Source organism: Wyeomyia smithii, chromosome 2, assembly GCF_029784165.1.
Source record: "Wyeomyia smithii strain HCP4-BCI-WySm-NY-G18 chromosome 2, ASM2978416v1, whole genome shotgun sequence".
Taxonomy (NCBI): Eukaryota; Metazoa; Arthropoda; class Insecta; order Diptera; family Culicidae; genus Wyeomyia; species Wyeomyia smithii.
The window spans coordinates 162,389,283-162,604,282 of record NC_073695.1 but is presented as its reverse complement, the minus strand read 5'-3'; the positions used below and the strand labels follow the sequence as shown (position 1 = coordinate 162,604,282).

Below are 215,000 nucleotides of genomic sequence, written 5' to 3'. Positions count from 1 at the left end.
AGAATTATATTAGCCCACGTTTGGTTAACATAGAAAAATGCAGATTCATGAAACCTGCTACTGTCAGAAATATTAACGGGTCGCAACAAATTAATCAATTTACAGAATTCAATCCATTTCCTCACATCAAAAACTCTCCCAAATTAACTTTCTACATTTTTGACTTTCATTCATACTTTGATGGACTCATAGGTTACGAGTCACTTCAACACTTGAAAGCCAACATCCTCACGCATTCTAACGAGTTACAGTTACCATCAACCACGATACCAATGTTTAGAAAATACCCCGACACAACAAACATTAGTTTAAATTCAAACGAATCAAAATTCATCAGTATCACTACAAACAACAATGAAGGTGATTTTTTAATTGAAAATGACATAGAAATTTCCGAATCATTAATAGTGCATTCAGGGTTATACAGCTCTAAGCAAGGACAAGCGTACGTTGCCATCACCAACATTAGCAGCAAACCCATTAAAGTCAAAATTGATGAACCTTTTCAAGTTGAGATACAGAATTTTGAGACATGTTTTCCTGACATGATCCCGAAATGTAAAAATAAACAAGATCTTTTCAAACAACTACGACTCGCTCACCTTAATGAAGAAGAGCGACAAAAATTAATTGATTTGATCCGAAAATACGAGGAAATATTCCACTTAGAGGAACAAAAGCTCACCTTCACCAACGCAATAAAACATAAAATAACAACGAAAGACGACATTCCTGTGCATTTTAAATCATATCGGTACCCCTTCTGTCATAAAGAAGAGGTACAGAAGCAAATTTCAAAAATGCTAGAGCAAGGTATCATCCAGCATTCGAATAGTCCTTGGTCCTCACCAGTCTGGGTCGTACTTAAAAAAATGGATGCTTCCGGTCAAAAAAAATGGAGAATCGTAATTGACTATAGTAAGTTAAACGACAAGACAATTGAGGATAAGTATCCAATACCCAACATAAATGACATTCTTGATAAACTGGGTAGATGCACATATTTCTCTACATTAGATTTTGCAAGTGGGTTTCATCAAATCGAAGTTCACAACGATGACGTTTCGAAAACCGCCTTCAGCGTAGAACACGGTCATTATGAATTTTTAAGAATGCCATTCGGCCTTCGCAATGCGCCATCAACATTTCAACGTGTGATGGACAACATTTTAAGAGAACACATAGGTAAAATATGTCTGGTCTACATGGACGATATTATTGTGTTTTCGACAAGCCTTCAGGAACACTTGGAAAACTTAGCAAAAATTTTTAATTGCCTTAAAAGATTCAATATGAAAGTGCAATTAGACAAAAGCGAGTTTCTTCACAAAGAAGTCGCATTTTTGGGTCACTTAGTCACCTCAGAAGGAGTCAAGCCGAACCCAGACAAAATTGAAATTATTAAAAATTGGCCTTTACCAAAAAACGAGAAAGAACTAAGAGGCTTTCTTGGAGTTTTAGGTTACTACCGGAAATTTATTCGCGATTTTGCTCGAATAGCGAAACCGCTTACTAACAGCTTACGAAAAGGAGAGACATTAGACTATTCGAGAGAATTTATTAATGCATTTGAAAAATGCAAAAACATTCTAACAAGCAGTACTATTCTACAGTATCCTGATTTTGACAAAACTTTCATCCTCACGACCGATGCATCAAACCATGCTATTGGCGCGGTTCTGTCGCAAGGTCCAGTAGGCAAAGATAAACCGATAGCATACGCATCTCGTACTCTTTCCCAAACTGAAGAAAAATACTCGACTATAGAGAAAGAGTTGCTGGCTATCGTATGGGCCTGCAAGTATTTCAGACCCTACCTTTTCGGTCGAAAGTTTGTGTTGTATACCGATCACAAACCGCTCACATACGGGCTGAATTTGAATCACCCTAACAGTAAGCTCGTTAGATGGAGGCTATCACTCGAAGAATATGATTATGAAATTCGATACAGACCTGGAAAGCAAAATACTGTCGCCGACGCATTATCACGATTTCCACACGAAATAAACCTACATGAAGAAAGTGACAGCGACACGGACGCTGCCACTGTTCACTCAGCGGATACAGACGATTCTGAGTTTGTTTAGGTGACTCTCCGCCCTTTAAACGTGTTTTCGAATCAGCTAGTGCTAAAAATTGGCGAACAAGATAGCAATGAGTTCGAGGAAGTGTTTCCACGTGTTTTCAGGAGAACCATAACAAAAATATGTTTCGGAGTACCCGCAATGTTAAATATCTTTAAAGAATATATGGATCACAAAAGAGTCAACTGTATTTTCTGCCCCGACAGATTAATCCCCACCATACAAGTTGTCTACAAAAATTATTTTAACCGATGCAAAACCTTCAAAGTTAAAATAACGCAAACCATGCTACAAGACGTTCAAACGGAGGAGGAACAGAATGACCTAATTCAGAATGTGCACGATTCAGCACATCGAGGTATATGGGAAAACAAAGAGAAAATTTCTAGAACCTATTACTTTCCCAGAATGAAATTCAAAATCCGAAGATTTATCAAATTATGCGAAGTGTGCAACAAAGCAAAATACGAACGTCACCCATATAAAATTAAATTTGGCGAAACTCCTATTCCGAAAAAACCACTAGAAATTATTCACATAGACATTTTCATTTCGTTACCTGATATGTTTTTATCAATTGTAGATAAATTTTCTAAGTTTGGCGCAATCATTCCAATTAAATCAAGGCAGATACAGGACGTTCGGAAGGCTCTGTTGAAATACTTCAGCACACACGGAAAACCTCAACTCATCGTGAGCGACAACGAACCAGCCTTGAGGTCAATTGAAGTCAGGGGACTTCTCAACGATTTAAATGTTCAAATATATTTTACACCTACAAATTGCAGCGAAACGAATGGCACTGTCGAAAGATTCCATTCTACACTCGCTGAGATTTTTAGGTGTATCAGATCAAAATACGAACAGTTATCTAACAAGGAAGTATTTCGTATTGCTTGTACCCTGTATAATGAAACCATTCATTCAGCTACAAAATTGAAACCACGGGAAATCTTCTTTTGCCATCAGAGATGGTGACGACAGACATCTCGACGTGGATCAAATGATCGAAAGTCGGAACAAAATGTACGATGAAGTTGTCTTACAATTACAAAAAACGCAACATAAAACAATTGAACAACATAACAATCATCGCGAGGTCCAACCGATTTTGCAGCCGAGCGAAGAAGTTTTCCAGAAAGTCCAGGGAATACGGAATAAGACCAATCCAAAGTACCTTCCGGTTCAAATCGTCGAGGATCATACTAGAACCTTCATTGACGACTCGGGTCTAAAGCCACACAAAAATAATCTTAAAAGAATATGAGACACTCACACTCACACTTTTCTTTCCACAGAATTCTCGTCAAACCCTGGCAAACGGAAAAAATGCAACTACCTATGCTTACACTCCTGCTCATCCTATCAATGAACACCCCATCCCAAAACCAAGTCCTACAGATTAATGATATTACCAACAACGCAGGAGCGTTGATACTGCAAGAGAGAGAAGGGAGGATAATAGACGGTTACGACAGGTTGCTGCATGTGATTGACTTTGTAAAACTAGAAACATCTGTGTTATTTATCGAAAACATGATTGGTCAGTTACAGAATTCACCTAGTGACTTTTTGGACATTATAAAAATGAAATTGAATGAAATCAGATTCCTTTTTAATATGCTACAAGTTAAACCAAACAGAAACAAAAGAGCAATTAATATGTTAGGCAGTACAATTAAATTTATCACCGGAAACTTAGATGCAGACGATCTAGTACTGATTAACAGCAACCTAGACGAGCTTAGAAAATCTGGAAACACTATCATAAAGCAAAATAACAGACAGATAAAAATTAATACTGAATTCGAAAACAGAATAAACATTATGACAGATCAAATTAAAAACCAACAGGATGCCCTAAATAGTATTCTTAAAGATAATGATTACATCATTAGCGAAAACCAGAAAATTCAAATTGTCTTTCAACTAAACACATTTATAGAAACTCTAAAATCAATCGAATACGCCATCTTGCTTACTAAACTAAACATTATAAGTAAACTAATTCTTACACCAAAAGAAATTGATCTAATAGCACAGGAGATTTCAAGCCAAGGTTTAGAAATTCACAGCCTCGACGACACCAACAACTATCTCACCACCAGCACCCTATATAGCGAATTAACCCTCATCATCAGCGTTAACATACCACGACTTCTTCCAATCACATACCGGAAAGTGAGCATCGAACCTTTGCCAATACTGAACCATACAGCCAAACTGATGCATAATGAAGTCTTAATGAACTCAAATCAAATCTTAGCGATTGTTTCAAAATGCCAACAAAACCGCAAAGTTACCTTATGCGAAAGAAGACAGGTAATCGACATTAGCGAAAACCCGTGTGAAGCCGCATTATTGCGAAGACGTTTTGGACATTGTAATCTCGTGGAAAAACCTCCAACCACAGAAGTAAGAGAAATAGCCCCAGGTACGCTGCTGATACTAACCGTTCACCAAGACGTAAATATCAATAGCACCTGTGGTATCAATAACAAAGCTCTGAGAGGCATCCATTTGATAACATTCCATAATTGTTCAATTTACATAAACAACGAGCTCTATGAAAATCTCGAATTCCAATTTTATCAACCCATAATCACACCACTGGAACCGACGAAAATAAATCCTATGCAAATTCATAGACACATTAACCTTTCGGAACTACATGCCATACACATAGAAAATCGAAAGCATCTAGAGACAATCGACATTAAAAACATAATCGGATTTGTATCAATAAGCACTTTAACAGTTTTTATATTGGCAGTTACAATTTTTGGAATCATCAAATACCAGCAGTTCGCGAAAACAGGTAATTGCTCGGGACGAGCAATACTTGCGCAAGGAGCAGTTAACGACGAAACCAAATCTCAAAGTTTAACCGGCACAGGCCCAGGAATCCGCGGCGTCAGCAGACAACAGGAAATAACTCCAACGTCGAACGGCGAAGCCACAAGCAGGTGTCCAAACGCTAGGTGCACGTTATGTGCTAAGTCAGGGATTTAGGTTATTCGTTAGCTCTCTGTAATTTAACGACAGTAAAATCATTCCAGTGTGAACCGTGTTGAAGTGAAGTTCAGTTTTAGCTTTTTTTAAAAATCCCCCGAAGAGTTCCAAATAATTAACTTATATATATATATATATATATATATATATATATATATATATATATATATATATATATATATATATATATATATATATATATATATATATATATATATATATATATATATATACCGGTATACTGGTGGACCGACGCGATAGCGGACCTCCGTAGCGCGTGCCTCCGTGCAAGACGGATGTTGCAACGTGCACGTACCGATGCACAGAGGGTAGAGCGCCGTGTAGTATTCGGATCTGCAAGATCGGCGCTTAAAAGTGTGATAAAGGCGAGCAAAAGGGCCTGCTTCGATAGGCTATGCGCGAGTGCCAATACGAATCCGTGGGGCAACGCCTACAGAGTCGTAATGGCGAAGACCAAAGGCGTGTTGGCGCCTGCAGAGCGATCACCAGCGATGCTGGAGCGTATCATCGAGGGACTCTTTCCACGACACGAGCCAAATCCTTGGCCTCCGGTTGCTGAGTCTCACGTCCGACGTTCCAGTATCTCAGACACAGACCAGGGATGGTCGGCCAACCTGCCGGGCATCCAATCCGTGAGAGACGGCAGCCGTGCAGAGGTTGTGGAGGAGGTAAGGGTTACGAATGAGGAACTCATCGTGATCGCCAACTCCCTAAAGGTGAGCAAGGCACCGGGACCGGATGGAATCCCGAACTTGGCCATCAGGACGGCCATGAAAGTGGCCCCCGATCTATTTCGAGCAGTCATGCAGAAGTGCCTGGATGACTGCCTCTTTCCGGACAGGTGGAAGCGACAGAGATTGGTGCTGTTGCCGAAGGCTGGGAAACCGCCAGGGGACCCATCGGCATACAGACCTATCTGTCTGCTGGACACTACGGGCAAGGTGCTTGAGAGGATTATCCTCAACAGACTGGTGAAGTACACAGAGGGTGTAAACGGTCTGGCAAGTAACCAGTTCGGCTTCCGGAAAGGTAGATCCACGCTGGATGCTATTCTCTCTGTCACCAAGACGGCAGAGGTAGCACTCCAGCTTAAGAGTTGGGGCATTCGCTATTGCGCAATCGTCACGCTTGACGTGAAGAATGCATTCAATAGCGCCAGTTGGGACTCCATAGCGCTCGCGCTTAGGAGCATCCACGTACCGGTGTCGTTGTACAAGATTTTGGAAAATTATTTCCAGAATCGGGTACTAGTTTACAACACGGAGGAGGGTCAGAAGTGCGTCCCAATCACCGCAGGGGTACCGCAAGGTTCCATCCTGGGCCCGGTGTTGTGGAATGTCATGTATGACGGGGTGTTGAAACTAAAGTTCCCTGTAGGGGTTGTGATCGTCGGTTTCGCAGACGACATCACGCTAGAGGTCTACGGCGAGTCGATCGAAGAGGTCGAGTTGACGGCCGCGCACTGCATACGCAAGGTCGAAGACTGGATGCACTCTAGGAAACTGGAGTTAGCGCACCATAAAACGGAGGTTACGGTTGTGAACAACCGCAAATTAGAGCAACAGGCGGTGGTCAGAGTCGGTGACTGCACCATTACCTCAAGGCGTTCCTTGAAGCTCTTGGGGGTTATGGTTGACGATAAGCTCACATTTAAGAGTCACGTCGACTATGCCTGTAAGAGGGCTTCAACGGCCGCTGCAGGACTATCTCGAATGATGTCCAATAGCTCAGCGGTATATGGCAGCAAGCGTAAACTTCTTGCCAGCGTGGTTTCGTCCATACTTAGGTATGGTGGGCCAGCGTGGTCCAAAGCGTTAGGTACCAACAGTCATCGTCGAAAACTGGAAAGTACCTACAGGCTCATGTGCCTGAGGGTTGTGAGCGCGTACCGTACAGTGTCATACGACGCAATCTGCGTCCTGTCCGGCATGATGCCTATCAGCATAGCCATTAAGGAGGACGTAGAATGCTTCGATCAACGTGACACAAGGGGTATACGAGGCACCAGAAGGTCATTCTCGATGATCAGATGGCAGCAGGAATGGTCCAATTCCGCAAAGGGTAGATGGACGCATCGACTTATTCCGGACGTATCCGGATGGGTCGGGAGGCGCCATGGAGAAGTTAACTTCCACTTGACACAGATTATGTCAGGTCATGGTTGCTTCAGGCAGTATCTACACAGATTCGGGCATGCGGGGTCCCCCATGTGTCCCGAGTGCGCGGATGCGGAAGAAACTGCTGAGCATGTCTTCTTCGTGTGCCCTCGTTTTGTGCATGCGCGGAGCGACATGATGGTAGTGAGCGGGCCAGACACCACTCCGGACAACCTAGTTCGGAGGATGTGTAAAGATCCAAACATTTGGAGGGCGGTTTGTACAGCCGCCTCTCAAATAGTTTTAGAATTGCAAAACAGGCGACAGGTTGACCACCGACACGCCAGTGTTAGCTAACGGCCAGTCTCCAGGTTAGTTAGCTAAGTTAGCAAAGAGATCTATAGAACCAAGAGGGTGCACAGAGCACAAAAGCCGCTCCCCGAAGCAATACCTAGCGGTGGTCCCGGGGAGTATTATGGGCTGGAGACTGGAGGGGTTTTAGTGGGTCCGGTCACTGATTCAAACCAACCCCACACTCCCTGAGGTGGTCACCTCAGGGGTTTGGATGCAAATTTCCCCTCCACCTGAAACAAAAAAAAAAAAAAAAAAAAAAAAAAAAAAAAATTATATATAAATACATATATATATATATATATATATATATATATATATATATATATATATATATATATATATATATATATATATATATATATATATATATATATATATATATATATATATATATATATATATATATATATATATATATATAAGATGTCAATGAAAATAAAAACTATCTCGCTTTGAAACATAGAGTGCGTTTACTAAAATCAGTGTGCACTTTGTAAAAATGAATCTTGCCAAACTTCTAAAAAGAGGTTCCAGAGAAGACAGTGTCAACCTCCCGCCACGAATTCATATTAGCGGTGATGAAATCGAGGTGGTAGACGAGTTCGTGTACCTGGGCTCACTGGTGACTGCTGACAACGACACCAGCAGAGAAAAATCCGCCGCCGCACGAAGTTAACCATCTACAAAACACTGATCAGACCGGTAGTCCTCTACGGCCACGAAACCTGGACTATGCTTGGGAGGACCAACGCGCCCTAGGGGTTTTCGAACGAAAGGTGTTGCGTACCATCTGTGGTGGAGTGCAGATGGAAGATGGATCATGGCGGAGGCGGATGAACCACGAGTTGCATCAGCTGCTGGGAGAACCACTCATCGTTCAAACGGCGAAAATCGGGAGACTACGGTGGGCTGGGCATGTCGTTAGGATGTCGGACGACATCCCGGTGAAAATGGTTCTTGATAACAAGGCGACGGGGCGCGCAGCGAGCAAGGTGGCTCGATCAAGTGGAAGACGACCTGCGGGGCCTCCGCAGACGACATGGCTGGCGAGCTGCAGCCATGGACCGAGTTGAATGGAGACGACTTCTTCGAACAGCAAGGGACACTTCGGCCTGGAGCTGACTGGTAAGGTAAGTAAGCTATTTCATATGCGAATGAAAATGAAAAAACCCTTAGAAACATATCTCGTAAAATAACGACTTTTTTGGGAAATTCGAGTAAAATACGCGTTAATTCTAAAATTCGTTGTTTACCCACTTTTGAAGTATTTTGAAAAGTTTTGGAATTAATGATGATTCCGGACTCTCCATGTTTGTTCCACGTGTCGGGTATTCCCCGCGTGAAAAGCGATTTTAACGTAAAAAAATGATTTTTCAAAATCAAAATGTTGGACATCAAAATCAATTCTAAATTTCAAGCAATAATCAAAACATTCGCAAACAAAAGCGACGATCAAGTAAATAGTTTCAAAGATTCCAAGAAACAAATTTACATTCCCAATTAATCATTAAAAAAATACTTTTGATATTTGAAAGGTTTTTGCTCATTGAAAAAATGGAACCAATTGCATTAGCACACTTTAAGTAATTTTTTATTTTCCCAAGTCCAAGCTATTAGGTATTTTGGGAAGTTTTAAATGGTAAAAAGAACATCATAATAAATTTAGGAGCTGAAACCCAATAAATTTAGTGGCAAAGAAAACCAGAACATGCATTTTTTCCATAATTAGGCTTTGCTACAGTTCTGAAAGCTAATAGATTAAAGTTTGTTAAACATGTCTGTTTTGCGTTTGATTATTATTTTGTAGCTTTCATTTTCAATTTTTATTCCGAAATTTTGCCCTTACCAACCCTTCTGACATATTTGTTACCGTGTTCGAATAAAATAAAAATAATATCCAATTTTTTTTTGCTTCTCAAGATTTTGCTCATTTTCGCATCAGTAATAATTTCTGGTTATCCCAGTGCATCGGGCATTCCAAGTAAAGTAAAATAAAAAAAAAGAAATATTTATTTTATATCCGTTAAACACAAATTTGAATATATTTTCTATGATTCGATTATCCGGAAAACTCGATAATCCGGAATGATTTTTTTTATGTTCCTGATAATCGAGTCCGGCCTGTAACAATGAACCACGACAGTCGAAAAGTTAAGAAACTTTATAGAACGCCGACAATTAAAAAAAAAAACATCAAGCTCATACTGGCATGATATTACTTGTAGCTAATTTTAAACATCATTTAAACTTACCATGCCCTGGGCCTGTTGACAATTGCAGTTTTCTACAAGTGCTATTGTGTTAAACTAATATTAACATATTGTATTTTACATTACATTATTTTACAGAAAATAAATTTATTTGACACAAAAAAACTGGACAAAAAAGTTTCCAGTTCAGTCGATCAAGTCTAAGTTTCTTAAAGCTTTAAGGATTGAGAAATCATCCCTTTTGAGAGTCAGTAGTCCCCGTCAACTACGTGAAACAAAAAAATAGCTGATTCGATCAACTAATCACATATTTTTTATTCTACAACGAAGTTTGGCAAGATTCATTTTTACAAAGTGCACACTGATTTTAGTAAACGCACTCTATGTTTCAAAGCGAGATAGTTTTTATTTTCATTGACATCTTATATATATATATATATATATATATATATATATATATATATATATATATATATATATATATATATATATATATATATATATATATATATATATATATATATATATATATATATATATATATATATATATATATATATATATATATATATATATAAGATGTCAATGAAAATAAAAACTATCTCGCTTTGAAACATAGAGTGCGTTTACTAAAATCAGTGTGCACTTTGTAAAAATGAATCTTGCCAAACTTCGTTGTAGAATAAAAAATATGTGATTAGTTGATCGAATCAGCTATTTTTTTGTTTCACGTAGTTGACGGGGACTACTGACTCTCAAAAGGGATGATTTCTCAATCCTTAAAGCTTTAAGAAACTTAGACTTGATCGACTGAACTGGAAACTTTTTTGTCCAGTTTTTTTGTGTCAAATAAATTTATTTTCTGTAAAATAATGTAATGTAAAATACAATATGTTAATATTAGTTTAACACAATAGCACTTGTAGAAAACTGCAATTGTCAACAGGCCCAGGGCATGGTAAGTTTAAATGATGTTTAAAATTAGCTACAAGTAATATCATGCCAGTATGAGCTTGATGTTTTTTTTTTTAATTGTCGGCGTTCTATAAAGTTTCTTAACTTTTCGACTGTCGTGGTTCATTGTTACAGGCCGGACTCGATTATCAGGAACATAAAAAAAATCATTCCGGATTATCGAGTTTTCCGGATAATCGAATCATAGAAAATATATTCAAATTTGTGTTTAACGGATATAAAATAAATATTTCTTTTTTTTTATTTTACTTTACTTGGAATGCCCGATGCACTGGGATAACCAGAAATTATTACTGATGCGAAAATGAGCAAAATCTTGAGAAGCAAAAAAAAATTGGATATTATTTTTATTTTATTCGAACACGGTAACAAATATGTCAGAAGGGTTGGTAAGGGCAAAATTTCGGAATAAAAATTGAAAATGAAAGCTACAAAATAATAATCAAACGCAAAACAGACATGTTTAACAAACTTTAATCTATTAGCTTTCAGAACTGTAGCAAAGCCTAATTATGGAAAAAATGCATGTTCTGGTTTTCTTTGCCACTAAATTTATTGGGTTTCAGCTCCTAAATTTATTATGATGTTCTTTTTACCATTTAAAACTTCCCAAAATACCTAATAGCTTGGACTTGGGAAAATAAAAAATTACTTAAAGTGTGCTAATGCAATTGGTTCCATTTTTTCAATGAGCAAAAACCTTTCAAATATCAAAAGTATTTTTTTAATGATTAATTGGGAATGTAAATTTGTTTCTTGGAATCTTTGAAACTATTTACTTGATCGTCGCTTTTGTTTGCGAATGTTTTGATTATTGCTTGAAATTTAGAATTGATTTTGATGTCCAACATTTTGATTTTGAAAAATCATTTTTTTACGTTAAAATCGCTTTTCACGCGGGGAATACCCGACACGTGGAACAAACATGGAGAGTCCGGAATCATCATTAATTCCAAAACTTTTCAAAATACTTCAAAAGTGGGTAAACAACGAATTTTAGAATTAACGCGTATTTTACTCGAATTTCCCAAAAAAGTCGTTATTTTACGAGATATGTTTCTAAGGGTTTTTTCATTTTCATTCGCATATGAAATAGCTTACTTACCTTACCAGTCAGCTCCAGGCCGAAGTGTCCCTTGCTGTTCGAAGAAGTCGTCTCCATTCAACTCGGTCCATGGCTGCAGCTCGCCAGCCATGTCGTCTGCGGAGGCCCCGCAGGTCGTCTTCCACTTGATCGAGCCACCTTGCTCGCTGCGCGCCCCGTCGCCTTGTTATCAAGAACCATTTTCACCGGGATGTCGTCCGACATCCTAACGACATGCCCAGCCCACCGTAGTCTCCCGATTTTCGCCGTTTGAACGATGAGTGGTTCTCCCAGCAGCTGATGCAACTCGTGGTTCATCCGCCTCCGCCATGATCCATCTTCCATCTGCACTCCACCACAGATGGTACGCAACACCTTTCGTTCGAAAACCCCTAGGGCGCGTTGGTCCTCCCAAGCATAGTCCAGGTTTCGTGGCCGTAGAGGACTACCGGTCTGATCAGTGTTTTGTAGATGGTTAACTTCGTGCGGCGGCGGATTTTTCTCTGCTGGTGTCGTTGTCAGCAGTCACCAGTGAGCCCAGGTACACGAACTCGTCTACCACCTCGATTTCATCACCGCTAATATGAATTCGTGGCGGGAGGTTGACACTGTCTTCTCTGGAACCTCTTCCTCTCATGTACTTGGTCTTCGATGCGTTTATGGCCAGCCCAATTCGTCCGGCTTCAGCCTTCAGTCTGATGTACGTCTCCGTCATCTTTTCAAGGGTTCGTGCTACAATATCAATGTCATCGGCGAAGCCAAAGAGCTGAACAGACCTTCTAAAAATCGTGCCACTCGTGTCGATACCAGCCCTACGTATCACACCTTCCAAAGCGATGTTGAATAGCAAGCTCGATAATCCATCACCTTGCCGTAACCCTCTTCGAGATTCGAAGGGACTCAAGAGTGTCCCCGAAACTCGAGCTACGCACATCACCCGATCCATCGTCGACTTGACCAACCGTGTCAGTTTATCTGGAAAGCCGTAATCGTGCATAATCTGCCATAGCTGGTCTCGAACGATTGTGTCGTATGCCGATTTAAAATCGATGAACAAGTGATGTGTGGGCACGTTATACTCACGGCACTTCTGTAGGACCTGCCGTACCGCGAATATTTGGTCCGTGGTGGCGCGGGCACCCATAAATCCCGCTTGGTATTGCCCCACAAATTCCCTTGCAAACGGTGATAGTCGACGGCACAGAATTTGAGAGAGTACCTTGTAGGCGGCGTTCAGCAACGTGATTGCGCGGTAGTTGCAGCAATCCAACTTGTCGCCTTTTTTGTAGATGGGGCACACTGTACCCTCCATCCACTCCTCCGGTACTACCTCCTCCTCCCAAATCTTGGCAATAACCCAGTGTTGCGCCTTAGCCAGTGATTCACTACCGTGTTTTAACAGCTCGCTGGGGAGTTGGTCAGCTCCAGCGGCTTCATTGTTTTTCAGCCGGCCGATCTCCTCTCTAACCTCCTGGAGGTCAGGGGCTGGGATTCTGTCGTCATCTGTGCGTACACCGAGATCTACTACCACTCCGTCGTCGTCCTCTGCTACATCGCCATTAAGGTGCTCATCGTAGTACTGCTTCCACCTGTCAATCACCTCACACTTGTTCGTGAGAAGGTTGCCACCGAGGTCCCTGCACATGTCGGCTTGTGGCACATAGCCTTTGCGGGAACAGTTCAGCTTCTCGTAGAACTTTCGTGTGTCATTCGCACGGTACAGTGCCTCCATCGCCTCGCGATCTCGATCTTCCTCCTGGCGCTTCTTCTTCCGTAAGACCGAGTTTTGCCTGTTCCGTGCGCGTCGGTAGCGCTCCACGTTCGCCCTCGTTTGGTGTTGCAGCATTCTCGCTCGTGCTGCATTCTTCTCTTCCACTAACTGTTTGCACTCGTCGTCAAACCAGTCGTTTCTCCTGTTCGGAGCCATAGTACAAAGCGCCGCTACAGCAGTACTACCTATGGCTGATCGAATGTCCCTCCAGCCATCTTCAAGAGTAGCTGCGCCAAGCTGCTCTTCCGTTGGTAATGCTGCTTCCAGCTGCTGCGCGTACTCCCTTGCAACCTCAGCGTCCCGTAGTTGCCCGATGTTTGGTCGCGGTGGGCGACTTTGACGCGTGTTTCGCACCGTCGAAAGTTTTGAGCGCATGCATATTGCAACAAGGTAATGGTCCGAATCAATATTCGCACTGCGGTAGGTGCGAACGTTGATGACGTCAGAGAAGAATTTACCATCGAATAGAACGTGGTCGATTTGGTTCTCCACTTGTAAGTCAGGTGATCTCCAGGTGGCTTTGTGGATGTCTTTGCGGGGGAAGAAGGTACTTCTTACTACCTTACCGCGGGAGGCTGCAAAGTTCACACATCGTTGGCCGTTATCATTTGATGCGGCGTGCAGGCTATTCGGCCCTATCACCGGTCTGTACATTGCCTCCCGTCCTATCTGAGCGTTCATATCACCGATGACGATCTTAACGTCCCGTTGCGGACAGCTATCATACACCTGCTCCAGCTGCGCATAAAACGCTTCTTTCTCATCGTCGGCTCTTCCTTCGTGTGGGCAGTGCACGTTGATGATGCTGTAGTTGAAGAACCGGCCCTTAATTCTCAACTTACACATCCTCGCACTGATCGGCTGTCTCCTGATCACGCGTTGGCGCATCCTACCCAGCACTATAAAGCCCGTTCCAAGCTCTTTGGTAGTGCCACAGCTCTGATAAAAGGTAGCCTCTCGATGTCCGCTTTTCCATACCTTCTGTCCCGACCAGCAAAGTTCCTGCAGTGCTACGATTTCGAAGTTGCGTGGATTTAGTTCATCATATATGATCCTGTCGCAGCCGTGAAAGCCTAACGATCTGCAGTTCCATGTACCGAGTTTCCAATCGTAGTCCTTATTTCGTCGCCTAGGTCTGTGCCGATTGTTCCGATCCGTATAAACTTCTTCGATATTTGCAACATTTGGTGTTTTTCGGGGCAGCTTGTTGGGCCTTCCCCAACCCCCTGTCTCGCCGGAGGGCCATCGTGTTAGCTCTGATTAGAGTCCCACGCTGACACCAGGACGTTGATCAGCCGCTCCTAACATGGAGATCAGACGCTGTTTTGAGCCGCACCATCTTGGCGGACAGACGCTCATATGAAATAGCACTTCTTTTTAAATTTTTCGAAAGAATTAAGCAGATATGAATAAAATTTTTTACGAAATAACATTTTTCTATGCCAATTTCAGAATTTACTCGCGGATTTTGAAATTAACGCGTTGTTTGGAAACTCTCGCGACTCTAGGATACTAAAGTTTTTAAATGCGGTTTTCTTAAAAACCGTTTTTACAATCGACGGGAATCAATTTCAATAGACGTTTCTATGGGCAAAAGACGTCATTTTGAGCTTGGTTTAATTTTTTGAAACAACTAATTTTTGAAAAGCTATTGAAACATGCTATATTGGGAATGTATTAACAATATATAAGTTACCGTCGGAATCATCACTGCACCGAAGCGCACCGAGCAGCGACATATTTTTTGTTAATTAATCATTTTTAGTGTTCCATAGCACGATCGTACCTCCGTGCGATCGCTGAGTTAGCATCTGGCAATTCCATAGACAGGTAGAATTAAGTAGAAACAATTTGAATAAAGTACTTCAGACTCCCGAATAATTCGGTTTATTTTAAAAAAAAATGTAGATAATTTTTTATCCGAAGAAAATACTCTGAAAAAATTTTTTTTTTCTTTCAAAAAATAGTTAGCAGAAAAATTAGAAACTAATTAGACTGCTCTATTGGTGATTCGATCAATTTTTAAAGCTAAAACGTTTTCTTTCATTGGCATAGTGTCTTCTGCATAGTGTCAGATAACAATTTGGTCCTTCCAAATATAATAATTAAAAAAAAATCCAAAACATCTTAATTTGATTTTTATTTCTCCACGATTGAACCAATTTCAGTGTTTAGGTATTTTATTGTAATTTTATAAAAAAAAATCGGTATTAAAAAAATGAGCTTTTTTCAAATAATTATTTTTATTTTTCTCTTCCTTTTTTTTCAAACAAAAAATATTTTAGTTATATTTTCGGAAAGACAATATTTGCCAAAGACATCATACCTATCAAAAAACCGTTTAAGCGGCTTTAAAAATATTTGTAATTACCAATACCTTCCCAAAATAGCATTTTTAAATAGCTCCCCAAAAATTAGACGTACTCCAGGAAGTTAAACCAATAGCACAAAATGACATCTTTTGCCCATAGAAACAACTATGCAAATTTTCAGCCAAATCAAAAAGGGTCGATTAAATTGGGGACCCGTTCTTGTGGAATTGCTCTTTACAAAAAAAATACAGTCACCTATCAGAGAAAGTTAAGTATGCGTTCATCATTTTTACAATAATAAATTAATCTATACTATAAGGGGTTACTCTCATTTCAAGGAGAAAAAATCACAGGAGGGTTGTGTGCAAAGCCACGACCGCAAGGTTGAAGTAGAATACTTTTACATAGCTCTACTTACCGGCTGTACATTAACCTACGGCCGGCGAATCGGTTCGCGCCGCTTTTCGCGTTTAGGCCGTTTACATATTGGCGCGTTCTGCGTTGCGGAGACGGTTCGCCTTGCCGTGGATTAATGTACAGCGGTAAGTAGAGCTGTACATTAACCCGCAGCAAGGCGAACCGTCTCCGCAACGCAGAACGCGCCAGATGTAAACGGCCTTAGTCTGGCAGAGGCCTAATGCGCACGGCCAACACAATTGAAAGGTGTTTTCACATAGAAAATTAGACACGGCTTTACTGGAGTAAGTGTTGGCAAATGCATCAACCGCTAAGGAGGCAATCCACATACCACGTGGACAGATTTTTAACGATTTTGACCCCCCCCCCCGCTCCCCCTCCGTGGACAACAGCCCATATAATGCATGGACCGTGGACATTAGCCAACCACCCTCACCCAAAGCTGTCCACGTGGTATGTGGATTGCCCCTAACACATCCGCTGTCGTACGAAAGCGCGTCGTTTCATGTGGGGAATAATATCCACAACGAAAAATGACGCGCGTCTAAGCACACTCGAACTGTTTCGCCGTGCCGCTTCCATTTACTTCCTTATAACATCGGCCTCATGGAAGTACCAGCTGCACCTACCGCTGAGGCTGTTACATACTGCTACTGGTACCCAAAGCTATTAACTCTTCAAATTGAGTGTTTTATTTGTCCTCAGAAGAACAATTGTTCAATTCCATATCGGATATAATGCAATCGCATCTCTGTAATATTACCGACAGCAATATTCTTCTGAACAAAATGATCCAACTTTTCCATTAGAGGAAGTGCCAGCTGATGCACGGCAAAAATCTCGCCCGATCGCTTGCGTTGGCGTTCAGCCTGGCAGAGGCCTGAGAGGTGGTGACCAACCACAGGGCAAGTGATTTGTTTAATTTGAAGGCAGCCACAGGCGCAACCCGCTGATATTGTCTGTTACTGCAGAGTGCTGATATCTGCTGCTCCTGCTGGCAACGTTGTGGAGGTCCATCCAGCTCACCTTCCGACTAATGAATGTAGCCAGTTTTCACAGAAACATTCTTTTATAGCCGAAGGGTGCTACGTAATAGACCACGCCTTTCAGTTTAGTTTTACCATTTCCTAATGTTCTTTAGACGAATTATTCCACAATTCGCATTTGATTTTTGTATCCAGCGAATAAACACCGATGGTGCTCTCACACACGCAACGGTTTTAACCCGTATCTTATTGCGGTTTGTAACATCAAGCGATTTCGTTTGCTCGCTGTTGCATCATGTTGGAACTTGGCAGCTGGGAGAACCGCGCTGCTCCTGAGACGTGATGACCAACCACAGGGCTAATGCTGCTGCTAAGGAAGGACGACTGCTGTTGTCGCTGTCCAGAAACATTATGAGCGGCTTCGGCTGAAACAGGCTCTTATACAGTCCAAATAGCATGTTTTCAATTGCAAGGTATATGATTCTGTCGACCGTGCTTGGGAAGCAATCATATAACGACCAATCAGAGGTCGAATTTTTCCGTTTGACAAGGCTTGACTATTTTCAATAGTACAATAGTGTGAATATCAAAATTACAATTATCTTCTTTTGGGAAGAATCTTAGAAGATTTTCCAATCTACTGCTGCAAGAACGAAGGAAATCCATCAGATACTAACCGATTTATTAGCATTTGAAATTGGACATATTTTTCACTTTTTTCGGTTTCAGATTTTCATTTCACATCCCTATGTCGCCGAACTTCCTGAGAGAAGTATTCTACTTCAAAAATCGAAATATATTTTTTATTTCTCTTATTTAAAAGGATACGGAATTTCAAAAAATTGCAATTAATAATATTTGATGTTTTAGACTAGATTATCTTTCCTTTAAAAATCAGGAAGGTCTGAGCAGTAAAAAAAGCAAAGCCTTGGTGCTACATCCCAATTCGGAACTCGACCTTCTGTTTATTATGCACAGACTTCGCAGCCAACTGTTTAGTGTACGGGACAATTGCGGGGATAGCGCTACGATCCTACTGACACTAACAGTCTCTCCCGAGTCGAGACCCGAACCTACCATCGAACCATCTGGGAGGTGTCTGGAGCAGTAGAACCGATTTAAAGGATGTCTGAGCAGTAGAACCGATTTAATGTTAATGATGCAAAATCCTTCGTTCAGGTATAGCGTACAAGATTTTTCGTGTTTCTGACGGATGACGGAGGCGGATGCTTTATATTAATTACGAGCAGGATCTGTATGTGGCCGCAGCCAACAGGAAGCTGAGACCTATATCTGGTGTGCTTCAAGCTTCCCAATGCCGAACTTAAGTGAAACGAACCAGCACAATGGCACCCGAAAAAAATAACATAAAAAAACTTATAAGTTGCTATAATTGTACATAGTTTATGTTTTTCATTGTGAATACATCAATTTTACATTAAATATCATTGTTCAGAACAATAAAAACACTGTGTTTGTCATTTTCATTCATTGTTATGTATCTTAACAGCAATTTTTTAGGCATTTTTCATAAATTTAGAAGTCACTGACAATGTCTTCCTTGGTAAAATTATTGTCGATGGTAGACAAAAGACGCTGAGACTACTGCTGCTGCTGGGACTATTGCGACTGTTGCTGGAACTGGTACCGACGATGAATTGTTGCCTCTAAGCAGCTCCGTGGAAACTCTTGGAACAACATTACAGCATGGTTCAACAATCAACTGGAAAGTTCAGAAAGCTCCAAAGGGATTGGTAGATTTGCCTCTGCGGGAATGCCAAGGTAAAAATTTAATGTTCCCGTTATGAGAACAGTTGCTTATGTTTTTACTTTATTTTACTTCTTAGATACGAACGCTTCAGCGATTGCGACATCGATCGGGCAAACAAGCCAACACAATTGAAAAGCTGCGTACATACACATGTCTTGTGGTTACCAGGAAATGATTCCAATAAAACAAAAAGAATACATCTTAATTTAATTAAATTTAATCTGTTTACGGTATTTTAGATGTTAAAATGATCAAAATAAACAAAAAGAGTAAAAACTAAATTTATTGTGAACTTTTGTTTAATGATTACAATACCCTTTCCGACAAGTGTAGCGTAGTAGTAAAGTTCATTTATTTTGCTCGGTCGGTTCAGCGTTTACCGGTTCGTTTGGTTGTTCTTGCTTCAGACTTTGCGCCACTCTATCTATCCACTCTTGTCATACCTGTCCACTTCTGGGTTGTATATATGAAATTATATGCGAATTAAGCGCTATTCCCACTGCTTCCGGGCAGTGTCCAAGCCGTGGTGCAGATGCAATAAAAAAACGAAAATATTTCACTGCCACATAGGGTAATCGTTCCATTATTCATCTCAGCTCCTAGGTGCACCTATATTAATCTTATTTCTCTCATTTGTTCAATTTCCCGTCAAATTTCTACGAATTTTGAAAGTAAATCTATTTGCTTCTCGATTTTGAAAGTTTTACGTTGAAAATATGGTAAAATTTGACGATAAATCAGAAAGGCGTGATGAGATTAATATAAGAGCTATAACCCTAGTAAAAACTTCGCAAGTTGCTGCCGTGCACTCTCCGGGAAGCAAAAAATATCGTCGGCAACGATAGTTTTCATTCGCACGGCGACAACACGACACTGTCCCGGACATTACACGGCGGTTTGGTGTGAACAAGATCGAAATAGCGCTGTATTAATAATTAGAGGCTCGTCATCACTTCGGCTGTAGCACCTGGATATGCGAATGACCTACACAAGTCTAATTATTCATGAACTCAAACACCTGCGACGTTGTAATATTGATACACACTTTTTGATTATCCTAAAATAATATAAATGGGAAACAATGTAAATTGTTCAAACCTTCAGAACAATCAATTATTTCTATTACACTCGTGGTATAATCAGTTCAAAACCGATTTATTAAATATAATAATTGATTCGATAATATTTACTAGTTGAACCATTCCGGCGATGTTCGGGATAGATTCGAAATTAACCGTTATGTGCTCGACAAAAAAACACCCTTAAATGCCCGACGGGTACCCGGGTATCCATAAATTGAAACTCTTGTAACTTTGACAATTTTCATCTGATTTCAATAGTTTTGGTACTCAAAGATTCAGCAACTCTACTATCTACATTGGAATCAGTGTCAGCGGTGCTCCGAAAAGAAATTCTCATTCTCGGAAATCCGTTTTTTTCGGTAATATGTTTTGAAACTGAGGATTTTTATGAATATTTGATAATATTATTGGAATAATTACAATTGATGCCTCACGTTCCGGATATACCCATCTTGGCTGGCATTCGGCCATTTTTTAATCTTTTACAGAAACCGGAGGTCGCCATTTTGATACTCTAAATGGCCGCTGGAGTCGTTTTCTGGTCTCTGGACATCATTTCGATTCCGAAAGTACTCATATAGGGTGGTATTTAGTCAATTGTGGCTTTTTCCCAGAAACCGGAAGTCACCATCTCGGTTTTCTAAATGGCGTCTGGAGTTGATTTCCGGTCTATAGGTACCATCCCAATTCCGGAATTATCTATATTCGATCGTATTCGGTCAATTTGTTTCTCTTCCAGATAGTGGAAGTGGCCATTTTGGAATGCAAAATGGCGTAGGGGGTCGTTTGACAGTCTCTAGATTTAATACCGGTTTTGAAAATATTCATAATGGATAGTATGTGACATTGTGTTATTCAATTGTTTCTATGTCCATTAGAAGCCCCGGTGGAATCTGTTCCGTAAGGGCCATTTCGAAGGCATATCACTATCAAATCATAAAAACGGCCAATGGAAATAGTTTTATAAACTTCGGACCAATAGTTGTAAGATTCTGCTCGAAAATTCATGAAATTCTTCAGTTTTGCAACATACCTCCGAAAACCCAGATTTTCGGCAACGAGAAAATTCTTTCGAGGCACCGTTGTATCTGATTTCAATGCAGAGAAGTAACTGAATCTTTTGATGCTAAAAGTTTCGAAATCGGAAGATAATTGTCAATGTTACAAGAATTACAATCTTTGGGTACGCGGGTACCCCGTTAGGCATATTGTTATTACATAAAAATTAATGTTATCAAAAGTTCCCTTTTAATGAGCTTTGATTGCAGTGAACTATGAAATTTCGTTTTATGAAACCTTAAAAGGTACCCGGGTACTCCGTCAAGCACATAACGGTTATACGAATCATTTTTTTTTATATTTCTCTGCCGCATAAGCACAACTCACTTCAGAAATATCACGTCACATTTCACCTCTGATACTCCAATCGTCATTTTAAATACAAAATCTATTGGGCTGTTGTGAATAATTTCTGGCCTCTGGGCATCATCCTGTTTCTGAAAACACTAAGATTGGATGGTATTTGATCTGCAAGATCAATCACGATTGTTACAATGTTTGTAGTTACGTATTTGATGAAAATAGCTTCGGCACATATTTATTTGTCATATATTATACCGTTCCAGCTGAAAATAAAAAAAAATGTTTTGCGTGCGACATTAAATTTTGTTACCTTATGCACAATGCGCATAATGTCGCATCTAGTGCACCGTTTAGCGTAAAAAACCGCATAAGTTCGAAACGCGGAAAAATAAGATCGGTGCTTAGAATATGGATATTCAAAAACATCACTTCACGTGCACATTTGAATCAAACGGTTTAATGTGATTAAAATTTATCAATTTTGGGGCTACTAACTTTCATGATTTTTCATGTCTTCGTAATTTTATGAATAATATCTCATTTTTATACATCAGATTATTTGCAATATATTTCCATATTTTCTTTATTTGTCAGATATCCTCAAATTTCATTGCTAAGCATTACCGAACATTTTAATGTAAGAAATCACTTTATGTCATTGCTTTGAATCTCGAGTTAGAGGCGAATTACGCAATAAATATCATTATGAATGTTTTATGTAGTGAATAATATCTCAAGTTTTAGTTATCAGGTAGGGGTAAACAGGGTAAGACCGCCCTGCGGGGTAAGACCGCCCACCGTAGATTTACTACCAAGTTATAAAATAATAGAAAAATTTCTTTAACGTGTCTATTACAGTATAATTACATAACATTTTGCACGTTTTTCTGTTTTGATAGTGCGCGAACGGTCGCAGAAATAAATAAAAACAACCTTTCAGCTGCCAACCAGTTAATGCGCTATTGTTTTGCAGCCACGGGACTTAAGGTTTTTCAGTCTAAAAATCAATTGTTTTGTTCGTGAAAATACGTTTAATCGCTTGCCTGAATCTATCTTTTATCGGAAATATCGAAGGCCGTGAGTAATCTTGTAATTTTGACTACTTTTTCGGTCAAATATGAAAATGTTCCACTGGGGGTAAAGTCGCCCACTACACAAGGGGTAAAACCGCCACGTATACAACTGCTTGTTGTTTTACTTCAAGACCCAAATGCCTCGACACTACAAAGGGAATATTTACAGGATCAGTAAAGCAACTTCAAGCCACATAAGACATCGATCTTAATCGACCATTTTCGATTTGGTTAAAGCTTTTCTAGTAATATATTTTAACAAGACTTATTTTTGGAAAAAGTAAACCTGTTTGAAAATGGTGTTAATGAACCAAAATAATTTTAGAGCCAGGACGGTTTGTTTGATTGGTATGACGTCTCCGGCAGAATTGAAAATAGTAGTTTTTTACTTCCGAAAAAAGTACACACTCTAAAAAAATTTAAAGAAAAGATATAAAAATAGAATTAAAATATATATATACACGCAAAACTTTTCCTTATTACTTTAGAAGCAATAGCGAAAAATTGCCTTTTGGGTAATAAACCTATTACTTAAAAGGCAATAAAATTCTTCCCCAGTCAAGTAATAACACACACTGCCATATATTTAGCACGTGTTGTGCGAGTACGACTATCTAATAATGGTCGTTTCAACCACATGCAAGATTTTTTTTGTCGGAAACTGCTCCCTTTTCCATTTCAAGCAAAAAAAATCACACACCGTCGCATATGGTGCAGATGTTACATGTTTCTTCAATCTCCAATTCATCCGGTGTGCGTGTATTAGTTCGCATACGGAGTAGAGAAAAATATGGCAAGAGCTGCCAAGCAGCATTTTCTCCGTCATAGAGTATGCAAACGTTGATGATTTCAAAGACTTGAAATGCGCCCTAAAATGACATCACGATCTGTAAACTGCGTTAGAGAAAAACAAAAACATTCGCTTTCTTGCAAGCTATCTACAGCACATAATCATTGGCTCTTGGAAACTCATTTGGACCTGTTTGAAAATATAAAATATAAAAAATATATATAAATATAAAACTTGTGCCCATCCAGAACAATATTCGCAACTTCGGCAACTCTGGTCAGACAGTATTATATATTTCCATTTCAAGTAAACACTGGGGAACGAAACGAAAGTTTTTCTAATTAGACATTTGAGGTTGACGGGTGAGATTCTCATTATGTGTGGATGATGGGGGCAAAATGAATCTGATCGTTGCATCAATACAAATGCAGCGAGTGAAGTCTTGCTAACACATGCATTGTGGTGCTTGGCTGTATGTTCTCCTCCAGAAACACATACAAGCGTGTGGCCGTCATAATTTTTATTACTTTTTGTTTGTTACTCTTTGTGTATAATGCGCAGTCATAAGACACAATAAGTAATAAAAAATTGCCCTAAAGTAATAAAATGTTCCCCGTTTGCGTTGGGTGTATATATATATATATATATATATATATATATATATATATATATATATATATATATATATATATATATATATATATATATATATATATATATATATATATATATAAAAATATATATATATATATATATATTTTTTTTTTTTTTTTCAAATTTATTTAAAAAAACAAGTTTTTGCCCGTAAAATCTACAAAAGGTAAGCTAACATTTGATGGTTGTTGGATCATGGAGTTATAGAAATATTAATAGCTCAAATTTTGAGAAGAAATTTTTTTTTGGACGGTTTGTTTGGTGTATAGAGTCGTTAGTAATTTTGTTCTTCAAAAAAAAGAGCATAGAAAATTGAAAATATAAATAAAAGAAATAATAATTATTAGTATTTTTCTATACATAATAAGTCTTCAAAAGAATCATACAGACAGGTTTAATGAGTTTTAATTTTTAGCTTAAAGATAGGTATATTATTAATTCAATATCTTGAAAACCCCCAATTCTGAAAAATCTATTTATTTTGAAAACCAAAAAAGTTACCTAAACATTGATTTGAACTTGAATAATCAGAAAACAAAATAAGTTAAAACTTAGAAAAAAATTTTTTTTTCAGATTTTTCACAGTGTATATTCTATTTAAAAAGAAAAAAAAATACCATCTACAACTTTGTCAGAGACACTATACCGATAAAATCAACCGTTTCGGCCCTAAAAATATTGTTTATCCTCAAAAAATGGTGGGCGATCTTACCCCGCTGGTGGGCGGGCTTACCCCGCATGAAAAAGATCTGCACATTTTCAATGAATTTTAAAAATTTTAAAAAAAATCTGGAAAATAAACAAAAATATTTCAGTTCTTATTTTTTAAATGCGGGTATTGAATAGAAGAACCTCTTAGCGAAGAAAAAATGAAATTGCAGCCGCAACTTTTTTTTCTATAAACAGAATTGCTTAAGGGGGCGGTCTTACCCCGCTTACCCCTACCTGTTGTTTCTCCTCAAATGTCTCTTCTAAACATCATCAAACATTTTTTTTGAAAAAAAAACACATCATCGCTTTTAATTTTGATTTAGAGGAAGTTTGAGCATTAAAAGTCATTATTCACAAAACTACGTGAAATATGCGTGACACATATTTCTCCTCAAATATTTTTCCGAACTTTTAAATGTAGAAAAAAAAGAACTTCGATTTAAAGAAAAATTGAGCATAAAAAGACATGATTTTGCATTATAAACTCAGTTTTTAGTAAAGAAAATACCATAACTTTCCCACACATGTCTATCCGAAACAATAACAAACATTTTATTATAGAAAGAAAAAAACACAAATCATCGCTTCAGACTTTGATTTAGAGGTAAATCAAGCATGAAAAGTCACGGTTTTTCATGTTTTTCGAAGTCTTGTGAATTATATCTTTAGTAATCAAATACCTATAATTTCTCCTCGAATGCCTCGTCTGAATATCAACCACATGCCATCGCTTCGAATTTCGAATGATATGGTGATCGTTGAAGGTTGAATGAAAAAAAGTCAGGTTTTATTCATGTTTAATGTTATGTGAATGATATCACAATTTTTATCATTTAGATGAAGAAAAAAAAATCACAATTTTTATTACAAAACCGTAACTGTTTCACAAATATATTGCCTCGACCTCTACCAATATTTCCTTGCGATAAAACATACATGCCACTGCTTACTTCCTTTATAAGGACGATTTAAAATCATGGTGCTTATTGTGTACCTTAGAAACGGCGGGAATAGTATCAATAAGCTCGGCGTTACGAAATTTCACTTCTATATAGTAGATAAAAATAATTAATCATGCACCATCCTATAAATGAAGTGCTCTAATGCAAAACCGCGCTATCAAAATAATCAAAACAAAGCAACCTGCACACCGCCGTTGCTGCGTCGCATACAATCAGGTTTGAATCGCACACCCCGCCATCGCGATCTCGTTGCGGCAGGAGAAGTTTGGTTGTGTTTGTTTTGACCAAGTCCGCATGCCAGCCGCACCGGACTTGCTTCAAAACAAACACAACTAAACTCCCCTCTCGCTCGCGACGCACGAAGACGAATGGACCCCTAGCAGCGAATGAACCCCGGTCCGACATCTCCGACATTTTTGTTGCATTTGAGCACGACATTGGACCGAGGTTGAGCGAAATGTCGACCCGTTGTAGGACCGATCTATCGCGAATTGGTCCGACATCGGCCTGACAATTCTTACTGGGTTATGTGTTATAAAATTTTGAGTGTAAAATGTGTTCTCTCCACCGCTAGATGTCGATACTTAAAATAAATAGATTTTGTCCCAGTTTTGGTTCTTTAGTTGGACTGATGTGGTGTGGCTCTAGCTTATGGTACAATGTTTTCTTCAAGACAGTTTCCACCAGTAGCTTCTTTCAGCTGTTGTTTGTTGACAGTGAACGCTTTAGGTGTGTCACTGTATTGTTAGTTAAAGCATTCTTTAGTAAATACTACTTTTCGTATTATATCCGTATTTTATGTAAAGACGTGGTTAAGAATTGTTCAATTATTGTCGTTAATTTCGTTTTGGAGAATTTGTCAGTCATATCAAATACTTCGGTACGCTACTTAGGGACCATCCATTAATGATGTCACGCGTTTAGGGGGGGAGGGGGTTTCGATTATTGTGACATTTTGTGACATATGGAGGAGGGGGGGTTAGCTTGAGTGTGACATCACATTTCAACTCAAAAAAAAAAATAAATAAATAAAAAAGTCACATACCTAACCACAGAGTTCAACTCAGAACTATTCATACCTATATATTTGCATCATTCATTTAAGATTTAATTTTTGCTTAAGATTTGCTTAAGATAAAATAAATGATTTTTTTTCTCGTTAAAAAGCATAATGTTTGTTAATTCTGTTTTACCGTTCATGTTCGTTTATGAATGACAGCGCAATTTCATCAATTTTTAGTGTCTCTCAATCCAATCGATACAAAAATTGTGACAAAACGTAAATAAGAATGCTTGGCTATTGTGACATGTGGAGAAGGTTTGAATTGCGAAATGATTGAAGTAGAGGAACTAAATATTGATGGTCTTTCAAAAATCAGCAATGATGCTGCAGTTACTGTCTCGGCTTTCTATGTCGTCGATATGCGACTCCATCAACAGCATCCTTGGACTAAGAACTAAACGCCTTTTCTAGTTATCTTCTATGATCTTCTTTTGCTTTTAGTTTCAGTTTTTCTTTCAGTAAAATCGTTCTTATTAAGAAAAAATGCATTCCTAACAAATTTCTCGATTTTTAATCAATTATTACGAAAGAAGGGGGAGGAGGGTATAAAAACGTGACGTAATTAGGGGGGGGGGTCAAGGAAGTTGTGACAGCTTGTGACAAGGGGGAGGGGGGGAGTTAATTTTTTCCAAATTTTGCGTGACATCATTAATGCATCGTCCCTTAGCTGTTTTTCCTTGCGGCGCTAGCCCCGCAATTGTCATGTACATTAACAGTCGGCTGCGAAGTCTCTGTAAAGTAAAACAGAAGGTCGAGTTCCGATACGGAATTTTTGCTTTTTTGTTCCGCGGAACTAAATCTGAATCTTTTGCGAACTTCTAAGTTCGTATGTTAAGTAAAATTCGTACTTCTGGTTGCTTGGGATCATATATCGACCAATCAGAGGCCGAATTTTGTGTTTTGACTAGGCTTGACAATCTTCAATAGTACAATAGTTTGAATAATAAATTACAATTTTATGCATTTGGGAGGATTCTTAGAAGATTTTCCAATCGATTGCTACAAGAACGGATGAAATCCATCGAAAACTAACTGATCGCGCACGATAGGACCCGTTGTATTAAAACAGCTGCAAACGACACAAAGACGGAACGGTGATATTAGACAAAACAAAAGCTGCTGTTGAGTATACGGCCCGTCGCCAGCAAGCGAACTGATGAGAAATATTTTATTGTCTATTGCTTGTGATCGTGATCGTGTAATGGAATTAGATCGCCGGCTGGGGAGCTGCGACAAACTGCGTTCTGTCGATATATTTACCTTTTGAAATTGGACTTATTTTTCACTTTTTCCGGTTTTAGATTTTCATTTCACATCCCTATGTAGCCGAAAATCCTAAGAGACGGGTAGTTCTACATCAAAAAGTTATCTCCTCTGATGTTTGGATCTCAGATTTAAAACTAAAAGACGATTTTCAAATTACCGATTTATACCAGGCATTCTTAACCCTTTGCAGTTATACAATGCCTTTTCAACATTTATTAGACCCAGCGCCGGATCTAGAGTTGTGGGGGCCCAGGGGCCAAGTGACTTGTGGGGACCCTTTTTTCAAATGTCAAAATTTCAATGAAAGAATATGTCATACAAAAATTTAAGTTGAAGAAAGGTTACAGAAGGATTGTGCTAGTAAAATTTATTTTCAAATAGATATATATCCAAAAAATTATTCGGTCACAGCCATCTTGAGTATTTTTTGCTGAATTGTGTCAATTATATCGTCAACGCTATTTTTTTCAAAATTGATTTTTCAATCTTCAGCAACGTCAGATTAACGAGCTTAGTGATGGTCATTTTGTTCCTTTGTTTATTCTAAATAAAATTTCAGTGACAGAGAAATTTCAGTTTTGAAAACGATATCTCTCCAGTTGCATTTGATACCATTGATGCTCAGGTAAATTCGCAACGCAACTTCTGCATTGGGAAAAGTTGATCAAACAATATCGCACGCTTAGCCTTGGGGCTAATAGCGGTCTCGGTCAACTAGATTTTGGTTGAGAGAATTCGTTATCGATATTGTTTTTGGCACATTTTGTATGTGTAGGATAAGAACAACGATACACCGTGCCCCAGTACTGAGTCTAGAAAATTTCCAGCTCGAAAAGATCCTCGACTCGATCGGGAATCGAACCCGATATCACAACCGTGTGGGAGAGCTAGCCGACCGACATCGCTAACCACAGAGCCACGGGGACCACTCAGGGAAAAGTTGATCGCAAATTGTTTTTCAGAATAAAATCGTACAGAAATGTCTCTACTGGCTCATTTAGTAGATCTTAACTTTGCTTGGCAAATAATACGAGGTGGATGAGCTCGTAAGCCAATTCTGGACCAAGATCGATCGGGAAGGCTTCAATCAGTTTTCTAGCACCGCTCTTCAGTGTTTCTGGGGATGCGTCCAAATCCGACAGAAAATTAAACCAGGCACATACCTTCAAAATTTAAAATATAGAAAAGAATGTAATATGCATTAGAACAAAAAAAAGAAGAAATTCAAAATTACCTGTTTGTAAGCCACTGCACGTTCTGCCAATTAAATCTTTAGTTGATTTATTACAGGACAGAAAGCATCTGATTTGAATTTTTCCTTTGGGGCTTGTTCGGTTTCCTGTTTTGTTGATTGATCTGACTCATCGAGGCGAACGTTCTTCCTTCTTGATCTTGCAATGCGATAACTTGGAGATCCAGCTATCTTTATTCCGATGCGCATGCGCAAATGCAGCGTATATATAGTGGTTTCGTAGCGTCGCAGGAAGTTATTGCACATCGCACATAGGAGTAAATTAAGTAAAAACATGATCAAAAGTCAAAAAAGCAAAAGTTTATTAACCATGTTCTACATAATCTAATTCCGAAGTGTGATACCTACTGAATCTTTTGACAGCTCATGAGCATCCAGAAATATTGTTAACCTTTGTTACAGATGGTTGAAATCGATAAAATTTTAGCTTTTTGTTGTTGCATTCGATACTCCCGTACTGTTCACTGTTTTTCAAAACAATAAAGTGCAACGTAGTGATTTATCATCAAACCAGCTATGGAGATTGTCAAAGAAGGTTAGCTTAATCAATTTGTAAACTTGGAAGACCTATAATTGATCTGAATATTGCTAGAGAACATTTTGAAAAACACAAAAATGTTACAAATGAGATTTTTTATGCGTCGTATTATATGAAGTAAGTTAAGTATCAATGAGTTTCAATGTAAACAGTCAATTGCAAAAGAAAGCCTGTATATTTCTGGTCGAACAGGCGGTATTAGATCATCCGAACCAATCCGAAGTCATGAGTTACATCATTGTGAAAATCATCGAAAAATTTCAACTTTTCAGCTCCCGGCAATGCCGTTACCTTAGTTCCTTAGATTACATTACCTCTGTCATGTAATGGATGAGTGTTCTGAGACATTCTCAATAGGTTGCTATTGAATCCGGATGCTTTGATCATTAACTCTAGGCTGAAATCCAAAAAAAACGGTCAATCTTTTTCGTCCGGAGCAATGCAAATGCTGCGAGTGAAATTTATGTACACGGACAATGATGATAATACTAGTGACTCTTCAGATTCTTCTGAGTGCTCAGATTGATTAATAAACGAAACAGTGTTAACCCCGGACCTTACTGATGTAAAAAATAGTTATGTTTCATTCGTAAAGGCTCAGCCATTTATTGTAGAAGAAAACTACTTTTGAATCCGAACTATATCATCAGAAAAGTAACAAATCACTCAAAGGTGGGTTTCCCAAATTTTCAGTCACAACTATTTATTATACTATATTTTCGATCCATGATCCGTTTTAAGTCCAAAAATCCTTCAAAATAATTTTGATCAGGTTTGATGTATTAAGTGCTCCACTGTGCGATGCACTGTAAAATCGATGTAGGATAGAACAGTAAGAAATAAATGCGAAAGCGTGGGCTAGGATTTGCAGCAGAGTTTTGTTCGAAGTTGCATATCTGTTCTGTGGCTGATGTAGAACGCGTAAAATTCAATCAAACCTCCTATCGAATATCACTTGGTACATCCAATTCTAAACCTGAAGATTTTTTCAATGGGACCGACTTGCGATCACTTTTGCTATGGGACAAACCGACTTGCCTTTTTTTCATAGTTCCTCAGAACGAAGTAATCAAAAATGTTTGTTTTATCGAAAGTTGGTATAAAAAGGAATTGATTCATAAATAAACTCAAAATTGATTGAAATGCAATTGGGACGGACTTGCCATGAGCGGCAGAATAGGTAATATAATGGTGCTTTAAGACTTTCACTATCTAAACATTTCCGTTTGTTACCTTACTGAAAATCAATTAGGTTACTAGATACCCTGGAATGTGAAGACAAAAAAATAATTGAACCGATGGAAGCTGTGAATTCCCATTAGAAGAAGATAGGCGTGTTGCTCTCATCTCTGAGCATTTTGTCCGAAACTTGGGTCCTATTTTCGTTCGACCACAACATGATAAACTTGATAACTTTGTAAGGAGAAGTTTTGAAGATGTGTGGTCTTCAACAAAAACATGTGTTTTGTATGCCTAAATGCTTCTTTAGAACATTTTCTTGTAAAATGTAATTAACAAAAGTTAAGTACAAAAAACTAACTTTTAAGTAACATTCATAGAAATTACTCTGTAACTCTGCACCCAATGAAGATAGGAATTTTATTTGTTTAGCAAAGTTTCATATTTTTGCTTGTTCTGAAACATTGCCGAATCAACCATTCCTCTATCTCTTATGGGCCATCCACATACCACGTGGACAGATTTTTAAAGATTATTAACCCCTCCCCCACCACCCCCCACCCTTGGGCAAATGCCCATATACATTCTTTTTTTTTTTGTAAGGTCCGTGGACATTCCACAACACCCCCCCCTCCCAAGCTGTCCACGTGGTATGTGGATGGCCCCTCAACACAAAAAAGGTAGTATTTTTGATATATGAAAACCTACTGTAACATATGCTCGCCGTACTCTAATATGGGTGGATTGGGACAAATAGAACCTAAAGGAGTTTATAGTACTTCAGCTTAACTTCAAGGAAAACTATTGACATCATGATTCCACTTGCCCCTTTTCAACCTATACGTTCTTGAAGTTATCGATAACATAAACTAAAATATGATATAACTTTGTAAGGAAAAGTCCTGGAGATATATGACCTTTGGCAAAAATGTGTGTTTTGTGTGCCCTGACAATTTCTCCGAACAATACTTTCGTGTAAAATGCAATTAACAAAAATTAAGTGCAAAAAACTAACTTTTAAGTAAGTTTCATGTAATATACTTTATAACTTTGTACCGAAAGAAGATAAGATTTTCATTTGTTCAACAAAGTTTAATATTTTTGAATCTTCTACAACTTTGCTAAATAAACTCTTCTCTTATCTCTTAACACAAAAAAGTTAAATTTTTTAGTTTTAGTATAGTAAACTTTTCATACTTTTTGGCAATTTGCGATTATGCGGGTCATTCATACAAACAATTGTTCCGAAGACACGTTCAAGCTAGGATGAAGGTTAAAGGTGCTATGGAATTAAGTTCCACTTTTTGCCTTATTGGACCACTGTGCAATGGCATATCGTTGACCGAATATATTTTTTTTTGTCATATTTTGTGTATACTGCTTACCAGAGTATTTTTCAATCAACGTTTGAACCAAATATATTGCGTAAAGAACGTTTTCCAACTACATCAACCAAAAAACTGCGGTAAAATCAAAACAAACTAGAGAACTGTCAAACTGTTTTCTTAACTCGAAAGTTCAAAAAAAGTTACGCGTCAGTATATTCAAGCTATGAACAGGTAGGTAACGAAGAGAAATCAGCACATCATCATTGTTTGTATTGTTTTATGTTAAAATTCTCTTCATTTATTATATTACAGGATGAAACACTTACATATGTACATTCATTTTTTTACTGGTTGTGGATTTTCATGTTCATTGCAGCGTTATGAATGATAACATATTTTATGATGAGAATCAAAACCCGGTGGATTACGACGTCAGCTCTGTGAATAACTCCGATCAGTATTCCATCGAAGCTCTCAGTGATGCCGATGACTCTTTAAAGATTTCCAATTCCACCTTTGGATCGCGATGACGATGCAGCAAACTCGATTTTCAACATAGGAAAACTGGATTGTTATGCGAAAAACATAATTGAATGTGATCGGAAAACCAACTTATCGATGTCTGCCTCGTTTGATAAGCGAAGATTTGTAGGAGAAACATCCGGGAGCCTTATTGCTTCCCAAACGCTGATTGCACTTCCGTGAACATCAAAAATCTTACCTTTTCTCCCTTTTCGTCCAAGACACAGCCAGAATCTGGGCTTCTGGAACTCTCAGATATCGTGGACTGGATTTTACAAAACTTCAATATCGCTGATCCCCTCAAAAGTTTTCTGTTGGTTTTTCTACCTACAGTTAGAACATATTTGTTGCGGTAGTTGCACACCCCTTGTTATTAGACGACTTTGTATTGATACCGACAACCTTTATTCGCTATTAGTGCGTGCTTCAAGACGGTTCAATCAGGGGTGGGCGAAACGGCTCTTTTGCAAGAGCGGCTCTGAACCGCTCACACCCCGTTCTGAACCGACTCATATGAACGGCTCATGGTTCACAATGATCTACGAGCGTTGACAGTTCGTGTTTTCTCGGTAAACTTCAGGTTCGCGCGAACCCATCAGTTCTGGTGCGCTCAAAGAACCGTTGCTCTTTTTCGTGAGCCGTTCGTTCTTTCGCTCTTTTCTAAGAATTGGTTCATATGAACGGCTCGTGAGCCGTTCGCCCATCCCTAGGTTCAATAAAAGAGTTTGGTTTAATAGCCGCTACCTTATCGGTTAGTCGCCAGCCATGCACTGCAAGCGTTTCTGTACCACAGCCATCGCCGCTTGCATTAGAAGGAGATATCGAAGCCAATTTCGAATTTTTTGAAGAGTTGGAGAGACTACGAAAAAGCCATTGGAATGGACCGGTGGTCAGCTACAGATGATCCCCAAAAGGTCAGTTTTCTCCTGGCGGTGATCGGAGAGCCAGCAAGAAAAAAATATTTTAATTTTGATCTCACCACAAACGAACAAGCCAACCTTGAAGCTGCCTTGCTAGCTATCAAGCAGAAGGTTGTAGCTAAGTGAAATATAACCATAGATCGACTAGATTCTTCTCGACTGCACAGCTTTCAAGAGAGACTATTGATGATTTTGTTTCACGTCTCAAGACTTTAGCTAAAATAGCTAAATTGGGTGCATTAGAAACCGAACTAATAATGTTCAAACTAGTCACTGCAAATAAATGGCTCCATCTTCGCACTAAGATGCTCACAATATATGATATTGAATCCTCGAAAGCAGTTGACATGTGTAGAGCAGAAGAGATAGCAGCCAATCGATCTTTAGAGCTAGGAATGCCGAATACTTATGCGGAGGTTAAAAAGTTACAGAAGGCCAAAACAAAGTTACCTCGCTGTAAGTTTTGTGGTGATCAACATGAGTTTGCAAAAGGTGTCTGCCCAGCGTTTGGAAAACATTGTCATCGGTGCAATAGTAAAAACCATTTCGAAAAGGTATGCAAAATAAATAAGAAGTCACGCAAACAGAAGCCACGACGAGTTAAAAAACATCAACGAGAAAACAAGCGAATCAGAGGAAGATTCTTTCGTTGGTAATGAATCGGAGGAGGATTCAGATCACGAATACGAAACCAGAAAAGTTTTCGATAGTACGTTTAAAGGAGGAGGTGTTTCAGCTCAGTTAGACCTGAAATTTGCTGGTGCTTGTCAATCAGTAGTATGCGAACTCGACACAGGAGCGAACACGAGCCCGATTGGCCATGCTTGCTTTTCGAAACTTATTGGGAACGAAAATCCACCACTATTGCCTTCCGAGTTCCGTCTACAAAGCTTTGGTAGAAATCCCATCAAAGTTTTGGGACAAGTTAATATTCCATGTCGTCGGATGGGAAAAGAATATAGTTTGGTGCTACAAGTAGTCGACGTACATCATCGCCCCTACCAGAGTTGCCAATAAAATTTTTGATATACCTGAAAAAGGCTGAAGAAAAAACTGGGAAAAACTGGATCCTAAATAAATTTTTAAAAAGCAAAAAAATGATTGTGAGAGAGCTTTTTTGTTATGAGGATTGAATCCAGTGTGAATTTTAGATACAGTAAGTAAAGAGATAACTCTTTGCAAAAAATTACTCATTTTAATCAGAACTGTTTTGTTTTGGGCCTACATTTTGTTAAAATTATGGATTGAAAAATTTAAGAAAATAAATAGTTTTTTATGGTCTATTAAAATCTATTTTTGTTTGGTTTTATCTCAACCATGTCATGCAGTCTTTTATTTGACCATGTTTCGTGCGAGAAGATAGTATACTGAAAATGCTGTTAAGAATTGTCATAATAATTTATCAATCTACAAAATTTACATTTTAAAAATATTTCCGAAAACCAATCGGAGCTTGAGTGAATAAAAAACTGGATAAAACTGGCAAATATCTGAAAAAACTGGAAGATTTTGGGAATAAACTGTTCGACTGGATCACTTGAAAAAAACTGGAGGAATCCAGTTTAAACTGGAACATTGGCAACTCTGGCCCCTACTATCTGCAAAAGTGTGTCGTGTACTAGACTTAGCTAAATTCTGCAAAACAGTTTCTCTGAGCGAACCCAAATCGTCAACATCATACAGCAATTTGCTCAACGTTTTTCGCATCGAAGCTCAATAAATCGTCGATGCACACAAAAGCCTATTTGTCGGATATGGAAAACTGCACGCAAAAGTTGGATGGTGCGAAACCAGTACAAAATTGTGCGTTTTTAGCGCAATTGTTGATGTAACTCGGAACCAGTACAATGATTGCGTGTTGGGCATAACGCAATTAATGCTCTAGCGTTTCTCCGATGTATTTGGCAGCTCCAAACTACTACACCTCAACAGTTTCAACTGGTATCAAGCAGCATTGCAAAGCGAGCGAGAAGCAAAACCATCCTCCTCCTTTCTGCTTGAGGACGAGACATATGCTACGCTTTTCAAGTCTTTTGCACACACGCTTTCGAGATACTTTATCTTCTTCATGCATTCCTCTGAGTAGCAGCAAGCACGCACCGACAGTATGAGTGAGACTAACAACACTATGGTATCAAGTATGTACAGCACGGGTGTCTCGCTCATTTCGTGAAGCAACGAAATATCGCCTTGCGCGTCGCAATCCGAACCGAAAGAGAAGCGAAAGAGCAACCTGCAAATTGTATGTGATGTGTCTAGTCTAGTCACTAATACACTCGACGTGAGAAATAAAGTGTCGGTATATGATACATATTCTGATTTCATTCTATGTCAATGTATTCGCAGTACAACTGTTGCGTTATGCGTTTCACACATTTATTGTGCGATTTCTGTGCAACATTTGTGCGAATCGGGAAGACACAATGATTGTACAAGACTTCAACTTTTGCGTGTAGCTGGAACGGTATCACTAGAATGCGAGGTAAGTTAAAACAAGAATTGCTTTCTTTCGAAAAAGATGGAATAATTGTAAAAGAACCGCAACATACCGATTGGGTTAGCAATTTGGTTTTGGTTCAACGTGGAAACGCGCAATCAAAAGACATCCGAATTTGCCTAGACCCCGTTCCTCTCAACAAGGCACTCAAGAGCAGTGATGGAAACGAAACGAATATGATGCAATCGTCGATGACACCCCGTTAAGCATATAGACGCGAGGCATACGGACGCGAGGCCGAATGGACGCGAGGCCGAGTGGACGCGAGGCCGAATGGACGCGAGGCCGAATGGACGCGAGGCCGAATGGACGCGAGGCCGAACGGACGCGAGGCCGAATAAACGCTAGGACACAAGGCCAAGGGGAAGTGATATGGAATGTGTTATTATCGTCATCATCAACACAGCATTCGATAACATGCATTTCGCTTCAAAGTGTCATTTGAAAAGCAATACACTCGCGGCCTTCGGCCGACTCGCTGTCCGAGCGAATGCTGTCCTTACTCGCTACCGCTCGTTCGGACTTAACTAAGGGAAGAAAACTCTGTTTGAGTAGACCTAGCATACCAGTAGATCAGTCGTTTGGGTGCGAGAGGCCGCCGCTTCCGACGGCGGGTCGGCGGCCGGCTCGGACTGCGGAAACCACGGCGGCTTAGTGCCGCCTCGTTTCCTTGCCCTCGATTATGCGTCTTCGCCGCATGATTTCAAGAAAGGTATTATACCCAACTTAAACTCTTTAGGAATATAATAACACCTGAACTACATAATTGGATATCATGCGATCGTACAACATCGCATTCGGCCTCGCGTCCATTCGGCCTTGCGTCCATTCGGCCTCGCGTCCATTCGGCCTCGCGTCCAATCGCCCTCGCGTCCATTCGGCCTCGCGTCCGTTATGCCTTGTGGCAGTATGCCTCGTATCCATTATGCCTCACATCCATTTTGCCTCGCGTCTGTATGCCTAGCATACTATGCCTACCATCCATATGCCTAGCGTCCATATGCCTCGTGTCCCGTCCCCGCAATTGTCGTTTATTCATCATATGTGCACTTCACGAAGTGTACAGGCCGAGACTAAACTCGAATCCTCTCAACCCATAATGGAATGATGATAGGGTGCATAGGTTTCTCGGAGAAAACAAACACATGACTAGACTACATCAGCTCTGAGAAGCGATTCGATCGTTGCGTTTGTCTCTCCATAGGCCGGTAGTTACGGGAAGAAAGGATAGCAACAGGAGAAAATCATGTCGCCTGAACAGCAGCAGAGGTGGGGTGCGGTGAGAGGGAATGTGTGGGGGAAGGAACTACTTCGGCAGCGGTTGAGTTTAAGCGAAAGTAGGAGAGCATACACTGTCATTTTCTTTCTTTTTCTGACAAAAAATCATATTCATGAGTCAAAAGAATAAGGATATAACAAGTTCTGATCGCTCTCTGTAACAGAGACGAATAACTTCATATACCGAGTTGTGCACATTGAGAACCGCGTATTGTGGTGTACACTAATGAATAGAAATATATCGTTAAGAGGAAAGCAAAAAGAGTGCACCAGCACCGATACTTTGTATTTCGCATACTGACGACGATGTCAACGCATCCTAGGCTTGTTTTATACGTATTCATTAATCGCTAGAGGTGAATTTTTTTTCTTCGCTGCTCAAGAGACCTCATTTGCAGTTCATAACTCTTGATGAAATTCGTCAAGAGCTAGGTAAAGCAAAAGTGTTTTCGACAGTGGACACCAGATAAAGATTTTGGCATGTCGTTTTGGATGAGCCTAGCAACAAGCTAACGACATTTTGGACTCCCCATGGTCGGTATAGATGGACACGGCTTCCAGCATTTCTTCCTCTTCCAAGATTTTCTAAATGAAATTGCTGGAAGTAATCCAAGGACTTGCCGGAGTAGAGTGTATCACAGACGACCTGCTCGTGTATGGGAAAGGGAACATGTATGAAGAAGCATTGATCGATCACAACAAAACTTGAGAAACCTTCTGTCCAGACTTGAGCAACGTAATGTTAGACTAAACCATTAAAAACTAAAATTATGCCACTTTAGTACCCTTTTACGGACACGTGCTTAACAAGGTTTAAAGCCTGATGAAAGCAAGATCTCAACTATTCGAAACTTTATCACTCCTTTAAATCGAAAAGAAGTTCATCGCTTTATCGGTATGATAAATTATTTGAGCCGTTTTATCCCGAATCTTAGCATGCATATTACAAACATGCGGAAACTGATATCTAATTCCGTTAGTTGGCAATGGACTGCAGTTTAAGAAGGAGAATTTAAACGTAAAAGATTTGGTATCGGATATTGGAACACTACGCTACTACAACATGAACCTGCCGATAACCATCGAATGTGACGCTAGTTGTTTCGGTTTAGGAGCTGCCATATAAACTACAGGATGGAGTAATTGGATACGAATCCCGAACGTTAACTGCCACAGAAAAAAATGTGCTCCAATAGAAAAAGAATTACTGGCCATTTTGTTTGCTTGCATCCGTTTCGATCAATTGGTTGTGGGGAATCCTAAAATTCCTATTAAGACGGATCATCGGCCACTCATAAATATTTTTCAGAAGCCACTGTTATCAGCCCCGCGTCGACTTCAGCACATGCTGTCAAATCTTCAGTGATATACATTAACGTTGGTATATGTGACTGGCAAAGATAATGTGGTTGCTGATGCTCTATCGAGGGCCCCGCTTCACGACGATGTTACTGTAGACGCATATGAGAAGAGCAACATATACAAGGTCTTTGAAGATTTGGGAAATGTCAAGATGAGCAATTGCCAAAGTATTTCGGATACTCGCTTGAGCGAAATAATGCAAGCAACAGCAAAAGACTCGACGATGCAGCTCATCATCGAATACATCCTGAATAGTTGGCCAACATCGGCTGACCAAGTGCCCGATAGTGTGAAGATTTATTTTCGTTACTCGCAAGAGCTGTCCACCCAAGACGGACTTATTTTCCGTAACGATAGTGTTGGGTTTGTGTGTTTTCCGGATAGCGAATACAAATCTCGCAGCAGGTGCAATGTGAACAGCTTCAAACTAGAAGTAGGTTTTTATTTAACATCATATTTGAACTTAATATACCCGAAATATACATTTTAGTATTCCTTCTGCAGCTCTACCCAAGTTACAAACTCTCCACTCAAAAGGATCTCACTTAGGCCTCGATTCTGTAAATCAGAATTGTTTGTCTAAATACCACCCGTCTGACATCAGTTCTACTCACGGTAATATCGCTCTAAGAATCGGCTGATTCGCTTTATTTTCCTGTACCTATTTTAATTAAATTAAGATCACTCTAAATAAGCCACATCGTAATTTCTTCTTCGATAAACCTTTTTCTCCGCCTCAACTTTGTTTACTTTTCCTCTATTTCCGTTCTGACAATTCGCTTCTCTCTATTTGACATTTCTCCTATCTTCTTAACTACTCTCTAAACGATGCCACCTGGGCACGACCAGTGCGACCAGAACATTCCCCGGCCCGTAACCCTGTTCCGGAGTTCGCTTCCGGTACAGAGTTACCTTCACAGATCTCCCTCACAGCCGTAGCTCGCTTGAATCTGCCACTTTTCGTTCGAACTCATGCTTGCCGAATCCTTCCATCTCCGGACACGATAGGCGTTTCCACCACTCCTCGAACCCAACATTTCCGGTTGTCTCCATCTACGACATATACCAGATCTCCAGCTTGCAGCGGCCTGGTTTCACCGAACCACTTGGTCCTCGGATTCAGCGATGGAACATACTCTTTAATCCAGCATCCCACATCACGCTTCCCAGCTGCTGCGAACGCTGAAAAGCGTCCCCAAGGGCCACTGCAGGATGCGGCGTCGGTAAACTTCCACAAGGCTGATTCGGTGGAGCACCCTTCATGAAATGGTTCGGGGTGAGTGCCTCTGCTTCGTCTGATTGCTGCGATACATAGGTGAGCAGCCGTGAGTTCATTATATCCTCCGCCTCGATAATCGCAGTTTGCAGAATCTCATCCGTGAGCCGCCTTCCATCGTCTAGAGCAACCAACACTTCCTTCACGGAGCGCACGAGACGCTCCCATACACCCCCCATGTGCGGTGCCGCGGGAGGGTTAAATGTCCACTTCGTCCTTGCATTCGTCAGCTGATCTGCACAGTCGTCTCCGATGCACCGAACAGCTTCCACAATTTCCTTGCTGGCTCCTCGCAGATTAGTTCCGTTATCGGAGAAAAACCCGGCGACCGATGAATCGGTGAATTGCCATCAAGCATGACTGAGTTGTTAGTCCATGTGCCACTTCTAAGTGGACTGCGCGTGTCACCAGGCATGTAAACAGCGCGATCCAACGTTTTTCTGATCTGCGGCCAACAGTTACATCGAACGGTCCCAGATAGTCGACGCCGACGTAGCTGAATGGCCGAAGATACGGCGTGAGTCTCTGCACCAACAGCGGAGCCATTCGTGGGACTTGCGGACGACAGCGACGAACCTTGCACCACACGCACAGCGACGACACCTTTCGAACAACTGCATCCACGTGCGGAATGTAATATAGCTGCCTCAGCTCATTCTTCACTGCTTGACGATAGCCGTGTCCGCTTCTCTCATGATAGTGTTGCACAATCATCCTCGTATTCCTATGGTCGCTTGGCAGGATCACTGGAAATCTCAGATCAAAGGGAAGGAACTCTGCCCGCTCGACCCGACCTTCCATTCGAATCAGTCCATTTCCATCAACCAACGGCGTCAGCTTGTACAACGGACTGGACTTCTCGATAGCCATCCATTGACTTGGCGGACGGTCTTTGTTCTTCTTAAGCACGGACAGTTCGTCGATGAACCTATCTGCTTGCGCCATCTTCATCAGGAACAGTTCCGCTTTTTCATATTCACTTTGCCGCAATGGTGCGCGGACCGATGCAACTGGCCTCGACTTTATCAACTTCGCCTGTCTGTCCGTTGCTCGCAGCGCTTCGATCGCCAACCCTTGAACTTTTCTCTTGCAATTCGACACAAAGTGAAATACGCAAGCCATTGCGCGCACAAGAACCGTCCATTTTGAAAACCTGTATGCGTCCACTATAGTGTCTAGTATCGTCACATCGTGCAGCAAAAGATGAACGCGTAGCTTCTCGGTCGTATTCGCCGGTGGCAGTTCTTTCATCGGCCACTCCCTCTCGCTCTTCTATAAGAATGCAGGTCCTTGAACCCACGTACTGTTTGGCTGCATGTTCGTATCTTTGCCCCACTTCGTTAATTGATCGGCCACGTTGAATCGCGTCGGCACCCAGCGCCAATCCGTTATCTTCGTTCGGCTCAGTATTTCACCAATCCGAAACCCAACAAACTGCTTATACCGGCGCTGATCGGAACAAATCCATGACAGTACAACACTTGCGTCGAGCCAATAAACCACTCGCTCAATCTTCAAGCTGTGACTCTCGATAATCGTCTGTGCTAGTCGCGCTCCGAGGACAGCAGCTAGAAGCTCCAGGCGCGGGATTGACAGTTGCTTCAACAGAGCCACTTTTGACCGGCTCATAACCAGCACACATTTTTCCTCTCCTCGCACGATGGCGCGAACATATACCAGATCTCCAGCTTGCAGCGGCCTGGTTTCACCGAACCACTTGGTCCTCGGATTCAGCGATGGAACATACTCTTTAATCCAGCATCCCACATCACGCTTCCCAGCTGCTGCGAACGCTGAAAAGCGTCCCCAAGGGCCACTGCAGGATGCGGCGTCGGTAAACTTCCACAAGGCTGATTCGGTGGAGCACCCTTCATGAAATGGTTCGGGGTGAGTGCCTCTGCTTCGTCTGATTGCTGCGATACATAGGTGAGCAGCCGTGAGTTCATTATATCCTCCGCCTCGATAATCGCAGTTTGCAGAATCTCATCCGTGAGCCGCCTTCCATCGTCTAGAGCAACCAACACTTCCTTCACGGAGCGCACGAGACGCTCCCATACACCCCCCATGTGCGGTGCCGCGGGAGGGTTAAATGTCCACTTCGTCCTTGCATTCGTCAGCTGATCTGCACAGTCGTCTCCGATGCACCGAACAGCTTCCACAATTTCCTTGCTGGCTCCTCGCAGATTAGTTCCGTTATCGGAGAAAAACCCGGCGACCGATGAATCGGTGAATTGCCATCAAGCATGACTGAGTTGTTAGTCCATGTGCCACTTCTAAGTGGACTGCGCGTGTCACCAGGCATGTAAACAGCGCGATCCAACGTTTTTCTGATCTGCGGCCAACAGTTACATCGAACGGTCCCAGATAGTCGACGCCGACGTAGCTGAATGGCCGAAGATACGGCGTGAGTCTCTGCACCAACAGCGGAGCCATTCGTGGGACTTGCGGACGACAGCGACGAACCTTGCACCACACGCACAGCGACGACACCTTTCGAACAACTGCATCCACGTGCGGAATGTAATATAGCTGCCTCAGCTCATTCTTCACTGCTTGACGATAGCCGTGTCCGCTTCTCTCATGATAGTGTTGCACAATCATCCTCGTATTCCTATGGTCGCTTGGCAGGATCACTGGAAATCTCAGATCAAAGGGAAGGAACTCTGCCCGCTCGACCCGACCTTCCATTCGAATCAGTCCATTTCCATCAACCAACGGCGTCAGCTTGTACAACGGACTGGACTTCTCGATAGCCATCCATTGACTTGGCGGACGGTCTTTGTTCTTCTTAAGCACGGACAGTTCGTCGATGAACCTATCTGCTTGCGCCATCTTCATCAGGAACAGTTCCGCTTTTTCATATTCACTTTGCCGCAATGGTGCGCGGACCGATGCAACTGGCCTCGACTTTATCAACTTCGCCTGTCTGTCCGTTGCTCGCAGCGCTTCGATCGCCAACCCTTGAACTTTTCTCTTGCAATTCGACACAAAGTGAAATACGCAAGCCATTGCGCGCACAAGAACCGTCCATTTTGAAAACCTGTATGCGTCCACTATAGTGTCTAGTATCGTCACATCGTGCAGCAAAAGATGAACGCGTAGCTTCTCGGTCGTATTCGCCGGTGGCAGTTCTTTCATCGGCCACTCCCTCTCGCTCTTCTATAAGAATGCAGGTCCTTGAACCCACGTACTGTTTGGCTGCATGTTCGTATCTTTGCCCCACTTCGTTAATTGATCGGCCACGTTGAATCGCGTCGGCACCCAGCGCCAATCCGTTATCTTCGTTCGGCTCAGTATTTCACCAATCCGAAACCCAACAAACTGCTTATACCGGCGCTGATCGGAACAAATCCATGACAGTACAACACTTGCGTCGAGCCAATAAACCACTCGCTCAATCTTCAAGCTGTGACTCTCGATAATCGTCTGTGCTAGTCGCGCTCCGAGGACAGCAGCTAGAAGCTCCAGGCGCGGGATTGACAGTTGCTTCAACAGAGCCACTTTTGACCGGCTCATAACCAGCACACATTTTTCCTCTCCTCGCACGATGGCGCGAAAATACGCTACGCAACCGTACGCTGTCTCGCTTGCATCAGCGAACACATGTAGCTGCAAATCCGATATCTCATCTGACCTGGCTTCCCCGAAATAACTACGACGCAGCTTGAACGACTCGATACTTCGCATCATCTGCACCCACCGCTGCCCTCTCTTAAATGACATCTCATCAATTTTAGCATCCCAGTCACATCCGGTACGCCAGAGATCTTGCATGAGCATCTTGCCGCATACGGTGATCGGAGTGAGAAAACCCATAGGGTCGAACTGTGCCATCACGAAGCTGAGGACTGTTCGCTTTGTTGGATACACTGCGGTATCGAGGACTATCTGGAACTCTGCCTTCGACGTGGTAGCGAAACGGAAAACGTCTTCAACCGGTTCCCAGACGATCCCCAGGACACGTTCGTATTCCGTTCCCTTCTCCCGAGAAAAATGGACTGCTTCGTCTGCACTGCGCTCGCCTAGTGCCTCCAAAAACTTCGTCGAATTTGACACCCAGTTGCGTATGTGGAAACCACCACGTGCGTGGATGTATCTTACTTCCTGAGCTCTCTGGATCGCCTGCTCAACAGTGTCTACGCTGTCGTAGTAGTCAGCCGCTTGGCGACCTCTTCATCCACCAGAGTAGCGGACGGCCCTTCGTCTAAAAACGCCACAGTATCGTACTGCCGATTGCCCACGTGAAGCGTCACCTGCATCATGCGAAAGATCACTGGAGAATCCGTGTCTTTTACTACGTTGCACTCTGCTTTCTGCAATTGGACCGATTCTTCCACACGATGCCGCAGCGGATGATGGTTTTCCTGACAGTTCCGGATCGAGCATCGGATCTTCGAAAAACATCGCCCGTTACCGTGCTTGTTCAGGCAGAGTTCGCATAGTTTCTGCCTGCCGATCTCCCTTAACCGCTCAGCAACGTTCATTCGTCTAAATTCTTCACAGAACTTGATGAGGTGACCCGAACGCTTACAAATCCAGCACGCCTTGCCAGTTATCTCGCTTCGCAGTCCTTCATTCCGCTTCTGCTCCGAATCATGAACATGGACGAACTTCTTCTTTTTTAGGATACCTTTCCCATATCGCACTGGTTCGTTCACCGGAAACGCATCGAACTCTGTTACTTCAGACACATCTGATACGATCTCGTTGGTGAAATTAGTGAACATCCTCAGAGGACTGTCCACCTTGTTTCGCTTGAAACGAATCCAATCTAGCTTATAGCTCGGAGGCAGCTTGTCTACTAGCTCCTGCACCAACATCGGGTTATTCAGGTGGTCGTTCAGATGAGCGGCCTCCAAATGGTCGCACAACTGTTTCACCGTGATCCCAAAATGTATGAAGGATTCCAAACGGTCCGCTTTCGGTGATGGTGCACTCCTCACTTTTGCCAGCAATGTCTTAAGCAGCTTCTCCAGTTTCACGAGCCGACTCCTTACGGCTTCCAGCGCGTCTCCCATCAGACAGTCTTGAAGCCGCTTCAGGTTTTCGAGATTCGAGAATCCGCAAGCTTCTGTCGCGAACTCGAAACTACTGATGAACAGTGGCCAGAATTCTGGTTCTCCTCGGAATTTCGGAAGACTCTGTGACACTGCTTTCCGGGCAGCCAATTGGTCACTTGTTAGCCGTCCAATGCTGCACCTCGGTCCGCCGTCTTCTTCCAAATTCATAGAGTTCACGGTTCTATGCGAGCGTACACTGTGTGCTTCTTCCCCATTGTCACTCCCAACACTAATATTTTCTGCGTCTTCTGCCGTCTTCAACTGACTGGGAACTTTTTTTACCCGATCCTCGCCCATCGAATTTCCCATCAAAAACGCGCCCCAAAAGTCGTTTGTCTGTCCCAAAGTGTCTCTCTCATGCAATTGTCTCACTTTGTCCCTGACGTGTTCATCCGAAATACCACCGACTATGCCGTTCTGCTCCTTCAGCGCGTTGACGTATCGGGCACTTTGCTCCCTCTGCTTCCGGATTTCGTCTCGCTTCTTCAGGTATTTCCGTTCGGCGGCAAGTTGATCGTCCAGCTTCTGCTGTTCGTACTTTTCCACTTCACGTTGGAATTGGAGTTCCTCCTCACGCATCTCGCGCTCCAGCTGCTTTTTCCGGTCTTCCATCTGCTTCGCGAAAACATTCCTCATCTTCTGTTCCTCGTCCGACTGCTGATCGGCCAAATCGGAGACGGAACCAGAGTGATTCGAGCCAGAATAGTTTGATCCGGATTTCTTCGAAGATTTCTTGTTTGCCTCAGGAACTTTCAGCTGGTTGCCGAACGGTGCACACTGTGGGCAGTACCAATTTACCTTGGCTATTTTCTGGTCGACACCAGCACAAGAAAAATGAGCCCAAAACTTACATTCTCTGCACTGGACCCAATTTACATCCTCCGATTCGTCCTCCTTCTTGGCGCAATACAAACACTTCTCATCATCCCCGAACGATGTAGCCATCTTTTAGGTTATGTCCGGAATAAAATTTTGAAGTTTGTTGGGTTTGTGTGTTTTCCGGATAGCGAAAACAAATCTCGCAGCAGTTGCAATGTGAACAACTTCAAACCAGAAGAAGGTTTTTATTTAACATCATATTTGAACTTAATATACCCGAAATATACATTTTAGTATTCCTTCTGCAGCTCTACCCAGGTTACAAACTCTCCACTCAAAAGGATCTAAGTGAGCCTCGATTCTGTAAATCAGAATTGTTTGTCTAAATACCACCCGTCTGACGTCAGTTCTACTCACGGTAATATCGCTCTAAGAATCGGCTGATCCGCTTTATTTTCCTGTACCTACTTTAATCAAATTGAGATCACTCTAAATAAGCCACATCGTAATTTCTTCTTCGGTAAACCTTTTTCTACGCCTCAACTTTGTTTACTTTTCCTCTATTTCCGTTCTGACAATTCGCTTCTCTCTATTTGACATTTCTCCTATCCTCTTAACTACTCTCTAAACGATGCCACCTGGGCACGGCCAGTGCGACCAGAACAGATAGAATCCTGGTATCGCAGCCGTTGCGTAGCAAGCTCATTGATATCTGTCACGCAAATCATAACGGAATTGAAGCTACGTTGAAGCTGGCTCGAGGTAATATGTTTTGGCCAGGAATGAATGCTCAGATAAAAGAAGCTATCCAGTCGTGTGCAACATGTGCTAAATTTGCTGCATCCCTGTCCAATCCGCCTATGATGACTCACGGCATTCCAGTGTACCCTTTTCAATTTGTTTCCATGGATGTGTTTTTCTCTGGCTACCAAGGAACTAAGAGAGCATTTCTTGTGACTGTAGACCATTACTCGGATTACTTTGAAGTCAATATCTTGAAAGATTTGAGACCTGAATCAGTTATAGCCGCCTACAAGGAGATCTTCGTCCGTCACGGAAAGCCACAAATTATACTAACAGATAACGGTACGAACCTCGTTTGTCGAAAGATGGAAGAATTCGCCATCGAATGGGATTTTCAGTACACTACATCATCTCCTCATCACCAGCAATCTGACGGGAAAGCGGAGGCAGCCGTGAAGATTGCTAAACGTTTACTGAAAAAGTCAGGAGAGTCGGGAATAGATTTTTGGTATGCTCTTTTGCATTTGGCGGAATATACCCAATAAAATAGATTCCAGTCCAGCGGCCCGTTTATTTTCGAGATCCACGAAGTGCGGTATACCGACATTGGTGAAGAATCTATTCCCAAAGGTTGTCGAACATGTTCCGAATTCTATCGAGGCAAACCGGAAGAAAATTCAAGTTCGCTATTACAACTCAAGTAAACATCTACCTAATCTCCAAGTTGGATCGCCAGTATATGTGCAGTTAAATCCAGAAATTTCGAAAAAATGGTTTCGTGGCACTGTATCGAATCGCTTAAGTGAACGTTCTTTCCAAGTGGAGGTGAATGGTGCAGGTTATCGCCGCAGCTTGGTCCACATTAAACCCTGCAATGATCTTACCACAAATCCAAATTACCGTCTGCCGAAGTGAGATTGTGCCAAAAAAGGATACATTTTTGTTCCTTAGCTTGTAGTGTACACATTAAGGCAATGAGTTTGATCCAAATCACGTCAATGCACACTTAAATGTTAAATTAACGACTGCCATAAATATGGGTAAGTTACAACAAACTATAATTTCGCTAAAATTAAATGAACTTTGGCCTAATCTCACCCCTTCTATAGGGGGAGATTGTGCCAAAATCAAAAAGTTGAATTTAATAACATGATAAAACAGTAAGTATACTGCCGTTCCAAGCATAGTTGTCCCAGCGTGCATAAGGTTTGTGTAGAACGGCAGTATAGGGACGACCATAAACAACGTAGACTATTAAGGGGCTGTAGGGGGTTGACCAGAAACTACGTTTCATATGAATTATAGAAAAATGTATGACTGTATCAAATCGATATCTGAAGTAACCAGTTATGAGAACATAGCTTATGCACAGTCTCTGTACACATAGTGGCGTCTCCAGGTAGCTTATAAAGGGAAAACATTAGGACATAAAGCCTGAAAAGACTTTTCGTTTAAATGATTATGCGCCATTGACCACTGTATATTCCATTGGAGATCTCGGAAACGGCTGGAAACGTTCCCACAACCCTTCTTCCTCGCTTCAAAAGTCATCAGTTTATTTAGAATAGGTGTACAAATTTTTGTTACATTTCATAAGTAATATCAGTAATATATCAGTAATATATTGTAAATTTCCATCTAACAGTTGTTAGCTTACTGTTCTTAAGCTTCTAGTCATTATTTCAAATATTACCATAGCTAGCCAACACACCCTATGTAAACAATGCGAGTGTTTTGGTGTACACTGATATAATTTTGTCGTGAATGTGAATTCCGCACACTGTACCGTTCATTATTGCTTGGCACAATCTCACCCCAAAAGGGCTCGAAATGTGTACAGTTTGGAAAAACATTATTTTCTGAGTCAACACGGGTTCAATGCATAATCTTTTCTCAACACGTTGGAGACGACATCCTAACGTACCAACTGAGCAGTAAGTTGATGTGATTTCTTGATCGGGTTGGTTTGCCTGGGATATTTTTGGATAACGTGATTTGCGCATGTTTTTTACCCTGTACTTTGAAACATTATTTGAGGGGTTATATACCTTTTTAGTTTTCAAAAAACCGGAAAAATTTTATTACATTATCTTCAAATACAACATCTTGAGAACATTTCCACAAATTTTCATAAAGATCTGAGCAATAGGATGAAAGTTAGAGCGATTTGCAACGCGCCTCGCCACGGCCGTATAAGCTAAACTTGAAACTTTACACGCGATTATCTCGGAATAGTTTTTTTTTCCGGAAAATGACTTTGCCGTGATCCTGATTGCGGGAAAACTACTGAACCGATTTCCTTCATCTTTTTTTTAAATTTTCGTTATAAAATTCGCCGGTCCTTGAACGATCGCTTTTTGAAACATACACTTACATTTTGCCGCAAAAAAATTTTTAAAGCTATTTTTCGGACTCAAAACGTGCATTTTTTGGGAAAAACGTTCCCGTTTGCACTGAAAACAAAATACTCATAAAAACGATCGTTCAAGGACCTGGCACACTTCTAAACTAATGAAATAATATGAGTTTTTTGATTTTGGTTGATCCGCTGAGTCTCTATCAGGATCACCGCAAGCCTCTGCAAAAAATAGCGTTTCGGGGAAACGGCCATTACTCCAGTAATAATTGGTATATCTCAAAATCAAACGTATTTTCTTGTTGTTGATAAACTGTACTTTCAGAAAAATACCACTTTGATGCAATGAAAATGGTGCTATGCACTTAAAAATAAATTCAAACTTCCCTCATTATTCTCGACCAAAAAGGTATATAACCCCTTAAGTGAAACAGTTCACTGATATTATCTATATTCCATTTGAAGTTGTGAATAAACGTGACAAACGTTTCATAAAGTATTGAATTTGAGGTATTAGATTCTAGAAATCTCAAGTAATTTAACATACAAACATTTCCCGTTTTGGCTCAATCTCACCCCCGTGGCTTAATCTCACCCCGGCAGACGGTATAGTATTTTAACGAAGTCGTCTCAGCAAGAAACTATTTCAGGTACGCCTGTTCCAAAAGATACATTTTTCGCGAATGACTCTCAGGGGTCGAATCAGTCAGCACCGGCTGCGATCGATGCAGTATCGACAGCGCTCCCCGATCTGCCTTCTGCGACACGTGTTTTTAATTCAAAAGATAAACGTGCTTCAATAGCTAAAAGTCCCATCGTACGACCAAGAAGAGAAAGTCGTCTACCAACTAAGCTTAAAGATTATCATGTAGATTTAGGATAAATTTTTCAATAGCGAGGAGGATGTTGCGGTAGTTGCACACTCTTTGTTCTTAGACGACCCTGTATTGATACCGACACTTTTGTTCCAACCTTTATTCGCTATTAGTACGTGCTTCAAGACGGTTCAATAAATGAGTTTGGTTTAATTATAACGCGTGTATTACTCAAATAGAACAATATTTGAAACAGATGACTGTAAAATGGCCCCTTCTCGCTACGAGTGTATCCTTCGATGGCTAATTCATCGATTAGGGTCGGAGGTTCAATCAATGTATTACAGTGGAATTGCAGAAGTATCATTCCCAAACTCGACTCTTTTAAAATAATGATTAGCAAACATTGAAATGCGACGTATTTTCTTTCTGTGAAACTTGGCTCACTTCGAACATAGATCTTAACTCCCATGATTTCAACATTATTCGCCTAGATCGAGACACCTCATATGGAGAAGTACTTCTAGGGATTAAGAAGTGCTAATCTTTTTATCGTATTAACCTCCCCTCGATTCCAGGTATCGAAGTTATCGCATGTCAAATGACAATACAAGGTAAAGAGCTTTGTATTGCCTTATTTTATATTCCCCCCAGAGCACAGGTTGAGCAACGGATGCTCTTTGATATAATAGAACTTCTACCCTCGCCACATTTGAATCTGGGAGACTTTAACTCTCATGGCGTGGCTTGGGGTTCTCCTTCAAATGATAACCGCTACTATTTGATTTATAACCTTTACGATGACTTCGACATGACAATTTTAAACAACGGCGAAATGACGCTTTTCCCGAAACCTCCAAGCACGTCCAAGGGCTTTAGATCTATCCTTATGTTCGATTTCGCTACGGTTGGAAGGTAATCCGCGATCCCCACGGTAGCGACCATCTGCCTATTTTAATAACAATTGCCAATAGTTTAACACACACGCGATCAATTGATATTCCGTATGACTTCACACGAAATAAAGGATTTCGAAAGCGGTTGAGTCGATTCAACATCTTCCATCACTTGAAGAATACAACCTCTTCGCGAGTTTGATTCTCGACGCCGCGTTGCAAGCCCAAACGAAAATATATCCAGGCGTGATGATCAAAGAACGGCTTTCCACTCCATGGAGGGACAAAGAGTGCTCTAATGTCTACACCCAAAGATCTGACGCGTTTATCGCTTTTCAGTAGAAAGGTATACCTTTCGACTATAAACGGTATTCGGAGCTTGAAACGCGACTGAAAATTGGAACTTCGAGAGACATCAATGAGCACTACTTGGAACACAGCCCGAAGAATGAGGAATCGTAAAGTAGTCAACGAGAGCGAAGAGTCTTTAAGTCGGTGAATATTTAATTTTGCCAGGAAAGTATGTCCAGACTCTGTTCCTGCGAAAAATATTGTTCGTGACGCGTCTCCGGGCTAAGACGCGATAGAATCACCTTTTTCGATTGCAGGATTTTCAGTAGCCCTTTTCTCCTATAACAATAACTCACCTGGGTTAGATAGAATTAAATTCAACTTGTTGAAGAATCTACTCAGCACTGCCAAGAGGCGCTTATTGAACTTGTTCAATAAGTTCCTGGAGCAAACCATTGTACCACAGGACTGAAGGGAGGTGAAGGTGATCGCCATCCAAAAACCGGGGAAACCAGCTTCCGATCACAACTCGTATAGGCCGATTGCAATGCTATCCTGTATCCGGAAAATGATGGAGAAAATGATACTCCGTCTTCTGAACCATTAGGTCGAAACAAATGGTCTACTATCAGATACTCAATTTGGTTTCGCCATGCCAAAGGGACGAATGTTGTCTTGCGTTGCTTTTTACAAAAATTCAGTTCGCGTTTGCCCACAAAGAGCAGATGGCATCCGTGTTCTTGGATATTAATGGGGCTTTTGATTCAGTTTCTATTGACATTCTTTCGGGATAACTTCACCGACAAGGATTTTTTTCAATATTGAACAATTTTTTGCACAATTTGTTGTCCGGAAAGCACATCCATTTTACGCATGGTGATCTGACAACATTTCGAATTAGTTACATGGGTCTTCCCCAGGGCTCATGCCTAAGCCCCCTTCTTTACAATTTCTATGGTTGACATTGATCTTTGTGGACAGGGATACCATGATATTGAGCATTTTGTTTGGGTATGCACTGGGTACTGTGGCGCCAGATCCCAACTGTTAAACTCCCTTAGGGCCCGAGGAATACAGTCTAACTTCCCGGTGCGAGATATTCTGGGTACGCGAGACTTACCTTACATGCAGCTTATCTACGGATTCCTGAAAGCCATCAAAGTTCCGATTTAATGGTCTTTTTCTCTTTTTAGTATGAATATCACACACTGCTAATGAAATCTCCATAAACCATAAATGACCCATGCTGCAATATCGCTGTTTAAGCAACAACACGTATTTACCACTACATCTGCTGCGACAGATGAGAGTCATAACCTCCAGTATCAACTAGCGATATGTAATATTATCTTTTCAATAGTTTTTATAAATTATTTAATTGTCCTAAAATAGCTTTAAGTAATTACTGTATCTCCCCTCCTCTCACCTTAAATCCCTACTAGCTCGTAGTCGACCGCGAGAAATAAAAAAGTGTCTTAATTTAATTCAATTTAATTGAAATTTTATCTGGCTCACCTAAACAAATAATGCCTTGTCAAATATACTATTATTGATAAAAAAAAACGACCTAACTTAATGAACTTAATGTGAACTTACTCGTTCGGTTTAGGAGCTGCTTTGCACGCTACTCAAATGCGAACTTGAAAGTACGATTATTTACTTAAAAATGAGCTGATTAGAATTCTATTTATGATCGTTAGCTCGGCTGATTAGGCTTTGAAATCTATTTTTATCCGAACTTTTGGTTACTTGGGATTGTTTTCCCAAGCACAGTCGACAGAATTTTAGACCTAGTAATTGGGAATGTACTGTTTGGCTATATAAGAGCCCGTTTCAGCCGATACTGTTCATAATAGCATCAGCAGCAGCAGCATTGATATCAGCAACGATAGCGGAAGGGCCAGCTGGTGCAGCGGCACTTCCTCTGGTAAAAAGCTGCCTTTGTACAGTAGCGAGCAGCGTCAGTAGAAGGTACATTAGCTGGCACTTACTCTTGTGAAAAGTGGCCGTATTTTCAAACTATATGAACCGTCAAATTTTCAGTGTGAAAACAGCTTTCAACTGTGCTATCAGAAAAATGCCTTAAATCCACTCTGTCGGGGTAGCACACAGATGCGAAAAACATTATATCCGATATGAGATTGAAAAACAATTTTTCCTATGAGAACAAAAAAAAATTATTGAAGACTTTATATTTTCTCGTTTTGTGCTAGAATTAAAAGTAAAATGTTATTTTAATCTGCATGCACTCTGACTGTTGAAATTTGTTTGCGATGCATAGTGTTTGTTCCATTCCTGTTGAGTGATGTATGTGCAAACTGAAATTCGACAGCACTTTAACTCCTCTTTCGCACAAAACTTTGACATAGGCATCATCCATTAATTATGTAAGGACTTTTTTCGAAATTTTCGACAATAATAAGGCTTAGTAAGATTTTGCATTATCCCTCTCCCCCCCACGAATCTTACGTAAGATTGTCTTTTTAGGGAAAAAAATATTTTCGAAGGTAAAACATTTTTGTTACACATAGCATATTCGTAGACGATAAAACAAAACAAGTTAATACAGTAAATACTATGTTAAAGTAAACAAAATTCAAAATTAAGTAGAGATGAAGTAAAGCACGCAATCACCCAGCGACGGCGAATTCACTGCTTTCCCTAGGTTCAACAGTTAAGATCGCAGCGATACATAATTCAACTAATTTTATTTATTTTTAGTTTTGTAAACTTGTTTTTCAGTTTTTTTTTTAAATTTTTTTAAAATTGTTTAAATTAAAATTTTTTTTAAATTAAACTGTTTTTTAATAGGGGAGGGGGTGTTTGTAATGATTTATTTACGTACTAAAATCACAGAGAACAGACATTCGTGTTCATATAAAGAAATTTGAAAATCGTGTGTAAAAATTTGAATCAAAATACGTTAATACACTAACGACATCTGTCTTGTGGTGCCCCAGTTGCACTGCATAAATATTGCAGTATCGATATTTTATCGATTGCAGTGCTTGGTTTGTGAGTGACGAGAGCGCCACATAGCGTGAGCATTACCACTTACTGATTAAAGACGGTTGCAAGTTTTAACACATCTTTTGAAAATAAGATGAACGTCTGTTCTCTGTGCTGAAATATCTATCAGAATTAATATTGTGTGTTCAGCCACAACCTACTTGTCAAGGAAAAAAAGGGGGATAAAACGAAACTTAAAACGTAAGATTCTCTTGTATCCCCCTCCCCCCTTCGTAAGCATTCGTAAGAAATTTGGATACCCCCCCTCTCCCCCTAAACCCTTTCTTACCTCTCGCATAAAACTTTAAACAACCTTATGTAGTTCTACGTCAACCTTGCGGTTGTGGCTTTACATACAATTCTTGTGATTTTTTGAATCCGACGATGTAATCTTCAATTTTCCAACTTCTCTTTATTGCTAAAAACCCAATTCGTGGACATATTTAGTTCATAATTTCAGTGTATTATCAACATAGTTCGCGCTTTAGGAACGTAATTGAGTAAGATGACGTTCTTCTCTTTTATTGACAAGCGATAACATTAGATATTAAAGCTTCTATACATACTCATCTTTTCACGAACCAATGTACTAAATGGCGTATATTACGTGCATCCGTCTACTATGGACAACGCAAACGGTATTTGCTTTTTTATTCTTCATCGCTTTCAAAATCTATATCCTGTGAAAATGGAAACTAATTATTACCCAAACATATTCATACATTAGTATAAAATATACTTCAATTGCATCGTCGGTCAACTTGGAAACTCCAGATATATCTTCTAGTATTTTAGAAGAGTTGAGAACATTTATTATAAAGGCATTGCCATCTTGTTCATATTTTGCCATTACGTGCTGCAATCAAACAGAAAAGCCATTACTTAGTAGTGCCTAATTTTTATTGGTTGAATTATTCTACTTTCGTTACCTTAGAACAGGCAATGCATTCGGAAAACTGCTCCGTGGCTGTAATCAGATGATTGAAATTACTAATGTTGCCGCGGATTGAGTGAGGTATGACACCCAAAATTCCTTCCGGAACGTCCTCAGTTTGATCATCTGAATTTGGCAATCGATAGTATGCTGGTGCAGCATCTCTGTTGGTTGAGTAAAATGCAGTATTCCGTAAAGTACGTCACGCATATAGTTAAGTGGGGGCGCATATTTTAATCAATCGAAGAAAACCAGCCTCGAACTCCTGAATTTTAATCATTATCGAAAATTTCAATGATGGAAACGAAAAGTCTGATTACCCAACTTGTTACGAATATATACAATACCGTTCATCACAAAGAAAACTTTGAATAAATGGTCGGGGACCAGATCGAGCCAAGCGATAATCGGTACCTATTTAAATTTGGACCATCCATAAATTAACCGTTTTTGAACTTATCAGTCATTTTAATGCTAACACATAATGAATAAGGCTTGATGAATGCCCTGTTTTTATGAATACACGAATGAATACAATATTTGACAAAATATTTGGCGTTTATTCTTGACATTTATGCACTCAGTTCATTCTGATCGAACAAAAAATTTAAAAAAATGGTTTTTATTTCGGTATTGTCGAACGTATTTAGTACGACATATCAACTTAACTATTGAACAATTTTTTTTCACTAACCAAAACGTAACAGATATCAACGCAAATTCATTTCTTAGTAAAAGCTGTATGAAACATTATATAGCTGATAGACAAGCAAAGCTTTATTTTCTGGTGCCAAACCGTACCAAGGCAAATTTGGTCAATTATATTCAATGTGAAATTGTCGGATATTTTGAAGTGGGTATTGACTAATTTCATTGATTTAACATGTATTATTCCAGTCCTGATGTTTTAGCTTAGCTTGACTGACTGCACATATCAATGGTTGCACTCCGTGATTGATCCGAATCAGTAAAATTGTACAGTGAATCAACTGAATGGGGTTGGGAGTGACCGACCATTCTCATGTACAAGTTTTAGTGACTCATTACTTTAAAGGATCAATAACGACGCCGGCCACGTCCCTGCAATCAGGTGGGAAAAGGGAAGGGATGTTAGTGTGACCCTTGCTATTTGGAGACCGTGTTTACCTCTGCATCTCCACAAAGGTCACAGGAAGGAGGTTTTTGTTAGTAGGGGAGGGCTCGTTGGATCAGGATTCACTTTGATAAGTGATGCGATCATACATATAACTACTATCCGTCTCTATTTAGCTATTTTCGGTTTATTCTATAGTCAGCCGGCTGACTAGAGAGACACAGTTAGCTTATTTATACCTGGTGCCGGTTTAGACCAAGAGACATTACCATTGCCTTTGGGGCCGCGCACAGGTGTGCATGGTTTATTTCAATAGAGCACCAAAATGTTCAAATTTACTGATTTAAGACCGATTTTCACAATATAATGTTATTGGAGTCACGCATATTAGACTACACGAAGTGAATCTGATTTACACCGATAAACCATAAGAAGACCAATCCCGAGTTCCGGAAACGCAGCAATGCAGTTCGATAAACGTGGTTTTTTTTCAAAGGTATACTTTGCGTAGCCATTAGATTATTCCAGTCTTGATGTTTTATACAAGAAAAAAGTTGAGTTTACTTAAAACATATCGAATTAAAATAAAATACACTTGGTTCGGTCTGGCTCAACAAGATTTTGAAAAAAAAAGTGATGAGCCCTATTAAATAAACAATTTTTTTTTTTAAATGCCATGTCTGTGGTTTACGGTTCACTCTGGCAGAACATAAATTCGTTCTTTTCACAGACTGCTACAGAGATTTTTCATTAGAACACGCCTATGAACTGTTCGAATGATTTCATTCTATCCGTTTGCACATCCACTGGTGTTAATAAATCACTTTAAAAAAAATGGCGCTCGGCTCGGTCCGGTCGCACGCCGACCAAATATTAATCGAAAAAATCAGCCTATATTGTACCCATTGCAAAGCAGATGCAAACTGCTTAAAATAGGTTCGGGGTGATTGAAACAGTGTGCCTCAATTGGAAACTGCAACTGATTATTGTTAAAATTTGCTGAACCAGTTTTATAGTCTGAAATTAGGTGCCAACAAACAAAAAAAGATAGTGAACAAGTGGATATACTTCTGTTCCCTTTACACATTTCGAATATTCCATCTCAATACACAGGAAGTTGCTTAAGCTGCTTAAAATAGGTTCCATACCTTATGTACTGGTTTAATAAAACTATTTAACTGAAGCAATTTGATATTTGTGACCTACCGCCCTTTCTGGTTAATGTTTGCGGAGTTTTGTAGTGTCAGTTTCTGCTGCCTCCAGAATATTTTTTCCTAAATTTTGAATTTAACTCAGAAACATTTTGGCAGCTTCGGGAATGCGAATTCTTTGACATATATAACCTTAAGAAATATCCTCAAGCGATTTCAAGCGGCTGGGTATTTGTACACGAGCTCGACGTGAAGAATATTTTTTTCGGCAAGTTATATAACTTTATCTAAGCATCCATCTTTGTAAATAGTGGTGTGTTTTGCATTAGGATATGTTGTGGAACTCAGGAAATCACTCGAATCATGATCAAACTAACGTGACGTTTTCGAAACCCGCGGGGACTGCCGCAGCATGACATCAAGTCACTGAGGTAAACAGCTTGCCTCAAAAAATTACTGTATAAACATCAAGACATCCCTAGACAACCGACTTTTTGAATCCCTTGACAATCATACGCGTGATTTGTTTTATGTTATTTCTGTTTTAAAAATAATTTCAATACGTTCGATATTGTATACAAACAATATTGTATACAAACTAACAGTCTCCACGGGAGCTCCGTAGCCGTAAGGTTACAGAGTCCGCTTTGGTAAGCGGGTGGTCGTGGGTTCGAATCTTAGTAGAATCAAGCCATTTGGTTGCCAAAAGACTTTAGCATGGGTTTATTCTCAGGCTTCCCACCAAGTACCCTTCCTTCAATCTGAATTCTACAGTACCTCTGTTGACTCACCTTCTAACAAACATAAGTCCCTATTATGATAAAACTGGTGTGAGTAACGTATGAAAGTTTTCTCCAGGGAATTGTAATTAGGCGATATTGTTAGGATGGACAGAGGCTCGGTATAGTAGCCTAGTAAGCTTGAAACGGAAAGATAGAACTTACACACAAGCACGGATGTTAATGATAAGAGTATCACTTACTTCAATAGTGACACTGCCAATAATATAAAGTGCGGAGTACAGAAAACACCTGGGCAATATCACATTATCACTAATCTCTGGTCGCAATGATGAGTCCACACAGGAAAAAAAAATCAGGCTCCACGAGCAAATTAATGAAGATATCACATCAAATTGCAATCCGGCTAACAAACAACATTCGTTCACAAGGCTGATCTTTCAACCCAGTTAACGATAGAAAAATGCATTTACACTGGTAAAAAAGTACCATTCCTTTAAATCGTATAAATAACGCTTATACAGCAGTGTGTGTAGTTAGGGATGAGCAAAAGAATAAGTCGACAGTGAAACGCGATACGCATATAGATTGTGGAACAGTATCACCGTCCCCCGTAGTTGAGGTAGTCAAAATACCATGCCGGAGACAGGGAGATTGCGGGTTCAAGTCCTGTCGGGATGCGGTATATTTTTCCAAATCTGTATCATATTTCCAGTTCGCTTATTTTTCGCTTCCCCTGCTGCACACATTGTCTGCCTTAATGAAGTACCATAAAAATAATGAAAACGTGGTTTACACGGTTTTAAATAAAAATCGAATCATAATTATTGTGTTTGAAACCATACCGGCTTTCGTGTTGCAGAAGAGATACAGCCAATTCCACAGCTAGACTTGAAGCGATATTTGATACTGCAGGCCTTGTAACGGTACACTGTTGATCCAGAGTACGATCTTTTACAGACTGGAACGAAGATTTATGATTTGATGGAGCTAGCGCAATGATTCCAAACTTACTTACGTTTCCTGGTGCTACAATATCAGTACAGAAGTAGCACCCTAACCTAAATCCAGGCAGCTGCTTGTATCCTTTTATAGTTACTAGTGGAATCGTTGCAGTCATTTTAGAGCCGTGTCGCATAACTAAATATGAATCAAATCCCAATGCCGCCGTAATCACCATCTAAATTGAAAAATGTACTGATACATAAGTCCGTATATGCAAAAAATTAGCAGAATATTCAAAAATCAAAAAGAATACATTATACTCAAGTTCGAGCTTGTTGGCTTCGAGAGGATTTTATGTAGTATATAGAATGTTTTGTCGGTTCCTGAATAAACTGGTCATAGAACTGGGTTGATCTACGGCTATTACAAAAGCATAAGAGTACTCATTTAACAACGCCAACGAATTGAACCGTTGACACCGCAGACGCGGGGCATACGGACGCGAAATTTTTTTACAGTGTATATATTTTTTATAGAACCGCAATTGTATTGCCTACAATTTTGCTAAAGACACCATTTCAATCAAACAAGCCGTTCTTGTGATATAAAAATTTTTATTTATTAGTAACCAATTTGAACAGGCCTTTTTGAAATGACCTCATTATCAAAAAGAAACAACTGTGAAAAGCAGAGTAGGCAGTGTGACTTTGCACTCGTATCCAAGTGAGTTTTAAAACTTGCTTGCACATTTATTTTCGGTTTGCATGTAAACCCTACTAACAGTATATTACACTTGAGTTAGATTTGAGTTTGAATCTTGCATAACAACAATTGCATAAAAATCAAATTGCGATGAAATTCGCGCCGCGGCTGCTGCAACAGTTTGTTGCATTCAGAGATGCCAGACTTTTTTTTGGCAAGTCTGTATAATCCATAAAAATGTCTGTATAAGTCTGTATACCGCTGCGAAAAAAAGTTATCGATACATTGATACCTAATTATTTGTCGACCTGTCAGATTGTTTTGTTTTATTGCTTGTTTTGATTGTTCTTTTTCGAGTCTATCATAGTTGGTCGATTAATCGATAACTAATTTATCTTTTAAATCTAAGTAACACATAGAAGTAAGTCTTTCCCGTGATAAAAATCGTCGTTCGTCGTAATGTAGCTAAACTGATACATGATGGCAGAAGTCTCGCGGTTATAAAAATAGTACCTTCAAGGTTTGGGACATTTTAAGCAATTCTTCAACGTTGGATAAGCAATATCCGAATAGAACAAACGGTCTTTTCACCAATATAACCTGCATGGCAATCGATCGAGACAATCAGCTGTTTGTTACTGGGGGCGAAACAGGCAGATTAGTGCCCACGGGGCCGATAAAAACCCCGATAGCCTGACTCGATTCTCGTTGTCATGATTTCACTCTCAAAAACGCAAGATTAATATGTTCAGCAAAGTGTTCAGTTCCTAGTTCACTTTTTCCAGCAACGGCTACAGTGACTTTTGGTTTTTGTGTTCGTTTTTTTGTGTATACTGGTAAAACCATTATGTAGAATATCAGATATCTGTGTAATATCTGTATTATACTAAATGTCTGTATAAAATCTGTAGGCTTATGCGTGTCTGTATCGCAACACAGAAAGTCTGTATAATACAGATTTGTCTGTATATCTGGCATCTCTGGTTGCATTGTCCTTTGAAAGCATAAATTCGATCTAAAAACAAAACTCATCGCGTTACATCCAACCCGGTGGCATCGGCCTTGTTTCCTGAAGCTGCCGTGAAAGACAGTGGCGCTAGTCTCATCTATGTTTTTGAAGGTTTGTTCACACAGAAGTGAGCATGACGAACGAAGCATAATATATGTTGTACAGAGTTATGCGCTCGAGTCTATTCAATCATTTAAAAAAAAGGTCAGCTTAGCTTTGTAAATGTTCAAAAGTAGCGTTGATATTTTATCTCATTTACACATACGTTGAGATGTTAATCATTAAATCATCGCGCGATGTTAGCTGCTTGCAAGAAACACCGCCGTTCGAAATCGGCAAGAATAAACGTTGTTTATATTCTATAATAATGCAACGCGTTCATTTTTTGTTTCATCAAGCAAAGCATTCGACGTTATGTGCAATAAATACATCACCCGAAAACAACACATAAACACACTGCCGCTAAACACCGCACGTATGAACACTGCTTTTTTCGTGTTTCGATGAATCAGCTGTCAAATTGCATGTAAAATTGATCCAGTGATCCAGCTCATGCTGGCTTTACTTATGTTGTACGTAAACGTCAGTGATGCCACCGGGTTGGTTACATCATCACCTGCATCGCTGGATACATCGTGCACTGCATGCATTGCACGCATTTAAACTCAATCGATCAGAGTGTGCGGTGCAAAAAACTCAAACGATCGAGAGGAAGCAGATTCAAGTTGGATTCAAATCTGGAAAAGTGTTACTCAGTTCAACTTTGCACGAGTTCATGCCATCACTGGTGAAAAGTTTCAGCAAAACCGGAAATGACATGCCAAAAAACATATTTTTTTACCTATTTTCCATGGAATGCCTTTACATATTGCGAAAAGCTGAAGACGTGAGAAAAGAAATTGTCCGGCAGCATTTCTATGACTTCAACCTTAGATTTAACTTTTTCAAAGCTGGCCTTAAAGTGGGGATAAGTAATGGGTAGACGTCTCCGTATTGCTTTGTCCACTAAGGCATAGAAGCTATCTGCGGACATGAATGTGTGCCCAGATTCAAAATACTTTAGAAACACTTCCTTCAATTTAACAGCTTCTGAATTGATAAGAACGATTAGATGAAGGAAGAGGCTCCAGTTTTTGTACTGGATAGCGCAGTTACCAAGTCATAGAACTTGTCTTTACATGTCACTGAACCTTTCGGTAACACGGTGGAACGCTCCGATGATGTCGTTTGATGGATGAGTGAGTGATGAGTTATTGCTTCAGTTCATAAACAAGCGACAACTGAATGGACTGCGCATGATTTCCTACTCTTGATATGTCATTTAACGAGAGCGAGAGACTGGTGCCGTCGTCGTTCACCAATATTTCTGGGTGGATACAAAACTGAATGGAGGTCAATGACCTGAATATTCGCATGTCAGTCTCTTTATTTTTCATTGCAATTTTTTAATGACAAATGACCTATTTTATTATATTACATGTCAAAAAATAGGAATAAACCACATTCAACAGGTGAATTGATCAAAACACGAGAAATTTTAATATTTTCCAGGAAGGGGTTCATACGCGATCATAGGCTGGTTAGCCCCGATAAAAAATGATATGCCGGAGATATGACCAATTTTTCATCTCCTTTCCTCGATTGTCAAGAGACTAAATAATACTTATTTGTTAAGTCTAATTTCAGTACTCACCTTCCTATAAAATGCTGCTAACATTGTTGGAAGCCAACGACTCTCTCGAGAATCAGTGAGCAAAAAAAGAACATCATGGATTTGTATCAACTCCTTCAAACTTTCCAGCGTTTCAATGGTTTCGTTTATCTGAGACTCTCCAATTGGGTGTCCTGGCATCGGAATTTGCATGCAGTATCCTGTAGAAACCTGAAAACACGGCACCGTTTACAACCAATTACAAACAAGTCAGTCATAAAAACAACTTGTTCTCGAAAAATATATCTTTTTTCCATAACATTTTCGGTTTATTTACTATAATTTTTATCGGGTTTGTTCATTCAAAATATTTTTAATGTTAAATAACGTGTATTATATATCAACGGTTTCGTACCATAGAAGGATGAATTTGCTTAACTCTTTCCGCAGCGGTGGATGCCTTGGGTTTTCCTCCCCCAAGTGCATCTTCATAGAGGAATAAATTCTGTCGAACGGGATTAGATAACGAAACGTGTCCATAATCTACAAAGGAGATGTGTTGCGCTCCCCAAGCCTGAAAAAAATTGAATACAAGTTATTGTGTGTAGTGTTACGCTAGCTGGCAAAGTACAATATGATCAGGGTTAGTACGGACTCGTGGTTAAGTGATAGTGTACATATATAGTAACTTTGTTCATTGACATAGTTATTAAATAGAGACAAAAAGGAAAAATACTATAGGGCTATAACATTCATTGTGTAACATTATATTTCAACTAGTTGGCCCGTAGTGGCTAGCCACTTTCAAATGCGTTTTGAACTATTGAAAGTTGGTATCTAAAATGATTTTTTTTTCTTTGAAATATCGAGTTGAAGTTAAAGATGTATCTATGACACTATTGACAATTCGATGCAGATGGCCAGCGCTGGTTTAAATCTTAATTAATTATCTAAACTGCGATAAATCCTTCGTTCAGTACATCGTGGATTGATTTCTTACTCGAAAACATATCTGCATCTCGCTTCTTATACGGATCCACTGCACAGCTGTTTTCTCCAATATCTAAATACTTTTTCTCCATTATTTGATTATTTTCGAAAAATTGTTTTCCAACGATTCAATTTTTTTTGAATTTCATAACTTGAATAATAGTTCATTTTATGTTATATTAAAACTAAACTTACAAGATAACTAAAAATGAATGTGATTGAAAAATACTACAAGGTATACAGCCCTAGGGTTGTATGAAACGGTGACGTGGGACTAAACACTGTATTTAGGGGATTTTTTGTTACAAAAAATACAGAGCCTGCAGACAGAATCAAGGGGTTTGCTCAGCGACTATACGTATTTTTATTTTCAGCCTCCCCTGGATATCAATTTTTGATATATATTCAACAACACTCGAAAGAATATCGTTTATATCTGACGATATAATGCCTGTAGTATTTTTTCGTGCAATTAACATGTATTCGACAAGGCACTAGCATATCGTGCTTGTTGAAGAAGCACCAAGAATTTCTCATAATGCGTCAAAGTCAGAATTAACTCAATAACCTCAAAAACCAAATCCAATAATACTTACGTTATCATAATGAATAGTTTTGTCTCATTTAACTCTAATGAAATCAAATTTAGAATATGGATCTTACTTTCAAAATAATATGGAAGCCCTAACAAAGGTTCATTAATTGGCAAACATAAGAAGATATTTCAAACAAAGTCATAACCAAATTCCAGCAAAAAATCGTAGCAATCCACAATTACATTTTTATTTTTTGCTTGACAATTTTTTTCATTTGCCTACAACTACATTCGCTGTATTACGAAGACAGCTTATATACGTTTATTATGGTAGAGCTTAGAATAATAATATATCATCTAACAATTTTGAAATGTAAAAAAAGATTCTGAATGAATCTAAGTAAATAAACAATAAAATCACAAGCATTCGCAGGCTCTTACTCTTCTATAAATGAATATATTTAGGAATTCACTCTTTCGATACTATCCAATCACGATTATTTAGTGAATATCGAAGATAAAATTAAATAAATATCCGTTGCAAAAATTTACAATTCTTGTTGAGTAAATTATGGTAATCATATTTATGAGATAAACTTTCAATCACCATCAACAGCAGCATTGCAGTTTTTCCTCGATTGCACACGAATAGGAATGTACGAGCGAAATTGTACCACTGCAATACGAATAGTACCGCTGCAGTATGAACAGAAGTGTACCACTGAAATGTACGGATAGAAGAGTACCTGAAATGTACGGACAAGAGACCTGCGGTTCTTTACTCCACTGGTACTGGTAATGCTTTTACCGGTATGTTTTCTTTCAAGACATCAGTTTTTATTAGGTTTTGAAAGCAGGTTTAGAAATTGTTCAAGAATGGAGATTGTTTCAAATCTTTCGGAAAACTTTTACCTTCGAGACATCATTTTAGTCTCAGCTCATGGAAGCAAAAATAAATTGACCTATTGGGACGGGGAGACTGTCAATTTTTATATCGATATCGATACAGAGAATACCACGGGGAAAGGATGGTGTCCATTCACGTCGTCTGTGCTAGGAATGCTCGCATGTAATTGGTTCATTGTTCGCGTAAGTTTCCCTGTAACTTTTAATCAATTTTCACCGTTGAGCAGTGAAATAATAATGATAACTAGTGTGTTATAAAATTGTTACACATTTTATCTATCCAACAACATATAGGTTATTGTTATCCATCATGTGGTTATGCTGTTATTAACGTTTGAAATCTGACGCAACATTTGCCAGTTTCCTTTCCAATTTTACAGAATGCATCGCAGTAAAGTAAACAAAGACGTAGTCCCACGTCGAAAAAACAATTTACAAAAACCATTGCTCATGAAAAAATACTTTTTGCTCAAAAAAGTATTCACACATGCAAAAGTTTATCTCTGCAATTTGTTATTAACAATAGCAAAGCATGGAACAACGAAGTATTGTCCTCTTTCAATCATTGATGGGTAGTTTAAATCCCTCTCTAATACTCCGATATAACTTCACAAATGATAAATGACGCGCATGAAACATCTGTCATCTGCGTTCCAACACAGAAACCTATTATAGTGTTGCGTGACAACATAACAATCCTCATCCCATCACCACCACCTTTGCCTACTTCTTTGTTTTCGTCTTCTTCTACATAAACAAACAAATATTATTTGATAAAAAATAAAAAAAAGTTGGCTTACTGTAGCGTATTTGCAGGATAGTAGATAAACCTATGTTTAATTTTTAAAACTTTGAAAATTTTATGTCGATATATCAAAATATCTTAAATCAAAACTGTTGATCAGATTTTACATAGTGTTAAAAAATAATGGCCAATAGCTTAACCCGATCCCGGTGCAGAGAAATTAGTTTTTACCTCAAAAAATGAACTTCAAACTCTTATTACCCATCAACTATAAACATAATTAACACAAACTGTATTGCAAATTAAAGATCAATCTGTACCTTACCAAATAATTTCATCGTGAAAATTTTCAAGTATAATTGTTAAACTTGAATCAAAGTTTGAATGTCACTCGTCGGAAATAGGTTTATCTTATACTCTAAATTTTTTTGAAACAGCTAATATTTTCACGTATCAGCAAAATAATTATCCCTTCTCCGTGCGTCTTGAACGTCGTTGTATACTTAAAGAATTAATTTGGGGTACAATATGTGCTGCGTGTCTTGTGTAGGTTAAATGTCTTCTATTTTTAAAAATATCGAAAAAAATTATATTGCTTTATCATGGAGTACAACTTCTTGAGAACATTTTGGTAAATTTTGTTAGAGCTTTGAGTAATAGGGAGAAAGTTGGATAGATTTCAAGGGCGGCTTGTCACGCGTCATAAGCTGAATTTGAAACTCGATATGATATTTTGCATAAAATGGCTTTGGTGAGTTACAGCCGGTTTTCTTCATTTTTTTATAAATGTTCGTTATTAACGTCTTCGGTCGTAATTGATATTTTGAATAAACAAACAACTTTTCGCTATCGAATAACTGTACTATAGAAAAATTACATATTTCAATGCATATAAAAATTGCTACCCACTTTAAAAAAACCAAACTGCTTATTTTCTCGAGCAAAAAGGTTGAACTACAACAGTTACTGCCCTATTCCACTTGACAACCTAATTTTGATGGTAATGCCATGACATTACAGAACTTATTGGACATGTAACTATAAAATAACGTTCATAATCAACCGACAGTGGTTTGGCTAACTTAAGATTTCATTTATATGCTTGATATCTTTGATACTATGTCTTTCTCACATCTTAAAATTGCCTTCCGCCCTTTATTACGTTTTGGCGGTTTTTGTCGATGCACCTGCATCAGAACCTATAGCCATGTGCTAATTTAGCACATGTGCCGAAATAGTTAAGACGCAGTGACCTTTGATTTCCTCGCGACTGGCTTCGTACCTGGCGAGAGGAGGTGAGTGGAGGACTGAAAGCAAACGTAACTTGTAGTCAGAACAGGAGTGCTTGCGTTGCTACCCACAAAAAATAACAAACTTTAGTGTACCTCAGCTTCAGAGTTTGCTTGGGAAAAAGGCAATTCGAGTAACCTTCGTTTGTCGTGCGCGTGACTGAAAGACAGGCAAACTGTATATATTTCGATTGGGCAATTGGGTTTTCGTAGGAATAAACCGGAGTAGAAACTTCACCGTTCGTTAAAGATACAAGCGAGTACAGTCGATTTAGGATGCAGAAACCAAACTAGTACGTAATTTTATGCACAATTAATTATTATTGGGCTTTAAAAGGTGAGTTGACAACTTGGAAGGAGCGTCAAACTTAGCTCCGGCCTCACAAGTTCCTATATCACACCTCCACGAGTCATATGATACTAGTTGAAACATGGACACAACTCGTTGGCGTTGCCTGGGCAATGTCGTCATCCGACAATCCGAAGGTGCGACGCGATCATTTGCGCGTTAACCATATCTCGGCGGTAGAGGAAATGCTTCGCAAACCTGTTCACCAAGATGGTGCGGGTCAAAACAGCGTCTGATCTCCATGTTAGGAACGGCTGATCAATGTCCTAGTGTCAGCGTGGTAGACAGGGGGTTGGGGAGGGCCCAGCAAGCCGCCTCCAAAACACCAACATTGCAAATATCGAAGAAGTAAATAAGGATCGGAACAATCGGTACAGACTTAGGCGACGAAATAAGGGCTACGATTGGAAACTCGGTACATAGAACTGCAGATCGTTAGGCTTTCACGGTTGCGACAGGATCATATATGATGAACTCAATTCACGCAGCTTCGAAATCGTAGCACTGCAGGAACTTTGCTGGTCAGGACAGAAGGCAGGGAAAAGCGGACATCGAGAAGCTATCTTTTATCAGAGCTGTGGCACCACCGAGTTATTTTAAGAGGGGTTTGTTAGCAGCTTAGTATTCATAATAAATTTTAGTAAATAATGAGTTTGTGTGGCAATCACAAATGTTGACTTCTCAACAATGCTAGAAATTTGTAATTTCGATTGTTAGGATTTGTTTGCTTTCGCAATTAGGACTGATCATTCATAGCGATTTGAACCTACTTGTCAAAAAAAGAAAATAAACTTACGGCTAACTTAATTGCTAAGTTATTGGCTATAAAGAGAGCTTATCGTAGCAATTGAGGATTGCAACGTCGAAAATGTAGAAAATTGGTGATCATTTTATTTGACATGGCTTCTAATGTTTCAACACCAGTAAGTATATGTAATTCGAGTGTACCAAAACGGAGGACGTTTCAAAATCATCTTCAGAATTTTATTCTGAATCCTTTGGAGCGTTTTCTTCCTTGTTAAACAACAACTTGTCCAGATCGGTACAGCATAAATCTGGCCTAAAATTTGGTTTGTAAATCAAAAATGTAAATCGTAAATTAGTCCCAAGTACTTAACCTTGTCAGATCAACTTAAACTAACCCCATTCATCTTGACAACGTGATTATTGTTTGGCTTGAGGAGAGAAGCCCTACACTAACACTTCTTAAAGGTCGATTGAGCTGAACTTACTTACTTTACTTTGTTGGTTAACGGACCGTTCACCGGTCTATAGCCGAACGAATTAGAGATGTCCATCTTCTTCTGTCTTGGGCAGCCGTTCTCCAGTCTCCTCGTACACCAGCATATCATGCATCTTCTTCCACCGCGTGAGAGGCCTACCTCGGAGTCGACGGCCTCTTTCTGGTTCTCTACTGAAGATAGTTTTGGCGGTTTTCTCTTCAGGCATTCTGGCTACATGTCCAGCCCACTGAAGCCTGCCCGTTTTATTACCTTCACTATATCAGCATGTTTGTATATCTGGTACAACTCGTGGTTCATGCGTCTGCGCCACACTTCATGTTCTAGTTTACCGCCAAGTATCGATCGCAGAACTTTACGCTCAAAAACTCCGAGCACTCGTCGATCAGCTTCCTTTAACGTCCATGCTTCATGTCCGTAAAGGGCCACCGGGAGTATCAGCGTCCTATACAGCGCTAGTTTTGTGCGAGTTTGCAAACTACGGGACCTTAGCTGATTACGTAGTCCGTAGAAGGCCCTGTTCACAGCTGCAACTCGTCGTTTCACTTCACGGCTCATATCGTTGTCACATGTCACAAACGTGCCAAGATAAACGTTCTTCAAATCGGTCCCCATCTATCTCCACCTCAGCACCAACACCACGGGGACTCCCACGCTCTCTGCCAACTACCATGTACTTCGTTTTGGCAGAGTTAATGACAAGTCCAAATATCGCTGCTTCCCTATTAAAAGGTACGAAGGCCTCCTCCACGGCCTTACGGTTGATACCGATGATATCGATTTCGTCCGCAAAACCAAAAAGCATGTGAGATTTCGTGATGATTGTACCGTTTCTTTCCACGTTTGATCTTCGCACTGCACCTTCAAAACCGATTTTGAACAGTAAGTAGGAAAGCGCATCCCCCTGCTTCAATCCCTCCAACGTTACGAACGCGGCTGATGTCTCGCCAGCCATCCGCACGCACGATTTGGATCCCTCCAGCGTCATACGACTTAGCTTAATTAGTTTCGCAGGGAAACCGTGTTCCAGCATGATCTGCCACAGCTCGTTTCTTTCCACTGATGGTGAGTCGGTAAGTTGTACTCCCGGATCTTATCGAGGATCGCAGGGTGAAGATTTGATCCGTCGTGGAACGCCCCTGTCGAAAACAAGCCTGGCACAGATGGTTAGGCAAGACCATGACAGGAAATCTATCAGATTTTGAATTCTGATGGACAACCTGTAGAGTAAATTCTTCTCAGACGTCATCAACGTTCGCACCCACCGCAGTGCGAGCTTTTTGCAGTATGCATGCGCTCAAAACATTCGACGGTGCGAACACGTGTCAAAATCGTCCACCACGACCAAACACCGTACGCGCAGCAGCAAACGACACACGAAAGTTCTACGAGAAGCTGAACAGTTCCCGCAAAGGCTATGTGCCACAAGCCGATATGTGCAGGGGCTTGGACGGTAACCTTCTCACGAACAAGTGTGAGGTGATTGAAAGGTGGAAGCAGTACTACGACGAGCACTTTAACGGCGATGTAGCAGAGGACGACGACGGAGTGGTAGTAGATCTCGGTGTACACGCGGTTTCAGAATTCCAACCCCTGACCACCAGGAGATAAAAGAGGATGTCGGCCGGCTTAAAAGCAACAAAGCCGCTGGAGCTGACTAACTTCCCAGCGACTCCAACTGAGGTTTCAAGTTATCGACCAATATGTTTGCTTTCTTCAATAAGCAAACTGTTTGAAAGAATTATTCTTAACAGAATGATGTCACACATCAACGAAAATTCAATTTTTGCAAATGAACAGTTTGGATTTCGTCATGGGCATTCCACTACTCATCAATTGCTCAGAGTTACTGATATGATACGAGCTAACAAATCTGAAGGTTATTTCACTGGAGCTGCTCTTTAAGACATAGAAAAAGCATTCGACAGTGTTCGGCATGAAGGTTTGATTGCGAAATTGCAAACTTTTAATTTTCCAATTTTCCTAATCAAAATTTTAAAAAAATATCTTACTGATCGAACTCTGCAGGTTGTCTATCAGAATTCAAAATCTGATAGATTTCCTGTAAGAGCAGGTGTGCCTCAAGGTTCAGTCTTGGGTCCAGTACTGTACAACATATTCACTTCAGATCTTCCTAATTTGCCTCCAGGATGCACAAAGTCATTGTTCTGCGATGACACAAGCATTTCCGTAAAAGGAAAAAGTCTTCGTGTCATATGCAGTCGATTGCAGAAAAGTTTAGATATTTTTTCTTCCTACTTGCAAAAGTGGAAAATCTCTCCCAATGCTTCTAAAACTCAAATGATAATTTTTCCCCATAAAACTAGGGCTTCTTTCCTCAAGCCAAACATAATCACGTTGTCAAGATGAATGGGGTTATTTAAGGTTGGTCTGACAAGGTTAAGTACTTGGGACTAATTTACGATAAAAAAGTTATTTTCAAAGAGCACATTGAGAGTATACAAGCCAAGTGCATCAAATATACGAGATGTTTATATCCTCTCATTAACAGGAATTCTAAACTTTGTTTAAAGAACAAACTTTTGATTTACAAACAAATTTTCAGACCAGCAATGCTTTATGCTGTACCGATCTGGTCAAGTTGCTGTTCAACAAGGAAGAAAACGCTCCAAAGGATTCAGAATTAAATTTGGTACACTCGAATTACATAGACTTACTGGTGTTGAACCATTAGAAGCTATGTCAAACAAAATTATTAACAATTTTCGACAAAAATCGTTGCAATCGTCAATTGCTACGATAAGCTCTCTTTATAGCCAATAAGTTAGCAATTAAGTTAGTTGTAAGTTGACTTTCCCTTTTCTGACAAGTAGGTTTAAATCCCTACGAATGATAAGTCCTAATTGCGAAAGCAAACAAATCCTAACATTTAAATTACAAATTTCTAACAGGGTTGAGAAGTCACCATTTGTGATTGGACACACATACTTGTTACTTACTAATATTTAACATAAATACTTAAGCTACTAACAAATCCCCCCCTTAAAAAAAACTCCCCAGCGAGCTGTTGAAACACGGTGGCGAATCACTGGCTAAGGCGCTACACTGGCTTATTGCAAAGATTTGGGAGTAAGAGGTAGTACCGGAGGAGTGGATGGAGGGTACAGTGTGCCTCATCTACAAAATTGCTGCAACTACCGTGCAATCACGCTGCTGAACGCCGCCTACAAGGTACTCTCTCAAATTTTGTGCCGTCGACTGTCACCGTTTGCGAGGGAGCTCGTGCTTGCTATTCAACATTGCTTTGGAAGGTGTGATATGTAGGGCTGGTATCGACACAGATGGCACAATATTCAGAAGGCTGAACAGACTTCTTGGCACCGCCGATGAAATTGATATTGTAGCACTCTTGAGAAGATGACGAAAACGTACATCAGACTGAAGGCTGAAGTCGGACGAATTGGACTGGCCATAAACGCATCGAAGATTAAGTACATGAGAGAAAGAGGTTCCAGAGAAGACAGTATCAACCCACCACGAGTTAGCGGTGATGAAATTGAGGTGATAGACGAGTTCGTGTACCTGGGCTCACTGGTGACTGCTGACAACAAAATCAATAGAAATTCGTCGACGTCTTATGGCAGAAAATCGTGCATACTTTGGACTCCGGAGGACGCTTCGCTCGAATAAAATCCGCTGCCGCACGAAGTTGACCATCTACAAAACTCTGATCAGACCGGTAGTCCTCTACGGCCACAAAACCTGGACCATGCTCGCTGAGGACCAACGCGCCCTTTGAGTTTTCGAATGGAAGGTGCTGCAGGCTGGCGACTCAATTTCCAAAAATAAATTCCCTGATTTTCCCTGATGTTTCAAATTTTTTTTTCCTGACTGTTCAAATTTATTTTAAACTGATTTATGTTACGACTATCATAGGTTTTTCCACCTGAATCTCAAAAATCAAAACGAAAAAGAATCAGACTTAAACTGGTTCCTGCTAAAATTCCCACCAGTAATTGAAACAGTTCAGCTTCGCTTTTGCTGACTTAAATCTTGAACAAAAATATTTTTTTGTTGAGAAACACGTCCAGTTTGATAAGATTGAAAATTAAAATTACACTGGTCGACAAAAGTGAAAAAAATTGTCCTTAAGTATAAATAAGTACCCTAGAAATATTATAGCCTCTTAACCTGTTCATTTTAATGCCCCTGGTAAATGCAGAAGTGCGTCAAAAGACCGCAGAGTAATTGTTCGCCGTGTTTGTCGTTTTTCCGTTTACTTACGGGAAAATTTTATTGAAGTCTCTGAAGACTTGAGGCATATCCGAAACGTCTAGGGGCACCAAAATTCAAAATTCAAAATTCACAGGAACGGTGTTAACAATTAACTATTTTGAGACACACCTGCTTTAGCAAGAAAATCAATCAGATCTGGAATTCTGGTTGGATCAGTTAAATAATTGTTTTAAATTCTTGACTGTAAAAAGTAGAAAATAGAAATTAACAATTTCGCAATCAAACCTTTATGCTAAACACTGTCGAATGCTTTTTCTATGTATAGAAGAGCAGCTCTACTTGAATAACCTTCAAGTTTATTAGCTCGTATCATCATAATATGATTGCTTCTTATCCGGCTTTAAAATTTGAGTATTTTAAGCATTTTTCAATAATTTGGCGAAATAATAATTTTGAAACAATTCCTGAGAATTTCTCAAGAACTTTATTTAACATACTTTTGAAAATTTTATTGATAGATTTAATCTCATTTGAATTAGTTTAAATTAATTTTGCTGGTGAAAATTCCGGGGTGGAAATTTGATAACATTAACTCACTACTCACTCACTATATTTCGAGTTAGGAACACACTCAACTACTGAGCAAGTCTTTGAGTTTTTTGTTAATTGGTTGCAAGGAAGTAATCACCATTTTTAATTGCTGGAATATGACAATGGCGATGGTAAAGCTTGCTTAGGCGATGTTAGAAGGTGCGTTGATAGTTTGGAAGCAATTACAAGAAACCTAAGAAAAAAATCTCGTCTAACCACTGGTTTTCATAAAAAAGCGTAGTAATTAGTATAAAATTCGCGCACAACTTGATGACTTGTTTAGTACCTATTTGAATACTTTTCAAAAAATTTAAACACTATTTCTTAACATTTTAGTCACTAAAGTTGCATTGTCTAACCGCTATGAGCCCTGTACAAGGTATCATCAGTGCTGCTCTAATCCATTCCCGCGGGAATTTAACTAAAATTTAAACTTCAAATGCAGTTTAACAAATATACTTGAAATTTTTACCGATGGAACTATTTAAAACGGTTGGAGAACAAATCGACCTTTAATTTACAATAGAGTTTATTCAAATTGTGCATGTTACTGAGTAAGAAAAGTTTGAAGGTCATTTATCGAGGAAAACCCTATCACTCCAAAATAGATGCGTTCTTCTAGAAAATTACCTTCCAGGAAAATTCTTCTACCTGGAACTAATTATTATTGAGTGTTGTTGTAGGGTTGCTGGTGACCGTCCACATCAAATGCATTGAAATAAATCCAATTCAGAACTAACGCCGTAAAAAATCCCAAGCCTTTAAAATTTTCCCTGATGACTTTTTAAATTCCCTGATTTCCCTGATCGAAAAATTAAATCCCTGATATTCCCTGATTCTCCCGGTTTTTCCCGGTAGTCGCCACACTGTGCTGCGTACCATCTGTGGTGGAGTGCAGATGGAAGATGAATCATGGCGGACGCGGATAAACCACGAGTTGCATCAGCTGTTGGGAGAACCACTCATCGTTCAAACGGCGAAAATCGGGAGACTAAGGTGGGCTGGGCATGTCGTAAGAATGTCAGACGACAACCCGGTGAAAATGGTTCTTGATAACGACCCGACTGGAACGAGGCGACGGGTCGCACAACGAGCAAGGTGACTCAATCAGTGATAGACGACCTGCGGGGCCTCCGCAGACGACATGGTTGGCGAGATGCAGCCATGGACTTCGGCCTGGAGCTGACTGGTAAGGTAAGGTAAGTACTACTACTATTACTATTACTTATCACTATTATTGATATTATTACTTTTATTTCTAATATTACTACTATTACTATTATTGTTATTATTACTACTATTACTATTACTATTATTATCACTATAACTACAGGTCGGACTCGGAGTGGCGAATGACCCCAAGGGTTCAAACCACTATAAAAAAAGGTCGGACTCAATTATCCAGAGTTTTGAAAAATATTTCACTCCGGATAACCGAACTCTTCGAATCAATGAAGTTGTTTATCAAACATAGAAAATTTAATCATAATGAGATGAATCAATCGTGTTATATCTTATGCATTATCTACGCAGTATATAGCGCAAATACTGCATAAAATGCGGCATTTTCAAAAAGAATCATCGATAAAAAAGTAAACGTAGCAAAAGTAAACGAAATCCGAATCGAAGTAAAAAAGATGACTCCGGATAATCGAACCATTCTCTCCGTATAATCGAGCCCCGAATAATCGAGTCTCCGAATCATGCCTCCGTTTAATCGCGTCCGACCTGTATTACTATTACTATTTTTATTACTACTACAATTATTACTACTTTTACTATTACCACAGACTAACAGACATAACACTTCGAACAAATGTTCAATAAAATCATCGTTCGGGCGATATCAGAACTAGCACCATCTGCTGCCGTGTTCGCGCTGACCGTTTTTTGTGGCGATAGAGCTAGGTTCCAGTGTTATGTCTGTTAGTCTGTGCTATTACTTTCACTTTGACTTTGACTTTTACCACTGGATATGAACAGGCCAACAATGTCGGAAACAACAGAGACCGCATATTGGAACTTAATTTTATTAACTAGTCTCGAAGTGTGCCATGCCTGAGGCAGTCGAACCTCTGCTTCAAATTGATGCGCCTCATCTACCGCTTGTTTGTAATTTGCGCTGCCCTCCCATTTTCAACTATAATGATATCACTAATAGTATAAAGTTCGACTTTCACAAAGCTAATTTTACTGCACTTGGTAATGCTATTGCAAGCCTCAACTGGTCTGACGAAGCCGTTGAAACCTACACTACCCAGCTTTCACAACTTTTCCACCAGTATGTCCCTCTGTCACGCCCCCGGGGAAATAAACCTTGGTTAAATGGTCAACATCACGAGCTAAAAAGATATAACAAGACGTAGTCTAAAAAAAAGAAGCTAATATAAAGCGTGACCCCACTTAATGAATGAAAATCGTAAGACGAATGGACTCCTGTCAACAGTATTTCTTGGTACAAAAGTGGCTGAGTCTCGTGATGAAATTTGTAATCTTTTTGCTGATCATGTTTAGGGCATGTTTAGTGCTGGACCGCGCGATGTTATTGACATAAGAACTTTTTTATTCACGTTGAAGAGGTTCGCACAGCATTCAGAAAACTGAAATCGTCTGATGCAGAGGCGACGCGTGACCAAGTGGGCTACCTGTTCAATCAACATTTGTAACACTGAAACAACAGTATCGTGATAGCAGTTTCGAAAACTTTTCATTCTCTACATTTATCTATATGGCAAAGAAATTCTACGGTCTGTATGACCGCGAATTTTTCGATAATTTACTCGTAGAATAATGATAACTGCATCATTTCATAGAGGAAATCTTTTTCCACATTTATCAAATCATGATTCTCATCGTGAATAACTCTTGATACCGTTGTGTTATGCAATGTCAGTATCTTTCAGGTTTTGTCCAACGACAATTAAAATTATGTTTATGATCTTTTTGCCTTTAAAAAGTAAGCAGCGCGTGAGAAGACAAACGTGTGCTATGTGGACTATACCAGGTTAAAATTTTAGAATGAACAAAATGGGTGTAGAGGATCGAATGGAACTATACATCGACGAAATAATACCACTATATTGACAGAAATAATAAATGAATTTGCTCGTTTTTCATTTCACTACGAAAGCTCGGAAGATAGATTTGCGAACTCTTGCGGCCACATGGTCTCTCTCAAATTTCAATGACGTCGAGAGAAGAAACAGAAAGGCATAACGAAACAGATTACCAGACACTGAAGAGAGGTGGTGTGTAATGAATGTTTTTCTTCGTTGACATCGGTTTTGTTCAGTAGAACGTTTGTACCAAAATTGTCATTTTGACGCGTCGCATTAGTAGTGGTGAGCAGGGTTGATATTTGTTGACACTATTGAGTGAAAGTGAAAAAAAGCATTCATAAACGTTGTTTTTTTACAATCCTCTGCTTTAGCAAGAAAATCAATCAGATCTGGAATTCTGGTTGGATCAGTTAAATAATTGTTTTAAATTCTTGACTGTAAAAAGTAGAAAATAGAAATTAACAATTTCGCAATCAAACCTTTATGCTAAACACTGTCGAATGCTTTTTCTATGTATAGAAGAGCAGCTCTACTTGAATAACCTTCAAGTTTATTAGCTCGTATCATCATAATATGATTGCTTGACAACTTTAAACCTCAGCTGCTTTCTTATCCGGCTTTAAAATTTGAGTATTTTAAGCATTTTTCAATAATTTGGCGAAATATTAATTTTGAAACAATTCCTGAGAATTTCTCAAGAATTTATTTAAAATGTTTGAAATCCCATAGTGACGAGGTGCTTTTATACTTTTGAAAATTTTATTGATAGATTTAATCTCATTTGAATTAGTTTAAATTAATTTTGCTGGTGAAAATTCCGGGGTGGAAATTTGATAACATTAACTCACTACTCACTCACTATATTTCAAGTTAGGAACACACTCAACTACTGAGCAAGTCTTTGAGTTTTTTGTTAATTGGTTGCAAGGAAGTAATCACCATTTTTAATTGCTGGAATATGACAATGGCGATGGTAAAGCTTGCTTAGGCGATGTTGGAAGGTGCGTTGATAGTTTGGAAGCAATTGCAAGAAACCTAAGAAAAAAATCTCGTCTAACCACTGGTTTTCATAAAAAAAGCGTAGTAATTAGTATAAAATTCGCGCACAACTTGATGACTTGTTTAGTACCTATTTCTTGGTACAAAAGTGGCTGAGTCTCGTGATGAAATTTGTAATCTTTTTGCTGATCATGTTTAGGGCATGTTTAGTGCTGGACCTGTCTACGAACAGTCCGTCAATCTGGCTCTGGGATGTGTACCGCGCGATGTTATTGACATAAGAACTTTTTTATTCACGTTGAAGAGGTTCGCACAGCATTCAGAAAACTGAAATCGTCTGATGCAGAGGCGACGCGTGACCAAGTGGGCTACCTGTTCAATCAACATTTGCAACACTGAAACAACAGTATCGTGATAGCAGTTTCGAAAACTTTTCATTCTCTACATTTATCTATATGGCAAAGAAATTCTACGGTCTGTATGACCGCGAATTTTTCGATAATTTACTCGTAGAATAATGATAACTGCATCATTTCATAGAGGAAATCTTTTTCCACATTTATCAAATCATGATTCTCATCGTGAATAACTCTTGATACCGTTGTGTTATGCAATGTCAGTATCATTCAGGTTTTGTCCAACGACAATTAAAATTATGTTTATGATCTTTTTGCCTTTAAAAAGTAAGCAGCGCGTGAGAAGACAAACGTGTGCTATGTGGACTATACCAGGTTAAAATTTTAGAATGAACAAAATGGGTGTAGAGGTTCGAATGGAACTATACATCGACGAAATAATACCACTATATTGACAGAAATAATAAATGAATTTGCTCGTTTTTCATTTCACTACAAAAGCTCTGAAGATAGATTTGCGAACTCTTGCGGCCACATGGTCTCTCTCAAATTTCAATGACGTCGAGAGAAGAAACAGAAAGGCATAACGAAACAGATTACCAGACACTGAAGAGAGGTGGTGTGTAATGAATGTTTTTCTTCGTTGACATCGGTTTTGTTCAGTAGAAAGTTTGTACCAAAATTGTCATTTTGACGCGTCGCATTAGTAGTGGTGAGCAGGGTTGATATTTGTTGACACTCTTGAGTGAAAGTGAAAAAAAGCATTCATAAACGTTGTTTTTTTACAATCCTCTCAGGGTTCTCCCTTCCCACTTTTTGTATGGAAGTGAACTGTCAAAACACCTCATTATATTTCATGCGATGGAAACAAGGCAGCTGAATCAGTTTGTTTCTTTTTACGATGGAATATTTCGCTTCCATGCAAAGCAGGCCCGTAGCTACCATAGGGGCTAGGGGGGGCTTAGCCCCCCCCCCACGCGTTTTCATTGCCCCTAGCGAAATTTTTCTAACTCGTATAAATAAAGCGAATATTTTACCTATCCACATATTCTAGATTAGCTTTCGAATATTTAAGCTAAATGTATTATTTTTAAATTACTTCTTTAATAAAAAAAACGTCAGTGAAATTTCTGTGCCCCACCACGCAAAGCGGAGTAGCTACGGCTCTGATGCAAAGGTCATATACTCTTTCTTCGTTCTTTCATTATTCGTTAACGAAGATTGTCAAATCATCGGTCAGTGTCAGTGAAAAAGTGTTTCGGTGAGGTTCATTTTGGCTGACAAAAATATTACGCCACAAGAAACTGGCTCCGGAAGATCCACATAGATGTTTTTATAGGAAAAAGATGCCATTATAGACAAAAAACTGATTTTAAGGAGGGGTATTCCACAAAAAACTCTATTTTGTCGTGTCCAACGTACAGATAGGACATCGCAATATTCAGCAATTGTTTTTCTTTCAAAGTTTTCCACAACTTTGCTGAAGGAAGCAATCTGGTATATTGAAAAATAAAAAAAAATATTTTTTTTATCTAACTGTTAGGTGGATTGATCGAGAAACTAAAAACGCCAGAAGTAAGGCCTTGGTCTATTAAACAATTTTGCTGAAGACATTGGGTACATTAAATCCGTTTTTAATAGTCAAATCTAGAACGGTTACGATTTTTCGAGTTAAGGCCACTGTGCACTGTGGGATTTACAAATAAATCTTTCCACCAATTGGTAATGTCTTGTAATATAACCCTTGGAATGTGTAGAAACTATTTTGGAAGTTTTCTCATAAAATGGTGGATGAAAAACGTGCTTTACAATAAGTATTTCGTCGTTTTTTATATCACTTTTTCGTACTTTACGACCTCCAAAAGGGCATTACTCAAAAATGTACCGTACGATGATTTGAAATTTTGACCAGAGATTCTGGACGTCATTACGAATCGGATGGTGTACTCAGATTCTTTGGTGCATTTTTTTATAACGGTCTGTGGGAGCACCGTGATTATTGCTAGCTAAAAATTAGTAAACCGTAAATAAACATTAAACTTGGATCGACTCTTTCTTACAACCTCACAAACAGGTCTGGAAGCAACATGGGACCTTTACTGTACTCGATCTTCTTGAACAAAAAAAAGACCGAACCAATAGTCGCAGTGGTCCAATAACATACATCGATGGTGTAGTTAACTGTAACGGTCAAGAGTAAGCTGTTTAGGATTGAAGTAACGCTTTCACCTTTCATCTCTTAACAAGGATTATTTGTCAATTTAAGATGATTAATCAACTAGATATCAGGTAAATCTTAATCTGTGTTTAAAAATTATATAGGTTTTGCTGAAATATTACCAGAAGAGAACGAGCGACTCCACAGCCAAGTGTACCAGCACCCATCAGTAAAAATTTTGTTTTTCGTATTATTTCCAGATCTAGATCCGGCAGTAACCTCCATTTCATTAGCGTTAAATTCAAACTAATCGATTCCTTAGCGAGCCTGAAAAACAACGTAATTTTCAATTAGTAAAAATAAATAAAGTAAAGGTGCCGTCACACGGACGCCAGTACACTTTAGCTTTAGCTTGATCGTATGCAGTATGTCGGAATTGTAGGCTATGAATTGATTCATGACGAAAATCTCTATGTTATAGTTTTTGTTAGTATAATCTCGCTTCTATATTACAACGTTATACTTTTAGGTTATAGATGTCATAGAGGAACCTAGGGTACGTATAAGACTCCAGGAGGTACGCGAAAAATAAAGATAGTGATATCGGTCAAAGCAAATTACTTAATGTTTGAAATAAAAATGTTCTGTTATTTTTTTGGGCATCTTTTGGGCATCTTTCTGGTTTTGGAATAACCAGTTTGGGTGGCATTCGACCATTTAAGTCTCAGATTCAAAATAGTGTCTGAGTCGAGTTCCAGTCTCTGAATATCATCCAGGTTCCTAGAACACCCATGTTGGCAGCCTTGTTTTCATCTCTGATTGGTCGAAATTTACATTCAAAAAAGGCTCTACATTTTTTCACAGTACAATTGTTAGCATCCCAAAATCACGATTTTCCGCATTTCGGTGGACGCTTTGCCAATTTTCTAATCGATTGTTGCAAGAATGAGGAAATTCTGTTGAAAACTGACTGAATTATACATAAGCATTTGAAATTGGACATTTTTCGTGATGCATCAAACATCGAGAGATGTTTCCGGTATTTTAATTTTCACCCATATTCTAGAATGTGAATGTAAAACGAAATTTTACGTCAATTAATAAGGGGTATAATTGAATCGCCTACGTGAACGCGAACAAGAAAGGTTGAGAACTGCTGATCTACGGGATAAATACTACAATCAAATGTTGGTCCAAACAATGGTTAGAGTTTCACACTTAATTTTTTTTTGCCGGGGCTCGGTAATTTCTGCCGAGAACGGCACCACTGAGTGCTCGGTTAGAAAAAAAATGACAGCTCTCACATTTTTTCGAAAATCTCGGTTCAACCTAACTGAAGTTTCGGCACAAAATATTAACGAGCCGAAATATCAGTTAGGTGTACCGAGATTCACGAAAAAATGTGACAGCTGTCATTATTTTTTTAACCGAGCACTCAGTGGTGCCGTTCTCGGCAATAAATTACCGAGACCCGGCAAAAAATTTTAAGTGTGTTCTTCGGCACAGCATATTGATGGTGTTTTTGTTGCCAGATCAAAAGGGAACATTTTTTTACGTAAAACACTCGTTAAACATTATCTATTCGAGTTTATTACGAACCTTTATTTGAACAAACAGAATTGCAAAAACTAACATTGCTAATTATTATATTTCTTCACCGATAATATTGCTATTTTTATATGGTGGACTAACACATTTATTTGGATAAACAAAATTGCAAAAACTAACATTGTTAATTGTTATATATCTACATCGATAATATTGCTGTTTATATATGGTGGACTAACGCGATAGCGAACCTACGGAGTGCGTACCTCCGTGCAAGACGGATGATGCAACGTGCACGTGCCGATGCACGAAGACTAGAGCATCATAGGATCGTAATGGCAAAGACCAAAGGCGTGATGAATTTTAAATTGTGAAGGAGGTATATTTTTATGATGAAGATAGAATTATTCCAATTTTTTATGTTCACCATGATCACCATGCGTTCCCATTGGAATGGGAAATTCAACGAAGATGCACGATGATGAAGGTCATTGAAAATCAGAAATAGTTATATAAAACTTTGTTTTTTTTTCCCGAAATAAAAGCAATTGAACATGTTTTCGTTAAGTAACAAAAACATGCAATTTTCAAATCCTTATTAGTAACCACCATAATTACTATGAAAGTAATACAAAAACTAATATATTTTTTAGGAATTGATCTAGATATGAGATTAATATTAATATGATAATAAAAAGTTGATTTTTTGATACATACGTCAATGGATCCATTATTTTTGCCATATCTGCCATTCTGGGCAATAATTTTCCGTTATCATTTGCCTCCCAACCGATCCAAGGTGCTTCATCCAGATCTAATTCATCATGTGGAATTTGTACTTGATAAACAATGCTAAATTTTACATCTTTTCGAAGACAAAGGCAATTGATTCGTTTACCAGCTAATATCGGGCTGAAAGCAAAATCATGAATCATTAAGACAAAAAATTGATTGAGTATGATAATAATAATGGAATAAAAATACAAAAAAACACGCACCAGGTCATAAACAGGTATCCTAAGAATTGTCGCAAAATCCAACTTGGTTTTTCATCTGTAGAAAAGTCTCTACAACAAAAATATATGTTTTCCAAGCTAGCATTACAGAAATTATTAGATTTATTGCTGTGAGATATCGAATCGATGAGTTTCGATATGCTATATGAACCGGCGTCATAGATAAAAAATGGGTCATTTATTTGGTTTAGTTCAGATTTAAAGTTTGATAAGCATTGTTCACTTAATACGGTTTCCAACAGGCGGTAAGCTCCGGAATAAGTATAAGTAAGGTCTCGTAGAACTGGAAATGCAAACCAGTAATAATACTTATTTGTTTTGAAGTCCTGAAACAAAATTGGAAACTTTTGTTAGTTGTTCAATTACAGAAATTAGAACCATTACCGCAAAGGAGAATACTGTAAACAGTAGAACCTGCGAGCTACAGTGAAGTTTCTCTTTAAATAAAAGATCTCGATAATGGGCAACGCTAACTTGTTTAAGAAGTTCATTTTTATCAGTAATTTTGAATTCTTCAATTGTATTTTTGTTTAGCAAAATTCCATTGCAGCATAAATTTGTGTTTACTATGGTAGTGTCACTGGAAAAGTCAATAAGATATTCGAATAAGTAAATAGAATGTTTTTATAAAAGAAAATTCGCAGTGAAAGCGTTGACAACGTATGCCGGTGTGCAGAGCCGGATATTACAGTGGGGGCCCCAGAATAAAACAAACCCGTTTTTTTATCGTACGAGTTAAAAACATTTATTTGTTATTGAAAAGTTACCAAAAATTTGCTAGAATTTTTTCTTACGAGTTTTTTTTTTTGCAGAGAACTTATTGATTGAATAATCAACATTCAGCTCCTTCAGAATATTGTACTCTCAACTTAACAATGCTAAGTTTGACAGCCTTTCGCTCTTCATAGTCGTACGCAACCTTTTTTCAATCAGTTTCATTTTCGATAAAGACCTTTCTCCAGTTGCGTTCGAGATCATTAGGCTCAAATAAATAAATGTATGCAACTGCTCGAAATCCGGAATTTTTTTCTTGATATCTCAGAAATTAAAACCTACCGCGATTTGAAAAAAATGCGATCCGCAAGCAAAAATTTGCATACAATTTGAGAAAGACTGCGCAAATATAAGGCTACGCTGGCAATAATCTACAGAAACTAGGAAAAAAATACACACTTCTGCAGGTCAATAAAATCTGCACACGGACTCTGAAAATCTGCATTTTGCAACGCAAATCTAGTATCCCTGATTCGGACAGGTAAACTTATTTTCGGAATCAACAGCAATGCATTAAAAAAACTTGTGGATTGTTTTCTTTCCTGCTTGATCTCCCATGCGCGCTGGTTCGATTCAAATGGTGTGTTAATGTGTGTCATTCCAAGAGAATCGAAGGTGAACTCTTATGGATGTATAACACTGAAGGAAAGTTTCAGATTGAAATGGTCTGTTCAAATTTTCTTACTGTAAATTGAACTTTTGATTGAATCTCATTTTTGATAGAGAAAAGAACTTTTTCTCGTTTTGTGGGGGCCCAAAAATGTGGGGGCTCGGGGTCCGGGCCCCCTGGGCCACCCCTTAAATCCGGCTCTGCCGGTGTGTATATATATTTTGTGCTGTTTTTGAAATTGAATGTCATAAAATTATTACAATGAGATTTCATGAAATAAAGCTGCACAAACAAGCTCTGTTTAGCCCAACAGCGTTTATAATGTCGATTTTGTTTTCACGGGATAGCTACACCAGAACTAGTTTTTGATTTTCCGCTAGGGGGAAGTTTGTAATTATTTGTTCGCCCACTAATACTAACATTTGATAACCTTCATCTACTAAGATTTATTCAGAGACTTTTATTATTTCTTCTGCCACAAATAGTTACATTTCAGAACTGTTACATTCATTTTTTAACTTGACAAATAACCAGAGGTGGGCGTCATTTCGCTAATTCGCTAAAAAGCTAAGTGACACTTATTATCAGTTAGCGGTTTAGCGATTCCGCTAATTTTGAGCTGATTAGCAAACTGCTAACGTCGTTGAAGTTTTGGCCTTCGAAACGCTAATCGCTAGTTCGCTTAATTCGTGGCGAAGCGACAAAAAAACTATTCACAAAAACTGTGAGTTGCTGATGGCGTTCCTTCGGCGAACGTTACTTTTATAACGTATATTCCATTCAAACAACGTTCAATTGTCTTAACTGTCTAGAGTTTCTCCATTACGACAAAAATGCATGTCAGTCTTTTTACCCTTGAATGGAGTTCTAGTTATCGTACAAGCCACTAGAGCATTCTGAAGGGCAAGCTAATGGTGATCTAGAACAAAAACTTCGCATTTGAAATTACGACAACTTCTTTGATTCGAATAATAATGGAGTTATTCATAAAAACATTTTTAAAAGTATATATTTAACCTACAAGCAGAATCACTTTTGATGTTCCTTGTTTTTGCAAAATCCTTAAGTATGAACACTAGACTGGGACACGGTTATGTGGGAAAAAGGCGATGGTGTTATTTTTCCGCTCCCATGCACTTTTCGTGTTCCTTATGGGTCCTAAAACAACTGTGTAACTTTTCAGATCGATCGGTGAAACGCCCGATTTCCGCCCGATTTTTAAAGCTTCCATACGATTTTATATGGGAAAATCCACTTTTTCAAAACAATTTCTATAGAGATGTCCAGTTGGCTACTAAAAATATATCAATACATGATATTTATAGGAAATTTTCCTGGGAAAAACTCTTCTGAAGACCGCAAGGCGCTACCTTGCTTGTGAAAAAAGATATTCACCCCAGACTGATTGAATATCTGACGAACGGCTCACTATTGAATTTTACTAGCAATACTGCTGCAACATGCTGTTGTTGCAAATTCAACCATGTGATGAGAAATGATATCGCTTAAATTTATCTTGGAGGCTTCCCCGAAGATACTATAAGCAAAAATCACACTTTGAAATATAAATTCCACGCGAAATTATTTCTCATACTTAAGCATGTTTGCAATAGCAGCATGCTGTAGCAGTGTTGCTGGAAAATTTCAATGGTTAGCCGTCCGTCAGACATTCAATCATTTTGGGGTGAATAGCTGTTCCAACAAGCATCGTAGCACTTCACGGTCTTGAGAAAAGTTTTTCCCAGGAAAATTTCCTATAAATATCATGTATTGATATTATTTTAAGAGCCAACTTGACATCTCTGAAGAATAAGTATTGAAAGAGTGGATTTTCCCATATAAATTCGTATGGAAACTTAAAAAATCGGGCGCAAATCGGGCGTTGCACCGATCGATCTGAAAAGTTACACAGTTGTTATGGGACCCATAAGGAACACGAAAAGTGCATGGGAGCTAACATTTATTTTTTGTCCCACCCTAATGAACACCGTTTAGCGAATTTCGACTTACCTTACCAAACAGTCCCAAGCCGTGGTGTGGCCTTTAATGTACGTGAGAGTCGTCCCCATTCCACTCAGTCTATGGCTACAGTTCGCCAGCTCTGCAGTCTGCGTGGGTGCGTAGGTCGTCTTCCACCTTGCTTGCTTTGCACCACTCCGTCTTGTCCCTGACGGATTGGTTTCAAGAGCCATCTTTACCGGGCCGTCGTCCGACATTTTTACGAAATGGCCAGCCCACCGCATCCTGTTAATCTTGGTGATGTGGGCGATAGATGGCTCTCCGAGCAGCTCCTGCAGTTCGTGGTTCATAAACCGCTATTTCTTGCCATAATGCGCCGATAAATTTTTCTGTTGGTATCGCTGTCGGCAGTTACCAGTGAGCCCAGGTACACAGGGCTAGTAGTGAGTCACTTTAAGTGACTTTGTCACTATTTTGAGCCTGGTCACTAAAAAGTCACTATTTACGCTAAAAAGTCACTAAAATCACTATTTTACGACAAAATGGTCACTAAAGTCACTTTAAATGAATAAATTAACTGTTGTTGTATTGCAACATACTTCAGAAAGCTTGCTTCTCATTCACAGAATATTTGGGCAGTTTAGTTTGTAAGGCATTTTTGTTAACTTTTCCATCATAGAAGTTTCATGCCAGGCAATGTTTACAAATTTTATATTGAAGTGAACAGTGCAGAATAGTTACTAACGAATTGTCTAAGAGCTGCAAAGGAATTGAAAGGTTTATTCTACAAGCTACTCGCGTCTCTAATCGTGTAATTACGTTTGTAGTTTGATTTGCTTGTCTCAAATAAACTGTTCCTCCTGGTTGAAGTGGATTCAAAAATTTCGAGCTTATATTGTGCATAGTCGTGTTTAGGTCTCAATTCGTAGGGTTTTGCTTTCAATCATCCGAACCTACCGCTGTTTACCAGATACCATTTCGAAATTCCATAATGATAACCCGTTCTGCGCATATTTGTCCCATGCTCCAGATCAAGCAAACGAGTGTTTAGTGGGACGAATTTGATTAGAAAATGTCAAGTGGGTGGAAAATCATTGATGGGATAAACAGGCTTAGTATTGTTTTCGCAGATTTTCGGAACGAACAATGCTATTTTTAATATATTTTGAAAAACCCCTCCCTTAGTTAGCTTAACCAACTCCAAACGCTTTTCGAAGCTGTCACAGGCGGCACGGATTCCCAGATTTCATCCCAGATTTTCTGGATAACCGCTTTAACCGCTTTACAAGTTGGAGATTTTGTAAAAAAAAAGTTTATTGAGTTGAGATCAGGTGAACTTAACGGAAATTTATTTCTATTCAAAAAGTTCCTCAAATTGTCCCTATACCAACCTTGAGTCAAGTTCGCAGTATGCGCTGATGCACGGTCTTGCTGGAACATATAGTAATAAGATCCAAAGAGTTTTCGAAGACACGGGGTAACGTTTTTTTCCAAAACTACCGTTTTATAATAAACAGCATTAAATTCGGCGTCTTTGTAAATAAAAATCAGAGGAAGTTTACTCGCTTGCAAATTGCTCCCGAGACCATCATTAAAGCTGTACTCTGCAATCGAGGAACACTCCTTTAGAACTCTGAAATGTTGTCTCTTGCTGCTGCCCACATTCGAGCGTTTTGTGTAACATCAGTCACACTCCAGAACAGATAGTTTCTCATCAGAAACAATAAACTCGCGAACAGCGAGCTGTGAAAGTGTCATTTTCACTCTATCGAGCCTCTCTTTCTAAAAGAATCGGCTAAAGTACTGTGATATCTTTACAGAATCGAAAGTGGAATGGGCAATCAAATCATTCGAGCCCTATAAGTCCCCGGGACTAGATGGATTATTACCAATAATGCTTCAACGGTGTGGAAGGGTAATAATTCCATTCATAACCGAGATATTTAGGGCAAGCCTGACACTTAATTCAATACCTACCAACTGGAGAAAAACGAGAGTGATCTTCATACCAAAGGCTAGGAAGCGCGACAAAACACTTCCAAAAGCCTTTAGACCAATTAGTCTAACCTCCATTATGTTAAAAATTATTGAAAAACTAATTGACTATCACGTCAAATCAACGTACCTAAAAACCTCTCCGCTGAGTAGGTATCAGTTTGCATATCGAAGCAACATGTTAACAGTGGATGAAATACATATGCTGACGACAAAAATAGCGAAATCTATAGATACAAAAGAAATCACACTCGCTGCGTTCTTAGACATAGAGGGAGCTTTTGATAATGTATCCCATCACTCAATGTTGAACGCAATGGGACACCATTTGATACATATACCTCAAAATGGATCAAAACCAGGCTGAATAGTCGTGAGATAACTGCAGTATTGGGTAATACTACCCTTACAAGGAACACAACTAAGGGATACCCGCAAGGTAGAGTTCTATCGCCTTTGCTGTGGTCATTGGTTGTAGACCTACTTAGAGACCTAACTGAGCTAGGTTTTGAAGTGGTAGGATTTGCCGATGATGTTGTGATTCCTGTGAGGGGAAAATTCGACAGTACAGTATCGGATAGAATGCAGTTAGCTCTAAACTATACTTAGGAATGGTGTAGACAAGAGGGGCTGACCATTAACCTCTCTAAAACAGCCATTATTCCCTTCACTCGGAAAAGAAGGTACAACTTGAAGATCCTGAAGCTGGGCGAGACTACACTGCAGCTTTCCACTGAGACTAAACATCTTGGAGTAGTTTTAGATCAGACACTCAGCTGATGTCATCGGTAAAGCTACGAGTGCCCTCTGGGCATGTAGCAAAGCTATTGGTAGAACATGGGGTCTAAGGCCAAGTATGATTTATTGGTTGTACCAGGCAATAATAAGACCAAGAATAACGTATGCCTCGCTAGTGTGGTGGCCTAAAACAAAAGAAAGGTCAACGCAGAACAAGCTTGGCAAGTTGCAAAGGCTAATTTGTAATGCAATTACAGGAGTAATGAAAAGTGCTCCGTCGAAAGCCTTAGATGTGATTCTGCATCTATTACCACTCCACCAGGTAGAACAACTAGAGGCGGAAAAAAGTGCAATAAAACTAACACGCCTTAAAAAAGCGTGGTGTGTAAGTGGAGTTTGTTATAATTTTACGAAATTATCTATAGAGGTCTGACTTTGTGACGAAATGCTACGGTGGGAGAGGGGGAAGGGGGTAAAAAAAATTCAAAATTGCTCCCTAAGTAGCTAGTAAACCTCATCACGTAAGCTGCTGTGATAACCTATACCATTTTCCAGTGACACAAATTTGTTTTAAATACAATCTAATTAAACACACCATCTTCAAGAATGAAATGACTGCACCCGTGATGAGATACATTGTTTACAATTTTGAAATCATAGCAAACCTTAAATCAGGAAAAAACATGACAATTCGCCTGTTAGGAAACGATTTAAAATTAAGAGAGGATAATTTCTACAATGATAAACCAATAAAATGAAGATTCATGTGAAAAGTGTAACCAAAACTCTCCTGTAACTTTTTGTGAAAATGATTCTAGAACGGGATTTTTTGCGTTACATCATTGACGGATGCTCCTCTAAGGAACAACTCTTCGATTACACAAACGCCTGCTGGATACCATAAGGATAGCAGCAGTTTATGTGTATGTGTATGACAAAATCCAAAATCTTTCAATTTTGAAAATGCTGTATCTCTGGAACGCTACATTTTGTTTTTTTTTGCTGATAAGTGATATGTAAAATCGTCTGGTAAACACATTGGCGTGGTCAAAATCAAAATCGAAGGGGAGGTATTTTGAGGAAATTGCAAATAATGTTTTGAATAGAAAAAAATGCAATGTTGGCAACACTGCAGAAAAAAGTTGATCACGTAGTTCGATTCTACATCTAAAACCCTTCAAAATGATACGTCAATATCACCTGTAGCTCTTCAGGGTCCCGAGATATTCACAAAATAAAAAAGGTGTTTTGCTAAATTCGCAAAAAGTGGAGGCAGTCCCATTGGCCGAGGGGTCCACCAATTGGTACAACACTTTGTACTTATAAGTTCCGGCCCAAAATACATTGACTCACAAATTTTGGTCGAAATCGGAGATGGACGATGCATTTCCTCGGACACTTGACATGGAATGACCCATATGTGGTCTCTCGAGATGATGCCCGGAGTTAGGCTAGAACCGAGTGTGCATGTGAGCGAATGATAATGAACCCAGTGTTTCAGGCGGGTGGTCCACTATAAGGAATCGGTCCACTATGAAAAGTGCATGTCTGGTAAAGTTTAAAATAAACGACGAGTTTTATAAGCTCATTAAAGGGTCAAACGAATTTCGAAAGGTCAAAATTAATATAGTTTATAACTTAAGAAAAATTTGAGAATTCGCTGCATTTGCCAAAATCCTGTAATTTTGAGTATAGATTCGGTGTCATCGATAAATTCTTAAAATCGGTAAAAAACAGATATTTCTGCACATGCGGCATCCTTGGTCACAGTACAAACCAATACTATGCTATCGCTGTCAAATCTCATATATTTGTTTCGTACTAAACATCTCAATGCACAGTGGGAAAGCGCTGGCTATCAAAATAAATGTTTAAACGTCAGCTGTTTCATAATATTTTCCCATTATTGATATAACATTTAAGTGCTTAAGTCCAAAATTTGGGTGCAATATAATAAAATTTGATTTTTTTATAACTTTTCAAAGCTCGGCATACTGACGTTTTTTGACATATTTAAAAAAAAATATCATTACTTTGAAACGCTCTGCAGCTTCAATGATAGCTTGGATTTTTTGGCCTCGAAGAAAAAGTTGATTTGTAGTTAGTTTTTATTACCTATTATAATATAAAATATTGTTTTAATTTTTAAAAAAACTATTTTTTTTTTCGCGAAATTTGGTTGATTTGAGGAGTTGTGCAAAAACTACGTAATCTGTTTTTGTAAAGAGGACGCCCTGTGGCGTTGCTTGTGGTTAAAGATCATATAATTCTGTTTAATAAAAAAGTGAGGGGAAAAGTGCTAAAAAATCATGAGAAATTAAGTCACGTGCTTTGTGAACGTCCCCAAATAAAAAGTTGAATGGAGACTCGTGTTCAGCACCCCAAAATTAAGTAAATACCATATTTTTGTCGTATTTATCGACACTTTTTTTACTTGATAAGCATTTGTATTAAATCGCCCCACTGTGCAATGCTCCGCGGTTTTCCTGACAGTTATGAAAAAAGCCCGACAAAATTTCCATTTAAATCAAAACCGTTGCAGGAAGAACTATTCAATCTAACATTAGAAAGCGATAGCATGATGTCATTCCCTTGGTGCATAGTCTGCCGACAACTGTCAGGATAGGTATTGGGCGATCTCTCGTTGAGTGAGGATGTGCGATTTTATCTCCGATCTTACCGATTATCGACATTAAGAAAACACCCAGGCTTAAAATGATAAAACTCAAATTCTCATAATGCATGAAAATTGAGTTACCCGTACCCGACCAATTGAGAATTTTTCAAACCCGTACCCGACCCGAACCCGAAGCTTTGGTTTTTTGATTACCCGTACCCGACCCGAACCCGTAAAATGTTTTTTGGCATTACCCGAAACCCGACCCGAACCCGTCGGGTACGGGTTTCGGGTAAAAATACCCGTACCCGACCATCTCTAATGCTAACATATGCATTTTTTCTGATAGCCAAGCAGCACTTAACGCACTAAAAGCCTTCACAAGTACCTCTAAGCTAGTATGGGAGTACATCCTTTCACTGAAACAACTGGCAGAAAGGAACCAAGTATGGTTATACTGGGTTCCTGGTCACTGCGGAGTTGAAGGCAATGAAAAAGCCGATACGTTAACTAGACAGGGGTCAAGTACCGATTTCATTGGCCCAGGACCGTTCTGTGGGGTGTCATCAAGCGCCTTGAAAGCAGCTTTGAAAACCTGGGAACATAGGACAATACAAGAGAACTGGATATGCTCAGTAGGGCTACACCAGTCTTAACGCTTTATAAAACCAAGCGTGAAGAAAAGTCAGCAATTGTTTAGTTAAAATAAGAAGGGACTAAGGACAATTACTGGACTGTTTACAGGACACTGTCCAAGTAAGCATCACCTGAAACAAATTGGTCAGTCAGATGACGAAATTTGTCGTCTCTGCGGGTTCGAATGTGAAACCGCAGAACATTTGCTCTGCCACTGCAGTGCACTAATACAGCGCAGAATAAGAGCCTTTGGAAAAGGAACTTGGGAGACTTTTGAGGTCTGGTCTGCGGTAATACATTTCATACGAAATTCAGTGCCTAATTGGGAGAAAGGGTGCGATATGACAACGACGATCACTTCCATCAATAGTGATATGTCTGCCACGAGTACCTAGACTAAAGAAGAGGTATACCACAAAAGATCAAAATAATGGTCGCAGTGGTCCAAATCTTACAAAAAAAATGTGGACCAATTCAAAAGATATACTCAGATGGGTGGGAATTGCAAACTGAACGATATCATTTCGCCATAACAGTCACAATTTTACTACTTGCGGCATCCTTGCAGATCGTGGCCGACAGAATTTCCAACGATCCCCCGAAGAGAATGTCTCCTTGTATTTTTCGATGGTTTAATAAACGAAATCTCGCCTAGCTTCACACGATTTGAGATATTTTAATATTGTGCAAGGGCAGTCACTGACCAAAAATCGTTTTACTACGACTTTCCAGATTTGTTACATCGCACATCAAGAACTAAATACAACTAACAGACCACCAACACACCAATGCGTATTCGAGAGTGCATACATTCTTTCACGTACTTTCATCAACACTTATAACTCGAAAACTTGTTTTCGAATATATTGAACAAGGTGTTATTACAACCATTTCAATGTGAAATTATGATACAGATTTTAGTTCGACTTTTTCTACGAGAACAAATCATTGCACATCCTATGTTTTAAAGACATAAATTTCAGATAAAATTTAATTCATTTATGGTTCAATAATAAACTTCAAAACTTTCTTTTATTTTTTGGTCACTATTTAGTCTCTATTTGGTCACTATTTTTATAGAAAAAAATCACTAAAGTCACTATTATTTTACTCCATTTCGCTACTAGCCCTGTAATACTGTCGCTCTTCGCATATTCGTCCCATATCGATTTTTGATAATTTTGATTCTTTTGTGGAAATGTGTTTAAAATCATCTCAGGTTTAAAAAAAAATGACAAAATAATAAACTTTGTTCGTAAAATTTGAAATACCAAACCCCGTTTGTCTTTTCCCATGTCGAAAATATTCGCATAACAGTCACGTTCATTTTATTGATCGTGGGTAGAGATGTTACGGATATCCGCATCCGCATGCAAATTGACATCCGCATCCGCACCATACCATGCGGATGTTTAACAAAAATATCGATTCAAAAAATTTTGCAAATTTTCCTTGGTGTATTTACTGCTCGCCCAAATAACTTTTGCACTGGGGAGGGACGTGGTCATTAGAAATAAGCAAATAAAGCACAAGTGATGTCCGCATCCGCGAAGGCGGAACATCCGCATGAAAATTGATATCCGCGTCTACATCTGCATCCGTAATAACATATCCGCATCCGCATCTGCAGATGTCTGAAAAATCACATCCGTAACATCCATGATCGTGGGGGTCTCACTGATGTCTTGAAGTGTACGTTTTTGAACCATACTATGCGATGGAAATGCTTATAATTCTAAATTAAACTCTAATCATACTCATATTACACAATAAATTTAATAATTTACTTGCGTGTCGCGCTATTCCCCATACTACTTGTTTTTTCTGTCACACATGTTTTAAACCTCCCTCTTCTCCCTAAAATGTGGACGTAATTTTTGAACAAACATATACTACTATACTCTCTCCTACACATTTTTCTTATAAATCATCTCCACGCGAAGAAATCAGCTCGAAAAAATACCTTAAAACTCTCATTAGTTATAAACTGCATGCACCAGCTGTTTTTCATATTGATCGATTTGTTCTCTAACCATATTCAATAGTTACATTGTTAATAGTTTCAAGAATAGCTGTTGCACAGACAAACAGACGTGCCACTTCGAAGAAAAATCCTCAAAAAACTTCGTTCTTATTCAAAACGTTACACTCATGTGCCACCACGTGAGCTTATTACCTGCTAACTTATTTTCGTTTCGTCTTTGCTAATAGGTGTGTACGTTTTCTCATATCAACACCAGCGGCATTACTGACGGTTTTTGTCTTTGATAATGAATGTGTAAGCTTGCTTATAGCGACACTAGCGGCATTATTGCCCACTAAGCAAAATTTCAAAATAACCGTTATTTTTCTGGTCGATCAGATCGTCATCGAGTGGCACGTCTGTTTGTCTGTGCAACAGCTATTCCTGAAACTATGAACAATGTAACTATTGAATATGGTTAGAGGCATGAGGTTGAATTCAAATTAAAGTTTAGATGTCTGGTGATACAATATGGCATCACACGCAGGGAAAGGGGTAATAATTGATGATTATGACAAAAAAAAATAGGAAAAGTAGGGTATCGGACTATTTCAGTAGCAGTTTTCCTCGCTGGGTTTTGCATTAGAATGCTGTAGAAAACCTGCCAATGAGAACCACGAAGTTGTCTGATACCCTGATGCAACACTTTTCGTTACGAGACGGTTATGCGAAACTATTAAGGGGTAATATCCACCAAATGCTAAAAAAACAAGGCTTTTTTCATGATTTTTTGACGTAGGACTACGTCTTTGTTTTTTATACAAGATTACACTTTGTGAAATTGTAAATGAAACTGGCAAATGTTGCGTCAGATTTCAAACGATTATAGCGAGGGAACGACTTACTGCATCTTTTGCATTTATATGTCGGTGGTTAGATAAAATGTGTAACAATTTTTTGATATTATGTTCAAAATTGTTGCTTTACTGCTTAATGGTGGAAAAAGGTGAAAAGTTCCAAGGTCAAGCTTTCCCATATATTTCCCTCGTTATTGGCTTGCTTCCCGAGCAGAGATAACAAAATAACATGGACGAAATAAATTCCACTGCCAACATATTTTGACTCAACAAAGTGTTTGGTTTGTTCCTCTTTCTCCAAGCTGTGTGGCAACGCCTTAATGGCAAAAATCTACGCTGAACTCGATACAAAAGGTTGCGTGTAGAAAATTCAGCTTCAGTCTAGTTTGTCACACAACAGCGAGTGGAGTATAGCTGTTAGAGGTACGCGACATTGAGAAACGAGAGCTGCATACGAGTCAACTTCCAGGCACCGCGGAGCATGTTACTTTTACTTTGCACACGGCAGCAACAGTTACCATCGTACGCTGCAGGATATTTTGCTGGCTCAGCTGCTGGAGGGTACAGCGGAGGGCAAATTTTATGCGCGGCCAACAAAATATTCAATATTACTGGTCGTGGTGCGATCATAAGGGCATCTTCAGCGGTGGTCTATTTTTGGAACAACTCTATATTAGATTTACACCAGCGAAACCTGAATAGAACTAGCTAATATAGACCAATTTTTCGTTCTCCGCACCGGTGTTGTATATCTTGTTGTTTTAAACCGCTGACATCTATCACACTGTCAAAAATTCAATACCCTATGCTATCAGTTCATGAGACTTGTTATAATAAAAAGCACTCAATATTTAACAAACGGAAATTCGATAATTTTTACGCACATTAAACGAATACTTTGGCAAGACTCTTTATATCCACAAGATTTTATGGATTTGACGGTTTGACCCGAGTGTCAGTGGCATTTCTCAGGATGGATTGGTATGAACGAAAAATTTCTGCCCGACTTGTAGCAGGATAGCGAAAATTATTTGATCGCGTCCTTGTTCATCTTACGTTTTCGTCTCATCAATTTTTCAGAATCTTGCTGTTCTTCAAACTTGCTTTCGGTTTTGAGGATATTGAAACAAGCCTGCATTTTGAACGTTTTCAGTTCAGTGTCTTCGAGGAACATTTTTCTGGCTTCTTCTCTAGTCCCACTAAAATTAAGGCGATTAACAAATAGCCAACATATTTGTCATCCTGGTGGCTGATGGTTGCAAACCATGTAGTTAAACCTACGGTTATGGTCTTCCAGAATTCCCTCTTTTGCTGGTCGGTTTCCTTGAAGCCAAAAACGAGAAACCTGTTCATTTTATTCTTCAGAAAAGCCACAAAAATGAATTGTGAATTGTCATGAAAATCTTTGTTTTATTTATTCCTCAACACCCGCAAAACGCTCATATGGAAATAGCTGAAAATGAGGTATTCAAATAAAATATGACATTTTACCCACCTATTGGTAGCGGAATGTAGCACCAAGGCTGTGCTGTGATAGCGTACAAAGGATTTTAGAACGATCTATTTCTTGTTCCAAAATGTGACAAAAATAGACCAAAACGTATACCAGTTTCAACTTTTTTCAATTTAGATCTGGTATAAAACAAAATTTACACCGCCGGTGCAGCATTGAATTTGAGTTTGTTCCAAAAAAAATAGATCAAAACAACGATTTGGACCACCGCTGAAGATGCCCTAAGCGCTCTATAGCACACATTTCTAGCTGAAAATTATGGAATCGGTTCTTTTTAGAACTATAAATGCTTGAAGATACGAGTTATGAGAATTTTCACAACTACTTCTAGTGTGAAATGTTCATCTATTTCTCAATAATCATTTTTACAATAACGACCAGGGCGCACCAAAGATAAACAGTAGTGTTGCCTAAGAATAGTTTATCACAGCAAGATACAACCCTCGTTTCAAGAATTTTCACTGCTAAATTGAGTGGTTTTCCGGTTTATTTGTTTGTTTGTGTCCACTCGAACACCGTTATCAGTCGAATATTAGCAACGAAAATTAGTTAATCTAAGAACCAGAGTGATTTTCGCATCGGGAAAGCAAAAACTTTCTTTTGATGCTTATGAAAATCACTCAGTAGTATCGAAGGTGTTTTGGTTTGTTCCTCTTTCTCCAAGCTGTGTGGCCATGCCTTAATGGCAAAAATCTACGCTGAACTCGATACAAAAGACTGCGTGATGAAAATTCAGCTTCAGTCTAGTTTGTAACACAACAGCGAGTGGAGTATAGCTGTTAGAGGTACGCGACATTGAGAAACGAGAGCTGCATACGAGTCAACTTCCAGGCAGTGCGGAGCATGTTACGGCAGCAACAGTTACCATCGTACGCTGCAGGATATTTCGCTGGCACAGCGGAGAGCAAATTTTATGTGCGGACAACAAAATATTCAATACTACCGGTGGTGGTGCGATCATCAGCGTTCTATAGCACACATTTCGAGCTGAAGATTATGGAATCCGTTTTTTTTTCAGAGCTAAAGATGCTTGAAGATGAGAGTTATGAGAATTTTCGCAACTACTACTAGTGTAAAATTTTCATGTATTCATGCATCGTTAGTTTTACAATAATGCCCATCAAATAAAAACGGTAGTGTTGCCTATGAACAGTGTATCGCAGCATATAATGTATACATTTAGTCCTACGTCACCATTTCATACAACTTCTAGGGCTGTATACCTTGTAATATTTTAAAGGACATTTGAGATGTTTTTTTTTTTTTCAAGGTGGGGATTTGTTAGTAGCTTAAGTATTTATGATAAATATTAGTAAATAATGAGTACGTGTGTCCAATCACAAAGGTGACTTTTCAACACTGTTAGAAATTTGTAATTTTAATTGTTAGGATTTGTTTGCTTTCGCAATTAGGACTTATCATTCGTAGGGATTTAACCTACTTGTCAGAAAAGGGGAAGTAAACTTACAACTAACTTAATTGCTAACTTATTGGCTATAAAGAGAGCTTATCGTAGCAATTGAGGATTGCAACGATTTTTGTCGAAAATTGTTAATAATATTATTTGACATAGCTTCTAATGGTTCAACACCAGTAAGTCTATGTAATTCGAGTGTACCAAACCAAGGAGGACGCTTCAAAATCATTTTCAGAATTTTATTCTGAATCCTTTGGAGCGTTTTCTTCCTTGTTGAACAGCAACTTGACCAGATCGGTACAGCATAAAGCATTGCTGGTCTGAAAATTTGTTTGTAAATCAAAAGTTTGTTCTTTAAACAAAGATTAGAATTCCTGTTGATGAGAGGATATAAACATCTCGTATATTTGATGCACTTGGCTTGTATACTCTCAATGTGCTCTTTGAAAATAAGTTTTTCATCATAAATTAGTCCCAAGTACTTAACCTTGTCAGACCAACTTAAAATAATCCCATTCATCTTGACAACGTGATTATTGTTTGGCTTGGGGAAAGAAGCCCTAGGCTTATGCGGAAAAATTATCATTTGAGTTTTAGAAGCATTGGGAGAGATTTTCCACTTTTGCAAGTAGGAAGAAAAAATATCTAAACTTTTCTGCAATCGACTGCATATGACACGAAGACTTTTTCCTTTTACGGAAATGCTTGTGTCATCGCAGAACAATGACTTTGTGCATCCTGGAGGCAAATCAGGAAGATCTGAAGTGAATATGTTGTACAGGACTGGACCCAAGATTGAACCTTGAGGTACACATGCTCTGACAGGAAATCTATCAGATTTTGAATTCTGATAGACAACCTGCAGAGTTCGATCAGTAAGATCATTTTTTTAAATTTTGATTAGGAAAACTGGAAAATTAAAAGTTTGCAATTTCGCAATCAAACCTTTATGCCAAACACTGTCGAATGCTTTTTCTATGTCTAAAAGAGCAGCTCCAGTGGAATAACCTTCAGATTTGTTAGCTCGTATCATATTATTAACTCTGAGCAATTGATGAGTTGTGGAATGCCCATGGCGAAATCCAAACTGTTCATTTGCAAAAATTGAATTTTCGTTGATGTGTGACATCATTCTGTTAAGAATAATTCTCTCAAACAGTTTACTTATTGAAGAAAGCAAACTGATTGGTCGATAACTTGAAACTTCAGCTGGGTTCTTATCCAGTTTTAAAATTGGAGTAATTTTTGCATTTTTCCATAATTTGGGAAAATATGCAATTTTGAAGCAGCAATTGAAAATTTTCACTAAAAATTCCATTGTGCTCTCAGGGAGATGTTTGATTAGTATATTAAAGATTCCATCGTCACCAGGTGCTCTCATATTTTTGAAATTTTTAATAATTGATTTAATCTCATTCAAGTTAGTTTCAATTATTTCTGCAGGTCAAAAATTCTGGGAAGAAATTAAATCAAATTGACGTGTGACTTCATTTTCAATTGGACTCACAAAATTCAAATTTGAGTTATGAACACTCTCAAACTGCTGAGCATGTCTTTGAGCCTTTTGTTTGTTGGATACAAAAAACGTTCACCATCTTTTAAAACTGGAATAGGCTTTGAAGGCTTCTTAAGAATCTTCGACAGCTTCCAAAAAGGTTTTGAATATGGTTTCAATTTTTCTAATTCAGTCTCAAAATTTTGATTTCTCAGAAGAGTAAATCTATGTTTAATCTCTTTCTGTAAATCTTTATAAATAGTTTAAAAAACAGGGTCACGAGAAAGTTGATATTGACGTCTGCGGACATTTTTCAAACGAATTAGAAATTGAAGATTTTCGTCAATTATTGGTGAATCAAATTTCACTTGAGCCTTTGGAACAGAATAATTCCTGGCATCAACAATTGCACATTTTAATGCTTCCAAAGCGGAATCAATATTCACTTCGTTTTGCAAATCAAGCTCATTATTGAAATTTCTCTCAATATGAGTTTTGTATCTTTCCCAATTAGCCTTGTTATAATTAAAAACAGAGCTCATAGGGTTTAAAACTAATTCATGTGATAAAGAAAAGTTTTTGGAAGATGGTCAGAATCAAAGTCAGCATGTGTGATCAAATCACTGCATACATGACTTTGATCTGTTAGCACCAAATCAATTGTTGATGGGTTTCTTACAGAAGAAAAGCATGTGAGCAAAATCATTTCAAATCGCCTGGAAATACGCGAAAATTTAATCGACCATTTTTGATTTGAATGAAACTTTGCACACGTATTTGGCTTAGCAAACTGAGTATTTTTCACAGGTGGAGAGATTTTTTACACCCATGAGTTACATTCTAAAAGGGCGTATGCCTTTTGGCATAGGTTTTATTCGAAGCATTGTGGCCCAGAAACCGTTGGTTGTATAGGAAAACTGTCTGAGAATGAGTTGTAGGGAATTAAAAATGCATTATAAAAAAAAATATACACTGTACAAAACAATTTTTTTTGACCAAAAAAAATAAAAATAAACATTAAATTTCAGTTAAAAAATAGAGTTGAATTTTTTTTTTGAATTTTTTTAAAGAAACTTAACGTTAATATGCGACTTTAAAAAAAAAAAGTCCAGGATGGAGAAATGAAAAAAAATTTTTTATGGTAGATTAATTTTTTTATGAAAATTCTAATTCAAACATTTTTCAAAATATTTGTATTCTGATGATCTTAAAAGACGCAGAGAGTCATTTTGAATCAAAAAGCTCTTGATAGTAAATATTCTTAAGGCATTGGTTTTCGAGTTATTTCTAATTTAAGCTCGAAAAATTATAATTATTTAGGAAAATACACGTTTTTCTTAATTTGTCCATGGTTCTCCAGCAAAAACCATACATTCATTGGAATGCTTGATCAAAAATATACAATTCATTCTTTGACAACAAAACGATTGGGCGAACGGTTCTCAAGAGAAGAGTTAAATGTTCTAAGTGATATAAATATATATAAGAATCAAATATTTATTTTCGAGTTTCATTATCTTAGGAACATATTTTTTTATGACATAGATACTTTATAGAACTAGTTTCACCTTATATTTTATATACATCATAAGTAAATGATTCGTCATCTTTTAAAAACAGCTTCGTTTGTATATTATTTTCTGAAATCGGAACAAAAGAGTAATACTTTTGTGTGGCAGTTATTATTATAGATTTTTTGAAAATATTGCTCCATTCTGTTACTCCTTGTTCATATTCTTCATATGATACCCAACTAAATGACATTTTTGATGAATTTTTATTACCTTTCTGATTAGACCAATCATACAGTTCTTTTGCGCTTGTAATGGGATGTTCATGTTCTTTAGCTAAACTTGCATTTCCTGCCATTCGTTTTAATATGCCACCAATTGCATCGCATGGGCCTTTACTATGAGAAGTCGCAAAAAATGCCACTCTGCATCGACGTTATATTTTGTTTTGAACTTGCAAAGACTTGCAAAGTTTTTTCTATTTTTATATTGGGAGGCAGCTCCATCAGACATTACTATCGCTTTTTTCAACTCTATTGTTGTTTTCAAAAAACTCATTAATTTGGCAATAAACACCTGAACCGCAACAGTATCATGATGGAGTACTTCCGATATTATGATGAAGCTGATATTCTTAAGTGTTTCAGATTCTGAATAGTAAACAACGAAGGGATGAATGGTGGCTTGACTATCATTCCAATAACTACACGAATCACAAATTGATAAAGACGTATTAAAATGAGCTTGACTGTTCAATATTTTTAATTTTGCAATAACGTTTTCGTTTAATTTGCGTAAGCTTGGTGAGCACCGATGATCACGAAAGGGTTTACAGCATTTGGGCTTGGTGTATTCCATTTTCACTTTATTCATCTTCACAAAATGCAAACTGTTACTAACACATCTGGAGTAGTGCAATCGTATTTATAAACGAAAGCAGATAATATAGGTAACCCAGTTGTTATTGGTTGCGTACTTTACAAACAGTTATTATTAGTAAACAAGTAGGTAGTGTTGCACGACAAACATATATTTTTATAAAACATTCGGCAAGGGAGAACGTGTAGGTAGGCTAAGGTTTAGCGCTTGAGTTATTTATCCAATCGTTTTGTTGTCAAAGAATGATTTGTATATTTTTGATCAAGCATTCCAATGAACGCATGGTTTTTGCTGGAGAACCATGGACAAATTTGAAAAAAACATGTATTTTCCGAAATATTAATAATTTATTGAGCTTAAATTTAAAATAACTCGAAAACCGATGCCTTTAGAAAGTTTACTATCAAGAGCTTTTTGATTCAAAATGACTCTCTGCACCTTTTAAAATCATCAGAATACAAATATTTTAAAAAATGTTTGAATTAAAATTTTCATAAAAAAATTAATCTACCATAAAAAAAATATTTTTCATTTCTCCATCCTGGACTTTTTTTTTAAAGTTGCGTATTAACGTCAAGTTTCTTTAAAAAAAATTAAAAAAAATCAACTCTTTTTTTTAAATTGAAGTTTAATGTTTATTTTTAATTTTTTTTGGTAAAAAAAATTTTTTTTTGTACAGTGTATATTTTTTTATGATGCATTTTTGATTCGCTAAAACTCATTCTCAGACAGTTTTTCTATACAACCAACGGTTTCTGGGCTACAATGCTTCGAATAAAACCTATGCCAAAAGGCATACGCCCTTTTAGAATGTAACTCATGGGTGTAAAAAATCTCTCCATCTGTGAAAAATGCTCAGTTTGCTAAGCCAAATACGTGTGCAAAGTTTCATTCAAATCAAAAATGATCGATATTCGACCATAGGTCATTTCGCGCGATCTTGCTCATGTAGGACTATTCGGAGACAAAATAGAATAGTATCCTGAAAAACAATCATTGAATAAAATTTTGCCATTGGAATTACTTTGAGAATTATGCCATGAACGATGTTTAGCGTTAAAATCGCCGATTATAAAAAATTTCGAACGATTTCTGGTGAGTTTTTGTGAATCACCTTTAAAATAATTTTTGTGCTCGCGTGTGCATTGGAATGGTAAATATGCTGCGGCAATAAATAAAATCCCAAGTTCAGTTTGAACTTCAATTCCCAAAGTTTCAATAACTTTCGTCTCAAGATGGGGAAGAGCACGATGTTTGATTCGGCGATGAATATCAATTGCAACTCCACCGCCGGAACCCTGAATCCTATCATATCTATGAACCACGTAATTGGGATCATATTTTAATTTTATGTTAGGTTTCAAAAATGTTTCAGTAATAATTGCAATAAACACATTACTGTTAAAACATTCAAAAGCTCATTCTCATTGGCCTTCAATGAGCGAGCATTCCAATTTGAAATTTTGATCGGTTTATTTAAAATCATTGCTAAACTTTAAATTAGAAACAATTTTGATTGTAAAATTTGTACCTATTTGAATGGCTTCAAACATTGATTTTGCCTACAACATGGCGTTCATGAGATCGAACATTGCCTGTTGCAGAAAAGAAAGTTTACCTGCCGTAATAGGCCCCAGGCAGTTGACGTTAGAAAACAACAGGAGGATTGTGTGCAAAGCCACAACCGCAAGGTTGAAGTAGAATACTTTTACAAGAAAGATAACCCGGCTGCTTGCGTGTCAGTCATTTCTTCTAGTAAATAAACGTTGACTAATCAGATCAATCGAATTTTGCGCTTCAACAAGGATTGACCATTTTCAATAATATAGTAAGTTGCTTGTCATGGTTGAGGCTTGACAATTTTTAAGTTTTGAGATGAAATTTTTTCGGGTGTCGTGCTCATGACTGAACGAAAAGATAATTCAGTACGTTCTAAGACACGGAGATAAAGTAAAATTTATTACTTTTACAAATTTAAAAATGTGAATTAACTCATTAGAAAATTTTAACTCTTCAATCAAGTTTTTATTTCATTCTGAAAAGGACAATTTGTTGTACATTTTAGTATCGGATAAGATGCCGATCCCATCTTTGCGTTATCACTGACAGTGTGAATAAAATATTCATTGTGATAAAATAAACAGTGAAAAGCCGATTTAACACTCCAAACTAGACGGCTCACGTGTTGTCAGAATGAGTCCACTTTTCATTGAATGCATTTACTAGTGCCCACTATCGCTCAGAGACTGCATTTCACTGAAGTGCCTCACTGCATCAGCCGCTTTCCATAGCCACGCCACAGTTATGGCCGCTATACGCCGCCATTGGTATCCACTGTCCCTGCATCAGCTGGCCCAGCTGCTATCGTTGCTGGAATCCGCTGCAACTAGTGCGCTATCCATTGCTACGCCACAGCTGTGGTCGCTTTCCGCCATCGCTGGTATCCACTGCACTGCTAGTGCTGCTGCTAAGGAAGGACGACTGCTGTTGTCGCTGTATAGAACTATTATGACCGGCTTCGGCTGAAACAGGCTCTTATATAGGCCAAATAGCATGTTTTAAATTGCAAGGTATATGATTCTGTCGACTGTGCTTGGGAAGCAATCATATAACGACCAATCAGAGGTCGAATTTTTCGTTTTGACAAGGCTTGACAAATTTCAATAGTACAATAAAATGTGAATAATAAAATTACAATTATCTCCTTGTGGGAAGAATCTTAGAAGATTTTCTAATCTATTGCTGCAAGAATGAAGGAAACCCATCGAATACTAACCGATTTATTAGCATTCGAAATTGGACATATTTTTCACTTTTTTCGGTTTTAGATTTTCATTTCACATCCCTATGTAGCCGAACTTCCTGAGAGAAGTATTCTACTTCAAAATATTTTCGGTAGCAATATTAGCTGGGGTAATAGGTGTACAATTATTTTCTAGCGTGTTTTGCTTACCCATGTTAGCGGTCATTTTCGAGCTACCAACATTTGTTCGAACTACCTGTAACCTGTGCATATGTTAAACGAGTATGCAGAGGGGTAGAAGAAGTAGGCGTTACTGGTACGCTTGGAGAATTTTGTTTTAAAGTTTGTTTTGATTGGGAAATTGATATTTGTTTACCTTGCTTTGCCTTAACAATTGCTAAACGGACTGCGCATTGGTAAAAATTTGACATATGGTTGCCGTTACAATTCGCACAGCGAAAATTTCTACTCTCTTTCACAGGACATGTGTCCTTTTTGTGAGAAGAGTCTCCACAAATGAGGCATTTTTGGTCCATGTTACAGAACTTTGAACCATGGCCATAACGTTGGCAAATACGGCATTGGGTGATATGCTTTTCACCTCCGCCAAACTTCCTATAAACTTCCCACTTTACACGCACGTTATATTAAGCATGTGTTTTTTCAAAAAAAATTAAGTTAATAACCTCACTGCGGTAATAATTAACAAGGGAAATTCTAGTGCGCTGACTGTTTTCGCCTCGTGATTTTTGTTTCATTAGAATTACTTGAGTAGGGGCTATGCCAAGTAATTCTGTTAAAGTAAGTTTGATCTCATCGACGGTTTGATCGTTGGTGAGACCTTTCAATACGACCTTGAACGGCTTGGCGCTCTTCGTATCATATGTAAAAAATTCATACATCTTTTCAGTTAAATACTGAATAAGACGATTACGACCCTTTATAGAGTCGGCTAATAAGCGGCATTCGCCTCTACGACCAACTTGATAGGTAACTTTAACGTCAGAAACAAACGTTGAAAGTTTTTTTTTTTTGAAAATATTAAATTCAGAAGAAATAGTTACCACAATAGGTGGAACTTTCTCCTTTTTTAAATATTTTACATTTTGTATAGTTTCATTACTAATTACTTCCATTTCACCAGCTTCTTGCTCAGGCAAAATATCAAAAGGATTGTCACTACAGACACTCGAAGTGTCAGAAAGAGATGCCTCTCTTTTCCTCCCTGCAGCGATGCGTGGTTTCTTTTTTCGTCCTGCCATTTCAGGTGATACGAAAAAAGTTAAAACAAATGTTAAATTCAAAAGTAGGTAGTCTTGAGAAAGACTGATGGGAAATAACTTTCAGGTAGTCTTTAAAAGACACACTGACAAAACACAAACTTTGAAGCTATAGGCAGTCAAAGACCAGTCCACAAGCAACCGAAAACACGTCTGACCTGTAGGACTGACTGACGCACTGACATTTGAGATGTAAGGTATATTAATAATATATCGTTGGATTGACTACTTTTTTACAAAATGGCGGCTGTGTAGCGATTGCCTTGAACCGCTTTTTTTTAAGTTGTTCCGCGGTGAGCAGTAGAAGTCGTGCTCAACGCCACCTATAGCCAAAACAAACGTTTTTTCATCATCTACATTAGTGTCGCTAGTGAAGTACACATGATTATATTTTAAGAATTTTTCTTCGCAAAATGGCAACGGTTTAGAAAAAAAATTCTCTTTCGACAAAAAAATGAACTTTAATTGTTTATAACTTTTGTTGTTGTTAATCAATCGCCAAAATCGTGTGTACTTCACTAGATAATCTAATGAAGCTAAGGTTAAAATTTCAAGTCAATCGGATGTAAACTTTTTCAGTTCTACTGCTCGCCGATTTTGTAAACATGGTTTTGAGAAATACGCGTTTAAAGTTTCAAAATGCTATAAATCTTAAGAACCGCAATAATAAAGCTCCTAATAATATTTTTACCTTCAGTCAGCTATCCCTGCGCCGTAAAATTGTCCTTCCTGGGCTTTATTTTCCATTTCTTTCTTTTTGTTATCTGATGTATGGCTGCGCCTAGCCTCTTTCGCGATATCAGACATGCGATGCTAAGTGACTTTGACGCGGTTGGCGTCCGATCCCACGCAAAACTCAAACTTGTCACTCATATTTAAGTTCTTTTGAATATAACTCACAGTTAAAAAGCATGAGCATGAGCATGATTGACCGCCCGCGGTTGCTACTCCGTTATTGCCAGGTCAGCTGTAATTACACAGAGAACCAACAGGTGATGCTTGGGAATAACATGCACCCTCAATGTGTAAAAACTGATGACCCTAATCTTTATATTAGGCAATACCAGCGCCGGCCGCATCCGAATGCAGGTCAAAGAAGGAGTGTGTAGGAATGTGTTGACGTGATACTCACTTTATTGGAAGCCCAGAACACCTCTGCACTTCCACGAGAAATCACTGGGATGTTGGAGAAAAGGCAAGGTATGCAGTAGGGTTCGTTTTGGTAAAGGATGCACTGGTTTCGAAAGCCGGGTTCATAATAATGATATCGCTTCTATGAGTTTTTTATATATGCTGCGGAAATTATCACGCGAACCGAATTAAATCTGTTTTAAGATGTATCACCGCAACAATAAAGCGCACGCAAGAATTCCGGACCTATGGCCAAATTGAGACGAACTTGAATAGTCGGACAGATAATTTGACCTCATGGAAGATATCGACGCGGAGTCTCTAGGATTTCGATCACCTGGACATTTAGCTTTTTGTTTAACCGATCGAGTTACTACGTCTCTCTTATACTCTTCGACTATTCTTATATGGCGATACGAAATACCGCGAAAACACACCCGACCAATATCTAAAAAGTCACGAATGTTGAATAAAACAATGAGGCGTCGTCAACGTTCAAAATAATTAAAAAAAAAAGAATAAAATCCGAGATTACTATAAAGCCTCTAGCAAGTTATATACGAACTCAAGAATTTCTGCACACGATGTACCGATATGAAAGTGATCATGCTCCAATGATTCATAGCATAATCTCGTAGATACGCGTTGTACACACAGATAACATTGAACAATATTCGTGAAGTTTTCTGAAAATTCGGTTTGTACGCGTGAATTAATAGGTAGAAAGTCCTATAGTTTTTCGTGCGTAAATGTGATAGTATGTCGGAAGAGAGATCAATCGCAATCAATACTATAATTTGAATTACAGCAACCGGCGCAAGGATATAAATAGTAAAATCGCGGTTATCGTTTTCGTTGACGCTAGAGAAAACATACCTATTAAATTCAAAATTTGGCACCATTCATGCATCCAAAGCCCAAAATTTGATGAAACGCATATAAGCATAAGTAACAATGCAACAACTCTAATCCATTTCCAAAATGCCAAAAAAAACATTATTGATCTCAACTTTTGAACCTGTGTAATCTTCGAAAATTTAACATAATTATAAAAAAATTGCATGGAAGCAACAATTTATTCAAAAGCTAGAGAAGTCAAAAATTGAAAAAAAAAGAAAAATGCAGATTATAAAAAACTATCGGATATATTTCAATTTAAAATTACAAAGTTTTCCAAATATATACAACACAAACGTTGAATCAGCGCGCGATTATCACCCAAATCACCTCTTATTTCTTAACGATTGTATTCAATCGTCATAGTAACATCTTTCTAATAGGAATGCAGTAAGGTTAGCGCATATGTGTTGCTTGAAAGAAGGGGGGATGGACGAAAGGACTAGGGATGGACGAACGACTCACGAGTCGTTCATAAGAACCGGTTCATTTAAAAAAAAAACGAACAAACCGCTGACATACATGAACCACGGTTCCTTAAGCACACCAAAATTGATCGCAACTGAGAGCGAAGTTTACCAAAACATCACAATCAGGCAACTTCGCAAGCAAATCATTGTTTATATGAGCCTGTTCGCAGTTTTTATTGACCGGTTTAGAGTAGCTCTCTGAAATTTGCCCATCCCCATGAGCATTTACTTGGCACAGCACTCTTCAGCGATTATGTAACCTCGAAGAATTTTACTGGTAATAGCTGAAGGAAATTTTAAAAAAATGAGCACTTATCTTTAGTATGAGGTCATCATGCCTGGCAAAATCCGTCGAATTGAAACACCGGCGTCTATAACGTGTATCATGTGCGTGTTGCGTGACAACCATTCACTGCTGTTCTGCACACACATACCTACACATGTTTTCACTATCACTGGATTTATCGCATTATATTTGCTGCGATTTCCAACATAAACACTGATTTCTCACTTTCAACTCACTGCTCTAACAAATAAATTGGTTTGCCCAACACACTGAACATAAAATCTGCTTTTTAGCACTATTTAAAACATATATTTTCGATAAAAAAAGCCCCCATCGAAACAACACTTGTATGGCAGTTGAAAGTGCTGCCAGCTCTCTCTATAACTCACAGTTAAAAAGTATAGAAAAACTCAAACAAAGAATGTACACAACGAGAATAGCTGATCGACTAAACAAAGAGAAATTGTGAGAAAACAAGTGCTGTGGAGACGCTATAACGGTCAAAACTTGATGCAGCGACCTCTATACTTCAAATTTAAGACACGATAACGATCAAAGGTAACTTCTGCTAGCTAAAAAGCCTCGAAATAAAAAGAAAAACGAGCATCGCCAAAATAAACAAAAATTTTATTTTGGAGCATAAAAGGTGTTCGGTAACAATTGATTTAAACGTATTTTGAGTTTAGATCAGTACTTGGGCGATGTATATTTTGATTCTAGAATAGCTTCAGCATGATTTAAGCTAATAAAAAAAATTGACAAGAAATTTTTTTTTTGGTGGATATTACCCCTTAAGCTGATTAGATCGAAAATTATTCGCATGTCAGTCACATTGCTGTTATATTACTAGAAAATATAATTTATGTATTTTTTAACTCAATTGAATTGAACATACTGAATTTAACTAATTTATAAAAAATACTTGCTAGAACAAGCTATGCGGACACAAAATAACCGATAATGGATCGAACAAAATAACCGAAAATGGATCGAACGAAATAACCGATAATGGATGGAATAAATAACTGTGATCATCCGACCAAAGGCTAATCAATGCGCTGATGTGACAAAACATGCTTTCGTCAGTCGTCCCGAACCTGTGTGAGATGTTGGAGCAGTGGTCTGTAATATTACAGGCAAGTGCGATGACTTTAATACCGCCTCAGCTTGTGACTCGTTCACCTGTTTCAGCCCTGTGACGACGCACCATTATCATGATCCTGACCTGTTTTCGGTACGCAACCGTATCGGTACCATGGATGCCTCAAGCTTAGCGGACGACCCAAAAGACCTCGATCACAAGTTGATCTCTTCGGCTGATTCAGTAACACTATTCTAAATTCTGACTGCATCGGCTTATACTATCAGAACATTAGGGGACTCCGTACTAAAATCGATGACTACTTCATCTCAGTTAGCGACGCAGAAATCGACGAGGTGATTCTTACCGAGACTTGGCTTAACGACCATTTCCACCTCAGCTGTTTGGAACTGGTTATAATGTTTGCCGCAATGATCGTGATCCGTGATCGGGAGACTACGGTGGGCAGGCATGCGGTCAGGATGTCGGACGACAACCAGGTGAAAATTGTTCTTGATAACGACCCGACTGGAACGAGGCGACGGGGCGCGCAGCGAGCAATGTGGCTCGATCAAGTGGAAGACGACCTGCGGGGCCTCCGCAGACGACATGGCTGGCGTGCTGCAGCCATGGACCGAATTAAATGGAGACGACTTCTTCGAATAGCAACGGACACTTCGGCCTGGTGCTGACTGGTAAGGTAAGGTAATGATCGTGATCCTGTTAGTACGGACAAAGCAAGAGGATGAGGTGTACTTATAGCCGTATCCAAACGCTACAATTCAACCGAGTCAGTGAAACGAGCAGTAGTTAGTGATAGTGATATCGAACAACTTTGGGTTAACGTGAATGGTGGTAACCGAATTATTTGTCTTGGCGTTGTTTACATCCCACCTAAATTTTCTACCTCGTCGAAGAGTGTCAATTGCCATATCGATTGTGCATTTAAAGTATCTGAGAAACTGGGACCGCATGACCTTCACCTACTGTTTGGCGACTACCATTGGAATTGCTCTTCTAAAAAAGTTCTACTCGATTTCCTAAACTTTGCATTCACAACTGCAAACAGTGCACTTGTGGATGGAATGGCATTACTAGACATGCATCAGATTAATCCGTTCACGAACAACCGTAATGCTACCACCTGAGGCTGTTACCAAAGTCGATCCGTTACACCCTCCCGTTCTTGTCACCACTAGTTAGATATAACGAGGCACCTGATAATAGAGTGTTTGACTTCTTCCGCCCTGATTTTGCAAGATTGAATGAAGCTTTGCACTCAACAGACTGGTCGTTCCTGGATACAAATGATATTAATATGACTGTAACACTTTCCAACCAACGTCTCTTGTCACTCTTTCGTGAATTCGTTCCTCGACCCAGGCCAAAGCTGAAGCCACCCTGGTCAAATTTACGGCTTCGTCGTCTCAAACGTAAGAGATCCACTGCGCTGAAGGAGTATTCTCGTTTTCGAGATGCCTTCACTAAACTAGTCGTCAATACAGAACATATAATCGCTTCCTTTACTCGAGATACGTGAGGCAAAAGCAATATGATCTTAAACAAAATCCTAAACGTTATTGGACATTCATTAACGAGAAACGCGAGGAAACTGGACTTCCTGCTCAAATGGCACTTCACGATCAATCTGCCAGTAATACTGAAGACATCTGTAATCTTTTTGCTCAGCAGTTTGCTAGTGTTTTCGCTACCAGTAGTGCTTCAATTCTTGATGTACGAAATTCGTTCCTGCAAACGTATGTGATATAAACTTAACTAGTTTCTCACAAAATGAAATTGTAGAGGCTCTGAAGCAGTTAAAATCATCAGTGACCCCCGGACCGGATGGAATACCATCAATAATACTGAAAAGTTGCGCATCTGCTCTTTCAAAACCGTTACAGTTAATTATCAACCAGTCGCTTCATCAGGAAACATTTCCTGAATGCTGGGAAAGATCCTATATTTTTCCTGTGTTCAAGAATGAAAACAAAAGTGATGTTACAAACTATCAATGGATTACATCGCTTTGTGCTGGGTCAAAACTGTTTGAGATTTTGATCGGTGGCTCGTTGCAAAGGAGTGTTACGCAATACATTTCAACGGATCAGAATGGCTTTTTTCCTGGTCGCTCAATTAGTACAAATTTAGTTGAATTAAGTTCTTTTTGTCTACAAAATATGGAAAATGGAGCACAAGTCGACACGGTGTATACTGACATTAAGGCAGCGTTTGACCGCGTTGATCGCAATATACTGTTAGCCAAGCTCATGTAGGACTATTCGGAGACAAAATAGAATAGTATCCTAAAAAACAATCATTGAATAAAATTTTGCCATTGGAATTACTTTGAGAATTATGCCATGAACGATGTTTAGCGTTAAAATCGCCGATTATAAAAAATTTCGAACGATTTCTGGTGAGTTTTTGTGAATCACCTTTAAAATAATTTTTGTGCTCGCGTGTGCATTGGAATGGTAAATATGCTGCGGCAATAAATAAAATCCCAAGTTCAGTTTGAACTTCAATTCCCAAAGTTTCAATAACTTTCGTCTCAAGATGGGGAAGAGCACGATGTTTGATTCGGCGATGAATATCAATTGCAACTCCACCGCCGGAACCCTGAATCCTATCATATCTATGAACCACGTAATTGGGATCATATTTTAATTTTATGTTAGGTTTCAAAAATGTTTAAGTAATAATTGCAATAAACACATTATTTACTGTTAAAACATTCAAAAGCTCATTCTCATTGGCCTTCAATGAGCGAGCATTCCAATTTAAAATTTTGGTCGGTTTATTTAAAATCATTGCTAAACTTTAAATTAGAAACAATTTTGATTGTAAAATTTGTACCTATTTGAATGGCTTCAAACATTGATTTTGCCTGCAACATGGCGTTCATGAGATCGAACATTGCCTGTTGCAGAAAAGAAAGTTTACCTGCCGTAATAGGCCCCAGGCAGTTGACGTTAGAAAACAACAGGAGGATTGTGTGCAAAGCCACAACCGCAAGGTTGAAGTAGAATACTTTTACAAGAAAGATAACCCGGCTGCTTGCGTGTCAGTCATTTCTTCTAGTAAATAAACGTTGACTAATCAGATCAATCGAATTTTGCGCTTCAACAAGGATTGACCATTTTCAATAATATAGTAAGTTGCTTGTCATGGTTGAGGCTTGACAATTTTTGAGTTTTGAGATGAAATTTTTTCGGGTGTCGTGCTCATGACTGAACGAAAAGATAATTCAGTACGTTCTAAGACACGGAGATAAAGTAAAATTTATTACTTTTACAAATTTAAAAATGTGAATTAACTCATTAGAAAATTTTAACTCTTCAATCAAGTTTTTATTTCATTCTGAAAAGGACAATTTGTTGTACATTTTAGTATCGGATAAGATGCCGATCCCATCTTTGCGTTATCACTGACAGTGTGAATAAAATATTCCTTGTGATAAAATAAACAGTGAAAAGCCGATTTAACACTCCAAACTAGACGGCTCACGTGTTGTCAGAATGAGTCAACTTTTCATTGAATGCATTTACTAGTGCCCACTATCGCTCAGAGACTGCATTTCACTGAAGTGCCTCACTGCATCAGCCGCTTTCCATAGCCACGCCACAGTTATGGCCGCTATACGCCGCCATTGGTATCCACTGTCCCTGCATCAGCTGGCCCAGCTGCTATCGTTGCTGGAATCCGCTGCAACTAGTGCGCTATCCATTGCTACGCCACAGCTGTGGTCGCTTTCCGCCATCGCTGGTATCCACTGCACTGCTAGTGCTGCTGCTAAGGAAGGACGACTGCTGTTGTCGCTGTATAGAACTATTATGACCGGCTTCGGCTGAAACAGGCTCTTATATAGGCCAAATAGCATGTTTTAAATTGCAAGGTATATGATTCTGTCGACTGTGCTTGGGAAGCAATCATATAACGACCAATCAGAGGTCGAATTTTTCGTTTTGACAAGGCTTGACAAATTTCAATAGTACAATAAAATGTGAATAATAAAATTACAATTATCTTCTTGTGGGAAGAATCTTAGAAGATTTTCTAATCTATTGCTGCAAGAACGAAGGAAACCCATCGAATACTAACCGATTTATTAGCATTCGAAATTGGACATATTTTTCACTTTTTTCGGTTTTAGATTTTCATTTCACATCCCTATGTAGCCGAACTTCCTGAGAGAAGTATTCTACTTCAAAATATTTTCGGTAGCAATATTAGCTGGGGTAATAGGTGTACAATTATTTTCTAGCGTGTTTTGCTTACCCATGTTAGCGGTCATTTTCGAACTACCAACATTTGGCGGTAGAATGGTCGAACTACCTGTAACCTGTGCATATGTTAAACGAGTATGCAGAGGGGTAGAAGAAGTAGGCGTTACTGGTACGCTTGGAGAATTTTGTTTTAAAGTTTGTTTTGATTGGGAAATTGATATTTGTTTACCTTGCTTTGCCTTAACAATTGCTAAACGGAGTGCGCATTGGTAAAAATTTGACATATGGTTGCCGTTACAATTCGCACAGCGAAAATTTCTACTCTCTTTCACAGGACATGTGTCCTTTTTGTGAGAAGAGTCTCCACAAATGAGGCATTTTTGGTCCATGTTACAGAACTTTGAACCATGGCCATAACGTTGGCAAATACGGCATTGGGTGATATGCTTTTCACCTCCGCCAAACTTCCTATAAACTTCCCACTTTACACGCACGTTATATAAAGCATGTGTTTTTTAAAAAAAAATTAAGTTAATAACTTCACTGCGGTTAAAATGAATTAAATAATTAACAAGGGAAATTCTAGTGCGCTGACTGTTTTCGCCTCGTGATTTTTGTTTCATTAGAATTACTTGAGTAGGGGCTATGCCAAGTAATTCTGTTAAAGTAAGTTTGATCTCATCGACGGTTTGATCGTTGATGAGACCTTTCAATACGACCTTGAACGGCTTGGCGCTCATCGTATCATATGTAAAAAATTTATACATCTTTTCAGTTAAATACTGAATAAGACGATTACGACCCTTTATAGAGTCGGCTAATAAGCGGCATTCGCCTCTACGACCAACTTGATAGGTAACTTTAACGTCAGAAATAAACGTTGAAAGTTTTTTTTTTGAAAATATTAAATTCAGAAGAAATAGTTACCACAATAGGTGGAACTTTCTCCTTTTTTAAATATTTTACATTTTGTATAGTTTCATTACTAATTACTTCCATTTCACCAGCTTCTTGCTCAGGCAAAATATCAAAAGGATTGTCACTACAGACACTCGAAGTGTCAGAAAGAGATGCCTCTCTTTTCCTCCCTGCAGCGATGCGTGGTTTCTTTTTTCGTCCTGCCATTTCAGGTGATACGAAAAAAGTTAAAACAAATTTTGAATTCAAAAGTAGGTAGTCTTGAGAAAGACTGATGGGAAATAACTTTCAGGTAGTCTTTAAAAGACACACTGACAAAACACAAACTTTGAAGCTATAGGCAGTCAAAGACCAGTCCACAAGCAACCGAAAACACGTCTGACCTGTAGGACTGACTGACGCACTGACATTTGAGATGTAAGGTATATTAATAATATATCGTTGGATTGACTACTTTTTTACAAAATGGCGGCTGTGTAGCGATTGCCTTGAACCGCTTTTTTTTAAGTTGTTCCGCGGTGAGCAGTAGAAGTCGTGCTCAACGCCACCTATAGCCAAAACAAACGTTTTTTCATCATCTACATTAGTGTCGCTAGTGAAGTACACATGATTATATTTTAAGAATTTTTCTTCGCAAAATGGCAACGGTTTAGAAAAAAAATTCTCTTTCGACAAAAAAATGAACTTTAATTGTTTATAACTTTTGTTGTTGTTAATCAATCGCCAAAATCGTGTGTACTTCACTAGATAATCTAATGAAGCTAAGGTTAAAATTTCAAGTCAATCGGATGTAAACTTTTTCAGTTCTACTGCTCGCCGATTTTGTAAACATGGTTTTGAGAAAAACGCGTTTAAAGTTTCAAAATGCTATAAATCTTAAGAACCGCAATAATAAAGCTCCTAATAATATTTTTACCTTCAGTCAGCTATCCCTGCGCCGTAAAATTGTCCTTCCTGGGCTTTATTTTCCACTTCTTCCTTTTTGTTATCTGATGTATGGCTGCGCCTAGCCTCTTTCGCGATATCAGACATGCGATGCTCAGTGACTTTGACGCGGTTGGCGTCCGATCCCACGCAAAACTCAAACTTGTCACTCATATTTAAGTTCTTTTGAATATAACTCACAGTTAAAAAGTATAGAAAAACTCAAACAAAGAATGTACACAACGAGAATAGCTGATCGACTAAACAAAGAGAAATTGTGAGAAAACAAGTGCTGTGGAGACGCTATAACGGTCAAAACTTGATGCAGCGACCTCTATACTTCAAATTTAAGACACGATAACGATCAAAGGTAACTTCTGCTAGCTAAAAAGCCTCGAAATAAAAAGAAAAACGAGCATCGCCAAAATAAACAAAAATTTTATTTTGGAGCATAAAAGGTGTTCGGTAACAATTGATTTAAACGTATTTTGAGTTTAGATCAGTACTTGGGCGATGTATATTTTGATTCTAGAATAGCTTCAGCATGATTTAAGCTAATAAAAAAAAAATTGACAAGAAAATTTTTTTTTGGTGGATATTACCCCTTAAGCTGATTAGATCGAAAATTATTCGCATGTCAGTCACATTGCTGTTATATTACTAGAAAATATAATTTATGTATTTTTTAACTCAATTGAATTGAACATACTGAATTTAACTAATTTATAACAAATACTTGCTAGAACAAGCTATGCGGACACAAAATAACCGATAATGGATCGAACAAAATAACCGAAAATGGATCGAACGAAATAACCGATAATAGATGGAATAAATAACTGTGATCATCCGACCAAAGGCTAATCAATGCGCTGATGTGACAAAACATGCTTTCGTCAGTCGTCCCGAACCTGTGTGAGATGTTGGAGCAGTGGTCTGTAATATTACAGGCAAGTGCGATGACTTTAATACCGCCTCAGCTTGTGACTCGTTCACCTGTTTCAGCCCTGTGACGACGCACCATTATCATGATCCTGACCTGTTTTCGGTACGCAACCGTATCGGTACCATGGATGCCTCAAGCTTAGCGGACGACCCAAAAGACCTCGATCACAAGTTGATCTCTTCGGCTGATTCAGTAACACTATTTTAAATTCTGACTGCATCCGCTTATACTATCAGAACGTTAGGGGACTCCGTACTAAAATCGATGACTTCTTCATCTCAGTTAGCGACGCAGAAATCGACGAGGTGATTCTTACCGAGACTTGGCTTAACGACCATTTCCACCTCAGCTGTTTGGAACTGGTTATAATGTTTGCCGCAATGATCGTGATCCGTGATCGGGAGACTACGGTGGGCAGGCATGCGGTCAGGATGTCGGACGACAACCAGGTGAAAATTGTTCTTGATAACGACCCGACTGGAACGAGGCGACGGGGCGCGCAGCGAGCAATGTGGCTCGATCAAGTGGAAGACGACCTGCGGGGCCTCCGCAGACGACATGGCTGGCGAGCTGCAGCCATGGACCAAATTAAATGGAGACGACTTCTTCGAATAGCAACGGACACTTCGGCCTGGTGCTGACTGGTAAGGTAAGGTAATGATCGTGATCCTGTTAGTACGGACAAAGCAAGAGGATGAGGTGTACTTATAGCCGTATCCAAACGCTACAATTCAACCGAGTCAGTGAAACGAGCAGTAGTTAGTGATAGTGATATCGAACAACTTTGGGTTAACGTGAATGGTGGTAACCGAATTATTTGTCTTGGCGTTGTTTACATCCCACCTAAATTTTCTACCTCGTCGAAGAGTGTCAATTGCCATATCGATTGTGCATTTAAAGTATCTGAGAAACTGGGACCGCATGACCTTCACCTACTGTTTGGCGACTACCATTGGAATTGCTCTTCTAAAAAAGTTCTACTCGATTTCCTAAACTTTGCATTCACAACTGCAAACAGTGCACTTGTGGATGGAATGGCATTACTAGACATGCATCAGATTAATCCGTTCACGAACAACCGTAATGCTACCACCTGAGGCTGTTACCAAAGTCGATCCGTTACACCCTCCCGTTCTTGTCACCACGAGTTAGATATAACGAGGCACCTGATAATAGAGTGTTTGACTTCTTCCGCCCTGATTTTGCAAGATTGAATGAAGCTTTGCACTCAACAGACTGGTCGTTCCTGGATACAAATGATATTAATATGACTGTAACACTTTCCAACCAACGTCTCTTGTCACTCTTTCGTGAATTCGTTCCTCGACCCAGGCCAAAGCTGAAGCCACCCTGGTCAAATTTACGGCTTCGTCGTCTCAAACGTAAGAGATCCACTGCGCTGAAGGAGTATTCTCGTTTTCGAGATGCCTTCACTAAACTAGTCGTCAATACAGAACATATAATCGCTTCCTTTACTCGAGATACGTGAGGCAAAAGCAATATGATCTTAAACAAAATCCTAAACGTTATTGGACATTCATTAACGAGAAACGCGAGGAAACTGGACTTCCTGCTCAAATGGCACTTCACGATCAATCTGCCAGTAATACTGAAGACATCTGTAATCTTTTTGCTCAGCAGTTTGCTAGTGTTTTCGCTACCAGTAGTGCTTCAATTCTTGATGTACGAAATTCGTTCCTGCAAACGTATGTGATATAAACTTAACTAGTTTCTCACAAAATGAAATTGTAGAGGCTCTGAAGCAGTTAAAATCATCAGTGACCCCCGGACCGGATGGAATACCATCAATAATACTGAAAAGTTGCGCATCTGCTCTTTCAAAACCGTTACAGTTAATTATCAACCAGTCGCTTCATCAGGAAACATTTCCTGAATGCTGGGAAAGATCCTATATTTTTCCTGTGTTCAAGAATGAAAACAAAAGTGATGTTACAAACTATCGATGGATTACATCGCTTTGTGCTGGGTCAAAACTGTTTGAGATTTTGATCGGTGGCTCGTTGCAAAGGAGTGTTACGCAATACATTTCAACGGATCAGAATGGCTTTTTTCCTGGTCGCTCAATTAGTACAAATCTAGTTGAATTAAGTTCTTTTTGTCTACAAAATATGGAAAATGGAGCACAAGTCGACACGGTGTATACTGACATTAAGGCAGCGTTTGACCGCGTTGATCGCATATACTGTTAGCCAAGTTAAAGCATCTTGGTGCTTCTACTACCTTCGTCCGGTGGTTGAAATCGTTCCTTGAAAACCGCTATTTATCTGTAAAACTAGGGAACGCAGAATCCCGCGGTTTCCGGAGTACTTCAGGCGTACCTCAAGGTAGCAATGTTGGACCTTTACTGTTCTCGCTGTATTACAACGATGTCTGCCTGGTACTTCCTCCACGATGTAGAATCGTGAACGCTAATGATCTCAAAATCTACTTCGTAGTTAACTCAGTTACTGATTGCATTGAATTATAAAAATTGATTGACATATTCCATGAATGGTGTGTTTGTAACGGTCTCAATATCAGTGTTTCCAAGTGCTCCGTAATCAGCTTCAGCCGAAGAAAAGCCCCTATCGAATACAGCTACTCCATTAACGGTCAGGATATTGAGCGAGTTACGGTTGTAAAAGATCTTGCTGGATTCCGAACTCAGATTCCACGATCTTTACAGCAGTATCATTTCCAAAGCAAGCAAGAACCTGGGATTTATAATGCAAACTGCTAATGAGTTCCGTGATCCGTATTGCTTACGAGCATTGTACTATACACTTGTACGCTCCATCCTTGAAACAGCGGCAGTTGTTTGGAGTCCTTATACTGGGCTATGGACTGCACGAACCGAATCGGTACAGAGAAGGTTCATCAGATATGCACTTCGAGGTCTCCCTTGGACAGATTCTGTGGGGCTTCCTCCTTATATAGATAGGTGCAGGTTGCTGGATATAGACACATTAGAGAAAAGATGACATGCGTGCTGTATTTGTTGGAAAGGTGCTTTGTGGATCAAGAGATGCGCCAAGGATTCTAGCTAATATCAATGTTAACGCGCCTTCCAGAACTCTTCTAACAACTGACTTTCTCAGAATCCCTTTCCATCGGACTGCATATGGTCAAAACGAACCAATTACTGCTAGGTGAAAAAATTTTAATTCCGTATTCCATTTGTTCGACTTCAATAGAAAAAAGTGAAACGTTTAAATGTCGATTGCGTAGCCGAAGCTTTTTTTAATTTGTAAGTTTTTAAGTTTTATTATTTCATGTAGACCCTGTTGTCCGATGATGCTAAGTAAATAAATAAATAAAATAATTCAATCGACCGTTTCTCCACTTGAGTTTTTTGGCTATGGGACCGACATGCGAAGAGCGGCAGTATATGTTTCGCAAAATTTTCAGTGTAGGTGAAGCCTTTTTTTGGATTCAATGAGGTTTCACCTTAACGGAGCCCACCACTGTAAATAATATACATATCTATATTTCTTTTTATTATTCATGTCAACAGGGCCGTGCGTGTCAATATAGTCAATATATTAAATATATCAAAATTACAATCGCGGAAGGAGTGTTCACTTTTTAAAAAAGCTGCGACTACACGATTGGAGTTGCTGAACAAAACTAAACTTTGTTTGACTTAGTCGTTTTTTCAATTGTGGAAGGCGGAGTTCAAAATGATTAGAATTTATCTTTTGAAATTGATCACTAGTCTCTCGAAACAGCTTGTATATGATATACACTATAACTAGCATCGAATACATTATGTTTCATTAGGGAGGTTCATTTATTAAAAAACAGCACTTCGGTTCGTTTGATTGGTGTGACGTCTTCGACAAAGTTGTAGATAATAATTCTGTCTTTCCAAAAAAAAAATACACTTAAAAAATTATTTAATTATTAAATTTAAGAAAAATTAAAAATAATTCTTCAAAAGGGCTCATTTTTTAAAAACTTGAATTTTTAAATAAAACACAAACAAAAGATTACCAAAACAATGAAACCAGTCCGATCATTTAGAAATCAAAAAAAATAGGTTGTCATTTTTTGAAAAAAAAAATCTCGCGTAATTTTTCAAAAGGACCTATCTAACATTGAGAGACTTTCTTTGTTTACTTTCTCTTTGATCAAAAACTATGTTATATTTTACATATTTCATAACACTCAATGCATAGTAAGCAAGACAGTATTACAATCTCTCGATTAAGGGGAAGAAAGCTTGGAAAATATTTATGATGACGACGTAATTAACGAAACAAAGTGAGAGAGCCCAAGTAACAAAATTGGTTTTATCAAAGTTTTATAGCGCTATTTCGGCTGTATTAAGCGCTATAAAACTTCGATAAAACCAACATTGTTACTAGGGAGGAGAGAATCTCTCATTGTTACTTAGGTCCTTTTTGAAAAACTACGCTAGAAATCATTCAATAAGATTATTGGTACTCAACTTTGACTTGAAGAAAGTTAATGTTAAGATTATTAGTACTCAACTTTGACTTTGAAGAAAAAAAATGCAAAAATAATAATAAAAATCGTTGTATTAATATATTTTTATATTAAGAATTAATCTGGGAACAAAATGAACAAACTTTACGTATCGCAGCTTGTTTTGTATCTGCTTGAACCGATTGTTTGTATGTAATTGTTATTCATCGGACCGCACCCTGGCAGACCAGCGTCCGCCCATCTACATTTACATGCTAGGTGAGGACCTACAAGCCTATCCGTTATCTCAAGATTTTCAGGTGACTTGAGATATGCGCTAGACCGTATAGCGCACCGGTTTCTTCCACTAGTAGGCGATGGCTTTTAACCCGTTCCACTAGTTTCAGATGCATTACTTAGAGCAGCGGTTCTCAACCTTTTTTTGTTTGCGTACCCCTTGGCGATATTTTTCATATCGGTTGTACCCCCTGGTTTGGAATGTTTTCGCAGAGTGGAAGAGAGTAGTGTTAGATCATGTTGTGGTAGTCTTGTTTAGGTTTCAAATAGAACTATGGTTTGTTTGATTGCTGCAATCATGTTTTAAGAGCAAGATTGAAAAACAAACGAAGTATTTTAGAGAAAAATTGCTTTGTCCGCCATTACTGATTTTTCTGAGGGCTTTCGAGTAACCCCAGGGGTACGCGTACCCCAGGTTGAGAACCGCTGACTTAGAGGACAGAAGAAAGTAGAAAGTGAAACGATAGAAGAGATATGTTTAATTTGCTGAAATTTGTGGAAATGGAATGACAAATTGGACAACTTATTATGTTATTAATCATAAAAATATATGATTCATATATATATATATATATATATATATATATATATATATATATATATATATATATATATATATATATATATTATATATATATATATATATATATATATATATATATATATATATATATATATATATATATATATATATATATATATATAATATATATATATATATATATATATATATATATATAATATATATATATATATATATATATATATATATATATATATATATATATATATATATATATATATATATATATATATATATATATATATATATATATATATATATATATATATATATATATATATATATATATATTTATATATATATATATATATATATATATATATATATTATATATATATATATATATATATATATATATATATATATATATATATATATATATATATATATATATATATATATATATATATATAAATATATATATATATATATATATATATATATATACTAGCTGAACGTTCCCGGCGATGCTCGGGATCAAAAGTTTCAAAATTAGAAATCATTTTTTATGATTCATTGCATTATTAGCACAGCTCACTTCAAAAATATTTCACATCTTATACGTCCATCATCTTTTTAAGTATTTTAACATTCTGAGAACGCACAGAACGGAAATACGGATGAACTGGTTGGCCAAATACCACTTTAGATTATTTTCCTGAAACCAGAAGTCATTATTTTGGAAAATGTTGTGTGGGGTTATCACAGTTCCGAATATACCACACTCGGGTGATAACCGGATATTCGTCAATCGTTCACAGTAAAACCTCTTCTTATGTAACTTTTAGAAGAAAGAAATCAAAGTAAGATGAATTTAGCGTAACCATTCATGCTTAGTTCTCCTCTATAATCATATCTAAAGAGATAACATTTGAATTCTTGTAACGAAAATATTTGTTGGTGTCCAAGGAACACGTCTGAGAAGAAGGTAACGTTTTGATCCACATAACTACGTAGAAATTAAAAAAAAAAAGATTAAACCAATGAAATGGGGCCTTTTTTCAGCCAAATGTCCCAAAATCTAGTTTTAGAAAAAGCAAAAAAGTATTTCGAATCCCGTAATGTGATACTATTCACAAAACTACGAAAACATCAGAAATTGTAATTGTGTAAATTAAAACATAAATTCTTCTGCAAGAAAATATTTGCAGATGTTGAAGGAACGACGAACAATTTATTGAAAAAAAAAAAAAATTACAGGCGAACTAAGCTCATGCTAAAAGTCAAAATTTTGCATGTATTATTTGTATAATATTTATAAATTTCAAAATGAGTAATTCAATGTGTTTTTTTGTATACAGAAAATCATCTTCAAACATATGTAGTTTTTAAAGTAATATCTTAACTTTTAGCAATAAGATACCTATTATTTTTCCTCAAATGTCTTTCTGAACATTAACAAACATTTCAATGAAGAACAATTACATATTATAGCTTTGAATTTCGATTTAGAGGCAAATTGAGTTCAAATATTCATGAATTTGCTCGTTCAACGTAGTGTTGTGAATAATATCTCAATTTTCAGTAATCAAAAATCTGTTATTTTTACTCAAAAGTCTTTCCTCACCAAAAACAAATATTTTAAAGGAACAAAATCATATATCATAGCTTTGAATTTGGATTTAAAGACAAATTGAGCCAAAATATTCATGATATTGCATGTTCTACTTAGTTTTGTGAATAATATCTCTATTTTCGGTTATCAGATAACTATTATTTCTTCTCGAATGTCATTCCTGAATATCAACGAACATTAAATTGAAAAAAATCACATGTCATCACCTTGAATTCTGATTTAGAGACAAATTGAGCCTAAAAAATTATGATTTTGCATTTTTCATGTGGTTTTGTGGAAAATATTTAAATTTCAAATAATCAGACAAATAATCAGATACCTATTATTTTTCCCTAGAATATGTTTCCTTAACACAATGAACATTTTATTATAGTAAAATCACAGATTACTGTTTCGATTGATTTAGAGGCAAATTCAGCATAAAAGTCATGATTTTGCATGTTTCACGTAGTTTTGTGAAGTATATCTCGAGTTTGATTACCAGACAGATACCTGTTATTTTTTCTCAAATGTCTTTCTTAAACATCAACGAACACTTTAATGAAAAAATAATCACATATCATCGCATTGAATTTTGATTTGGAGACCAATTAAGTAAAAAAAACATAATTTCGCATTTTTTACGTAGTTTTGTGAATGATATCGCAAGTTTTAGTGATCAGATACTTGTTATTTTTCCTCAAATGGCTCTCCTGAACATTAACAAACATTTAAGTGAAAAAAAATCATATGTCATCGCTTTGTATTTGATTTAGAGGCAAATTTAGTACATAAAGTCATAATTTTGCATGTTTTACGTAGTTTCGTGAATAATATCTCAAGTTTTAGTAATTAGAGAACTATTTTTTTTCTCGAATGCCTTTCTTAAACATCAATGAACATTCCAATGAAAGAGAATCACATGTCATCGCTTCGAATTTTGATTTGGAGACGAATTAAGCATCAGACGAAAAAAGTCATATTTTTGCACGTTTTACGTAGTTTTGTGAATAATATCTCAAGTTTTGATAATCAGATACCAGTTATTTTTCCTCGAATGTCTTCCCTGAACATCAACAAACATTTTAGTGGAAAAGAATCATATGTCATCGCTTTGAATTTTGGTTTAGAGGCAAATTTAGCACAGAAAGTCACAATTTTGCATGTTTACGTAGTTTTGTGAATAATATCTCAAGTTTAGTAATTAGATACCTATTATTTTTTCTCAAATGTCTTTCCTGAACATCAGCGAACATTTTCATGTTAAAAAACCTACATTTCATCGCTTATTATTTTTGATTTAGAACGATTCAGAATGATGATGAGTACTGTACACCTCAGAGACTGAGGGAATAATATCAATAAGATCAAGCGTTACGGAATATATATATATTATATATATATATATATATATATATATATATATATATATAATATATATATATATATATATATATATATATATATATATATATATATATATATATATATATATATATATATATATATATATATATATATATATATATATATATATATATATATATATATATATATATATATATATATATATATATATATATATATATATATATATATATATATATATATATATATATATATATATATATATATATATATATATATATATATATATATATATATATATATATATATATATATATATATATATATATATATATATATATATATATATATATATATATATATATATATATATATATATATATATATATATATATATATATATATATATATATATATATATATATATATATATATATATATATATATATATATATATATATATATATATATATATATATATATGATATATATGATGTATAGAGACATTTTACTCACTTGCACGAAGTAGATGTCATTCTGAGTAGCGTCATCATGACCTTCGAAGTTGCCGTCAGAGTCTTCTTGTCAGGAAAGCAATAAGAATAATTCTCTCAAACAGTTTACTTATTGAAGAAAGCAAACTGATTGGTCGATAACTTGAAACTTCAGCTGGGTTCTTATCCGGTTTTAAAATTGGAGTAATTTTTGCATTTTTCCATAATTTGGGAAAATATGCAATTTTGAAGCAGCAATTGAAAATTTTCACAGCAAATTCCATTGTGCTCTCAGGGAGATGTTTGATTAGTATATTGAAAATTCCATCGTCACCAGGTGCTTTCATATTTTTGAAATTTTTAATAATTGATTTAATCTCATTCAAGTTAGTTTCAATTATTTCTGCAGGTCAAAAATTCTGGGAAGAAATTAAATCAAATTGACGTGTGACTTCATTTTCAATTGGACTCACAAAATTCAAATTTGAGTTATGAACAATCTCAAACTGCTGAGCAAGTCTTTGAGCCTTTTGTTTGTTGGATACAAAAAACGTTCACCATCTTTTAAAACTGAAATAGGCTTTGAAGGCTTCTTAAGAATCTTCGACAGCTTCCAAAAAGGTTTTGAATATGGTTTCAATTTTTCTACTTCAGTCTCAAAATTTTGATTTCTCAGAAGAGTAAATCTATGTTTAATCTCTTTCTGTAAATCTTTATAAATAGTTTTAAAAACAGGGTCACGAGAACGTTGATATTGACGTCTGCGGACATTTTTCAAACAAATTAGAAGTTGAAGATTTTCGTCAATTATTGGTGAATCAAATTTCACTTGAGCCTTTGGAACAGAATAATTCCTGGCATCAACAATTGCATATTTTAATGCTTCCAAAGCGGAATCAATATTCACTTCGTTTTGCAAATCAAGCTCATTATTGAAATTTCTCTCAATATGAGTTTTGTATCTTTCCCAATTAGCCTTGTTATAATTAAAAACAGAGCTCATAGGGTTTGAAACTGATTCATGTGATAAAGAAAAAGTTATTGGAAGATGGTCAGAATCAAAGTCAGCATGTGTGATCAAATCACTACATACATGACTTTGATCTGTAAGCACCAAATCAATTGTTGAAGGGTTTCTTACAGAAGAAAAGCATGTAGGACTATTCGGAGACAAAATAGAATAGTATCCTGAAGAACAATCATTGAATAAAATTTTGCCATTGGAATTACTTTGAGAATTATTCCATGAACGATGTTTAGCGTTAAAATCGCCGATTATAAAAAATTTCGAACGATTTCTGGTGAGTTTTTGTAAATCACCTTTAAAATATTTTGACGTTGACTAACGTCTATATCGAAGTTAGGCCCCTGAATTTAAAAATCTAGTAATTCAACCAGGGAAAACCAGAGAAAAGTGGTCAGGTTTTGAGCGCTTATTTTGCAGTCATCTATAATCAGGTTTTCGAGGTTTTGGCATCAATCGATCAGAAATTCTTTTACGGTTAAATTTATGTAACAAAAACAAACTATTGTTTGAGATACACTATTGAAAAATTGGTAATTAATATCGATTGTCTAAATCATACCGCGCAGCCAATCACTACCTCTCTTCCCAAGCACAGTCGACACTAACGGATACAATCGATCTGACTTTGTTGTTATTGTTGTTGTCACTTTCTGTTTCCGATGTTTATGCTGCTGCTAGCGGAAAAAACCTTGCAAATATGCATCTTTTTGTTGGTGTTAATTTTACGACAGCGGCCGGCACCCCATCATTCTGATTCCAAAACCGCACCAGTGACATGCGGACGCTAGGTGATAGCAGCTTAAAGGAGGAAATACAATATAGTACCGGTCATCTCGTGCCGGTTTCACCCGTAATGCTGGTGGCTTTAGTAGTAAATGGCTACTGCAAAACACTTAAATGGCTGGAATTCTGGACGGACTAACCAGGAAACTATAATCGGCAACTGGCACCTTTTGGTGCCTCTAAATTTTGTTACAGAAGCGGCAAATTGAATTTTCTGTTTTACCAAATGATGCTGCTAGCGGAAAAAACCTTGCAAAAATGCATGTTTGTGTTGGTGTTAATATTACGACAGCGGCCGGCGCAGCTTTCAAGAAACATTTGTCTCTGCCATTTCATCATCTATGTAGCCCATCCCTCTTTCTATTTATCTGACGAAGCCTTGGTATAAAACGTATCGTTCGAACATTTCACCCCATCAGTTTCATTATTAAACCGTACCGGATACATACGGACGCTCGGTGTTAGCAGCTAAAAGGAGGAAAAACAAAATAGTACCGGTCATCTCGTGCCGGTTTGATCCGTGATGCTGGTGGCTACTGCAAAGTACTAAAATGGCTGGAATTCTGGACGGAAACCAGTAAACAAGAAATCGGCAACTGGCACCTTTTGGTGCCTCGCAGTTTTATAATAGAAGCGGTTAGTTGAATTTTATGTTTTACAATTGCTGTTGCTAGCGGAAAATAAACCTTGCAAAAATGCATGTTCATGTTGATGTTAATTTCACGACAGCGCTAGGTGTTAGCAGCTGAAAGGAGGAAATACAAAATAGTACCGGTCATCTCGTGCCGGTTTCACCCGTTATGCTGGTGGCTTTTAGTAGATTAACCAGAAAACAACAATGTAATCGGCAACTGGCACCTTTTGGTGCCTCTAAATTTTGTTACAGAAGCGGCAAATTGAATTTTCTGTTTTACCAAATGATGCTGCTAGCGGAAAAAACCTTGCAAAAATGCATGTTTGTGTTGGTGTTAATATTATGACAGCGGCCGGCGCAGCTTTCAAGAAACATTTGTCTCTTCCATTCCATAATTTGCGTAGCCCATCCCTCTTTTAATTTATCTGACGAAGCCTTGGTATAAAACGTACCGTTCGAACATTTCACCCCATCAGTTTCATTACTAAACCGTACCGGCTACATACGGACGCTATCTTGAAAGAATTCTGGACGGACTGACCAAAAACATGGATATATTCGGCACCTGGCCCCTTTTGGTGCCTCGAAATTTTGTTACAGAAGCGGCTAATTGAATTTTCTGTTTTATTACAAAATGCTGCTGCTAGCGGAAAAAACCTTGCAAATATGCATCTTTTTGTTGGTGTTAATTTTACGACAGCGGCCGGCGCCCCATCATTCTGATTCCAAAACCGCACCAGTGACATGCGGACGCTAGGTGATAGCAGCTGAAAGGAGGAAATACAAAATAGTACCGGTCATCTCGTGCCGGTTTCACCCGTAATGCTGGTGGCTTTAGTAGTAAATGGCTACTGCAAAACACTTAAATGGCTGGAATTCTGGACGGACTAACCAGGAAACTATAATCGGCAACTGGCACCTTTTGGTGCCTCGAAATTTTGGTACAGAAGCGGCTAATTGAATTTTCTGTTTTACCAAATGATGCTGCTAGCGGAAAAAACCTTGCAAAAATGCATGTTTGTGTTAATATTATGACAGCGGCCGGCGCAGCTTTCAAGAAACATTTGTCTCTTCCATTCCATAATTTGCGTAGCCCATACCTCTTTTAATTTATCTGACGAAGCCTTGGTATAAAACGTACCGTTCGAACATTTCACCCCATCAGTTTCATTACTAAACCGTACCGGCTACATACGGACGCTATCTTGAAAGAATTCTGGACGGACTGACCAAAAGCATGGATATATTCGGCACCTGGCCCCTTTTGGTGCCTCGAAATTTTGTTACAGAAGCGGCTAATTGAATTTTCTGTTTTATTACAAAATGCTGCTGCTAGCGGAAAAAACCTTGCAAATATGCATCTTTTTGTTGGTGTTAATTTTACGACAGCGGCCGGCGCCCCATCATTCTGATTCCAAAACCGCACCAGTGACATGCGGACGCTAGGTGATAGCAGCTGAAAGGAGGAAATACAATATAGTACCGGTCATCTCGTGCCGGTTTCACCCGTAATGCTGGTGGCTTTAGTAGTAAATGGCTACTGCAAAACACTTAAATGGCTGGAATTCTGGACGGACTAACCAGGAAACTATAATCGGCAACTGGCACCTTTTGGTGCCTCTAAATTTTGTTACAGAAGCGGCAAATTGAATTTTCTGTTTTACCAAATGATGCTGCTAGCGGAAAAAACCTTGCAAAAATGCATGTTTGTGTTGGTGTTAATATTATGACAGCGGCCGGCGCAGCTTTCAAGAAACATTTGTCTCTTCCATTCCATAATTTGCGTAGCCCATCCCTCTTTTAATTTATCTGACGAAGCCTTGGTATAAAACGTACCGTTCGAACATTTCACCCCATCAGTTTCATTACTAAACCGTACCGGCTACATACGGACGCTATCTTGAAAGAATTCTGGACGGACTGACCAAAAGCATGGATATATTCGGCACCTGGCCCCTTTTGGTGCCTCGAAATTTTGTTACAGAAGCGGCTAATTGAATTTTCTGTTTTATTACAAAATGCTGCTGCTAGCGGAAAAAACCTTGCAAATATGCATCTTTTTGTTGGTGTTAATTTTACGACAGCGGCCGGCGCCCCATCATTCTGATTCCAAAACCGCACCAGTGACATGCGGACGCTAGGTGATAGCAGCTGAAAGGAGGAAATACAAAATAGTACCGGTCATCTCGTGCCGGTTTCACCCGTAATGCTGGTGGCTTTAGTAGTAAATGGCTACTGCAAAACACTTAAATGGCTGGAAATCTGGACGGACTAACCAGGAAACTATAATCGGCTAATTGAATTTTCTGTTTTACCAAATGATGCTGCTAGCGGAAAAAACCTTGCAAAAATGCATGTTTGTGTTGGTGTTAATATTATGACAGCGGCCGGCGCAGCTTTCAAGAAACATTTGTCTCTGCCATTCCATAATTTGCGTAGCCCATCCCTCTTTTAATTTATCTGACGAAGCCTTGGTATAAAACGTATCGTTCGAACATTTCACCCCATCAGTTTCATTATTAAACCGTACCGGATACATACGGACGCTCGGAGGAAAAACAAAATAGTACCGGTCATCTCGTGCCGGTTTGATCCGTGATGCTGGTGGCTACTGCAAGGTACTAAAATGGCTGGAATTCTGGACGGAAACCAGTAAACAAGAAATCGGCAACTGGCACCTTTTGGTGCCTCGCAGTTTTATAATAGAAGCAGTTAGTTGAATTTTATGTTTTACAATTGCTGTTGCTAGCGGAAAAAAAACCTTGCAAAATGCATGTTCATGTTGATGTTAATTTCACGACAGCGCTAGGTGTTAGCAGCTGAAAGGAGGAAATACAAAATAGTACCGGTCATCTCGTGCCGGTTTCACCCGTTATGCTGGTGGCTGTTAGTAATAAATGGCTACTGCAAAATACTCAAATGGCTGGAATTCTGGACGAAAATAATCGGAAACTGGTACCTTTTAGTGCCTCGAAATTTTGTTACAGAAGCGGCTAATTGAATTTTCTGTTTTATTACAAAATGCTGCTGCTAGCGGAAAAAACCTTGCAAATATGCATCTTTTTGTTGGTGTTAATTTTACGACAGCGGCCGGCGCCCCATCATTCTGATTCCAAAACCGCACCAGTGACATGCGGACGCTAGGTGATAGCAGCTTAAAGGAGGAAATACAATATAGTACCGGTCATCTCGTGCCGGTTTCACCCGTAATGCTGGTGGCTTTAGTAGTAAATGGCTACTGCAAAACACTTAAATGGCTGGAATTCTGGACGGACTAACCAGGAAACTATAATCGGCAACTGGCACCTTTTGGTGCCTCTAAATTTTGTTACAGAAGCGGCAAATTGAATTTTCTGTTTTACCAAATGATGCTGCTAGCGGAAAAAACCTTGCAAAAATGCATGTTTGTGTTGGTGTTAATATTATGACAGCGGCCGGCGCAGCTTTCAAGAAACATTTGTCTCTTCCATTCCATAATTTGCGTAGCCCATCCCTCTTTTAATTTATCTGACGAAGCCTTGGTATAAAACGTATCGTTCGAACATTTCACCCCATCAGTTTCATTATTAAACCGTACCGGATACATACGGACGCTCGGAGGAAAAACAAAATAGTACCGGTCATCTCGTGCCGGTTTGATCCGTGATGCTGGTGGCTACTGCAAAGTACTAAAATGGCTGGAATTCTGGACGGAAACCAGTAAACAAGAAATCGGCAACTGGCACCTTTTGGTGCCTCGCAGTTTTATAATAGAAGCAGTTAGTTGAATTTTATGTTTTACAATTGCTGTTGCTAGCGGAAAAAAAACCTTGCAAAAATGCATGTTCATGTTGATGTTAATTTCACGACAGCGCTAGGTGTTAGCAGCTGAAAGGAGGAAATACAAAATAGTACCGGTCATCTCGTGCCGGTTTCACCCGTAATGCTGGTGGCTTTAGTAGTAAATGGCTACTGCAAAACACTTAAATGGCTGGAATTCTGGACGGACTAACCAGGAAACTATAATCGGCAACTGGCACCTTTTGGTGCCTCGAAATTTTGGTACAGAAGCGGCTAATTGAATTTTCTGTTTTACCAAATGCTGCTGCTAGCGGAAAAAAACCTTGCAAAAATGCATGTTTGTGTTGGTGTTAATATTACGACAGCGGCCGGCGCAGCTTTCAAGAAACATTTGTCTCTGCCATTTCATCATCTATGTAGCCCATCCCTCTTTCTATTTATCTGACGAAGCCTTGGTATAAAACGTATCGTTCGAACATTTCACCCCATCAGTTTCATTATTAAACCGTACCGGATACATACGGACGCTCGGAGGAAAAACAAAATAGTACCGGTCATCTCGTGCCGGTTTGATCCGTGATGCTGGTGGCTACTGCAAAGTACTAAAATGGCTGGAATTCTGGACGGAAACCAGTAAACAAGAAATCGGCAACTGGCACCTTTTGGTGCCTCGCAGTTTTATAATAGAAGCGGTTAGTTGAATTTTATGTTTTACAATTGCTGTTGCTAGCGGAAAAAAAAACCTTGCAAAAATGCATGTTCATGTTGATGTTAATTTCACGACAGCGCTAGGTGTTAGCAGCTGAAAGGAGGAAAGACAAAATAGTACCGGTCATCTCGTGCCGGTTTCACCCGTTATGCTGGTGGCTGTTAGTAATAAATGGCTACTGCAAAATACTCAAATGGCTGGAATTCTGGACGAAAATAATCGGAAACTGGTACCTTTTGGAGCCTCGAAATTTTGTTACAGAAGTTTTGTAAAAGAAGCGTTGCAATTCCCTATACTATTTGCTTCAATGGAATATTTTTTTTTTTTAAGAATACGGTAGTCAACGTCATGCGGTCGTGTCTTGAATACCACCCTCCTACTTTTTTTTGTGCTCGCGTGTGCATTGAAATGGTAAATATGCTGCGGCAATGAATAAAATCCCAAGTTCAATTTGAACTTCAATTCCCAAAGTTTCAACTTTCGTCTCAAGATGGGGAAGAGCACGATGTTTGATTCGGCGATAAATAACAATCGCAACTCCACCGCCGGAACCCTGAATCCTATCATATCTATGAACCACGTAATTGGGATCATATTTTAATTTTATGTTAGGTTTCAAAAATGTTTCAGTAATAATTGCAATATGCACATTATTTACTGTTAAAAAACTAAAAAGCTCATTCTCATTGGCCTTCAATGAGCGAGCATTCCAATTTAATATTTTAATTGTTTTATTTAAAATCATTGCTAAATTTTAAATTAGAAACAATTTTAATAGTAAAATTTGTGCCTATTTGAATGGCTTCACACATTGATTTTGCCTGCAACATGGCGTTCATAAGATCGAACATTGCCTGTTGCAAAAAAGAAAGTTTACCTGCCGTAATAGGCCCCAGGCAGTTGACATTAGAAAAAATATTTTCGGCAGCAATATTTGCTGGAGTAATAGGTGTACAATTATTTTCTAGCGTGTTTTGCTTACCCATACCAACGGTCATTTTCGAACTACCAACATTTGGCGGTATAATGTTCGAACTACCTGTAACCTGTGCATAAGTTAAACGGGTATGCAAAGGAGTAGGTAAACTATGCGTCACTGGTACGCTTGGAGAATTTTGTTTTGAAGTTTGTTTTGAATTTTGTTTACCTTGCCTTGCCTTAACAATTGCTAAACGGGCTGGGCATTGATAAAAATTCAACATATGGTTGCCGTTACAATTCGCACAGCGAAAATTTTTACTCTCTTTCACAGGACATGTGTCCTTTTTGTGAGAAGAGTCTCCACAAATGAGGCATTTTTGGTCCATGTTACAAAACTTTGAACCATGGCCATAACGTTGGCAAACACGGCATTGGGTGATATGCTTTTCACCTCCGCCAAACTTTCGATATAATTCCCATTTTACACGCACGTTATATAAAGCATGTGTTTTTCAAAAAAATTTAAGTTATTAACCTCACTGCGGTTAAAATGAATTAAATAATTTACAAGGGAAATTCCAGTTCGCTGACTGTTTTCGCCACGTGATTTTTGTTTCATCCGAATTACTTGGGTAGGGGCTATACCAAGTAATTCTGTCAAAGTAATTTTGATCTCATCATGTTGGTTTGATCGTTGGTGAGACCTTTCAATACGACCTTGAACGGCTTGGCGCTCTTCGTATCATATGTAAAAAAATTATACATCTTTTCAGTTAAATACTGAATAAGACGATTTCAATCTTTCAATGTTTGGGCCAGTAAACGGCATTCGCCTCTTCGGCCCATTTGATAAGTAACTTTGACGTCGGAGAGAAACGTAGAAAGTTCTCTTTTAAAAATATTAAATTCAGAAGCAATAGTTACCACAATAGGTGGAACTTTCTCCTTTTTTACAGAAATTTCACTTTGAATAGTTTACTTTCGAACATTTCAATTTCGATGGCTTCTTGCTCAGGCAGAATATCATATAAATTTTCACTGCATAAGCTAGTTTCAGAAAGACATGCCTCTCTTTTCCTCCCCGAAGCGATGCGTGGTTTCTTTTTTCGTCCTGCCATTTCAGGTGATACGAAAAAAGTTCAAAAATAATATCAAATTGCAAGTATTGAGAAAGAAAAAAATAAGTAGTCTTGAGAAAGACTGATGTAAGTTAACTTCCAGGTAATCTTTAAAAGACACACTGACAAAACACAAACTTTGAAGTTATAGGCAGTCAAAGACCAGTCCACAAGCAACCGAAAATACGTCTGATCTGTCGGGCAGCTCAAGACGCACTGACGACAAGAAGCTTCAAAGGATGCTGAAGAGGAAGACCGAGGGAAAAGTGGCTAAATCGCTGCGTGCACTTGGCCGGGAGGTTGGTGCATGCGGTAAAACAGTGAAAAAGTTTTTGGAATACATGGGCATACATGTCAGGAAGCGGCAGTCCCGTCCACTGGTGCTAGTCTCGGAGCTGCAGGCAATGACGCAGCGACCGCGATGTGGCAGTGGTGATTGGCGACGAGACCTATCTAACCCTAGATGACAACGATTAGTAGGGCACTTCGTATTTTACCTCCCCTACGAAGAAAGTGAGCACCGAGGTAAAGTATATTCCACAGACCAAGTTCCCCAAGAAGGTGCGGCTGTGGTTGACAATCAGCGAGAAAGGGATGTCAAAGTAGCTCTTCTTTTGCTCCGGGCTGGCGGTGAACGAGGAAATTTATAGTACGAAGTGCCTGCCAGAAGTTGCGTCGTTTGTCAAGAAATACCATAAGGGCGAAGACACGGTGTTCTGGCCAGATTTGGCCACCTACTCGAAGCGATCGTTGGAGGAGATTGAGCGGCTAAATATCGATGTGGTACCGAAGTCGGCGAATCCGCCCAACGTCCTCCAGCTGCGTCCCATGGAGAATTTCTGGGCAATCTTGAAGTGCAAGATCTACTCCAACAATTTTGTCGCGAAAACGGAGGAGGAATTAATAAAAAACACAGAAAAAGCTTGAAAACATGCCTGCACGCATCTTTCGTCCGCCATGGCGAATGTTCCGGTCAACTGCCGGAAGGCCGCTCGCAAGGGCGTAGAATTTTTAAAACTTATAAACAACGCATATAATACTCATTACCGGGGACTTCTAGGCCAAATTAGGTTTGTAGGAACCGTTTTTACCTCAACCACCTAAGATTCAATATATGTATATAAAAGAATTACACTAAAACACATTAGCTTCAAGAGCACGGGCCGTGGCATTCTTCTTTCTGGCTTTTTCATCTTGATCTGAATTCTCCTTCTTCTTTGTCTTCAACAATTCAACATATCGGCTATGTGAAACGCGAGCGAAATAGATTAAGGACTTGGTGATATCAATTTCGCCTTCACCACCGACATCCTGCACTGCATCGTACACCAACCGCTGGATCAAAATCTCCTTAATAAACACGGTCAAGTTAGGACGTTTCTTGCCTAAACCAGCTATCAGATATCTACAGAAAGTATCAAGGCGTTTTTCACTACGGCGGTAGGAAGTCAGCAATGTCTCCGTCGAATGCATACTCAACAGTTGTGAGTATTCTTGGCGAAATCTGTCAACTACAGTTCCCGCGAGATTATTTTTGTGAACCATTTGCTTTAGACAAAATTCGAGCCGTTTGACAGCTACTTCCGGGGAGCTTACCGTGGTCAAGTTAGCTTCCAAGAGAATGATGAATAAAAATTAAACTGATATAAGCACTGTGAGAAGTGAGTTGAATATACTGGCAGCCGGGGTGAGATTGTGCCATCCAGCCCGTGACCTGTCAGCCATCTCTTCCGGGTCAGAAGACCAGTCTTTCTTGGTCGTTTTCGAGAAAACTTATTCAAGAAATTTTAGTGATCGCCATGAGATAGCTGACAATCTCACCCTGGCTTGTAATATTCAGTGAAATTCCCGGTTTTTTTCCGGTTTTTCCCGGTTCCAAACAATTCCAGGTTTTTCCCGGTTGGGTGGCCACCCTGGTTAAGGCTTGGTTTCTCCATTGATAAATATATTTATTCGAAAATAGGTCAATAGCAAATAAAGGACGTTTACTCTATTTCAGTTATTTTAGGGCAAACCAACTAAAAAGTAGGTACCAGAATTGTTGGTATTAGAATCAATAAGTGGTAGATGGAAAATGTAAGCAGTTCGACAGAAATATGGTTGCCATATTTCCATTTTTATATTGACAGCATGTATAGAGCGAATTTCCAGAAAATTGGGTGTGGAACTTCTCGGGGCAATAACCACCACATTAAACCATTGGGATGGCAGAATCGATGAATTTCAGTAAAGAATCGGTGTTACATAAGCGATAATATGAATGTTCACGTAGGATGCTTCAGTAACTGGCTGGTGATTAGTCAATGGATCAGTGACGATTAGGAGACGCGGCTCAGGTAACGTCGGTTTAATCTGATTGGAAAATGCACCTTGCGTAAAGCGATCAGCAATCGGCCCGCTGTCCTAACGGACGAAATGAAATAGCAAACACTTCGCCGGAATATGCAATACTAAGGCATGAAACATGCTGAACGCCAACGCGACCGATCGGGTGAGATTCTCGCCGTAGGTTAATGAACAACTTTACTCATGACTGTTTAATAACTTCGGCAAAAATCTCGCCCGATCGCTCACGTTGGCGTTCACCTTGATTCTGGTCTAACTGAAGGCCAAACAAAAAATATATGAAAGAAAATATCGATAAAATATCAATATCGACATCTGATATCGATTTCAATATCGATGCCGCTTTCAATATCGATAAAACGAATATCGATATTTTATTTTCAATATCGACAACCCTAGTTTCGAGTGGTATCCAAACTGAGATATTTAAGAGCATATATCACCAGCTCACTAAACAGACGGGGAACGGTATCAATTCGGGTTCTAAAAGCGCTTCGAGCATACCAAGCTGTAGCGGGCTTCGTGAAAACCTGCCGATTTAGATGGGAAACATCACTCCGAATTTACCATGCAGTGATAAGTCCAATAATGCATTACGCTTTGAGAGTGTCAACACTAACAAAGCACAATCGAGACCGGCTACGCGGCATGAAACAAAAGATCGTACTTGATATTCAGCTTCGAGACACAGCGCCGAACGCCCTATGGAGTTGGAAAACGGAACAGTAAATGTGGATAAGGTTCTAGAAGGACACACGATTGTCAGGAAAATGCGCATGGCACGGCTTCTCTACTGGGCTCACCTGCTTATAATGGGGGAAAACGAGATAATGAGGCTGGCTGAAGATTATAAAATCCCTCGACCTCAAAAACTAGGACGCCCTTGTCATAACTGGAAAACCTGTCTGAAACACGATATGGAGTGCACCAACCTTTCGGAAAGCTATCTCAGGGAGCTGGCTGAGGATAGAGAAAGGTTTTGAGCTTTCGCAGACAGAATGAAAATGAGAATTGGAGAAGAACCAATGCAGGGAGACTACGATTCCTATTTCGTTGGCTTTCCTGACAAGAAGACTCTGACGGCAACTTCGAAGGTCATGATGACGCTTGTGACTCAGAATGACATCTACTTCGTGCAAGTGAGTAAAATGTCTCTATACATCATATATATCATATATATATATATATATATATATTGCTATTTCATTTCGTCCGTTAGGACAGCGGGCCGATTGCTGATCGCTTTACGCAAGGTGCATTTTCCAATCAGATTAAACCGACGTTACGTGAGCCGCGTCTCCTAATCGTCACTGATCCATTGACTAATCATCAGCCAGTTACTGAAGCATCCTACGTGAACATTCATATTATCGCTTATGTAACACCGATTCTTTACTGAAATTCATCGATTCTGCCATCCCAATGGTTTAATGTGGTGGTTATTGCCCCGAGAAGTTCGACACCCAATTTTCTGGAAATTCGCTCTATACATGCTGTCAATATAAAAATGGAAATATGGCAACCATATTTCTGTCGAACTGCTTACATTTTCCATCTACCACTTATTGATTCTAATACCAACAATTCTGGTACCTACTTTTTAGTTGGTTTGCCCTAAAATAACTGAAATAGAGTAAACGTCCTTTATTTGCTATTGACCTATTTTCGAATAAATATATTTATCAATGGAGAAACCAAGCCTTAACCAGGGTGGCCACCCAACCGGGAAAACCGGGAAAAACCTGGAATTGTTTGGAACCGGGAAAAACCGGAAAAAAACCGGGAATTTCACTGAATATTACAAGCCAGGGTGAGATTGTCAGCTATCTCATGGCGATCACTAAAATTTCTTGAATAAGTTTTCTCGAAAACGACCAAGAAAGACTGGTCTTCTGACCCGGAAGAGATGGCTGACAGGTCACGGGCTGGATGGCACAATCTCACCCCGGCTGCCAGTATATTCAACTTACTTCTCACAGTGCTTATATCAGTTTAGTTTTTATTCATCATTCTCTTGGAAGCTAACTTGACCACGGTAAGCTCCCCGGAAGTAGCTGTCAAACGGCTCGAATTTTGTCTAAAGCAAATGGTTCACAAAAATAATCTCGCGGGAACTGTAGTTGACAGATTTCGCCAAGAATACTCACAACTGTTGAGTATGCATTCGACGGAGAAATTGCTGACTTCCTACCGCCGTAGTGAAAAACGTCTTGATACTTTCTGTAGATATCTGATAGCTGGTTTAGGCAAGAAACGTCCTAACTTGACCGTGTTTATTAAGGAGATTTTGATCCAGCGGTTGGTGTACGATGCAGTGCAGGATGTCGGTGGTGAAGGCGAAATTGATATCACCAAGTCCTTAATCTATTTCGCTCGCGTTTCACATAGCCGATATGTTGAATTGTTGAAGACAAAGAAGAAGGAGAATTCAGATCAAGATGAAAAAGCCAGAAAGAAGAATGCCACGGCCCGTGCTCTTGAAGCTAATGTGTTTTAGTGTAATTCTTTTATATACATATATTGAATCTTAGGTGGTTGAGGTAAAAACGGTTCCTACAAACCTAATTTGGCCTAGGAGTCCCTGGTAATGAGTATTATATGCGTTGTTTATAAGTTTTAAAAATTCTACGCCCTTGCGAGCGGCCTTCCGGCAGTTGACCGGAACATTCGCCATGGCGGACGAAAGATGCGTGCAGGCATGTTTTCAAGCTTGTGCTTTTTTATTAATTCCTCCTCCGTTTTCGCGACAAAATTGTTGGAGTAGATCTTGCACTTCAAGATTGCCCAGAAATTCTCCATGGGACGCAGCTGGAGGACGTTGGGCGGATTCACCGACTTCGGTACCACATCGATATTTAGCCGCTCAATCTCCTCCAACGATCGCTTCGAGTAGGTGGCCAAATCTGGCCAGAACACCGTGTCTTCGCCCTTATGGTATTTCTTGACAAACGACGCAACTTCTGGCAGGCACTTCGTACTATAAATTTCCTCGTTCACCGCCAGCCCGGAGCAAAAGAAGAGCTACTTTGACATCCATTTCTCGCTGATTGTCAACCACAGCCGCACCTTCTTGGGGAACTTGGTCTGTGGAATATACTTTACCTCGGTGCTCACTTTCTTCGTAGGGGAGGTAAAATACGAAGTGCCCTACTAATCGTTGTCATCTAGGGTTAGATAGGTCTCGTCGCCAATCACCACTGCCACATCGCGGTCGCTGCGTCATTGCCTGCAGCTCCGAGACTAGCACCAGTGGACGGGACTGCCGCTTCCTGACATGTATGCCCATGTATTCCAAAAACTTTTTCACTGTTTTACCGCATGCACCAACCTCCCGGCCAAGTGCACGCAGCGATTTAGCCACTTTTCCCTCGGTCTTCCTCTTCAGCATCCTTTGAAGCTTCTTGTCGTCAGTGCGTCTTGAGCTGCCCGACAGATCAGACGTATTTTCGGTTGCTTGTGGACTGGTCTTTGACTGCCTATAACTTCAAAGTTTGTGTTTTGTCAGTGTGTCTTTTAAAGATTACCTGGAAGTTAACTTACATCAGTCTTTCTCAAGACTACTTATTTTTTTCTTTCTCAATACTTGCAATTTGATATTATTTTTGAACTTTTTTCGTATCACCTGAAATGGCAGGACGAAAAAAGAAACCACGCATCGCTTCGGGGAGGAAAAGAGAGGCATGTCTTTCTGAAACTAGCTTATGCAGTGAAAATTTATATGATATTCTGCCTGAGCAAGAAGCCAGCGAAATTGAAATGTTCGAAAGTAAACTATTCAAAGTGAAATTTCTGTAAAAAAGGAGAAAGTTCCACCTATTGTGGTAACTATTGCTTCTGAATTTAATATTTTTAAAAGAGAACTTTGTGGTGAAAAGCATATCACCCAATGCCGTGTTTGCCAACGTTATGGCCATGGTTCAAAGTTTTGTAACATGGACCAAAAATGCCTCATTTGTGGAGACTCTTCTCACAAAAAGGACACATGTCCTGTGAAAGAGAGTAAAAATTTTCGCTGTGCGAATTGTAACGGCAACCATATGTTGAATTTTTATCAATGCCCAGCCCGTTTAGCAATTGTTAAGGCAAGGCAAGGTAAACAAAATTCAAAACAAACTTCAAAACAAAATTCTCCAAGCGTACCAGTGACGCATAGTTTACCTACTCCTTTGCATACCCGTTTAACTTATGCACAGGTTACAGGTAGTTCGAACATTATACCGCCAAATGTTGGTAGTTCGAAAATGACCGTTGGTATGGGTAAGCAAAACACGCTAGAAAATAATTGTACACCTATTACTCCAGCAAATATTGCTGCCGAAAATATTTTTTCTAATGTCAACTGCCTGGGGCCTATTACGGCAGGTAAACATTCTTTTTTGCAACAGGCAATGTTCGATCTTATGAACGCTATGTTGCAGGCAAAATCAATGTGTGAAGCCATTCAAATAGGCACAAATTTTACTATTAAAATTGTTTCTAATTTAAAATTTAGCAATGATTTTAAATAAAACAATTAAAATATTAAATTGGAATGCTCGCTCATTGAAGGCCAATGAGAATGAGCTTTTTAATTTTTTAACAGTAAATAATGTGCATATTGCAATTATTACTGAAACATTTTTGAAATCTAACATAAAATTAAAATATGATCCCAATTACGTGGTTCATAGATATGATAGGATTCAGGGTTCCGGCGGTGGAGTTGCGATTGTTATTTATCGCCGAATCAAACATCAAGCGCTTCCCCATCTTGAGACGAAAGTTATTGAAACTTTGGGAATTGAAGTTTAAACTGAACTTGGATTTTATTTATTGCCGCAGCATATTTACCATTTCAATGCACACGCGAGCACAAAAAATATTTTAAAGGTGATTTACAAAAACTCACCAGAAATCGTTCGAATTTTTTTATAATCGGCGATTTTAACGCTAAACATCGTTCATGGAATAATTCTCAAAGTAATTCCAATGGCAAAATTTTATTCAATGATTGTTCTTCAGGATACTATTCTATTTTGTCTCCGAATAGTCCTACATGCTTTTCTTCTGTAAGAAACCCTTCAACAATTGATTTGGTGCTTACAGATCAAAGTCATGTATGTAGTGATTTGATCACACATGCTGACTTTGATTCTGACCATCTTCCAATAACTTTTTCTTTATCACATGAATCAGTTTCAAACCCTATGAGCTCTGTTTTTAATTATAACAAGGCTAATTGGGAAAGCTACAAAACTCATATTGAGAGAAATTTCAATAATGAGCTTGATTTGCAAAACGAAGTGAATATTGATTCCGCTTTGGAAGCATTAAAATATGCAATTGTTGATGCCAGGAATTATTCTGTTCCAAAGGCTCAAGTGAAATTTGATTCACCAATAATTGACGAAAATCTTCAACTTCTAATTTGTTTGAAAAATGTCCGCAGACGTCAATATCAACGTTCTCGTGACCCTGTTTTTAAAACTATTTATAAAGATTTACAGAAAGAGATTAAACATAGATTTACTCTTCTGAGAAATCAAAATTTTGAGACTGAAGTAGAAAAATTGAAACCATATTCAAAACCTTTTTGGAAGCTGTCGAAGATTCTTAAGAAGCCTTCAAAGCCTATTCCAGTTTTAAAAGATGGTGAACGTTTTTTGTATCCAACAAACAAAAGGCTCAAAGACTTGCTCAGCAGTTTGAGAGTGTTCATAACTCAAATTTGAATTTTGTGAGTCCAATTGAAAATGAAGTCACACGTCAATTTGATTTAATTTCTTCCCAGAATTTTTGACCTGCAGAAATAATTGAAACTAACTTGAATGAGATTAAATCAATTATTAAAAATTTCAAAAATATGAGAGCACCTGGTGACGATGGAATCTTCAATATACTAATCAAACATCTCCCTGAGAGCACAATGGAATTTGCTGTGAAAATTTTCAATTGCTGCTTCAAAATTGCATATTTTCCCAAATTATGGAAAAATGCAAAAATTACTCCAATTTTAAAACCGGATAAGAACCCAGCTGAAGTTTCAAGTTATCGACCAATCAGTTTGCTTTCTTCAATAAGTAAACTGTTTGAGAGAATTATTCTTAACAGAATGATGTCACACATCAACGAAAATTCAATTTTTGCAAATGAACAGTTTGGATTTCGCCATGGGCATTCCACAACTCATCAATTGCTCAGAGTTACTAATATGATACGAGCTAACAAATCTGAAGGTTATTCCACTGGAGCTGCTCTTTTAGACATAGAAAAAGCATTCGACAGTGTTTGGCATAAAGGTTTGATTGTGAAATTGCAAACTTTTAATTTTCCAATTTTCCTAATCAAAATTTTAAAAAATTATCTTACTGATCGAACTCTGCAGGTTGTCTATCAGAATTCAAAATCTGATAGATTTCCTGTCAGAGCAGGTGTACCTCAAGGTTCAGTCTTGGGTCCAGTCCTGTACAACATATTCACTTCAGATCTTCCTGATTTGCCTCCAGGATGCACAAAGTCATTGTTCTGCGATGACACAAGCATTTCCGTAAAAGGAAAAAGTCTTCGTGTCATATGCAGTCGATTGCAGAAAAGTTTAGATATTTTTTCTTCCTACTTGCAAAAGTGGAAAATCTCTCCCAATACTTCTAAAACTCAAATGATAATTTTTCCGCATAAGCCTAGGGCTTCTTTCCTCAAGCCAAACAATAATCACGTTGTCAAGATGAATGGGGTTATTTTAAGTTGGTCCGACAAGGTTAAGTACTTGGGACTAATTTATGATAAAAAACTTATTTTCAAAGAGCACATTGAGAGTATACAAGCCAAGTGCATCAAATATACGAGATGTTTATATCCTCTCATTAACAGGAATTCTAAACTTTGTTTAAAGAACAAACTTTTGATTTACAAACAAATTTTTAGACCAGCAATGCTTTATGCTGTACCGATCTGGTCAAGTTGCTGTTCAACAAGGAAGAAAACACTCCAAAGGATTCAGAATAAAATTCTGAAAATGATTTTGAAGCGTCCTCCTTGGTTTGGTACACTCGAATTACATAGACTTACTGGTGTTGAACCATTAGAAGCTATGTCAAATAAAATTATTAACAATTTTCGACAAAAATCGTTGCAATTCTCAATTGCTACGATAAGCTCTCTTTATAGCCAATAAGTTAGCAATTAAGTTAGTTGTAAGTTTACTTCCCCTTTTCTGACAAGTAGGTTTAAATCCCTACGAATGATAAGTCCTAATTGCGAAAGCAAACAAATCCTAACAATTAAAATTACAAATTTCTAACAATGTTGAGAAGTCACCATTTGTGATTGGACACACATACTCATTATTTACTAATATTTATCATAAATACTTAAGCTACTAACAAATCCCCCCTTTAAAAAAAAAAAAGCTTCTTGTCGTTCAGGGTCGTTGGCCGTCCGGAACTGTGCTTTCTTTCGATGCTTTGATCGTTGTCCAATTGTGTCAAGATATTGTAGATGCCGGAACGGGCATACCCGGCGTCTACAAAGTGCCGCATGATGTTCGTTTTTGAAGTGGCGGGGTACCATTTTTACCGCAAACGTTAACCTTTTGGAAAAGATGACGTCCGTCACATTTTTCGAATTTCTGCAACAATATCTCTGGATCATAATAAGCCTGAACACGCTTAAAATTGACTATATTAGAATGTAATTCGATAATGGGATGTAAATCGACGGTCACGCTTTTTAAATCCTTAACTGTATGAAAAATGCAAAATTCTGAAGTACAAATAACCGGGAAAATTATTTGAACGAACCGGGAAAAAACCGGGAATTTAATTTCGAGTTTTGAGTGGCCACCCTGCTTAACGTTTGTTTTCAGTATAATGTGCACTTTCATTGAATATCTTACATTGTGTGTAAGCATTTTAAATTTAATTTTGATGCCATGATGAATTTATGATCGGTAGGCAAAATTTTGCCGGCAGCACTCACCTGATGGTAACCAAGAATATCGGACAGCAATATCGAGTCGCAATATCGAAATATCGATAATATCAAATGCGCCAATATCGGTCAAAAATATTGATATTGTGGCGAGCGAATATCGATAATATCAAATATCGATATAATATCAACAACCCTACTCGAAACTCAATGTTTCCAAAACGTTCACTTTTTGGAGCGTCAAGGTTTTGCGTTCGTGATGGGTTCCGGATCAAAACGTCAGTTTTTGGTGACATTGAGTTCCAGTCCAAACTTCTTCAGACAAGGGCCGATGAGGTTGAGTAGTCTTGGAATCTGTGCAGGGTCTGTAACGATTAATAATATATCGTCTGCGTACACTCGCAGGCATGGTAGCTGCGTCTGGCCTAGTTGTATTTCCGGCATCTGTTGTTTTAGTCGTTGGAGCGCTTGGTCAAGAAGGTACACAAATAGTTTTGGTGACACCGGGCATCCTCGCCTCATTCCTGTTACTTTATTGTATGTTTCAGTTCTTCGCCCGAACCACTGGAGCGAGGTACGTTCGGTGAGACATGCGGATACGATTCTGTTTATCAGGTATGGGGGCACGCCCAACCTCGATAACGTCTCTGGTCCACACCCGCAGCTGTGCCGTTACGTAGGCTTAAGCTGAGACGTTCTACGTCATGCCATGTTGGGCCTGAGTTAATTGGGGATGGAGTCGGCTCTGGAAGCAATACCACTTCCCCGTGACTTGCGCTGGATTGCAGTTTCTCCTCCCACCTTTGGCTTGAGATTTACGTCGATGTACCCTGCGTAATTTTGCGGCGATGACGTTTCAAGTAACGAAATGTTAGACGAAGTCTTTCTAAAACTGGAAAGTTTTCTATGTTTTCGAAGAACAACTTAACTTTCTCTTCCTGGTGGTTTTCGTACGCTTTGCTTTTCCTTTTTCGAGCATCCCGGTACTTTCTTTTGAGTTCTGCATCATTTCTGTTCGCTAACAGCTCACGTTGAGCCTTTTCAAAGTCGCGACCGCATTTTTTTCTGGGAGTTGATGGGGACGTTGATTCGTTCATCGTGGTTGACGCAGTGTCTAATATTGCGGTTATGGTAGACTCGATAAGCTGGTTCGTGCTACCCACAGTGTCGTCATTTTGGATATCTAATTTTCTGGTAAGTACTTTAGAGAAGCGTTCTTTTGCTGCAAGATCGGTTGTCAGAAGAGAGACTTGGTAGTTCGGTTGTCCAATTTTTCCGGTCCTTCCATCCTTGGTGTTAATGTTGAATTCTCTTTCTATGGCACGGGGGGTTTCCGTTTTTGCATTCGGTTGACGATGACGTACCGTCCGTAGCAGCATGCGGTGATCAGAGGATCCTGCTGTCTCTTCCACCGCTTTACATTTTGGCCGCTGGAATCGAGGTATGATTGGCATAACCACATGATCAATCTGTGATTGGTTTGTGCCTCGACTCCATGTGCGCAGGACACTAAGGCATGGCTCAAACGAACTGTAGAGTTTATAGTTGTAGGCCTGAAGGATGTCTTTGAGTCCATCCCCGTTCGCGTTATCCCAGGGATGATATAAGAGTTTGCCAACATTTGGTCGTTCAGCTGGTAGCAAGTCACGGTAACCTACGTACGCATTGAAGTCACCCAACATTACGACATTCAACCGCTGCATAAACTTGCATTGCTGCACAAACTTGTTTATGCTTGCATAAACAGAGATTATTATGAGTTGTTCACCAAAAATTGGTAGAAATATGGCGCATGAGTTGTCAGATATCCGTTGGAATTTGTATTTTGGCACCAAATCTCGTTTAATCGCGATAGCTGTTCCTCCGCCCATTCTGGTGTTGTTGCCTGGCTTTTTGACATTAAACCACATGTACGATGTGGTTTTAATTGTGCAGGTCGCTAATCGCGTTTCCTGTAAAATTGCTATCGCAGCTCTGTTGTCACGCAGAGTCTGATCAACTAGCTCTCTGTCGCTTCCTTGAGAGCATCTGGAGACGTTCCGAGTCGCTATCGTGATGGTTTCCGACACATCAACTGCACTTGCTGTTGTGCTCTGAATGTCACTATGTTGTGTCACTTCGTGTGTGTCTGTTGCTGCTGGCCCTCGGCGTTCGGTGAGTAGATGGTGGATTGGAAAAGGGTTCTGTGTAGGTGATGAAAAACCGGGTGTTGGGTTATGGCGACGCTTGACTCTCGGAGGTTCGTCGTTTTCAAGCAATCTTATTACGCTGTCGTAATGATTGTATGCACCGTATTCGTTAAATCTGTGAACTGTGCTCAGGTCTCGTTGGTTTCTCGCTCCGGGTTCTCCTATTGTTGTTATGCTTGCATTTTCTGAGTACATTTTAATATTATACTCGAAAATGGCAGCCACCGCTCTGATACTCTCTTCTCCGCCCCAGAATACAGGTGTTGCGAGGTTGCGCATGTAGTGTTCGATGAGTTGGGCTGCTGACATTATGCCGTGTAGTTCTGGAAATATTACTTGGGCTTGTGCCGTCAGTTGCTCTTCGAAATTCCCTGCATTCGAGCGATAGTATTCTACCACAAAAGCTCGGAGACTGCGGGCGTGAAAGTTGTTAAGCTCTATTGCCGAGAGTGATTGCCTTATTTGGTGTGCTAGTGATGAGAACAGGCAGTTTCCATCGCCAGGGATTCTGCAGACCACCAGCGTTCCTTCTCGTACATCAACCATTTGTGTTTCCATTTCGTTTTTTCTGTTAGCTATTATTGTTCCGCTTCTAGCTACTAACTTAGGATATCTGTTAAAGGTTTAGTAAAGTTAAAAGTTAAGAAGGTGATATTGGAAATTGTTGAGTATGACATGTCATACGGTTTCGCCCTCCGGATGCCTCGACGGCACACTCACGCTCATCTTTTTAGTGCCAGCCAGGGGGGGACTTGGTCCAGTACCCATTGCGTTCCTTATCTCTATTCCTCTCACCTTTTCACAACATTGTGATAAAATGGGCGGAATGTATTTTAATATGAGATAGTTATTGCAGACGACTTTCACTTGTGAAACATCGACAGGTAATTGGTGGAAGACCACCTGGCTCCTCATAGCATCATGCTTAGAGGCGGGCCGGAAGAGTTGGTGAGCATTACCCCCCCTCCCCCCCTGAACCGATTGTTTTTTTTTTTCTTCATCTATAGTTTATTTGACACGGCACAAACACAATTCAATGTTTAACGGCGCCAATTATATCTGGTAGCTTACTTTCTAAAGTATCTTAATAACTAAAAGCAAATTTTTTATCCTCGCTGCCGACTACGAGCTGAAACTAAATCTAACTTAAAGCTATAATATTTTGCACTGGCAATAAAAGCACTGGTTTACTGTATGATGGTTTTCATTGCCATAGGTAAGCACATGTTCCGCTGCTGGGCCAAGATATTACGGACTGGCATATTGGGTTGTCTCCCTCGGGTCTTGAGAGTATCGTGCGGGTCTGATTGCTGTTTCCGGATCCAGGGTCTTAACGTGTTCTTGTCGTTTGGTTGGATGTAGGCGGAAGGGGATAGGACTAAACTGGGGCGTGGATGGATTTCAGGAAAACGTATATAAGGGACATGTAGGATAGGTCACGGCTCGCCAAGACATCACGAACAGGAACAGCCGGCTGCCTACCTTCGGCCTGCAGGGTGTACAAGGCATGACCAAACAACGTGCTCTATGTAGTGATAACCTTCACCACAGGCACAGATACCACTCTCCCCGAGCCCAACACGACGGAGATGCGCGTCAAATCTATAGTGATTGGACATAAGCCGGGACATCACGCAAATGAAGTCCCGACCTACATCCAACCCCTTGAACCACGGGTTCGTCGATACCTTGGGGATTATGGAATGTAACCACCTTCCCAGTTCCCCCTTGGTCCAAGAATTTTGCCAACTGATGATCGTATTCTGACGTACAAATGCGAAAAATTCATTAAAGGCAATTGGTCTTTCATAAATATCACCGTTTGTTGCGCCCACCTTAGCCAAAGAGTCCGCTTTCTCATTACTCGGTATCGAGCAGTGAGAAGGGACCCACGCTAAGGTAATCTGAGTAGATTTTTCGGATAAAGCACTCAGATGTTCCCGTATTTTCCCCAGGAAATACGGAGAGTGCTTAACATCTTTCATCGATCGGAGAGCCTCAATGGAACTGAGACTGTCCGTAAAGATGAAATAATGGTCCGTGGGCATTTTTTCGATAATCCCTAGGGTGTACTGAATTGCAGCTAATTCTGCGACGTAAACAGAAGCAGGATTATCGAGCTTATGGGAGACGGTTAAATTGTTATTGAAGATACCGAAGCCAGTGGACCCATCAAGAAGTGATCCGTCAGTGAAGAACATATTGTCGCAGTTGATATTTCGATATTTATTAGAAAAAATTTTAGGGATATGCTGCACGCGTAAATGATCCGGGATTCCACGAGTTTCTTCTATCATGGATGTATCGAAAAACACAGTAGAATCAGAAGTATTTGATAAGTCGACACGATTTGGAATATTCGAAGAAGGGTTAATATTTTGGGACATGTGATTGAAATACAATGTCATAAAACGGGTTTGAGAATTAAGTTCGATTAACCTTTCAAAATTTTCAATCACGGGACGGTTCAAGACCTCACATTTGATAAGAATACGAGAAGACAGGCTCCAGAAGCGGGTTTTCAATGGTAGTACTCCAGCTAAGATCTCCAAACTCATCGTATGGGTCGATTGCATGCAACCCAAAGCGATACGCAAACAACGATATTGTATTCGCTCCAGTTTGATCAAATGTGTGTTTGCTGCGGAGCGGAAGCAGAAACACCCGTCCTCAATGACAGACAATATCGTTGTTTGGTAAAGCCTTATAAGGTCTCCTGGGTGGGCTCCCCACCATTGTCCGGTTATTGTACGAAGAAAATTCACTCTTTGTTGACATTTTTTCATCAGATACCTCACGTGACAACCCCAGGTGCTTTTAGAGTCGAACCAGACACCAAGATATTTGTGTACCAAAACCTGAGAAATCGTTTTACCCATTAATTGTGTTTGAAGCTGAGCAGGTTCATGCTTCCTAGAAAAAACTACTATCTCAGTCTCCTCCGGAGAGAATTCGATACCTAGCTGTAAAGCCCAAGCAGACAAATTGTCCAAGGTATCTTGCAATGGTCCTTGCAAATCGGCAGCTTTGGCTCCTGTAACAGAGATTACACTGTCGTCTGCAAGTTGTCTTATCGTGCATGAATTTGCCAGACATTCGTCGATGCCATTTACATAAAAGTTGTAAAGAAGGGGGCTTAAACATGAGCCCTGGGGAAGACCCATGTAGCTAATGCGAAAAGTTGCCAAATCGCCGTGCGCAAAATGCATGTGCTTTTCGGACAACAAATTGTGCAAAAAATTGTTCAAAATTGGAGAAAATCCTTGTCGGTGAAGTTTACCCGAAAGAATGTCAATAGAAACGGAATCAAAAGCCCCCTTAATGTCCAAGAACGCAGACGCCATTTGTTCTTTGCGAGCATGCGCCAGCTGAATATCTGTTGAAAGCAACGCAAGACAATCATTCGTCCCTTTGGCACGGCGGAAGCCAAATTGAGTATCTGATAGTAGACCATTTAATTCGACCCAATGGTCTAAACGACGGAGTATCATTTTTTCCATCAATTTCCGGATACAGGATAGCATTGCAATCGGCCTATAAGAGTTGTGATCAGAAGCTGGTTTCCCTGGTTTTTGGATGGCGATCACCTTCACTTGCCTCCAATCCTGCGGTACAATGTTTTGCTCCAGGAACTTATTGAACAAGTTCAACAAGCGCCTCTTGGCATTGCCGGGTAGATTCTTCAACAAGTTGAATTTGATTCTATCTAACCCAGGCGCGTTATTGTTACAGGACAGGAGGGCAAATGAAAATTCTGCCATCGTAAAAGGTGATTCTATCGCGTCGTGGCCCGGAGACGCATCGCGAACAATGTTTTGCTCAGGAACAGAGTCCGGACATACTTTCCTGGCAAAATCAAATATCCACCGACTTGAAGACTCCTCGCTTTCGTTGACCGTTACGCGATTCCGCATTCTTCGGGCTGTGTTCCAAAGAGTGCTCATCGATGTCTCCCTCGACGTCTCGTTCACGAACCGACGCCAATATCCGCGTTTCTTTGCTTTAGCCAAACTTTTAAGCTTGGTATTAAGCTCCGAATACCGTAAATAGTCGCCAGGTATACCTCCCTTCTGGTAGGCCTTAAACGCGTCGGATCTTTGCGTGTAGACATCGGAGCACTCTTGGTCCCACCACGGAGTGCGAGGCCGTTCTTTGATCGTTACGCCGGGATATTTCTTCGTTTGGGCTTGCAACGCGACGTCGAGAATCAAGCCCGCGAGGAGGTTGTATTCTTCAAGTGGTGGATGATGTTGAATCGACTCGACCGCTTTTGAAATCATTTCCTTGTATAACTTCCAATCGACATTCCGTGTGAGGTCATACGGAATGTCAATTGGTCGCATGCGAGTCGACCCGTTATGAATTGAAATAAGAATAGGCAAATGGTCGCTACCGTGAGGATCAAGGATTACCTTCCATGTGCAATCCAACCGTAGCGACGTCGAACATAAGGATAGATCCAAAGCGCTTGGGCGCGCTGGAGGTTTCGGGATACGTGTCATTTCACCGTTGTTTAAAATAGTCATGTCGAAGTCATCGCAAAGGTTACAGATTAAAGAGGAGCGGTTATCATTGTATGGGGAACCCCAAGCCACGCCATGAGAGTTGAAGTCTCCCAAAATCAAACGTGGCGAGGGAAGAAGTTCTATTAAATCAAAGAGCAGCCGTTGCCCAACCTGTGCTCTGGGAGGAATATATATTGAGGCAATACAAAGCTCTTTACCTTGTATTGTCATTTGACATGCGACAACTTCGATGCCTGGTATCGAGGGGAGGTTAATACGATAGAAAGAATAGCACTTTTTAATCCCTAAAAGTACTCCTCCATATGGGGTGTCTCGATCAAGGCGAATAATATTAAAATCATGGAAGTTGAGATCAATATTTGAAGTAAGCCAAGTTTCACAAAGGGAAAATGCATCGCATTTGTTTTTATTTATCAAAACTTTAAACGAATCAATTTTTGGTAAAATACTTCTACAATTCCACTGTAAGACAGAGATAGAATCCTTCATATACGCAGTTGAATTAGGCATCGAAGGATACAATCGCTGCAAGGAGGGGCCATTGGGCAGTCAACTGCTTCAAAAATGATCTAACTGTTGGGAGGAATGCTGTAAGAAAAATTTTAATTGGATCGGGTATATTGAAATTTTCAAAAATCCAGTCCACAATATCAGAAAATTTCACTAATCCAGAGTTTGTTTCATCAACTGGATGTGCAAAAGGAACAACTGGGGTTTTAGATGTTCCTGGCAGTGCTGCGAACTCCTTCTGGGACTTTAAATTTGCAAGCCCAGGAGGAGTTTGCTTCGGTTTTTCCGCTGCACTGTTTGGTTTGTTCGTACTTTTCATTACACTTTGGGAAATCTTAGGACCTTTACGGGGAAGTTTAGGAGAAGAAACATTTTTCCTCTTTCTAGACTTCCCAGGATTGGCATAAGATGTTCCCGCTGATGAATCGTCAGAATCGGTTTCATCGGAGGGCAACAGTTCAAAGGGGTTCGATGTTATGGTAGAAGTGGTAACGGTCTTCTTCAGCATCTCAGCGTAAGAACGCTTTGAACGCTCCTTAAGTGACCGCTTGATTTTATCTCTGCGCTGCATGTACACCGGGCATGTGGAGAGCTCATGCTGGTTTTCCCCACAGTGAATACATTTTTCAGCATTAACACTGCAAGAATCTTCCGCATGAGTCTCCCCACACTTGCTACATCGTGCCTTATTGCAGCAGTAGGCGGCTGTGTGGCCTAACTGCTTGCAATTGGTGCAATTCATAACACGGGGTACATACAATCGCACAGGCAGACGAACCCGGTCGATCGAGACGTGGCTAGGGAGTGCAGATCCGGCAAACGTAACGCAAAACGAGTCTGACGGAGTGTAAACTTTTTTACCGCCGACGAGAGACATGGACCGCAATTGCTTACAATCCAAAATCTTCGCCTGTGTTTCGGTATTTTTGAAGCAACCGGTTGCGCTTTTTAGGATACACTCGACAGACAGACTCGAATCGGTTATGACACCGTCGATCTCCACGTCTCGTGCGGGTATGTAAACGCGATACTCGCGTGTGAAGAGCTCAGAGCAAGCGATAGCATTGGCCTGTGCCAGATCACTGACCACGACACGGAGCTTGTTAGGTCGGACCTTGGAAATTTCGGTCACGGCCTTGTACCCCTTCGTCAGGTCTTTAGAAATTTGCAGTATGTTTAATCGCTTTGAATTCACTCCTACCTTTGGACGAAAATAAACAGTATAGCTGCCCTGTTGAGATCCGTCCGGGTAAAGCCTGGGGCGAGGGGGGACTGGAGAATGAACAGGGGAGGGGGTAACAGAAGGGTCAGGGTCAGGGGGGTTCGGGGATGGTGGCACGGGAGAGGGAGGGATCTATATCCATCGCGCTAAATGTAGCGCACTAGCGAACTAGCGCCGACAAGAACATGTACCTCTTTACTTCTTCCTTCCAGCAGTGGTTGTCCGATCGTTCGAAGCTGCACCCAAAGCCACCAGCAGCACCAGTACAGCAGCACCAATACAGCCACCAGCAGTGAGCCGGGTGTGAGATCACTCAGCACAGCGACACGGACTCGACTGTCAACTGATGGCCTTGAATAATACACTCTTTTGTTTGGCTATTCGTACACACGGACCGGATTGTAATAGAACGACCACTTTGCACGTCCGTTTCTGTCGAGTGTTCGACGCGGAATGAACCGATTGTTTGTATGCAATAATAATCGCTTGAAATCCACTTTATTTTCAATTCATATTTTAGCATAGGAAACACTCTTTAAATAGTAGGAAATGCATGAACAGTAATTTAGACATATCTAAACACCACCAGTTAAGATTACGACAAATCTCAAGCTCTACGAGTTTTGTATCACAAATTCGAAAAAGAGGTAGTGTGATCAAAGTCACCCCAGATAACGTTAGGCAATAAGCTCGCATGAAGGCGCATGAGCAGCGATGGAAACGAAACGATTATGATCCGATTGTCGTTTTGTCCCAAAGTGTACAGATTGCGATGTGTTCAAGTAATGAATAAACTTGAATCCTCTCAGTACGTAACAAAATGTTGATGCATTGCTCACTCGGGAATAATAAATACATAACTAGACTATATACAGCTCTTAGAAGAGAATGATCCGCGCAACTCGTTGTGTTTTTTTCTCCGTACGTGGCTCGTCGCACGAGGAAAAACGATAGCAAAAGAGAATAATAAACTTGACTTGTCCCCTTCGCATCACAGTGACGCAGTAGCAATGATGTGGTATGGTGACGGCGGGAGGGAGAAATATTTTAGGCTATCGGACTACTTGGGCACCGGTTGTTTTCAGCAGGTTTGCTACACCAATTAATGAAAAACTGTTGGAGTAGTGTGAAACATGATATTATATAATATTTTTTTGTTTTATTCATTTAAAAAAAGGCTGCTTAAGCAGGTAATACAGAAATTAATAGGTACCAAACTTTGCTATTATTCAATTAACCGAATTATCCTACGATAAGCTTGCGGTTATGCCGAAGAATTTATCTAACTCTTGTTTTGGTTATGATTTGGTGAATGGAACATTTTCCTCATATTAATTTCAGAGGTAGTGCTAAGAGGAGAGAGAGAGGAGGTGGCTACCTGATATAAATAAATTAAAAAAAACGCAAGCTTGGCATAATTTGCGTGATTGATAGTAGACATTCAAATGCTTGAACCTATCTCCTAAAACTAAATTCTTTTTAGTCGTATTGAACTAAGATTTTTAGTAAACATAACAATAATTCTTTTCAAGCAACAATAAGTTTCAGGGTACCTACGTGTAATATTTTATTTTTTTATCGTCTCCTTTCGGATTGACTTTTTACAAAGAATCACTGCGTTACTTATTGTTACGTAGGAGGGAGGGAGGGAGGAGGGGGTAGTAGAGACAGTTACGTAACTATCATGTTTGCTCGAAATTGAAAATTTCGGAGGGGGATCAGACTGATTAGTGGTAAGTAATTTTAGGGGGGGGGGGGTCATGTCGAACGCTACCTATCGTTACATAGGAGGGGGGGGGCTGAAATATAGATTTTCAGCGTTACGTAATTTGTAATATAACACGTCGATGTTGCACCATCATGTTTCATATCAGAGCAATTCCATCACAAAACCGGGCAATCAATTTAGTCGACCATTGCAAATACAGTGATCACCCGATTATATCACCCCCTTGATGATGTTTGGAGTGATAAAATAGGGAAAGTGATAAAATCGGGAATTTTTTTTTTATTATTATTTTGTTATAAAAGATGGTAAACCAATAATTTAACACGTAAAATCAGCGATTTTAATTACTACAAGAAATCGAATCATATGAAAAAGCAGTTCTATCCGTCTGTCTGCTTCTCTGATCCTTATAGACGTGGGAACTACTGTACTAATCGGCGTGAAAATTTTTATGCAGGGGTTTTTGAGGCCGGAAAAGGTTATTAGAGTATCTCGAGACCCCTTCCTCTTCTTAAAGGGAGGGCTACCATACAAATATAACACAAACTTTTACGTAACTTAAAAACTAATCAAGCAAATGGAACCAAATTTAACATGGTGAGGTTATTAGGAGTAAGAAATATGTCAATGGTCACTTGACACCCCTCCCTCCTCTGGAAGAGGGAGGGCTCTCATATAAGTAAAACATAAATTTCACTACTAGTTCGTAGGATAGGTACTAGTGTTTGCATAAAGCTGTGAAGTTGTTCTGTTAGTGTCATACATATCTCAAGCAGCTCAAAAAATTAGTTTCAGCTATTTTCTAAGGTTACGGAAGAGGGATCAGAAATGACCCAAAATGTGTTTACGTGGTTTACTGATAGCCCTTTCACAAAATATCTCTTCAATACATTTCAAAACACATGAAAATTGAGACTTTTTGTACTTTTTCTTCATTCGCCCAGAAGCAGAAACAAATCGATGACGTACGTAACGTATCTAACAGTCACAATCCCTGGCTTTGACCAATGATTTTAAAAATAAAAATTAATCAAGGATACTGTCTACAGACATTAAAAGACGAAAGTTTGTATCTTAATTGACAGTGGAACTAGCACTTGTAAATAATTGCGAGATTCGGAGATGGTGGACATACAATATTATATGACGATAAAATTGGGTGAAAAAGGTGATAAAATCGGGTACTGATATAATCGGGTGATTACTGTATTTTCATAGCTAAAAAAAATCGGTTTTCGATGGTTTTTGATGCCAAATGACTTAGAAACGCATGAAACGTCGAGAATTGGTGTCATCTGAAAAAAAAAAAATTTGCAAAAATCGACTCTCTGGGAATTAATCGTTTTTTCAATTGTGGAAGGCGGAGTTTAAAACATTTAGAATTTATTTAATGAAATTGATTGCTAGTCTCTCGAAATAGCCTGTATAATGATATACACTAGAAGTAGCATCGAATACATCATAATTCATAATATAGTGAAAAATGAGTATAAAATAAAAAAGCACTTCGGTTCGTTTGATTGGTGTGACGTCTTCGACAAAGTTGTAGATAATAATTCTGTCTTTCCAAAAAAATACATTTAAAAAAACCATTTATTGAAAAATAAAGTAAGAAGAAAAATTAAAAAACAATTATGTATTCAAATGAGCTCATTTTTTAAAAATCTGATTTTTTAATAAAACCTACAAAAGATTTCCAAAACAATGAAACCAGTCCGACCATTTAGAAGTTAAGAAAAAAAAGTTATCGTTTTTTGAAAAAAAAAATTTTTTTTTGAAAAAACAAATTGTTTGAATCGTTTTTTCAAAAGGAATATTTTTCTAGCATAGAGCACTGTATGAGGAATTAAGAATATTTTTACAGTCAAAAAGGTTTATTTGATTGTCATAGTGTACCTGGCAAAGTTGTAAAAAATAACTTTGTACTTCCAAAAAAGATGTACCCCGTGAAAAAAATAGCTTTTTTTCTGATTCTTCCATGACCGGTTTCGTTGTTCAGGTAATCTTTCGAAGTTTTTATAAAAAAAAATCGATTTTTTTCAAATGGGCTGTTTTGGATAATTAATTTTTTATTTTCTTTTAATTTGTTTTCAAAAAATCAATAATATGTTTTTACAGTCTATAATTTTTTGGAAGACAAAACTATAAGTTACAACTTTGCCGAAGACGTCACACCGCTCAAACGAACCGTGTTGGCTCTAAAAGTATTTGTAATCATCAATACCATCATAATAGCATTTTTCAATATGAGTTGTGTTTCAAAAAATTGAACCTATAGCACAAAAGGGCATTTTTTGCCTATAAAACGACTATACAAAGTTTCAGCCAATGGGCACGTTCACGTTCTGATGATGTAAACTTGACAGAAAATGTATGGTTGAACTGTCAAAACGACGCAAACTCAGAAACAACGAGTCAATTGTGTTGCCTATTGATTGAGATCCCTATACTCTCATTATCACTGAATAACATCCACGTGATGTCCACGGTCCTTACAAAAATTTTATAATTCATATGGGCATTTGTCCACGGGGGGAGGGGGGGGGGGGTCAAAATCGATAAAAATCTGTCCACGTGGTATGTGGACGGCCCCTAAATAAAACGAATAAATTGTATGGTACAGCATTCGCATAAACAAGTACAAGTGTCCTAGAGAGTATATTTTTCAAACAAAATCAAAAAAACATATTCCATCAGTATTTACCGTTTCATGTACTTTCAAGACACTTGGAATAGAAAACATTATTCAAATTCCATGCATTGCCCGTGTGTGATTTTGTAAATGACATGAAAGCATTCAACATTTTCCGCGAGACACAATCTTAATTTTGGTTGAGTTATTTTTTGTTTTGCACAGAGTAGTTTTTTGAAACATTTTGTAAATTTGTTTTGAAATATCTTGCCATTTTACATGGTATTTTTTCCAATTCAACATTGCCACCCTAACGACAATGATGTAGCAAATATTATATTTTCAGGAATTTTTCTATTGGTATTGAGTGAAAAGAGATTTTTTTCTTTTTATACTCGATTTTACACAATATTATAAACCACTCTATGTCAAATAAATGAACCACCCTAATGAAACATAATGTATTCGATGCTAGTTATAGTGTATATCATTACACAGGCTATTTCGAAAGACTAGCGATCATTTTCATTAAATAAATTTTTAGTATTTTGAACTCCGCCTTCCGCATCTGAAACCGCCATTCTCTACTGCGAAAACTTGCCGAACTTTTTGCGGATATGTTAACCTTTTCTACCTTTTTGTCCATCCTGACACACGTTTTATACAAGCAAGATCTCTAAACCAACTGGGAACTTGAACCTGCCACCAAAACAATCTCATTATGGGAGTAGGAGACAACACACTTTTTTTTCACTCTCTTTTTGACCAAAATCTCAATCATTGGCTGAATGATCATGAATTATCTTTGTTCATCATATGTACATATTGCGACTAACCCCATATACTCAGCTGTGCACATTTAGATACAGATGTTGTTGTTAGCAGTCACGACAAGAGGCGAATAGTGCGAAGGAAGAAAAAGAGAGTACGCCAGCAGGGATACTATATACATGGTGCTCCTTTGCAATCCTCGTAACTCGTCTTACACATAGATCTGCTTGCAAATGTGAGAAGAGTAAATGTATATCGCACACTGACAGCGATGTTAATGCATCACAAAGGAGATTTATATGTATTCAAAAATCGCTAGAAACGATTTTCTTCCATCGCTGCGCATGAGTGTAGCGTTTCGAATAAGGACGAAGATTTTTAAGGATTTTTCTTCGAAGAAGTCTGTTTGTCTGTGCCTTGATGCTACACTCCGATTTGGAACTCCACCTTCTGTTTATTATACACAGACTTCGCAGCCAACTGTTTAGTGTACAGGACAATTGCGGGCCAGCGTTACGATCCTACTGACACTAAAGCCTGTAGTACACTCAGAGATGCCAGATATACAGACAAATCTGTATTATACAGACTTTCTGTGTTGCGATACAGACACGCATAAGCCTACAGATTTTATACAGACATTTAGTATAATACAGATATTACACAGATATCTGATATTCTACATAATGGTTTTACCAGTATACACAAAAAAACGAACACAAAAACCAAAAGTCACTGTAGCCGTTGCTGGAAAAAGTGAACTAGGAACTGAACACTTTGCTGAACATATTAATCTTGCGTTTTTGAGAGTGAAATCATGACAACGGGAATCGAGTCAGGCTATCGGGGTTTTTATCGGCCCCGTGGGCACTAATCTGCCTGTTTCGCCCCCAGTAACAAACAGCTGATTTTCTCGATCGATTGCCATGCAGGTTATATTGGTGAAAAGACCGTTTGTTCTATTCGGAGCAATATCCAACGTTGAAGAATTGCTTAAAATGTCCCAAACCTTGAAGGTACTGTTTTTATAACCGCGAGACTTCTGCCACCATGTATCAGTTTAGCTACATTACGACGAACGACGATTTTTATCACGGGAAAGACTCTTACTTCTATGTGTTACTTAGATTTAAAAGATAAATTAGTTATCGATTAATCGACCAACTATGATAGACTCGAAAAAGAACAATCAAAACAAGCAATAAAACAAAACAATCTGACAGGTCGACAAATAATTAGGTATCAATGTATCGGTAACTTTTTTTCGCAGCGGTATACAGACTTATACAGACATTTTTATGGATTATACAGACTTGCCAAAAAAAAGTCTGGCATCTCTGAGTACACTCTTTGACCGAGCGTCAATTATTTGTCACTTTTTGACAGATAAAAATTTGGTCAAAGATAATTATTTGTCACTCTCCAATTTTAACATGGGGCAAACACGGGCAAACAGGAACCATGATGTCAAATAAATTTGACCATTATGTCAGAAGGTCAAATATTTGACAATTAGACAAAGAGTGTACTACAGGCTTAAGAGTCTTCTCCCGAGCCGAGACTCGAACTTGCGACGCCTGGCTTGTTAGACCAGCACCGCGCGCGAAAAAGCATCTGTCACTCGTAGCATCCAACTGTTTGTCCTTAGTTCCTCCGAGGAAGCAAACGCACGTTGGCCGAAGCGGTTTTTTCGAAGGCATGCATCGTATTTTCGGTAATCACGATATTTATCGACCGAACGAAATTTTCAGCTAAACGGTCACAGCGAACAAATATTTGGGTATACAAACTACGCGAAGTCACAACATTCCGAAAACAATTATAGACACTCGGAAATACGACATTCCAAATTTTCTTCGATTTTCTTTGTTGTCGATACGAGTGATACCTGGCTATTAAAAATTGGCATAGTTTCATGCATCCAAAGCCTTAATAATTTGAAAAAATGTAAATATACATATTGTGATTAAGATGTAAAAGTAAATCATACCAACATGAATCAATTTTTGATAATGGTAGAAAGGGTTAAGATTAAACTTAAAGTTCAATCTATGCATATTTGTATCTTATAGTGAGTATGCCTGGAATTTCTCCTAGAGTATTTTTTTTCGTTTTTTCAGGATAGTACACATGAAATTAAAAAAAAATGACACAACCAGAATTTATTATAATTAGATAGGGTTACCATTTCCTTCAAGCTATGAATGCATGAAACTTTGCCAGTTGTTTTATCCTTTGTAGGTATATTTGTTTAATTATTCGAGAATTTGGAGATAATCGACGCGATGAATATCGTAAATAATATATTTTTCGCGACAAAACATCGTAAATAATCGCGATAAAATTGAATTATTCGCAATTAACATCAGGAATGTACGCAATTGACGCTGGCTCAACATAATAATAAAAATAATTAAAATATTTAAACAAAAAGAATAAAAATGATAAAAAAGATCATACACAGTATAATACAATGTAAATATTGGAAAAAAATCAGAGCAATGATCATGAAAAAAACATATTTACATTAACACAAGAGTTATCAACTACAAAACATTTAAAGTAGAGGTAAAAAATAATAGGCAACTGTCGTAAAAAAGGTTACTTTTAATTTATTGTAAAAGATGGAAAAAATAATTAGAAATTAAGAACAAAAAGTAAGAAATGATAGTTAAAAAGAATTAATAAAAGTTTAATGTTAAAAGTTGAAAATTCAATATAAAAGTAAAAAGTTAAAGGTAACCTTAAGAAATTAAAAAATAAGCAAAAATTCTAATTTAAAAATTTGAAAATAAAGGTTTAAAGGCATAAATTTAAAGTTAAAAGATAATAGTTAAGCTTTAAAAAGGAAAAATTAAAAAAAAAACAAATTTTTAACCTGTAAGGTTTGAAGTACAAAATAAAAAAAAATTAAAGTTGAAATCTAAAATTTAAAGCAAATAGTTAAACTTAAAGAATGCAAGTCAGAAAAAGGAAAGCTTAAAGTTCAAAGTAAATCAAATTAATATTATTAAAACGTATATCCTTGTATATTTACATGAGAAGTAGGCATCGGAATCATAAAAGGAGGATATGTGTAGAAGAAGTTAAAGGAGGGAACTAAAACAAGGCGAGATTGGTGAGTAGTATGGATACGGATACATATGAAATACACGGAGCGTATGATTCATGTTTTTCTCCATAAAGCCCTGAGAAATGTTTAATGCGCCCTTCTAACGAACAAACCATCAGGCAAGTTCAGTTTGTACGGCGAAGTTGTTAATTAGGTAACTTGATGTTTATGTTGGAGGGGATGTCTTCACTAACCGTGGAAAGCGCGTAAGAGAACATGCTTACGGGTCCGCCCAACCCTTTTTGGCCCTTCGGAACAACGTATGAGTGAAGGTTGCCGAATTAGCAAATTCGATTCTACAGTCAATCTTCTTGCATCCGTAGGCATAGCCTTGAACTGATGGTGGCTAATACTTACATACATACATACATTAGATAGGGTTACCATTTGGTCGGAGTTAAAAATTAGGACAACTTCTTTGCGGCACAAATTTGATGTAAGCTTTTTTTTGTTGAGATATCAATAAATAAAACATGTTATCTGATATTTGCACTACTACATACGCCAAAACGCACATTTATTTATTTAACGTATTTCTCGGATGATTCAATTCTGCAACTTTGATTTATCAGGCGTTAGTAGATACTTAAACACGTAAACTGTTTGACATTATATTTACCAATTGTCAGATGTTTAACGGTTCCAACGACTAGACAATTTCTTCCGTCAAAATTCAACCAAAGAAAAAAATCGTTCGAAAAGAGTCCGTTTCTTTCCGGAGTCAGAATGAAAGTATTGAACAATCTTCAACATTTCTCAATATCCGGCATCATTCGGAAAAATCAGGACAAATGCTAAAATATGAAAAATAAATCAGGACGCTTCAAGCGGGTCTTAAAATCAGGACATGTCCTGCTAAATCAGGAAGGATGGTAATATGGTATCCCTATATGTAATTAGAACTGCAGGCAGCTGGCATATAAGTTTTTTGATGAATGTGGAATATTGATAAAAGTACTTATACATTAGTGTTTTCGGCTCAGGTCGCGTGTAAGTTTTAATGTTGGTGACTCGAAGATCAGCCCGGCAGCTGACTTTGAAAGTTAGCTTGATATGTCGTCAGAAGACAAATTTTACTCACACATTGAATGCAGTACAGTCAATCTCAGCAATAACTCTAGAGTTTTCACCATTGCTCACCAATGCTCGAATTGATTTCGGACCATCACTGAGTTTATCTATGTGTAGCTTTATGTCTGCTAATTTATACCAGAAATTAGGATGCACAAAAGATTTCAGAGGCACAAACTTTAGAATAACTTTATCCTCCATCCTTTGTTATTCAGTCTGACTTAGCAATGGGCAAAATCGATCCGATTTTTGCAAAATCGATCTTTTCGGGCCGATCCATCGATTTTTTGAATCGATTTCTCTGCGCGCGATCTTCTACTGAATCGATCCTTTGGATGGCAAGATCGTTTTTTTTTTCGCCTGAAAAATAAATGTGTGCAAAACGGATTGAAGACAATAGTGATTGCATTTATAGTTGCTAACGTAATCTGCGGCCGAATTCCGAGAACACTTATTTTTGAAGAGAAGAAAGTTTCTTCATTGATAGTATACAAAATTTTTTTCTTCTCGGAAGAAGTGTGTGCTCGGAACTCGGACACTGATCTGAAAAATGTGTCAATTTTTTACCGGGATGACCATAGTTGAAGAATGGGCTAAAGTTCAATAGACATGAAACCAAGGAAAACGTATTTCAAATGTTCTTGCTGGTTAAAAAAATTGTCTACGTCCATGACAACTTTTTTCATGAGTATGTCACCACCCCCACAAGGTTCCAGAATATCCAGCTTTCCACGAACGGTAATGGCGGATAGGGCACGCTGCCCATTTTGACGTTTTCTGTAGGTCAGGGAAGCTGGATAACCTTGTCGTCGAGCTGAAAAAGAACAATCCGCAGCCAAATTAAGTCCCTCCAGTATTTTTAACGCAGTAACCATTTTTTTGCCTACCACCACGTGTTACCGACTGGGATACGAGCAACCAAGGGAAAACTGGTGAACCGGTGGCAGGCATGGGGAAACCACAGCACTCCAATGCGCATGTGGCCCATCTGCTAATAAACACACCACGCAGGGCATTTCGTATTACCCTTCGTCGCGAGCTCAAGACAAAACACTGGAGAGCCATTCGTAAACACGCCAACCGAGGATTTTTAACTTCGGCACATGAGACAACCGAGGGCTTGCAGTTTCGGGAAACACACAAGCATTAGTCGCCACGAAGAGATTGGCAATGGAACAATAATGAATAGTTGGATGTTAGCCATCGCTTACAACCACCTGTAATATTTTTGTGTTTGCCGAATCTTCTGAAGGGCTGTTTTATCTAGAACACTGCGGGTTTTTCGTTTTGTATACGCACTGAAGGGCAATCTCAATACCCTCCGTGGCATCGCTTGAAACACACACGCGGGTGGTGTGGTAGGTTTAGACATGTCTGACCGGTGGGAACTTGGTCGTATGCTGACAGGAAAGGGGTAGTTGTTCTCCTTAGAGAGCAGCTTGTCTGAACCCCACAGGCTAGGGGCGGCTTAAACAGCGACTGATCTGAACCGAACGGCTGAACTATGAAATGGGGTGTCTCGCCAGCTACACTTAAGGCGGCAGCCCCGTCACGAGACTAGGCATCGCAGCCCTAGTAAGGCAGCATACTAAAATAAACATACTACGAAGAATCAAGAATTCAAAACGAACCGGAACAAAAGGGAATGACCCAACCGACGAAATAAGGACGACGTATAAAGGTTGGGACATGTAACAGTAGATCGCTCAACGCCCCGGATGTCGACTGGATTCTGCTGGATCAGCTAGAATCCCGCCACTTCGACATCGTTGCGCTCCAGGAGCTTTGCCTGAAAGGAGAGAAGGTACGGTGGATTTGTGACCGCAAGGCAAAGTACCACCAAAGCGGTGGCACAACCAATGAGCTTGGTAGCGGTTTTATAGTGCTGGGCAGGATGCAGAGTCATGTGATGAAGTGGCAGGTTGTGTTTGTTTAGAGTAAAAGGTTGGTTCTACAACTACACTATTCCCAATCTGTACTGTCCTCACGAAGAGAGACCTGATGCAAAGAAAGAAACGTTCTACGCACAGCTGGAGAAACTACGATAGCTGCTCGCGTAGAGACATCAAGATCGTCATTGGGGACATGAACGGAAGGAAAGACTTATATAAGCCGGTGATCGGCCCGCACAGCCAACTTCGCAGCTCCCCGCGGGCTGGCAGTCCAAAGTCCCTTGTTTCCTCGACCACCGTACAGCAAAACAATTGACCACGTTCTCATCGACGGCCCGTTTTTCTCAGACATTACATACGTACGCACCAATCACAGTGCTGATCGGACATGACCACTTCGATACAAAAAACTACAAAACCCTGATATAACCGGTAGTCCTCTACAGAAGTCCTCTTGGTGTTTTCGAACGGAAGGTGCTGTGAACTATCTACAATGGAGTTCAAACGGACGACGGATAACGACGACAGCGCATGAACCATTAGCTACAAGCGCTGCTTGGAGAGTACCCCATTGCACACCTGGAGAAAGACAATAGGTTGAGGTAAGGATGCCGGACGACAACCCTGTGAAATCCCTACCGGCACCAAAAAGTAAGAAGCGCAGCGTGCATGATGACTCGACCAGATCGAAAGAGACTTGCGAGTGATGAAACGTCTGGGGAACTGGTGAAACACAGCCCAAAACCGAGTAAAATGGCGACAACTTCTTGATACAGCACGAGCTACTACAGCTCTTGTCTGACTGGTGAGATGAGTAAGAGAGCTAGGTTTGACAATCGATCCTGGGTGCAGAACTAGTTCTAAACAAGTTCTTCTTCCTGTTGCACTTCTACATTTCGCAAAAGATTTATTTTGTCTTTCATCTCAGGTAAGAGAATTTATTATATAATGATAATGAGTAAGATTGTGATCTATTAATCCAAAACAAGAACAATCTGAATATTTCGAAACCTTTGATGATTCTGTAACCGAAAATGTTTTGTTTTGTTCAGATGCTTGGAACAGAAACCGTTTATCGACAGGGCACTGGAAAGTTACCGGGATCGGAGCCGATTCAAAGCCCTCATTCAACTCCCCGGCTGTACGAGCAACATCTAAAGCTTAACCGGCTGGTTCGATAACTTTAATAGGAGGATTACGCTGTCCAGAGGTGCCACTGAAGGTATGGATCGGCTGCGATGTAAGTTAAAGTATAAGTTCAAATTAAAACTTAACTTTCAACTTTATACATGGATAATTCAACCTATTTAGTATGCCGGAATAAAAATAATCTCTCTACTAATCTGCATATTTAATCTGATTTAATTGGATTTAGAAAATGATCCACCGATTTCTCAACCTATTTCGTATGGATCAGGCAATTTCATCATCAGACTAATCTCCCTGTTTCGTCTGATTTCGTATATGGGCTCGCTCGAACAAAATCACCCTAAAATCACTCGATTTGGTTGGTCTTCGTCGACCGATTTCGTATACTGATCAATCGGTAAACCCCCCTGTTAAACTCCCATAAGAGTTGTTGCAACAATCAGTTGATTCGTCGGAATCGAAATCGGGCAATTGTGCCTACGAGAATGTACTAAATATGGGGAAAAATAGGAGGGTCTTTTTAACGGGTCACTTTAACAAAGTAAGTTGTCATTCACATCAGAGATGCCAGATGTTATTGAAAATGTCTGCAACTGCTAAGAAACCGGAGATATCTGCTTGAAAACTGAAAAAAATCAGCACACATTTTAAGAAAGTCTGCACAAACATAAGGAGACTCTGACAAAAAACTGCAGAAACAAATAAAAATCTACAAATATCGCGAATCAATAAAAATCTGCACACGAACTCTAAAAATCTGCGTTTTGCAGACAAATCTGAATATCTGGTATCCCTGATTTAGCAATGGGCAAGATCGATCCGATTTTTGCAAAATCGATCTTTTTGGGTCGATTCATCGATTTTTTGAATCGATTTCTTTGTGCGCGATCTTCTACTGAATCGATCCTTTGGATGGCAAGATCGTTTTTTTTTCGCCTGAAAAATAAATGTGTGCAAAACGGATTGAAGAGAATAGTGATCTAAGAGCAAGCGCACCGGTGAGTTGCCATTTGAGTTGCTATTTTCACAACGCTGGCCGTTGCTATTTTGGATAGCAACCGATTTTCGCACCGGTCGTTGCTAATGGGGATTACCAATTCCACTATTTCTTTTTCACACCGGCAGTTGCCAATTTCTGAAGACCGTCACTAGCCAGCGTTGGCAAAATGTTTGTTTGTGATGTATTTCGCATATTTTTTGCGGATCTAGTAATAACCAACTTATCCGTCAGTCAATCGTTTCCGGAATGATCTACGTTCTTTCTACTTCACAAAATGCTCCCTCCATTTCACATAACTTTGTTTTAATTTTGTTTCCGTTCTCCCAAGTTATCGATAGCATAATTCTGTTGCAGATTTTTATACTTGTGCGCCATAAATTTTTTCATCCTTATATGTTTATTTAAAGTAATTCCTTAAAACTGGGCACGTCCCACAAAGTTGGCTTAAATGACTATTCTACTGAAAGCTGGCATTAGTTGTATTCTGTATTTCATGCTGTCTCGGTTCCCACAGTTTGCTATTATTATTTGAAAATTTGCCGCCAAAAAGAACTTAAATATAGAACGCGTAAATTGTTTTCGATTATTTGATTGATTCTAGTGATGAAGAAAGTGATTTCGCAAAACAAATTTCCTTGTACGCGATTAAGAAAATGGTTTTTGGAAAGATTCGGGGCGACTCTCAGCCTAGTAAATACCCAAAAAAATCGCCATACGGAGGAAGGTGCCATCCAGCGTTTTAACAACGGTCTATACCGATGACCATTTCCAACGCCGCTTTCGAACGCATCTAAGGTTGTTTTTGAAACAGCGGTAAAGGAGATAAGTGGTTTTTTATACAACGATCGAACGAAACGGGAAAATAGTTGGTAATACTCCCGAGCAGATTTGCTTAAACCTTCCAGGTTTATTGAATAATATTGGCCAATCTTGGGAGGATTTGAGCTTTCCGCATCGTTTAAGTTGCAGACCAAAATGCCAACCAAAATGGTCATCTCAATAAAAAACCTATACAAAATGTTTACCTGCCCGAAAAAACACCCTGTGCCAAATTTCAGCTCAATCGGAAATAAAATTGAGTAGTGGTTCACGCCGACACTTGCGTCCTACGACGCGTTTAACAAGCGAGGCAAAACACTTCGTCTTCCGAGGCCGACCAATTGAGTCCGCATTCAAAACACTCATCGTAATATTATTACGAACATTCACTATCGGGCACAAAAAAACAACAGTTTGACATTTCATCAAATAGCAACGAATCGGCTCGTTGCTATCGCGTTGCCAAATTTAATAACTCGCTACTACCCGAGGTGGGGATTGCTATTTCCCAAACCAACATAGCAACTCCCGGTGCGGTTGCCGCGTTATGGTGGGAGTATCCAAACTAGCTTTAGAAACTTCAATTTAGCCACTAGTGGGCTTGCTCTAATAGAATAGTAATCTGCGGCCGAATTCCGAGAACACTTTTTTTTTGAAGAGAAGAAAATTTCTTCATTGATAGTATACAATTTTTTTTCTTCTCTCCAAAGAAGTGTGTGCTCGGAACTCGGACACTGATCTGAAAAATGTGTCAATTTTTTACCGGGATGACCATAGTTGAAAAATGGACTAAAGTTCAGTAGACATGAAACCGAGAAAAACGCATTTCAAATGTTTGTGTTGGTTCAAACAATTGTCTACGTCCATGACAACTTTTTTCATGCGTATGTCACCACCCCCACAAGGTTCCAGAATATCCAGCTTTCCACGAACGGTAATGGCACGCTGCCCATTTTGACGTTTTCTGTAGGTCAGTGAAGCTGGATAACCTTGTCGTCGAGTTGAAAAAGAACAATCCGCAGCCAACTTAAGTCCCTCCAGTATTTTTAACGCAGTAACCATTTTTTGCATTTGTAAACGCGACATCAATAGACAAACCCGTATGAAATTTGGCTAATAAGCATGCGTTGTGAAATATATCAAGGATTAGGGGTGGGTGAAACGGCTCTTTTGCAAGAGCGGCTCTGAACTGACAGCGTTGCCAGGTCATTTTTTTTAAAATCTGGAAAAGGCAAAATAAAAATCTGGAAAAAATCTGGCAGTCATTTCGTGGGGTGAAAGGTTAATTTTTCGGATAAAAGTCTTGGGGTACGCAAAATTTGTGGTGACAAAATTGCAAAATTTCGCGCCAAAATTTAAGTGATGACCTTTTTGCGGAACAGAGAAAATAAAATCTGGATAAAATCTGGATCATCCATGAAAAATCTGGATAATTGGACATCAAAGCTGTTTACCTGGATACATGTTCAAAAATCTGGATAATCCAGCTAAATCTGGATACCTGGCAAAGCTGCTCATGGTTCACAATGATTCACGAGCGTTGACAGTTCGTGTTGTCTCGGTAAACTTCGGGTTCGCGCGAACCAAGCAGTTCTGCTGCGCCCAAAGAACCGTAGTTCTTTTTCGTGAGCCGTTCGTTCTTTCGCTCTTTTCTAAGAACCGGTTTATATGAACGTCTCGTGAGCCGTTCGCCCATCCCTAGCGAAGATGAAAAGAACGACGAGACAAATTTGCACCTCGAACTGAATATAAATTACCGACCACAAGACCGCCTCGAAAGTTTAACATATATGTATTGTATACAATCATTACTAACTGATTGGTGTATATTGGGGTGGCAATGGACTTTGACAGTTTTATTTAGAAGTAGTGTTCAATGTTTAGCCCTCACGAACAGTTAGTAAAATTTCGATTTTTCGGATAACACCCGACCTCGACGTTTTATACATTTCTAATAACCCGTTCACATGATGTAATATTGCTCATCTTGATTTCAAATCCCATACTCCAAACTTTTCGTGAAAACTAGATGTATGTATGTTCGAGATACGCGATATCACGTGATATCTGCTATAGTGTGAAAAAGGCATAAGACATTTGGCTCAAAAAAAAAACTATTACAAACTGTGCTTTTCTTCAGAAGTCGAGAAAGTGAAATTTAGACCAAATACTCCTGAATTCCGATTGAGCTGAAATTTTGCATTGCATTGGATATTGAATTTACCATTTTGGATATTAGCCAACATTATTTCACATTTGCTACCTCAACCTATTTTTCAACTCGTTAACTCAAATATTGCAAAAGTTGAATTAAATGTTCGTGTATATGCCGTGCTGCATTCTGTTCAGCATGGTGTCGCGCTCGCCATTTTTGTTTATTTGAGTTTGTGCTGCGGATGTTCCGATTTTTTTATGAATTGGGTTGTTCAGCTATATCAGTTTTTTCTATCATCTGAAAGATCTGAATTTTCTAAGTAAAACGTGATTTAAAAAAAATTCTATCATTATCCTTCGCTTTTTAAATCACGATTTGAATTAGCTAAACAACCCAATTATACAGGTTTGGATTGCTCTTAGTGCATCCTAAACAATAGACCATTTCACGAACTGACAGGTGTCACGGATCCTGCTGATGTTGATGATGCTTTCACGTGCATTATGTCAGCGGTTCCAAACTTTCTGTCAAAATTTTGTTCATGAATCAAGTTCACAAACGTCTCGTGAAATGGTCTATGGGATGAGCGACAGCGAAAACTTTTAGTAGAAAAAAACCGCCAAAGAGTACACGCGGTAAAGAAGATGGCAATAAACTAAAAAAGCCGTATCGTTAGTAGATGTTGTGAACGAAAACTCGTTGAACATGATTGATAAACCAGAAAACGCAAACAAAACAAAATCTCCATAAATATAGCCAAAAAAGGTCGTAAAAAGCTTATACCAAAAAAATCGATTTTAGGCTAAATCGATTTTTCAGGCCCGATTTTTTTATGAATCGATTTTAATAATTCTGATTAATCGATGCAGGAGAATCGATTTTTTTTCGAAGATCGCCCATTGCTACCCTGATTCACATTGACAAGATTGACAAAGTAATCAGAGTTACCAGTTGTTTTTGAAAATGATAACAACTGCTCGAAAAACCGGATTAATCTGAAAAAATCTATCCGTAATTCGACAAAATTTCGCTGAAAGTGCAAAATCTGCAGGAACCATAGAAAATCTGCAAATATCTACGAAGCAATAAAACTCGGCACATGGACTCCAAAAACCTGCGTTTTGCAGACAAACCTGCACATCTGGGTATCCATTAGGGTATCCCAAAATTGCACAAGTCTGGGGCTTACCCTCCAAATGATAGAAAATGGTGTTACGGACAAACTTTTGTTCGGCGGCAGCTCTAGAAAATGATGTTTTCAACTGGCCCCGATGACTTATTTGAAAAAATCGGCTTTTCCTATGTTAAATCCAAAAAACATGTCCAGTTATTCAATTTTCCATGAAACCTAATCCTTTTATTTTTTTACAGGTTCCTTAGGGTCTAAACTACAAGGGGAAAATTCGTTTCGGATTGATTATCTTCAATTTATTTTCCTAAAAAAATTTCTATCGTTTGGAAAAGAGATTTTTCAAGTATACTTTGACATTCAATCAATAAAAGTGGGTACTAAACCTAATGCTCTCGCACACCGAATACCATTAAAAGTTGGGAAATTTTATGGGGAAGAACATTGCCAAAGACTACATGGTACTAAAATTACTTGATTTTGAGTTATTCGCGATTAACTGTGGAATAAAAAGTTACATTTTGATGTTTTCCAATACTAAAATGTTCATTTACTATCCATGCTTTGTGTGAGAAAAAGAAGAAGAAAAAAGAAAAGCTTATAGCGAATTTCTTTATTCCACCAGCGCACCTCGTTTTGACCTGGAAGCGCACTAACTGCTGTCAAAACCCTTCTTTATTCGCTCGATTTTAACCCAGTTTTGATCTGCCGTGCTGCCCGAAGCGCACTGTAAGATTTGTCAGCTTCAACCCACCACCGCACGTGCTAAGTTCGTAAACATCGTAAACATCGTTCGTAAACATCGTTCGTTGGTTATCTGGCATCTCTTTCTTACTTGCATCTTAAATGGCGATGACGTTTCATTATTTCTCGGTAGTTTTGCCCTCACACAGTGGAATAAAGAAATTCGCTATCAAATGTCTGAACATAATGGATACGTTGCGGCTGCGTTCGCGGCAATTTGACAGTTAGCCCATACATTTTCTGTCAAATTAACGTCAACGCAACGCAAACGTATTCGTTGGGCGTTAATAATATTGCCACATTTTGATTTGAGCTGGGAGAAAAATCTTTTATTTCTGTAGAGTTCTGTATTTATTTCCTCAAAACAATAATAAGCGAGATGGGCGATCATAGTATCGATCTGTATCGATATGGTCAACATCGATGCAAATTCAACACTAGCAATCCAGCTTTCCACGAGCGGTAATGGCGGATGGATTTGACATTTAATGTAGGTTGTCAAAATATAGTTCATTGGATATTTCCATTGAACTATTACTTTTTGGATGGATTTGACATATAATAATACTAGTTCAATGGAAAAATCCATTGAACGAGTAGTATGACAACCTCCATTATGTGTCAAATCCATCTAACTTATTTCAGTTCAATGGAAATATCCAATGAACTAGCAGTTTGACAACCGAAATGAAATGACAAATCCATCCGAAATTACCGCTCGTGGAAAGCTGGATACACAGAGACTATGTTTATAATATAGAGTCGCGCAAAGTTGAAATCAAAAGAACCAATTTAACGTCAAACAACCAGAAAAAAATTTAACGATGTATTTTGGGTGAGAGTGATGGAAAACTTATCGATACTAATCGATAAATGTCGGACATCGATATTTCCGTTAATTTTTTGAGGTTAACGATAATTATCGATATTATAAGGGTGAGTAATAGCGAATTTCTTTATTCCACTGTGTGCGGGCAAAACTGCCGAGGATATAAAACGTCATCGCCATTTAAGACGCAAGTGAGAAAGAGATGCCAGATAATTGTTTACGAACTTAGCACGTGCGGTGGTGGGTTGAAGCTGACAATTTTTACAGTGCGCTTCGGGCAGCACGGCAGGTCAAAACTGGGTCAAAATCGAGCGAATAAAGAAGGGTTTTGACAGCAGTTAGTGCACTTCCAGGTCAAAACGAGGTGAGCTGGTGAAATAAAGGAATTTGCTATAAGCCAGTGGGGCTGGTTACTGCAGAGTCTATGTTTATAATAAGAGTCCCGCAAAGATGAAACCAAAGGAACCAAATCAGTGTCAAACGAGGGTACCAATCGCGCAATGTAAATAAACAAGGTGATAATGTAAGGAGTGGATGAAAAGTGTCGTAATTGAGCGTAATAAAGAATATGTGTTTTTCCGAAGTTTTACTTACGCATTTTAATCCAACATTAAACCTGTACACTGGTTCACTTGAATTTAACAAAACATCATCGGTGTAATCTTTCAAAACTGTGTACCTTGTGAAGAATTTAAAAAAATGATATTCGCTTATGCATGATGAAAAACAGAACTGTATAGTTCTTGGCAACAAACGGCACAAAAACTGTGTTGCCGAAACGATAGATTTTCTCTTCGCGCGACTCTATATACACATAGACTCTGGGTTACTGTAGGAGCCCGATAAAAAATTTTGACAGATAGTATTATACGCATGTATCAACTAAATCGGGTGTTTGTGCAATAAGGCAATCCACGGGTGACGTTTCAATGCTTGTACGTTTGTTATTGTTGCTGTTTTTCAAGCTGCAAAACCAAAACACGACCAAAACCAAATCTTTTAATGTCGGCAATAATATCAAAAGTGATTTGTTATTGTTGTATTTAGGATTGGCACCCGCAATACTAGAGCCACCGATCGGATAACATTTGTTTTTCACGCTTTTGGATCCGGGTTGCATCCGAGTTGCGACCGATCGAACATACGTAAAGCTGTCATAAGTTGAAAACAGACCGAAATCATCTGATCACAACTGTCTCGTGGATTGCCTTATCGGCATATTGATTAGTCAATTTCGTCAAACCACGTATGTTGACTATTTTTGTCACCTGATTTCTTTGATAATTAATTCAGTTCTCGTAAGATGTGAATTTAATCTGTTATAAGATCGCTTTATTATATAAAGTAAAATCGGATGATAAATTTATGCTGATTAGTAAGCAAACGAAATAGGATTTCGTAGTATTTTTCAAAATGGTTCCGGGAGTAGAAGCAGCATAAGATTTTTCGTCGGATAATTCTATATATTTCAGGTAAGTAAAAACACATTCTTGAGTATTTTACAATTTCTCACAGTTGCATGAATCGTTTATGTGACTTCTTTAATCATTCACAGATGAAAACAACTGTTTTTAACTTTCAGACAAATTTTCTGTTGCATTTCTACATTCCGAAAAAGATTTATTTTGTCTTTCATCTCAAGTAAGAGAATTTATTTTATAATGATAATGATTTTATATTAATCCAAAACAAGAACAATCTGAATATTTCGAAACCTTTGATGATTCTTTAACCGAATAAATTGTTTTGTTTTGTTCAGATGCTTGGAACAGAAACCGTTCATCGACAGGGCACTGAAAAGTTACCGGGATCGGAGCCGATTCAAAGCCCTCATTCAACTCCCCGGCTGTACGAGCAACAGCTGAAGCTCAACCGGCTGGTTCGATAACTCTAATAGGAGGATTACCCGGTCCAGAGGTGCTACTGAAGGTATGGATCGGCTGTGATGTAAGTCAAAATATAAGGTCAAATTAAAACTTAACTTCCAAATTACTTGTTTGTTTTTCAACTCTATACATGGATTAATCAGCCTATTTAGTATGCTTGAATTAAAATAATCGCTCTACTAATCTGCATATTTAGTCTGATTCAATTGGATTTAGAATATGATCCACCGATTTCTCAACCTATTTCGTATGGTTCAGGCAATTTCATCACCAGACTAATCTACCTGTTTCGTCTGATTTCGTATATGGGCTCGAACGAAATCACCCTTAAATCACTCGATTTGGTTGGTTTTTGTCGACCGATTTCGTATACTGATCAATCGGTAAACCCCCTGTTAAACTCCCATAAGAACTGTTGCAACAATCAGTTGATTCGTCGGAATCGAAATCGGGCAATTGTGCCTACGAGAATGTACTAAATATGGGGAAAAATAGGAGGGTCTTTTTATCGGGAGACCTAAAAGGAGGAGATTTTACCTACACTACCCCAGGAGTTGCTTTTGCTGCTAGGTGTTTGTTGGGTGCTGCTATACGACAAGATTTAGCATTGTTGGGGATGGTGTGAAGGGTCGCCCTGGGTGTCACTGAGTTTCTGAGCAAAAATGGTAGCTAACTAAATATTCATAGTTTTCAGTTGCCTAAGACAGATAAATTCAAAAACTACTGTACTGCAGAACTTCAAAAAAATATCAAAACTGTTTGCCCCATCTCACAAAAAGCGATGATACGAAATTGTAAATTGCATTTCCTTTGGCTTGCTAACTCTTGTACAGCAACTGTTCGCTCCAAGTATAAATGACAGTTCTAAAAGGTATGCTATTCACGTCGATGCATTAGTATTAGTGAGCGTAATGAACTTTTTCAGATTTTGTATGAAATTTGAAATGATTATGCATTTTAAACAAAATTTATAAAACATACTTTCCTGAAAAGTTATAGAAATGATGTAGAAACATGTTTTATTTGTGAAAAATACATAAACACGCTGGTGTTTAGGTAAAATATGCTGTTTTTCATCATTTAGCCGGTAACCTTTTTGCACTTTTCGTTTTTTTCTTGTACTCTTATAGCGCTTCTAAATAGAGTCGCTTGTGTTTCATACAGTAACAAAAGTCATGAGCTATGACAATGACTAAGATTATGCTCCAACTATTAGAAATATAGCATTTTTATATTTTATTTCGACATATTGTCGCAATTTTTCACACTAAATCTAAATTAATATCAATTTCTAGTGTGTTTCAACTGGAGATTCACTCTCCAACCAAAAAAATAAAATATAAAACAACATAAAACGAGAAATTTCCAAAAATGTTCCGAATTTCATACAAAACGCGAAATTTTTCATAACGAGATTTGTTTGTGTGCGTGGATAGACAAAAATGTGGCATACCTTGTAGAACTGTCATCATACTTGGCTGTTCGCTAACTGGGCGACGAGCACTTCCCAGTTATTGAAATCAGCTCGCTAACTGGGATATCATCTCTACGCCGAGGGGGAGTATTATGGATATCGCTGCTTCGCGACAACTTCATAAAAGGTTTTCGTTCTCAAGTTGATCACCAAATAGAGAAGCCACAACTACAAACTTTACTCTCAAATAAAGCTTTTAAACTTTAGTTTTATATAGCGAGTACATATATCAGCTATATTATTGTTTTTGTATTTTAAATATGCTCGATTAGAAAAACTTTAATTTTTCAGTTTTCGTCCAGGCAATCCACATACTTAATACTTTGAAACTAAGATAGTTTTCCAGTAAAATGAAACCTGTTTTGTCCAAATTGATTCATTTTTCGTGAAGTTTTGGCCATTGAAAAATTGACAAAATTTTGGCTGCTCTAATTATTCTGTCTACCCCCCAGATGGTATCCCTAATTTTACGACCTCCAACATGAACTTCGGCTTGAAACGACTTCGTTGAAAGCTAGGGTTTCTAGGTATTATTTTTTTCGTTCAAAATCGCCCTCATGAAACATTTTAATTTTTCGACACGACGCTTGCCAGTGTCGCCAAAATCATTTAATAAATAAAATATCAATATCTAGGTGTGATCCTGATCCTGGTCACGGCACCAAATATAATCGCGCACGGCCCTACGTTGTGTGTTATTTCACCCTTTGGCATCACGGGTGGGGCAATTAAGGCCTAGGGACGAGCGTTCTTTCGACACGACAACACAATGCTAATGTTCACTATACTAAGTACATTTATTCTAAACCTATTAACAAACTGGCAGCAGCGTGACGGCGCTGTCGCCGCACGTTTATCGACTAACTAAATATTATCAAATATCTTAAAATAACAATATAGTTCACTCTCGAATTTCCCATATATTTCCGTGAAGACAGACAGGGAACATCCCCTCTTGTGGTGAAAAAGGTAACTAAACTCATTGCACAGTGGTACAGTAAGGCAATTTAGGCGGACATAAGCTTTTCGTTGCGATTTTGGTTTGCGGTTTAAAGCCATAGTTTTTGTAAAAAGTTGTTTCTTATACATAGTCTTCTATTTATGTGCAAATGAAAATTAGGGTGGTCCTAAAAACAACGAAATAAAAACAAACTAACTTGTTTTTATTTGCATAAATAATTGTAAACGTGCTTTGGCAAACTTGTAGATCAACTAATTCTAAGTAACTTCGTAAAAAAAACTTTTTTGTAGACATTAAATTTGATTTCCAAAAACAATCTTTTCGCTCTATTTTTTCAATTAAAATTTAAAAACAAAGTTTTCTTTGGTAACTTTAATCAAAAATACGCCAATTTTGACGAAAAAACATTGTCGATATATTGTACAGATGAAGAGTTTTCACTACTTCTATTTTAAAAATAGGCCCTTTTAAAATATTGATGTCTCCGTTAAGGGCAAACATAAATTATATTTTTTGGTATCATTTGAAAGAACAAATATTAGATTATATCATTTGAAAGAACAAATATTAGAAGAAATACCGAAAGTTGTTTAAAATTAATTGATTTACAACTGTGCCGATGAATGTATACATTTATTTCTGCGAATTAAAAAGTTAGTTCTTTTATTTAGTCGATTTCAGGACCACCCTAATTTTCATTTGCACATACAAAATAGACTAAATATAAGAAACAAGTTCTTAGAAGAAAATGTTACTCTAAAACCACAAAATCGCATCGAAAAACTCATGTCCGCCTACATTGCCCTACTGTACCACTGTGCATTGTTGTTGAATTTCTCAGAGTCTATGTTTATAATAAGAGTCCCGCAAAGATGAAACCAAAGGAACCAAATCAGTGTCAAACGAGGGTACCAATCGAGCAATGTAAATAAACAAGGTGATAATGTTAAGAGTGGATGAAAAGTGTTGTAATTGAGCGTAATAAAGAATATGTCTTTTTCCGAAGTTTTACTTACACATTTCAATCCAACATTAAACCTGTACACTGGTTCACTCAAATTTAACAAAACATTACCGGTGTAATCTTTCAAAACTGTGTACCTTGTGAAGAGTTTCAAAAAATGATATTCGCTTATGCATGGTGAAAAACAGAAACAGAACTTGGCAACAAACGGCACAAAAACTGTGTTGCCAAACGATAGATTTTCTCTTCGCGCGACTCTATGTACACATAGACTCTGACACTGATGAACACGCAGGATGTTTAGCGACGATTCGCGTTGACGGTGTTGCTGATATTTGTTTGGTTTTTGCATGCGAAAAAGAAGGAAGGAAAAATTTTTGCTTTTGTCATCACGCACATTTTGACAATTGCATATGAGAGTTCACGTAGGTGCGAACAGCCTTCGAAATCTCTTTCAACGCGAATAACCCTAATAGCGGCATCACACTTTACTTTGCCATTTAGCATAACGAGGGGTGTTATCGCGAGGAAATTTCGTGGCACACATGCACAATTTTACACACTTTTTTCAGACCGTTTGTTCGTCGCCTGTCAGTCTGTTCTCTGTGCTGCAAGCTTGCACATGTTTTTGTTATTACCATGTTTAAACAACGTTTTTTGTTGTTGAATCGACCACCGACCATAATTTTACCATGAAAAACATTGTCAGTGACTTCTAAACGTATGGAGAAAGTGCCTGAAAAATTGGGTCCAAAGCTAGACCAGTTTTTATATATCATTTGAAAAAGCCGCGTTTTCTGAGCAAAACGTGATTTTAAAAATGTTTATCGTTTTCCTTAGATTTTTAAATGAAGAATAAAAAAACTGCTTGAATGGTCTTAGTGATGTCCGCCCAGCAAACAATTTTGTCGTATAACGGATTATTAAGCTTTAGTACCACCAAAATCCACAGAATAGCAACTTAACAAGCTATAATTCAACAAAATTGGTTGTTGGGTGATTACATCTCAATTAATCGAGTTAATAATATTGCCACATTTTGATTTGAGCTGGGAAAAAAAAAATTTTTATTTCTGTAGAGTTCTGTACTATTTCTGAAACATATCTGTACCACATACATAGGACATACGTAACACTGGCGTTTTTTTTTTGACGTGGGACTACGTCTTTCTTCACTATACTAAGGTACATTCTGTGAAAACTGGATTGAACATGTAACGTTTTTGGTTGGCGGAATGGAAGATTTTAGATGATAATAGCGCTCAAACAACTGTTTCTATTTCAAAAGTTAATATACCGTTGGAAAGCTAAAATATACAAGATTTGTATAGCATGATAATTTTAGTTTCCATTTTCTTATTACTCCGTGAAAGTTGCGGAAAAGTTTGATTGTCGAATATCCATATATATTTTTCATACGGTTGGTATATTTCCTTAACGCAGACTCCAAAAACATAGACGAAATGATTTCACGCATTCAGTCATTGGCTAGCAATACCAGCCAATTGGCATAGCATTCATCACCCAACGTAAGCGACGAAAAAAAAGCAGAGATGCTTCCACGTGATTGGTTCTTCCCCCAATCACCCAATTTCCCCACACTGAGTGACGCTATGAAAGGACATTCCGTGGTGAGAGAAGATTATCCCCTGGTCGACCGTCAAGGCGAACAGTTTGGCTTCCCTTCGATCTGAGCTGGACCCACCCAGTGGTAATCCAATTCAGATATCGTTGTTGGAATACAGCCCGGAATTGGACGTGAACGGCTCTGGGGACCATTGGAAGACTTGGAAGCCGTTTGGGTGCTGCCGATAGTGTAGGTATAGTATGTCGTATATCAAGCGTGTGTGTCTGAGTAGCGTGTGGGTGTGTATGTGTGGGTGTGTGAATAGCGTGTGTGTGTAATCGTAAGTGGCGTGTGCGTGTATGTGTGAGTGGCGTGTGCATGTATGTGTGAGTGGCGTGTGCGTGTATGTGTGTGTGTATGTGTGAGTAACATGTGTGTGTATGTGTGAGTAACGTGTATGTGTATGCGTGAGTAACGTGTGTGTGTATGTGTGAGTAACGTGTGTGTGTATGTGTGAGTAACGTGTGCGTGTATGTGTGAGTAACGTGCGCGTGTATGTGTGAGTAACGTGTGCGTGTGTGAGTAACGTGTGTGTATGTGTAAGTAACGTATATGTGTATGTGTAAATAACGTGTGTGTGTATGTGTAAGTAACGTGTGTGTGTATGTTTAAGTAACGTGTGTGTATGTGTAAGTAACGTGTGTGTGTAAGCAACGTGTGTGTGTGTGTGTGTGTGTGTGTGTAAGTAACGTGTGTGTGTATGTGTGTGTGGGGGGCAGGGATGCCACATGTACAGATTAATCTGTATTTTACAGATTTTTGGCCGAAGTAACGGTACAGAATCTGTATATACAGATATACCGATTTTCGTCGAAAAGTACAGATTTACAGATTTTTCGAAATTGACATTAATTTTTATAAACACTCAAAATTTTATTTCATTAAATATTAAGCAAATTGAACATATTTTCAATTCCTCACACGTTTTAAGCTAAAAATTTTGTTTATGTACCATAAAAACTTTAAAAATACAAAGTTCTTTATGTTTAAACAATACAGATTTTTTTTACAAATATTTTTGTTGCAGATACAGATGCTCTGATTTTTTTAAGGGAAAACACAGATTTAAATGTGGCAACCCTGGTGGGGGGGGGGGGGGTGTTTGGGGGTTGTGTGTGTATAGCGTGTGTTGTGTGTATATCGTGTGTGTGTATAGCGCGTGTGTGTGTATTAAGTGTATGTGTGTATAACATGTATGTGCAAAAATACATTTATCCGAGGTAATTATATTTTTAACAGAATACTTGAAAAGGCAACAAGGTAATTATTTTTCCTATTAGTACTTCAATTGGTATTTCTATGATAGTGACCATAATTTTATGCTAGTTATTTTCAGTACTGAGCTTGTTTTGCGTTTATTTGTAACATGGGACTGACCAAAATTCATATTTTTCTAATCAATTTAGCAACAAAAAGCTTTTTCTTGCGATTTTTTGAGAGCACCGGGTATGTGAAAAGGTTTTTGAGGTCTAAGCAAAAAGTGATGAGAAATTAAATGGGACTGTTATGCATTCATGGGCAGTTCATGTGGGTATTGGTATTTGTATACTGTAGTTTATGACAGGTGTATGTGTTTTTTTGTGAAATTTTCATGGATTATTGTGTATGGTATTTGTACGTTTGATGTGGCTATGGCTATGGCAGAATTAAATCTTTACACCCACCATAGTCCCACGGCAAGCCTACGTTTGTGCACTCAAGCACATACCCTTTAATTTTTGAAGTAGAATACTTCTCTCAGGAAGTTCGGCTACATAGGGATGTGAAATGAAAATCTAAAACCGAAAAAAGTGAAAAATATGTCCAATTCCAAATGCTAATAAATCGGTTAGTATCCGATGGATTTCTTTCGTTCTTGCAGCAATAGATTGGAAAATCTTCTAAGATTCTTCCCAAAATAAGATAATTGTAATTTTATTATTCACACTATTGTACTATTGAAAATAGTCAAGCCTTGTCAAAACGAAAAATTCGACCTCTGATTGGTCGTTATATTCTTGCTTCCCAAGCACAGTCGACAGGATCATATACCTTACAATTGAAAACATGCTATTTGGCCTATATAAGAGCCTGTTTCAGCCGGAGCCGCTCATAATAGTTCTAGACAGCGACAACAGCAGTCGTCCTTCCTTAGCAGCAGCACTAGCCCTGTGGTTGGTCACCATGTCTCAGGAGCAGCGCGGTTTTTCTCAGCGTTTGTCGCCAGACAGCCATTATTCCCCCCGTGTTGGGGCAGCATGAAGATTGCCATCAGGAAATCCAATTTCGGAAATCAAAATGCCTTTTTCAAGGCAAATAAACAAGTCATTGTAAGTTAATAATTTTTGTCAACGCAAGCAAGCATTCTGTGTTGCATCCTAGCAATTTAAATTTGTCGCACCCGTCTAATTTACTGAATGTGAAATAGCTTCCACCGTGCATGTTGTCCGTGTATCTTAATTCCCCCAATGTTAGGGCAGCTCAAAGGTTATAATTAGCAACCGATTTTGAACCGCAACATGCTTTTTTCAAGGCAAATAAAAAAATAATTGAAGGTTAATAATTTTCTGGCATCAACACAAGCAGACATTCTGTGCGGGATGCAATCAAATTCTGTTGTAGTTGTCTAATTTTCACTTTATTTAGTAAACCCCCCACTGTAGGGGCAGCGCAAAGGCTACGATCAGCATAACCGACATTGAACAATAAACTGCCCTGTTAGAACGCATTCACAAAAGCAGTTAGTTCGACTATGCAGAGCTAATATGAAGTCGATTCAATCAATCAACATAAACAGAATTTCGTCGTCTCCCAGCTGCCAAGTTGCAACATGATGCAACACGCAACAGCAAGCAAACGAAATCGCTTGATGTTACAAACAGAGTTGCCGTTTCGAAATCTGTGTTTTGACGACAAAAATCTGTAAAAATCTGTGATCATATCTGGGATATGATTATTTGTTTAAAAACAAAACGAGATTGATTGAAATGCTTTATATTAACATTAAATTTTCCTCCACTCGTTTGAATTAACTATTCAGCTTTTAAAATTCCATTGGAACAGTCAACTTGTTGCTCAACGAAGTGTTTTTCAGGTTGGCTTCCGGAAAATCGTACCTTCGAACTAATGAGTTTGATCTGTAGAAAAAATGTAGGTAATTTGTTATTTCCGGCATTTATGGGAAAAATCTGTGAAAATCTGTGATTTTCCAAATATATCTGTCATCTGTGATCACAGATTCTGTGATTTGAAAAAGGAAAACAATCTGTGATTTTACAGAAAAATCTGTGAAAATGGCAACCCTGGTTACAAACCGCAATAAGATACGGGTTAAAACCGTTGCGTGTGTGAGAGCACCATCGGTGTTTATTCGCTGGATACCAAAATCAAATGCGAATTGTGGAATTATTCGCCTAAAGAACATAAGGAAATGGTAAACCTGAACTGAAAGGCGTGGCCTATTACGTAGCACCCTTCGGCTATAAAAGAGTGTTTCTTGGAAAACTAGCTACATTCATTAGTCGGAAGGTGAACTGGATGGACTGTCCACAACGTTGACAGCATCGGCACTCAGCAGTAACAGACCATAGCAGGGGGTTGCGCCTGTGGTTGCCTTCAAATTAAACAAATCACTTGCCCTGTGGTTGGTCATCACGTCTCAGGAGCAGCGCGGTTCTTCTCAGCGTGTGTCGCCAGACTGCCATTATTCCCCCCGTGTTGGGGCAGCATGAAGATTGCCATCAGGAAATCCAATTTCGAACATCAAAATGCTTTTTTCAAGGCAAATAAACAAGTCATTGAAAGTCAATATTTTTTGTCAACGCAAACAAGCATTCTATGTTGCATCCTAGCAATTTAAATTTGTCGCACCCGTCTAATTTATTCATTTATTCCATGATTGTGCCGATACCACACGGACGTTGGTTGCTGATCGTGAAGAAGAAAGAAAAGCCGGGTTTCAATTTCTGGCTGATTGTTCTGGGCGCGTTGATACTTAAGCACCTGACTATCTGGCGGCTGTTATGGAGCTTTCGGTAGCTGCAGAATTATTGAAAATGGCAGGCAATTCTACTAGAGAAACCGGGAGATCTAGAATCATCGGCGAATGGTTATCTGGAATGATGATAATTGAACAAACTTGCCAGTGTTGTTACTGTTGTGAAACATAATAGCACCTTTTGGTGCTCTTCAACTATGTGATTGAAGTATTTAAATTTTTCATCATGTGTAACAGACGGAAAACCGCGAATTTCAGCATTTGCAAGCGAGGAAAAATTCAACATTGCCTCAAGAACGTGTTGGTGGCCCTGAGAAGGACCGGTTATAGTTTATACTTGTTCTCGTGCTGGATGGCAGCAGATAACAGAAATGCAGCACTTACGCTCTTGCGTCTTAAATTGAATCGGGTATATTTTGATACCTCAGCAGAATTTTGACCTTCATACTCATGTCTACCATCGGCAATGTCAAACACGCAATAATCTGCTTTCATACGACACGGGGACGGGAACATTTTCTTCAACCAAGCTGCGCAACACGACACAAAACATGTTATTTTGTTGCTTCAATGAGAGTGCTATCGGTCCGGCTCGACAGAATATCCACAAGAAATCATTTTCGTACAAACGTGCTACGAAACTGAGGAAAAACTTTAGAAACTGAAAACAGAGGTGGAGCTTATCAAATGATCGCTCTGAGCCAGAATGAAGAGGTGTATTTTTTTTTCGAACGTTGTATATGGTATAACTGGAAATAATTAAGTCACACATATTATTCAAGTTAAATCATTCCACAACATTCGAAACAATTATTATGTCAGAGCGAATATTGCACGCTATCTGAAAGAAATCATTTTTGTACATCCGTGCTACGAAACTGAGGAAAAACTTTAGAAACTGAAAAAAGAGGTGGAGCTTATCAAATGATCGCTCTGAGCCAGAATGAAGTCACACATATTTTTCAAGTTATATCATTCCACCACGTACGAAAAATAATTCATTCCAATTTTCATCCCTATATAAGAGCCTGTTTTAGTCGAAGCCGCTCATAATAGTTCTGACCAGCGACGACAGCAGTCCTCTCTTAGCAGCAACGGGAGCAGTGCAGTGGGTACCATCGATAGCGGATAGCGGCCATAACTGTGGCATGGCTGCGGATAAGCGTAGCAGTTGCTCAGCAGTTGGGCCAGCGTATAGCGGCCACAACTGTGGCATGGCTATGCATAGCGTAGCTGTTGCAGCGGGTATATCAGCATCGATAGTAGCAGGGTCAGCTGATGCAGGTACAGCGGATACCAATGGCAGTGTATAGCGGCCACAGCTGTGGCATGGCTACGGATAGCGTTGCAGTTGCTCAGCAGCCGGGCCAGCGTATAGCGGCCACAACTGTGGCATGGCTATGCATAGCGTAGCTGTTGCAGCGGGTATATCAGCATCGATAGTAGCAGGGTCAGCTAACGCAACGACACTCCCTTCACTAAAATGCTGTTTCAGTGTGGTAACGGGAAGCATCAGCAGCAGGCTTGCATGGAGTGAATACATCAGCCAGCAACTTTCTCTAAGGCCTCTGCCATAGTTGACGCGAAAAGCGGCGCGAACCGATTCGCTCGGCCGTTGGTTAATGTACAGCTCCACTGATGGCTGTACATTAACCTACAGCCGAGCGAATCGGTTCGCGTCTATTATGGCAGAGGACTAATGGGAAAGTTGTATCATTTTGTTCAGAAGAATATTATTGTCGGTAAAATTACAGAGATGCGATTGCGTAAATCCGATTTTGAATTGAACAATTGTTCTCTTGAGAACAAATAAAACACTTATTTGAAGAGTTAATAGCTTTTGGTACCAATAACAGTATAGTGACAGCCTCAGCGGTAGATAGAGATGCAGCCGGTACTTCCCTGAGGCCGATGTGGAAGTAAATGGGAGCAGCACGGCGAAACAGTTCGGGTTATGGTTAGACGCGCGTCAGTTTTCGTTGTTGATATTCCCCACATGAAACGACGCGCTTTCGTATGATAGCGGTGGTATTAGCGGTAGATGCATTTGCCAACACTTCCTCCAGTAAAGCCGTGTCTAGTTTTCAATATGAAAACACCTTTCTTATTGTGTTGACCGTGCGCCTTAGTCCTCATTATCAAGGTAACACAGAGATGTAAGATAAACACTACATCCTATGATAAATTGAACAATTATCCTTTATAAGGACAACGAATTAATTAATGAAGATTTAATTTTGAAGTAGAGCTGTACATTTCACCACGGTAAGGTGAATCGCATCGCGCCGGCATTCGTGTTCTGCATAACCGTAGCCTTTGTTCCGTTCCCGTTTAATGATGTCGTATTAAATGTGCATATTACAATTCGGCAGCACTTCAACTTCTCATTTGCACAAAATTTACAAATATTCAATGAACTTCATTCAAAATATCAAACAAAAAGAAATTACAATACTGCCAATGAACGGTCAACGTTTTTTTTTATTCTCGCTTATTTTCCGTCGGTCTAGTTCCGCCACTGTTGTGGCCAATCACCGACGCCCAGGGAGGCGACTCCACACCCAGGACCCTAACTCACGACCCGTTTATTAACGGACCGGCGCCAACGGCTTTACTTCCTCATGCGATGGAAGGCGTGATCCCAGAGATTTTTCGCCTCAGAAAATCTCCCGGTGTCGGCTAGGATTGAATCTAGACCAGTTGGGTTGGTTGTGAGTGGATCACGCCACCTCACAACCATCGACACCTATGTCGGCGGTGGGATTCGAACCCGATGCCGTGTTATTATTCTTGTAAAAGTATTCTACTTCAACCTTGCGGTCGTGGCTTTGCATACAACCTTCTTGTGATTTTTGACGTAGAATTACGTCTTACGGCAACATATTCGGGTTATTTGCGTTGAAAAAGATTTTGAAGGCTGTTCGCACCTACGTGAACTCTCATATGCAATTGTCAAAATGTGCGTGATGACAAAAGCAAAAATATTTCCTTCCTTCTTTTTCGCATGTAAAAACCAAACAAATATCAGCAACACCGTCAACGCGAATACAGGGGACCAATTTCATTACAGGGATCCAATTTCAAAAACCAAGAACATCGAGAGCGTCACAAAAATTGTTCATTTTCAACCGTTTTAAGCTCAGTGCGTTTCCAACCGATTTTCGTTATTTTTGCAGTAATCGATTGGAAAATCAACCAAGCACCCGTCCAAATGCAGAAAGTTGTAAGCTGATTGTTCGAACGATTGTACTATTGAAAATTGTCAAGCCTAGTCGAAACGCAAATTTCGACCTCTGATTGGTCGCACAATGCTTATTTCCCTAACAAGGTCGACAGAATATACCTAGTTGACTAAGAATGCGCGCTTTGTGTTTTATGTATAATTCATTCCATAATAGTGCCGATACCACACGGACGTTGGTTGCTGATCGTGAAGAAGAAAGAAAAGCCGGGTTTCAATTTATGGCTGATCGTTCTGGGCGCGTTGTTACTTGAGCACCTGTCTATCTGGCTGTTATGGAGTTTTCGGTAGCTGCAGAATTATTGGAAATGGCAGGCAATTCTACTAGAGAAAACGGGAGATCTAGAATCATCGGCAAATGGTTATCCGGAATGATGATAATTGAACAAACTTGCCAGTGTTGTTACTGTTGTGAAACATAATAGCACCTTTTGGTGCTCTTCAACTATGTGATTGAAGTAGTTAAAATTTGTCATCGTGTGTAACAGACGGAAAACCGCGAATTTCAGCATTTACAAGCGAGGAAAAATTCAACATTGCCTCAAGAACGTGTTGGTGGCCCTGAGAAGGACCGGTTATAATTTATACTTGTTCTCGTGCTGGATGGCAACAGATAACAGAAATGCAGCACTTACGCTCTTGCGTCTTAAATTAAAACGGTTATATTTTGATACCTCAGCAGAATTTTGACCATCATACTCATGTCTACCATCGGCAGTGTCAAACACGCAATAATCTGCTTTCATACGACACGGGGACGGGAACATTTTCTTCAACCAAGCTGCGCAACACGACACAAAACATGTTATTTGTTGCTTCAATGAGAGTGCTATCGGTCCGGCTCGACAGAATGTCCACAAGAAATCATTTTTGTACAAACGTGCTACGAAACTGAGGAAAAACTTTAGAAACTGAAAAAAGAGGTGGAGCTTATCAAATGATCGCTCTAAGCCAAAATGAAGAGATGTATTTTTTTTCGAACGTTGTAGTATGGTATAACTGGAAATGATAAGGTCACACATATTTTTCGAGTTATATCATTCCACAACATTCGAAACAATTTTTATGTCAGAGCGGATATTGCACGCTATCTGACTATGAAGCTGATGAATTGAATGAAAATTGCAATTGCAGCAATCTGCCTTTTTCAAAGCTACTAAATGTATTTCGAAGAGCATATTGAATGGTTATCAATAAACTGCAACTGAGGTTTAATGCTGCTGCAAATGTAAAGCAGTCAGCACGTTCTGCTCACGATGCTGAGTCTATTTTAGAAAATTCACAACTTTTCATTAACAAGGGTGTAACGTCTTGTAGAAGACGGTTGAAGTTTAACATCACAGCAGCTCATGTCTACCCTCGGCAATATCAAACACGCAATAATCTGCTTCCATGCGACACGGGAACGGGAACATTTTCTTCAATCAAGCTGCGCAACACGACACGAAACATGTTATTTTGTTGCTTCAATGAGAGTGCTATCGGTCCGGTTCGACAGAATGTCCACAAGAAATCATTTTTGTACATCCGTGCTACGAAACTGAGGAAAAACTTTAGAAACTGAAAAAAGAGGTGGAGCTTATCAAATGATCGCTCTGAGCCAGAATGAAGTCACACATATTTTTCAAGTTATATCATTCCACCACGTACGAAAAATAATTCATTCCAATTTTCATCCCTGTATAAGAGCCTGTTTTAGTCGAAGCCGCTCATGACATTCTCTGCTAGCGTGTTGAGCAGTACAGTTGTTTTACTTTCGCTCCGTTCGCTTTGTACGTTCGTTCGTAAGTTTTTATTTTCGCGTTGGAAACCGACGCTACGGTGAACCCTGACATGGGTAAATCGAAAACCGGTTTTAGTACGGGTAAACGGCCTCGACCTGGAAATGCCCCCGATTCGGCGGCTAAGAAGCTTTTGGCCAACAACAGATTTGCTGTCTTGGAAAACTCCACGGACCCCGAAATAGTGAAAAAAGAGAAAATTCCACCCTTCTATGTGAAAGAATTTCCAGAAGGTCTTCGTGAAGCAATTGTCTTTTACATCGAGAAAGGACTGAAACGCACTTTCCGTATGTGCACTGACGGCTACAAACTGATGGTTCCGGCATTGAATGACTACAAGGCGGTACAAGTAATACTGCAGCAGCGTAAGGTGGAATATTTCTCCCATGACATTGAAGCAGAAAAACCGCTCAAGGTTGCTCTCCGTGGTCTTCCAGACATGGAAATTGACACTGAAGGAATTTGAGGAAATTGAGGAACTGAAGGCAAATGGACTTAAGCCAATACAGATCCATAAGATGTCACGCCACAACAAGAGTCGGAAGTACCGTGACCAATTGTACCTTGTCAACCTGGAGAAAAATTCAACATATTTGGCGGATTTGCAGTCCATTCATGCCCTTTTCCACATCATTGTAGCCTGGGAGCGCTACAAACCAGTTCATCGAGATGTGACCCAATGTTCCAATTGCCTGTTGTTTGGACATGGGACTAAAAACTGCCATATGACCTACCGCTGCATCAAATGCGGACAAACGCACGCACCCGATACCTGCCAATTGATGGAAACTGCCGATCCTGTCTGCGCGAATTGTGGTGCTGATCATAAGGCCACCAGTCGAACCTGCCCGAAGCGAGCGGAATTCATTGAGATCCGCAAAAGAGCTCAACCAACAACCAACCCGGTCGGAGAAAAGTCTCAGTGCCAGTGACTAACGAACAAAATTTTCCAGTCATCGCATCGCGACGTGCAATTCCAGTGCTTCCACCTCTCCCACTGAATAATCGGCTAACAACTTTGTTTGCCGATGTCGCGGCATCGAACCGTTCCTCGCCTCGCCCGGGACTCCCAGGGCTTTCAACTCCTGCCACTGGAATAAAGTTTACCCGCACAGACTCCGAAGAAAACAACGCAGATTCCCTTCTGACTACAGAAGAGTTCGTGCATCTCCTGGCCGAAGCATTCGTAGCCCTTCGCACCTGTAAAACCAGAGCTGAACAGCTGCAAGCAGCAGTTTCCATTCTCACCAAATATGACCCGTGAATGCATCAACATCACTAACTGGAACGCTTGCTCGTTAAAGAGCAAAGCCATCGAATTCGCTGATTTCCTCAACGAGCGGAATATCGACGTAGCAATCATCACCGAGACACATCTAAAACCTGGTGTCAACATCTACCTCCCCGACTTTCGAGTTGTTCGGCTCGATCGTACCCACTCAGCGGGTGGAGGCGTGTCCATCGCGTTGAGGAACAACATCTGCTGTAAGCTGCTGCCCAGTTTCAACTTAAAAGTCATCGAAGCGGTTGGGGTCGAGGTTTCTACCCCCGTCGGCCCTATTATTATCATAGCCGCCTACTGTCCGTCGTAAGTCAGCTCAAGAAATGATTCATCCTCTAATCTGAAACGAGATCTCGTCAAGCTAACTAGACATCGGCAAAACTTCATCTTGGCTGGTGACCTCAATGCCAAACATCAAGCCTGGGGCAAAACTCGAAGCAATCCAAATGGCAAAGTCGTCCACAATGACCTTCAAGCATCTTCGTACATCATCCTGAGCCCAGACTCCCCCACCCGGTTGAGTCGCTCTGGTGTCCACATCGATTTCTTCATCACCAACATGGCGAACATTTCGAATCCGATCGTCTACCAGGAACTGAGCTCCGACTACTATCCAGTGGTGGCCGAAGTGGGCTACTCCGTCAATCGATTTCGTGCTCGTCGTCGCAACTACCATCGTGCTGACTGGCCACGGTTCCAGCAGTTCATCGACGCCAACATCCGCTACAACATGGAGCTTGAATCGACGGACGACATCGATCAGTGCCTGCAGATCATAGACGAGGCACTTTCCTTAGCCCGTGACCAACACGTCCCTGCTTCTCACCTAGTGAGTAACACTCTGAACCTAGACAGTTTAACTAAATCTTATATAAGACTTCGTAACACAACTAGGCGCCATTACCAATGTACTGGCCTGCTTCACCTAAAGTCCTACTGCAATCGTCTTAATAAAATCATCAAGGCCCGGTTGGTGGATCTCAGAAACAAAAGCTTTGAGAGTCATATTCGCTCTCTCCCAGATTGTGCAAACCCCTTCTGGAAATTAACTGAACTTTTGAAAAACAAGCCGAGGCCTGTCCCTCCTCTCTCCCATTTTGATCAACACGCTGGCCAAGTTCAGCTAATAACACCAGCTGAAAAAGCTAATGCTCTTGGTCAGCATTTCGTAAATTCCCACAATCTCGGTCGTTCCCTGGGGAGCCCCTTTGAACCCAATGTGACAGCTACAATGTCCAGAATCGCTGTGACCCCTCTAGTTGTCCCAGAGGAATCTAAAATTTCTGCAGATGAGGTAATGGCAGCCATTAAATCATGTAAAAATATTAAGGCCGCGGAAGTCGATGGGGTTGTCAATCTCGAGTTGAAAAATTTGAGCATTGACTTCTTTCATCACCTCGCAATGATCTTCAATAAGTGCATGGAACTTGGCTACCCCATGGCTACCCCATGGTTATCCCCATCCATAAACCTGGGAAGGATCCCACTGACGCTAAAAGCTACCGGCCCATTAGCCTCCTATCTTCTATTTCGAAATTATTCGAAAAACTGATTCTGAGACGCATGCTAGAATTTGCTGACGAGAACAACATCTTCCTTAGGGAGCAATTTGGGTTCAGGAAGGGGCACTCAACTGTGCACCAGCTCACCCGGGTAACGAACATTATCAGGCGGAACAAGTCTGTTTCCAAGACAACTGCCATGGCGTTGTTGGACGTTGAAAAAGCGTTCGACAACGTTTAGAACGATGGCCTTGTTTATAAGCTGCATCGGTGCAACTTCCCGATCTTCCTTGTGAAAATCATCAAAAATTATCTTTCGGGTAGATCATTTAGTGTCTGCTTGAACAACTCCCAGTCTGATACATTTAATGTTGATGCTCGGGTCCCCCAGGGTAGCCTCTTGGGTCCTATCCTCTTTAACATCTTTACGTCAGACGTTCCTCCCCTACCGGATGGTGGTGTTCTGTCCATGTTCGCGGACGACACTGCCATCATGTACAAAGGACGAGTGATCCGTTCGTTGACTAGAAAACTTTAAGCAGGCCTGGATGTTCTATCCGACCACTTCAGCAACTGGAAGATTTGCATCAATGCGGCTAAAACACAGGCCATCTTATTCCCCCACTCAAACTCACGTCGACTTGTTCCGCCTGATGACGTCAGGCTCAAAATCAACAACTCACCAATCGAATGGTCGAGCGAGGTGGGATACCTCGGTCTTGTTCTGGACAGCAAGCTTATATTCAGATCACATGTGGACAAAATATCTAATAAATGTAATATCCTGATTAATCATCTATATCCACTCATAAACAGAAGATCAAAACTCTCACTTAAAAACAAGCTTGCTGTCCATAAAATGATCATCCTACCAGTGATTGAATACGGCTTGCCAATCTGGGAGAGCTGCGCTAAATGTCATCATGACAAGCTTCAGGTCACCCAAAACAAGATCCTTCGGATGATCCTTACAAGCCCCCCAAGAACGCGCAACTCTGAGATTCACCAACTAGCCGGCCTGAATACACTAGCCGAACGCAAACAATCAATACTGTCTAGGTTCAGAGAAGCTTGCCAGAGTTCAGCACACGAGGCAATTCGTACCTTGCCGACTTAGTTTAAGTTAGTCTATGTTAGTTTTAATTAGGTAGGCTTTTTCAATTTAACCCAATTTATTAAAACTACCATGCCTCTAAGGCAGTCATGTACATTAACCCACCTAGATAAACCTAAAAACAACACCAAAAACAATTCACATCAAAGATGATGAGCCGCTAAGGCTAAACAATTGTCCTGTAATATTATACCTCTGTAAACAAACCCAAAAATAAAAGATAATTCAACAAAACGAAGCCGCTCATAATAGTTCTGACTAGCGACAACAGCAGTCCTCCCTTAGCAGCAGCGGGAGCAGTGCAGTGGGTACCATCGATAGCAGATAGCGGCCACAACTGTGGCATGACTACGGATAGCGTTGCAGTTGCTCAGCAGTTGGGCCAGCGTATAGCGGCCACAACTGTGGCATGGCTATGCATAGCGTAGCTGTTGCTGCGGGTTTATCAGCATCGATAGTAGCAGACCCTGCTGACCCAGCTGATGCAACGACACTCCCTTCACTAAAATGCTGTTTCAGTGTGGTAGCGGGAAGCATCAGCAGCAGGCTTGCATGAAGTGAATACATCAGCCAGCAACTTTCTCTAAGGCCTCTGCCATAGTAGACGCGAAAAGCGGCGCGAGCCGATTCGCTCGGCCGTAGGTTAATGTACAGCTCTACTGATGGCTGTACATTAACCTACAGCCGAGCGAATCGGTTCGCGTCGCTTTTCGCGTCTATTATGGCAGAGGCCTAATGGGAAAGTTGTATCATTTTGTTCAGAAGAATATTATTGTTGGTAATATTACAGAGATGCGATTGCGTAAATCCGATTTTGAATTGAACAATTGTTCTTTTGAGAACAAATAAAACACTTATTTGAAGAGTTAATAGCTTTTGGTACCAATAGCAGTATAGTGACAGCCTCAGCGGTAGATGCAGATGCAGCCGGTACTTCCCTGAGGCCGATGTGGAAGTAATTAAAGGCAGCACGGCGAAACAGTTCGGGTTATGCTTAGACGCGCGTCATATTTCGTTGTTGATATTCCCCACATGAAACGACGCTTTCGTATGATAGCGGTGGTATTAGCGGTAGATGCATTTGCCAACACTTCCTCCAGTAAAGCCGTGTCAAGTTTTCAATGTGAAAACACCTTTCTTATTGTGTTTGACCGTGCGCCTTAGTCCTCACTGTCAAGGTAACACAGAGATGTAAGATAAACACTACATCCTATGATAAATTGAACAATTGTCCTTATAAGGACAACAAATGAATTAATGAAGATTTAATTTTGAAGTAGAATACTTCTCTCAGGAAGTTCGGCTACATAGGGATGTGAAATGAAAATCTAAAACTGAAAAAAGTGAGAAAAATTTCAAATGCTAATTTCCTTCGTTTTTGCAGCAGTCGAGTAGAAAATCTTCTAAGATTCCTACCAAATGCATGAAATTGCAATTTTATCATTCGAACTATTGTACTATTGAAAATTTTTAAGCCTTGTCAAAACACAAAATTCGACCTCTGTAGGTCGTTATACCGCGCTTTCCCAAGCACGGTCGGCAGAGTTATGGACCTAGTAAATTGGGAATGCATCATTTGGCCTATATAAGAGCTTCGTCAGATAATAAACTGACATTTTATCGGATATTAAATTGAACAACTGAAATTTGAAGAACCCAAATGAATATTTGAAGAGTTGATATTTTCTCGTTTTGCGCTATAATCCAAAGTTAATTATCTACTCTGGCTATTATTACGTGTTTGCGTCGCTTAGTGTTTAGCTACGGTCATGCAGAACGCAAATAACGGCGTGATGCGATTCGGCAAGACGAAATGTGTTGATATGTATAGCTCTACTTCGCCTTAAAAAGAGCTGTACATTTCACCACGGTAAGGCGAATCGCATCGCGCCGGCATTCGCGTTCTTCATAACCGTAGCCTTTGTTCCGTTCCCGTTTAATGATGTCGTATTAAATGTGCATATTACAGTTCGGCAGCACTTCAACTTCTCATTTGCACAAAATTTACAAATATTCAATGAACTTCATTCAAAATATCAAACAAAAAATAAATACAATACTGCCAATGAACGGTCAACGTTTATTGACTAGAAAAAATGACTGACACGCAAGCAGCCGGGTTATCTTTCTTGTAAAAGTATTCTACTTTAACCTTGCGGTCGTGGCTTTGCATAAAACCTTCCTGTGATTTTTTTTTCGAACGTTGTAGAATGGTATAACTGGAAATAATTTTTCCAGTCATCCCATTCCACAACGTGCGAAAAATCTATGTCAGAGCGGATATCGCGCGCTTTCTGGACCATGAAGCATTTATGCGATAGTTGAATGAAATTTCCGACTGTAGCAACCAGCCTTTTTCAAGGCTACTAAATGTATTTTGAAGAGCATAATGAATGGTTATTATTAAACTGCAACTTTGATTGCAGTTTGATGCTGCTGCAATTGCGCAGCAGTGTGATGTATATTCAATTCATTGATACTGTGCATCACAAGCGGTGTATGCGAAACAAATACGATTTCAAACAGAAAAGTTCAGCAAGTTCTGCTCACGGTGTTGAGTCCGTTTTAGAAAATTCATAACACTTCATTAACATGGATGTAACGTCTTGAAGAAGACGGTTATTGCTCGACATCACAGCAGAATTTCCACCTTCATACTAATGTCTACCGTTGGCAATATCAAACACGCAATAATCTGCTTCCATGCGACACGGGGAAGGAAACATTTTTTCCTTCCAAGCCGCGCAACACGACACAATACATGTTATTTTGCTGCCTTTATGAGAGTGCTATCGGTCCGGCTCGACAGAATGTCCACAATAAATCATTTTTGTACATCCGTGCTACGAAACTGAGGAAAAACTTGAAAACTAAAAATAAAGGTGGAGCTTATCGAATGATCGCTCTGAGCCAGAATGAATGAGATGTATTTTTTTTCGAACGTTGTAGAATGGTATAACTGGAAATAATTTAGTCACACCTGTTTTTCCAGTTATTCCATTCCATTCCATTCCATTAAAGCAAAAATAGTATACGAAACATATACGGAAAAATATATCGCTTCACATCATTAAAATGATTAACCCTAATCGAGTGTATTTCCAAAGCTATTGCAAAAAATTATTGACATAAGACAGGCTGTCGTAATTCTACGTTAACCTTGCGGTCGTTTCTTATAAACAGCCTCTTCCACTTTTTCTGGTACACGTTGCCCCATAGCACTCCGTCTAGTCCTCGTTCTGTCAAACTGCTTGATAAATAATGAACAAAATGATTTTTTTTTCTCGGCTTTATCGAGCCCTAAAGAAAATCCAGTTATATTCCAGCAGTTATACAATGCCTGTTCAACATTAATTAGACCAGAACGTTTAGAAGCATAATCACTTTTAACACAGCACACGTCATATTACAAATTAGCTCACATGCATTCATCGATGGCAGCCAAGCAATGGATCGCAAGTTCGAATCTCATCAGGAAGCCAACAAAAAAGATGGTTTAAAAAAAAGGGTGGCGTGTAACGATGATGCCTTCCGATATAAATTAAAATTTACCCGTAGTATTTCCAAGTAAAAAAAACTAATGAAGTTGATAATGAGAATTATAATAAATAATATTACCACAAATAAATATGGTTCAATTAATTTCTTCGAACTTTATTTTTACATTTTGTTCGTGCTAAAATAGCTGAATAAATATCGACTAAACGTTTTTTTCCACGCTACTATTCAGCGTGAGCTGCATAAGTTTATTCTTATACGCAAAACAAACGTTTTCAAACATTATTATTAAACACGCATTTAACAAGAGCATTTTAACAGTCGAGCAAAGGTTTAACAAACGTTTAATAAATATTTTATTCGAACATAGGTCGAACACATACAGAACAGCAGGCAAAAAATGTTTTCTGGTGCATCTATTCAACGCTGGTTTAACAAGTGTTGAATACAATATTCTGCTGTTGTTGCTCAAAACCCTCTTCGCCGTTCCTAAACAACTGTGTGTCGTATAATTTCTCCAAATTCAACTGAACAACCATTTGACAGAAGTTTTTATTTTCCATTTCGGTTATTGTTCAACTGTAGCCTAATAAAAGTGATCAAGTAAATGTTTAGGCAACAATAATTGTTACTTGGGTTGTACATCAAATGGTGTCAAAACAGCATTTTTGAATGGACAATTGGAAGAGGAAATCTACATAAAATTGCCACTCACTGAAAACGGACAAAGTCAGATTGTTCGTCTAAATAAAAGCTTATATGGACTAAAGCAAGCAAGTAGATCTTGGAACAAACGTTTCAATGATGCTATGGAAGAACTTGGATTTGTTCCACTTAAAAACTATTGTTGCATCTACAAATCGAAATCTATGGGGATAATCCTCTTACTCTATATAGATGACATTTTGTTAATTGCCAAGAACATGCAAAACACAATGATAAACCAGCATTAGTTGGATTTGGAGATGCGGATTTTGCAAATGATCCTGACGACAGGAAGTCGGTATCAGGATATGCATATCAACTGTATGGAAATCTGATTTCGTGGTCAACGAAACGACAGCCAACAATCAGCCTATCAACGAGCGAAGCAGAATTAATTGCACTCCCGAAAAAAAATAACATTACAAACACATTGAAAAAACCTTAAAAATTGCTGTAACTGTACATAGCTATACCATAATTTAACTATGTTTTTCATTGTAGGCACATCAATTTTACATTAAATATCATTGTCCAGAACAATAAAAAACATCGTTTTTGACATTTTTACCATGAAAAAGGGGGGTCGTTATGTATCTTAACAGAATTTTTTCAGGCATTTTTCCCATACATTTAGAAGTCACTGACAATGTTTTTCATGGTAAAATTATTGCCGGTGGTAGATTCAACAACAAAAACGTTGTTAAAACATGGTAATGACAACAATCGTTTACAAGCTACAATAAAAACACGGTATTTTTACTGTAAGCTTGTAAACGATTGTTGTCATTACCATGTTTTAACAACGTTTTTTGTCGTTGAATCTACCACCGACAATAATTTTACCATGAAAAACATTGTCAGTGACTTCTAAATGTATGGGAAAAATGCTTGAAAAAATGCTGTTAAGATACATAACGACCCCCCTTTTTCATGGTAAAAATGGCAAAAACGATGTTTTTTATTGTTCTGGACAATGATATTTAATGTAAAATTGATGTATCTACAATGAAAAACATAGTTAAATTATGGTATAGCTATGTACAGTTACAGCAATTTTTAGGGTTTTTTTTAATGTTTTTGTAATGTTATTTTTTTCGGGCTGTGTTCTGCTGCAAAAGAAGGGATGTGGATAGCAAAACATCTTAAAGAATTGGATGTGGTGATATCACCATTCATTATAATGGAGGACAGCATTCCGTGCATAAAGCAGAGGAGCCGAGATCGAACCAGAGGATGAAACATCTAGAATCAAATATCTCTTCATACGGGATCTCATCAAGCAAGAACGAATCATGCTGCAATTCATCCCTAGTGTAGATCAACCAGCCGACGCGTTCACCAAGGGGTTACCTAAGAACACGCAACGAAGATTGTTTAATATGCTGAATGTGCAAATTCTGGGGAAGTGTTGAAAATAACATTTCACAGCAGTCACTGCAATTAGAATGTGAAATGTAAATAATAAGCAATTTGCCATTCACCTTTGTTGTATATTGGCGCACCCCTCGTCTATTCCAATATTACTACTATTATAATGCTTCATACTACTACTACTATCGATAGGCTGTACAAGTCTAAGAATAAGACAGTGTAAGATTAATCAGTTATAGACCACCGCGTGGTTAAGTTCGCTCATAATAAATATTCGTTAAATCGTAGAATATGGAGTTTTATTTACAACGAGAACATGGTGTCAGATGCGGACACGGACTAGTTAGTCATTTGTTGTATTTGTGTTTCCCCGAAATAAAAAAAAACGGGAGTGAATAACATTTTGGACACGTTTTGTGAAGGCATCGGAAGCCATTTTGTAATACGGTTGATTTTTGCATATAGGAATTCGGAATCCTCATCGATATGGATGCTACACAATTCCAACACTTTATGACCCAACAGGCAGAATTTTCGATGAGGCTGATGGAGGGAGTGGCCACGGCAGTCAATCAACAGCCGTCGTCGTCGTCGAGAATTCCAGTTCCCCAGCCGTCACCGTTAGTCGTAGATGGCGACATGGAGGAGAATTTAGATTTTTTTTGTTAAAAGCTGGAACGAATATTCGAGAGCTATTGGAATGGACCAGCGGCCGATTGCAGAGAACGCCAAGAAAGTCAGCATTCTTCTTTCGGTGATCGGAGAGACGGCCAGAAGAAAATATTTCAACTTCGAATTAACTGCGGAGCAGCAGGTAGATCCGATCACAGCTTTAGCCGCCATCAAGGAAAAAGTCGTGGCGAAGCGAAACATTATTATCGATCGGTTAGATTTCTTTTCGGCTGGTCAATTCTCGCATGAGTCGATCGATGATTATTCATCACGTCTCAAAACTCTTGCAAAGTTGGCTAAGCTTGGTAATCTAGAAAATGAGCTTATCACGTTTAAGATCGTCACGGCTAACCGATGGTCACAGTTGAGGAAAAAAATGTTGTCGATGACTATCATAATACTTATGAAAGCCGTGGATATGTGTCGAGCCGAAGAGATCGCGGCCAAGCCACAGAGAACAGACATTCATATTCATATAAAGAAATTTGAAAATCGTGTGTAAAAATTTGAATCAAAATACGTTAATACACTAACGACATCTGTCTTGTAGTGCCCCAGTTGCGCTGCATAAATATTGCTGTATCGATATTTTATCGATATCAGTGCTTGGTTTGTAAGTGACAAAAGCGCCACATAGCGGGAGCATTACCACTTAGTGGTAAATGACGGTTGCAATTTTTTACACATCTTTTGAAAAGAAGATGAACGTCTGTTCTCTGTGGCCAAGCGGTCACGGCTTTAGTGGGTCGAGACAGGGATCAGTAGGGGTCTGGGGGAGTGTAACTACCCCAGCATCTCTCCCCTAGTCTCATCCCCACACCCTGAGTTCTCTTCTCAGGTGTCTGTTTGCAGATTTTCCCGCTACCTTCGCAAAAAAAAAAACAAAAAAAAGCGGTCACTGGATCTGGCGATGTCAACACCTAAAACGGCAGATGTCAACAAAGTAAGTAAAGATAAGTCAGTAAAAGGATCACTTCGATGCAAGTTCTGTGGAGATCGCCACAAATTTTCCAAAGGATCTTGTCCTGCCCTGGGAAAACGCTGCTACAAGTGTAACGGTAAAAACCATTTTGGAAAAGTTTGTAAAGCTAACAAAAGACCGAAGAATCGGCGATCTCGACGAATAAAGGAAGTGAAGGATGAGAGCACTGAATCCAACGACGCAACGTCATCGGACGATAACACTTCATCGGAAGAATCAGAAGAGTACGAGATCGGGAAAATATTCGACAATTCGGACCACGGCGGTAGCGTATTAGCGAAACTTGATTTGAAATTCGCCAACGACTGGAAATCCGTAACTTGTGAAGTCGACACCGGGGCAAATACAAGTCTGATCGGATTCTCGAGTCTAGCTAAGCTTAGCGGAATTGACAACCCACTGGTACAGCCTTCCAAGCTGCGGCTTCAAAGCTTTGGTGGTGGTCCTATCAAAGTGTTAGGACAGGTCAAGATCCCATGCCGTCGAAATGATAGAAAGTATCGCTTAGTTCTCCAGGTGGTGGACGTTGATCACCGTCCTCTGCTTTCTGCTAAAGCTTCTCGAGAACTTGGTTTCGTGAAGTTTTGCAAAACAGTGCAGTTCACTCAACCAAAATCTACGGCCCCACCAGAGAAACTGCTTAACATTTACCGAATTGAGGCTCAAAAGATAATCGATAACCATCGGGATCTTTTCACTGGCTAGGGAAAATTTTCCGGTACCGTTTCGTTAGAGATCGATAAAAATGTACCACCATCAATCCAGCCTCCCAGACGGATCCCGATAGCAATGAGAAACAATCTGAAGAAAGAACTCGAGTAGCTAGAAAAGGATGGCCTCATAGTCAAGGAAGCGTCGCACACTGACTGGGTTAGCAATCTAGTAATTGTACAACGTCCTGGATCGAATGGAATTCGACTTTGTCTGGATCCAGTTCCCCTAAATAAGGCGCTAAAAAGACCACTTCTGCAGTTTGTCACGTTGGATGAAATTTTACCGGAGCTCGGACAGGCGAAGGTTTTTTCAACCGTTGATGCTAAGAAAGGATTCTGGCATGTGGAATTAGATGAAGCCAGCAGTAAGCTGACCACTTCTTGGACACCTTACGGACGCTTTCGTTGGACACGTTTGCCTTTCGGTATCGCCTCGGCACCGGAAATTTTTCAGCTGAAGTTACAAGAAGCTTTTGAAGGACTGGATAGTGTTGAATGTATTGCAGACGATGTTTTGGTTTATGGATCAGGGAATTCCCTCGAAGAAGCGTTAAAAAACCACAATGTATGCCTGAAAGCTTTATTAATTAGACTGCAGGAAAAGAACGTGAAATTAAATTTGTCTAAACTAAAATTGTGTCAAACGTCGGTGAAATTTTACGGACACGTTCTTACAGATCACGGATTAAAGCCAGACGAAACTAAGGTTACTGCCATTCGAGAGTTCCCTAAACCAACGAACAGAAAGGAAGTGCACCGCTTCATCGGAATAGTAAACTACCTGAGCCGATTTGTAAGGAATCTCAGCGTCAATCTCACTAACCTACGAAAACTAATCTCTGAAGAATTTGATTGGAATTGGACAAAAGTTGAAGAAGAGGAATACAACAGAGTAAAGTCACTGTTTGCTGAGATCGGGACGCTACGTTACTATGATCCTAATCTTCCAATAACGATAGAGTGTGATGCCAGTTGCTATGGTTTGGGTGCGGCAATATATCAGCAAGATGGAGTGGTCGGATTTGCATCGAGAACGTTCACACCAGCAGAAGGAAACTATGCGCAAATAGAAAAGGAGCTGTTGGGATCCTGTTCGCGTGTGTACGGTTTGATCAACTTATCGTAGGAAATCCGAAGGCTGTCGTCAAGACTGACCACCGACCATTGATCAACATTTTCCAGAAACTACTGCTGTTGGCACCGCGCCGGCTGCAACACATGCTGCTAAACCTACAACGGTACAATTTGTCGGTAATGTACGTGACTGGCAAAGACAACGTAGTTGCCGACGCTCTTTCTCGAGCTCCATTAACCTCCAATGAAACCTGAATAACCCGAAAGCTGAATATTTTCAAAGTGCTGAAAGAAATCGAAGATGTAAAACCAACCACTTACCTAAGCATCTCTGACCAACGTTTGAGCGAAATAATTCAAGCAATAAAAGCCGATTCATCGATGCAGTTGATCATTTACTACATTTATCACGGTTGGCCGAAGGTGATTGATAAAGTGCCTGATGGTGTTCGAGTTTATTACAACTACAGAAACAAATTGAGCACTGTTGATGATTTGGTTTTGCGAAATGATCGAATTGTGGTACCATACTTTCTACGACGCAAGCTGATTGAATGCTGCCATGTGAGTCATGGCGGCGGCGTAGAAGCAACATTGAAGTTGGCCAGAGCGAATCTCTTTTGGCCTGGCATGAGTTCCCACATTGAGTATGTCGTGAAAGAGTGCAAAATCTGCGCGAAATACGCCGCTTCTCAACCAAACCCTCCGATGATGAGTCACAGTATCCCAGTGTTCCCATTCCAAATGGTGAGTATGGATGTATTGACGTGGGACACGTCTTTGTTTACTATACTGGGATGCATTCTGTAAAATTTGAAATGAAACGGGCAAATGTTGCATCAGATTTCAAACGCTAATAACAGCATAACCACATGATGGATAACAATAACCAATATGTTGTTGGATAGATAAAATGTATAACAATTTTGTAATGTGTTAATTATCACTCTAATTTCATTGCTAAGCGGTAAAATTGATAATAATTTCAATAACAAATTTACGCGAATAATGAACCAATTACATGCGAGCATTCCTAGCACAGACGACGTGAATGGACACCATCCGTTCCCTGTGATATTCCCTGTATCAATTTCGAAAAAAAAATTGACAGAGTCTCCCCGTCCCAATAGGTCAATTTATTTTTGCTTCCATGAGCTTAGACTAATATGATGTCTCGAAGGTAAAAGTTTTCCTAAAAGTTTGAAACAATACCCATCCTTGAACAATCTCTAAACCTGCGTGTAAGGTACTGTAGAACCTAATAAAAACTGATGTCTTGAAAGAAAACATGCCAGTAAAAGCAACAGTACCAGTGGAGTATAGAACCGCAGGTCTCTCGTCGTCTATGATTGCATTGGTACTCTTCTATTCGTACTGCAGCAGTACTATTCGTATTGCAGTGGTACACTTTTGTTCGTACATTTCTATTCGTATGCAATTGAGGAAAAACTACAATGCTGCTGTTGATGGTGATTGAAAGTTTATTTCATAAATATGATTGCCATGAATTACTCAACAAGAATTGTAAATTTTTGCAACGGATATTTTTTAAATTTTATCTTCGATATTCACTAAATAATCGTGACCGGATAGTATCGAAAGAGTAAATTCCTAAATATATACATTTATAGAAGAGTAAGAACCTGCGAATGCTTGTGATTTTTTAGTTTATTTAGTAAGATTCGTACAGAATCTCTTTTTATATTTCAAAATTGTTAGATGATATATTATTATTCTAAGCTTTACCATAATAAACGTATATTTCCTGTCTTCGTAATACAGCGAATGTAGTTGCAGGCAAATGAAAAAATTGTCAAGCAAAAAATAAAAATGTAATTGTGGATTTCTATGATTTTTTGCTGGAACTTGTTAGGAATTTTGTTCAAAATATTTTCTTTTGTTTTCCAATTGATGAACCTTTGTAAGGGCTTCCATATTATTTTGAAAGTAATATCCATACTATAGATTTGATTTAGTTAGAGTTAAATAAGACAAAACCATTCATTATGATAACGTAAGCATTATTGAATTTGATTTTTGAGGATATAGAGATAATTCTGACTTTGACGCATTATGAGAAATTCTTGGTGCTTCTTCAACAAGCACGATATGCTTGTGCCTTGTTAAATACATATTTTTTTGCACAAAAAAAAAATACTAAAGGCATAATATCGCCAAATATAAATGATATTTCTTCGAGTGTTGTTGAATATATTCCAAAAATTGATTTCCAGGGGAGGCTGAAAATAAACACATTGATTCTGTATGCAGACTCTGTATATTTTGTAACAAAAAAATCCCCTAATTACAGTGTTTAGTCCCACGTCACCATTTCATACAACCCTAGGGCTGTATACCTTGTAGTATTTTTCATAGAGCACCGCGGTCGCAAGCGAAAATTCCTCGTTACGGTCGATCATTACTCCGACTACTTTGAGGTCGACCCCTTAGAAGGTTTGACTCCGGAGTCCGTAATTAAGGTGTGCAAAAGAAACTTTGCGCGGCATGGTGTGCCGCAGATGGTTTTGACGGACAATGGCACAAACTTCATCAACCGCAAGATGGCCCAATTCGCAAAAGACTGGGACTTCGAACACATTACGTCATCGCCGCATCATCAGTAGGCAAATGGAAAGTCGGAGGCAGCGGTCAAAATTGTCAAGAAAATGATGAAGAAATGTGAAGACACAGACGAAAATTTTTGGTTCGCCCTACTTCACTGGCGCAATGTTCCGAACAAGATTGGCTCCAGTCCGGCTGCGCGACTTTTCTCACGATCCACACGGTACATTGTTCCTTCTTCAGTCACTAAGTTTCTCCCAAAAGTGGTAGAAGAAGTACCGCAAGCCATCGAGAAACAGCGTAAAAAATCCAAATTCAACTACGATGCAAGAACCCGAAACTTTCCTGATTTACAGGTGGGTTCACCGGTTTTTGCTCAGCTAAATCCTGAAGAAACTAAAATTTGTACACCAGGAATTGTAACAAGACGCTTGAATGATCGCTCCTACTTGATAAACGCAGCAGGCACAGAATATCGACGTAGTTTGGTTCACCTAAAGCCACGGCATGAGACCGCCTAGAACATTTCCGAATCGCTTTCTTTGGTACGAGTAAACCAACCATTTGCTGAGTTTTCCAATCTTCATGAATCAGCAGATTCGACTGCTTTATTCGCGAACACTCAGGAGGATAAAAATAATTCCACCAATTGTGATGTTGCAATGCCGCCTGCGATTGTATCGTCCTCGTATTCAGTGACAGTTCCAGAGGTAACGTCTGATCAAGCGTATGATGCAGTGACGCGTAATCACAAACCGAAGCAATGCGTTGAAAAGTCAGCGAAACAAGCAGACTATACCAGTGCGACCAGACCCAAACGTGAAACACGTATGCCACAGAAGTTGAAGGATTACGATGTGAGTTTAAAATAAATGTGATTCTTCTCAAAGTGAGGAGGATGTTGTAATATTAGCGCACCCCTCGTCTATTCCAATACTACTACTATTATAATGTTTTATACTACTACTACTATCGATAGGCTGTACAAGTCTAAGAACAAGACAGTGTAAGATTAATCAGTTATAGACCACCGCGTGGTTAAGTTCGCTCATAATAAATACTCGTTAAATCGTAGAATACGGAGTTTTATTTACAACGAGAACAACCTTTATTAGTTAGTATGTAGATTGAGAAGAACTAAATGTATCTTGATAGTCAGCATGTATGCAATATTGTACAGAAAGCTTTAGGTGGGAAGCTCAAAGCTGTGCAACACGTGCGCGGCAGCTTGTAGAGAAGGTGTGTGCTATAAGCAGTAGTAGGTGTAGACAAGTCCAAGAATGAGAAAGGGGCCATCCACATACCACGTGAACAGATTTTTAACGGTTTTGACCCCCCCTCCCCCTCCGTGGACAACTGCCCATATAAATTCTAAAAAAAATGTATGGACCGTGGACATTACCCAAACACCCACCCCCCCCCAAAGCTGTCCACGTGGTATGTGGATGTCCCCAAACAAAAAATAACTCTGTAACAATCGCTAGACCAACACGGTCGCTTATAATGACCTGAAGAGATGATGTTCAATAAAATTGCCTTTTAACCTGGAATTAAAACCGAGTAGTTCAATTTGGCTTTACACTCCAACAGTTCATAGTCAGGACAGGGATGCCACATATACAGATTTTTCTGTATTTTACAGATTTTTGAACTAAAAAAGCAATACAGAATCTGTATTACAGAATTATAGAATATAGCTTAGCTTAGCTTGACTGACTGCACATATCAATGGTTGCACTCCGTGATTGATCCGAACCAGTAAAATTGTACAGTGAATCAACTGAATGGGGTTGGGAGTGACCGACCATTCTCATTGTACAAGTTTTAGTGACTCAATACTTTAAAGGATCAATAACGACGCCGGCCACGTCCTAGCATTCAGGCGGGAAGAGGTAAGGGATGTTAGTGTGACCCTTGCTATTTGGAGACCGTGTTTACCTCTGCATCTCCACAAAGGTCACAGGAAGGAGGTTTTTGTTAGTAGGGGGGGGGGCTCGTTGGATCAGGATTCACTTTGATAAGTGATGCGATCATACATATAACTCCTATCCGTCTCTATTTAGCTATTTTCGGTTTTTTCTATAGTCAGCCGGCTGACTAGAGAAACACAACTAGCTTATTTATATCTGGTACCGGTTTAGACCAAGAGACATTATCAATGCCTTTGGGACCGCGCACAGGTGTGCATGGTTTATTTGGTAAATTGACCGATTTTTACAATGTAATGTTATTGGAGCCACGCATATATGACTACACGATGTGAATCTGGTTTAAATCAATAAACCATAATAAGGCCAATCCCGAGTATCAGAAACGCAGAAACGCACTTCGATAAACGCGTCTCTTTCAAAGGTATACCCCGATCAACCACTCTTTATGCACCTTTATGAAACGACAACAACTGGAATCAATCGATATAGGTTCAAAACTAATCGATAGCGATCGTTCTCGTTTCATGAAGAAACTTAAAGAGTGGTTGGTCGGGACTTTGCGTAGCCATTAGATTATTCAAGATATTCATAAACCGAATGAAACTTACTCCGATTGGCGACACGCTTATATCAAAGCAATTGGTGAACAATCTCCAGCTAAACGGACAGCCCGAGACCGAGTTTATTTCTGAATCTCTACTACTGCGGCGGAAAGAAAGGTTTGTGTTATCATGACTTCACGATATTTGACGGAATCGAACACCGCTGCGCGCGGTGCTCGCTCATTACGAGAATATTTTTCTTGTCAAACAAAGCGATCCTATGTGAATGATGCGCGCGAAAATCATATACCACCCGAAGCATCTAAGTATTTATATAAGTGACTAATAATCCTGAATAGCTCCGAGAAAGCAAGCGCCTCGGCAGAGGCGGTTCTTTATAAGATTTACATCGCGTAGTTATTAAATTAATCTCGATATTTATCGACCAGACGAAACCTGTTCCGGTTTGCAACGTGATTAAATAAAACCGACGAACGGGCAGTCTCCGACTAAACGGTCAACGTGAGACATGAATAAATATCTTAAGACACATCGGGAAATCACTACACTCTGGAAACCCTTAGATGTGCATAACTAACCCGAGCCGAAGACGCGTTTACACCGGAGCGTTATGCACGGCAGCACTATTCCCTTCCACCGACGCAGACGCGCAGGGACACGGTGTTTCGCACCGGTTCTCTCTTATAATAAATAAACTAAGATACCTACTGAGTATAGAAACTGGCAAAGTTTCATGCCTACAAAGCCTAAAAACTAGGAAAAATGCAAATATGCATATCAAACAAAACAAAGTGCTAAGTTTATTAACAAAATGCCAAAACAATCGCAATCAAAATTTAGTTGTCGTCAGCCCGACCAAAACGGTTACAGTATAATTAAAAAAAAATTGTTTATGTGTATTATAATTGTCCAAAAGCTAGGAAAGTCATAAAATAAAAGCATAGAACTAAGTGAAATGTCTGTAACCGATCAGTTAGGGCATGGTAGGCGATAGGATCAAATACTTGTCGAGCGCGATATTAAATTTTCAAACTATTTTTAAACTATATTGTAATACTGCCTGTAGAGATCCAACTGTTTAATATTGATATGAAGATTCGTATCAGTGTTGATTTGTAGAATCCACCTAATTAGCCCTGGTCCGAATTGCGTTTTATTTGTCTAACTGTGTGTGTGACAGCATGAGCAGTCAACCTACGTGATGGTAAAAGAGCGCACAACAACGACTCGGGCACTTGGATCCTAACCAGCGTAGCGGGCGGCAGCAAATAATTATCTCCCCCAATCAAACCGACCCAACAATTTTGGCGCAGCCGGTAGGATAATGGTGAGTATTATAAAAAGGGAAAAGGGACACTTTTTTTCCTCGTGAAGGTCATGAATATTGCTGACAGCGGTGAAAAAACGGAAAATAGGTAATAAAATTTTCATAGTGTTCCGTAAATTCGAGGTGATTTAGATACTAAGTTAAACGTGATAGTCTGGTTATGGAGCGAGTGTAATAAAAAACAGAATTGAACATGTTGAACGTGGATTGAAAGTGAATCCGAACATGGCTTTGTAGCGCCAAAACAGAGGGCGAGTTCGGGAATTTCATAGTGGATAGACCCGAAGCGCAGTTTGAAGGTGAGGCCTGAAACGCTAAAAACGCAATGGCGGCAGTGAAAAAAAAAAGAATTCGCTAAAACTGAAGCGAATCCGGAGAAATCAGAAGCGCTGTGTTCGGGGCAAGCCCGGAGAAATCCGAAGTGCCAAAGCTGAAGCGAGCCCGGAGAAATCCGAAGTGCTGTATTCGAGGCAAGCCCGGAGAAATCCGAAGTGCCAAAGCTGAAGCGAGTCCGGAGAAATCCGAAGCGCTGTATTCAGAGCAAGCTCGAAAAAAAAATCAAAGTGTCAAAACTAAAGCGGTCCCGGAGAAATCCGAAGCGCTGAATTCAGAGTGAGTCCGCAAAAAAATGTGAGCGGCTGTGAAATTTCGCAGTATTGAAGAGCGACTGTGAAAATTTGCAGTATTAAAGTAAATTTGGTTGAAGGCAGCGAGTGCAAATAAAATAAAAAAAAAAATAGGACAAAATATTATTTTAGATTAGATTTTTCTAAAAACAGAACAATGAAACACCAATTAGTAATAATAGTGTTTTGTAATAATTAGGTCCATTTTTTCAATATGAATTTCAGATGAACGACAATGACAGACACCGTTTTCCGTTGAACCCGTTCAACGACCAAGTTGATGCGCAAGACTTGCGCCGTGAGTGGGAGGAATGGCACCGAGCCTTTGAACTGGTTCTTCAGTTACGAAACGTCGAAGATCAGCATGAAAAGTTGGTGACCATGCTTGCAATGGGAGAAAGAGGGCTGCAGCGCATATTTTTCAACCTACGCCCGGTGGCGGAAGAGATCATTCCGGAACCCGTGAAGATTCCGCTGATGCCCTTGGAGTTTCCAGAGTACGACAATGCCGTCAAGAGACTAACCAAATTCTTCATAGGCAAGCGCAACGAACGAGTGGAGCTAGAGCTGTTCCGGTCGCTTTGCCAAAATGGCGAAGAATCTTTTAATAATAATATCCCCCGACTACGTGCTCAAGCTGTTAGATGTGAGTTCTTGGAACGCGAGGAGACCGAGCTCCTGTAGCAAATCACGATGGGAGCACGTGATGAAAAAGTTCGTGATAAAGGGTTGGAGAACATTATGAATTTGGATGAAATAATCACTTTTGCAATCAACCGTGAAATTCTTTCGAAGCAAAGAGGCAAACGAAAGCCTTTTCGTGCTGAAGAAAATGTCAACAGCGTAAGATCCAACAGTTTTAGAGGTCGAAATACAAGCCCAAAGCGAACCACAGAAGGTAACCAGCGATTCGCTAGGCAGTCGATTGGTCAACGGTCTAGACAAAGCAGCACTCGTTTCCGGACTGAGGGCAATCGATGCGGTTCATCCCGTCACTTTGAAGACACTCGAGAATGTTTTGCGCGAGGAGCAAAATGCAACAATTGTGGACAGCGAGGTCCCTACGCTAGAAAGTGTGGTGTACGTACCGGGCAACGTGGAGCTCGTCAATCGAGGCATGGGACGGATTACCGTGATGGGTCAGAGGCAAACTCAGTGAACGAATCAGAGTCCTGGAAGGAAGAAGTCCCTCACCGACCGACTGCTGACGACATCGCGAAGGTAAAATGATTTGTTTCTTTTAAGATGCTCATTTTTAATTTGTTTGCCAGTTGAAAATATGATAACGTGAATTTGAATAAACAGTGGAGTCTTTTTTTTAAATTAGGTGGAATCACATGCCCTACATAATGACTCGGTAGAATGCCGTATCGATACAGTGCCGATAGAGTTTGTTATTGATTCCGGATCTGCTATTAATGCCGTCACGGAAGATGTGTGGAAACTACTAGTTGCAAAAGACGCAAATATTTTTAGAAAGAGGTACCAATGTGATCGTAAATTTTACCCTTATGCCAACCAGGATCCATTGAACGTCATCGCAATTTTCGAAGCCTGGATATCGGTAAATCCAACGAAGCCAAAAAGTTATGCCGAGTTTTCCGAAATCGAGGGTGCACGAAAGTCTCTCCTCAGCAAGCGAACGTCGGAAGAGTTACGGGTTTTGAAAATAGGACTCCATGTTCTTCAAATTGATCAAAATTGCAAAAGAGAGCTCAATACTCCGAATGAAACATTTCCAAAATTTCCCGGTATCCAAGTGAAGCTCTTCATCGACCCTACAGTACCTCCAAGAAAGATTGCTTATTTGAGGATTCCTGCTGCTTTAGAGAAAAAGGTCGACGACAAAATAGAAGAAATGCTCCGCAGTGACGTTATTGAAAGAGTCGAAGGCCCAGCAGACTGGATATCTCCTATGGTTATTGTTCCAAAGGGTAAGGACGACGTCAGAATTTGTATTAATATGAAACATCCCAATGAGGCCATCCAGAGAGAGCATTATCCTTTACCTGTCATAGAAACCTTCCTGAATAAACTCAGAGGATCCAAAGTTTACTCAAGACTGGACATTACGTCTGCGTACCACCACGTGGAGCTTCATCCTGAATCACGATGCGTTACAACATTCATGACCGGAAGGGGCCTGATGCAATTCAAACGTCTGATGTTAGGAATAACATGTGCGCCCGAAATTTTCCAAAGGATTATGACGGAAATGCTAGCCGGTATCGATGGAGTGATCGTCTATATTGACGATATCGTGGTTTCAGGCAGGACGAAACAGGAGCATGATGCGCGACTGCAGCAAGTATTGATGGTGTTAGAAAGGAATAATGCTATGCTGAACAAAAGTAAATGTATCTTCGGAGTCGAAAAACTGCAGATTCTTGGTTTCGAGGTAAGTGCAAACGGAGTGAGTCCATCTGACAAGATTCTAGCCATAAGGAACTTCCGTCAGCCATCGTCCAAAGAAGAAGTTCGCAGCTTTCTGGGACTTATTAATTTTGTTGGGCAGTTTATTCCAAATCTTTCTTCGAGGACGGAATGGTTAAGGCAGTACCTTCGTGGTGAAGTAGATGCATTTGGTGAGGACCAATTGCATAGCTTCAATGATTTGAGAAATGAGCTCTGCAACAACGTTCGCAAATTAGGATTTTTTGACGCAAACGATAGTACCGAGGTGTACGTCGACGCTTCTCCTGTTGGGCTGGGTGCTGTGCTAGCCCAAAGAGATAAGAATAATGTACCAAGGATCATATGCTTCGCCTCGAAAGGTCTTACTAGGGCAGAGAGAGTCTATCCCCAAACACAACGGGAGGCATTGGCCGTTGTCTGGGCGGTGAAAAAGTTTTACCTTTACCTCTTTGGCCTCCGGTTCACCATATTCACTGATCATAAGGCCCTCGAATATATATACGGAGACAAGCATCGCGATGGGAAACGGACATGTTCAAGAGCAGAAGGGTGGGCATTGCGATTGCAACCCTACGACTTTGAGATTAAGTACGTTCCTGGACCCTCTAACATTTCTGATGTGCTATCTCGTTTGGTTGTTGACACTGGAAAGCCTTTCGAAGAGCATACAGATCATTTCCTATTTACAGTGGGAGAAGCACCCCTAGCGATCACGTTGAAAGAGATGAGACAGGCGACTATTGCAGATGAAACACTAGTATCAGTCACGAAAGCGTTGGAAACCCAAGATTGGCCTCCAGAGCTTTTTAGATACCAGGCTATCGAAAAGGAACTCGCAGTGATTGAAGGTATTGTCGTTAGAGATGACAGGATTGTCCTTCCAACAAAATTTCGTCAGAGGGCGTTGCATATTGCACATCGAGGACACCCTGGAGTTATTGCGATGCGAAGAAACATAAGAGAGAAGATTTGGTGGCCATGCATGGATCGGGATGTGACTAACGTGGTTCAAGAGTGTGCTGGATGTGCCGTTGTTAGTAGGCAATACCCCCCTGAGCCACTTATTCGCAAGGAGATGCCAGAAAGATCATGGCAAGAAATCGGGATTGATTTTTTCTCGGCCAAAGACTGTGCTACGTTTTTAGTTGTCGTTGACTACTATAGCCGGTTTTTGAGAGTTCTAGAAATGAAGTCAACAACCGCAGCAAAGACAATTGAGGCTTTGGAGGAAGTTTTCCGAGAACAAACTTACTCTGAAACTGTGCGCTGCGATAATGGTCCTCCGTTTGCCAGCGAAGCGTTCGCTGAATATTGTAAAGGAAAAAACATCAAGCTAATACGTACCATTCCTTACTGGCCCCAAATGAACGGCCTAGTCGAGAGGCAAAACCAGGGGATCCTCCGGACGCTGCGTATTGCTAAGGCCACAAATTGCGGTTGGCGAAAGGCGATTCAGGATTACGTGTACATGTACAACACTACACCACACTCAGTAACCGAAAAAGCTCCACTGGAACTGATGACCGGACGACCAGTCAAGGACCTTTTGCCTTCGTTGAGAACGGACCCACACTGGTGTAGAGATGCAGAGGTACGAGAACGCGACGCGATGAAGAAAATGCTGGGAAAACATTACGCGGACAAGCGCAGGCATGCTAAGTCTTCCGACATTGAAGTGGGTGATTCTGTGATACTTCGAAACTACGAAACAGGAAAGCTTGAACCGAAGTTTCGACTCGAGAAATTCACCGTCCTTAAGAGAAATGGTAGTGATACTGTCGTTTCTAATGAAGAAGGAGTCATTTATCGCCGTCCAGTAACACATTTGCGGAAATTTCCATCGTCCGGTAAAAATGATGAATCGGAGGATCAAGCTTCTGATGTGCAAAACGAATTTCCAGAAGTCAATGACTCACGCAAGGCGTCTCCGATACCCCGATCCACGAAGCATAAACAGACGGACAAACACGATGCACAAGAACCATAGTAAAGCGTCCAGTAAGGGAGAAGAAAATTCCAGCCAAATTTCTGTAATACATGGATTTTTTTATATAATTATTATTATTATCATATTCATTTGACACATCACTAAGAAAAAAATAAACATTTGTTGGAAAATTTGTCGGGTATCCACTTTTTTTTTTTGACGAGCATTTTTTTTTTTTTTGAGAAGGAGAAAGATGTAGAGATCCAACTGTTTAATATTGATATGAAGATTCGTATCAGTGTTGATTTGTAGAATCCACCTAATTAGCCCTGGTCCGAATTGCGATTTATTTGTCTAACTGTGTGTGTGACAGCGTGAGCAGTCAACCTACGTGATGGTAAAAGAGCGCGCAACAACGACTCGGGCACTTGGATCCTAACCAGCGTAGCGAGCGGCAGCAAATAATTATCTCTCCCAATCGAACCGACCCAACACTGCCTATTTTGTTTTGTAAGAGTGTCATGCATTTATAGCTCATTTTTCAAAAGCCGAACTAATCATGAAACGAGCCCAACAAAAGTCATCAGATTTAAGATTGTAGTCTTTTGATTAATCAATCTGCATAGCTGGCAACCCGGGACACTGGTCTACACCAAATAAAAACAAAAAAAAAGATTTTTGTTGTTATGTTTCTAGCCCCCCGTGGTACTGAGAGGAAGAATTATCCATGTACTAGGTTCTCTACCGACATGAATAAACCACGTACCAGAGACATGGAAACAAGCAGCCAACGTACCATATATGATATATCGTATTCACCGAAAACCACTCGAACAACGCCAACACACATACTATCGAACAATTTAACCAAGCAATCGAACGAAGAAGAAACAATTGAACACACAAGCAAACGTCTATCGCGAATGAAACTTTGAACTGATTTTTCAGTACTAAGGAAAAAATATACTTAGCTTATTAACAGAAATATGCATTAAGGAAATTCCATGACCTCAATAATCCGGCAAAAGATTTATCCTGCTTCATCTGTGTCCCGTGAGTACTGTTATCTTCTGTCAGTTATTTTCCCCATGGGCGCAACTAAGGAAAATTTCTAGGGGGGGCTAGTTTTCATGTATGCCATTTTAAAAAGAGAAAAAAGAGTTTGAATATGCTTATTGAATAACGCTTAAAATAGTATCGTAGAAGCAGAAAAAATCACTTCGGGATAGAATCTCCGATGATGTACTGAATATCTTGAACACATCGTCAACGCCAAGCTCTTTCAGCAACAATGATTCGATATTTAGGAGAGCTAGATTTGGTAAACGGCTGGGCAGTGCTTTTTAACAGTTCACCCGTACTAGTTAGAATAAAAAAGACCCCAGTGTGGTTCAAGGCTTAATGCCCTATTCCTACCTCCACGTGGTACCTACTGGGATACGAGCAACCAAGGAAAAACCGGTGAACCGGTGGGGTAGTTGTTCTCCTTAGAGAGCAGCTTGTCTGCGCGTCTACCCCACAGGCTAGGGGCGGCTCAAACAGCGACTGATCCGGACCGGACGGTTGAACTATCAAATGCGGTGTCTCGCCAGCTACATCCATGGCGGCAGCTCCGTCGCGAGACTAGGCATCGCAGCCCTAGTAAGGCAGCATACTAAAATAAACATACTACGGAGAATCAAGAATTCAAAACGAACCGGAACAATCGGCAATGACCCAGCCGACGAAATAAGGACGACGATTAGAAGCTCAATACATGTAACAGTAGATCGCTTAACGACCCGGTTGTCGACCGGATTCTGCTGGATCAGCTAGAACCCCGCCACTTCGACATCGTTGCGCTCCAGGAGCTTTGCCTGAAAGGAGAGAAGGTACGGTGGATTTGTGGCCGCAAGGCACTGTACCACCAAAGCGGCAGGCAATCAGCGACAGGTTGTGTTTGTTGAGAATTGAAGGCCGGTTCCACAACTACACTATTCCCAATGTGCACTGCCCTCACGAAGTAAGACCTGATGCAGGGAAAAAAGCGTTCTACGCACAGCTGGAGAAACTGTACGATAGCTGCTCGCGTAGAGATATCAAGATCTTCGTTGGGGACATGAACGGAAGGATAGACTTATATAAACCGGTTATCGGCCCGCACAGCCTGCTATGCACCAACTTCGCAGCTCCCTGCGGATTAGCAGTCCAAAGTCCCTTCTTTCCTCGACCAACGTACAGCGAAACAAATTGACCACGTTCTCAACGATGGCCCGTTCTTCTCAGACATTACAAACGTACGCACCAATCACGGTGATGATCGGACAAGACCACTTCGATAAAAAAACTACAAAACCCTGATAACCGACAGTCCTCTACGGAAGTCCTTTTGATATTTTCGAACAGAAGGTGCCTATCGGCGAACAGAAGGTGACTATCTACGGTGGAGCACAAGCGGACGACGGATAATAGCTACAGCGCATGAACCATGAGATACAAGCGCTGCTTGGAAAGAACCCCATTGCACACCTGCCGAAAGACAATAGGTTGCGGTAGGCCGGTCACATCGTAAGAATGCCGGACGACAACCATGTGAAATCACTTCTCTTCAGCAACCCTACCGGCACAAGAAATTAAGGGGCGCAGCGTGCATGATGGCTCGACCATATCGAAAGAGACTTGCGAGTGATGAGACGTCTGGGAAACTGGTGAAACACAGCCCAAAACCGAGTAAGCTGGCGACTTCTTGATACAGCACGAGCTACTACAGCTCTCCTCTGACTGGTAAGGTGAGTAAGAGAGCAAGGGTTGAGAATCGATCCTGGGTGCAGAACTAGTTTTTAGCCAATGAATGACATCTCAATTTGTGTTGATTTTGATGCTCTGATAAGTAGCATGGAATGTATATATATATATATATATATATATATATATATATATATATATATATATATATATATATATATATATATATATATATATATATATATATATATATATATATATATATATATATATATATATATATATATATATATATATATATATATATAATATATATATATATATATATATATATATATATATATATATATATATATATATATATATATATATATATATATATATATATATATATATATATA

At 39.1% G+C, this 215,000-nt stretch overlaps 3 protein-coding genes and 1 long non-coding RNA gene across 11 annotated transcripts; 3 read left to right on the top strand and 1 right to left on the bottom strand.

Moving 5' to 3' along the window:
- Positions 1-27,941: 27,941 nt before the first annotated feature.
- On the bottom strand, positions 27,942-162,220 carry LOC129726019 (ubiquitin-like modifier-activating enzyme ATG7). Of its 8 annotated transcripts, XM_055682560.1 has the most exons (16): positions 85,797-86,298; positions 82,787-82,982; positions 82,385-82,728; positions 82,104-82,298; positions 80,021-80,165; positions 62,839-62,997; positions 62,466-62,654; positions 59,135-59,296; positions 58,962-59,077; positions 55,128-55,296; positions 54,938-55,054; positions 54,765-54,878; positions 30,161-30,243; positions 29,657-29,822; positions 29,291-29,479; positions 27,944-29,219 (listed from the first exon to the last, which is right to left on the bottom strand). In XM_055682560.1, the coding sequence occupies exons 1-12, from the start codon at positions 86,093-86,095 to the stop codon at positions 54,849-54,851; spliced, it is 2,121 nt and encodes a 706-aa protein (XP_055538535.1). In that variant the 5' UTR covers positions 86,096-86,298; the 3' UTR covers positions 27,944-29,219; positions 29,291-29,479; positions 29,657-29,822; positions 30,161-30,243; positions 54,765-54,848. The 8 variants fall into 8 exon arrangements, with proteins under 8 accessions (XP_055538536.1, XP_055538534.1, XP_055538540.1 ...); XM_055682561.1 differs by having other exon boundaries at positions 27,942-29,219; positions 29,653-30,243; XM_055682559.1 differs by having other exon boundaries at positions 27,942-29,219; positions 29,657-30,243.
- Positions 46,951-47,376, top strand: LOC129720172 (uncharacterized protein K02A2.6-like). The gene has a single exon (XM_055671609.1). The coding sequence runs from the start codon at positions 46,951-46,953 to the stop codon at positions 47,374-47,376; it is 426 nt and encodes a 141-aa protein (XP_055527584.1).
- Positions 162,221-171,904: 9,684 nt separating the features above from the next.
- On the top strand, positions 171,905-174,091 carry LOC129726021 (uncharacterized). Its single transcript, XR_008728229.1, has 3 exons — positions 171,905-173,173; positions 173,284-173,342; positions 173,461-174,091. It is a non-coding gene; the product is annotated as an uncharacterized LOC129726021 (long non-coding RNA).
- Positions 174,092-203,916: 29,825 nt separating this feature from the next.
- On the top strand, positions 203,917-211,935 carry LOC129720171 (uncharacterized protein K02A2.6-like). Its single transcript, XM_055671607.1, has 4 exons — positions 203,917-203,943; positions 207,759-208,179; positions 208,391-208,665; positions 208,861-211,935. The coding sequence occupies exons 1-4, from the start codon at positions 203,917-203,919 to the stop codon at positions 211,933-211,935; spliced, it is 3,798 nt and encodes a 1,265-aa protein (XP_055527582.1).
- The last annotated feature ends 3,065 nt before the right edge of the window (positions 211,936-215,000 follow it).

Coding starts and splice junctions, on each gene's coding strand:
- LOC129720172 (XM_055671609.1), top strand. CDS start 46,951: ATGACTCACGGCATTCCAGTGTACCCTTTTCAATTTGTTTCCATGGAT.
- LOC129726019 (XM_055682561.1), bottom strand. CDS start 86,095: ATGAACCACGAACTGCAGGAGCTGCTCGGAGAGCCATCTATCGCCCAC. Junction 82,299..82,384: donor GGATACCTGTTTATGACCTG/GTGCGTGTTTTT, acceptor TTTTGCTTTCAG/CCCGATATTAGCTGGTAAAC. Junction 55,055..55,127: donor AATGCATTGCCTGTTCTAAG/GTAACGAAAGTA, acceptor GTTTGATTGCAG/CACGTAATGGCAAAATATGA.
- LOC129720171 (XM_055671607.1), top strand. CDS start 203,917: ATGCCACAGAAGTTGAAGGATTACGAT. Junction 203,944..207,758: donor AGAAGTTGAAGGATTACGAT/GTGAGTTTAAAA, acceptor TATGAATTTCAG/ATGAACGACAATGACAGACA. Junction 208,666..208,860: donor GAGGCATGGGACGGATTACC/GTGATGGGTCAG, acceptor TTTTTAAATTAG/GTGGAATCACATGCCCTACA.